Here is a 284,099-nt window from a genome sequence, read left to right as displayed (position 1 = left end):
TGGGCTCGAACCTCCAACCTTTCGGTTAACAGCCGATCGCGCTAACCAATTGCGCCACGGAGACAGTCGTGCTCCACTCTCACCACCATCAGAACATATCTTCAAAGCTATCAGCGCAAAGAAAAAAGCAAAACACCACTCCCGGGAGGGCTCGAACCTCCAACTTTTCGGTCAACAGCCGATCGCGCTGGCCAATTGCGCCACGGAGACAGTCCTGCGCCACTCTCACCACAATTAGAACATATCTTCAAAGCTATCAGCCCAAAGAAAAAAAGCGCCGCACCACCACCGGGTGGGCTCGAACCTCCAACCTTTCGGTTAACAGCAGATCGCGCTAGCCAATTGCGCCACGGAGACAGTCGTGCTCCCCTCTCACCACCATCAGAACATATCTTCAAAGCTATCAGCGCAAAGAAAAAAGCAAAACACCACTCCCGGGAGGGCTCTAACCTCCAACTTTTCGGTCAACAGCCGATCGCGCTGGCCAATTGCGCCACAAGGACTGTCCTGCTCCACTCTCACCACAATTAGAACATATCTTCAAAGCTATCAGCCCAAAGAAAAAAAGCGCCGCCCCACCACCGGGTGGGCTCGAACCTCCAACCTTTCGGTTAAAGGCAGATCGCGCTAGCCAATTGCGCCACGGAGACAATCGTGCTCCACTCTCACAACCATCACAACATATCTTCAAAGCTATCAGCGCAAAGAAAAAAGCAACACACCCCACCCGGGAGGGCTCGAACCTCCAACTTTTCGGTTAACAGCCGATCGCGCTAGCCAATTGCGCCACGGGGACAGTCTTGCTCCACTCTCACCACCGTCAGACCATTTCTTCAGAGCTATCACCCCAAAGAAAAAAAAAGCGCTGCACCACCACCGGTTGGGCTCGAACCTCCAACCTTTCGGTTAACAGCCGATCGTGCTAGCCAATTGCGCCACGAAGACAGTCCTGCTCCACTCTCACCACCATCAGAACATATCTTCAAAGCTATTACCGCAAAGAAAAAAGCAACACACCACTCCCGGGAGGGCTCGAAACTCCAAGCTTTCGGTTAACAGCCGATCGCGCTAGCCCATTGCGCCACGGCGGCACTCTTGCTCCACTCTCAGCATCATCAGAACATATCTTCAAAGCTATCAGCGCAAAGATAAAAAAGCGCTGCACCACAATGGGTGGGCTCGAACCTCCAATCTTTCGGTTAACAGCCGATCGCACTAGCCCATTTCGCCACGGAGACAGTCTTGCTCCACTCTCACCACCATCAGAACATATCTTCAAAGCTATCACCCCAAAGAAAAAAAAGCGCTGCACCACAACGGGTGAGCTCGAACCTCCAACCTTTCGGTTAACAGCCGATCGCACTAGCCCATTTCGCCACGGAGACAGTCTTGCTCCACTATCACCACCATCAGAACATATCTTCAAAGCAATCAGCGCAAAGAAAAAAGCAACACACCACTAGCGGGAGGGCTCGAAACTCCAACCTTTCGGTCAAAAGCCGATCGCGCTAGCGCATTGCGCCACGGAGACAGTCTTGCTCCCCTCTCACCACCATCAGAACATATCTTCAAAGCTATCAGCCCAAAGAAAAAAAAGCACCGCACCACCACCGGGTGGGCTCGAACCTCCAACCGTTCGGTTAACAGCCGATCGCGCTAGCTCCTTGCGCCACGGAGACAGTCTTGCTCCACTCTCACCACCATCAGAACATATCTTGAAAGCTATCAGCGCAAAGAAAAAAGCAACACACCACTCCCGGGAGGGCTCGAAACTCCAACCTTTCGGTCAACAGCTGATTGCGCTAGCCCATTGCGCCACGGAGACAGTCCTGCTCCACTCTCAACACCATTAGAACATATCTTCAAAGCTATCAGCCCAGAGAAAAAAAAAGCGCCGCACCACCACCGGGTGGGCTCGAACCTCCAACCTTTCGGTTAACGGCCGATCGCGCTAGCCAATTGCGCCACGGAGACAATAGTGCTCCACGCTCACCACCATCAGAACATATCTTCAAAGCTATCAGCGTAAAGAAAAAAGCAACACACCCCACTCGGGAAGGCTCGAACCTTCAACTTTTCGGTTAACAGCCGATCGCGCGAGCCAATGGCGCCACGGGGACAGTCCTGCTCCACTCTGACCACCGTCAGAACATTTCTTCAGAGCTATCAGCCCGAAGAAAAAAAAGCGCCGCACCACCACCGGGTGGGCTCGAACCTCCAACCTTTCGGTTAACAGCCGATCGCGATAGCGCATTGCGCCACGGAGACAGTCTTGCTCCCCTCTCACCACCATCAGAACATATCTTCAAAGCTATCAGCCCAAAGAAAAAAAAGCACCGCACCACCACCGGGTGGGCTCGAACCTCCAACCTTTCGGTTAACAGCCGATCGCGCTAACCAATTGCGCCACGGAGACAGTCGTGCTCCACTCTCACCACCATCAGAACATATCTTCAAAGCTATCAGCGCAAAGAAAAAAGCAAAACACCACTCCCGGGAGGGCTCGAACCTCCAACTTTTCGGTCAACAGCCGATCGCGCTGGCCAATTGCGCCACGGAGACAGTCCTGCGCCACTCTCACCACAATTAGAACATATCTTCAAAGCTATCAGCCCAAAGAAAAAAAGCGCCGCACCACCACCGGGTGGGCTCGAACCTCCAACCTTTCGGTTAACAGCAGATCGCGCTAGCCAATTGCGCCACGGAGACAGTCTTGCTCCACTCTCACCACCATCAGAACATATCTTGAAAGCTATCAGCGCAAAGAAAAAAGCAACACACCACCACCGGGTGGGCTCGAAACTCCAACCTTTCGGTTAACTGCCGATCGCGCTAGCCAGTGGCGCCACGGAGACAGTCCTGCTCCACTCTTACCACCGTTAGATCATATCTTGAAAGCTATCAGCCCAAAGAAAAAAAAGCGCCGCACCACCAACGCGTGGGCTCGAACCTCCAACATTCCGGTTAACAGCCGATCACGCTAGCCAATTGCGCCACGGAGACAGTCCTGCTCCACTCTCACCACCATCAGAACATATCTTAAAGCTATCAGCCCACAGAAAAAAAGCGCCACACCACCACCGGGAGACCTCGAACCGCCAACTTTTCGGTTAACAGCCAATCGCGCTAGCCAATTGCGCCACGGAGACAGTCCTGCTCCACTCTCACCACCGTTAGAACATTTCTTCAGAGCTATCAGCCCAAAGAAAAAAAGCGTCGCACCACCACTCGGGTGTGCTCGAACCTCCAACCTTTCGGTTAACAGCCGATCGCGCTAGCCAATTGCCCCACGGAGACAGTCGTGCTCCACTCTCACCACCGTCAGAACATTTCTTATGAGCTATCACCCCAAAGAAAAAAAGCGCTGCACCACCACCGGTTGGGCTCGAACCTCCAAACTTTCGGTTAACAGCCGATCGCGCTAGCCAATTGCGCCACGAAGACAGTCCTGCTCCACTCTCACCACCATCAGAACATATCTTCAAAGCTATTACCGCAAAGAAAAAAGCAACACACCACTCCCGGGAGGGCTCGAAACTCCAAGCTTTCGGTTAACAGCCGATCGCGCTAGCCCATTGCGCCACGGCGGCAGTCTTGCTCCACTCTCAGCATCATCAGAACATATCTTCAAAGCTATCAGCGCAAAGAAAAAAAGCGCTGCACCACAACGGGTGGGCTCGAACCTCCAACCTTTCGGTTAACAGCCGATCGCACTAGCCCATTTCGCCACGGAGACAGTCTTGCTCCACTCTCACCACCATCAAAACACATCTTCAAAGCTATCAGCGCAAAGAAAAAAGCAACACACCACTCCCGGGAGGGCTCGAAACTCCAACCTTTCGGTCAAAAGCCGATCGCGCTAGCGTATTGCACCGCGGAGACAGTCTTGCTCCCCTCTCACCACCATCAGAACATATCTTCAAAGCTATCAGCCCAAAGAAAAAAAAGCACCGCACCACCACCGGGTGGGCTCGAACTTCCAGCCTTTCGGTTAACAGCCGATCGCGCTAGCCAATTGCGCCACGGAGACAGTCTTGCTCCACTCTCGCCACCATCAGAACATATCTTGAAAGCTATCAGCGCAAAGAAAAAAGCAACACACCACTCCCGGGAGGGCTCGAAACTCCAACCTTTCGGTCAACAGCTGATTGCGCTAGCCCATTGCGCCACGGAGACAGTCCTGCTCCACTCTCAACACCATTAGAACATATCTTCAAAGCTATCAGCCCAGAGAAAAAAAAGCGCCGCACCACCACCGGGTGGGCTCGAACCTCCAACCTTTCGGTTAACAGCAGATCGCGCTAGCCAATTGCGCCACAGAGACAATCGTGCTCCACTCTCACTGCCATCAGAACATATCTTCAAAGCTATCAGCGCAAAGAAAAAAGCAACACACCCCACCCGGGAGGGCTCGAACCTCCAACTTTTCGGTTAACAGCCGATCGCGCTAGCCAATTGCGCCAAGGGGAGAGCCCCGCTCCACTCTCACCACCGTCAGACCATTTCTTCAGAGCTATCACCCCAAAGAAAAAAAAGCGCCGCACCACCACCGGGTGGGCTCGAACCTCCAACCTTTCGGTTAACAGCCGATCGCGCTAGCCAATTGCCCCACGGAGACAGGCGTGCTCCACTCTCACCACCGTCAGAACATTTCTTTAGAGCTATCACCCCAAAGAAAAAAAAGCGCCGCGCCACCACCGGTTGGGCTCGAACTTCCAGCCTTTCGGTTAACAGCCGATCGCACTAGCCCATTGCGCCACGGAGACAGTCTTGCTCCACTCTCACCACCATCAGAACATATCTTGAAAGCTATCAGCGCAAAGAAAAAAGCAACACACCACTCCCGGGAGGGCTCGAAACTCCAATCTTTCGGTCAACAGCTGATTGCGCTAGCCCATTGCGCCACGGAGACAGTCCTGCTCCACTCTCAACACCATTAGAACATATCTTCAAAGCTATCAGCCCAGAGAAAAAAAAAAGCGCCGCACCACCACCGGGTGGGCTCGAACCTCCAACCTTTCGGTTAACGGCCGATCGCGCTAGCCAATTGCGCCACGGAGACAATAGTGCTCCACGCTCACCACCATCAGAACATATCTTCAAAGCTATGAGCGTAAAGAAAAAAGCAACACACCCCACCCGGGAAGGCTCGAACCTTCAACTTTTCGGTTAACAGCCGATCGCGCTAGCCAATGGCGCCACGGGGACAGTCCTGCTCCACTCTGACCACCGTCAGAACATTTCTTCAGAGCTATCAGCCCGAAGAAAAAAAAAGCGCCGCACCACCACCGGGTGGGCTCGAACCTCCAACCTTTCGGTTAACAGCCGATCGCGATAGCGCATTGCGCCATGGAGACAGTCTTGCTCCCCTCTCACCACCATCAGAACATATCTTCAAAGCTATCAGCCCAAAGAAAAAAAAGCACCGCACCACCACCGGGTGGGCTCGAACCTCCAACCTTTCGGTTAACAGCCGATCGCGCTAACCAATTGCGCCACGGAGACAGTCGTGCTCCACTCTCACCACCATCAGAACATATCTTCAAAGCTATCAGCGCAAAGAAAAAAGCAAAACACCACTCCCGGGAGGGCTCTAACCTCCAACTTTTCGGTCAACAGCCGATCGCGCTGGCCAATTGCGCCACGGAGACAGTCCTGCTCCACTCTCACCACAATTAGAACATATCTTCAAAGCTATCAGCCCAAAGAAAAAAAGCGCCGCACCACCACCGGGTGGGCTCGAACCTCCAACCTTTCGGTTAACAGCAGATCGCGCTAGCCAATTGCGCCACGGAGACAATCGTGCTCCACTCTCACCACCATCACAACATATCTTCAAACTATCAGCGCAAAGAAAAAAGCAACACACCCCACCCGGGAGGGCTCGAACCTCCAACTTTTCGGTTAACAGCCGATCGCGCTAGCCAATTGCGCCACGGGGACAGTCTTGCTCCACTCTCACCACCGTCAGACCATTTCTTCAGAGCTATCACCCCAAAGAAAAAAAAAGCGCTGCACCACCACCGGTTGGGCTCGAACCTCCAACCTTTCGGTTAACAGCCGATCGTGCTAGCCAATTGCGCCACGAAGACAGTCCTGCTCCACTCTCACCACCATCAGAACCTATCTTCAAAGCTATTACCGCAAAGAAAAAAGCAACACACCACTCCCGGGAGGGCTCGAAACTCCAAGCTTTCGGTTAACAGCCGATCGCGCTAGCCCATTGCGCCACGGCGGCACTCTTGCTCCACTCTCAGCATCATCAGAACATATCTTCAAAGCTATCAGCGCAAAGATAAAAAAGCGCTGCACCACAACGGGTGGGCTCGAACCTCCAATCTTTCGGTTAACAGCCGATCGCACTAGCCCATTTCGCCACGGAGACAGTCTTGCTCCACTATCACCACCATCAGAACATATCTTCAAAGCAATCAGCGCAAAGAAAAAAGCAACACACCACTAGCGGGAGGGCTCGAAACTCCAACCTTTCGGTCAAAAGCCGATCGCGCTAGCGCATTGCGCCACGGAGACAGTCTTGCTCCCCTCTCACCACCATCAGAACATATCTTCAAAGCTATCAGCCCAAAGAAAAAAAAGCACCGCACCACCACCGGGTGGGCTCGAACCTCCAACCGTTCGGTTAACAGCCGATCGCGCTAGCTCCTTGCGCCACGGAGACAGTCTTGCTCCACTCTCACCACCATCAGAACATATCTTGAAAGCTATCAGCGCAAAGAAAAAAGCAACACACCACTCCCGGGAGGGCTCGAAACTCCAACCTTTCGGTCAACAGCTGATTGCGCTAGCCCATTGCGCCACGGAGACAGTCCTGTTCCACTCTCAACACCATTAGAACATATCTTCAAAGCTATCAGCCCAGAGAAAAAAAAAGCGCCGCACCACCACCGGGTGGGCTCGAACCTCCAACCTTTCGGTTAACGGCCGATCGCGCTAGCCAATTGCGCCACGGAGACAATAGTGCTCCACGCTCACCACCATCAGAACATATCTTCAAAGCTATCAGCGTAAAGAAAAAAGCAACACACCCCACTCGGGAAGGCTCGAACCTTCAACTTTTCGGTTAACAGCCGATCGCGCGAGCCAATGGCGCCACGGGGACAGTCCTGCTCCACTCTGACCACCGTCAGAACATTTCTTCAGAGCTATCAGCCCGAAGAAAAAAAAGCGCCGCACCACCACCGGGTGGGCTCGAACCTCCAACCTTTCGGTTAACAGCCGATCGCGATAGCGCATTGCGCCACGGAGACAGTCTTGCTCCCCTCTCACCACCATCAGAACATATCTTCAAAGCTATCAGCCCAAAGAAAAAAAAGCACCGCACCACCACCGGGTGGGCTCGAACCTCCAACCTTTCGGTTAACAGCCGATCGCGCTAACCAATTGCGCCACGGAGACAGTCGTGCTCCACTCTCACCACCATCAGAACATATCTTCAAAGCTATCAGCGCAAAGAAAAAAGCAAAACACCACTCCCGGGAGGGCTCGAACCTCCAACTTTTCGGTCAACAGCCGATCGCGCTGGCCAATTGCGCCACGGAGACAGTCCTGCGCCACTCTCACCACAATTAGAACATATCTTCAAAGCTATCAGCCCAAAGAAAAAAAGCGCCGCACCACCACCGGGTGGGCTCGAACCTCCAACCTTTCGGTTAACAGCAGATCGCGCTAGCCAATTGCGCCACGGAGACAGTCTTGCTCCACTCTCACCACCATCAGAACATATCTTGAAAGCTATCAGCGCAAAGAAAAAAGCAACACACCACCACCGGGTGGGCTCGAAACTCCAACCTTTCGGTTAACTGCCGATCGCGCTAGCCAGTGGCGCCACGGAGACAGTCCTGCTCCACTCTTACCACCGTTAGATCATATCTTGAAAGCTATCAGCCCAAAGAAAAAAAAGCGCCGCACCACCAACGCGTGGGCTCGAACCTCCAACATTCCGGTTAACAGCCGATCACGCTAGCCAATTGCGCCACGGAGACAGTCCTGCTCCACTCTCACCACCATCAGAACATATCTTAAAGCTATCAGCCCACAGAAAAAAAGCGCCACACCACCACCGGGAGAGCTCGAACCGCCAACTTTTCGGTTAACAGCCAATCGCGCTAGCCAATTGCGCCACGGAGACAGTCCTGCTCCACTCTCACCACCGTTAGAACATTTCTTCAGAGCTATCAGCCCAAAGAAAAAAAGCGTCGCACCACCACTCGGGTGTGCTCGAACCTCCAACCTTTCGGTTAACAGCCGATCGCGCTAGCCAATTGCCCCACGGAGACAGTCGTGCTCCACTCTCACCACCGTCAGAACATTTCTTATGAGCTATCACCCCAAAGAAAAAAAGCGCTGCACCACCACCGGTTGGGCTCGAACCTCCAAACTTTCGGTTAACAGCCGATCGCGCTAGCCAATTGCGCCACGAAGACAGTCCTGCTCCACTCTCACCACCATCAGAACATATCTTCAAAGCTATTACCGCAAAGAAAAAAGCAACACACCACTCCCGGGAGGGCTCGAAACTCCAAGCTTTCGGTTAACAGCCGATCGCGCTAGCCCATTGCGCCACGGCGGCAGTCTTGCTCCACTCTCAGCATCATCAGAACATATCTTCAAAGCTATCAGCGCAAAGAAAAAAAGCGCTGCACCACAACGGGTGGGCTCGAACCTCCAACCTTTCGGTTAACAGCCGATCGCACTAGCCCATTTCGCCACGGAGACAGTCTTGCTCCACTCTCACCACCATCAAAACACATCTTCAAAGCTATCAGCGCAAAGAAAAAAGCAACACACCACTCCCGGGAGGGCTCGAAACTCCAACCTTTCGGTCAAAAGCCGATCGCGCTAGCGTATTGCACCGCGGAGACAGTCTTGCTCCCCTCTCACCACCATCAGAACATATCTTCAAAGCTATCAGCCCAAAGAAAAAAAAGCACCGCACCACCACCGGGTGGGCTCGAACTTCCAGCCTTTCGGTTAACAGCCGATCGCGCTAGCCAATTGCGCCACGGAGACAGTCTTGCTCCACTCTCGCCACCATCAGAACATATCTTGAAAGCTATCAGCGCAAAGAAAAAAGCAACACACCACTCCCGGGAGGGCTCGAAACTCCAACCTTTCGGTCAACAGCTGATTGCGCTAGCCCATTGCGCCACGGAGACAGTCCTGCTCCACTCTCAACACCATTAGAACATATCTTCAAAGCTATCAGCCCAGAGAAAAAAAAAGCGCCGCACCACCACCGGGTGGGCTCGAACCTCCAACCTTTCGGTTAACAGCAGATCGCGCTAGCCAATTGCGCCACAGAGACAATCGTGCTCCACTCTCACTGCCATCAGAACATATCTTCAAAGCTATCAGCGCAAAGAAAAAAGCAACACACCCCACCCGGGAGGGCTCGAACCTCCAACTTTTCGGTTAACAGCCGATCGCGCTAGCCAATTGCGCCAAGGGGAGAGCCCCGCTCCACTCTCACCACCGTCAGACCATTTCTTCAGAGCTATCACCCCAAAGAAAAAAAAGCGCCGCACCACCACCGGGTGGGCTCGAACCTCCAACCTTTCGGTTAACAGCCGATCGCGCTAGCCAATTGCCCCACGGAGACAGTCGTGCTCCACTCTCACCACCGTCAGAACATTTCTTTAGAGCTATCACCCCAAAGAAAAAAAAGCGCCGCGCCACCACCGGTTGGGCTCGAACTTCCAGCCTTTCGGTTAACAGCCGATCGCACTAGCCCATTGCGCCACGGAGACAGTCTTGCTCCACTCTCACCACCATCAGAACATATCTTGAAAGCTATCAGCGCAAAGAAAAAAGCAACACACCACTCCCGGGAGGGCTCGAAACTCCAATCTTTCGGTCAACAGCTGATTGCGCTAGCCCATTGCGCCACGGAGACAGTCCTGCTCCACTCTCAACACCATTAGAACATATCTTCAAAGCTATCAGCCCAGAGAAAAAAAAAGCGCCGCACCACCACCGGGTGGGCTCGAACCTCCAACCTTTCGGTTAACGGCCGATCGCGCTAGCCAATTGCGCCACGGAGACAATAGTGCTCCACGCTCACCACCATCAGAACATATCTTCAAAGCTATCAGCGTAAAGAAAAAAGCAACACACCCCACCCGGGAAGGCTCGAACCTTCAACTTTTCGGTTAACAGCCGATCGCGCTAGCCAATGGCGCCACGGGGACAGTCCTGCTCCACTCTGACCACCGTCAGAACATTTCTTCAGAGCTATCAGCCCGAAGAAAAAAAAAGCGCCGCACCACCACCGGGTGGGCTCGAACCTCCAACCTTTCGGTTAACAGCCGATCGCGATAGCGCATTGCGCCATGGAGACAGTCTTGCTCCCCTCTCACCACCATCAGAACATATCTTCAAAGCTATCAGCCCAAAGAAAAAAAAGCACCGCACCACCACCGGGTGGGCTCGAACCTCCAACCTTTCGGTTAACAGCCGATCGCGCTAACCAATTGCGCCACGGAGACAGTCGTGCTCCACTCTCACCACCATCAGAACATATCTTCAAAGCTATCAGCGCAAAGAAAAAAGCAAAACACCACTCCCGGGAGGGCTCTAACCTCCAACTTTTCGGTCAACAGCCGATCGCGCTGGCCAATTGCGCCACGGAGACAGTCCTGCTCCACTCTCACCACAATTAGAACATATCTTCAAAGCTATCAGCCCAAAGAAAAAAAGCGCCGCACCACCACCGGGTGGGCTCGAACCTCCAACCTTTCGGTTAACAGCAGATCGCGCTAGCCAATTGCGCCACGGAGACAATCGTGCTCCACTCTCACCACCATCACAACATATCTTCAAACTATCAGCGCAAAGAAAAAAGCAACACACCCCACCCGGGAGGGCTCGAACCTCCAACTTTTCGGTTAACAGCCGATCGCGCTAGCCAATTGCGCCACGGGGACAGTCTTGCTCCACTCTCACCACCGTCAGACCATTTCTTCAGAGCTATCACCCCAAAGAAAAAAAAAGCGCTGCACCACCACCGGTTGGGCTCGAACCTCCAACCTTTCGGTTAACAGCCGATCGTGCTAGCCAATTGCGCCACGAAGACAGTCCTGCTCCACTCTCACCACCATCAGAACCTATCTTCAAAGCTATTACCGCAAAGAAAAAAGCAACACACCACTCCCGGGAGGGCTCGAAACTCCAAGCTTTCGGTTAACAGCCGATCGCGCTAGCCCATTGCGCCACGGCGGCACTCTTGCTCCACTCTCAGCATCATCAGAACATATCTTCAAAGCTATCAGCGCAAAGATAAAAAAGCGCTGCACCACAACGGGTGGGCTCGAACCTCCAATCTTTCGGTTAACAGCCGATCGCACTAGCCCATTTCGCCACGGAGACAGTCTTGCTCCACTCTCACCACCATCAGAACATATCTTCAAAGCTATCACCCCAAAGAAAAAAGCAACACACCACTCCCGGGAGGGCTCGAAACTCCAACCTTTCGGTCAAAAGCCGATCGCGCTAGCGCATTGCGCCACGGAGACAGTCTTGCTCCCCTCTCACCACCATCAGAACATATCTTCAAAGCTATCAGCCCAAAGAAAAAAAAGCACCGCACCACCACCGGGTGGGCTCGAACCTCCAACAGTTCGGTTAACAGCCGATCGCGCTAGCTCCTTGCGCCACGGAGACAGTCTTGCTCCACTCTCACCACCATCAGAACATATCTTGAAAGCTATCAGCGCAAAGAAAAAAGCAACACACCACTCCCGGGAGGGCTCGAAACTCCAACCTTTCGGTCAACAGCTGATTGCGCTAGCCCATTGCGCCACGGAGACAGTGCTGCTCCACTCTCAACACCATTAGAACATATCTTCAAAGCTATCAGCCCAGAGAAAAAAAAGCGCCGCACCACCACCGGGTGGGCTCGTACCTCCAAATTTTCGGTTAACGGCCGATCGCGCTAGCCAATTGCGCCACGGAGACAATAGTGCTCCACGCTCACCACCATCAGAACATATCTTCAAAGCTATCAGCGTAAAGAAAAAAGCAACACACCCCACTCGGGAAGGCTCGAACCTTCAACTTTTCGGTTAACAGCAGATCGCGCGAGCCAACGGCGCTACGGGGACAGTCCTGCTCCACTCTGACCACCGTCAGAACATTTCTTCAGAGCTATCAGCCCGAAGAAAAAAAAGCGCCGCACCACCACCGGGTGGGCTCGAACCTCCAAACTTTCGGTTAACAGCCGATCGCGATAGCGCATTGCGCCACGGAGACAGTCTTGCTCCCCTCTCACCACCATCAGAACATATCTTCAAAGCTATCAGCCCAAAGAAAAAAAAGCACCGCACCACCACCGGGTGGGCTCGAACCTCCAACCTTTCGGTTAACAGCCGATCGCGCTAACCAATTGCGCCACTGAGACAGTCGTGCTCCACTCTCACCACCATCAGAACATATCTTCAAAGCTATCAGCGCAAAGAAAAAAGCAAAACACCACTCCCGGGAGGGCTCGAACCTCCAACTTTTCGGTCAACAGCCGATCGCGCTGGCCAATTGCGCCACGGAGACAGTCCTGCTCCACTCTCACCACAATTAGAACATATCTTCAAAGCTATCAGCCCAAAGAAAAAAAGCGCCGCACCACCACCGGGTGGGCTCGAACCTCCAACCTTTCGGTTAACAGCAGATCGCGCTAGCCAATTGCGCCACGGAGACAGTCTTTCTCCACTCTCACCACCATCAGAACATATCTTGAAAGCTATCAGCGCAAAGAAAAAAGCAACACACCACTCCCGGGAGGGCTCGAAACTCCAAGCTTTCGGTTAACAGCCGATCGCGCTAGCCCATTGCGCCACGGCGGCACTCTTGCTCCACTCTCAGCATCATCAGAACATATCTTCAAAGCTATCAGCGCAAAGATAAAAAAGCGCTGCACCACAACGGGTGGGCTCGAACCTCCAATCTTTCGGTTAACAGCCGATCGCACTAGCCCATTTCGCCACGCAGACAGTCTTGCTCCACTCTCACCACCATCAGAACATATCTTCAAAGCTATCAGCGCAAAGAAAAAAGCAACACACCACTCCCGGGAGGGCTCGAAACTCCAACCTTTCGGTCAAAAGCCGATCGCGCTAGCGCATTGCGCCACGGAAACAGTCCTGCTTCACTCTCACCACCATCATAACATATCTTCAAAGCTACCAGCCCAAAGAAAAAAAAGCGCCGCACCACCACCGGGTGGGCTCGAAACTCCAACCTTTCGGTTAACTGCCGATCGCGCTAGCCAATGGCGCCACGGAGACAGTCCTGCTCCACTCTTACCACCGTTAGATCATATCTTGAAAGCTATCAGCCCAAAGAAAAAAAAGCGCCGCACCACCAACGCGTGGGCTCGAACCTCCAACATTCCGGTTAACAGCCGATCACGCTAGCCAATTGCGCCACGGAGACAGTCCTGCTCCACTCTCACCACCATCAGAACATATCTTAAAGCTATCAGCCCACAGAAAAAAAGCGCCACACCACCACCGGGAGAGCTCGAACCTCCAACTTTTCGGTTAACAGCCAATCGCGCTAGCCAATTGCGCCACGGAGACAGTCCTGCTCCACTCTCACCACCGTTAGAACATTTCTTCAGAGCTATCAGCCCAAAGAAAAAAAAGCGTCGCACCACCACTCGGGTGGGCTCGAACCTCCAACCTTTCGGTTAACAGCCGATCGCGCTAGCCATTTGCCCCACGGAGACAGTCGTGCTCCACTCTCACCACCGTCAGAACATTTCTTATGAGCTATCACCCCAAAGAAAAAAAGCGCTGCACCACCACCGGTTGGGCTCGAACCTCCAAACTTTCGGTTAACAGCCGATCGCGCTAGCCAATTGCGCCACGAAGACAGTCCTGCTCCACTCTCACCACCATCAGAACATATCTTCAAAGCTATTACCGCAAAGAAAAAAGCAACACACCACTCCCGGGAGGGCTCGAAACTCCAAGCTTTCGGTTAACAGCCGATCGCGCTAGCCCATTGCGCCACGGCGGCAGTCTTGCTCCACTCTCAGCATCATCAGAACATATCTTCAAAGCTATCAGCGAAAAGAAAAAAAAGCGCTGCACCACAACGGGTGGGCTCGAACCTCCAACCTTTCGGTTAACAGCCGATCGCACTAGCCCATTTCGCCACGGAGACAGTCTTGCTCCACTCTCACCACCATCAGAACACATCTTCAAAGCTATCAGCGCAAAGAAAAAAGCAACACACCACTCCCGGGAGGGCTCGAAACTCCAACCTTTCGGTCAAAAGCCGATCGCGCTAGCGCATTGCACCACGGAGACAGTCTTGCTCCCCTCTCACCACCATCAGAACATATCTTCAAAGCTATCAGCCCAAAGAAAAAAAAGCACCGCACCACCACCGGGTGGGCTCGAACTTCCAGCCTTTCGGTTAACAGCCGATCGCGCTAGCCAATTGCGCCACGAAGACAGTCCTGCTCCACTCTCACCACCATCAGAACATATCTTCAAAGCTATTACCGCAAAGAAAAAAGCAACACACCACTCCCGGGAGGGCTCAAAACTTTAACCTTTCGGTTAACAGCCGATCGCACTAGCCCATTGCGCCACGGAGGCAGTCTTGCTCCACTCTCACCATCATCAGAACATATCTTCAAAGCTATGAGCGCAAAGAAAAAGAAGCGCTGCACCACCACCGGGTGGGCTCGAACCTCCAACCGTTCGGTTAACAGCCGATCACGCTAGCCAATTGCGCCACGAAGACAGTCCTGCTCCACTCTCACCACCATCAGAACATATCTTCAAAGCTATCGGCGCAAAGAAAAAAGCAACACACCACTCCCGGGAGGGCTCGAAACTCCAACCTTTCGGTCAAAAGCCGATCGCGCTAGCGCATTGCGCCACGGAGACAGTCCTGCTTCACTCTCACCACCATCATAACATATCTTCAAAGCTACCAGCCCAAAGAAAAAAAAGCGCCGCACCACCACCGGGTGGGCTCGAAACTCCAACCTTTCGGTTAACTGCCGATCGCGCTAGCCAATGGCGCCACGGAGACAGTCCTGCTCCACTCTTACCACCATTAGATCATATCTTGAAAGCTATCAGCCCGAAGAAAAAAAAGCGCCGCACTACCAACGCGTGGGCTCGAACCTCCAACATTCCGGTTAACAGCCGATCACGCTAGCCAATTGCGCCACGGAGACAGTCCTGCTCCACTCTCACCACCATCAGAACATATCTTTAAGCTATCAGCCCACAGAAAAAAAGCGCCACACCACCACCGGGAGAGCTCGAACCTCCAACTTTTCGGTTAACAGCCGATCGCGCTAGCCAATTGCGCCACGAAGACAGTCCTGCTCCACTCTCACCACCATCAGAACATATCTTCAAAGCTATTACCGCAAAGAAAAAAGCAAAACACCACTCCCGGGAGGGCTCGAACCTCCAACTTTTCGGTCAACAGCCGATCGCGCTGGCCAATTGCGCCACGGAGACAGTCCTGCTCCACTCTCACCACAATTAGAACATATCTTCAAAGCTATCAGCCCAAAGAAAAAAAGCGCCGCACCACCACCGGGTGGGCTCGAACCTCCAACCTTTCGGTTAACAGCAGATCGCGCTAGCCAATTGCGCCACGGAGACAGTCTTGCCCCACTCTCACCACCATCAGAACATATCTTGAAAGCTATCAGCGCAAAGAAAAAAGCAACACACCACTCCCGGGAGGGCTCGAAACTCCAAGCTTTCGGTTAACAGCCGATCGCGCTAGCCCATTGCGCCACGGCGGCACTCTTGCTCCACTCTCAGCATCATCAGAACATATCTTCAAAGCTATCAGCGCAAAGATAAAAAAGCGCCGCACCACAACGGGTGGGCTCGAACCTCCAATCTTTCGGTTAACAGCCGATCGCACTAGCCCATTTCGCCACGCAGACAGTCTTGCTCCACTCTCACCACCATCAGAACATATCTTCAAAGCTATCAGCGCAAAGAAAAAAGCAACACACCACTCCCGGGAGGGCTCGAAACTCCAACCTTTCGGTCAAAAGCCGATCGCGCTAGCGCATTGCGCCACGGAAACAGTCCTGCTTCACTCTCACCACCATCATAACATATCTTCAAAGCTACCAGCCCAAAGAAAAAAAAGCGCCGCACCACCACCGGGTGGGCTCGAAACTCCAACCTTTCGGTTAACTGCCGATCGCGCTAGCCAATGGCGCCACGGAGACAGTCCTGCTCCACTCTTACCACCGTTAGATCATATCTTGAAAGCTATCAGCCCAAAGAAAAAAAAGCGCCGCACCACCAACGCGTGGGCTCGAACCTCCAACATTCCGGTTAACAGCCGATCACGCTAGCCAATTGCGCCACGGAGACAGTCCTTCTCCACTCTCACCACCATCAGAACATATCTTAAAGCTATCAGCCCAGAGAAAAAAAGCGCCACACCACCACCGGGAGAGCTCGAACCTCCAACTTTTCGGTTAACAGCCAATTGCGCTAGCCAATTGCGCCACGGAGACAGTCCTGCTCCACTCTCACCACCGTTAGAACATTTCTACAGAGCTATCAGCCCAAAGAAAAAAAAGCGTCGCACCACCACTCGGGTGGGCTCGAACCTCCAACCTTTCGGTTAACAGCCGATCGCGCTAGCCAATTGCCCCACGGAGACAGTCGTGCTCCACTCTCACCACCGTCAGAACATTTCTTATGAGCTATCACCCCAAAGAAAAAAAGCGCTGCACCACCACCGGTTGGGCACGAACCTCCAAACTTTCGGTTAACAGCCGATCGCGCTAGCCAATTGCGCCACGAAGACAGTCCTGCTCCACTCTCACCACCATCAGAACATATCTTCAAAGCTATTACCGCAAAGAAAAAAGCAACACACCACTCCCGGGACGGCTCGAAACTCCAAGCTTTCGGTTAACAGCCGATCGCGCTAGCCCATTGCGCCACGGCGGCAGTCTTGCTCCACTCTCAGCATCATCAGAACATATCTTCAAAGCTATCAGCGCAAAGAAAAAAAAGCGCTGCACCACAACGGGTGGGCTCGAACCTCCAACCTTTCGGTTAACAGCCGATCGCACTAGCCCATTTCGCCACGGAGACAGTCTTGCTCCACTCTCACCACCATCAGAACACATCTTCAAAGCTATCAGCGCAAAGAAAAAAGCAACACACCACTCCCGGGAGGGCTCGAAACTCCAACCTTTCGGTCAAAAGCCGATCGCGCTAGCGCATTGCACCACGGAGACAGTCTTGCTCCCCTCTCACCACCATCAGAACATATCTTCAAAGCTATCAGCCCAAAGAAAAAAAAGCACCGCACCACCACCGGGTGGGCTCGAACTTCCAGCCTTTCGGTTAACAGCCGATCGCGCTAGCCAATTGCGCCACGAAGACAGTCCTGCTCCACTCTCACCACCATCAGAACATATCTTCAAAGCTATTACCGCAAAGAAAAAAGCAACACACCACTCCCGGGAGGGCTCAAAACTTTAACCTTTCGGTTAACAGCCGATCGCACTAGCCCATTGCGCCACGGAGGCAGTCTTGCTCCACTCTCACCATCATCAGAACATATCTTCAAAGCTATGAGCGCAAAGAATAAGAAGCGCTGCACCACCACCGGGTGGGCTCGAACCTCCAACCGTTCGGTTAACAGCCGATCACGCTAGCCAATTGCGCCACGAAGACAGTCCTGCTCCACTCTCACCACCATCAGAACATATCTTCAAAGCTATCGGCGCAAAGAAAAAAGCAACACACCACTCCCGGGAGGGCTCGAAACTCCAACCTTTCGGTCAAAAGCCGATCGCGCTAGCGCATTGCGCCACGGAGACAGTCCTGCTTCACTCTCACCACCATCATAACATATCTTCAAAGCTACCAGCCCAAAGAAAAAAAAGCGCCGCACCACCACCGGGTGGGCTCGAAACTCCAACCTTTCGGTTAACTGCCGATCGCGCTAGCCAATGGCGCCACGGAGACAGTCCTGCTCCACTCTTACCACCATTAGATCATATCTTGAAAGCTATCAGCCCGAAGAAAAAAAAGCGCCGCACTACCAACGCGTGGGCTCGAACCTCCAACATTCCGGTTAACAGCCGATCACGCTAGCCAATTGCGCCACGGAGACAGTCCTGCTCCACTCTCACCACCATCAGAACATATCTTTAAGCTATCAGCCCACAGAAAAAAAGCGCCACACCACCACCGGGAGAGCTCGAACCTCCAACTTTTCGGTTAACAGCCGATCGCGCTAGCCAATTGCGCCACGAAGACAGTCCTGCTCCACTCTCACCACCATCAGAACATATCTTCAAAGCTATTACCGCAAAGAAAAAAGCAACACACCACTCCCGGGAGGGCTCGAAACTCCAAGCTTTCGGTTAACAGCCGATCGCGCTAGCCCATTGCGCCACGGCGACACTCTTGCTCCACTCTCAGCATCATCAGAACATATCTTCAAAGCTATCAGCGCAAAGATAAAAAAGCGCTGCACCACAACGGGTGGGCTCGAACCTCCAATCTTTCGGTTAACAGCCGATCGCACTAGCCCATTTCGCCACGGAGACAGTCTTGCTCCACTCTCACCACCATCAGAACGTATCTTCAAAGCTATCAGCGCAAAGAAAAAAGCAACACACCACTCCCGGGAGGGCTCGAAACTCCAACCTTTCGGTCAAAAGCCGATCGCGCTAGCGCATTGCGCCACGGAGACAGTCCTGCTTCACTCTCACCACCATCATAACATATCTTCAAAGCTACCAGCCCAAAGAAAAAAAAAGCACCGCACCACCACCGGGTGGGCTCGAAACTCCAACCTTTCGGTTAACTGCCGATCGCGCTAGCCAATGGCGCCACGGAGACCGTCCTGCTCCTCTCTTACCACCGTTAGATCATATCTTGAAAGCTATCAGCCCAAAGAAAAAAAAGCGCCGCACCACCAACGCGTGGGCTCGAACCTCCAACATTCCGGTTAACAGCCGATCACGCTAGCCAATTGCGCCACGGAGACAGTCCTGCTCCACTCTCACCACCATCAGAACATATCTTAAAGCTATCAGCCCACAGAAAAAAAGCGCCACACCACCACCGGGAGAGCTCGAACCTCCAACTTTTCGGTTAACAGCCAATCGCGCTAGCCAATTGCGCCACGGAGACAGTCCTGCTCCACTCTCACCACCGTTAGAACATTTCTTCAGAGCTATCAGCCCAAAGAAAAAAAAGCGTCGCACCACCACTCGGGTGGGCTCGAACCTCCAACCTTTCGGTTAACAGCCGATCTCGCTAGCCAATTGCCCCACGGAGACAGTCGTGCTCCACTCTCACCACCGTCAGAACATTTCTTATGAGCTATCACCCCAAAGAAAAAGAAGCGCTGCACCACCACCGGTTGGGCTCGAACCTCCAATTTTTCGGTTAACAGCCGATCGCGCTAGCCAATTGCGCCACGAAGACAGTCCTGCTCCACTCTCACCACCATCAGAACATATCTTCAAAGCTATTACCGCAAAGAAAAAAGCAACACACCACTCCCGGGAGGGCTCGAAACTCCAAGCTTTCGGTTAACAGCCGATCGCGCTAGCCCATTGCGCCACGGCGGCAGTCTTGCTCCACTCTCAGCATCATCAGAACATATCTTCAAAGCTATCAGCGCAAAGAAAAAAAAGCGCTGCACCACTCCCGGGAGGGCTCAAAACTTTAACCTTTCGGTTAACAGCCGATCGCACTAGCCCATTGCGCCACGGAGGCAGTCTTGCTCCACTCTCACCACCATCAGAACATATCTTGAAAGCTATCAGCGCAAAGAAAAAAGCAACACACCACTCCCGGGGGGGGCTCGAAACTCCAACCTTTCGGTCAACAGCTGATTGCGCTAGCCCATTGCGCCACGGAGACAGTCCTGCTCCACTCTCAACACCATTAGAACATATCTTCAAAGCTATCAGCCCAGAGAAAAAAAAGGCGCCGCACCACCACCGGGTGGGCTCGAACCTCCAACCTTTCGGTTAATGGCCGATCGCGCTAGCCAATTGCGCCACGGAGACAATAGTGCTCCACTCTCAGCATCATGAGAACATATCTTCAAAGCTATGAGCGCAAAGAAAAAGAAGCGCTGCACCACCACCGGTGGGCTCGAACCTCCAACCGTTCGGTTAACAGCCGATCGCGCTAGCTCCTTGCGCCACGGAGACAGTCTTGCTCCACTCTCACCACCATCAGAACATATCTTGAAAGCTATCAGCGCAAAGAAAAAAGCAACACACCACTCCCGGGAGGGCTCGAAACTCCAACCTTTCGGTCAACAGCTGATTGCGCTAGCCCATTGCGCCACGGAGACAGTCCTGCTCCACTCTCAACACCATTAGAACATATCTTCAAAGCTATCAGCCCAGAGAAAAAAAAGCGCCGCACCACCACCGGGTGGGCTCGAACCTCCAACCTTTCGGTTAATGGCCGATCGCGCTATCCAATTGCGCCACGGAGACAATAGTGCTCCACGCTCACCACCATCAGAACATATCTTCAAAGCTATCAGCGTAAAGAAAAAAGCAACACACCCCACCCGGGAAGGCTTGAACCTTCAACTTTTCGGTTAACAGCCGATCGCGCTAGCCAATGGCGCCACGGGGACAGTCCTGCTCCACTCTGACCACCGTCAGAACATTTCTTCAGAGCTATCAGCCCGAAGAAAAAAAAAGCGCCGCACCACCACCGGGTGGGCTCGAACCTCCAACCTTTCGGTTAACAGCCGATCGCGATAGCGCATTGCGCCACGGAGACAGTCTTGCTCCCCTCTCACCACCATCAGAACATATCTTCACAGCTATCAGCCCAAAGAAAAAAAAGCACCGCACCACCACCGGGTGGGCTCGAACCTCCAATCTTTCGGTTAACAGCCGATCGCGCTAACCAATTGCGCCACGGAGACAGTCGTGCTCCACTCTCACCACCATCAGAACATATGTTCAAAGCTATCAGCGCAAAGAAAAAAGCAAAACACCATTCCCGGGAGGGCTCGAACCTCCAACTTTTCGGTCAACAGCCGATCGCGCTGGCCAATTGCGCCACGGAGACAGTCCTGCTCCACTCTCACCACAATAAGAACATATCTTCAAAGCTATCAGCCCAAAGAAAAAAAGCGCCGCACCACCACCGGGTGGGCTCGAACCTCCAACCTTTCGGTTAACAGCAGATCGCGCTAGCCAATTGCGCCACGGAGACAATCGTGCTCCACTCTCACCACCATCACAACATATCTTCAAAGCTATCAGCGCAAAGAAAAAAGCAACACACCCCACCCGGGAGGGCTCGAAACTCCAACTTTTCGGTTAACAGCCGATCGCGCTAGCCAATTGCGCCACGGGGACAGTCCTGCTCCACTCTCACCACCGTCAGACCATTTCTTCAGAGCTATCACCCCAAAGAAAAAAAAGCGCTGCACCACCACCGGTTGGGCTCGAACCTCCAACCTTTCGGTTAACAGCCGATCACGCTAGCCAATTGCGCCACGAAGACAGTCCTGCTCCACTCTCACCACCATCATAACATATCTTCAAAGCTACCAGCCCAAAGAAAAAAAAGCGCCGCACCACCACCGGGTGGGCTCGAAACTCCAACCTTTCGGTTAACTGCCGATCGCGCTAGCCAATGGCGCCACGGAGACAGTCCTGCTCCACTCTTACCACCATTAGATCATATCTTGAAAGCTATCAGCCCAAAGAAAAAAAGCGCCGCACTACCAACGCGTGGGCTCGAACCTCCAACCTTTCGGTTAACAGCCGATCGCGCTAGCCAATTGCCCCACGGAGACAGTCGTGCTTCACTCTCACCACCGTCAGAACATTTCTTATGAGCTATCACCCCAAAGAAAAAAAAGCGCTGCACCACCACCGGTTGGGCTCGAACCTCCAAACTTTCGGTTAACAGCCGATCGCGCTAGCCAATTGCGCCACGAAGACAGTCCTGCGCCACTCTCACCACCATCAGAACATATCTTCAAAGCTATTACCGCAAAGAAAAAAGCAACACACCACTCCCGGGAGGGCTCGAAACTCCAAGCTTTCGGTTAACAGCCGATCGCGCTAGCCCATTGCGCCACGGCGGCAGTCTTGCTCCACTCTCAGCATTATCAGAACATATCTTCAAAGCTATCAGCGCAAAGGAAAAAAAGCGCTGCACCACAACGGGTGGGCTCGAACCTCCAACCTTTCGGTTAACAGCCGATCGCACTAGCCCATTTCGCCACGGAGACAGTCTTGCTCCACTCTCACCACCATCAGAACATATCTTCAAAGCTATCAGCGCAAAGAAAAAAGCAACACACCACTCCCGGGAGGGCTCGAAACTTCAACCTTTCGGTCAAAAGCCGATCGCGCTAGCGCATTGCACCACGGAGACAGTCTTGCTCCCCTCTCACCACCATCAGAACATATCTTCAAAGCTATCAGCCCAAAGAAAAAAAGCGCCGCACCACGACCGGGTGGGCTCGAACCTCCAGCCTTTCGGTTAACAGCAGATCGCGCTAGCCAATTGCGCCACGGAGACAATCGTGCTCCACTCTCACCACCATCACAACATATCTTCAAAGCTATCAGCGCAAAGAAAAAAGCAACACACCCCACCCGGGAGGGCTCGAACCTCCAACTTTTCGGTTAACAGCCGATCGCGCTAGCCAATTGCGCCACGGGGACAGTCCTGCTCCACTCTCACCACCGTCAGACCATTTCTTCAGAGCTATCACCCCAAAGAAAAAAAAAAGCGCTGCACCACCACCGGTTGGGCTCGAACCTCCAACCTTTCGGTTAACAGCCGATCACGCTAGCCAATTGCGCCACGAAGACAGTCCTGCTCCACTCTCACCACCATCAGAACATATCTTCAAAGCTATTACCGCAAAGAAAAAAGCAACACACCACTCCCGGGAGGGCTCTAAACTCCAAGCTTTCGGTTAACAGCCGATCGCGCTAGCCCATTGCGCCACGGCGGCACTCTTGCTCCACTCTCAGCATCATCAGAACATATCTTCAAAGCTATCAGCGCAAAGATAAAAAAGCGCTGCACCACAACGGGTGGGCTCGAACCTCCAATCTTTCGGTTAACACCCGATCGCACTAGCCCATTTCGCCACGGAGACAGTCTTGCTCCACTCTCACCACCATCAGAACATATCTTCAAAGCTATCAGCGCAAAGAAAAAAGCAACACACCACTCCCGGGAGGGCTCGAAACTCCAACCTTTCGGTCAAAAGCCGATCGCGCTAGCACATTGCGCCACGGAGACAGTCCTGCTTCACTCTCACCACCATCATAACATATCTTCAAAGCTACCAGCCCAAAGAAAAAAAAGCGCCGCACCACCACCGGGTGGGCTCGAAACTCCAACCTTTCGGTTAACTGCCGATCGCGCTAGCCAATGGCGCCACGGAGACAGTCCTGCTCCACTCTTACCACCATTAAATCATATCTTGAAAGCTATCAGCCCAAAGAAAAAAAAGCGCCGCACTACCAACGCGTGGGCTCGAACCTCAACATTCCGGTTAACAGCCGATCACGCTAGCCAATTGCGCCACGGAGACAGTCCTGCCCCACTCTCACCACCATCAGAACATATCTTAAAGCTATCAGCCCACAGAAAAAAAACGCCACACCACCACCGGGAGAGCTCGAACCTCCAAACTTTCGGTTAACAGCCGATCGCGCTAGCCAATTGCGCCACGAAGACAGTCCTGCTCTACTCTCACCACCATCAGAACATATCTTCAAAGCTATTACCGCAAAGAAAAAAGCAACACACCACTCCCGGGAGGGCTCAAAACTTTAACCTTTCGGTTAACAGCCGATCGCGCTAGCCCATTGCGCCACAGAGACAGGCTTGCTCCCCTCTCACCACCATCAGAACATATCTTCAAAGCTATCAGCCCAAAGAAAAAAAAGCACCGCACCACCACCGGGTGGGCTCGAACCTCCAACCTTTCGGTTAATAGCCGATCGCGCTAGCCAATTGCGCCACGGAGACAGTCGTGCTCCACTCTCACCACAATCAGAACATATCTTCAAAGCTATCAGCGCAAAGAAAAAAGCAAAACACCACTCCCGGGAGGGCTCGAACCTCCACCTTTTCGGTTAACAGCCGATCGCGCTAGCCAATGGCGCCACGGAGACAGTCCTGCTCCACTCTTACCACCATTAAATCATATCTTGAAAGCTATCAGCCCAAAGAAAAAAAAGCGCCGCACTAACAACGCGTGGGCTCGAACCTCCAACATTCCGGTTAACAGCCGATCACGCTAGCCAATTGCGCCACGGAGACAGTCCTGCCCCACTCTCACCACCATCAGAACATATCCTAAAGCTATCAGCCCACAGAAAAAAAGCGCCACACCACCACCGGGAGAGCTCGAACCTCCAAACTTTCGGTTAACAGCCGATCGCGCTAGCCAATTGCGCCACGAAGACAGTCCTGCTCTACTCTCACCACCATCAGAACATATCTTCAAAGCTATTACCGCAAAGAAAAAAGCAACACACCACTCCCGGGAGGGCTCAAAACTTTAACCTTTCGGTTAACAGCCGATCGCGCTAGCCCATTGCGCCACGGAGACAGGCTTGCTCCCCTCTCACCACCATCAGAACATATCTTCAAAGCTATCAGCCCAAAGAAAAAAAAGCACCGCACCACCACCGGGTGGGCTCGAACCTCCAACCTTTCGGTTAATAGCCGATCGCGCTAGCCAATTCCGCCACGGAGACAGTCGTGCTCCACTCTCACCACAATCAGAACATATCTTCAAAGCTATCAGCGCAAAGAAAAAAGCAAAACACCACTCCCGGGAGGGCTCGAACCTCCACCTTTTCGGTTAACAGCCGATCGCGCTGGCCAATTGCGCCACGGAGACAGTCCTGCTCTACTCTCACCACCATCAGAACATATCTTCAAAGCTATCAGCCCGAAGAAAAAAAAGCGCCATACCACCACCGGGTGGGCTCGAACCTCCGACCTTTTGGTTAACAGCCGATCGCGCTAGCCGATTGCGCCATGAAGACAGTCCTGCTCCACTCTCACCACCATCAGAACATATCTTCAAAGCTATCAGCCCAAAGAAAAAAAAGCGCCGCACCACCACCGGGTGGGCTCGAACTACCTACTTTTCGGTTAACAGCCGATCACGCTAGCCAATTGCGCCACGGAGACAGTCCTGCTCCACTCTCACCACCATCAGAACTTATCTTGAAAGCTATCAGCCCAACGAAAAAAAAAAGTGCTGCACCACCACCGGGTGGGCTAGAACTACCAACTTTTTGGTTAACAGCCGATCACGCTAGCCAATTGCGCCACGGAGACAGTCCTGCTCCACTCTCACCACCATCAGAACATATCTTCAAAGCTATCAGCCCAAAAAAAAAGCGCCGCACCACCACCGGGTGGGCTCGAACCTCCAACTTTTCTATTAACAGCTGATCACGCTAGCCAATTGCGCCACGGAGACAGTCCTGCTTCACTCTCACCACCATCATAACATATCTTCAAAGCTATCAGCCCAAAGAAAAAAAAGCGCCGCACCACCACCGGGTGGGCTCGAAACTCAAGCCTTTCGGTTAACTGCCGATCGCGCTAGCCAATGGCGCCACGGAGACAGTCCTGCTCCACTCTCACCACCATCAGAACATATCTTAAAGCTATCAGCCCACAGAAAAAAAGCGCCACACCACCACCGGGAGAGCTCGAACCTCCAACTTTTCGGTTAACAGCCCATCGCGCTAGCCGATTGCGCCACGGAGACAGTCCTGCTCCACTCTCACCACCGTTAGAACATTTCTTCAGAGCTATCAGCCCAAAGAAAAAAAAGCGTCGCACCACCACTCGGGTGGGCTCGAACCTCCAACCTTTCGGTTAACAGCCGATCGCGCTAGCCAATTGCCCCACGGAGACAGTCGTGCTCCACTCTCACCACCGTCAGAACATTTCTTATGAGCTATCACCCCAAAGAAAAAAAACGCTGCGCCACCACCGGTTGGGCTCGAACCTCCAACCTTTCGGTTAACAGCCGATCGCGCTAGTCAATTGCGCCACGAAGACAGTCCTGCTCCACTCTCACCACCATCAGAACATATCTTCAAAGCTATTACCGCAAAGAAAAAAGCAACACACCACTCCCGGGAGGGCTCGAAACTCCAACCTTTCGGTCAAAAGCCGATCGCGCTAGCGCATTGCGCCATTGAGACAGTCTTGCTCCCCTCTCACCACCATCAGAACATATCTTCAAAGCTATCAGCCCAAAGAAAAAAAGGACCGCACCACCACCGGGTGGGCTCGAACCTCCAACCTTTCGGTTAACAGCCGATCGCTCTAGCCAATTGCGCCACGGAGACAGTCGTGCTCTACTCTTACCACCATCAGAACATATCTTCAAAGCTATCAGCGCAAAAAAAGCAAAACACCACTCCCGGGAGGGCTCGAACCTCAAACTTTTCGGTTAACAGCCGATCGCGCTGGCCAATTGCGCCACGGAGACAGTCCTGCGCCACTCTCACCACAATTAGAACATATCTTCAAAGCTATCAGCCCAAAGAAGAAAAAGCGCTGCACCACCACCGGGTGGGCTCGAACCTCAAATCTTTCGGTTAACAGCAGATCGCGCTAGCCAATTGCGCCACGGAGACAATCGTGCTCCACTGTCACTACCATCAGAACATATCTTCAAAGCTATCAGCGCAAAGAAAAAAGCAACACACCCCACCCGGGAGGGCTCGAACCTCCAACTTTTCGGTTAACAGCCGATCGCGCTAGCCAATTGCGCCACGGGGACAGTCCCGCTCCACTCTCACCACCGTCAGACCATTTCTTCAGAGCTATCACCCCAAAGAAAAAAAAAGCGCCGCACCACCACCGGGTGGGCTCGAACCTCCAACCTTTCGGTTAACAGCCGATCGCGCTAGCCAATTGCCCCACGGAGACAGTCGTGCTCCACTCTCACCACCGTCAGAACATTTCTTTAGAGCTATCACCCCAAAAAAAAAGCGCCGCACCACCACCGGTTGGGCTCGAACCTCCAACCTTTTGGTTAACAGCCTATCGCGCTAGCCAATTGCGCCACGAAGACAGTCCTGCTCCACTCTCACCACCATCAGAACATATCTTCAAAGCTATTACCGCAAAAAAAGCAACACACCACTCCCGGGAGGGCTCAAAACTTTAACCTTTCGGTTAACAGCCGATCGCGCTAGCCCATTGCGCCACGGAGGCAGTCTTGCTCCACTCTCACCATTATCAGAACATATCTTCAAAGCTGTGAGCGCAAAGAAAAAGAAGCACTGCACCACCACCGGGTGGGCTCGAACCTCCAACCTTTCGGTTAACGGCCAATCGCGCTAGCCAATTGCGCCACGGAGACAATAGTGCTCCACGCTCACCACCATTAGAACACATATTCAAAGCTATCAGCGCAAAGAAAAAAGCAACACACCCCACCCGGGAAGGCTCGAACCTTCAACTTTTCGGTTAACAGCCGATCGCGCTAGCCAATGGCGCCACGGGGACAGTCCTGCTCCACTCTGACCACCGTCAGAACATTTCTTCAGAGCTATCAGCGCAAAGAAAAAAGCAAAACACCACTCCCGGAAGGGCTCGAACCTCCAACTTTTCGGTTAACAGCCGATCGCGCTGGCCAATTGCGCCACGGAGACATTCCTGCTCCACTCTCACCACAATTAGAACATATCTTCAAAGCTATCAGCCCAAAAAAAAAAGCGCCGCACCACCACCGGGTGGGCTCGAACCTCCAACCTTTCGGTTAACAGCAGATCGCGCTAGCCAATTGCGCCACGGAGACAATCGTGCTCCACTCTCACCACCATCAGAACATATCTTCAAAGCTATCAGCGCAAAGAAAAAAAAGCGCCATACCACCACCCGGGAGGGCTCGAACCTCCACATTTTCGGTTAACAGCCGATCGCGCTAGCCAATTGCGCCACGCGGACCGTCCTGCTCCACTCTCACCACCGTCAGACCATTTCTTCAGAGCTATCACCCCAAAGAAAAAAAAAGCGCCGCACCACCACCGGGTGGGCTCGAACCTCCAACCTTTCGGTTAACAGACGATCGCGCTAGCCAATTGCCCCACGGAGACAGTCGTGCTCCACTCTCACCACCATCAGAACATTTCTTCAGAGCTATCACCCCAAAGAAAAAAAAGCGCCGCACCACCATCGGTTGGGCTCGAACCTCCAACCTTTCGGTTAACTGCCGATCGCGCTAGCCAATGGCGCCACGAAGACAGTCCTGCTCCACTCTCACCACCATGAGAACATATCTTCAAAGCTATTACCGCAAAGAAAAAAGCTACACACCACTCCCGGGAGGGCTCAAAACTCTAACCTTTCGGTTAACAGCCAATCGCGCTAGCCCATTGCGCCACGGAGACAGTCCTGCTCTACTCTCACCACCATCAGAACATATCTTCAAAGCTATCAGCCCAAAGAAAAAAAAGCGCCACACCACCACCGGGAGAGCTCGAACCTCCAACTTTTCGGTTAACAGCCAATCGCGCTAGCCGATTGCGCCACGGAGACAGTCCTGCTTCACTCTCACCACCATCATAACATATCTTCAAAGCTATCAGCCCAAAGAAAAAAAAGCGCCGCACCACCACCGGGTGGGCTCGAAGCTCCAACCTTTCGGTTAACTGCCGATCGCGCTAGCCAATGGCGCCACGGAGACAGTCCTGCTCCACTCTTACCACCATTAGAACATATCTTGAAAGCTATCAGCCCAAAGAAAAAAAAGCGTCGCACCACCACTCGGGTGGGCTCGAACCTCCAACCTTTCGGTTAACAGCCGATCGCGCTAGCCCATTGCCCCACGGAGACAGTCGTGCTCCACTCTCACCACCGTCAGAACATTTCTTATGAGCTATCACCCCAAAGAAAAAAAAAGCGCTGCACCACCACCGGTTGGGCTCGAACCTCAAACCTTTCGGTTAACAGCCGATCGCGCTAGCCAATTGCGCCACGAAGACAGTCCTGCTCCACTCTCACCACCATCAGAACATATCTTCAGAGCTATCAGCCCAAAGAAAAAAAAAGCGTCGCACCACCACTCGGGTGGGCTCGAACCTCCAACCTTTCGGTTAACAGCCGATCGCGCTGGCCAATTGCGCCACGGAGACAGTCCTGCGCCACTCTCACCACAATTAGAACATATCTTCAAAGCTATCAGCCCAAAGAAAAAAAAGCGCTGCACCACCACCGGGTGGGCTCGAACCTCCAACCTTTCGGTTAACAGCAGATCGCGCTAGCCAATTGCGCCACGGAGACAATCGTGCTCCACTCTCAGTACCATCAGAACATATCTTCAAAGCTATTTGCGCAAAGAAAAAAGCAACACACCCCACCCGGGAGGGCTCGAACCTCCAACATTTCGGTTAACAGCCGATCGCGCTAGCCAATTGCGCCACGGGGACAGTCCCGCTCCACTCTCACCACCATGAGAACATATCTTCAAAGCTATTACCGCAAAGAAAAAAGCAACACACAACTCCCGGGAGGGCTCAAAACTCTAACCTTTCGGTTAACAGCCAATCGCGCTAGCCCATTGCGCCACGGAGACAGTCCTGCTCTACTCTCACCACCATCAGAACATATCTTCAAAGCTATCAGCCCAAAGAAAAAGAAGCGCTGCACCACCACCGGGTGGGCTCAAACCTCCAACCTTTCGGTTAACGGCCAATCGCGCTAGCCAATTGCGCCACGGAGACAATAGTGCTCCACGCTCACCACCATTAGAACACATCTTCAAAGCTATCAGCGCAAAGAAAAAAGCAACACACCCCACCCGGGAAGGCTCGAACCTCCAACCTTTCGGTTAACAGCCGATCGCGCTAGCCAATGGCGTCACGGAGACAGTCCTGCTCCACTCTTACCACCATTAAATCATATCTTGAAAGCTATCAGCCCAAAGAAAAAAAAGCGCCGCACTACCAACGCGTGGGCTCGAACCTCCAACATTCCGGTTAACAGCCGATCACGCTAGCCAATTGCGCCACGGAGACAGTCCTGCTCCACTCTCACCACCATCAGAACATATCTTAAAGCTATCAGCCCACAGAAAAAAAGCGCCACACCACCACCGGGAGAGCTCGAACCTCCAACTTTTCGGTTAACAGCCAATCGCGCTAGCCAATTGCGCCACGGAGACAGTCCTGCTCCACTCTCACCACCGTTAGAACATTTCTTCAGAGCTATCAGCCCAAAGAAAAAAAAGCGTCGCACCACCACTCGGGTGGGCTCGAACCTCCAACCTTTCGGTTAACAGCCGATCGCGCTAGCCAATTGCCCCACGGAGACAGTCGTGCTCCACTCTCACCACCGTCAGAACATTTCTTATGAGCTATCACCCCAAAGAAAAAAAAGCGCTGCACCACCACCGCTTGGGCTCGAACCTCCAAACTTTCGGTCAACAGCCGATCGCGCTAGCCAATTGCGCCACGAAGACAGTCCTGCTCTACTCTCACCACCATCAGAACATATCTTCAAAGCTATTACCGCAAAGAAAAAAGCAACACACCACTCCCGGGAGGGCTCAAAACTTTAACCTTTCGGTTAACAGCCGATCGCGCTAGCCCATTGCGCCACAGAGACAGGCTTGCTCCCCTCTCACCACCATCAGAACATATCTTCAAAGCTATCAGCCCAAAGAAAAAAAAGCACCGCACCACCACCGGGTGGGCTCGAACCTCCAACCTTTCGGTTAATAGCCGATCGCGCTAGCCAATTGCGCCACGGAGACAGTCGTGCTCCACTCTCACCACAATCAGAACATATCTTCAAAGCTATCAGCGCAAAGAAAAAAGCAAAACACCACTCCCGGGAGGGCTCGAACCTCCACCTTTTCGGTTAACAGCCGATCGCGCTGGCCAATTGCGCCACGGAGACAGTCCTGCTCTACTCTCACCACCATCAGAACATATCTTCAAAGCTATCAGCCTAAAGAAAAAAAAGCGCCATACCACCACCGGGTGGGCTCGAACCTCCGACCTTTTGGTTAACAGCCGATCGCGCTAGCCGATTGCGCCATGAAAACAGTTCTGCTCCACTCTCACCACCATCAGAACATATCTTCAAAGCTATCAGCCCAAAGAAAAAAAAGCGCCGCACCACCACCGGGTGGGCTCGAACTACCTACTTTTCGGTTAACAGCCGATCACGCTAGCCAATTGCGCCACGGAGACAGTCCTGCTCCACTCTCACCACCATCAGAACTTATCTTGAAAGCTATCAGCCCAAAGAAAAAAAAGTGCTGCACCACCACCGGGTGGGCTTGAACTACCAACTTTTTGGTTAACAGCCGATCACGCTAGCCAATTGCGCCACGGAGACAGTCCTGCTCCACTCTCACCACCATCAGAACATATCTTCAAAGCTATCAGCCCAAAAAAAAAGCGCCGCACCACCACCGGGTGGGCTCGAACCTCCAACTTTTCTATTAACAGCTGATCACGCTAGCCAATTGCGCCACGGAGACAGTCCTGCTTCACTCTCACCACCATCATAACATATCTTCAAAGCTATCAGCCCAAAGAAAAAGAAGCGCTGCACCACCACCGGGTGGGCTCAAACCTCCAACCTTTCGGTTAACGGCCAATCGCGCTAGCCAATTGCGCCACGGAGACAATAGTGCTCCACGCTCACCACCATTAGAACACATCTTCAAAGCTATCAGCGCAAAGAAAAAAGCAACACACCCCACCCGGGAAGGCTCGAACCTCCAACCTTTCGGTTAACAGCCGATCGCGCTAGCCAATGGCGTCACGGAGACAGTCCTGCTCCACTCTTACCACCATTAAATCATATCTTGAAAGCTATCAGCCCAAAGAAAAAAAAGCGCCGCACTACCAACGCGTGGGCTCGAACCTCCAACATTCCGGTTAACAGCCGATCACGCTAGCCAATTGCGCCACGGAGACAGTCCTGCTCCACTCTCACCACCATCAGAACATATCTTAAAGCTATCAGCCCACAGAAAAAAAGCGCCACACCACCACCGGGAGAGCTCGAACCTCCAACTTTTCGGTTAACAGCCAATCGCGCTAGCCAATTGCGCCACGGAGACAGTCCTGCTCCACTCTCACCACCGTTAGAACATTTCTTCAGAGCTATTACCGCAAAGAAAAAAGCAACACACCACTCCCGGGAGGGCTCGAAACTCCAAGCTTTCGGTTAACAGCCGATCGCGCTAGCCCATTGCGCCACGGCGGCAGTCTTGCTCCACTCTCAGAATCATCAGAACATATCTTCAAAGCTATCAGCGCAAAGAAAAAAAGCGCTGCACCACAACGGGTGGGCTCGAACCTCCAACCTTTCGGTTAACAGCCGATCGCACTAGCCCATTTCGCCACGGAGACAGTCTTGCTCCACTCTCACCACCATCAGAACATATCTTCAAAGCTATCAGCGCAAAGAAAAAAGCAACACACCACTCCCGGGAGGGCTCGAAACTCCAACCTTTCGGTCAAAAGCCGATCGCGCTAGCGCATTGCGCCATTGAGACAGTCTTCCTCCCCTCTCACCACCATCAGAACATATCTTCAAAGCTATCAGCCCAAAGAAAAAAAGCACCGCACCACCACCGGGTGGGCTCGAACCTCCAACCTTTCGGTTAACAGCCGATCGCTCTAGCCAATTGCGCCACGGAGACAGTCGTGCTCTACTCTCACCACCATCAGAACATATCTTCAAAGCTATCAGCGCAAAAAAAGCAAAACACCACTCCCGGGAGGGCTCTAACCTGAAACTTTTCGGTTAACAGCCGATCGCGCTGGCCAATTGCGCCACGGAGACAGTCCTGCGCCACTCTCACCACAATTAGAACATATCTTCAAAGCTATCAGCCCAAAGAAAAAAAAGCGCTGCACCACCACCGGGTGGGCTCGAACCTCCAATCTTTCGGTTAACAGCAGATCGCGCTAGCCAATTGCGCCACGGAGACAATCGTGCTCCACTGTCACTACCATCAGAACATATCTTCAAGGCTATCAGCGCAAAGAAAAAAGCAACACACCCCACCCGGGAGGGCTCGAACCTCCAACTTTTCGGTTAACAGCCGATCGCGCTAGCCAATTGCGCCACGGGGACAGTCCCGCTCCACTCTCACCACCGTCAGACCATTTCTTCAGAGCTATCACCCCAAAGAAAAAAAAAGCGCCGCACCACCACCGGGTGGGCTCGAACCTCCAACCTTTCGGTTAACAGCCGATCGCGCTAGCCAATTGCCCCACGGAGACAGTCGTGCTCCACTCTCACCACCGTCAGAACATTTCTTTAGAGCTATCACCCCAAAGAAAAAAAAAGCGCCGCACCACCACCGGTTGGGCTCGAACCTCCAACCTTTCGGTTAACAGCCTATCGCGCTAGCCAATTGCGCCACGAAGACAGTCCTGCTCCACTCTCACCACCATCAGAACATATCTTCAAAGCTATTACCGCAAAAAAAGCAACACACCACTCCCGGGAGGGCTCAAAACTTTAACCTTTCGGTTAACAGCCGATCGCGCTAGCCCATTGCGCCACGGAGGCAGTCTTGCTCCACTCTCACCATTATCAGAACATATCTTCAAAGCTGTGAGCACAAAGAAAAAGAAGCACTGCACCACCACCGGGTGGGCTCGAACCTCCAACCTTTCGGTTAACGGCCAATCGCGCTAGCCAATTGCGCCACGGAGACAATAGTGCTCCACGCTCACCACCATTAGAACACATATTCAAAGCTATCAGCGCAAAGAAAAAAGCAACACACCCCACCCGGGAAGGCTCGAACCTTCAACTTTTCGGTTAACAGCCGATCGCGCTAGCCAATGGCGCCACGGGGACAGTCCTGCTCCACTCTGACCACCGTCAGAACATTTCTTCAGAGCTATCAGCGCAAAGAAAAAAGCAAAACACCACTCCCGGAAGGGCTCGAACCTCCAACTTTTCGGTTAACAGCCGATCGCGCTGGCCAATTGCGCCACGGAGACATTCCTGCTCCACTCTCACCACAATTAGAACATATCTTCAAAGCTATCAGCCCAAAAAAAAAAAGCGCCGCACCACCACCGGGTGGGCTCGAACCTCCAACCTTTCGGTTAACAGCAGATCGCGCTAGCCAATTGCGCCACGGAGACAATCGTGCTCCACTCTCACCACCATCAGAACATATCTTCAAAGCTATCAGCGCAAAGAAAAAAAAGCGCCATACCACCACCCGGGAGGGCTCGAACCTCCACATTTTCGGTTAACAGCCGATCGCGCTAGCCAATTGCGCCACGCGGACCGTCCTGCTCCACTCTCACCACCGTCAGACCATTTCTTCAGAGCTATCACCCCAAAGAAAAAAAAAGCGCCGCACCACCACCGGGTGGGCTCGAACCTCCAACCTTTCGGTTAACAGACGATCGCACTAGCCAATTGCCCCACGGAGACAGTCGTGCTCCACTCTCACCACCGTCAGAACATTTCTTCAGAGCTATCACCCCAAAGAAAAAAAAGCGCCGCACCACCATCGGTTGGGCTCGAACCTCCAACCTTTCGGTTAACTGCCGATCGCGCTAGCCAATGGCGCCACGAAGACAGTCCTGCTCCACTCTCACCACCATGAGAACATATCTTCAAAGCTATTACCGCAAAGAAAAAAGCAACACACCACTCCCGGGAGGGCTCAAAACTCTAACCTTTCGGTTAACAGCCAATCGCGCTAGCCCATTGCGCCACGGAGACAGTCCTGCTCTACTCTCACCACCATCAGAACATATCTTCAAAGCTATCAGCCCAAAGAAAAAAAAGCGCCACACCACCACCGGGAGAGCTCGAACCTCCAACTTTTCGGTTAACAGCCAATCGCGCTAGCCGATTGCGCCACGGAGACAGTCCTGCTTCACTCTCACCACCATCATAACATATCTTCAAAGCTATCAGCCCAAAGAAAAAAAAGCGCCGCACCACCACCGGGTGGGCTCGAAGCTCCAACCTTTCGGTTAACTGCCGATCGCGCTAGCCAATGGCGCAGCGGAGACAGTCCTGCTCCACTCTTACCACCATTAGAACATATCTTGAAAGCTATCAGCCCAAAGAAAAAAAAGCGTCGCACCACCACTCGGGTGGGCTCGAACCTCCAACCTTTCGGTTTACAGCCGATCGCGCTAGCCCATTGCCCCACGGAGACAGTCGTGCTCCACTCTCACCACCGTCAGAACATTTCTTATGAGCTATCACCCCAAAGAAAAAAAAAGCGCTGCACCACCACCGGTTGGGCTCGAACCTCAAACCTTGCGGTTAACAGCCGATCGCGCTAGCCAATTGCGCCACGAAGACAGTCCTGCTCCACTCTCACCACCATCAGAACATATCTTCAAAGCTATCAGCCCAAAGAAAAAAAAGCGCCGCACCACCACCGGGTGGGCTCGAAGCTCCAACCTTTCGGTTAACTGCCGATCGCGCTAGCCAATGGCGCCACGGAGACAGTCCTGCTCCACTCTTACCACCATTAGAACATATCTTGAAAGCTATCAGCCCAAAGAAAAAAAAGCGTCGCACCACCACTCGGGTGGGCTCGAACCTCCAACCTTTCGGTTAACAGCCGATCGCGCTAGCCCATTGCCCCACGGAGACAGTCGTGCTCCACTCTCACCACCGTCAGAACATTTCTTATGAGCTATCACCCCAAAGAAAAAAAAAGCGCTGCACCACCACCGGTTGGGCTCGAACCTCAAACCTTTCGGTTAACAGCCAATCGCGCTAGCCGATTGCGCCACGGAGACAGTCCTGCTCCACTCTCACCACCATCAGAACTTATCTTGAAAGCTATCAGCCCAAAGAAAAAAAAAGTGCTGCACCACCACCGGGTGGGCTTGAACTACCAACTTTTTGGTTAACAGCCGATCACGCTAGCCAATTGCGCCACGGAGACAGTCCTGCTCCACTCTCACCACCATCAGAACATATCTTCAAAGCTATCAGCCAAAAAAAAAAGCGCCGCACCACCACCGGGTGGGCTCGAACCTCCAACTTTTCTATTAACAGCTGATCACGCTAGCCAATTGCGCCACGGAGACAGTCCTGCTTCACTCTCACCACCATCATAACATATCTTCAAAGCTATCAGCCCAAAGAAAAAAAAGCGCCGCACCACCACCGGTTGGGCTCGAAACTCCAACCTTTCGGTTAACTGCCGATCGCGCTAGCCAATGGCGCCACGGAGACAGTCCTGCTCCACTCTCACTACCATCAGAACATACCTTAAAGCTATCAGCCCACAGAAAAAAAGCGCCACACCACCACCGGGAGAGCTCGAACCTCCAACTTTTCGGTTAACCGCCCATCGCGCTAGCCGATTGCGGCACGGAGACAGTCCTGCTCCACTCTCACCACCGTTAGAACATTTCTTCAGAGCTATCAGCCCAAAGAAAAAAAAGCGTCGCACCACCACTCGGGTGGGCTCGAACCTCCAACCTTTCGGTTAACAGCCGATCGCGCTAGCCAATTGCCCCGCGGAGACAGTCGTGCTACACTCTCACCACCGTCAGAACATTTCTTATGAGCTATCACCCCAAAGAAAAAAAAGCGCTGCACCACCACTGGTTGGGCTCGAACCTCCAACCTTTCGGTTAACAGCCGATCGCGCTAGCCAATTGCGCCACGAAGACAGTCCTGCTCCACTCTCACCACCATCAGAACATAGCTTCAAAGCTATTACCGCAAAGAAAAAAGCAACACACCACTCCCGGGAGGGCTCGAAACTCCAAGCTTTCGGTTAACAGCCGATCGCGCTAGCCCATTGCGCCACGGCGGCAGTCTTGCTCCACTCTCAGAATCATCAGAACATATCTTCAAAGCTATCAGCGCAAAGAAAAAAAGCGCTGCACCACAACGGGTGGGCTCGAACCTCCAACCTTTCGGTTAACAGCCGATCGCACTAGCCCATTTCGCCACGGAGACAGTCTTGCTCCACTCTCACCACCATCAGAACATATCTTCAAAGCTATCAGCGCAAAGAAAAAAGCAACACACCACTCCCGGGAGGGCTCGAAACTCCAACCTTTCGGTCAAAAGCCGATCGCGCTAGCGCATTGCGCCATTGAGACAGTCTTCCTCCCCTCTCACCACCATCAGAACATATCTTCAAAGCTATCAGCCCAAAGAAAAAAAGCACCGCACCACCACCGGGTGGGCTCGAACCTCCAACCTTTCGGTTAACAGCCGATCGCTCTAGCCAATTGCGCCACGGAGACAGTCGTGCTCTACTCTCACCACCATCAGAACATATCTTCAAAGCTATCAGCGCAAAAAAAAGCAAAACACCACTCCCGGGAGGGCTCTAACCTGAAACTTTTCGGTTAACAGCCGATCGCGCTGGCCAATTGCGCCACGGAGACAGTCCTGCGCCACTCTCACCACAATTAGAACATATCTTCAAAGCTATCAGCCCAAAGAAAAAAAAGCGCTGCACCACCACCGGGTGGGCTCGAACCTCCAATCTTTCGGTTAACAGCAGATCGCGCTAGCCAATTGCGCCACGGAGACAATCGTGCTCCACTGTCACTACCATCAGAACATATCTTCAAAGCTATCAGCGCAAAGAAAAAAGCAACACACCCCACCCGGGAGGGCTCGAACCTCCAACTTTTCGGTTAACAGCCGATCGCGCTAGCCAATTGCGCCACGGGGACAGTCCCGCTCCACTCTCACCACCGTCAGACCATTTCTTCAGAGCTATCACCCCAAAGAAAAAAAAAGCGCCGCACCACCACCGGGTGGGCTCGAACCTCCAACCTTTCGGTTAACAGCCGATCGCGCTAGCCAATTGCCCCACGGAGACAGTCGTGTTCCACTCTCACCACCGTCAGAACATTTCTTTAGAGCTATCACCCCAAAGAAAAAAAAAGCGCCGCACCACCACCGGTTGGGCTCGAACCTCCAACCTTTCGGTTAACAGCCTATCGCGCTAGCCAATTGCGCCACGAAGACAGTCCTGCTCCACTCTCACCACCATCAGAACATATCTTCAAAGCTATTACCGCAAAAAAAGCAACACACCACTCCCGGGAGGGCTCAAAACTTTAACCTTTCGGTTAACAGCCGATCGCGCTAGCCCATTGCGCCACGGAGGCAGTCTTGCTCCACTCTCACCATTATCAGAACATATCTTCAAAGCTGTGAGCGCAAAGAAAAAGAAGCACTGCACCACCACCGGGTGGGCTCGAACCTCCAACCTTTCGGTTAACGGCCAATCGCGCTAGCCAATTGCGCCACGGAGACAATAGTGCTCCACGCTCACCACCATTAGAACACATATTCAAAGCTATCAGCGCAAAGAAAAAAGCAACACACCCCACCCGGGAAGGCTCGAACCTTCAACTTTTCGGTTAACAGCCGATCGCGCTAGCCAATGGCGCCACGGGGACAGTCCTGCTCCACTCTGACCACCGTCAGAACATTTCTTCAGAGCTATCAGCGCAAAGAAAAAAGCAAAACACCACTCCCGGAAGGGCTCGAACCTCCAACTTTTCGGTTAACAGCCGATCGCGCTGGCCAATTGCGCCACGGAGACATTCCTGCTCCACTCTCACCACAATTAGAACATATCTTCAAAGCTATCAGCCCAAAAAAAAAAGCGCCGCACCACCACCGGGTGGGCTCGAACCTCCAACCTTTCGGTTAACAGCAGATCGCGCTAGCCAATTGCGCCACGGAGACAATCGTGCTCCACTCTCACCACCATCAGAACATATCTTCAAAGCTATCAGCGCAAAGAAAAAAAAGCGCCATACCACCACCCGGGAGGGCTCGAACCTCCACATTTTCGGTTAACAGCCGATCGCGCTAGCCAATTGCGCCACGCGGACCGTCCTGCTCCACTCTCACCACCGTCAGACCATTTCTTCAGAGCTATCACCCCAAAGAAAAAAAAAGCGCCGCACCACCACCGGGTGGGCTCGAACCTCCAACCTTTCGGTTAACAGACGATCGCGCCAGCCAATTGCCCCACGGAGACAGTCGTGCTCCACTCTCACCACCGTCAGAACATTTCTTCAGAGCTATCACCCCAAAGAAAAAAAAGCGCCGCACCACCATCGGTTGGGCTCGAACCTCCAACCTTTCGGTTAACTGCCGATCGCGCTAGCCAATGGCGCCACGAAGACAGTCCTGCTCCACTCTCACCACCATGAGAACATATCTTCAAAGCTATTACCGCAAAGAAAAAAGCAACACACCACTCCCGGGAGGGCTCAAAACTCTAACCTTTCGGTTAACAGCCAATCGCGCTAGCCCATTGCGCCACGGAGACAGTCCTGCTCTACTCTCACCACCATCAGAACATATCTTCAAAGCTATCAGCCCAAAGAAAAAAAAGCGCCACACCACCACCGGGAGAGCTCGAACCTCCAACTTTTCGGTTAACAGCCAATCGCGCTAGCCGATTGCGCCACGGAGACAGTCCTGCTTCACTCTCCCCACCATCATAACATATCTTCAAAGCTATCAGCCCAAAGAAAAAAAAGCGCCGCACCACCACCGGGTGGGCTCGAAGCTCCAACCTTTCGGTTAACTGCCGATCGCGCTAGCCAATGGCGCCACGGAGACAGTCCTGCTCCACTCTTACCACCATTAGAACATATCTTGAAAGCTATCAGCCCAAAGAAAAAAAAGCGTCGCACCACCACTCGGGTGGGCTCGAACCTCCAACCTTTCGGTTAACAGCCGATCGCGCTAGCCCATTGCCCCACGGAGACAGTCGTGCTCCACTCTCATCACCGTCAGAACATTTCTTATGAGCTATCACCCCAAAGAAAAAAAAAGCGCTGCACCACCACCGGTTGGGCTCGAACCTCAAACCTTTCGGTTAACAGCCGATCGCGCTAGCCAATTGCGCCACGAAGACAGTCCTGCTCCACTCTCACCACCATCAGAACATATCTTCAGAGCTATCAGCCCAAAGAAAAAAAAAGCGTCGCACCACCACTCGGGTGGGCTCGAACCTCCAACCTTTCGGTTAACAGCCGATCGCGCTAGCCAATTGCCCCACGGAGACAGTCGTGCTCCACTCTCACCACCGTCAGAACATTTCTTATGAGCTATCACCCCAAAGAAAAAAAAAGCGCTGCACCACCACCGGTTGGGCTCGAACCTCCAACCTTTCGGTTAACAGCCGATCGCTCTAGCCAATTGCGCCACGGAGACAGTCGTGCTCTACTCTCACCACCATCAGAACATATCTTCAAAGCTATCAGCGCAAAAAAAAGCAAAACACCACTCTCGGGAGGGCTCGAACCTCAAACTTTTCGGTTAACAGCCGATCGCGCTGGCCAATTGCGCCACGGAGACAGTCCTGCGCCACTCTCACCACAATTAGAACATATCTTCAAAGCTATCAGCCCAAAGAAAAAAAAGCGCTGCACCACCACCGGGTGGGCTCGAACCTCCAATTTTTCGGTTAACAGCAGATCGCGCTAGCCAATTGCGCCACGGAGACAATCGTGCTCCACTCTCAGTACCATCAGAACATATCTTCAAAGCTATCAGCGCAAAGAAAAAAGCAACACACCCCACCCGGGAGGGCTCGAACCTCCAACATTTCGGTTAACAGCCGATCGCGCTAGCCAATTGCGCCACGGGGACAGTCCCGCTCCACTCTCACCACCATGAGAACATATCTTCAAAGCTATTACCGCAAAGAAAAAAGCAACACACCACTCCCGGGAGGGCTCAAAACTCTAACCTTTCGATTAACAGCCAATCGCGCTAGCCCATTGCGCCACGGAGACAGTCCTGCTCCACTCTCACCACCATCAGAACATATCTTCAAAGCTATCAGCCCAAAGAAAAAGAAGCGCTGCACCACCACCGGGTGGGCTCAAACCTCCAACCTTTCGGTTAACGGCCAATCACGCTAGCCAATTGCGCCACGGAGACAATAGTGCTCCACGCTCACCACCATTAGAACACATCTTCAAAGCTATCAGCCCACAGAAAAAAAGCGCCACACCACCACCGGGAGAGCTCGAACCTCCAACTTTTCGGTTAACAGCCAATCGCGCTAGCCAATTGCGCCACGGAGACAGTCCTGCTCCACTCTCACCACCGTTAGAACATTTCTTCAGAGCTATCAGCCCAAAGAAAAAAAAGCGTCGCACCACCACTCGGGTGGGCTCGAACCTCCAACCTTTCGGTTAACAGCCGATCGCGCTAGCCAATTGCCCCACGGAGACAGTCGTGCTCCACTCTCACCACCGTCAGAACATTTCTTATGAGCTATCACCCCAAAGAAAAAAAAGCGCTGCACCACCACCGCTTGGGCTCGAACCTCCAAACTTTCGGTCAACAGCCGATCGCGCTAGCCAATTGCGCCACGAAGACAGTCCAGCTCTACTCTCACCACCATCAGAACATATCTTCAAAGCTATTACCGCAAAGAAAAAAGCAACACACCACTCCCGGGAGGGCTCAAAACTTTAACCTTTCGGTTAACAGCCGATCGCGCTAGCCCATTGCGCCACAGAGACAGGCTTGCTTCCCTCTCACCACCATCAGAACATATCTTCAAAGCTATCAGCCCAAAGAAAAAAAAGCACCGCACCACCACCGGGTGGGCTCGAACCTCCAACCTTTCGGTTAATAGCCGATCGCGCTAGCCAATTGCGCCACGGAGACAGTCGTGCTCTACTCTCACCACAATCAGAACATATCTTCAAAGCTATCAGCGCAAAGAAAAAAGCAAAACACCACTCCCGGGAGGGCTCGAACCTCCACCTTTTCGGTTAACAGCCGATCGCGCTGGCCAATTGCGCCACGGAGACAGTCCTGCTCTACTCTCACCACCATCAGAACATATCTTCAAAGCTATCAGCCTAAAGAAAAAAAAGCGCCATACCACCACCGGGTGGGCTCGAACCTCCGACCTTTTGGTTAACAGCCGATCGCGCTAGCCGATTGCGCCATGAAGACAGTCCTGCTCCACTCTCACCACCATCAGAACATATCTTCAAAGCTATCAGCCCAAAGAAAAAAAAGCGCCGCACCACCACCGGGTGGGCTCGAACTACCTACTTTTCGGTTAACAGCCGATCACGCTAGCCAATTGCGCCACGGAGACAGTCCTGCTCCACTCTCACCACCATCAGAACTTATCTTGAAAGCTATCAGCCCAAAGAAAAAAAAAGTGCTGCACCACCACCGGGTGGGCTTGAACTACCAACTTTTTGGTTAACAGCCGATCACGCTAGCCAATTGCGCCACGGAGACAGTCCTGCTCCACTCTCACCACCATCAGAACATATCTTCAAAGCTATCAGCCCAAAAAAAAAGCGCCGCACCACCACCGGGTGGGCTCGAACCTCCAACTTTTCTATTAACAGCTGATCACGCTAGCCAATTGCGCCACGGAGACAGTCCTGCTTCACTCTCACCACCATCATAACATATCTTCAAAGCTATCAGCCCAAAGAAAAAAAAAGCGCCGCACCACCACCGGGTGGGCTCGAAACTCCAACCTTTCGGTTAACTGCCGATCGCGCTAGCCAATGGCGCCACGGAGACAGTCCTGCTCCACTCTCACTACCATCAGAACATACCTTAAAGCTATCAGCCCACAGAAAAAAAGCGCCACACCACCACCGGGAGAGCTCGAACCTCCAACTTTTCGGTTAACCGCCCATCGCGCTAGCCGATTGCGCCACGGAGACAGTCCTGCTCCACTCTCACCACCGTTAGAACATTTCTTCAGAGCTATCAGCCCAAAGAAAAAAAAGCGTCGCACCACAGCTCGGGTGGGCTCGAACCTCCAACCTTTCGGTTAACAGCCGATCGCGCTAGCCAATTGCCCCACGGAGACAGTCGTGCTACACTCTCACCACCGTCAGAACATTTCTTATGAGCTATCACCCCAAAGAAAAAAAAGCGCTGCACCACCACTGGTTGGGCTCGAACCTCCAACCTTTCGGTTAACTGCCGATCGCGCTAGCCAATGGCGCCACGGAGACAGTCCTGCTCCACTCTCACTACCATCAGAACATACCTTAAAGCTATCAGCCCACAGAAAAAAAGCGCCACACCACCACCGGGAGAGCTCGAACCTCCAACTTTTCGGTTAACAGCCGATCGCACTAGCCCATTTCGCCACGGAGACAGTCTTGCTCCACTCTCACCACCATCAGAACATATCTTCAAAGCTATCAGCGCAAAGAAAAAAGCAACACACCACTCCCGGGAGGGCTCGAAACTCCAACCTTTCGGTCAAAAGCCGATCGCGCTAGCGCATTGCGCCATTGAGACAGTCTTCCTCCCCTCTGACCACCATCAGAACATATCTTCAAAGCTATCAGCCCAAAGAAAAAAAGCACCGCACCACCACCGGGTGGGCTCGAACCTCCAACCTTTCGGTTAACAGCCGATCGCTCTAGCCAATTGCGCCACGGAGACAGTCGTGCTCTACTCTCACCACCATCAGAACATATCTTCAAAGCTATCAGCGCAAAAAAAAGCAAAACACCACTCCCGGGAGGGCTCGAACCTGAAACTTTTCGGTTAACAGCCGATCGCGCTGGCCAATTGCGCCACGGAGACAGTCCTGCGCCACTCTCACCACAATTAGAACATATCTTCAAAGCTATCAGCCCAAAGAAAAAAAAGCGCTGCACCACCACCGGGTGGGCTCGAACTTCCAATCTTTCGGTTAACAGCAGATCGCGCTAGCCAATTGCGCCACGGAGACAATCGTGCTCCACTGTCACTACCATCAGAACATATCTTCAAAGCTATCAGCGCAAAGAAAAAAGCAACACACCCCACCCGGGAGGGCTCGAACCTCCAACTTTTCGGTTAACAGCCGATCGCGCTAGCCAATTGCGCCACGAGGACAGTCCCGCTCCACTCTCACCACCGTCAGACCATTTCTTCAGAGCTATCACCCCAAAGAAAAAAAAAGCGCCGCACCACCACCGGGTGGGCTCGAACCTCCAACCTTTCGGTTAACAGCCGATCGCGCTAGCCAATTGCCCCACGGAGACAGTCGTGCTCCACTCTCACCACCGTCAGAACATTTCTTTAGAGCTATCACCCCAAAGAAAAAAAAAGCGCCACACCACCACCGGTTGGGCTCGAACCTCCAACCTTTCGGTTAACAGCCTATCGCGCTAGCCAATTGCGCCACGAAGACAGTCCTGCTCCACTCTCACCACCATCAGAACATATCTTCAAAGCTATTACCGCAAAAAAAAGCAACACACCACTCCCGGGAGGGCTCAAAACTTCAACCTTTCGGTTAACAGCCGATCGCGCTAGCCCATTGCGCCACGGAGGCAGTCTTGCTCCACTCTCACCATTATCAGAACATATCTTCAAAGCTGTGAGCGCAAAGAAAAAGAAGCACTGCACCACCACCGGGTGGGCTCGAACCTCCAACCTTTCGGTTAACGGCCAATCGCGCTAGCCAATTGCGCCACGGAGACAATAGTGCTCCACGCTCACCACCATTAGAACACATCTTCAAAGCTATCAGCGCAAAGAAAAAAGCAACACACCCCACCCGGGAAGGCTCGAACCTTCAACTTTTCGGTTAACAGCCGATCGCGCTAGCCAATGGCGCCACGGGGACAGTCCTGCTCCACTCTCACCACCGTAAGAACATTTCTTCAGAGCTATCACCCCAAAGAAAAAAAAGCGCCGCACCACCATCGGTTGGGCTCGAACCTCCAACCTTTCGGATAACTGCCGATCGCGCTAGCCAATGGCGCCACGAAGACAGTCCTGCTCCACTCTCACCACCATGAGAACATATCTTCAAAGCTATTACCGCAAAGAAAAAAGCAACACACCACTCCCGGGAGGGCTCAAAACTCTAACCTTTCGGTTAACAGCCAGTCGCGCTAGCCCATTGCGCCACGGAGACAGTCCTGCTCTACTCTCACCACCATCAGAACATATCTTCAAAGCTATCAGCCCAAAGAAAAAAAAGCGCCACACCACCACCGGGAGAGCTCGAACCTCCAACTTTTCGGTTAACAGCCAATCGCGCTAGCCGATTGCGCCACGGAGACAGTCCTGCTTCACTCTCACCACCATCATAACATATCTTCAAAGCTATCAGCCCAAAGAAAAAAAGCACCGCACCACCACCGGGTGGGCTCGAAGCTCCAACCTTTCGGTTAACTGCCGATCGCGCTAGCCAATGGCGCCACGGAGACAGTCCTGCTCCACTCTTACCACCATTAGAACATATCTTGAAAGCTATCAGCCCAAAGAAAAAAAAGCGTTGCACCACCACTCGGGTGGGCTCGAACCTCCAACCTTTCGGTTAACAGCCGATCGCGCTAGCCAATTGCCCCACGGAGACAGTCGTGCTCCACTCTCACCACCGTCAGAACATTTCTTATGAGCTATCACCCCAAAGAAAAAAAAGCGCTGCACCACCACCGGTTGGGCTCGAACCTCCAACCTTTCGGTTAACAGCCGATCGCGCTAGCCAATTGCGCCTCGAATACAGTACTGCTCCACTCTCACTACCATCAGAACATATCTTCAGAGCTATCAGCCCAAAGAAAAAAAAAGCGTTGCACCACCACTCGGGTGGGCTCGAACCTCCAACCTTTCGGTTAACAGCCGATCGCGCTAGCCAATTGCCCCACGGAGACAGTCGTGCTCCACTCTCACCACCGTCAGAACATTTCTTATGAGCTATCACCCCAAAGAAAAAAAAGCGCTGCACCACCACCGGTTGGGCTCGAACCTCCAACCTTTCGGTTAACAGCGGATCGCTCTAGCCAATTGCGCCACGGAGACAGTCGTGCTCTACTCTCACCACCATCAGAACATATCTTCAAAGCTATCAGCGCAAAAAAAAAGCAAAACACCACTCTCGGGAGGGCTCGAACCTCAAACTTTTCGGTTAACAGCCGATCGCGCTGGCCAATTGCGCCACGGAGAAAGTCCTGCGCCACTCTCACCACAATTAGAACATATCTTCAAAGCTATCAGCCCAAAGAAAAAAAAAGCGCTGCACCACCACCGGGTGGGCTCGAACCTCCAACCTTTCGGTTAACAGCAGATCGCGCTAGCCAATTGCGCCACGGAGACAATCGTGCTCCACTCTCACTACCATCAGAACATATCTTCAAAGCTATCAGCGCAAAGAAAAAAGCAACACACCCCACCCGGGAGGGCTCAAAACTCTAACCTTTCGGTTAACAGCCAATCGCGCTAGCCCATTGCGCCACGGAGACAGTCCTGCTCTACTCTCACCACCATCAGAACATATCTTCAAAGCTATCAGCCCAAAGAAAAAGAAGCGCTGCACCACCACCGGGTGGGCTCGAACCTCCAACCTTTCGGTTAACGCCCAATCGTGCTAGCCAATTGCGCCACGGAGACAATAGTGCTCCACGCTCACCACCATTAGAACACATCTTCAAAGCTATCAGCGCAAAGAAAAAAGCAACACACCCCACCCGGGAAGGCTCGAACCTCCAACCTTTCGGTTAACAGCCGATCACGCTAGCCAATTGCGCCACGGAGACAGTCCTGCTTCACTCTCACCACCATCATAACATATCTTCAAAGCTATCAGCCCAAAGAAAAAAAAGCGCCGCACCACCACCGGGTGGGCTCGAAGCTCCAACCTTTCGGTTAACTGCCGATCGCGCTAGCCAATGGCGCCACGGAGACAGTCCTGCTCCACTCTTACCACCATTAGAACATATCTTGAAAGCTATCAGCCCAAAGAAAAAAAAGCGTCGCACCACCACTCGGGTGGGCTCGAACCTCCAACCTTTCGGTTAACAGCCGATCGCGCTAGCCAATTGCCCCACGGAGACAGTCGTGCTCCACTCTCACCACCGTCAGAACATTTCTTATGAGCTATCACCCCAAAGAAAAAAAAGCGCTGCACCACCACCGGTTGGGCTCGAACCTCCAACCTTTCGGTTAACAGCCGATCGCGCTAGCCAATTGCGCCACGAAGACAGTCCTGCTCCACTCTCACCACCATCAGAACATATCTTCAGAGCTATCAGCCCAAAGAAAAAAAAAGCGTCGCACCACCACTCGGGTGGGCTCGAACCTCCAACTTTTCGGTTAACAGCCGATCGCGCTAGCCAATTGCGCCACGGGGACAGTCCCGCTCCACTCTCACCACCGTCAGACCATTTCTTCAGAGCTATCACCCCAAAGAAAAAAAAAAGCGCCGCACCACCACCGGGAGGGCTCGAACCTCCAACCTTTCGGTTAACAGCCGATCGCGCTAGCCAATTGCCCCACAGAGACAGTCGTGCTCCACTCTCACCACCGTCAGAACATTTCTTTAGAGCTATCTCCCCAAAGAAAAAAAAAGCGCCGCACCACCACCGGTTGGGCTCGAACCTCCAACCTTTCGGTTAACAGCCTATCACGCTAGCCAATTGCGCCACGAAGACAGTCCTGCTCCACTCTCACCACCATCAGAACATATCTTCAAAGCTATTACCGCAAAACAAAGCAACACACCACTCCCGGGAGGGCTCAAAACTTTAACCTTTCGGTTAACAGCCGATCGCGCTAGCCCATTGCGCCACGGAGGCAGTCTTGCTCCACTCTCACCATTATCAGAACATATCTTCAAAGCTATGAGCGCAAAGAAAAAGAAGCGCTGCACCACCACCGGGTGGGCTCGAACCTCCAACCTTTCGGTTAACGGCCAATCGCGCTAGCCAATTGCGCCACGGAGACAATAGTGCTCCACGCTCACCACCATTAGAACACATCTTCAAAGCTATCAGCGCAAAGAAAAAAGCAACACACCCCACCCGGGAAGGCTCGAACCTTCAACTTTTCGGTTAACAGCCGATCGCGCTAGCCAATGGCGCCACGGGGACAGTCCTGCTCCACTCGGACCACCGTCAGAACATTTCTTCAGAGCTATCAGTCCAAAGAAAAAAAAGCGCCGCACCACCACCGGGTGGGCTCGAACCTCCAATTTTTCGGTTAACAGCCGATCGCGCTAGCCAATTGCCCCACGGAGACAGTCGTGCTCCACTCTCACCACCGTCAGAACATTTCTTCAGAGCTATCACCCCAAAGAAAAAAAAAGCGCCGCACCACCACTGGTTGGGCTCGAACCTCCAACCTTTCGGTTAACAGCCGATCGCGCTAGCCAATTGCCCCACGGAGACAGTCGTGCTCCACTCTCACCACCATCAGAACATATCTTCAAAGCTGTTAACGCAAAGAAAAGAGCAACACAACACTCCCGGGAGGGCTCGAAACTCCAACCTTTCGGTTAACAGCCGATCGCGCTAGCCAATTGCGCCACGAAGACAGTCATGCTCCACTCTCACCACCATCAGAACATATCTTCAAAGCTATCAGCGCAAAGAAAAAAGCAAAACACCACTCCCGGGAGGGCTCGAACCTCCAACTTTTCGGTTAACAGCCGATCGCGCTGGCCAATTGCGCCACGGAGACAGTCCTGCTCCACTCTCACCACCATGAGAACATATCTTCAAAGCTATTACCGCAAAGAAAAAAGCAACACACCACTCCCGAGAGGGCTCAAAACTCTAACCTTTCGGTTAACAGCCGATCGCGCTAGCCGATTGCGCCATGAAGACAGTCCTGCTCCACTCTCACCACCATCAGAACATATCTTCAAAGCTATCAGCCCAAAGAAAAAAAAGCGCCGCACCACCACCGGGTGGGCTCGAACCTCCAACTTTTCGGTTAACAGCCGATCACGCTAGCCAATTGCGCCACGGAGACAGTCCTGCTTCACTCTCACCACCATCATAACATATCTTCAAAGCTATCAGCCCAAAGAAAAAAAAGCGCCGCACCACCACCGGGTGGGCTCGAAGCTCCAACCTTCCGGTTAACTGCCGATCGCGCTAGCCAATGGCGCCACGAAGACAGTCCTGCTCCACTCTCACCACCATGAGAACATATCTTCAAAGCTATTACCACAAAGAAAAAAGCAACACACCACTCCCGGGAGGGCTCAAAACTCTAACCTTTCGGTTAACAGCCGATCGCGGTAGCCCATTGCGCCACGGAGACAGTCCTGCTCTACTCTCACCACCATCAGAACATATCTTCAAAGCTATCAGCCCAAAGAAAGAAAAGCGCCATACCACCACCGGGTGGGCTCGAACCTCCGACCTTTTGGTAAACAGCCGATCGCGCTAGCCGATTGCGCCATGAAGACAGTCCTGCTCCACTCTCACCACCATCAGAACATATCTTCAAAGCTATCAGCCCAAAGAAAAAAAAGCGCCGCACCAACACCGGGTGGGCTCGAACTACCAACTTTTCGGATAACAGCCGATCACGCTAGCCAATTGCCCCACGGAGACAGTCGTGCTCCACTCTCACCACCATCAGAACATATCTTCAAAGCTGTTAACGCAAAGAAAAAAGCAACACACCACTCCCGGGAGGGCTCGAAACTCCAACCTTTCGATTAACAGCCGATCGCGCTAGCCAATTGCGCCACGGAGACAGTCGTGCTGCACTCTCACCACCATCAGAACATATCTTCAAAGCTATCAGCGCAAAGAAAAAAGCAAAACACCACTCCCGGGAGGGCTCGAACCTCCAACCTTTCGGTTAACAGCCGATCGCTCTAGCCAATTGCGCCACGGAGACAGTCGTGCTCTACTCTCACCACCATCAGAACATATCTTCAAAGCTATCAGCCCAAAGAAAAAAAAGCGCTGCACCACCACCGGGTGGGCTCGAACCTCCAACCTTTCGGTTAACAGCAGATCGCGCTAGCCAATTGCGCCACGGAGACAATCGTGCTCCACTCTCACTACCATCAGAACATATCTTCAAAGCTATCAGCGCAAAGAAAAAAGCAAAACACCACTCCCGGGAGGGCTCGAACCTCCAACCTTTCGGTTAACAGCCGATCGCTCTAGCCAATTGCGCCACGGAGACAGTCGTGCTCTACTCTCACCACCATCAGAACATATCTTCAAAGCTATCAGCGCAAAAAAAAGCAAAACACCACTCTCGGGAGGGCTCGAACCTCAAACTTTTCGGTTAACAGCCGATCGTGCTGGCCAATTGCGCCACGGAGACAGTCCTGCGCCACTCTCACCACAATTAGAACATATCTTCAAAGCTATCAGCCCAAAGAAAAAAAAGCGCTGCACCACCACCGGGTGGGCTCGAACCTCCAACCTTTCGGTTAACAGCAGATCGCGCTAGCCAATTGCGCCACGGAGACAATCGTGCTCCACTCTCACTACCATCAGAACATATCTTCAAAGCTATCAGCGCAAAGAAAAAAGCAACACACCCCACCCGGGAGGGCTCGAACCTCCAACTTTTCGGTTAACAGCCGATCGCGCTAGCCAATTGCGCCACGGGGACAGTCCCGCTCCACTCTCACCACCATCAGACCATTTCTTCAGAGCTATCACCCCAAAGAAAAAAAAAGCGCCGCACCACCACCGGGTGGGCTCGAACCTCCAACCTTTCGGTTAACAGCCGATCGCGCTAGCCAATTGCCCCACGGAGACAGTCGTGCTCCACTCTCACTACCGTCAGAACATTTCTTTAGAGCTATCACCCCAAAGAAAAAAAAAGCGCCGCACCACCACCGGTTGGGCTCGAACCTCCAACCTTTCGGTTAACAGCCTATCGCGCTAGCCAATTGCGCCACGAAGACAGTCCTGTTCCACTCTCACGACCATCAGAACATATCTTCAAAGCTATTACCGCAAAAAAAAGCAACACACCACTCCCGGGAGGGCTCAAAACTTTAACCTTTCGGTTAACAGCCGATCGCGCTAGCCCATTGCGCCATGGAGGCAGTCTTGCTCCACTCTCACCATTATCAAAACATATCTTCAAAGCTATGAGCGCAAAGAAAAAAAAGCGCTGCACCACCACCGGTTGGGCTCGAACCTCCAACCTTTCGGTTAACGGCCAATCGCGCTAGCCAATTGCGCCACGGAGACAATAGTGCTCAACGCTCACCACCATTAGAACACATCTTCAAAGCTATCAGCGCAAAGAAAAAAGCAACACACCACTCCCGGGAGGGCTCGAAACTCCAAGCTTTCGGTTAACAGCCGATCGCGCTAGCCCATTGCGCCACGGCGGCAGTCTTGCTCCACTCTCAGCATCATCAGAACATATCTTCAAAGCTATCAGCGCAAAGAAAAAAAAGCGCTGCACCACAACGGGTGGGCTCAAACCTCCAACCTTTCGGTTAATAGCCGATCGCGCTAGCCAATTGCCCCACGGAGACAGTCGTGCTCCACTCTCACCACCGTCAGAACATTTCTTCAGAGCTATCACCCCAAAGAAAAAAAAAGCGCCGCACCACCACTGGTTGGGCTCGAACCTCCAACCTTTCGGTTAACAGCCGATCGCGCTAGCCAATTGCCCCACGGAGACAGTCGTGCTCCACTCTCACCACCATCAGAACATATCTTCAAAGCTGTTAACGCAAAGAAAAAAGCAACACAACACTCCCGGGAGGGCTCGAAACTCCAACCTTTCGGTTAACAGCCGATCGCGCTAGCCAATTGCGCCACGGAGACAGTCGTGCTCCACTCTCACCATCATCAGAACATATCTTCAAAGCTATCAGCGCAAAGAAAAAAGCAAAACACCACTCCCGGGAGGGCTCGAACCTCCAACTTTTCGGTTAACAGCCGATCGCGCTGGCCAATTGCGCCACGGAGACAGTCCTGCTCCACTCTCACCACCATGAGAACATATCTTCAAAGCTATTACCGCAAAGAAAAAAGCAACACACCACTCCCGAGAGGGCTCAAAACTCTAACCTTTCGGTTAACAGCCGATCGCGCTAGCCGATTGCGCCATGAAGACAGTCCTGCTCTACTCTCACCACCATCAGAACATATCTTCAAAGCTATCAGCCCAAAGAAAAAAAAGCGCCATACCACCACCGGGTGGGCTCGAACCTCCGACCTTTTGGTAAACAGCCGATCGCACTAGCCGATTGCGCCATGAAGACAGTCCTGCTCCACTCTCACCACCATCAGAACATATCTTCAAAGCTATCAGCCCAAAGAAAAAAAAGCGCCGCAGCACCACCGGGTGGGCTCGAACTACCAACTTTTCGGATAACAGCCGATCACGCTAGCCAATTGCCCCACGGAGACAGTCGTGTTCCACTCTCACCACCATCAGAACATATCTTCAAAGCTGTTAACGCAAAGAAAAAGCAACACACCACTCCCGGGAGGGCTCGAAACTCCAACCTTTCGGTTAACAGCCGATCGCGCTAGCCAATCGCGCCACGGAGACAGTCGTGCTCCACTCTCACCACCATCAGAACATATCTTCAAAGCTATCAGCGCAAAGAAAAAAGCAAAACACCACTCCCGGGAGGGCTCGAACCTCCAACTTTTCGGTTAACAGCCGATCGCGCTGGCCAATTGCGCCACGGAGACAGTCCTGCTCCTCTCTCACCACCATGAGAACATATCTTCAAAGCTATTACCGCAAAGAAAAAAAGCGCCGCACCACCACCGGGTGGGCTCGAAGCTCCAACCTTTCGGTTAACTGCCGATCGCGCTAGCCAATGGCGCCACGAAGACAGTCCTGCTCCACTCTCACCACCATGAGAACATATCTTCAAAGCTATTACCGCAAAGAAAAAAGCAACACACCACTCCCGGGAGGGCTCAAAACTCTAACCTTTCGGTTAACAGCCGATCGCGGTAGCCCATTGCGCCACGGAGACAGTCCTGCTCTACTCTCACCACCATCAGAACATATCTTCAAAGCTATCAGCCCAAAGAAAAAAAAGCGCCATACCACCACCGGGTGGGCTCGAACCTCCGACCTTTTGGTAAACAGCCGATCGCGCTAGCCGATTGCGCCATGAAGACAGTCCTGCTCCACTCTCACCACCATCAGAACATATCTTCAAAGCTATCAGTCCAAAGAAAAAAAAGCGCCGCACCACCACCGGGTGGGCTCGAACTACCAACTTTTCGGATAACAGCCGATCACGCTAGCCAATTGCCCCACGGAGACAGTCGTGCTCCACTCTCACCACCATCAGAACATATCTTCAAAGCTGTTAACGCAAAGAAAAAAGCAACACACCACTCCCGGGAGGGCTCGAAACTCCAACCTTTCGGTTAACAGCCGATCGCGCTAGCCAATTGCGCCACGGAGACAGTCGTGCTCCACTCTCACCACCATCAGAACATATCTTCAAATCTATCAGCGCAAAGAAAAAAGCAAAACACCACTCCCGGGAGGGCTCGAACCTCCAACTTTTCGGTTAACAGCCGATCGCGCTGGCCAATTGCCCCACGGAGACAGTCCTGCTCCACTCTCACCACCATGAGAACATATCTTCAAAGCTATTACCGCAAAGAAAAAGCAACACACCACTCCCGGGAGGGCTCAAAACTCTAACCTTTCGGTTAACAGCCGATCGCGCTGGCCAATTGCGCCACGGAGACAGTCCTGCTCCACTCTCACCACCATCATAACATATCTTCAAAGCTATCAGCCCAAAGAAAAAAAAGCGCCGCACCACCACCGGGTGGGCTCGAAGCTCCAACCTTTCGGTTAACTGCCGATCGCGCTAGCCAATGGCGCCACGAAGACAGTCCTGCTCCACTCTCACCACCATGAGAACATATCTTCAAAGCTATTACCGCAAAGAAAAAAGCAACACACCACTCCCGGGAGGGCTCAAAACTCTAACCTTTCGGTTAACAGCCGATCGCGGTAGCCCATTGCGCCACGGAGACAGTCCTGCTCTACTCTCACCACCATCAGAACATATCTTCAAAGCTATCAGCCCAAAGAAAAAAAAGCGCCATACCACCACCGGGTGGGCTCGAACCTCCGACCTTTTGGTAAACAGCCGATCGCGCTAGCCGATTGCGCCATGAAGACAGTCCTGCTCCACTCTCACCACCATCAGAACATATCTTCAAAGCTATCAGCCCAAAGAAACAAAAGCGCCGCACCACCACCGGGTGGGCTCGAACTACCAACTTTTCGGATAACAGCCGATCACGCTAGCCAATTGCGCCACGGAGACAGTCCTGCTCCACTCTTACCACCATTAGAACATATCTTGAAAGTTATCAGCCCAAAGAAAAAAAAGCGCCGCACCACCAACGCTTGGGCTCGAACCTCCAACATTCCGGTTAACAGCAGATCACGCTAGCCAATTGCGCCACGGAGACAGTCCTGCTCCACTCTCACCACCATCAGAACATATCTTAAAGCTATCAGCCCACAGAAAAAAAGCGCCACACCACCACTGGGAGAGCTCGAACCTCCAACTTTTCGGTTAACAGCCAATCGCGCTAGCCAATTCCGCCACGGAGGCAGTCCTGCTCCACTCTCACCACCGTCAGAACATTTCTTCAGAGCTATCAGCCCAAAGAAAAAAAAAGCGTCGCACCACCACTCGGGAGGGCTCGAACCTCCAACCTTTCGGTTAACAGCCGATCGCGCTAGCCAATTGCCCCACGGAGACAGTCGTGCTCCACTCTCAACACCGTCAGAACATTTCTTATGAGCTATCACGCCAAAGAAAAAAAAGCGCTGCACCACCACCGGTTGGGCTCGAAACTCCAACCTTTCGGTTAACAGCCGATCGCGCTAGCCAATTGCCCCACGGAGACAGTCGTGCTCCACTCTCACCACCGTCAGAACATTTCTTCAGAGCTATCACCCCAAAGAAAAAAAAAGCGCCGCACCACCACTGGTTGGGCTCGAACCTCCAACCTTTCGGTTAACAGCTGATCGCGCTAGCCAATTGCGCCACGAAGACAGTCCTGCTCCACTCTCACCACCATCAGAACATATCTTCAAAGCTGTTAACGCAAAGAAAAAAGCAACACACCACTCCCGGGAGGGCTCGAAACTCCAACCTTTCGGTTAACAGCCGATCGCGCTAGCCCATTGCGCCACGGAGGCAGTCTTGCTCCACTCTCACCATCATCAGAACATATCTTCAAAGCTATCAGCCCAAAGAAAAAAAGCACCGCACCACCACCGGGTGGGCTCGAACCTCCAACCTTTCGGGTAATAGCCGATCGCGCTAGCCAATTGTGCCACGGAGACAGTCGTGCTCCACTCTCACCACCATCAGAACATATCTTCAAAGCTATCAGCGCAAAGAAAAAAGCAAAACACCACTCCCGGGAGGGCTCGAACCTCCAACTTTTCGGTTAACAGCCGATCGCGCTGGCCAATTGCGCCACGGAGACAGTCCTGCTCCACTCTCACCACAATTAGAACATATCTTCAAAGCTATCAGCCCAAAGAAAAAAAAGTGCCGCACCACCACCGGGTGGGCTCGAACCTCCAACCTTTCGGTTAACAGCAGATCGCGCTAGCCAATTGCGCCACGGAGACAATCGTGCTCCACTCTCACTCCCATCAGAACATATCTTCAAAGCTATCAGCGCAAAAAAAAGCAACACACCCCACCCGGGAGGGCTCGAACCTCCACATTTTCGGTTAACAGCCGATCGCGCTAGCCAATTGCCCCACGCGGACCGTCCTGCTCCACTCTCATCAGACCATTTCTTCAGAGCTATCACCCCAAAGAAAAAAAAAGCGCCGCACCACCACCGGGTGGGCTCGAACCTCCAACCTTTCGGTTAACAGACGATCGCGCTAGCCAATTGCCCCACGGAGACAGTCGTGCTCCACTCTCACCACCGTCAGAACATTTCTTCAGAGCTATCACCCCAAAGAAAAAAAGCGCCGCACCACCATCGGTTGGGCTCGAACCTCACCTTTCGGTTAACAGCCGATCGCGCTAGCCAATTGCGCCACGAAGACAGTCCTGCTCCACTCTCACCACCATCAGAACATATCTTCAAAGCTATTACCGCAAAGAAAAAAGACACACACCACTCCCGGGAGGGCTCAAAACTCTAACCTTTCGGTTAACAGCCGATCGCGCTAGCCCATTGCACCACGGAGACAGTCCTGCTCTACTCTCACCACCATCAGAACATATCTTCAAAGCTATCAGCCCAAAGAAAAAACAGCGCCATACCACCACCGGGTTGGCTCGAACCTCCGACCTTTTGGTAAACAGCCGATCGCGCTAGCCGATTGCGCCATGTAGACAGTCCTGCTCCACTCTCACCACCATCAGAACATATCTTCAAAGCTATCAGCCCAAAGAAAAAAAGCGCCGCACCACCACCGGGTGGGCTCGAACTACCAACTTTTCGGATAACAGCCGATCACGCTAGCCAATTGCGCCACGGAGACAGTCCATCTCCACTCTCACCACCATCAGAACATATCTTCAAAGCTATCAGCCCAAAGAAAAAAAAGTGCCGCACCACCACCGGGTGGGCTTGAACTACCAACTTTTCGGTTGACAGCCGATCACGCTAGCCAATTGCGCCACGGAGACAGTCCTGCTCCACTCTCACCACCATCAGAACATATCTTCAAAGCTATCAGCCCAAAGAAAAAAAAGCGCCGCACCACCAACGCGTGGGCTCGAACTTCCAACATTCCGGTTAACAGCCGATCACACTAGCCAATTGCGCCACGGAGACAGTCCTGCTCCACTCTCACCACCATCAGAACATATCTTAAAGCTATCAGCCCACAGAAAAAAAGCGCCACACCACCACCGGGAGAGCTCGAACCTCCAACCTTTCGGTTAACAGCCGATCGCGCTAGCCAATTGCCCCACGGAGACAGTCGTGCTCCACTCTCACCACCGTCAGAACATTTCTTATGAGCTATCACCTCAAAGAAAAAAAAGCGCTGCACCACCACCGGTTGGGCTCGAACCTCCAACCTTTCGGTTAACTGCCGATCGCGCTAGCCAATGGCGCCACGAAGACAGTCCTGCTCCACTCTCACCACCATGAGAACATATCTTCAAAGCTATTACCGCAAAGAAAAAAGCAACACACCACTCCCGGGAGGGCTCAAAACTCTAACCTTTCGGTTAAGAGCCGATCGCGGTAGCCCATTGCGCCACGGAGACAGTCCTGCTCTACTCTCACCACCATCAGAACATATCTTCAAAGCTATCAGCCCAAAGAAAAAAAAGCGCCATACCACCACCGGGTGTGCTCGAACCTCCGACCTTTTGGTAAACAGCCGATCGCGCTAGCCGATTGCGCCATGAAGACAGTCCTGCTCCACTCTCACCACCATCAGAACATATCTTCAAAGCTATCAGCGCAAAGAAAAAAGCAAAACACCACTCCCGGGAGGGCTCGAACCTCCAACTTTTCGGTTAACAGCCGATCGCGCTGGCCAATTGCGCCACGGAGACAGTCCTGCTCCACTCTCACCACCATCAGAACATATCTTCAAAGCTATCAGCCCAAAGAAAAAAAAGCGCCGCACCACCACCGGGTGGGCTCGAACCTCCAACTTTTCGGTTAACAGCCGATCACGCTAGCCAATTGCGCCACGGAGACAGTCCTGCTTCACTCTCACCACCATCATAACATATCTTCAAAGCTATCAGCCCAAAGAAAAAAAAGCGCCGCACCAGCACCGGGTGGGCTCGAAGCTCCAACCTTTCGGTTAACTGCCGATCGCGCTAGCCAATGGCGCCACGAAGACAGTCCTGCTCCACTCTCACCACCATGAGAACATATCTTCAAAGCTATTACCGCAAAGAAAAAAGCAACACACCACTCCCGGGAGGGCTCAAAACTCTAACCTTTCGGTTAAAAGCCGATCGCGGTAGCCCATTGCACCACGGAGACAGTCCTGCTCTACTCTCACCACCATCAGAACATATCTTCAAAGCTATCAGCCCAAAGAAAAAAAAGCGCCATACCACCACCGGGTGGGCTCGAACCTCCGACCTTTTGGTAAACAGCCGATCGCGCTAGCCGATTGCGCCATGAAGACAGTCCTGCTCCACTCTCACCACCATCAGAACATATCTTCAAAGCTATCAGCCCAAAGAAAACAAAGCGCCGCACCACCACCGGGTGGGCTCGAACTACCAACTTTTCGGATAACAGCCGATCACGCTAGCCAATTGCGCCACGGAGACAGTCCTGCTCCACTCTCACCACCATCAGAACATATCTTCAAAGCTATCAGCCCAAAGAAAAAAAAGCGCCGCACCACCACCGGGTGAGCTCGAACCTCCAACTTTTCGGTTAACAGCCGATCACGCTAGCCAATTGCGCCACGGAGACAGTCCTGCTTCACTCTCACCACCATCATAACATATCTTCAAAGCTATCAGCCCAAAGAAAAAAAAGCGCCGCACCACCACCGGGTGGGCTCGAAGCTCCAACCTTTCGGTTAACTGCCGATCGCGCTAGCCAATGGCGCCACGGAGACAGTCCTGCTCCACTCTTACCACCATTAGAACATATCTTGAAAGTTATCAGCCCAAAGAAAAAAAAGCGCCGCACCACCAACGCTTGGGCTCGAACCTCCAACATTCCGGTTAACAGCAGATCACGCTAGCCAATTGCGCCACGGAGACAGTCCTGCTCCACTCTCACCACCATCAGAACATATCTTAAAGCTATCAGCCCACAGAAAAAAAGCGCCACACCACCACTGGGAGAGCTCGAACCTCCAACTTTTCGGTTAACAGCCAATCGCGCTAGCCAATTCCGCCACGGAGGCAGTCCTGCTCCACTCTCACCACCGTCAGAACATTTCTTCAGAGCTATCAGCCCAAAGAAAAAAAAAAGCGTCGCACCACCACTCGGGTGGGCTCGAACCTCCAACCTTTCGGTTAACAGCCGATCGCGCTAGCCAATTGCCCCACGGAGACAGTCGTGCTCCACTCTCAACACCGTCAGAACATTTCTTATGAGCTATCACCCCAAAGAAAAAAAAGCGCTGCACCACCACCGGTTGGGCTCGAACCTCCAACCTTTCGGTTAACAGCCGGTCGCGCTAGCCAATTGCGCCACGAAGACAGTCCTGCTCCACTCTCACCACCATCAGAACATATCTTCAAAGCTATTACCGCAAAGAAAAAAGCAACACACCACTCCCGGGAGGGCTCGAAACTCCAACCTTTCGGTTAATAGCCGATCGCGCTAGCCAATTGCCCCACGGAGACAGTCGTGCTCCACTCTCACCACCGTCAGAACATTTCTTCAGAGCTATCACCCCAAAGAAAAAAAAAGCGCCGCACCACCACTGGTTGGGCTCGAACCTCAAACCTTTCGGTTAACAGCTGATCGCGCTAGCCAATTGCGCCACGAAGACAGTCCTGCTCCACTCTCACCACCATCAGAACATATCTTCAAAGCTGTTAACGCAAAGAAAAAAGCAACACACCACTCCCGGGAGGGCTCGAAACTCCAACCTTTCGGTTAACAGCCGATCGCGCTAGCCCATTGCGCCACGGAGGCAGTCTTGCTCCACTCTCACCATCATCAGAACATATCTTCAAAGCTATCAGCCCAAAGAAAAAAAGCACCGCAACACCACCGGGTGGGCTCGAACCTCCAACCTTTCGGGTAATAGCCGATCGCGCTAGCCAATTGTGCCACGGAGACAGTCGTGCTCCACTCTCACCACCATCAGAACATATCTTCAAAGCTATCAGCGCAAAGAAAAAAGCAAAACACCACTCCCGGGAGGGCTCGAACCTCCAACTTTTCGGTTAACAGCCGATCGCGCTGGCCAATTGCGCCACGGAGACAGTCCTGCTCCACTCTCACCACAATTAGAACATATCTTCAAAGCTATCAGCCCAAAGAAAAAAAGTGCCGCACCACCACTGGGTGGGCTCGAACCTCCAACCTTTCGGTTAACAGCAGATCGCGCTAGCCAATTGCGCCACGGAGACAATCGTGCTCCACTCTCACCACCATCAGAACATATCTTCAAAGCTATCAGCGCAAAAAAAAGCAACACACCCCACCCGGGAGGGCTCGAACCTCCACATTTTCGGTTAACAGCCGATCGCGCTAGCCAATTGCCCCACGCGGACCGTCCTGCTCCACTCTCATCAGACCATTTCTTCCGAGCTATCACCCCAAAGAAAAAAAAAGCGCCGCACCACCACCGGGTGGGCTCGAACCTCCAACCTTTCGGTTAACAGACGATCGCGCTAGCCAATTGCCCCACGGAGACAGTCGTGCTCCACTCTCACCACCGTCAGAACATTTCTTCAGAGCTATCACCCCAAAGAAAAAAAAGCGCCGCACCACCATCGGTTGGGCTCGAACCTCACCTTTCGGTTAACAGCCGATCGCGCTAGCCAATTGCGCCACGAAGACAGTCCTGCTCCACTCTCACCACCATCAGAACATATCTTCAAAGCTATTACCGCAAAGAAAAAAGACACACACCACTCCCGGGAGGGCTCAAAACTCTAACCTTTCGGTTAACAGCCGATCGCGCTAGCCCATTGCACCACAGAGACAGTCCTGCTCTACTCTCACCACCATCAGAACATATCTTCAAAGCTATCAGCCCAAAGAAAAAACAGCGCCATACCACCACCGGGTTGGCTCGAACCTCCGACCTTTTGGTAAACAGCCGATCGCGCTAGCCGATTGCGCCATGTAGACAGTCCTGCTCCACTCTCACCACCATCAGAACATATCTTCAAAGCTATCAGCCCAAAGAAAAAAAGCGCCGCACCACCACCGGGTGGGCTCGAACTACCAACTTTTCGGATAACAGCCGATCACGCTAGCCAATTGCGCCACGGAGACAGTCCATCTCCACTCTCACCACCATCAGAACATATCTTCAAAGCTATCAGCCCAAAGAAAAAAAAGTGCCGCACCACCACCGGGTGGGCTTGAACTACCAACTTTTCGGTTGACAGCCGATCACGCTAGCCAATTGCGCCACGGAGACAGTTCTGCTCCACTCTCACCACCATCAGAACTTATCTTCAAAGCTATCAGCCCAAAGAAAAAAAAGCGCCGCACCACCAACGCGTGGGCTCGAACTTCCAACATTCCGGTTAACAGCCGATCACACTAGCCAATTGCGCCACGGAGACAGTCCTGCTCCACTCTCACCACCATCAGAACATATCTTAAAGCTATCAGCCCACAGAAAAAAAGCGCCACACCACCACCGGGAGAGCTCGAACCTCCAACTTTTCGGTTAACAGCCAATCGCGCTAGCCAATTGCGCCACGGAGACAGTCCTGCTCCACTCTCACCACCGTCAGAACATTTCTTCAGAGCTATCAGCCCAAAGAAAAAAAAGCGTCGCACCACCACTCGGGTGGGCTCGAACCTCCAACCTTTCGGTTAACAGCCGATCGCGCTAGCCAATTGCCCCACGGAGACAGTCGTGCTCCACTCTCACCACCGTCAGAACATTTCTTATGAGCTATCACCCCAAAGAAAAAAAAGCGCTGCACCACCACCGGTTGGGCTCGAACCTCCAACCTTTCGGTTAACAGCCGATCGCGCTAGCCAAATGCGCCACGAAGACAGTCCTGCTCCACTCTCACCACCATCAGAACATATCTTCAAAGCTATTACCGCAAAGAAAAAAGCAACACACCACTCCCGCGAGGGCTCGAAACTCCAAGCTTTCGGTTAACAGCCGATCGCGCTAGCCCATTGCGCCACGGCGGCAGTCTTGCTCCACTCTCAGCATCATCAGAACATATCTTCAAAGCTATCAGCCCAAAGAAAAAAAAAGCGCCGCTTCACCAACGCGTGGGCTCGAACTTCCAACATTCCGGTTAACAGCCGATCACACTAGCCAATTGCGCCACGGAGACAGTCGTGCTCCACTCTCACCACCATCAGAACATATCTTCAAAGCTATCAGCGCAAAGAAAAAAGCAAAACACCACTCCCTGGAGGGCTCGAACCTCCAACTTTTCGGTTATCAGCCGATCGCGCTGGCCAATTGCGCCACGGAGACAGTCCTGCTCCACTCTCACCACAATTAGAACATATCTTCAATGCTATCAGCCCAAAGAAAAAAAAGCGCCGCACCACCACCGGGTGGGTTCGAACCTCCAACCTTTCGGTTAACAGCAGATCGCGCTAGCCAATTGCGCCATGGAGACAATCGTGCTCCACTCTCACCACCATCAGAACATATCTTCAAAGCTATCAGCGCAAAAAAAAAGCAACACACCCCACCCGGGAGGGCTCGAACCTCCACATTTCGGTTAACAGCCGATCGCGCTAGCCAAATGCGCCACGCGTACCGTCCTGCTCCACTCTCACCACCGTCAGACCATTTCTTCAGAGCTATCACCCCAAAGAAAAAAAAAGCGCTGCACCACCACCGGGTGGGCTCGAACCTCCAACCTTTCGGTTAACAGACGATCGCGCTAGCCAATTGCCCCACGGAGACAGTCGTGCTCCACTCTCACCACCGTCAGAACATTTCTTCAGAGCTATCACCCCAAAGAAAAAAAAGCGCCGCACCACCACCGGTTGGGCTCGAACCCCCAACCTTTCGGTTAACAGCCGATCGCGCTAGCCAATTGCGACACGAAGACAGTCCTGCTCCACTCTCACCACCATCAGAACATATCTTCAAAGCTATTACCGTAAAGAAAAAAGCAACACACCACTCCCGGGAGGGCTCAAAACTCTAACCTTTCGGTTAACAGCCGATCGCGCTAGCCCATTGTTCCACGGAGACAGTCCTGCTCTACTCTCACCACCATCAGAACATATCTTCAAAGCTATCAGCCCAAAGAAAAAAAAGCTCCATACCACCACCGGGTGGGCTCGAACCTCCGACCTTTTGGTAAACAGCCGATCGCGCTAGCCGATTGCGCCATGAAGACAGTCCTGCTCCACTCTCACCACCATCAGAACATATCTTCAAAGCTATCAGCCCAAAGAAAAAATAGCGCCGCACCACCACCGGGTGGGCTCGAACCTCCAACTTTTCGGTTAACAGCCGATCACGCAAGCCAATTGCGCCACGGAGACAGTCCTGCTTCACTCTCACCACCATCATAACATATCTTCAAAGCTATCAGCCCAAAGAAAAAAAAAGCGTCGCACAACCACTCGGGTGGGCTCGAACCTTCAACCTTTCGGTTAACAGCCGATCGCGCTAGCCAATTGCCCCACAGAGACAGTCGCGCTCCACTCTCACCACCGTCAGAACATTTCTTATGAGCTATCACCCCAAAGAAAAAAAAGCGCTGCATTACCACCGGTTGGGCTCGAACCTCCAACCTTTCGGTTAACAGCCGATCGCGCTAGCCAATTGCGCCACGAAGGCAGTCCTGCTCCACTCTCACCACCATCAGAACATATCTTCAAAGCTATTACCACAAAGAAAAAAGCAACACACCACTCCCGGGAGGGCTCGAAACTCCAAGCTTTCGGTTAACAGCCGATCGCGCTAGCCCATTGCGCCACGGCGGAAGTCTTGCTCCACTCTCAGCATCATCAGAACATATCTTCAAAGCTATCAGCGCAAAGAAAAAAAAGCGCTGCACCACAACGGGTGGGCTCGAACCTCCAACCTTTCGGTTAACAGCCGATCGCACTAGCCCATTTCGCCACGGAGACAGTCTTGCTCCACTCTCACCACCATCAGAACATATCTTCAAAGCTATCAGCGCAAAGAAAAAAGCAACACACCACTCCCGGGAGGGCTCGAAACTCCAACCTTTCGGTCAAAAGCCGATCGCGCTAGCGCATTGCGCCACGGAGACAGTCTTGCTCCCCTCTCACCACCATCAGAACATATCTTCAAAGCTATCAGCCCAAAGAAAAAAAAGCACCGCACCACCACCGGGTGGGCTCGAACCTCCAACCTTTCGGTTAACAGCCGATCGCGCTAGCCAATTGCGCCACGGAGACAGTCGTGCTCCACTCTCACCACCATCAGAACATATCTTCAAAGCTATCAGCGCAAAAAAAAGCAAAACACCACTCCCGGGAGGGCTCGAACCTCAAACTTTTCGGTTAACAGCCGATCGCGCTGGCCAATTGTGCCACGGAGACAGTCCTGCGCCACTCTCACCACAATCAGAACATATCTTCAAAGCTATCAGCCCAAAGAAAAAAAGCGCCGCACCACCACCGGGTGGGCTCGAACCTCCAACCTTTCGGTTAACAGCAGATCGCGCTAGCCAATTGCGCCACGGAGACAATCGTGCTCCACTCTCACCACCATCAGAACATATCTTCAAAGCTATCAGCGCAAAGAAAAAAGCAACACACCCCACCGGGAGGGCTCGAACCTCCAACTTTTCGGTTAACAGCCGATCGCGCTAGCCAATTGCGCCACGGGGACAGTCCCGCTCCACTCTCACCACCGTCAGACCATTTCTTCAGAGCTATCACCCCAAAGAAAAAAAAAGCGCCGCACCACCACCGGGTAGGCTCGAACCTCCAACCTTTCGGTTAACAGCCGATCGCGCTAGCCAATTGCCCCACGGAGACAGTCGTGCTCCACTCTCACCACCGTCAGAACATTTCTTTAGAGCTATCACCCCAAAGAAAAAAAAAGCGCCGCACCACCACCGGTTGGGCTCGAACCTCCAACCTTTTGGTTAACAGCCTATAGCGCTAGCCAATTGCACCACGGAGACAGTCCTGCTCTACTCTCACCACCATCAGAACATATCTTCAAAGCTATCAGCCCAAAGAAAAAACAGCGCCATACCACCACCGGGTTGGCTCGAACCTCCGACCTTTTGGTAAACAGCCGATCGCGCTAGCCGATTGCGCCATGTAGACAGTCCTGCTCCACTCTCACCACCATCAGAACATATCTTCAAAGCTATCAGCCCAAAGAAAAAAAGCGCCGCACCACCACCGGGTGGGCTCGAACTACCAACTTTTCGGATAACAGCCGATCACGCTAGCCAATTGCGCCACGGAGACAGTCCATCTCCACTCTCACCACCATCAGAACATATCTTCAAAGCTATCAGCCCAAAGAAAAAAAAGTGCCGCACCACCACCGGGTGGGCTTGAACTACCAACTTTTCGGTTGACAGCCGATCACGCTAGCCAATTGCGCCACGGAGACAGTCCTGCTCCACTCTCACCACCATCAGAACATATCTTCAAAGCTATCAGCCCAAAGAAAAAAAAGCGCCGCACCACCAACGCGTGGGCTCGAACTTCCAACATTCCGGTTAACAGCCGATCACACTAGCCAATTGCGCCACGGAGACAGTCCTGCTCCACTCTCACCACCATCAGAACATATCTTAAAGCTATCAGCCCACAGAAAAAAAGCGCCACACCACCACCGGGAGAGCTCGAACCTCCAACTTTTCGGTTAACAGCCAATCGCGCTAGCCAATTGCGCCACGGAGACAGTCCTGCTCCACTCTCACCACCGTCAGAACATTTCTTCAGAGCTATCAGCCCAAAGAAAAAAAAGCGTCGCACCACCACTCGGGTGGGCTCGAACCTCCAACCTTTCGGTTAACAGCCGATCGCGCTAGCCAATTGCCCCACGGAGACAGTCGTGCTCCACTCTCACCACCGTCAGAACATTTCTTATGAGCTATCACCCCAAAGAAAAAAAAGCGCTGCACCACCACCGGTTGGGCTCGAACCTCCAACCTTTCGGTTAACAGCCGATCGCGCTAGCCAAATGCGCCACGAAGACAGTCCTGCTCCACTCTCACCACCATCAGAACATATCTTCAAAGCTATTACCGCAAAGAAAAAAGCAACACACCACTCCCGCGAGGGCTCGAAACTCCAAGCTTTCGGTTAACAGCCGATCGCGCTAGCCCATTGCGCCACGGCGGCAGTCTTGCTCCACTCTCAGCATCATCAGAACATATCTTCAAAGCTATCAGCCCAAAGAAAAAAAAGCGCCGCTTCACCAACGCGTGGGCTCGAACTTCCAACATTCCGGTTAACAGCCGATCACACTAGCCAATTGCGCCACGGAGACAGTCGTGCTCCACTCTCACCACCATCAGAACATATCTTCAAAGCTATCAGCGCAAAGAAAAAAGCAAAACACCACTCCCTGGAGGGCTCGAACCTCCAACTTTTCGGTTATCAGCCGATCGCGCTGGCCAATTGCGCCACGGAGACAGTCCTGCTCCACTCTCACCACAATTAGAACATATCTTCAATGCTATCAGCCCAAAGAAAAAAAAGCGCCGCACCACCACCGGGTGGGTTCGAACCTCCAACCTTTCGGTTAACAGCAGATCGCGCTAGCCAATTGCGCCACGGAGACAATCGTGCTCCACTCTCACCACCATCAGAACATATCTTCAAAGCTATCAGCGCAAAAAAAAGCAACACACCCCACCCGGGAGGGCTCGAACCTCCACATTTCGGTTAACAGCCGATCGCGCTAGCCAAATGCGCCACGCGTACCGTCCTGCTCCACTCTCACCACCGTCAGACCATTTCTTCAGAGCTATCACCCCAAAGAAAAAAAAAGCGCCGCACCACCACCGGGTGGGCTCGAACCTCCAACCTTTCGGTTAACAGACGATCGCGCTAGCCAATTGCCCCACGGAGACAGTCGTGCTCCACTCTCACCACCGTCAGAACATTTCTTCAGAGCTATCACCCCAAAGAAAAAAAAGCGCCGCACCACCACCGGTTGGGCTCGAACCCCCAACATTTCGGTTAACAGCCGATCGCGCTAGCCAATTGCGACACGAAGACAGTCCTGCTCCACTCTCACCACCATCAGAACATATCTTCAAAGCTATTACCGTAAAGAAAAAAGCAACACACCACTCCCGGGAGGGCTCAAAACTCTAACCTTTCGGTTAACAGCCGATCGCGCTAGCCCATTGTTCCACGGAGACAGTCCTGCTCTACTCTCACCACCATCAGAACATATCTTCAAAGCTATCAGCCCAAAGAAAAAAAAGCTCCATACCACCACCGGGTGGGCTCGAACCTCCGACCTTTTGGTAAACAGCCGATCGCGCTAGCCGATTGCGCCATGAAGACAGTCCTGCTCCACTCTCACCACCATCAGAACATATCTTCAAAGCTATCAGCCCAAAGAAAAAATAGCGCCGCACCACCACCGGGTGGGCTCGAACCTCCAACTTTTCGGTTAACAGCCGATCACGCAAGCCAATTGCGCCACGGAGACAGTCCTGCTTCACTCTCACCACCATCATAACATATCTTCAAAGCTATCAGCCCAAAGAAAAAAAAAGCGTCGCACAACCACTCGGGTGGGCTCGAACCTTCAACCTTTCGGTTAACAGCCGATCGCGCTAGCCAATTGCCCCACGGAGACAGTCGCGCTCCACTCTCACCACCGTCAGAACATTTCTTATGAGCTATCACCCCAAAGAAAAAAAAGCGCTGCATTACCACCGGTTGGGCTCGAACCTCCAAACTTTCGGTTAACAGCCGATCGCGCTAGCCAATTGCGCCACGAAGGCAGTCCTGCTCCACTCTCACCACCATCAGAACATATCTTCAAAGCTATTACCACAAAGAAAAAAGCAACACACCACTCCCGGGAGGGCTCGAAACTCCAAGCTTTCGGTTAACAGCCGATCGCGCTAGCCCATTGCGCCACGGCGGCAGTCTTGCTCCACTCTCAGCATCATCAGAACATATCTTCAAAGCTATCAGCGCAAAGAAAAAAAAGCGCTGCACCACAACGGGTGGGCTCGAACCTCCAACCTTTCGGTTAACAGCCCATCGCACTAGCCCATTTCGCCACGGAGACAGTCTTGCTCCACTCTCACCACCATCAGAACATATCTTCAAAGCTATCAGCGCAAAGAAAAAAGCAACACACCACTCCCGGGAGGGCTCGAAACTCCAACCTTTCGGTCAAAAGCCGATCGCGCTAGCGCATTGCGCCACGGAGACAGTCTTGCTCCCCTCTCACCACCATCAGAACATATCTTCAAAGCTATCAGCCCAAAGAAAAAAAAGCACCGCACCACCACCGGGTGGGCTCGAACCTCCAACCTTTCGGTTAACAGCCGATCGCGCTAGCCAATTGCGCCACGGAGACAGTCGTGCTCCACTCTCACCACCATCAGAACATATCTTCAAAGCTATCAGCGCAAAAAAAAGCAAAACACCACTCCCGGGAGGGCTCGAACCTCAAACTTTTCGGTTAACAGCCGATCGCGCTGGCCAATTGTGCCACGGAGACAGTCCTGCGCCACTCTCACCACAATCAGAACATATCTTCAAAGCTATCAGCCCAAAGAAAAAAAGCGCCGCACCACCACCGGGTGGGCTCGAACCTCCAACCTTTCGGTTAACAGCAGATCGCGCTAGCCAATTGCGCCACGGAGACAATCGTGCTCCACTCTCACCACCATCAGAACATATCTTCAAAGCTATCAGCGCAAATAAAAAAGCAACACACCCCACCGGGAGGGCTCGAACCTCCAACTTTTCGGTTAACAGCCGATCGCGCTAGCCAATTGCGCCACGGGGACAGTCCCGCTCCACTCTCACCACCGTCAGACCATTTCTTCAGAGCTATCACCCCAAAGAAAAAAAAGCGCCGCACCACCACCGGGTAGGCTCGAACCTCCAACCTTTCGGTTAACAGCCGATCGCGCTAGCCAATTGCCCCACGGAGACAGTCGTGCTCCACTCTCACCACCGTCAGAACATTTCTTTAGAGCTATCACCCCAAAGAAAAAAAAGCGCCGCACCACCACCGGTTGGGCTCGAACCTCCAACCTTTTGGTTAACAGCCTATAGCGCTAGCCAATTGCGCCACGAAGACAGTCCTGCTCCACTCTCACCACCATCAGAACATATCTTCAAAGCTATTACCGCAAAAAAGCAACACACCACTCCCGGGACGGCTCAAAACTTTAACCTTTCGGTTAACAGCCGATCGCGCTAGCCCATTGCGCCACGGAGGCAGTCTTGCTCCACTCTCACCATTATCAGAACATATCTTCAAAGCTATGAGCGCAAAGAAAAAGAAGCGCTGCACCACCACCGGGAGGGCTCGAACCTCCAACCTTTCGGTTAACGGCGAATCGCGCTAGCCAATTGCGCCACGGAGACAATAGTGCTCCACGCTCACCACCATTAGAACACATCTTCAAAGCTATCAGCGCAAAGAAAGAAGCAACACACCCCACCCGGGAAGGCTCGAACCTTCAAATTTTCGGTTAACAGCCGATCGCGCTAGCCAATGGCGCCACGGGGACAGTCCTGCTCCACTCTGACCAACGTCAGAACATTTCTTCAGAGCTATCAGCCCAAAGAAAAAAAAAGCGTCGCACCACCACCGGGTGGGCTCGAACCTCAAACCTTTCGGTTAACAGCCGATCGCGCTAGCCAATTGCCCCACGGAGACAGTCGTGCTCCACTCTCACCACCGTCAGAACATTTCTTCAGAGCTATCATCCCAAAGAAAAAAAAAAGCGCCGCACCACCACCGGTTGGGCTCGAACCTCCAACCTTTCGGTTAACAGCCGATCGCGCTAGCCAATTGCGCCACGAAGACAGTCCTGCTCCACTCTCACCACCATCAGAACATATCTTCAAAGCTATTACCGCAAAGAAAAAAGCAACACACCACTCCCGGGAGGGCTCAAAACTCTAACCTTTCGGTTAACAGCCGATCGCGCTAGCCCATTGCGCCACGGAGGCAGTCTTGCTCCACTCTCACCATTATCAGAACATATCTTCAAAGCTATGAGCGCAAAGAAAAAGAAGCGCTGCACCACCACCGGGTGGGCTCGAACCTCCAACCTTTCGGTTAACGGCCAATCGCGCTAGCCAATTGCGCCACGGAGACAATAGTGCTCCACGCTCACCACCATTAGAACACATCTTCAAAGCTATCAGCGCAAAGAAAAAAGCAACACACCCCACCCGGGAAGGCTCGAACCTTCAACTTTTCGGTTAACAGCCGATCGCGCTAGCCAATGGCGCCACGGGGACAGTCCTGCTCCACTCTGACCAACGTCAGAACATTTCTTCAGAGCTATCAGCCCAAAGAAGAAAAAAGCGCCGCACCACCACCGGGTGGGCTCGAACCTCCAACCTTTCGGTTAACAGGCGATCGCGCTAGCCAATTGCCCCACGGAGACAGTCGTGCTCCACTCTCACCACCGTCAGAACATTTCTTCAGAGCTATCATCCCAAAGAAAAAAAAAGCGCCACACCACCACCGGTTGGGCTCGAACCTCCAACCTTTCGGTTAACAGCCGATCGCGCTAGCCAATTGCGCCACGAAGACAGTCCTGCTCTACTCTCACCACCATCAGAACATATCTTCAAAGCTATTACCGCAAAGAAAAAAGCAACACACCACTCCCGGGAGGGCTCAAAACTCTAACCTTTCGGTTAACAGCCGATCGCGCTAGCCGATTGCGCCATGAAGACAGTCCTGCTCCACTCTCACCACCATCAGAACATATCCTCAAACCTATCAGCCCAAAGAAAAAAAAGCGCCGCACCACCACCGGGTGGGCTCGAACTACCAACTTTTCGAATAACAGCCGATCACGCAAGCCAATTGCGCCACGGAGACAGTCCTGATCCACTCTCACCACCATCAGAACATATCTTCAAAGCTATCAGCTTAAAGAAAAAAAAGTGCCGCACCACCACCGGGTGGGCTTGAACTACCAACTTTTCGGTTGACAGCCGATCACGCTAGCGAATAGCGCCACGGAGACAGTCCTGCTCCACTCTCCCCACCATCAGAACATATCTTCAAAGCTATTACCGCAAAAAAGCAACACACCACTCCCGGGACGGCTCAAAACTTTAACCTTTCGGTTAACAGCCGATCGCGCTAGCCCATTGCGCCACGGAGGCAGTCTTGCTCCACTCTCACCATTATCAGAACATATCTTCAAAGCTATGAGCGCAAAGAAAAAGAAGCGCTGCACCACCACCGGGAGGGCTTGAACCTCCAACCTTTCGGTTAACGGCGAATGGCGCTAGCCAATTGCGCCACGGAGACAATAGTGCTCCACGCTCACCACCATTAGAACACATCTTCAAAGCTATCAGCGCAAAGAAAGAAGCAACACACCCCACCCGGGAAGGCTCGAACCTTCAAATTTTCGGTTAACAGCCGATCGCGCTAGCCAATGGCGCCACGGGGACAGTCCTGCTCCACTCTGACCAACGTCAGAACATTTCTTCAGAGCTATCAGCCCAAAGAAAAAAAAAGCGTCGCACCACCACCGGGTGGGCTCGAACCTCAAACCTTTCGGTTAACAGCCGATCGCGCTAGCCAATTGCCCCACGGAGACAGTCGTGCTCCACTCTCACCACCGTCAGAACATTTCTTCAGAGCTATCATCCCAAAGAAAAAAAAAGCGCCGCACCACCACCGGTTGGGCTCGAACCTCCAACCTTTCGGTTAACAGCCGATCGCGCTAGCCAATTGCGCCACGAAGACAGTCCTGCTCCACTCTCACCACCATCAGAACATATCTTCAAAGCTATTACCGCAAAGAAAAAAGCAACACACCACTCCCGGGAGGGCTCAAAACTCTAACCTTTCGGTTAACAGCCGATCGCGCTAGCCCATTGCGCCACGGAGGCAGTCTTGCTCCACTCTCACCATTATCAGAACATATCTTCAAAGCTATGAGCGCAAAGAAAAAGAAGCGCTGCACCACCACCGGGTGGGCTCGAACCTCCAACCTTTCGGTTAACGGCCAATCGCGCTAGCCAATTGCGCCACGGAGACAATAGTGCTCCACGCTCACCACCATTAGAACACATCTTCAAAGCTATCAGCGCAAAGAAAAAAGCAACACACCCCACCCGGGAAGGCTCGAACCTTCAACTTTTCGGTTAACAGCCGATCGCGCTAGCCAATGGCGCCACGGGGACAGTCCTGCTCCACTCTGACCAACGTCAGAACATTTCTTCAGAGCTATCAGCCCAAAGAAGAAAAAAGCGCCGCACCACCACCGGGTGGGCTCGAACCTCCAACCTTTCGGTTAACAGGCGATCGCGCTAGCCAATTGCCCCACGGAGACAGTCGTGCTCCACTCTCACCACCGTCAGAACATTTCTTCAGAGCTATCATCCCAAAGAAAAAAAAAAGCGCCGCACCACCACCGGTTGGGCTCGAACCTCCAACCTTTCGGTTAACAGCCGATCGCGCTAGCCAATTGCGCCACGAAGACAGTCCTGCTCTACTCTCACCACCATCAGAACATATCTTCAAAGCTATTACCGCAAAGAAAAAAGCAACACACCACTCCCGGGAGGGCTCAAAACTCTAACCTTTCGGTTAACAGCCGATCGCGCTAGCCGATTGCGCAATGAAGACAGTCCTGCTCCACTCTCACCACCATCAGAACATATCCTCAAACCTATCAGCCCAAAGAAAAAAAAGCGCCGCACCACCACCGGGTGGGCTCGAACTACCAACTTTTCGAATAACAGCCGATCACGCTAGCCAATTGCGCCACGGAGACAGTCCTGATCCACTCTCACCACCATCAGAACATATCTTCAAAGCTATCAGCTTAAAGAAAAAAAAGTGCCGCACCACCACCGGGTGGGCTTGAACTACCAACTTTTCGGTTGACAGCCGATCACGCTAGCGAATAGCGCCACGGAGACAGTCCTGCTCCACTCTCACCACCATCAGAACATATCTTCAAAGCTATCAGCCCAAAGAAAAAATAGCGCCGCACCACCACCGGGTGGTCTCGAACCTCCAACTTTTCGGTTAACAGCCGATCACGCAAGCCAATTGCGCCACGGAGACAATCCTGCTTCACTCTCACCACCATCATAACATATCTTCAAAGCTATCAGCCCAAAGAAAAAAAAGCGCCGCACCACCACCGGGTGGGCTCGAAGTTCCAACCTTTCGGTTAACTGCCGATCGCGCTAGCCAATGGCGCCACGGAGACAGTCCTGCTCCACTCTTACCACCATTAGAACATATCTTGAAAGCTATCAGCCCAAAGAAAAAAAAAGCGCCGCACCACCAACGCGTGGGCTCGAACCTCCAACTTTCCGGTAACAGCTGATCACGCTAGCCAATTGCGCCACGGAGACAGTCCTGCTCCACTCTCACCACCATCAGAACATATCTTAAAGCTATCAGCCCACAGAAATAAGCGCCACACCACCACCGGTAGAGCTCGAACCTCCAACTTTTCGGTTAACAGCCGATCGCGCTAGCCAATTGCGCCACGGAGACAGTCCTGCTCCACTCTCACCACCGTCAGAACATTTCTTCAGAGCTATCAGCCCAAAGAAAAAAAAAGCGCCGCAGCACCACTCGGGTGGGCTCGAACCTCTAACCTTTCGGTTAACAGCCGATCGCGCTAGCCAATTGCCCCACGGAGACAATCGTGCTCCACTCTCACCACCGTAAGAACATTTCTTCAGAGCTATCACCCCAAAGAAAAAAAAGCGCTGCACCACCACCGGTTGGGCTCGAACCTCCAACCTTTCGGTTAACAGCCGATCGCGCTAGCCAATTGCGCCACGAAGACAGTCCTGCTCCACTCTCACCACCATCAGAACATATCTTCAAAGCTATTACCGCAAAGAAAAAAGCAACACACCACTCCCGCGAGGGCTCGAAACTCCAAGCTTTCGGTTAACAGCCGAGCGTGCTAGCCCATTGCGCCACGGAGGCAGTCTTGCTCCACTCTCAGCATCATCAGAACATATCTTCAAAGCTATCAGCGCAAAGAAAAAAGCGCTGCACCGCAACGGGTGGGCTCGAACCTCCAACCTTTCAGTTAACAGCCGATCGCACTAGCCCATTGCGCCACGGAGACAGTCTTGCTCCACTCTCACCACCATCCGAACATATCTTCAAAGCTATCAGCGCAAAGAAAAAAGCAACACACCACTCCCGGGAGGGCTCGAAACTCCAACCTTTCGGTCAACAGCTGATCGCGCTAGCGCATTCCGCCACGGAGACAGTCTTGCTCCCCTCTCCACCATCAGAACATATCTTCAAAGCTATCAGCCCAAAGAAAAAAAAGCGTCACACAACCACTCGGGTGGGCTCGAACCTCCAACCTTTCGGTTAACAGCCGATCGCGCTAGCCAATTGTCCCACGGAGACAGTCGTGCTCCACTCTCACCACCGTCAGAACATTTCTTATGAGCTATCACCCCAAAGAAAAAAAAGCGCTGCACCACCACCGGTTGGGCTAGAACCTCCAACCTGTCGGTTAACAGCCGATCGCGCTAGCCAATTGCGCCACGAAGACAGTCCTGCTCCACTCTCACCACCATCAGAACATATCTTCAAAGCTATTACCACAAAGAAAAAAGCAACACACCACTCCCGGGAGGGCTCGAAACTCCAAGCTTTCGGTTAACAGCCGATCGCGCTAGCCCATTGCGCCACGGCGGCAGTCTTGCTCCACTCTCAGCATCATCAGAACATATCTTCAAAGCTATCAGCGCAAAGAAAAAAAAAGCGCTGCACCACAACGGGTGGGCTCGAACCTCCAACCTTTCGGTTAACAGCCGATCGCACTAGCCCATTTCGCCACGGAGACAGTCTTGCTCCACTCTCACCACCATCAGAACATATCTTCAAAGCTATCAGCGCAAAGAAAAAAGCAATACACCACTCCCGGGAGGGCTCGAAACTCCAACCTTTCGGTCAAAAGCCGATCGCGCTAGCGCATTGCGCCACGGAGACAGTCTTGCTCCCCTCTCACCACCATCAGAACATATCTTCAAAGCTATCAGCCCAAAGAAAAAAAAGCACCGCACCACCACCGGGTGGGCTCGAACCTCCAACCTTTCGGTTAACAGCCGATCGCGCTAGCCAATTGCGCCACGGAGACAGTCGTTCTCCACTCTCACCACCATCAGAACATATCTTCAAAGCTATCAGCGTAAAGAAAAAAGCAACACACCCCACCCGGGAAGGCTCGAACCTTCAACTTTTCGGTTAACAGCCGATCGCGCTAGCCAATGGCGCCACGGGGACAGTCCTGCTCCACTCTGACCACCGTCAGAACATTTCTTCAGAGCTATCAGCCCGAAGAAAAAAAAAGCGCCGCACCACCACCGGGTGGGCTCGAACCTCCAACCTTTCGGTTAACAGCAGATCGCGCTAGCCAATTGCGCCACGGAGACAATCGTGCTCCACTCTCACCACCATCAGAACATATCTTCAAAGCTATCAGCGCAAAGAAAAAAGCAACACACCCCACCGGGAGGGCTCGAACCTCCAACTTTTCGGTTAACAGCCGATCGCGCTAGCCAATTGCGCCACGGGGACAGTCCCGCTCCACTCTCACCACCGTCAGACCATTTCTTCAGAGCTATCACCCCAAAGAAAAAAAAAGCACCGCACCACCACCGGGTGGGCTAGAACCTCTAACCTTTCGGTTAACAGCCGATCGCGCTAGCCAATTGCCCCACGGAGACAGTCGTGCTCCACTCTCACAACCGTAAGAACATTTCTTCAGAGCTATCACCCCAAAGAAAAAAAAGCGCTGCACCACCACCGGTTGGGCTCGAACCTCCGACCTTTCGGTTAACAGCCGATCGCGCTAGCCAATTGCGCCACGAAGACAGTCCGGCTCCACTCTCACCACCATCAGAACATATCTTCAAAGCTATTACCGCAAAGAAAAAAGCAACAAACCACTCCCGCGAGGGCTCGAAACTCCAAGCTTTCGGTTAACAGCCGATCGTGCTAGCCCATTGCGCCACGGAGGCAGTCTTGCTCCACTCTCAGCATCATCAGAACATATCTTCAAAGCTATCAGCGCAAAGAAAAAAAGCGCTGCACCGCAACGGGTGGGCTCGAACCTCCAACCTTTCGGTTAACAGCCGATCGCACTAGCCCATTGCGCCACGGAGACAGTCTTGCTCCACTCTCACCACCATCCGAACATATTGTTACGTGAGTAACGAGACAAAGTATTGCGAATATATTCGAAAAATATATTTGCAAGAGCGGTTGCAGCACTGGCCAGTCTGGCTCCGAGCTCGAGCAGCCAGCGAGCCTCATCTTCTTCGTCGGGCGCACACGCGCATTCGCACTATGGTTTGTGGCAGCCTACAGGTAGCATATAACCCCCGTCGGCAAAGGCGCCGTCTCGGCGCATCTAGATGTCAAGATCATTGGGCGAGTGGTACTGCTTCAGGCGTGCGACGTGTACGATGTCGCTGGCCCTAGGGGTGGATGAAGACGGCGAGGCAGCAGGAGTGATTTCATAAGTGACGGGAGTCACCTCACGAAGCACTCTGTAGGGCCCTGTGTACCGAGAGAGCAGCTTGTCAGACAGGCCAACGTGCCTGGTCGGAGACCACAGCAGAACCAACGAACCGGGCGAAAAGTGCACATCGCGGTGTCGTTGGTCGTACCGACGCCGTTGGTTTGCTTGGGAGGTCAGAAGGCGAGCACGAGCGGTTTCGCGTGCGTGGGCGGCCCGGCTGATGGCGTCCAGAGCATATTGTGAAGTTGGAGCTGCTGGTAACGGAATCGTCGTATCGAGGGGTAATGTGGGTTCGCGGCCGAACAGCAAGAAAAAAGGGGAGTGACCAGCCGTGTCGTGGCGCGAAGAATTGTAGGCAAATGTCACGTATGGTAAAGCGATGTCCCAGTCAGAGTGATCTGAGGAAACGTACTTTGCAAGCATGTCAGTTAGGGTTCGGTTCAGGCGTTCTGTGAGGCCATTTGTTTGCGGATGGTACGACGTAGTGAGCTTGTGGCGTGTTGCACAAGAGCGTAGAATGTCCGCTATGACTTTCGATAGAAATGTGCGGCCTCGGTCCGTGAGCAGCTGGCGTGGAGCACCATGTTGCAAGATCACGTCGTGTAGAAGAAAATCGGCGACGTCAGTGGCGCAACTTGTTGGAAGGGCGCGTGTGATTGCGTAGCGTGTGGCGTAGTCTGTGGCCACAGCTATCCACCTGTTGCCAGCAGAAGACAGAGGAAAAGGGCCGAGTAAGTCCAAGCCGACGCGAAAGAAAGGTTCAGTAGAAATATCGAGTGGTTGAAGGCGCCCAGCCGGAAGCGTCGATGGTGTTTTGCGGCGCTGACATTCCTCACACGCCGCGACGTATCTTCTGACGGACCGTGCCAGACCTGGCCAATAGAAGCGACGGCGAATCCGGTCGTATGTGCGGGACACACCCAGGTGACCGGCAGTAGGAACGTCATGAAGTTCGTGGAGTACAGCCAAGCGGAGGTGTTTGGGTATGGCAAGCAGCAGGGATGGGCCGTCTGGATGGAAGTTATGCCGGTATAATGTGCCATTCTGGAGTACGAACGAGCGATAGGATCGGTTCGATGGGGAGGAGTCGAGGCGCTCAATGATAGCTCGTAGGGCTGCATCACGGCGTTGCTCGTCGGCTATGTGGTTCAGTTGAGAAACGGAGCACACGCAGGCGTCGTAGTCAGGTATGGTGGCCGATGGGTCAACTGGATAGCGAGAAAGGCAATCGGCGTCCTGGTGCAGGCGTCCAGACTTGTATATCACAGAAAAGGTGTATTCTTGCAGTCGCAGAGCCCAGCGACCAAGTCGACCTGTAGGATCTCTTAAGGATGAAAGCCAGCAGAGCGCGTGGTGGTCGGTGACGACGGAAAAGTGAGTGCCATATAAATATGGACGGAATTTTGAGACCGCCCAGACAAGAGCAAGGCATTCTCGCTCTGTGATCGAATAGTTACGCTCTGCAGGTGTAAGGAGGCGGCTAGCATACGCGATAACGCGGTCGTGTCCCTGTTGGCATTGGGCGAGAACGGCTCCGATACCGTGACCACTGGCATCAGTTCGGACCTCAGTTCGGGCAGATGGGTCAAAGTGGGCGAGGATAGGGGGCGTCGTCAAAAGTGTTATGAGGTGAGAGAAGGCGGCAGCTTGAGTGGACCCCCACGAAAATGGAACGCCTTTCTTCAAAAGATCGGTAAGTGGTTGGGCGATTGCCGCAAAATCTTTCACGAACCGCCTAAAGTAGGAGCAAAGTCCCACAAAGCTCCGGACATCTTTGGCGGATTGGGGTACTGGGAAATTCGTGACGGCACGAATTTTCTCAGGGTCCGGTCTCACACCAGAAGCATCGACAAGGTGGCCCAGCACGGTAATCTGTCGGCGGCCGAAGTGACACTTCGAGGAGTTCAACTGGAGGCCAGCTTTGCGGAAGACGTCGAGAATGGCCGACAGACGCTCAAGGTGGGTCTCAAACGTAGGTGCAAATACGAGGACGTCGTCTAGGTAACACAGGCATGTTGACCATTTGAACCCGTGTAGCAGAGAGTCCATCATACGTTCGAACGTGGCGGGGGCATTGCATAGGCCGAAGGGCATAACCTTGTATTGGTATAGGCCATCTGGAGTGATGAAGGCGGTCTTTTCTTGGTCTTTCTCGTCTACGGCAATCTGCCAATAACCAGAACGAAGGTCGATGGATGAAAAGTAGCGTGCGCCGTGGAGACAATCGAGGGCGTCATCAATACGTGGTAAAGGATACACGTCCTTTTTGGTGATTCGATTTAGATGCCGGTAATCGATGCAAAGGGTGCGGCGATGGCGTAGTGGTTAGAGCATCCGCCTCGCATGCAAGAGGTACGTGGTTCAAATCCCGGTACCGCGCAGTTCCCAACCGGATTAAAAAAAAAAAAGAAAAAAAAAATCCCCGTGTTGATGGAACTGCATTAAGAGGCCTGGGGTGCGGCCTCACCGGCAAACACCGCCGAAAACGCACTCCCTCACCAGAGAAGGATTGGCCACCCTGGTGCAGTATCTGGCCACTACCTCCCACATGCTTACGTCAAATAACTCACGGCCCTCAGTCCCCAGCAGCTGCGAAGCAACTGACCACGGCGGCGGTCAGATCTGCAACGCAGCAGAGGGTGCTAAGAATCTCTGGATCCGGACAGGCCGCCATTGGAACCTGAACTTGGCAACGTTTAATGCTAGAACCTTGTCTAGCGAGGGAAGTCTAGCTGTACTATTCGAGGAGCTAGAGGGCGTTAAATGGGATATAATAGGGCTCAGTGAGGTTAGGAGGACAGATGAGGCCTATACGGTGCTACAGAATGGGCACGTCCTTTGCTACAGGGGCTTGGCAGACAGAAGAGAACTGGGAGTGGGGTTCCTAATTCACAGAAACATAGCTGGCAACATAGAGGAATACTATAGCATTAATGAAAGGGTGGTAGGTATCGTAATTAAACTGAATAAAAGATACAAGATGAATGTAGTACAGGCTTACGCGCCTACATCCAGCCATGATGACGCTTCAGTTGAAAGCTTCTATGAAGACGTGGAATCGGCAATGAGTAAGGTAAAAACACAGTATACTATAGTGATGGGCGACTTTAATGCAAAGGTAGGGAAGAAGCAGGCTGGAGACCAGGCAGTAGGAGATTATGGCGTCGGTAGCAGAAACGCCAGAGGAGAGCTACTAGTAGAATTCGCAGAACGCAATAATTTACGAATTTTGAATACCTTCTACCGGAAACGAGAAAACCGCAAGTGGACATGGAGGAGCCCTAATGGCGAAAATAAGAACGAAATAGACTTTATAATGAGTGCACACCCTGGAATCGTGCAAGATGTGGAAGTGATTGGCAAGGTACGATGCAGTGACCATAGAATGGTGCGGTCTCGAATTCGCCTGGACTTGAAGAAGGAACGGCAGAAACTGATACGCAAGAAGCCAATAAATCAGCTAGCACTGAGAGGGAAAGTACAGGAATTCAGAGTGTCGCTGCAGAACAGGTACTCGGCTCTTAGTGAGGAAACCAACCTTAGCGTAGATACAATGAATGATAATCTGACGAGTATCATTACGGAGTGTGCAGTGGAAGTTGGAGGCAGGGTAGTTAGACAGGACACTGGCAAGCTTTCCCAGGAAACGAAGAACCTAATTAAGAAGCGTCAAATCATGAAAGTGTCAAGTACAACAGACAAAATAGAACTGGCAGAGCTTTCGAAGTTGATTAATAGACGTAAAGTATGCGATGTAAGAAGGTATAACATGGAGAGAATTGAACACGCTCTGAAAAACGGAGGAAGTGTCAAAGCATTGAAGAGGAAACTTCGGATAGGCAAAAGTCGGATGTATGCACTAAGGGACAAAGAAGGCAAAATAACTACCAATATGGATAGGATAGTTAAAATAGCGGAGGAGTTTTACAGAGATCTGTACAGTAGCCGAGACAACCACGACCTTAATACTATAAGAACTAGCAGTAACCCAGATTACACCCCACCAGTAATGATAGAAGAAGTCAGAAAAGCTTTGGAGAGCATGCAAAGGGGCAAGGCTGCTGGTGAGGATCAGGTAACATCAGATCTGCTGAAAGATGGAGGACAGATTGTATTAGAAAAACTAGCCACCCTGTTTACGAGGTGTCTCCTGACGGGAAGGGTACCAGAGTCTTGGAAGAACGCTAACATCGTCTTAATACATAAGAAAGGAGATGACAAGGACTTGAAGAATTACAGGCCGATCAGCTTGCTCTCTGTAGTATATAAGCTATTTACAAAGGTAATTGCTAACAGAGTAAAGAAAACATTAGAATTCAATCAACCAAAGGAACAAGCAGGATTTCGAACAGGCTACTCAACAATTGACCACATTCATACTATCAATCAGATAATAGAGAAATGCTCAGAGTACAACCAACCCCTATACATAGCCTTCATAGATTACGAGAAGGCGTTTGATTCAGTAGAAATATCAGCCGTCATGCAAACACTGCGGAATCAGAGCGTAGATGAAGTATATATAAACATTCTGGAAGAAATCTACAGGGGATCAACTGCTACCATAGTGCTTCATAAAGAAAGCAACAGAATACCAATCAAGAAGGGTGTAAGGCAGGGGGACACAATTTCCCCAATGCTATTTACCGCGTGCTTACAGGAGGTTTTCAGAAGCCTAGAATGGGAACAGTTAGGGATAAGAGTCAATGGAGAATACCTTAGTAACCTGCGCTTCGCCGATGACATTGCATTGCTGAGTAACTCGGGGGACGAATTGCAACTCATGATTACGGAGTTAGACAAGGAGAGCAGAAAGGTGGGTCTTAAAATTAATCTGCAGAAAACGAAAGTAATGTACAACAACCTCGGCAAGGAGCAGCGCTTCGAGATAGGTAATAGTGCACTTGAAGTTGTGAAAGACTATGTCTACTTAGGGCAGGTAATAACCGCAGAGCCGAACCACGAGATTGAAGTAACTAGAAGAATAAGAATGGGGTGGAGCACATTCGGCAAGCACTCTCAAATTATGACAGGTAGTTTGCCACTATCCCTCAAGAGGAAGGTATATAACAGCTGTATCTTGCCGGTACTTAGCTACGGAGCAGAAACCTGGAGACTTACAAAGAGGGTTCAGCTTAAATTGAGGACGACGCAGCGAGCAATGGAAAGAAAAATGGTAGGTGTAACCTTAAGAGACAAGAAGAGAGCAGATTGGATTAGAGAACAAACGGGGGTTAAGGATATCATAGCTGAAATCAAGAAGAAGAAATGGACATGGGCAGGGCATGTAGCGCGTAGACAGGATAACCGCTGGTCATTAAGGGTAACTGACTGGGTTCCCAGAGAAGGGAAGCGGGTTAGGGGGAGACAGAAGGTTAGGTGGGCAGATGAGATTAAGAAGTTTGCGGGTATAAATTGGCAGCAGCAAGCACAGGACCGGGTTAACTGGCGGAACATGGGAGAGGCCTTTGTCCTGCAGTGGACGTAGTCAGGCTGATGATGATGATGATGAATCGATGCAAAAACGCCATGTGTTGTCCTTCTTTTTAACCAGGACGACGGGTGACGCCCATGGGCTTGATGAGGGCTCAATAATGCCTTTAGTTAACATCTTATTCACTTCAGCTTGAATAATCTGGCGCTCCGACGCGGACACGCGATACGGTCGACGGTGAATGGGAGCAGCATCACCGGTGTTGATGCGGTGCTTTACAAGAGAAGTTTGGCCGAGTGGGCGGTCGTCAAGGTCGAAGATGTCACGGTAGGAAGCTAGAAGGCGTGCGAGAGCGGCTGATTGCGCTGGGGGAAGGTCAGGGTCGATCATGGGACGTATTGACATGTCGAGGCATGTGGCATCGAGTGGGCGACAAGGAAAATTGGGGCATGCGTCGGCTGCGAAAGTGGTGACGTGATCATCGGCTAAGGACCGCAACGTGGCAATTAGGATGCCTTCAGGGAGGACTTGCTTTGTGAAGCCGAAATTTATGACGGGTAGACGGGTCCGGTTGGAGGCTACAGTTACGATGCAGTGAGGGACGGTGACGTCACGTGCCAGTAGGACATCAGGAATCGGTGTGACGATGTAATTCCCATCCAATACGGGTGAGGTCGTGGCGAATTCGGTGAATGTGAGGGCTTTAGGCGGTAAGCGGAGGAAGTCTGTGGCAGAAAGGCCGTGTTGAGGTTCAGGGTGAATATCCGGCTGAAGAGGAAGGTCTAAGCAAAGAGTACCAGCGGAACAGTCGATCAGAGCAGAATGGGTCGACAGGAAGTCCATCCCTAAGATGAGGTCATGAGGACAGTTCTGGAGCACCGTGAATAGAACAGGGATGTAACGGTCGGCGATGCGTATGCGAGCCGTACACATGCCAATGACAGGAACAGTGCCGCCATCGGCCACACGTACAGCTTCGGTAGCAGGGGGCGTGAGTACTTTTCTTAAGCGGCGACAAAGATGAACGCTGATTATGGACACATGAGCGCCAGTATCGACTAGTGCCGACAGAGAAATACCGTCCACGTGTACATCGACAAGATTTTTGTTCGTATGAAGCGTCAATGGAGGGTTTGGTTCAGACAGGGATGATGCAGCACTACCTCCAGGGGCTGCACTGTCTAGTTTTCCGTCGGGTACGATGAAAAGTTAGGCGGCGAGTGATGGCGGCGTGGCTGGGGCGACGGGGAACGACGGCGTTGAGGGGACGGAGAACGAGCAGGAAGGCGGCTGTTAGACGTGTCGAAAGCAGGGGCGGTACGGCTGGACGAATACCGGCGAAGATCTTCATATGGGCTATAAGGTGCGAAAAACTGGCTCCTATGTGGCGGCGTCCAGGAGGCACGGCAGTAGCGGGAGACATGTCCAACGCGGTGGCACCGGAAGCAGATCGGTTTGTCGTCAGGAGTTCGCCATTCCGCCGGGTTGCGAGATCGTGGAGCAACAAATGGGTCACGTCGAGGTGCATTAATGGGAATTGGTCTGGAGGAGGGGCAAGAGATGGGGCAAGCATCAGGGAACCCGCGGTTGGCGAATTCTTGTCGTACGACCGCCTGAATAACGGAGATCGCGGGGGTTGTCGGTATCGTATGTTCGAAGGAAGTGGGCTGAAGCGGCGCTGGACTTGCTGCTTCAAGTTCCCGTCGAACGATACGCGTTACACTCTGCTCAAAGGGCGGTGTGACGGTAGAATCGGAGCAGGTGGACGTAGCCGCCGTGTTTGGCAACCGAGAAAAAGGAGGGCGCACCCGACGGCTTTTTGCTGTTTCGAAACGGCGGCATTCTTGAATTACACGGTCGATGGTCGAGACGTTAGTGTACACCAGCAAATTGAAGGCGTCGTCCGCGATCCCCTTCAAAACGTGTCCAACCTTTTCAGCCTCAGACATCGCCTCGTCCACTTTTCGGCAAAGAGCGAGAACTTCTTGGATGTATGACACATACGATTCAGTTGGCGACTGGACACGGGTAGCCAGCTCCTGTCGTGCAGCTGCGTGGCGACCGGTCGGGTCCCCAAAGATGTCACGTAGCTTCTCCTTGAACGTGTCCCAGCTGGTGAGTTCGGACTCATTTGTCTCGTACCAGACACGCGGGGTTCCGTCCAAGTAGAAGAGAACATTAGCGAGCATCATGGTAGGGTCCCAACGGTGAGTTTGACTGACCCGTTCATAAAGGCGAAGCCATTTGTCGACGTCGAGGCCAGGTTGCGCAGAAAATGTCCCGGGATCACGTGGTGTTTGGACGGCGACAAAGGTTGTCGGAGAAGCCGCAGATGATGAAGCGGACGCGTTGTCACTGGAAGCCATGGCGGGAAGCTGGAGGATGCGGCCACTGCGGAGCTGCGTGGTGAGGACGGGGATCGTTCCACCTCCACCAAATATGTTACGTGAGTAACGAGACAAAGTATTGCGAATATATTCGAAAAATATATTGGCAAGAGCGGTTGCAGCACTGGCCAGTCTGGCTCCGAGCTCGAGCAGCCAGCGAGCCTCATCTTCTTCGTCGGGCGCACACGCGCATTCGCACTATGGTTTGTGGCAGCCTACAGGTAGCAATATGTTCTGATGGTGGTGAGAGTGCAGCAGGACTGTCTTCGTGGCGCAATTGGCTAGCGCGATCGGCTGTTAACCGAAAGGTTGGAGGTTCGAGCCCACCCGGTGGTGTTGCGGCGCTTTTTTTTCTTTGTGGTAATAGCTTTGAAGATATGTTCTGATGGTGGTGTGAGTGGAGCAGGACTGTCTCCATGGCGCAATTGGCTAGCGCGATCGGCTGTTAACCGAAAGGTTGGAGTTTCGAGCCCACCCGGTGGTGGTGCGGTGCTTTTTTTCTTTGGGCTGATAGCTTTGAAGATATGTTCTGATGGTGGTGAGAGTGGAGCAGGACTGTCTCCCTGGCGCAATTGGTTAGCGCGATCGGCTGTTAACCGAAAGGTTGGAGGTTCGAGCCCACCCGATGGTGGTGCGGCGCTTTTTTTTCTTTGCGCTGATAGCTTTGAAGATATGTTCTGATGGTGGTGAGAGTGGAGCAAGACTGTCCCCGTGGCGCAATTGGCTAGCGCGATCGGCTGGTAACCGAAAGGTTGGAGGTTCGAGCCCACCCGGTGGTGGTGCGGCGCTTTTATTTCTTTGCGCTTGTAGCTTTGAAGATATGTTCTGATGGTGTTGAGAGTGGAGCAAGACTGTCTCTGTGGCGCAATTGGCTAGCGCGATCGGCTGTTAACCGAAAGGTTGGAGGTTCGAGCACACCCGGTGGTGGTGCGGCGCTTTTTTTCTTTGCGCTTATAGCTTTGAAGATATGTTCTGATAGTGGTGAGAGTGGAGCAAGACTGTCCCCGTGGCGCAATGGGTTAGCGCGATCGGCTGTTAACCGAAAGGTTGGAGGTTCGAGCCCACCCGGTGGTGGCGCGGCGCTTTTTTTTCTTTGCGCTGATAGCTTTGAAGATATGTTCTGATGGTGGTGAGAGGGGACCAGGACTGTCTCCCTGGCGCAATTGGCTAGCGCGATCGGCTGTTAACCGAAAGGTTGGAGGTTCGAGCCCACCCGGTGGTGGTGCGGCGCTTTTTTTTCTTTGCGCTGATAGCTTTGAAGATATGTTCTGATGGTGGTGAGAGTGGAGCAAGACTGTCCCCGTTGCGCAATTGGCTAGCGCGATCGGCTGTTAACCGAAAGGTTGGAGGTTCGAGCCCACCCGGTGGTGGTGCGGCGCTTTTTTTCTTTGCGCTTGTAGCTTTGAAGATATGTTCTGATGGTGTTGAGAGTGGAGCAAGACTGTCACTGTGGCGCAATTGGCTAGCGCGATCGGCTGTTAACCGAAAGGTTGGAGGTTCGAGCCCACCCGGTGGTGGTGCGGTGCTTTTTTTTCTTTGCGCTTGTAGCATTGAAGATATGTTCTGATGGTGTTGAGAGTGGAGCAAGACTGTCTCTGTGGCGCAATTGGCTAGCGCGATCGGCTGTTAACCGAAAGGTTGGAGGTTCGAGCCCACCCGAAGGTGGCGCGGCGCTTTTTTTCTTTGCGCTAATAGCTTTGAAGATATGTTCTGATGGTGGTGAGAGAGGAGCAGGACTGTCTCCATGGCGCAATTGGCTAGCGCGATCGGCTGATAACCGAAAGGTTGGAGTTTCGAGCCCACCCGGTGGTGGTGCAGCGCTTTTTCTTCTTTGGGCTGATAGCTCTGAAGAAATGTTCTGACGGTGGTGAGAGTGGAGCAGGACTGTCTCCGTGGCGCAATTGGCTAGCGCGATCAACGTTTAACCGAAAGGTTGGAGGTTCGAGCCCACCCGGTGGTGGTGCGGCGCTTTTTTTTTCTTTGGGGCGATAGCTCTGAAGAAATGGTCTGACGGTGGTGAGAGTGAAGCACGACTGTCTCTGTGGCGCAATTGGCTAGCGCGATTGGGTGTTAACCGAAAGGTTGTAGGTTCGAGCCCACCCGGTGATGGTGCGGCGCTTTTTTTTCTTTAGGCTGATAGCTCTGAAGAAATGTTCTGACGGTGGTGAGAGTGGAGCAGGACTGTCCCCGTGGCGCCATTGGCTAGCGCGATCGGCTGTTAACCAAAAAGTTGGAGGTTCGAGCCCTCCCGGGTGGGGTGTGTTGCTTTTTTCTTTGCGATGATAGCTTTGAAGATATTTTCTGATGGTGGTGAGCGTGGAGCACGATTGTCTCCGTGGCGCAATTGGCTAGCGCGATCGGCCGTTAACCAAAAGGTTGGAGGTTCGAGCCCACCCGGTGGTGGTGCGGCGCTTTTTTTTTCTTTGGGCTGATAGCTTGAAAGATATGTTCTAATGGTGGTGAGAGTGGAGCAGGACTGTCTCCGTGGAGCAATTGGCCAGCGCGATCGGCTGTTAACCGAAACGTTGGAGGTTCGAGCCCTCCCGGGAGTGGTGTGTTGCTTTTTTCTTTGTGCTGATAGCTTTGAAGATATGTTCTGATGGTGGTAAGAGTGGAGCACGACTGCCTCCGTGGCGCAATTGGCTAGTGCGATCAGCTGTTAACCGAAAGGTTGAAGGTTCGAGCCCACCCGGTGGTGGTGCGGCGCTTTTTTTTCTTTGGGCTGATAGCTTTGATGATATGTTCTGATGGTGGTGAGAGTGGAGCAAGACTGTCCCCGTGGCGCAATGGGCAAGCGCGATCGGCTGTTAACCAAAAGGTTGGAATTTCGAGCCCACCCGGTGGTGGTGCGGCGCTTCTTTTGCGCTGATAGTTTGAAGATATGTTCTGATGGTGGTGAGAGTGGAGCAAGACGGTCTCCGTGGCGCAATGGGCTAGCGCGATCGGCTGTTAACCGAAAGGTTGGAATTTTGAGCCCTCCCGGGAGTGGTGTGTTGCTTTTTTCTTTGCGGTAATAGCTTTGAAGATATGTTCTGATGGTGGTGAGAGTGCAGCAGGACTGTCTTCGTGGCGCAATTGGCTAGCGCGATCGGCTGTTAACCGAAAGGTTGGAGGTTCGAGCCCACCCGGTGGTGTTGCGGCGCTTTTTTTTCTTTGTGGTAATAGCTTTGAAGATATGTTCTGATGGTGGTGAGAGTGGAGCAGGACTGTCTCCCTGGCGCAATTGGCTAGCGCGATCGGCTGTTAACCGAAAGGTTGGAGGTTCGAGCCCACCCGATGGTGGTGCGGCGCTTTTTTTTCTTTGCGCTGATAGCTTTGAAGATATGTTCTGATGGTGGTGAGAGTGGAGCAAGACTGTCCCCGTGGCGCAATTGGCTAGCGCGATCGGCTGTTAACCGAAAGGTTGGAGGTTCGAGCCCACCCGGTGGTGGTGCGGCGCTTTTATTTCTTTGCGCTTGTAGCTTTGAAGATATGTTCTGATGGTGTTGAGAGTGGAGCAAGACTGTCTCTGTGGCGCAATTGGCTAGCGCGATCGGCTGTTAACCGAAAGGTTGGAGGTTCGAGCCCACCCGGTGGTGGTGCGGCGCTTTTTTTCCTTTGCGCTTATAGCTTTGAAGATATGTTCTGATAGTGGTGAGAGTGGAGCAAGACTGTCCCCGTGGCGCAATGGGTTAGCGCGATCGGCTGTTAACCGAAAGGTTGGAGGTTCGAGCCCACCCGGTGGTGGCGCGGCGCTTTTTTTTCTTTGCGCTGATAGCTTTGAAGATATGTTCTGATGGTGGTGAGAGGGGACCAGGACTGTCTCCGTGGCGCAATCGGCTAGCGCGATCGGCTGTTAACTGAAAGGTTGGAGGTTCGAGCCCACCCGGTGGTGGTGCGGTGCTTTTTGTCTTTGGGCTGTTAGCTTTGAAGATATGTTCTGATGGTGTGAGAGTGGAGCAGGACTGTCTCCCTGGCGCAATTGGCTTGCGCGATCGGCTGTTAACCGAAAGGTTGGAGGTTCGAGCCCACCCGATGATGGTGCGGCGCTTTTTTTTCTTTGCGCTGATAGCTTTGAAGATATGTTCTGATGGTGGTGAGAGTGGAGCAAGACTGTCCCCGTGGCGCAATTGGCTAGCGCGATCGGCTGTTAACCGAAAGGTTGGAGGTTCGAGCCCACCCGGTGGTGGTGCGGCGCTTTTATTTCTTTGCGCTTGTAGCTTTGAAGATATGTTCTGATGGTGTTGAGAGTGGAGCAAGACTGTCTCTGTGGCGCAATTGGCTAGCGCGATCGGCTGTTAACCGAAAGGTTGGAGGTTCGAGCCCACCCGGTGGTGGTGCGGCGCTTTTTTTCCTTTGCGCTTATAGCTTTGAAGATATGTTCTGATAGTGGTGAGAGTGGAGCAAGACTGTCCCCGTGGCGCAATGGGTTAGCGCGATCGGCTGTTAACCGAAAGGTTGGAGGTTCGAGCCCACCCGGCAGTGGTGCGGTGCTTTTTTTTCTTTACGCTTGTAGCTTTGAAGATATGTTCTGATGGTGTTGAGAGTGGAGCAAGACTGTCTCTGTGGCGCAATTGGCTAGCGCGATCGGCTGGTAACCGAAAGGTTGGAGGTTCGAGCCCACCCGAAGGTGACGCGGCGCTTTTTTTCCTTTGGAGTGATAGCTCTGAAGAAATGTTTTGACGGTGGTGAGTGTGGAGCAGGACTGTCTCCGTGGCGCAATTGGCTTGCGCGATCGGCTGTTAACCGAAAGGTTGGAGGTTCGAGCCCACCCGATGATGGTGCGGCGCTTTTTTTTCTTTGCGCTTGTAGCTTTGAAGATATGTTCTGATGGTGTTGAGAGTGGAGCAAAACTGTCTCTGTGGCGCAATTGGCTAGCGCGATCGGCTGTTAACCGAAAGGTTGGAGGTTCAAGCTCACCCGGTGGTGGTGCGGCGCTTTTTTTTCTTTGCGCTGATAGCTTTGAAGATATGTTCTGATAGTGGTGAGAGTGGAGCAAGACTGTGCCCGTGGCGCAATGGGTTAGCGCGATCGGCTGTTAACCGAAAGGTTGGAGGTTCAACCCCACCCGAAGGTGGCGCGGCGCTTTTTTTCTTTGCGCTAATAGCTTTGAAGATATGTTCTGATGGTGGTGAGAGTGGAGCAGGACTGTCTCCATGGCGCAATTGGCTAGCGCGATCGGCTGATAACCGAAAGGTTGGAGTTTCGAGCTCACCTGGTGGTGGTGCGGCGCTTTTTCTTCTTTGGGCTGATAGCTCTGATGAAATGTTCTGACGGTGGTGAGAGTGGAGCAGGACTGTCTCCGTGGCGCAATTGGCTAGCGCGATCAACTTTTACCCGAAAGGTTGGAGGTTCGAGCCCACCCGGTGGTGGTGCGGCGCTTTTTTTTTCTTTGGGGCGATAGCTCTGAAGAAATGGTCTGACGGTGGTGAGAGTGAAGCACGACTGTCTCTGTGGCGCAATTGGCTAGCGCGATCGGCTGTTAACCGAAAGGTTGTAGGTTCGAGCCCACCCGGTGGTGGTGCGGCTTTTTTTTTCTTTAGGCTGATAGCTCTGAAGAAATGTTCTGACGGTGGTGAGAGTGGAGCAGGACTGGCCCCGTGGCGCCATTGGCTAGCGCGATCGGCTGTTAACCAAAAAGTTGGAGGTTCGAGCCCTCCCGGGTGGGGTGTGTTGCTTTTTTCTTTGCGATGATAGCTTTGAAGATATTTTCTGATGGTGGTAAGAGTGGAGCACGACTGCCTCCGTGGCGCAATTGGCTAGTGCGATCGGCTGTTAACCGAAAGGTTGAAGGTTCGAGCCCACCCGGTGGTGGTGCGGCGCTTTTTTTTGCGCTGATAGTTTGAAGATATGTTCTTATGGTGGTGAGAGTGGAGCAAGACTGTCTCCGTGGCGCAATGGGCTAGCGCGATCGGCTGTTAACCGAAAGGTCGGAATTTCGAGCCCTCCCGGGAGTGGTGTGTTGCTTTTTTCTTTGCGGTAATAGCTTTGAAGATATGTTCTGATGGTGGTGAGAGTGCAGCAGGACTGTCTTCGTGGCGCAATTGGCTAGCGCGATCGGCTGTTAACCGAAAGGTTGGAGGTTCGAGCCCACCCGGTGGTGTTGCGGCGCTTTTTTTCTTTGTGGTAATAGCTTTGAAGATATGTTCTGATGGTGGTGAGAGTGGAGCAGGACTGTCTCCATGGCGCAATTGGCTAGCGCGATCGGCTGTTAACCGAAAGGTTGGAGTTTCGAGCCCACCCGGTGGTGGTGCGGTGCTTTTTTTCTTTGGGCTGATAGCTTTGAAGATATGTTCTGATGGTGGTGAGAGTGGAGCAGGACTGTCTCCCTGGCGCAATTGGCTAGCGCGATCGGCTGTTAACCGAAAGGTTGGAGGTTCGAGCCCACCCGGTGGTGGTGCGGCGCTTTTTTTTCTTTGCGCTGATAGCTTTGAAGATATGTTCTGATGGTGGTGAGAGTGGACCAGGACTGTCTCCGTGGCGCAATCGGCTAGCGCGATCGGCTGTTAACTGAAAGGTTGGAGGTTCGAGCCCACCCGGTGGTGGTGCGGCGCTTTTTTTTCTTTGGGGTGATAGCTCTGAAGAACTGTTTTGACGGTGGTGAGTGTGGAGCAGGACTGTCTCCGTGGCGCAATTGGCTTGCGCGATCGGCTGTTAACCGAAAGGTATGAGGTTCGAGCCCACCCGGTGATGGTGTGGCGCTTTTTTTTTCTTTGTGCTGATAGCTTTGAAGATATGTTCTGATGGTGGTGAGAGTGAAGCAGGACTGTCTCCGTGGCGCAATTGGCTAGCGCGATCGGCTGTTAACCGAAAGGTTGGAGGTTCGAGCCCACCTGGTGGTGTTGCGGCGCTTTTTTTTCTTTGTGGTAATAGCTTTGAAGATATGTTCTGATGGTGGTGAGAGTGGAGCAGGACTGTCTCCATGGCGCAATTGGCTAGCGCGATCGGCTGTTAACCGAAAGGTTGGAGTTTCGAGCCCACCCGGTGGTGGTGCGGCGCTTTTTTCTCTTTGTGCCGATAGCTTTGAAGATATGTTCTGATGGTGGTGAGAGTGGAGCAGGACTGTCTCCGTGGCGCAATTGGCTAACGCGATTGGCTGTTAACCGAAAGGTTGGAGGTTCCAGCCCACCCGGTGGTGGTGCGGTGCTTTTTGTCTTTGGGCTGTTAGCTTTGAAGATATGTTCTGATGGTGGTGAGAGTGGAGCAGGACTGTCTCCCTGGCGCAATTGGCTAGCGCGATCGGCTGTTAACCGAAAGGTTGAAGGTCCGAGCCCACCCGGTGGTGGTGCGGCGCTTTTTTTTCTTTGCGCTGATAGCTTTGAAGATATGTTCTGATGGTGGTGAGAGTGGAGCAAGACTGTCCCCGTGGCGCAATCGGCTAGCGCGATCGGCTGTTAACCGAAAGGTTGGAGGTTCGAGCCCACCCGGTGGTGGTGCGGCGCTTTTTTTTTCTTTGCGCTTGTAGCTTTGAAGATATGTTCTGATGGTGTTGAGAGTGGAGCAAGACTGTCTCTGTGGCGCAATTGGCTAGCGCGATCGGCTGTTAACCGAAAGGTTGGAGGTTCGAGCCCACCCGGTGGTGGTGCGGCGCTTTTTTTCCTTTGCGCTTATAGCTTTGAAGATATGTTCTGATAGTGGTGAGAGTGGAGCAAGACTGTCCCCGTGGCGCAATGGGTTAGCGCGATCGGCTGTTAACCGAAAGGTTGGAGGTTCGAGCCCACCCGGTGGTGGCGCGGCGCTTTTTTTCTTTGCGCTAATAGCTTTGAAGATATGTTCTGATGGTGGTGAGAGTGGAGCAGGACTGTCTCCATGGCGCAATTGGCTAGCGCGATCGGCTGATAACCGAAAGGTTGGAGTTTCGAGCTCACCTGGTGGTGGTGCGGCGCTTTTTCTTCTTTGGGCTGATAGCTCTGATGAAATGTTCTGACGGTGGTGAGAGTGGAGCAGGACTGTCTCCGTGGCGCAATTGGCTAGCGCGATCAACTTTTACCCGAAAGGTTGGAGGTTCGAGCCCACCCGGTGGTGGTGCGGCGCTTTTTTTTTCTTTGGGGCGATAGCTCTGAAGAAATGGTCTGACGGTGGTGAGAGTGAAGCACGACTGTCTCTGTGGCGCAATTGGCTAGCGCGATCGGCTGTTAACCGAAAGGTTGTAGGTTCGAGCCCACCCGGTGGTGGTGCGGCTTTTTTTTTCTTTAGGCTGATAGCTCTGAAGAAATGTTCTGACGGTGGTGAGAGTGGAGCAGGACTGGCCCCGTGGCGCCATTGGCTAGCGCGATCGGCTGTTAACCAAAAAGTTGGAGGTTCGAGCCCTCCCGGGTGGGGTGTGTTGCTTTTTTCTTTGCGATGATAGCTTTGAAGATATTTTCTGATGGTGGTGAGCGTGGAGCACCATTGTCTCCGTGGCGCAATTGGCTAGCGCGATCGGCCGTTAATCAAAAGGTTGGAGGTTCGAGCCCACCCGGCGGTGGTGCGGCGCTTTTTTTTTCTTTGGGCTGATAGCTTGAAAGATATGTTCTAATGGTGGTGAGAGTGGAGCAGGACTGTCTCCGTGGAGCAATTGGCCAGCGCGATCGGCTGTTAACCGAAAAGTTGGAGGTTGGAGCCCTCCCGGGAGTGGTGTGTTGCTTTTTTCTTTGTGCTGATAGCTTTGAAGATATGTTCTGATGGTGGTAAGAGTGGAGCACGACTGCCTCCGTGGCGCAATTGGCTAGTGCGATCGGCTGTTAACCGAAAGGTTGAAGGTTCGAGCCCACCCGGTGGTGGTGCGGCGCTTTTTTTTGCGCTGATAGTTTGAAGATATGTTCTTATGGTGGTGAGAGTGGAGCAAGACTGTCTCCGTGGCGCAATGGGCTAGCGCGATCGGCTGTTAACCGAAAGGTCGGAATTTCGAGCCCTCCCGGGAGTGGTGTGTTGCTTTTTTCTTTGCGGTAATAGCTTTGAAGATATGTTCTGATGGTGGTGAGAGTGCAGCAGGACTGTCTTCGTGGCGCAATTGGCTAGCGCGATCGGCTGTTAACCGAAAGGTTGGAGGTTCGAGCCCACCCGGTGGTGTTGCGGCGCTTTTTTTTCTTTGTGGTAATAGCTTTGAAGATATGTTCTGATGGTGGTGAGAGTGGAGCAGGACTGTCTCCATGGCGCAATTGGCTAGCGCGATCGGCTGTTAACCGAAAGGTTGGAGTTTCGAGCCCACCCGGTGGTGGTGCGGTGCTTTTTTTCTTTGGGCTGATAGCTTTGAAGATATGTTCTGATGGTGGTGAGAGTGGAGCAGGACTGTCTCCCTGGCGCAATTGGCTAGCGCGATCGGCTGTTAACCGAAAGGTTGGAGGTTCGAGCCCACCCGGTGGTGGTGCGGCGCTTTTTTTTCTTTGCGCTTGTAGCTTTGAAGATATGTTCTGATGGTGTTGTGAGTGGAGCAAGACTGTCTCTGTGGCGCAATTGGCTAGCGCGATCGGCTGTTAACCGAAAGGTTGGAGGTTCGAGCCCACCCGGTGGTGGTGCGGCGCTTTTTTTTCTTTGCGCTTATAGCTTTGAAGATATGTTCTGATAGTGGTGAGAGTGGAGCAAGACTGTCCCCGTGGCGCAATGGGTTAGCGCGATCGGCTGTTAACCGAAAGGTTGGAGGTTCGAGCCCACTCGGTGGTGGCGCGGCGCTTTTTTTTCTTTGCGCTGATAGCTTTGAAGATATGTTCTGATGGTGGTGAGAGTGGACCAGGACTGTCTCCGTGGCGCAATCGGCTAGCGCGATCGGCTGTTAACTGAAAGGTTGGAGGTTCGAGCCCACCCGGTGGTGGTGCGGCGCTTTTTTTTCTTTGGGGTGATAGCTCTGAAGAACTGTTTTGACGGTGGTGAGTGTGGAGCAGGACTGTCTCCGTGGCGCAATTGGCTTGCGCGATCGGCTGTTAACCGAAAGGTATGAGGTTCGAGCCCACCCGGTGATGGTGTGGCGCTTTTTTTTTCTTTGTGCTGATAGCTTTGAAGATATGTTCTGATGGTGGTGAGAGTGAAGCAGGACTGTCTCCGTGGCGCAATTGGCTAGCGCGATCGGCTGTTAACCGAAAGGTTGGAGGTTCGAGCCCACCCGGTGGTGTTGCGGCGCTTTTTTTTCTTTGTGGTAATAGCTTTGAAGATATGTTCTGATGGTGGTGAGAGTGGAGCAGGACTGTCTCCATGGCACAATTGGCTAGCGCGATCGGCTGTTAACCGAAAGGTTGGAGTTTCGAGCCCACCCGGTGGTGGTGCGGCGCTTTTTTCTCTTTGTGCCGATAGCTTTGAAGATATGTTCTGATGGTGGTGAGAGTGGAGCAGGACTGTCTCCGTGGCGCAATTGGCTAACGCGATTGGCTGTTAACCGAAAGGTTGGAGGTTCCAGCCCACCCGGTGGTGGTGCGGTGCTTTTTGTCTTTGGGCTGTTAGCTTTGAAGATATGTTCTGATGGTGGTGAGAGTGGAGCAGGACTGTCTCCCTGGCGCAATTGGCTAGCGCGATCGGCTGTTAACCGAAAGGTTGAAGGTCCGAGCCCACCCGGTGGTGGTGCGGCGCTTTTTTTTCTTTGCGCTGATAGCTTTGAAGATATGTTCTGATGGTGGTGAGAGTGGAGCAAGACTGTCCCCGTGGCGCAATCGGCTAGCGCGATCGGCTGTTAACCGAAAGGTTGGAGGTTCGAGCCCACCCGGTGGTGGTGCGGCGCTTTTTTTTTCTTTGCGCTTGTAGCTTTGAAGATATGTTCTGATGGTGTTGAGAGTGGAGCAAGAGTGTCACTGTGGCGCAATTGGCTAGCGCGATCGGCTGTTAACCGAAAGGTTGGAGGTTCGAGCCCACCCGGTGGTGGTGCGGCGCTTTTTTTTCTTTGCGCTGATAGCTTTGAAGATATGTTCTGATAGTGGTGATAGTGAAGCGAGACTGTCCCCGTGGCGCAATGGGTTAGCGCGATCGGCTGTTAACCGAAAGGTTGGAGGTTCGAGCTCACCCGGTGGTGGCGCGGCGCTTTTTTTTCTTTGCGCTGATAGCTTTGAAGATATGTTCTGATGGTGGTGAGAGTGGACCAGGACTGTCTCCGTGGCGCAATCGGCTGGCGCGAACGGCTGTTAACTGAAAGGTTGGAGGTTCGAGCCCACCCGGTGGTGGTGCGGCGCTTTTTTTTCTTTGGGGTGATAGCTCTGAAGAAATGTTTTGACGGTGGTGAGTGTGGTGCAGGACTGTCTCCGTGGCGCAATTGGCTTGCGCGATCGGCTGTTAACCGAAAGGTTGGAGGTTCGAGCCCACCCGATGATGGTGTGGCGCTTTTTTTTCTTTGTGCTGATAGCATTGAAGATATGTTCTGCTGGTGGTGAGAGTGAAGCAGGACTGTCTCCGTGGCGCAATTGGCTAGCGCGATTGGCTGTTAACCGAAAGGTTGGAAGTTCGAGCCCACCCGGTGGTGGTGCGGTGCTTTTTTTCTTTGGGCTAATAGCTTTGAAGATATGTTCTGATGGTGGTGAGAGTGGAGCAGGACTGTCTCCGTGGCGCAATTGGCTAACGCGATTGGCTGTTAACCGAAAGGTTGGAGGTTCCAGCCCACCCGGTGGTGGTGCGGTGCTTTTTGTCTTTGGGCTGTTAGCTTTGAAGATATGTTCTGATGGTTGTGAGAGCGGAGCAGGACTGTCTCCCTGGCGCAATTGGCTAGCGCGATCGGCTGTTAACCGAAAGGTTGGAGGTTCGAGCCCACCCGGTGGTGGTGCGGCGCTTTTTTTTCTTTGCGCTGATAGCTTTGAAGATATGTTCTGATGGTGGTGAGAATGGAGCAAGACTGTCCCCGTGGCGCAATTGGCTAGCGCGATCGGCTGTTAACCGAAAGGTTGGAGGTTCGAGCCCACCCGTTGGTGGTGCGGCGCTTTTTTTTCTTTGCGCTTGTAGCTTTGAAGATATGTTCTGATGGTGTTGAGAGTGGAGCAAGACTGTCACTGTGGCGCAATTGGCTAGCGCGGTCGGCTGTTAACCGAAAGGTTGGAGGTTCGAGCCCACCCGGTGGTGGTGCGGCGCTTTTTTTTCTTTGCGCTGATAGCTTTGAAGATATGTTCTGATAGTGGTGATAGTGAAGCAAGACTGTCCCCGTGGCGCATTGGGTTAGCGCGATCGGCTGTTAACCGAAAGGTTGGAGGTTCGAGCTCACCCGGTGGTGGCGCGGCGCTTTTTTTTTCTTTGCGCTGATAGCTTTGAAGATATGTTCTGATGGTGGTGAGAGTGGACCAGGACTGTCTCCGTGGCGCAATCGGCTGGCGCAATCGGCTGTTAACTGAAAGGTTCGAGGTTCGAGCCCACCCGGTGGTGGTGCGGCGCTTTTTTTTCTTTGGGGTGATAGCTCTGAAGAAATGTTTTGACGGTGGTGAGTGTGGAGCAGGACTGTCTCCGTGGCGCAATTGGCTTGCGCGATCGGCTGTTAACCGAAAGGTTGGAGGTTCGAGCCCACCCGATGATGGTGTGGCGCTTTTTTTTCTTTGTGCTGATAGCTTTGAAGATATGTTCTGACGGTGGTGAGAGCGGAGCAGGACTGTGCCCGTGGCGCCATTGGCTAGCGCGATCGGCTGTTAACCAAAAAGTTGGAGGTTCGAGCCCTCCCGGGTGGGGTGTGTTGCTTTTTTCTTTGCGATGATAGCTTTGAAGATATTTTCTGATGGTGGTGAGCGTGGAGCACGATTGTCTCCGTGGCGCAATTGGCTAGCGCGATCGGCCGTTAACCAAAAGGTGGGAGTTTCGAGCCCACCCGGTGGTGGTGCGGCGCTTTTTTTTCTTTCGGCTGATAGCTTGAAAGATATGTTCTAATGGTGGTGAGAGTGGAGCAGGACTGTCTCCGTGGAGCAATTGGCCAGCGCGATCGGCTGTTAACCGAAAAGTTGGAGGTTCGAGCCCTCCCGGGAGTGGTGTGTTGCTTTTTTTTTGGGGCGATAGCTTTGAAGATATGTTCTGATGGTGGTAAGAGTGGAGCACGACTGCCTCCGTGGCGCAATTGGCTAGTGCGATCGGTTGTTAACCGAAAGGTTGAAGGTTCGAGCCCACCCGGTGGTGGTGCGGCGCTTTTTTTTGCGCTGATAGTTTGAAGATATGTTCTTATGGTGGTGAGAGTGGAGCAAGACTGTCTCCGTGGCGCAATGGGCTAGCGCGATCGGCTGTTAACCGAAAGGTTGGAATTTCGAGCCCTCCCGGGAGTGGTGTGTTGCTTTTTTTTGGGGGCGATAGCTTTGAAGATATGTTCTGATGGTGGTAAGAGTGGAGCACGACTGCCTCCGTGGCGCAATTGGCTAGTGCGATCGGCTGTTAACCGAAAGGTTGAAGGTTCGAGCCCACCCGGTGGTGGTGCGGCGCTTTTTTTGCGCTGATAGTTTGAAGATATGTTATGATGGTGGTGAGAGTGCAGCAGGACTGTCTTCGTGGCGCAATTGGCTAGCGCGATCGGTTGTTAACCGAAAGGTTGGAGGTTCGAGCCCACCCGGTGGTGTTGCGGCGCTTTTTTTTCTTTGTGGTAATAGCTTTGAAGATATGTTCTGATGGTGGTGAGAGTGGAGCAGGACTGTCTCCATGGCGCAATTGGCTAGCGCGATCGGCTGTTAACCGAAAGGTTGGAGGTTCGAGCCCACCCGATGATGGTGTGGCGCTTTTTTTTCTTTGTGCTGATAGCTTTGAAGATATGTTCTGATGGTGGTGAGAGTGAAGCAGGACTGTCTCCGTGGCGCGAGATTCCACTTCCGGCCACGACAGTGAACGGACGTGTTTATCATGTGCTCCCGCGTAGGGGCGGTTTCAGCGGCCCGTGTGGGCCGCGGTATCAGGTGTACCGAAAAGCCAGGCGAAGATTTCCAGGTTGTACTGCCTCAGCTGCCTTCAGGTGATTCCGTTTTGCACACGGTTTTTTTGCACGGAAACTTGAAAGCCAGGCCATATCGAGTGGAGCATGTCCGAGACAGCCTTGCTCGTCTTTCGCTGCTGCCGGAAGTGGTTGCCCTAGGGGCATACCAAATGAATCATGTATGGGCAGTGACGTTCAAGGATGATGAGGGTAAAAAGAAGATGCTGGCGGCGGAGTCTTTTGATCTAAAGGACCATCGCTGTATGGTGGTTGACCCCCGTGATCGAGGTGTGCGGCTGAAGTTGTACTGGCTTCTTCATGGCGTGCCGGACGAGGCTGTGCGAGTCGCCTTAACGCCCTACGGAAAAGTGACCGAGATAAGCAGAGATAAATGGAAGGTGCAGGGTTGCAATGATAAAGGTTCAACCACGCGGTCGGTCACGCTGAGGCTACACGCGGGCGTGTCCGTGGACGACCTGCCACACCAACTGCGAGTTGCGGAGGATATGGCGCTCGTCGTAATTCCTGGCAGAGCACCGCTATGCCTCCGATGCCGGGCTATCGGACACATTCGACGGGATTGCCGCGTGCCGCGCTGTGGGGTCTGTCGTCGCTATGGCCACGATGACGCCCACTGCGTGAGGTCGTACGCCAGCACTGCGGGCCCAGGCCAAACAGACGAAGTGTCTGAACACCTGATGGATGCCGTGGATGCCGAAGAAGCGAGCAGGGAAGACGGTTATACGGAAGGCCCTGCCACGCCCCCTGAACAGTCTTCTGGGGCCGCACTGGAATCTACCAATAAAGGCGACAAGCACTCTGGTGCGCCAGGAACGAATTTAGACACGGCAGCAGTAGAGAACGACGCTACAGCAGCGAGCAAGTCATCTTCAGCTGCGCGAGAGGGCGGCCCGGAAGCAACGGACGCCGAGATGACCAAGGCCGGTGCTATCGCTTTTAAGCGAGCTCGTGAAACACCTGACCGTACCGGAAATGTTGACACGTCGGCCATCAATGAACCTCCAACAAAGACGGCGACTGGTCGTCGGCCTACCTTTAAACCACGACCAAACCTGTCTCCTGACCGTAGGGGCACTCAAACGTCGGCCCCGCCGTAGCGGAGGAGACGTTCCGAGGCTTTCTACGCTGAGCACACGCAACCACTGTTGCGACGTGAGTATGACACCTGACGAAACAACCTTCAAGAAATGGCGACTAACTTTAAAACTGGTATTTGCATCGCGACGTTGAACTCAAGAGGCCTGTGTTCGCGCAGGAGACAATGCCAGATTAGTCGCATTTTGTTAGAAAACGACATAGACCTCCTGGCTGTACAAGAAACTAAAATGGAAAGTGAAGAACAAACGGAGCAAATGGTTCAAGTTTTTCGCTCTAGGTACAACGTCTGCGTTTGTCATGCTGTTGGGCGGTCAGGAGGCTGTGTCGTTTTCATACGTAGTAGTATCGCGGTTGTTGAAAATGTGTCTACCTGCGATAGCGGTAGGCTGGTTGTGTGCGACTTCAGTGTTTCTGGAATGCCTTGGCGCGTTGTGTGTGTTTATGCACCGAATAGATCGCACGAACGGGAATTTTTTTTCAGAGCGATTGAAGGATTCTTGAAAACGGAAAGAAATGTTGTGGTTCTAGGGGACTTCAATTGTGTCTGTAGAGCTGAGGATAAGACAACGAGCTTCAATGTGCGCGATAGAAGCGCTGAGCTGTTGAATAAAATAGTGAACGAGACAGGGCTGGAAGATGTCGGTTATGTAATGACGCGAGAGGGTGAAGTAGGATATACGCACTTTCAAGGTCATTCGCACGCGAGGTTAGACAGAATATATTTGTCGGCAAAGTTGGTGCCACTATGCTCATCTTATCAAATTCAACATCTTAGTTTTAGTGATCATTGTCTGGTCAAGGTCAACATTGGCGAAAAACGTAAGGCTGCGAAGTTTAATTGGTTTCTATGGAAATTTAATGAAAAGCTGCTGCAAGATGAAATATTTGTCACAAAAACCAAAGAATGTCTTTCAAATGCTCTTCGTTTGGAGACCAATAACTTCATAGTTGTGTGGGAGCAAATGAAGTGTGATATAAAGATGATAGCGATTGAAAGAGCCTGTGTATTACGTAATCGGGAAAGGCAACAAGAGAGGCAGTTACAAAGCGAACTAGACTACATGTTAAGCGTAGAAAATGAAGTGCCGGGAAAATTTAAGAAAGAAATAAAGGAGGCGAAAGCAAAGCTCGAATTCATCGACGACGAAAAGTACCGCGGAGCAATGATAAGGGCTCGCACTGAACGGCTGTGGATGGGTGAAACGCCCACTAAGCGGGTGCTCAGTGAAGAAAAGAAACATGCAGCAAACAAAGAGATAAATGAAATTCGATACCGCAATTACATTACCCGGGACCGCGAACAGATAAAGCACGCCTTTGTCGAGTTTTATACGCAACTCCTTAGCCATACAATCAATGACCCCGAACGATTCAAAGAGGACTTTCTGACCCTTATGCCGAGATTGGAAGACTCTGAGCGGGAGCTACTGGAAGTAGAAATCACTGTGGCAGAAATTGAATCAGCTATAGATAACCTGGGTAACGGCAAGTCACCAGGGCCGGATGGGCTTGGTGCTGCCATATACAAATTTTTTAAGACAGAAATGGCACTGGCATTACACCGAGTGATCAGAGAATGCTACGACAAGCAGCAAACACCTCATTCATTTAGGACAGCACACGTAGTATTAATCCCCAAAACTGATGACCCCGCAAAGCTACTTTCAGTGGAATCCTACCGACCTATCAGTTTGAGCAACACTGACTATAAAATATACACGAAGGTCCTAGCAAGACGGCTCCAAAGTGTTGTCACATCCCTTGTCGGCCCGCATCAGACATGTGGGATTAAGGGCAGAACCATATTCACAAATATACACGTAACCAGAAGTATTCTAGAATGCTGTGATGCAAATAATGACCGCGTGGCCATGATCCAGCTAGACCTGCACAAAGCGTTCGATAAAGTCGTACATGAAATTTTGTTTTTATTGCTGGAACATGTGAATGTAGGAACTGTCATTACAGAAGGCGTTAGAATGGTGTATCATGACTGCAGGGCTAATTTAGTAATCAACAAAGAAGTAAGTGCTTCAATTCCTGTGCGCTCGAGCGTGAAGCAAGGTTGTGCCTTGTCGCCACTCCTTTTCGCGCTTTACTTAGAGCCCTTCTGTTTACGAATACTTGCATCACCAAGTATAAGAGGGTATACGTTTCTGACCAGTGGAATTAGAATTTTAGCCTATGCTGATGACGTCGCAGTGTTTTGCAGTGACAAAGAAAGTGTGCAAGAAGTTGTACGAATAGCTAGGGAATTCTGTGCAGCAACGGGCAGCGCAATTAGTTGGCCAAAATGTCTAGGCGTTTGGCATGGCCAGTGGCAAAGCACACCCGAAGTTTACTGTAACATGAATTGGAAAATCATGCCCGGAAAGTACCTCGGTGTGCCTTTGGATCACTACCGCAATGCTACGGAGTATTGGTCTGAGGAACGTCAACGCATTAAAAATTGTACTGATAAGTGGGGAGGTCGCAATTTATCAATGTTTGCAAAAGCGTCCGTGTGCAATGTATTTCTGATTGCAAAAGTGTTTTATGTATTACAAGTGTTAACCATGACCCGCACTTCGGTCCAGAAAATGCACCGAGTATTCGCGACCTTTATATGGGGGTCGCAGTGGGAGCGCACGAGCCGGTGCAATTTATTTCATAGGGTAAAATATGGTGGTCTGGGGCTTTTGCATTTGTTTTTTAAGCAGTTGGTGAGCAGATTCATGTTCGCTCGAGATCAAACTGACAATTTCTTGAGAACTGTGATCCAAGCAAGACTGCAGACCCCCTTATCTGATTTCGTCGTGTCATCTTTTTCCTTCGAAGCTGGACCACTCAGTCCTTATTTGCGAGAAGTAGTTACAGCTACACGCCTGCTCAAGGAAAGATTTTCGTACGAATACTTGTCCGACGTGACTAAAAAGAAACTGTATCGTGACCTTCTTGATGTCTTCCTGCCAGTGCCCGTCTACCGAGCTTCGTGCAGGCTAGGTTCTGAGCGTGACGTGTTTAAACGTGTTAAGAGAATGCCGGTCAGACCCTCTGTCAAAACATTCTTCTTTCAAGTGCATACCGGCACTCTCCCTGTACTGCCATGGCTAAAAAGTAAAGGGCTTTTTGTACCGTGGTCCGTCAACTGTCTAATCTGCGGCAAACCAGAAACGATAAATCATATCTTTCTCGACTGCCATGATGCTGTGTTCTTGTGGGACGTACTACAACGGACTATAAAAAAAGAACTACCTATCAACGCTTTTGGAATCCGTTTTCTTCCGTGTGCAGCTGCAGGGGAAGTGCCGAGTGACATGTTAATGTTGCTTTGCATGCATAGTGTGTGGAGGACAAGAATGGATGTTCGACATATGCGTGTAGACGCACGTTCAGCGAGAGACTATTTTGTTGAGAGTATGCTGTATACACGAGACGTGTTTAAAGCGCTGCCTGAACCCCCCGAGTGGTTACCTGTGCTCGACCAATTGGCTTCTGTGAAGCCTTTTTAAACCAAGTGCACTGGCCAAGTTGAAGCTGGTGTTTTAGTAAGTGTACATATTTTGTATGTATTTCCTTTGCTTGTGGTTATTAAAAGGCAATAAAGGAAAAAAAAAAAAAATGTCTCCGTGGCGCAATTGGCTAGCGCGATCGGCTGTTAACCGAAAGGTTGGAGGTTCGAGCCCGCCCGGTGGTGTTGCGGCGCTTTTTTTTCTTTGTGGGAATAGCTTTGAAGATATGTTCTGATGGTGGTGAGAGTGGAGCAGGACTGTCTCCATGGCGCAATTGGCTAGCGCGATTGGCTGTTAACCGAAAGGTTGGAAGTTCGAGCCCACCCGGTGGTGGTGCGGTGCTTTTTTTCTTTGGGCTAATAGCTTTGAAGATATGTTCTGATGGTGGTGAGAGTGCAGCAGGACTGTCTTCGTGGCGCAATTGGCTAGCGCGATCGGCTGTTAACCGAAAGGTTGGAGGTTCGAGCCCACCCGGTGGTGGCGCGGCGCTTTTTTTCTTTGCGCTAATAGCTTTGAAGATATGTTCTGATGGTGGTGAGAGTGGAGCAGGACTGTCTCCATGGCGCAATTGGCTAGCGCGATCGGCTGATAACCGAAAGGTTGGAGTTTCGAGCTCACCTGGTGGTGGTGCGGCGCTTTTTCTTCTTTGGGCTGATAGCTCTGATGAAATGTTCTGACGGTGGTGAGAGTGGAGCAGGACTGTCTCCGTGGCGCAATTGGCTAGCGCGATCAACTTTTACCCGAAAGGTTGGAGGTTCGAGCCCACCCGGTGGTGGTGCGGCGCTTTTTTTTTCTTTGGGGCGATAGCTCTGAAGAAATGGTCTGACGGTGGTGAGAGTGAAGCACGACTGTCTCTGTGGCGCAATTGGCTAGCGCGATCGGCTGTTAACCGAAAGGTTGTAGGTTCGAGCCCGCCCGGTGGTGGTGCGGCTTTTTTTTTCTTTAGGCTGATAGCTCTGAAGAAATGTTCTGACGGTGGTGAGAGTGGAGCAGGACTGGCCCCGTGGCGCCATTGGCTAGCGCGATCGGCTGTTAACCAAAAAGTTGGAGGTTCGAGCCCTCCCGGGTGGGGTGTGTTGCTTTTTTCTTTGCGATGATAGCTTTGAAGATATTTTCTGATGGTGGTGAGCGTGGAGCACCATTGTCTCCGTGGCGCAATTGGCTAGCGCGATCGGCCGTTAATCAAAAGGTTGGAGGTTCGAGCCCACCCGGCGGTGGTGCGGCGCTTTTTTTTTCTTTGGGCTGATAGCTTGAAAGATATGTTCTAATGGTGGTGAGAGTGGAGCAGGACTGTCTCCGTGGAGCAATTGGCCAGCGCGATCGGCTGTTAACCGAAAAGTTGGAGGTTGGAGCCCTCCCGGGAGTGGTGTGTTGCTTTTTTCTTTGTGCTGATAGCTTTGAAGATATGTTCTGATGGTGGTAAGAGTGCAGCACGACTGCCTCCGTGGCGCAATTGGCTAGTGCGATCGGCTGTTAACCGAAAGGTTGAAGGTTCGAGCCCACCCGGTGGTGGTGCGGCGCTTTTTTTTGCGCTGATAGTTTGAAGATATGTTCTTATGGTGGTGAGAGTGGAGCAAGACTGTCTCCGTGGCGCAATGGGCTAGCGCGATCGGCTGTTAACCGAAAGGTCGGAATTTCGAGCCCTCCCGGGAGTGGTGTGTTGCTTTTTTCTTTGCGGTAATAGCTTTGAAGATATGTTCTGATGGTGGTGAGAGTGCAGCAGGACTGTCTTCGTGGCGCAATTGGCTAGCGCGATCGGCTGTTAACCGAAAGGTTGGAGGTTCGAGCCCACCCGGTGGTGTTGCGGCGCTTTTTTTTCTTTGTGGTAATAGCTTTGAAGATATGTTCTGATGGTGGTGAGAGTGGAGCAGGACTGTCTCCATGGCGCAATTGGCTAGCGCGATCGGCTGTTAACCGAAAGGTTGGAGTTTCGAGCCCACCCGGTGGTGGTGCGGTGCTTTTTTTCTTTGGGCTGATAGCTTTGAAGATATGTTCTGATGGTGGTGAGAGTGGAGCAGGACTGTCTCCCTGGCGCAATTGGCTAGCGCGATCGGCTGTTAACCGAAAGGTTGGAGGTTCGAGCCCACCCGGTGGTGGTGCGGCGCTTTTTTTTCTTTGCGCTTGTAGCTTTGAAGATATGTTCTGATGGTGTTGTGAGTGGAGCAAGACTGTCTCTGTGGCGCAATTGGCTAGCGCGATCGGCTGTTAACCGAAAGGTTGGAGGTTCGAGCCCACCCGGTGGTGGTGCGGCGCTTTTTTTTCTTTGCGCTTATAGCTTTGAAGATATGTTCTGATAGTGGTGAGAGTGGAGCAAGACTGTCCCCGTGGCGCAATGGGTTAGCGCGATCGGCTGTTAACCGAAAGGTTGGAGGTTCGAGCCCACTCGGTGGTGGCGCGGCGCTTTTTTTTCTTTGCGCTGATAGCTTTGAAGATATGTTCTGATGGTGGTGAGAGTGGACCAGGACTGTCTCCGTGGCGCAATCGGCTAGCGCGATCGGCTGTTAACTGAAAGGTTGGAGGTTCGAGCCCACCCGGTGGTGGTGCGGCGCTTTTTTTTCTTTGGGGTGATAGCTCTGAAGAACTGTTTTGACGGTGGTGAGTGTGGAGCAGGACTGTCTCCGTGGCGCAATTGGCTTGCGCGATCGGCTGTTAACCGAAAGGTATGAGGTTCGAGCCCACCCGGTGATGGTGTGGCGCTTTTTTTTTCTTTGTGCTGATAGCTTTGAAGATATGTTCTGATGGTGGTGAGAGTGAAGCAGGACTGTCTCCGTGGCGCAATTGGCTAGCGCGATCGGCTGTTAACCGAAAGGTTGGAGGTTCGAGCCCACCCGGTGGTGTTGCGGCGCTTTTTTTTCTTTGTGGTAATAGCTTTGAAGATATGTTCTGATGGTGGTGAGAGTGGAGCAGGACTGTCTCCATGGCACAATTGGCTAGCGCGATCGGCTGTTAACCGAAAGGTTGGAGTTTCGAGCCCACCCGGTGGTGGTGCGGCGCTTTTTTCTCTTTGTGCCGATAGCTTTGAAGATATGTTCTGATGGTGGTGAGAGTGGAGCAGGACTGTCTCCGTGGCGCAATTGGCTAACGCGATTGGCTGTTAACCGAAAGGTTGGAGGTTCCAGCCCACCCGGTGGTGGTGCGGTGCTTTTTGTCTTTGGGCTGTTAGCTTTGAAGATATGTTCTGATGGTGGTGAGAGTGGAGCAGGACTGTCTCCCTGGCGCAATTGGCTAGCGCGATCGGCTGTTAACCGAAAGGTTGAAGGTCCGAGCCCACCCGGTGGTGGTGCGGCGCTTTTTTTTCTTTGCGCTGATAGCTTTGAAGATATGTTCTGATGGTGGTGAGAGTGGAGCAAGACTGTCCCCGTGGCGCAATCGGCTAGCGCGATCGGCTGTTAACCGAAAGGTTGGAGGTTCGAGCCCACCCGGTGGTGGTGCGGCGCTTTTTTTTCTTTGCGCTTGTAGCTTTGAAGATATGTTCTGATGGTGTTGAGAGTGGAGCAAGAGTGTCACTGTGGCGCAATTGGCTAGCGCGATCGGCTGTTAACCGAAAGGTTGGAGGTTCGAGCCCACCCGGTGGTGGTGCGGCGCTTTTTTTTCTTTGCGCTGATAGCTTTGAAGATATGTTCTGATAGTGGTGATAGTGAAGCGAGACTGTCCCCGTGGCGCAATGGGTTAGCGCGATCGGCTGTTAACCGAAAGGTTGGAGGTTCGAGCTCACCCGGTGGTGGCGCGGCGCTTTTTTTTCTTTGCGCTGATAGCTTTGAAGATATGTTCTGATGGTGGTGAGAGTGGACCAGGACTGTCTCCGTGGCGCAATCGGCTGGCGCGAACGGCTGTTAACTGAAAGGTTGGAGGTTCGAGCCCACCCGGTGGTGGTGCGGCGCTTTTTTTTCTTTGGGGTGATAGCTCTGAAGAAATGTTTTGACGGTGGTGAGTGTGGAGCAGGACTGTCTCCGTGGCGCAATTGGCTTGCGCGATCGGCTGTTAACCGAAAGGTTGGAGGTTCGAGCCCACCCGATGATGGTGTGGCGCTTTTTTTTCTTTGTGCTGATAGCATTGAAGATATGTTCTGCTGGTGGTGAGAGTGAAGCAGGACTGTCTCCGTGGCGCAATTGGCTAGCGCGATTGGCTGTTAACCGAAAGGTTGGAAGTTCGAGCCCACCCGGTGGTGGTGCGGTGCTTTTTTTCTTTGGGCTAATAGCTTTGAAGATATGTTCTGATGGTGGTGAGAGTGGAGCAGGACTGTCTCCGTGGCGCAATTGGCTAACGCGATTGGCTGTTAACCGAAAGGTTGGAGGTTCCAGCCCACCCGGTGGTGGTGCGGTGCTTTTTGTCTTTGGGCTGTTAGCTTTGAAGATATGTTCTGATGGTTGTGAGAGCGGAGCAGGACTGTCTCCCTGGCGCAATTGGCTAGCGCGATCGGCTGTTAACCGAAAGGTTGGAGGTTCGAGCCCACCCGGTGGTGGTGCGGCGCTTTTTTTTCTTTGCGCTGATAGCTTTGAAGATATGTTCTGATGGTGGTGAGAATGGAGCAAGACTGTCCCCGTGGCGCAATTGGCTAGCGCGATCGGCTGTTAACCGAAAGGTTGGAGGTTCGAGCCCACCCGTTGGTGGTGCGGCGCTTTTTTTTCTTTGCGCTTGTAGCTTTGAAGATATGTTCTGATGGTGTTGAGAGTGGAGCAAGACTGTCACTGTGGCGCAATTGGCTAGCGCGGTCGGCTGTTAACCGAAAGGTTGGAGGTTCGAGCCCACCCGGTGGTGGTGCGGCGCTTTTTTTTCTTTGCGCTGATAGCTTTGAAGATATGTTCTGATAGTGGTGATAGTGAAGCAAGACTGTCCCCGTGGCGCATTGGGTTAGCGCGATCGGCTGTTAACCGAAAGGTTGGAGGTTCGAGCTCACCCGGTGGTGGCGCGGCGCTTTTTTTTTCTTTGCGCTGATAGCTTTGAAGATATGTTCTGATGGTGGTGAGAGTGGACCAGGACTGTCTCCGTGGCGCAATCGGCTGGCGCAATCGGCTGTTAACTGAAAGGTTCGAGGTTCGAGCCCACCCGGTGGTGGTGCGGCGCTTTTTTTTCTTTGGGGTGATAGCTCTGAAGAAATGTTTTGACGGTGGTGAGTGTGGAGCAGGACTGTCTCCGTGGCGCAATTGGCTTGCGCGATCGGCTGTTAACCGAAAGGTTGGAGGTTCGAGCCCACCCGATGATGGTGTGGCGCTTTTTTTTCTTTGTGCTGATAGCTTTGAAGATATGTTCTGACGGTGGTGAGAGCGGAGCAGGACTGTGCCCGTGGCGCCATTGGCTAGCGCGATCGGCTGTTAACCAAAAAGTTGGAGGTTCGAGCCCTCCCGGGTGGGGTGTGTTGCTTTTTTCTTTGCGATGATAGCTTTGAAGATATTTTCTGATGGTGGTGAGCGTGGAGCACGATTGTCTCCGTGGCGCAATTGGCTAGCGCGATCGGCCGTTAACCAAAAGGTGGGAGTTTCGAGCCCACCCGGTGGTGGTGCGGCGCTTTTTTTTCTTTCGGCTGATAGCTTGAAAGATATGTTCTAATGGTGGTGAGAGTGGAGCAGGACTGTCTCCGTGGAGCAATTGGCCAGCGCGATCGGCTGTTAACCGAAAAGTTGGAGGTTCGAGCCCTCCCGGGAGTGGTGTGTTGCTTTTTTTTTGGGGCGATAGCTTTGAAGATATGTTCTGATGGTGGTAAGAGTGGAGCACGACTGCCTCCGTGGCGCAATTGGCTAGTGCGATCGGTTGTTAACCGAAAGGTTGAAGGTTCGAGCCCACCCGGTGGTGGTGCGGCGCTTTTTTTTGCGCTGATAGTTTGAAGATATGTTCTTATGGTGGTGAGAGTGGAGCAAGACTGTCTCCGTGGCGCAATGGGCTAGCGCGATCGGCTGTTAACCGAAAGGTTGGAATTTCGAGCCCTCCCGGGAGTGGTGTGTTGCTTTTTTTTGGGGGCGATAGCTTTGAAGATATGTTCTGATGGTGGTAAGAGTGGAGCACGACTGCCTCCGTGGCGCAATTGGCTAGTGCGATCGGCTGTTAACCGAAAGGTTGAAGGTTCGAGCCCACCCGGTGGTGGTGCGGCGCTTTTTTTTGCGCTGATAGTTTGAAGATATGTTATGATGGTGGTGAGAGTGCAGCAGGACTGTCTTCGTGGCGCAATTGGCTAGCGCGATCGGTTGTTAACCGAAAGGTTGGAGGTTCGAGCCCACCCGGTGGTGTTGCGGCGCTTTTTTTTCTTTGTGGTAATAGCTTTGAAGATATGTTCTGATGGTGGTGAGAGTGGAGCAGGACTGTCTCCATGGCGCAATTGGCTAGCGCGATCGGCTGTTAACCGAAAGGTTGGAGGTTCGAGCCCACCCGATGATGGTGTGGCGCTTTTTTTTCTTTGTGCTGATAGCTTTGAAGATATGTTCTGATGGTGGTGAGAGTGAAGCAGGACTGTCTCCGTGGCGCAATTGGCTAGCGCGATCGGCTGTTAACCGAAAGGTTGGAGGTTCGAGCCCGCCCGGTGGTGTTGCGGCGCTTTTTTTTCTTTGTGGGAATAGCTTTGAAGATATGTTCTGATGGTGGTGAGAGTGGAGCAGGACTGTCTCCATGGCGCAATTGGCTAGCGCGATTGGCTGTTAACCGAAAGGTTGGAAGTTCGAGCCCACCCGGTGGTGGTGCGGTGCTTTTTTTCTTTGGGCTAATAGCTTTGAAGATATGTTCTGATGGTGGTGAGAGTGCAGCAGGACTGTCTTCGTGGCGCAATTGGCTAGCGCGATCGGCTGTTAACCGAAAGGTTGGAGGTTCGAGCCCACCCGGTGGTGTTGCGGCGCTTTTTTTTCTTTGTGGTAATAGCTTTGAAGATATGTTCTGATGGTGGTGAGAGTGGAGCAGGACTGTCTCCATGGCGCAATTGGCTAGCGCGATCGGCCGTTAACCAAAAGGTGGGAGTTTCGAGCCCACCCGGTGGTGGTGCGGCGCTTTTTTTTCTTTCGGCTGATAGCTTGAAAGATATGTTCTAATGGTGGTGAGAGTGGAGCAGGACTGTCTCCGTGGAGCAATTGGCCAGCGCGATCGGCTGTTAACCGAAAGGTTGGAGGTTCGAGCCCACCCGATGATGGTGTGGCGCTTTTTTTTCTTTGTGCTGATAGCATTGAAGATATGTTCTGCTGGTGGTGAGAGTGAAGCAGGACTGTCTCCGTGGCGCAATTGGCTAGCGCGATTGGCTGTTAACCGAAAGGTTGGAAGTTCGAGCCCACCCGGTGGTGGTGCGGTGCTTTTTTTCTTTGGGCTAATAGCTTTGAAGATATGTTCTGATGGTGGTGAGAGTGGAGCAGGACTGTCTCCGTGGCGCAATTGGCTAACGCGATTGGCTGTTAACCGAAAGGTTGGAGGTTCCAGCCCACCCGGTGGTGGTGCGGTGCTTTTTGTCTTTGGGCTGTTAGCTTTGAAGATATGTTCTGATGGTTGTGAGAGCGGAGCAGGACTGTCTCCCTGGCGCAATTGGCTAGCGTGATCGGCTGTTAACCGAAAGGTTGGAGGTTCGAGCCCACCCGGTGGTGGTGCGGCGCTTTTTTTTCTTTGCGCTTGTAGCTTTGAAGATATGTTCTGATGGTGTTGAGAGTGGAGCAAGACTGTCACTGGCGCAATTGGCTAGCGCGATCGGCTGTTAACCGAAAGGTTGGAGGTTCGAGCCCACCCGGTGGTGGTGCGGCGCTTTTTTTTCTTTGCGCTGATAGCTTTGAAGATATGTTCTGATAGTGGTGATAGTGAAGCAAGACTGTCCCCGTGGCGCAATGGGTTAGCGCGATCGGCTGTTAACCGAAAGGTTGGAGGTTCGAGCTCACCCGGTGGTGGCGCGGCGCTTTTTTTTCTTTGCGCTGATAGCTTTGAAGATATGTTCTGATGGTGGTGAGAGTGGACCAGGACTGTCTCCGTGGCGCAATCGGCTGGCGCAATCGGCTGTTAACTGAAAGGTTGGAGGTTCGAGCCCACCCGGTGGTGGTGCGGCGCTTTTTTTTCTTTGGGGTGATAGCTCTGAAGAAATGTTTTGACGGTGGTGAGTGTGGAGCAGGACTGTCTCCGTGGCGCAATTGGCTTGCGCGATCGGCTGTTAACCGAAAGGTTGGAGGTTCGAGCCCACCCGATGATGGTGTGGCGCTTTTTTTTCTTTGTGCTGATAGCTTTGAAGATATGTTCTGACGGTGGTGAGAGCGGAGCAGGACTGTGCCCGTGGCGCCATTGGCTAGCGCGATCGGCTGTTAACCAAAAAGTTGGAGGTTCGAGCCCTCCCGGGTGGGGTGTGTTGCTTTTTTCTTTGCGATGATAGCTTTGAAGATATTTTCTGATGGTGGTGAGCGTGGAGCACGATTGTCTCCGTGGCGCAATTGGCTAGCGCGATCGGCCGTTAACCAAAAGGTGGGAGTTTCGAGCCCACCCGGTGGTGGTGCGGCGCTTTTTTTTCTTTCGGCTGATAGCTTGAAAGATATGTTCTAATGGTGGTGAGAGTGGAGCAGGACTGTCTCCGTGGAGCAATTGGCCAGCGCGATCGGCTGTTAACCGAAAAGTTGGAGGTTCGAGCCCTCCCGGGAGTGGTGTGTTGCTTTTTTTTGGGGCGATAGCTTTGAAGATATGTTCTGATGGTGGTAAGAGTGGAGCACGACTGCCTCCGTGGCGCAATTGGCTAGTGCGATCGGCTGTTAACCGAAAGGTTGAAGGTTCGAGCCCACCCGGTGGTGGTGCGGCGCTTTTTTTTGCGCTGATAGTTTGAAGATATGTTCTTATGGTGGTGAGAGTGGAGCAAGACTGTCTCCGTGGCGCAATGGGCTAGCGCGATCGGCTGTTAACCGAAAGGTTGGAGGTTCGAGCCCGCCCGGTGGTGTTGCGGCGCTTTTTTTTCTTTGTGGGAATAGCTTTGAAGATATGTTCTGATGGTGGTGAGAGTGGAGCAGGACTGTCTCCATGGCGCAATTGGCTAGCGCGATCGGCTGTTAACCGAAAGGTTGGAGTTTCGAGCCCACCCGGTGGTGGTGCGGCGCTTTTTTCTCTTTGTGCCGATAGCTTTGAAGATATGTTCTGATGGTGGTGAGAGTGGAGCAGGACTGTCTCCGTGGCGCAATTGGCTAACGCGATTGGCTGTTAACCGAACGGTTGGAGGTTCCAGCCCACCCGGTGGTGGTGCGGTGCTTTTTGTCTTTGGGCTGTTAGCTTTGAAGATATGTTCTGATGGTGGTGAGAGTGGAGCAGGACTGTCTCCCTGGCGCAATTGGCTAGCGCGATCGGCTGTTAACCGAAAGGTTGGAGGTTCGAGCCCACCCGGTGGTGGTGCGGCGCTTTTTTTTCTTTGCGCTGATAGCTTTGAAGATATGTTCTGATGGTGGTGAGAGTGGAGCAAGACTGTCCCCGTGGCGCAATTGGCTAGCGCGATCGGCTGTTAACCGAAGGGTTGGAGGTTCGAGCCCACCCGGTGGTGGTGCGGCGCTTTTTTTTCTTTGCGCTTGTAGCTTTGAAGATATGTTCTGATGGTGTTGAGAGTGGAGCAAGACTGTCACTGTGGCGCAATTGGCTAGCGCGATCGGCTGTTAACCGAAAGGTTGGAGGTTCGAGCCCACCCGGTGGTGGTGCGGCGCTTTTTTTTCTTTGCGCTGATAGCTTTGAAGATATGTTCTGATAGTGGTGATAGTGAAGCAAGACTGTCCCCGTGGCGCATTGGGTTAGCGCGATCGGCTGTTAACCGAAAGGTTATAGGTTCGAGCTCACCCGGTGGTGGCGCGGCGCTTTTTTTTCTTTGCACTGATAGTTTTGAAGATATGTTCTGATGGTGGTGAGAGTGGACCAGGACTGTCTCCGTGGCGCAATCGGCTGGCGCGATGGGCTGTTAACTGAAAGGTTGGAGGTTCGAGCCCACCCGGTGGTGGTGCGGCGCTTTTTTTTCTTTGGGGTGATAGCTCTGAAGAAATGTTTTGACGGTGGTGAGTGTGGAGCAGGACTGTCTCCGTGGCGCAATTGGCTTGCGCGATCGGCTGTTAACCGAAAGGTTGGAGGTTCGAGCCCACCCGATGATGGTGTGGCGCTTTTTTTTCTTTGTGCAGATAGCTTTGAAGATATGTTCTGCTGGTGGTGAGAGTGAAGCAGGACTGTCTCCGTGGCGCAATTGGCTAGCGCGATTGGCTGTTAACCGAAAGGTTGGAAGTTCGAGCCCACCCGGTGGTGGTGCGGTGCTTTTTTTCTTTGGGCTAATAGCTTTGAAGATATGTTCTGATGGTGGTGAGAGTGGAGCAGGACTGTCTCCATGGCGCAATTGGCTAGCGCGATCGGCTGATAACCGAAAGGTGGGAGTTTCGAGCCCACCCGGTGGTGGTGCGGCGCTTTTTCTTCTTTGGGCTGATAGCTCTGAAGAAATGTTCTGACGGTGGTGAGAGTGGAGCAGGACTGTCTCCGTGGCGCAATTGGCTAGCGCGATCAACTTTTAACCGAAAGGTTGGAGGTTCGAGCCCACCCGGTGGTGGTGCGGCGCTTTTTTTTCTTTGGGGCGATAGCTCTGAAGAAATGATCTGACGGTGGTGAGAGTGAAGCACGACTGTCTCTGTGGCGCAATTGGCTAGCGCGATTGGCTGTTAACCGAAAGGTTGTAGGTTCGAGCCCACCCGGTGGTGGTGCGGCTTTTTTTTTCTTTAGGCTGATAGCTCTGAAGAAATGTTCTGACGGTGGTGAGAGTGGAGCAGGACTGTCCCCGTGGCGCCATTGGCTAGCGCGATCGGCTGTTAACCAAAAAGTTGGAGGTTCGAGCCCTCCCGGGTGGGATGTGTTGCTTTTTCTTTGCGATGATAGCTTTGAAGATATTTTCTGATGGTGGTGAGCGTGGAGCACGATTGTCTCCGTGGCGCAATTGGCTAGCGCGATCGACCGTTAACCAAAAGGTGGGAGTTTCGAGCCCACCCGGTGGTGGTGCGGCGCTTTTTTTTCTTTCGGCTGATAGCTTGAAAGATATGTTCTAATGGTGGTGAGAGTGGAGCAGGACTGTCTCCGTGGAGCAATTGGCCAGCGCGATCGGCTGTTAACCGAAAAGTTGGAGGTTCGAGCCCTCCCGGGAGTGGTGTGTTGCTTTTTTTTCTTTGGGGCGATAGCTTTGAAGATATGTTCTGATGGTGGTAAGAGTGGAGCACGACTGCCTCCGTGGCGCAATTGGCTAGTGCGAACGGCTGTTAACCGAAAGGTTGAAGGTTCGAGCCCACCCGGTGGTGGTGCGGCGCTTTTTTTTGCGCTGATAGTTTGAAGATATGTTCTTATGGTGGTGAGAGTGGAGCAAGACTGTCTCCGTGGCGCAATGGGCTAGCGCGATCGGCTGTTAACCGAAAGGTTGGAATTTCGAGCCCTCCCGGGAGTGGTGTGTTGCTTTTTTCTTTGCGGTAATAGCTTTGAAGATATGTTCTGATGGTGGTGAGAGTGCCGCAGGACTGTCTTCGTGGCGCAATTGGCTAGCGCGATCGGCTGTTAACCGAAAAGTTGGAGGTTCGAGCCCACCCGGTGGTGTTGCGGCGCTTTTTTTTCTTTGTGGTAATAGCTTTGAAGATATGTTCTGATGGTGGTGAGAGTGAAGCAGGACTGTCTCCATGGCGCAATTGGCTAGCGCGATCGGCTGTTAACCGAAAGGTTGGAGTTTCGAGCCCACCCGGTGGTGGTGCGGCGCTTTTTTCTCTTTGTGCTGATAGCTTTGAAGATATGTTCTGATGGTGGTGAGAGTGGAGCAGGACTGTCTCCGTGGCGCAATTGGCTAACGCGATTGGCTGTTAACCGAAAGGTTGGAGGTTCCAGCCCACCCGGTGGTGGTGCGGTGCTTTTTTTCTTTGGGCTGATAGCTTTGAAGATATGTTCTGATGGTGGTGAGAGCGGAGCAGAACTGTCTCCCTGGCGCAATTGGCTAGCGCGATCGGCTGTTAACCGAAAGGTTGGAGGTTCGAGCCCACCCGGTGGTGGTGCGGAGCTTTTTTTTCTTCACGCTGATAGCTTTGAAGATATGTTCTGATGGTGGTGAGAGTGGGGCAAGACTGTCCCCGTGGCGCAATTGGCTAGCGCGATCGGCTGTTAACCGAAAGGTTGGTGGTTCGAGCCCACCCGGTGGTGGTGCGGCGCTTTTTTTTCTTTGCGCTTGTAGCTTTGAAGATATGTTCTGATGGTGTTGAGAGTGGAGCAAGACTGTCTCTGTGGCGCAATTGGCTAGCGCTATCGGCTGTTAACCGAAAGGTTGGAGGTTCGAGCCCACCCGGTGGTGGTGCGGCGCTTTTTTTTCTTTGCGCTGATAGCTTTGAAGATATGTTCTGATAGTGGTGAGAGTGGAGCAAGACTGTCCCCGTGGCGCAATGGGTTAGCGCGATCAGCTGTTAACCGAAAGGTTGGAGGTTCGAGCCCACCCGGTGGTGGCGCGGCGCTTTTTTTTCTTTGCGCTGATAGCTTTGAAGATATGTTCTGATGGTGGTGAGAGTGGACCAGGACTGTCTCCGTGGCGCAATCGGCTAGCGCGATCGGCTGTTAACTGAAAGGTTGGAGGTTCGAGCACCACCCGGTGGTGGTGCGGCGCTTTTTTTTCTTTGGGGTGATAGCTTTGAAGATATGTTCTGATGGAGGTGAGAGTGGAGCAGGACTGTCTCCGTGGCGCAATTGGCTTGCGCAATCGGCTGTTAACCGAAAGGTTGGAGGTTCGAGCCCACCCGGTGGTGGTGCGGCGCTTTTTTTTTCTTTGTGCTGATAGCTTTGAAGATATGTTCTGATGGTGGTGAGAGAGGAGCAAGACTGTCCTCGTGGCGCAATGGGCTAGCGCGATCGGCTGTAAACCGAAGGGTTGGAGTTTCGAGCCCTCCCGGGAATGGTGTGGTGCTTTTTACTTTGCACTAATAGCTTTGAAGATATGTTCTGATGGTGGTGAAAGTGGAGCAGGACTGTCTTCGTGGCGCGATTGGCTAGCGCGATCGGCTTTTAACCGAAAGGTTGGAGGTTTGAGCCCCCCCGGTGGAGGTGCGGCGCTTTTTTTCTTTGCGCTAATAGCTTTGAAGATATGTTCTGATGGTGTTGAGAGTGGAGCAAGGCTATCTCCGTGGCGCAATGGGCTAGCGCGATCGGCTGTTAACCGAAAGGTTGGAGGTTCGAGCCCACCTGGTGGTGGTGCGGCGCTTTTTTTTTCTTTGTGCTGATAGCTTTGAAGATATGTTCTGATGGTGGTAAGAGTGAAGCACGACTGCCTCCGTGGCGCAATTGGCGAGTGCGATCAGCTGTTAACCGAAAGGTTGAAGGTTCGAGCCCACCCGGTGGTGGTGCGGCGCTTTTTTTTCTTTGGGCTGATAGCTTTGAAGATATGTTCTGATGGTGGTGAGAGTGGAGCAAGACTGTCCCCGTGGCGCAATGGGCAAGCGCGATCGGCTGTTAACCAAAAGGTTGGAGTTTCGATCCCTCCCGGGAGTGGTGCGGTGCTTTTTTTTCTTTGGGCTGATAGCTTTGAAGGTATGTTCTGATGGTGGTGAGAGTGCAGCAGGACTGTCTTCGTGGCGCAATTGGCTAGCGCGATCGGCTGTTAACCGAAAGGTTGGAGGTTCGAGCCCACCCGGTGGTGGTGCTGCTCTTTTTTTTTCTTTGGGGTGATAGCTCTGAAGAAATGTTCTGACGGTGGTGAGAATGGAGCACGACTGTCTGCGTGGGGCAATAGGCTAGCGCGATCGGCTGTTAACCGAAAGGTTGGAGGTTCGAGCCCACCCGGGGGTGGTGCGGCGCTTCTTTTTCTTTGGGCTGATAGCTTTGAAGATATGTTCTGATGGTGGTGAGAGTGGAGCACGACTGTCTCCGTGGCGCAGTTGTCTAGCGCGATCGGCGGTTAACCGAAAGGTTGGAGGTTCGAGCCCACGCGGTGATGGTGTGCCGCTTTTGTTTATTTGTGCTGATAGCTTTGAAGATATGTTCTGATGGTGGTGAGAGTGGAGCAGGACTTACTCCGTGGCGCAATTGGCTAGCGCGATTACCTGTTGACCGAAAGGTTGGAGGTTCGAGCCCACCCGGTGGTGGTGCGGTGCTTTTTTTCTTTGGGCCGATAGCTTTGAAGATATGTTCTGATGGTGGTGAGAGTGGAGCAGGACTGTCTCCGTGGCGCAATTGGCTTGCGCGATCGGCTGTGAACCGAAAGGTTGGAGGTTCGAGCCCACCCGGTGGTGGTGCGGCGTTTTTTTTTCTTTGTGCTGATAGCTTTGAAGATATGTACTGATGGTTGTGAGAGTGGAGCAAGACTGTCCCCGTGGCGCAATGGGCTAGCGCGATCGGCTGTTAACCGAAAGGTTGGATTTTCGAGCCCTCCCGGGAGTGGTGTGCTGCTTTTTTCTTTGCACTAATAGCTTTGAAGATATGTTCTGATGGTGGTGAGAGTGGAGCAGGACTGTCTCCGTGGCGCAATTGGTTAGCGCGCTCGGCTGTTAACCCAAAGGTTGGATGTTCGAGCCCACACGGTGATGGTGCGGCGCTTTTTTTCTTTGCGCTAATAGCTTTGAAGATATGTTCTGATGGTGTTGAGATTGGAGCAAGGCTGTCTCCGTGGCGCAATGGGCTAGCGCGATCGGCTGTTAACCGAAAGGTTGGAGTTTCGAGCCCTCCCAGGAGTGGTGTGTTGCTTTTTTCTTTGTGGTAATAGCTTTGAAGATTTGTTCTGATGGTGGTGAGAGTGGAGCAGGACTGTCTCCATGGCGCAATTGGCTAGCGCGATCGGCTGTTAACCGAAAGGTTGAAGTTTCGAGCCCACCCGTTGGTGGTGCGGCGCTTTTTTCTCTTTATGCTGATAGCTTTGAAGATATGTTCTGATGGTGGTGAGAGTGGAGCAGGACTGTCTCTGTGGCGCAATTGGCTAACGCGATTGGCTGTTAACCGAAAGGTTGGAGGTTCGAGCCCACCCGGTGGTGGTGCGGCGCTTTTTTTTCTTTGCGCTTGTAGCTTTGAAGATATGTTCTGATGGTGTTGAGAGTGGAGCAAGACTGTCTCTGTGGCGCAATTGGCTAGCGCGATCGGCTGTTAACCGAAAGGTTGGAGGTTCGAGCCCACCCGGTGGTGGTGCGGCGCTTTTTTTTCTTTGCGCTGATAGCTTTGAAGATATGTTCTGATGGTGGTGAGAGTGGAGCAAGACTGTCCCCGTGGCGCATTGGGTTAGCGCGATCGGCTGTTAACCGAAAGGTTGGAGGTTCGAGCCCACCCGGTGGTGGCGCGGCGCTTTTCTTCTTTGGGCAAATAGCTTTGAAGATATGTTCTGATGGTAGTGAGAGAGGAGCAGGACTGTCTCCGTGGCGCAATTGGCTAGCGCGATTGGCTGTTAACCGAAAGGTTGGAGGTTCGAGCCCACCCGGTGGTGGTGCGGTGCTTTTTTTTCTTTGGGCTGATAGCTTTGAAGATATGTTCTGATGGTGGTGAGAGTGGAGCAGGACTGTCTCCGTGGCGCAATTGGCTTGCGCGATCGGCTGTTAACTAAAAGGTTGGAGGTTCGAGCCCTCCCAGGAGTGGTGTGTTGCTTTTTTCTTTGTGGTAATAGCTTTGAAGATATGTTCTGATGGTGGTGAGAGTAGAGCAGGACTGTCTCCATGGCGCAATTGGCTAGCGCGATCGGCTGTTAACCGAAAGGTTGGAGTTTCGAGCCTGCCCGGTGGTGGTGCGGCGCTTTTTTTTCTTTGTGCTGATAGCTTTGAAGATATGTTCTGATGGTGGTGAGAGTGGAGCAGGACTGTCTCCGTGGCGCAATTGGCTAGCGCGACTGGCTGTTAAACGAAAGGTTGGAGGTTCGAGCCCACCCGGTGGTGGTGCGGTGCTTTTTTTTCTTTGGGCTGATAGCTTTGAAGATATGTTCTGATGGTGGTGAGAGTGGAGCAGGACTGTCTCCCTGGCGCAATTGGCTAGCGCGATGGGCTGTTAACCGAAAGGTTGGAGGTTCGAGCCCACCCGGGGGTGGTGCGGCGCTTCTTTTTCTTTGGGCTGATAGCTTTGAAGATATGTTCTGATGGTGGTGAGAGTGGAGCACGACTGTCTCCGTGGCGCAGTTGTCTAGCGCGATCGGCGGTTAACCGAAAGGTTGGAGGTTCGAGCCCACGCGGTGATGGTGTGCCGCTTTTGTTTCTTTGTGCTGATAGCTTTGAAGATATGTTCTGATGGTGGTGAGAGTGGAGCAGGACTTACTCCGTGGCGCAATTGGCTAGCGCGATTACCTGTTGACCGAAAGGTTGGAGGTTCGAGCCCACCCGGTGGTGGTGCGGTGCTTTTTTTCTTTGGGCCGATAGCTTTGAAGATATGTTCTGATGGTGGTGAGAGTGGAGAAGGACTGTCTCCGTGGCGCAATTGGCTTGCGCGATCGGCTGTTAACCGAAAGGTTGGAAGTTCGAGCCCACCCGGTGGTGGTGCGGCGTTTTTTTTTCTTTGTGCTGATAGCTTTGAAGATATGTACTGATGGTTGTGAGAGTGGAGCAAGACTGTCCCCGTGGCGCAATGGGCTAGCGCGATCGGCTGTTAACCGAAAGGTTGGAGTTTCGAGCCCTCCCGGGAGTGGTGTGCTGCTTTTTTCTTTGCACTAATAGCTTTGAAGATATGTTCTGATGGTGGTGAGAGTGGAGCAGGACTGTCTCCGTGGCGCAATTGGTTAGCGCGCTCGGCTGTTAACCCAAAGGTTGGATGTTCGAGCCCACACGGTGATGGTGCGGCGCTTTTTTTCTTTGCGCTAATAGCTTTGAAGATATGTTCTGATGGTGTTGAGATTGGAGCAAGGCTGTCTCCGTGGCGCAATGGGCTAGCGCGATCGGCTGTTAACCGAAAGGTTGGAGTTTCGAGCCCTCCCAGGAGTGGTGTGTTGCTTTTTTCTTTGTGGTAATAGCTTTGAAGATTTGTTCTGATGGTGGTGAGAGTGGAGCAGGACTGTCTCCATGGCGCAATTGGCTAGCGCGATCGGCTGTTAACCGAAAGGTTGAAGTTTCGAGCCCACCCGTTGGTGGTGCGGCGCTTTTTTCTCTTTATGCTGATAGCTTTGAAGATATGTTCTGATGGTGGTGAGAGTGGAGCAGGACTGTCTCTGTGGCGCAATTGGCTAACGCGATTGGCTGTTAACCGAAAGGTTGGAGGTTCGAGCCCACCCGGTGGTGGAGCGGCGCTTTTTTTTCTTTGCGCTTGTAGCTTTGAAGATATGTTCTGATGGTGTTGAGAGTAGAGCAAGGCTGTCTCTGTGGCGCAATTGGCTAGCGCGATCGGCTGTTAACCGAAAGGTTGGAGGTTCGAGCCCACCCGGTGGTGGTGCGGCGCTTTTTTTTCTTTGCGCTGATAGCTTTGAAGATATGTTCTGATGGTGGTGAGAGTGGAGCAAGACTGTCCCCGTGGCGCATTGGGTTAGCGCGATCGGCTGTTAACCGAAAGGTTGGAGGTTCGAGCCCACCCGGTGGTGGCGCGGCGCTTTTTTTCTTTGCGCTAATAGCTTTGAAGATATGTTCTGATGGTAGTGAGAGAGGAGCAGGACTGTCTCCGTGGCGCAATTGGCTAGCGCGATTGGCTGTTAACCGAAAGGTTGGAGGTTCGAGCCCACCCGGTGGTGGTGCGGTGCTTTTTTTTCTTTGGGCTGATAGCTTTGAAGATATGTTCTGATGGTGGTGAGAGTGGAGCAGGACTGTCTCCGTGGCGCAATTGGCTTGCGCGATCGGCTGTTAACCAAAAGGTTGGAGGTTCGAGCCCTCCCAGGAGTGGTGTGTTGCTTTTTTCTTTGTGGTAATAGCTTTGAAGATATGTTCTGATGGTGGTGAGAATAGAGCAGGACTGTCTCCATGGCGCAATTGGCTAGCGCGATCGGCTGTTAACCGAAACATAAGGTATGTAACTGCGCAAAAAACTGACGGAAACAAGAAGGAGAGAAAAAGGACAGACAGACTGCGCTTGTCTGTCCTTTTTCTCTCCTTCTTGTTTCCGTCAGTTTTTTGCGCAGTTACATACCTTATGGATCAGTACCAACTAGCCCAACTTACCATTCTTCTGATGTTAACCGAAAGGTTGGAGTTTCGAGCCTGCCCGGTGGTGGTGCGGCGCTTTTTTTTCTTTGTGCTGATAGCTTTGAAGATATGTTCTGATGGTGGTGAGAGTGGAGCAGGACTGTCTCCGTGGCGCAATTGGCTAGCGCGACTGGCTGTTAAACGAAAGGTTGGAGGTTCGAGCCCACCCGGTGGTGGTGCGGTGCTTTTTTTTCTTTGGGCTGATAGCTTTGAAGATATGTTCTGATGGTGGTGAGAGTGGAGCAGGACTGTCTCCCTGGCGCAATTGGCTAGCGCGATGGGCTGTTAACCGAAAGGTTGGAGGTTCGAGCCCACCCGGTGGTGGTGCGGCGCTTTTTTTCTTTGCGCTGATAGCTTTGAAGATATGTTCTGATGGTGGTGAGAGTGGAGCAAGACTGTCCCCGTGGCGCAATTGGCTAGCGCGATCGGCTGTTAACCGAAAGGTTGGAGGTTCGAGCCCACCCGGTGGTGGTGTGCCGCTTTTTTTTCTTTGTGCTGATAGCTTTGAAGATATGTTCTGATGGTGGTGAGAGTGGAGCAGGACTTTCTCCGTGGCGCAATTGGCTAGCGCGATTACCTATTGACCGAAAGGTTGGAGGTTCGAGCCCACCCGGTGGTGGTGCGGTGCTTTTTTTCTTTGGGCCGATAGCTTTGAAGATATGTTCTGATGGTGGTGAGAGTGGAGCAGGACTGTCTCCGTGGCGCAATTGGCTTGCGCGATCGGCTGTTAACCAAAAGGTTGGAGGTTCGAGCTCACCCGGTGGTGGTGCGGCGTTTTTTTTCTTTGTGCTGATACCTTTGAAGATATGTACTGATGGTGGTGAGAGTGGAGCAAGACTGTCCCCGTGGCGCAATGGGCTAGCGCGATCGGCTGTTAACCGAAAGGTTGGAGTTTCGAGCCCTCCCAGGAGTGGTGTGCTGCTTTTTTCTTTGCACTAATAGCTTTGAAGATATGTTCTGATGGTGGTGAGAGTGGAGCAGGACTGTCTCCGTGGCGCAATTGGTTAGCGCGATCGGCTGTTAACCCAAAGGTTGGAGTTTCGAGCCCTCCCAGGAGTGGTGTGTTGCTTTTTTCTTTGTGGTAATAGCTTTGAAGATTTGTTCTGATCGTGGTGAGAGTGGAGCAGGACTGTCTCCATGGCGCAATTGGCTAGCGCGATCGGCTGTTAACCGAAAGGTTGAAGTTTCGAGCCCACCCGGTGGTGGTGCGGCGCTTTTTTCTCTTTGTGCTGATAGCTTTGAAGATATGTTCTGATGGTGGTGAGAGTGGAGCAGGACTGTCTCTGTGGCGCAATTGGCTAACGCGATTGGCTGTTAACCGAAAGGTTGGAGGTTTGAGCCCACCCGGTGGTGGTGCGGCGCTTTTTTTTCTTTGCGCTTGTAGCTTTGAAGATATGTTCTGATGGTGTTGAGAGTGGAGCAAGACTGTCTCTGTGGCGCAATTGGCTAGCGCGATCGGCTGTTAACCGAAAAGTTGGAGGTTCGAGCCCACCCGGTGGTGGTGCGGCGCTTTTTTTTCTTTGCGCTGATAGCTTTGAAGATATGTTCTGATGGTGGTGAGAGTGGAGCAAGACTGTCCCCGTGGCGCATTGGGTTAGCGCGATCGGCTGTTAACCGAAAGGTTGGAGGTTCGAGCCCTCCCAGGAGTGGTGTGTTGCTTTTTTCTTTGTGGTAATAGCTTTGAAGATATGTTCTGATGGTGGTGAGAGTGGAGCAGGACTGTCTCCATGGCGCAATTGGCTAGCGCGATCGGCTGTTAACCGAAAGGTTGGAGTTTCGAGCCTGCCCGGTGGTGGTGCGGCGCTTTTTTTCTTTGTGCTGATAGCTTTGAAGATATGTTCTGATGGTGGTGAGATTGGAGCAGGACTGTCTCCGTGGCGCAATTGGCTAGCGCGACTGGCTGTTAAACGAAAGGTTGGAGGTTCGAGCCCACCCGGTGGTGGTGCGGTGCTTTTTTTTCTTTGGGCTGATAGCTTTGAAGATATGTTCTGATGGCGGTGAGAGTGGAGCAGGACTGTCTCCCTGGCGCAATTGGCTAGCGCGATGGGCTGTTAACCGAAAGGTTGGAGGTTCGAGCCCACCCGGTGGTGGTGCGGCGCTTTTTTTTCTTTGCGCTGATAGCTTTGAAGATATGTTCTGATGGTGGTGAGAGTGGAGCAAGACTGTCCCCGTGGCGCAATTGGCTAGCGCGATCGGCTGTTAACCGAAAGGTTGGAGGTTCGAGCCCACCCGGTGGTGGTGTGCCGCTTTTTTTTCTTTGTGCTGATAGCTTTGAAGATATGTTCTGATGGTAGTGAGAGTGAAGCAGGACTTTCTCCGTGGCGCAATTGGCTAGCGCGATTACCTATTGACCGAAAGGTTGGAGGTTCGAGACCACCCGGTGGTGGTGCGGTGCTTTTTTTCTTTGGGCCGATAGCTTTGAAGATATGTTCTGATGGTGGTGAGAGTGGAGCAGGACTGTCTCCGTGGCGCAATTGGCTTGCGCGATCGGCTGTTAACCGAAAGGTTGGAGGTTCGAGCCCTCCCAGGAGTGGTGTGCTGCTTTTTTCTTTGCACTAATAGCTTTGAAGATATGTTCTGATGGTGGTGAGAGTGGAGCAGGACTGTCTCCGTGGCGCAATTGGTTAGCGCGATCGGCTGTTAACCCAAAGGTTGGATGTTCGAGCCCACCCGGTGATGGTGCGGCGCTTTTTTTCTTTGCGCTAATAGCTTTGAAGATATGTTCTGATGGTGTTGAGATTGGAGCAAGGCTGTCTCTTTGGCGCAATTGGCTAGTGTGATCGGCTGTTAACCGAAAGGTTGGAGGTTCGAGCCCACCCGGTGGTGGGGCGGCGCTTTTTTTTCGTTGCGCTGATAGCTTTGAAGATATGTTCTGATGGTGGTGAGAGTGGAGCAGGACTGTCTCCATGGCGCAATTGGCTAGCGCGATCGGCTGATAACCGAAAGGTTGGAGTTTCGAGCCCACCCGGTGGTGGTGCGGCGCTTTTTCTTCTTTGGGCTGATAGCTCTGAAGAAATGTTCTGATGGTGGTGAGAGTGGATCAAGACTGTCCACGTGGCGCAATGGGCAAGCGCGATCGGCTGTTAACCAAAAGGTTGGAATTTCGAGCCCACCCGGTGGTGGTGCGGCGCTTTTTTTTGCGCTGATAGTTTGAAGATATGTTTTGATGGTGGTGAGAGTGGAGCATGACTGTCTCCGTGGCGCAATTTTCTTGCGCGATCGGCTATTAACCGAAAGGCTGGAGGTTCGAGCCCACCCGGTGGTGGTGCGGCGCTTTTTTTTCTTTGCGCTGATAGCTTTGAAGATATGTTCTGATGGTGGTGAGAGTGGAGCAAGACTGTCCCCGTGGCGCAATGGGCAAGCGCGATCGGCTGTTAACCAAAAGGTTGGAGTTTTGATCCCTCCCGGGAGTGGTGCGGTGCTTTTTTTTCTTTGGGCTGATAGCTTTGAAGGTATGTTCTGATGGTGGTGAGAGTGCAGCAGGACTGTCTTCGTGGCGCAATTGGCTAGCGCGATCGGCTGTTAACCGAAAGGTTGGAGGTTCGAGCCCACCCGGTGGTGGTGCGGCTCTTTTTTTTTCTTTGGGGTGATAGCTCTGAAGAAATGTTCTGACGGTGGTGAGAGTGGAGCACGACTGTCTCCGTGGGGCAATAGGCTAGCGCGATCGGCTGTTAACTGAAAGGTTGGAGGTTCGAGCCCACCCGGGGGTGGTGCGGCGCTTCTTTTTCTTTAGGCTGATAGCTTTGAAGATATGTTCTGATGGTGGTGAGAGTGGAGCACGACTGTCTCCGTGGCGCAGTTGTCTAGCGCGATTGGCGGTTAACCGAAAGGTTGGAGGTTCGAGCCCACGCGGTGATGGTGTGCCGCTTTTGTTTCTTTGTGCTGATAGCTTTGAAGATATGTTCTGATGGTGGTGAGAGTGGAGCAGGACTTTCTCCGTGGCGCAATTGGCTAGCGCGATTACCTGTTGACTGAAAGTTTGGAGGTTCGAGCCCACCCGGTGGTGGTGCAGTGCTTTTTTTCTTTGGGCCGATAGCTTTGAAGATATGTTCTGATGGTGGTGAGAGTGGAGCAGGACTGTCTCCGTGGCGCAATTGGCTTGCGCGATCGGCTGTTAACCGAAAGGTTGGAGGTTCGAGCCCACCCGGTGGTGGTGCGGCGTTTTTTTTTCTTTGTGCTGATAGCTTTGAAGATATGTACTGATGGTGGTGAGAGTGGAGCAAGACTCTCCCCGTGGCGCAATGGGCTAGCGCGATCGGCTGTTAACCGAATAGTTGGAGTTTCGAGCCCTCCCGGGAGTGGTGTGCTGCTTTTTTCTTTGCACTAATAGCTTTGAAGATATGTTCTGATGGTGGTGAGAGTGGAGCAGGACTGTCTCCGTGGCGCAATTGGTTAGCGCGCTCGGCTGTTAACCCAAAGGTTGGATGTTCGAGCCCACACGGTGATGGTGCGGCGCTTTTTTTCTTTGCGCTAATAGCTTTGAAGATATGTTCTGATGGTGTTGAGATTGGAGCAAGGCTGTCTCCGTGGCGCAATGGGCTAGCGCGATCGGCTGTTAACCGAAAGGTTGGAGTTTCGAGCCCTCCCAGGAGTGGTGTGTTGCTTTTTTCTTTGTGGTAATAGCTTTGAAGATTTGTTCTGATGGTGGTGAGAGTGGAGCAGGACTGTCTCCATGGCGCAATTGGCTAGCGCGATCGGCTGTTAACCGAAAGGTTGAAGTTTCGAGCCCACCCGGTGGTGGTGCGGCGCTTTTTTCTCTTTATGCCGATAGCTTTGAAGATATGTTCTGATGGTGGTGAGAGTGGAGCAGGACTGTCTCTGTGGCGCAATTGGCTAACGCGATTGGCTGTTAACCGAAAGGTTGGAGGTTCGAGCCCACCCGGTGGTGGTGCGGCGCTTTTTTTCTTTGCGCTTGTAGCTTTGAAGATATGTTCTGATGGTGTTGAGAGTGGAGCAAGACTGTCTCTGTGGCGCAATTGGCTAGCGCGATCGGTTGTTAACCGAAAGGTTGGAGGTTCGAGCCCACCCGGTGGTGGTGCGGCGCTTTTTTTTCTTTGCGCTGATAGCTTTGAAGATATGTTCTGATGGTGGTGAGAGTTGAGCAAGACTGTCCCCGTGGCGCATTGGGTTAGCGCGATCGGCTGTTAACCGAAAGGTTGGAGGTTCGAGCCCACCCGGTGGTGGCGCGGCGCTTTTTTTCTTTGCGCTAATAGCTTTGAAGATATGTTCTGATGGTAGTGAGAGAGGAGCAGGACTGTCTCCGTGGCGCAATTGGCTAGCGCGATTGGCTGTTAACCGAAAGGTTGGAGGTTCGAGCCCACCCGGTGGTGGTGCGGTGCTTTTTTTTCTTTGGGCTGATAGCTTTGAAGATATGTTCTGATGGTGGTGAGAGTGGAGCAGGACTGTCTCCGTGGCGCAATTGGCTTGCGCGATCGGCTGTTAACCAAAAGGTTGGAGGTTCGAGCCCTCCCAGGAGTGGTGTGTTGCTTTTTTCTTTGTGGTAATAGCTTTGAAGATATGTTCTGATGGTGGTGAGAGTAGAGCAGGACTGTCTCCATGGCGCAATTGGCTAGCGCGATCGGCTGTTAACCGAAAGGTTGGAGTTTCGAGCCTGCCCGGTGGTGGTGCGGCGCTTTTTTTTCTTTGTGCTGATAGCTTTGAAGATATGTTCTGATGGTGGTGAGAGTGGAGCAGGACTGTCTCCGTGGCGCAATTGGCTAGCGCGACTGGCTGTTAAACGAAAGGTTGGAGGTTCGAGCCCACCCGGTGGTGGTGCGGTGCTTTTTTTTCTTTGGGCTGATAGCTTTGAAGATATGTTCTGATGGTGGTGAGAGTGGAGCAGGACTGTCTCCCTGGCGCAATTGGCTAGCGCGATGGGCTGTTAACCGAAAGGTTGGAGGTTCGAGCCCACCCGGTGGTGGTGCGGCGCTTTTTTTTCTTTGCGCTGATAGCTTTGAAGATATGTTCTGATGGTGGTGAGAGTGGAGCAAGACTGTCCCCGTGGCGCAATTGGCTAGCGCGATCGGCTGTTAACCGAAAGGTTGGAGGTTCGAGCCCACCCGGTGGTGGTGTGCCGCTTTTTTTTCTTTCTGCTGATAGCTTTGAAGATATGTTCTGATGGTGGTGAGAGTGGAGCAGGACTTTCTCCGTGGCGCAATTGGCTAGCGCGATTACCTATTGACCGAAAGGTTGGAGGTTCGAGCCCACCCGGTGGTGGTGCGGTGCTTTTTTTCTTTGGGCCGATAGCTTTGAAGATATGTTCTGATGGTGGTGAGAGTGGAGCAGGACTGTCTCCGTGGCGCAATTGGCTTGCGCGATCGGCTGTTAACCGAAAGGTTGGAGGTTCGAGCCCACCCGGTGGTGGTGCGGCGTTTTTTTTTCTTTGTGCTGATAGCTTTGAAGATATGTTCTGATGGTGGTGAGAGTGGAGCAGGACTGTCTCCGTGGCGCAATTGGTTAGCGCGATCGGCTGTTAACCCAAATGTTGGAGTTTCGAGCCCTCCCAGGAGTGGTGTGTTGCTTTTTTCTTTGTGGTAATAGCTTTGAAGATTTGTTCTGATGGTGGTGAGAGTGGAGGAGGACTGTCTCCATGGCGCAATTGGCTAGCGCGATCGGCTGTTAACCGAAAGGTTGAAGTTTCGAGCCCACCCGGTGGTGGTGCGGCGCTTTTTTCTCTTTGTGCTGATAGCTTTGAAGATATGTTCTGATGGTGGTGAGAGTGGAGCAGGACTGTCTCTGTGGCGCAATTGGCTAACGCGATTGGCTGTTAACCGAAAGGTTGGAGGTTCGAGCCCACCCGGTGGTGGTGCGGCGCTTTTTTTTCTTTGCGCTTGTAGCTTTGAAGATATGTTCTGATGGTGTTGAGAGTGGAGCAAGACTGTCTCTGTGGCGCAATTGGCTAGCGCGATCGGCTGTTAACCGAAAAGTTGGAGGTTCGAGCCCACCCGGTGGTGGTGCGGCGCTTTTTTTTCTTTGCGCTGATAGCTTTGAAGATATGTTCTGATGGTGGTGAGAGTGGAGCAAGACTGTCTCCGTGGCGCAATGGGCTAGCTCGATCGGCTGTTAACCGAAACGTTGGAATTTCGAGCCCTCCCGGGAGTGGTGTGTTGCTTTTTTCTTTGCGGTAATAGCTTTGAAGATATGTTCTGATGGTGGTGAGAGTGCAGCAGGACTGTCTTCGTGGCGCGATTGGCTAGCGCGATCGGCTGTTAACCGAAAGGTTGGAGGTTCGAGCCCACCCGGTGGTGTTGCGGCGCTTTTTTTTCTTTGTGGTAATAGCTTTGAAGATATGTTCTGATGGTGGTGAGAGTGGAGCAGGACTGTCTCTATGGCGCAATTGGCTAGCGCGATCGGCTGTTAACCGAAAGGTTGGAGTTTCGAGCCCACCCGGTGGTGGTGCGGCGCTTTTTTCTCTTTGTGCTGATAGCTTTGAAGATATTTTCTGATGGTGGTGAGAGTGGAGCAGGACTGTCTCCGTGGCGCAATTGGCTAACGCGATTGGCTGTTAACCGAAAGGTTGGAGGTTCCAGCCCACCCGGTGGTGGTGCGGTGCTTTTTTTCTTTGGGCTGAAAGCTTTGAAGATATGTTCTGATGGTGGTGAAAGTGGAGCATGACTGTTTCCGTGGCGCAATTGGCTTGCGCGATCGGCTATTAACCGAAAGGCTGGAGGTTCGAGCCCACCCGGTGGTGGTGCGGCGCTTTTTTTTCTTTGCGCTGATAGCTTTGAAGATATGTTCTGATAGTGGTGAGAGTGGAGCAAGACTGTCCCCGTGGCGCATAGGGCTAGCGCGAAGGGCTGTTAACCGAAAGGTGGGAGTTTCGAGCCCTCCCCGGAGTGGTGTGTTGCTTTTTTCTTTGTGGTAATAGCTTTGAAGATATGTTCTTATGGTGGTGAGAGTGGAGCAGGACTGTCCCCGTGGCGCAATGGGTTAGCGCGATCGGCTGTTAACCGAAAGGTTGGAGGTTCGAGCTCACCCGGTGGTGGCGCGGCGCTTTTTTTTCTTTGCGCTGATAGCTTTGAAGATATGTTCTGATGGTGGTGAGAGTGGACCAGGACTGTCTCCGTGGCGCAATCGGCTGGCGCGATCGGCTGTTAACTGAAAGGTTGGAGGTTCGAGCTCACCCGGTGGTGGTGCGGCGCTTTTTTTCTTTGGGGTGATAGCTCTGAAGAAATGTTTTGACGGTGGTGAGTGTGGAGCAGGACTGTCTCCGTGGCGCAATTGGCTTGCGCGATCGGCTGTTAACCGAAAGGTCGGAGGTTCGAGCCCACCCGATGATGGTGTGGCGCTTTTTTTTCTTTGTGCTGATAGCTTTGAAGATATGTTCTGCTGGTGGTGAGAGTGAAGCAGGACTGTCTCCGTGGCGCAATTGGCTAACGCGATTGGCTGTTAACCGAAAGATTGGAGGTTCCAGCCCACCCGGTGGTGGTGCGGTGCTTTTTGTCTTTGGGCTGTTAGCTTTGAAGATATGTTCTGATGGTGGTGAGAGCGGAGCAGGACTGTCTCCCTGGCGCAATTGGCTAGCGCGATCGGCTGTTAACCGAAAGGTTGGAGGTTCGAGCCCACCCGGTGGTGGTGCGGCGCTTTTTTTTCTTTGCGCTGATAGCTTTGAAGATATGTTCTGATGGTGGTGAGAGTGGAGCAAGACTGTCCCCGTGGCGCAATTGGCTAGCGCGATCGGCTGTTAACCGTAAGGTTGGAGGTTCGAGCCCACCCGGTGGTGGTGCGGCGCTTTTTTTTCTTTGCGCTTGTAGCTTTGAAGATATGTTCTGATGGTGTTGAGAGTGGAGCAAGACTGTCACTGTGGCGCAATTGGCTAGCGCGATCGGCTGTTAACCGAAAGGTTGGAGGTTCGAGCCCACCCGGTGGTGGTGCGGCGCTTTTTTTTCTTTGCGCTGATAGCTTTGAAGATATGTTCTGATAGTGGTGATAGCGAAGCAAGACTGTCCCCGTGGCGCAATGGGTTAGCGCGATCGGCTGTTAACTGAAAGGTTGGAGGTTCGAGCTCACCCGGTGGTGGCGCGGCGCTTTTTTTTCTTTGCGCTGATAGCTTTGAAGATATGTTCTGATGGTGGTGAGAGTGGACCAGGACTGTCTCCGTGGCGCAATCGGCTGGTGCAATCGGCTGTTAACTGAAAGGTTGGAGGTTCGAGCCCACCCGGTGGTGGTGCGGCGCTTTTTTTTTCTTTGGGGTGATAGCTCTGAAGAAATGTTTTGACGGTGGTGAGTGTGGAGCAGGACTGTCTCCGTGGCGCAATTGGCTTGCGCGATCGGCTGTTAACCGAAAGGTTGGAGGTTCGAGCCCACCCGATGATGGTGTGGCGCTTTTTTTTCTTTGTGCTGATAGCTTTGAAGATATGTTCTGACGGTGGTGAGAGTGGAGCAGGACTGTCCCCGTGGCGCCATTGGCTAGCGCGATCGGCTGTTAACCAAAAAGTTGGAGGTTCGAGCCCTCCCGGGTGGGGTGTGTTGCTTTTTTCTTTGCGATGATAGCTTTGAAGATATTTTCTGATGGTGGTGAGCGTGGAGCACGATTGTCTCCGTGGCGCAATTGGCTAGCGCGATCGGCCGTTAACCAAAAGGTGGGAGTTTCGAGCCCACCCGGTGGTGGTGCGGCGCTTTTTTTTCTTTCGGCTGATAGCTTGAAAGATATGTTCTAATGGTGGTGAGAGTGGAGCAGGATTGTCTCCGTGGAGCAATTGGCCAGCGCGATCGGCTGTTAACCGAAAAGTTGGAGGTTCGAGCCCTCCCGGGAGTGGTGTGTTGCTTTTTTTTCTTTGGGGCGATAGCTTTGAAGATATGTTCTGATGGTGGTAAGAGTGGAGCACGACTGCCTCCGTGGCGCGATTGGCTAGCGCGATCGGCTGTTAACCGAAAGGTTGGAGGTTCGAGCCCACCCGGTGGTGGTGCGGCGCTTTTTCTTCTTTGCGCTGATAGCTTTGAAGATATGTTCTGATGGTGTTGAGAGTGGAGCAAGACTGTCTCCGTGGCGCATTGGGCTAGCGCGATTGGCTGTTTACCGAAAGGTTGGAGTTTCGAGCCCTCCCGGGAGTGGTGTGTTGCTTTTTTCTTTGTGGTAATAGCTTTGAAGATATGTTCTTATGGTGGTGAGAGTGGAGCAGGACTGTCCCCGTGGCGCGATGGGTTAGCGCGATCGGCTGTTAACCGAAAGGTTGGAGGTTCGAGCTCACCCGGTGGTGGCGCGGCGCTTTTTTTTCTTTGCGCTGATAGCTTTGAAGATATGTTCTGATGGTGGTGAGAGTGGACCAGGACTGTCTCCGTGGCGCAATCGGCTGGCGCGATCGGCTGTTAACTGAAAGGTTGGAGGTTCGAGCTCACCCGGTGGTGGTGCGGCGCTTTTTTTCTTTGGGGTGATAGCTCTGAAGAAATGTTTTGACGGTGGTGAGTGTGGAGCAGGACTGTCTCCGTGGCGCAATTGGCTTGCGCGATCGGCTGTTAACCGAAAGGTTGGAGGTTCGAGCCCACCCGATGATGGTGTGGCGCTTTTTTTCTTTGTGCTGATAGCTTTGAAGATATGTTCTGCTGGTGGTGAGAGTGAAGCAGGACTGTCTCCGTGGCGCAATTGGCTAGCGCGATTGGCTGTTAACCGAAAGGTTGGAAGTTCGAGCCCACCCGGTGGTGGTGCGGTGCTTTTTTTCTGTGGGCTAATAGCTTTGAAGATATGTTCTGATGGTGGTGAGAGTGGAGCAGGACTGTCTCCGTGGCGCAATTGGCTAGCGCGATCGGCTGTTAACCGTAAGGTTGGAGGTTCGAGCCCACCCGGTGGTGGTGCGGCGCTTTTTTTTCTTTGCGCTTGTAGCTTTGAAGATATGTTCTGATGGTGTTGAGAGTGGAGCAAGACTGTCACTGTGGCGCAATTGGCTAGCGCGATCGGCTGTTAACCGAAAGGTTGGAGGTTCGAGCCCACCCGGTGGTGGTGCGGCGCTTTTTTTTCTTTGCGCTGATAGCTTTGAAGATATGTTCTGATAGTGGTGATAGTGAAGCAAGACTGTCCCCGTGGCGCAATGGGTTAGCGCGATCGGCTGTTAACCGAAAGGTTGGAGGTTCGAGCTCACCCGGTGGTGGCGCGGTGCTTTTTTTTCTTTGCGCTGATAGCTTTGAAGATATGTTCTGATGGTGGTGAGAGTGGACCAGGACTGTCTCCGTGGTGCAATCGGCTGGCGCAATCGGCTGTTAACTGAAAGGTTGGAGGTTCGAGCCCACCCGGTGGTGGTGCGGCGCTTTTTTTTGGGGGGGGGGTGATAGCTCTGAAGAAATGTTTTGACGGTGGTGAGTGTGGAGCAGGACTGTCTCCGTGGCGCAATTGGCTTGCGCGATCGGCCGTTAACCGAAAGGTTGGAGGTTCGAGCCCACCCGATGATGGTGTGGCGCTTTTTTTTCTTTGTGCTGATAGCTTTGAAGATATGTTCTGACGGTGGTGAGAGTGGAGCAGGACTGTCCCCGTGGCGCCATTGGCTAGCGCGATCGGCTGTTAACCAAAAAGTTGGAGGTTCGAGCCTTCCCGGGTGGGGTGTGTTGCTTTTTTCTTTGCGATGATAGCTTTGAAGATATTTTCTGATGGTGGTGAGCGTGGAGCACGATTGTCTCCGTGGCGCAATTGGCTAGCGCGATCGGCCGTTAACCAAAAGGTGGGAGTTTCGAGCCCACCCGGTGGTGGTGCGGCGCTTTTTTTTCTTTCGGCTGATAGCTTGAAAGATATGTTCTAATGGTGGTGAGAGTGGAGCAGGACTGTCTCCGTGGAGCAATTGGCCAGCGCGATCGGCTGTTAACCGAAAAGTTGGAGGTTCGAGCCCTCCCGGGAGTGGTGTGTTGCTTTTTTTTCTTTGGGGCGATAGCTTTGAAGATATGTTCTGATGGTGGTAAGAGTGGAGCACGACTGCCTCCGTGGCGCAATTGGCTAGTGCGATCGGCTGTTAACCGAAAGGTTGAAGGTTCGAGCCCACCTGGTGGTGGTGCGGCGCTTTTTTCTGCGCTGATAGTTTGAAGATATGTTCTTATGGTGGTGAGAGTGGAGCAAGACTGTCTCCGTGGCGCAATGGGCTAGCGCGATCGGCTGTTAACCGAAAGGTTGGAATTTCGAGCCCTCCCGGGAGTGGTGTGTTGCTTTTTTCTTTGCGGTAATAGCTTTGAAGATATGTTCTGATGGTGGTGAGAGTGCAGCAGGACTGTCTTCGTGGCGCAATTGGCTAGCGCGATCGGCTGTTAACCGAAAGGTTGGAGGTTCGAGCCCACCCGGTGGTGTTGCGGCGCTTTTTTTTCTTTGTGGTAATAGCTTTGAAGATATGTTCTGATGGTGGTGAGAGTGGAGCAGGACTGTCTCCATGGCGCAATTGGCTAGCGCGATCGGCTGTTAACCGAAAGGTTGGAGTTTCGAGCCCACCCGGTGGTGGTGCGGCGCTTTTTTCTCTTTGTGCTGATAGCTTTGAAGATATGTTCTGATGGTGGTGAGAGTGGAGCAGGACTGTCTCCGTGGCGCAATTGGCTAACGCGATTGGCTGTTAACCGAAAGGTTGGAGGTTCCAGCCCACCCGGTGGTGGTGCGGTGCTTTCTTTCTTTGGGCTGATAGCTTTGAAGATATGTTCTGATGGTGGTGAGAGTGGAGCAGGACTCTCTCCCTGGCGCAATTGGCTAGCGCGATCGGCTGTTAACCGAAAGGTTGGAGGTTCGAGCCCACCCGATGGTGGTGCGGCGCTTTTTTTTCTTTACGCTGATAGCTTAGAAGATATGTTCTGATGGTGGTGAGAGTGGAGCAAGACTGTCCCCGTGGCGCAATTGGCTAGCGCGATCGGCTGTTAACCGAAAGGTTGGAGGTTCGAGCCCACCCGGTGGTGGTGCGGCGCTTTTTTTTCTTTGCGCTTGTAGCTTTGAAGATATGTTCTGAAGGTGTTGAGAGTGGAGCAAGACTGTCTCTGTGGCGCAATTGGCTAGCGCGATCGGCTGTTAACCGAAAGGTTGGAGGTTCGAGCCCACCCGGTGGTGGTGCGGCGCTTTTTTTTCTTTGCGCTTATAGCTTTGAAGATATGTTCTGATAGTGGTGAGAGTGGAGCAAGACTGTCCCCGTGGCGCAATGGGTTAGCGCGATCGGCTGTTAACCGAAAGATTGGAGGTTCGAGCCCACCCGGTGGTGGCGCGGCGCTTTTTTTTCTTTGCGCTGATAGCTTTGAAGATATGTTCTGATGGTGGTGAGAGTGGACCAGGACTGTCTCCGTGGCGCAATCGGCTAGCGCGATCGGCTGTTAACTGAAAGGTTGGAGGTTCGAGCCCACCCGGTGGTGGTGCGGCGCTTTTTTTTCTTTGGGGTGATAGCTCTGAAGAAATGTTGTGACGGTGGTGAGTGTGGAGCAGGACTGTCTCCGTGGCGCAATTGGCTTGCGCGATCGGCTGTTAACCGAAAGGTTGGAGGTTCGAGCCCACCCGATGATGGTGTGGCGCTTTTTTTTCTTTGTGCTGATAGCTTTGAAGATATGTTCTGATGGTGGTGAGAGTGAAGCAGGACTGTCTCCGTGGCGCAATTGGCTAGCGCGATCGGCTGTTAACCGAAAGGTTGGAGGTTCGAGCCCGCCCGGTGGTGTTGCGGCGCTTTTTTTTCTTTGGGGGAATAGCTTTGAAGATATGTTCTGATGGTGGTGAGAGTGGAGCAGGACTGTCTCCATGGCGCAATTGGCTAGCGCGATCGGCTGTTAACCGAAAGGTTGGAGTTTCGAGCCCACCCGGTGGTGGTGCGGCGTTTTTTTCTCTTTGTGCCGATAGCTTAGAAGATATGTTCTGATGGTGGTGAGAGTGGAGCAGGACTGTCTCCGTGGCGCAATTGGCTAACGCGATTGGCTGTTAACCGAAAGGTTGGAGGTTCCAGCCCACCCGGTGGTGGTGCGGTGCTTTCTGTCTTTGGGCTGTTAGCTTTGAAGATATGTTCTGATGGTGGTGAGAGTGGAGCAGGACTGTCTCCCTGGCGCAATTGGCTAGCGCGATCGGCTGTTAACCGAAAGGTTGGAGGTTCGAGCCCACCCGGTGGTGGTGCGGCGCTTTTTTTTCTTTGCGCTGATAGCTTTGAAGATATGTTCTGATGGTGGTGAGAGTGGAGCAAGACTGTCCCCGTGGCGCAATTGGCTAGCGCGATCGGCTGTTAACCGAAAGGTTGGAGGTTCGAGCCCACCCGGTTGTGGTGCGGCGCTTTTTTTTCTTTGCGCTTGTAGCTTTGAAGATATGTTCTGATGGTGTTGAGAGTGGAGCAAGACTGTCACTGTGGCGCAATTGGCTAGCGCGATCGGCTGTTAACCGAAAGGTTGGAGGTTCGAGCCCACCCGGTGGTGGTGCGGCGCTTTTTTTTCTTTGCGCTGATAGCTTTGAAGATATGTTCTGATAGTGGTGATAGTGAAGCAAGACTGTCCCCATGGCGCAATGGGTTAGCGCGATCGGCTGTTATCCGAAAGGTTGGAGGTTCGAGCTCACCCGGTGGTGGCGCGGCGCTTTTTTTTCTTTGCGCTGATAGCTTTGAAGATATGTTCTGATGGTGGTGAGAGTGGACCAGGACTGTCTCCGTGGCGCAATCGGCTGGCGCGATCGGCTGTTAACTGAAAGGTTGGAGGTTCGAGCCCACCCGGTGGTGGTGCGGCGCTTTTTTTTCTTTGGGGTGATAGCTCTGAAGAAATGTTTTGACGGTGGTGAGTGTGGAGCAGGACTGTCTCCGTGGCGCAATTGGCTTGCGCGATCGGCTGTTAACCGAAAGGTTGGAGGTTCGAGCCCACATGATGATGGTGTGGCGCTTTTTTTTCTTTGTGCTGATAGCTTTGAAGATATGTTCTGCTGGTGGTGAGAGTGAAGCAGGACTGTCTCCGTGGCGCAATTGGCTAGCGCGATTGGCTGTTAACCGAAAGGTTGGAAGTTCGAGCCCACCCGGTGGTGGTGCGGTGCTTTTTTTCTTTGGGCTAATAGCTTTGAAGATATGTTCTGATGGTGGTGAGAGTGGAGCAGGACTGTCTCCATGGCGCAATTGGCTAGCGCGATCGGCTGATAAACGAAAGGTGGGAGTTTCGAGCCTACCCGGTGGTGGTGCGGCGCTTTCTCTTCTTTGGGCTGATAGCTCTGAAGAAATGTTCTGACGGTGATGAGAGTGGAGCAGGACTGTCTCCGTGGCGCAATTGGCTAGCGCGATCAACTTTTAACCGAAAGGTTGGAGGTTCGAGCCCACCCGGTGGTGATGCGGCGCTTTTTTTTCTTTGGGGCGATAGCTCTGAAGAAATGATCTGACGGTGGTGAGAGTGAAGCACGACTGTCTCTGTGGCGCAATTGGCTAGTGCGATTGGCTGTTAACCGAAAGGTTGTAGGTTCGAGCCCACCCGGTGGTGGTGCGGCTTTTTTTTCTTTAGGCTGATAGCTCTGAAGAAATGTTCTGACGGTGGTGAGAGTGGAGCAGGACTGTCCCCGTGGCGCCATTGGCTAGCGCGATCGGCTGTTAACCAAAAAGTTGGAGGTTCGAGCCCTCCCGGGTGGGGTGTGTTGCTTTTTTCTTTGCGATGATAGCTTTGAAGATATTTTCTGATGGTGGTGAGCGTGGAGCACGATTGTCTCCGTGGCGCAATTGGCTAGCGCGATCGGCCGTTAACCAAAAGGTGGGAGTTTCGAGCCCACCCGGTGGTGGTGCGGCGCTTTTTTTTCTTTCGGCTGATAGCTTGAAAGATATGTTCTAATGGTGGTGAGAGTGGAGCAGGACTGTCTCCGTGGAGCAATTGGCCAGCGCGATCGGCTGTTAACCGAAAAGTTGGAGGTTCGAGCCCTCCCGGGAGTGGTGTGTTGCTTTTTTTTCTTTGGGGCGATAGCTTTGAAGATATGTTCTGATGGTGGTAAGAGTGGAGCACGACTGCCTCCGTGGCGCAATTGGCTAGTGCGATCGGCTGTTAACCGAAAGGTTGAAGGTTCGAGCCCACCCGGTGGTGGTGCGGCGCTTTTTTTTCTTTCGGCTGATAGCTTGAAAGATATGTTCTAATGGTGGTGAGAGTGGAGCAAGACTGTCTCCGTGGCGCAATGGGCTAGCGCGATCGGCTGTTAACCGAAAGGTTGGAATTTCGAGCCCTCCCGGGAGTGGTGTGTTGCTTTTTTCTTTGCGGTAATAGCTTTGAAGATATGTTCTGATGGTGGTGAGAGTGCAGCAGGACTGTCTTCGTGGCGCAATTGGCTAGCGCGATCGGCTGTTAACCGAAAGGTTGGAGGTTCGAGCCCACCCGGTGGTGTTGCGGCGCTTTTTTTTCTTTGTGGTAATAGCTTTGAAGATATTGTTGCGAATGTATTTACTACTTTAGAGTAGAAAAGTACTCCAGCAGTCAAGATGGCAGCCGTTGTGTATTTCGAACAGCCCAAAAACGTCGTCGTCCTCTTCTTCGCACCGCCCGCATAGCTGCATAGCCGCGAACCCGCAACATCGACCTCCGGCGGCGAAAAGCGCCGACCCGGCGCTTGTTAGCAGGTGTTGGACGAGATGTACGGCTTGAGGCGAGCGACGTGGACGATGTCGGAAGATGTGGAAGGTATCGAAGGGTTTAGAGGTGCTATTTCATAGGTAACATCAGTTACCTGCCGTAGCACACGATAAGGTCCGGAATACTTGGGTAGAAGCTTTTCAGCCAGACCAACATGTCGCGACGGAGTCCACAGAAGAACGAGGTCACCTGGACTAAAGTGGACGTCCCGATGGTGGCTGTCATAGCTACGTTTCTGACGGAGCTGCGAGTCCGAAAGGCGCTGGTGGGCAATCTGGCGGGCTTTCTCCGCGGTGCTAATAGCGCGGCGAGCATATGCTGTGGACAGGTCGGTAGGGTTGGGTACAAGCGTGTCGAACGGCAATGTCGGGTCTCTTCCATACAAAAGGTAAAAGGGAGAATATCCAGCAGTGTCGTGGCGTGAGCTATTGTAAGCGAAAGTGACAAAGGGTAGCGCAATGTCCCAGTCACGATGATCCGTCGACACGTACATGGCGAGCATGTCAGTGAGTGTGCGATTCAGACGTTCTGTGAGGCCGTTTGTTTGAGGATGGTAGGCCGTCGTAAGCTTGTGCTTGGTTGCACAAGAACGAAGTAGATCGTCAATTACCTTAGATAAAAAGTAGCGACCGCGATCGGTGACCAGTTGACGAGGAGCACCATGATGTAAGATGACGTCTTGAATCAAAAAGTCGGCGACATCTGTAGCGCAGCTGCTTGGAAGAGGTCTCGTAATTGCGAAACGGGTCGAGTAATCTATGGCGACGGCGACCCACCTGTTACCGTCGGTAGAAAGAGGGAAAGGGCCCAGCAGGTCGAGGCCGACACGATAGAAAGGCTCGGCAGGTACGTCGATCGGTTGAAGGAGCCCGGCGGGGTGTACCGCTGGCCTTTTGCGGCGTTGGCACGACTCACAAGACCTAACATAACGTTGTACAGAACGGTAGAGGCCGGGCCAGAAAAAGCGTCGGCGGACACGGTCGTACGTTCTGGCAACACCAAGGTGGCCAGCCGTTGGTACATCATGTAGTTGCTGAAGTACGGTCGAGTGCAAATGAGTGGGTATTACGAGTAGTAGTTCGTTTCCCACATGGTGCATGTTGCGGCGGTATAAAATGCCGTCTATGACAACGAACATGCGAAGCGAACTGTCTGTACAGCCTGTGTTCAGGCGGTCGATTAGCTCGCGTAGGGACGCGTCACGCCGTTGCTCACATCCTATGTTGCCGAAAGCAGAGAGCGAGGAAATACAGATGGACGCGTCGTCGGTTACTAGATCTGGAGCGTCAACGGGGTACCGAGAGAGGCAGTCGGCGTCTTGGTGTAAACGGCCAGACTTGTAAACCACTGTGTATGTGAATTCCTGGAGGCGCAGAGCCCAACGAGCAAGGCGCCCCGTTGGATCTTTGAGGGCTGAAAGCCAGCATAGAGCGTGATGGTCAGTGGTAACTGTGAAAGGCCGGCCATATAAATAGGGGCGGAATTTACCAACTGCCCATACAAGCGCCAGGCACTCGCGTTCCGTAATAGAGTAATTGCGTTCGGCAGGAGAAAGGAGCCGGCTGGCATACGCAAGAACTCGATCGTGACCGGATTGACGCTGGGCTAAAACCGCGCCAATACCGTAGCCACTAGCATCAGTGCGGACCTCGGTTGGAGCAGACGGGTCGAAGTGGGCGAGAATCGGTGGCGTGGTCAGAAGTGTTATGAGCTGGGAAAAGGCCGTGCCTTGATCAGGACCCCACTCAAATGGTACATCTTTCTTCAAAAGATCAGTGAGGGGGCGTGCGACCTCTGCGAAGTTTCTGACAAATCGTCGGAAATATGAGCATAGGCCCACAAAACTTCGAACGTCCTTGACACAAGTCGGTACAGGAAAATCCAGGACAGCTCGGACTTTGTCGGGATCGGGGCGGATGCCGGAGGAGTCAACGAGATGCCCTAGAATAGTAACTTGGCGATGCCCAAAATGGCATTTCGAGGAATTAAGTTGGAGCCCAGCCTCTCGAAATACTGAAAGAATTGAGGAAAGGCGCTCGAGGTGAGACTTAAAGGTTGGGGCAAACACAATCACGTCGTCCAGATAACACAGGCAGATAGACCATTTAAAGCTGCGCAAAAGCGTGTCCATCATCCGCTCGAACGTTGCCGGCGCATTGCACAAGCCAAACGGCATTACCTTGAATTGGTAGAGACCGTCAGGCGTTACAAAGGCGGTCTTCTCCCGGTCGAGGTCGTCCACGGCGATCTGCCAGTAACCGGAGCGTAAGTCTATCGAAGAAAAATAGGTTGCGCCATGAAGGCAGTCCAGGGCATCATCAATACGAGGAAGCGGGTAGACATCCCTTTTGGTGACCTTGTTTAAATGCCGATAGTCCACGCAGAAACGCCAGGTATTGTCCTTCTTTTTAACTAAGACTACAGGGGACGCCCACGGACTCGATGAGGGCTCTATGATGCCTTTTGTGAGCATCTTATTCACCTCCTGTTGGATAACTTGGCGTTCTGATGGTGACACTCGATAGGGACGCCTGTGAATTGGGGCTGCATCACCGGTATTAATGCGATGTTTGACTTGCGATGTTTGACTTATGGGCCTACCGTCAAAGTCAAATATGTCCGAATAGCTCGTGAGAAGATCAGTGAGGTCTTTGACCTGAGACGGCAAGAGGTCTGAGGCAATCATCTTAGTTACATTGTTGAGCCGTGTAGATTTGGCTGCGTCGGTGCTATGCGGGTTCGGCGAGGCGACTGTGGCCAGTTCACGTGACACTGATGAGATCTGGCACTCGTGTGACGGTGAAAGAGTGGCGAGAACAATGCCTTGTGGTAGGATTTGAGGGCTGAGTCCGAAGTTCAGAAGAGGAAGGCACGTCTTGTTCGCTGTGACAGTTAATATGGTGTACGGGGAGGAAACGTTGCGGGCCAATAAAACACCGGGAGAGGGAAAGACCACGTAATCCCCATCCGGAACACTGGGATATGGTTCAACTGTGACACAAGTTAGGGCTTGGGGTGGGAGGCGAACAAACTCAGCGCACGAAAGCTTGTTCTGTACCATCTTCGACTCTTCGGTGGCCGCAGGCAAGTCAAGTTGCACGACGCCGGCTGAGCAGTCAATTACAGCGGAGTGGTCGGACAAAAAATCGAGTCCAAGGATGACGTCATGTGGACAGTGAGCGAGAACATGGAATAGAACGGACGTCTGGCGGTCGGCGAATCTCACACGCGCGGTGCACATTCCGAGCACAGCCGGGGTCGCTCCACTAGCGACACGTACAAATAGGGACTCTGGCGGCGTAAGGACCTTGTTTAATCGTGCACGGAGGTCAGAGCTCAGAATTGAAATATGTGCGCCGGTGTCAATAAGGGCAGTAACAGGAAGGCCATCCACTTCTACATCAAGCAGGTTCTTGTCCGTAGTCAAGGTCAGCAGAGGGTTTTCAGGTCGGGAGTCCAATGCAGCGTCACCTCCGGGAGCTGCATTGCTCAGTTTTCCGAAGAAGGGCGTCCACTAGGGTGGGGCGACGAATAGCGGCGGTGCTGAGGTGACCTGGAGCGACGGTCATGCGGGGACGGCGAACGGCTGGACCGGCGGACTGGTGTCGCAGGAGTGCCATTGTACGGTCCATCGTCACGAGCGCTGTACTGCAGGGGCCGGTGGTTGTCGTCACGTCGATAGCCAGGAAACGACCGAGGTGGATACGTGCGGAAACGACAGTAGCGGGAGATGTGTCCTACACCATGACAATGAAAACATATAGGCTTGTCGTCCTGTGTCCTCCACTGAGCAGGATCACGATAGCGGCGGAATCTTTCTGGTGCAGGAGAAGGCGCTATGGTACTGACCCGAGGTTCCGTCAACGAACACACAGGCTGCAGCCCAACGTTTGCCAGCTCCTCTCTCACGACCTGTTGGATCAACGAGATCGTTGGTCGATCATCAGATGGGCGGGTCAGAAAAGACGGAGACGCGGCCTCGATTTCTCTACGAACGATGCGAACCACACTTTCGTTGTTATGTGGTTGACTGCATGGCGGCTGAAGGTCCTCGCAAGATGACGTAGCGGCCGTGTTCGGAAGTCGCAAGAAATTCTTGGCGACCCGGCGACTCTTCAGCTCTTCGAATCGGCGGCACTCTTTGATGATGTCATCAATGGTGGAACAGTCTTTGGAAACCAGTATGTTAAAAGCATCATCTGCAATGCCTTTAAGTAAATGGCTTACTTTGTCTTCCTCGGACATGTTGGGGTCGGCACGATGGCAAAGGGCGAGAACGTCAAGGATGTAGGTGACATATGATTCGGTCGTAGTTTGTGCCCGACCAGAGAGTTCTTTAGAAGCGGCCCGCTGGCGTCCGACGGCCTTACCAAACAGGTCACGAAGCTTCTGTTTGCAAGTATCCCAGCTGGTTATGTCCGCTTCATGAGCCTCGAACCACGCGCCAGCTGTTCCGCAGAGATAGAAGCCAACGTTGGCGAGCATCATCGTAGGGTCCCACCGGTACACTGCTGCAAACCGCTCGAACTTCGGAATCCAGTCGTCAACGTCAACATGGTCGGTGCCGCAGAAGTTGCCAGGGTCGCGCGGTTGCGTCAATACGACCGGCTGTACAGGCTGCGCCGGAGTCGCGGCTGAAACAGGAGCGGCAGAATTGGTTTCTGTTGCCATGGTCGGGCAGTCGAGAACACGTCCGCTTCGAAGTTCCGTCTTGCGTCGTACCCAGCGCCACCACCAAAATGTTGCGAATGTATTTACTACTTTAGAGTAGAAAAGTACTCCAGCAGTCAAGATGGCAGCCGTTGTGTATTTCGAACAGCCCAAAAACGTCGTCGTCCTCTTCTTCGCACCGCCCGCATAGCTGCATAGCCGCGAACCCGCAACAATATGTTCTGATGGTGGTGAGAGTGAAGCAGGACTGTCTCCATGGCGCAATTGGCTAGCGCGATCGGCTGTTAACCGAAAGGTTGGAGTTTCGAGCCCACCCGGTGGTGGTGCCGCGCTTTTTTCTCTTTGTGTTGATAGCTTTGAAGATATGTTCTGATGGTGGTGAGAGTGGAGCAGGACTGTCTCCGTGGCGCAATTGGCTAACGCGATTGGCTGTTAACCGAAAGGTTGGAGGTTCCAGCCCACCCGGTGGTGGTGCGGTGCTTTTTTTCTTTGGGCTGATAGCTTTGAAGATATGTTCTGATGGTGGTGAGAGTGGAGCAGGACTGTCTCCCTGGCGCAATTGGCTAGCGCGATCGGCTGTTAACCGAAAGGTTGGAGGTTCGAGCCCACCCGGTGGTGGTGCGGAGCTTTTTTTTCTTTGCGCTGATAGCTTTGAAGATATGTTCTGATGGTGGTGAGAGTGGAGCAAGACTGTCCCCGTGGCGCAATTGGCTAGCGCGATCGGCTGTTAACCGAAAGGTTGGAGGTTCGAGCCCACCCGGTGGTGGTGCGGCGCTTTTTCTTTGCGCTTATAGCTTTGAAGATATGTTCTGATAGTGGTGAGAGTGGAGCAAGACTGTCCCCGTGGCGCAATGGGTTAGCGCGATCGGCTGTTAACCGAAAGATTGGAGGTTCGAGCCCACCCGGTGGTGGCGCGGCGCTTTTTTTTCTTTGCGCTGATAGCTTTGAAGATATGTTCTGATGGTGGTGAGAGTGGACCAGGACTGTCTCCGTGGCGCAATCGGCTAGCGCGATCGGCTGTTAACTGAAAGGTTGGAGGTTCGAGCCCACCCGGTGGTGGTGCGGCGCTTTTTTTTCTTTGGGGTGATAGCTCTGAAGAAATGTTTTGACGGTGGTGAGTGTGGAGCAGGACTGTCTCCGTGGCGCAATTGGCTTGCGCGATCGGCTGTTAACCGAAAGGTTGGAGTTTCGAGTCCACCCGTAGGTGGTGCGGCGCTTTTTTCTCTTTGTGCCGATAGCTTAGAAGATACGTTCTGATGGTGGTGAGAGTGGAGCAGGACTGTCTCCGTGGCGCAATTGGCTAACGCGATTGGCTGTTAACCGAAAGGTTGGAGGTTCCAGCCCACCCGGTGGTGGTGCGGTGCTTTTTGTCTTTGGGCTGTTAGCTTTGAAGATATGTTCTGATGGTGGTGAGAGTGGAGCAGGACTGTCTCCCTGGCGCAATTGGCTAGCGCGATCGGCTGTTAACCGAAAGGTTGGAGGTTCGAGCCCACCCGGTGGTGGTGCGGCGCTTTTTTTTCTTTGCGCTGATAGCTTTGAAGATATGTTCTGATGGTGGTGAGAGTGGAGCAAGACTGTCCCCGTGGCGCAATTGGCTAGCGCGATCGGCTGTTAACCGAAAGGTTGGAGGTTCGAGCCCACCCGGTGGTGGTGCGGCACTTTTTTTTCTTTGCGCTTGTAATTTTGAAGATATGTTCTGATGGTGTTGAGAGTGGAGCAAGACTGTCACTGTGGCGCAATTGGCTAGCGCGATCGGCTGTTAACCGAAAGGTTGGAGGTTCGAGCCCACCCGGTGGTGGTGCGGCGCTTTTTTTTCTTTGCGCTGATAGCTTTGAAGATATGTTCTGATAGTGGTGATAGTGAAGCAAGACTTTCCCGTGGCGCAATGGGTTAGCGCGATCGGCTGTTAACCGAAAGGTTGGAGGTTCGAGCTCACCCGGTGGTGGCGCGGCGCTTTTTTTTCTTTGCGCTGATAGCTTTGAAGATATGTTCTGATGGTGGTGAGAGTGGACCAGGACTGTCTCCGTGGCGCAATCGGCTGGCGCGATCGGCTGTTAACTGAAAGGTTGGAGGTTCGAGCCCACCCGGTGGTGGTGCGGCGCTTTTTTTTCTTTGGGGTGATAGCTCTGAAGAAATGTTTTGACGGTGGTGAGTGTGGAGCAGGACTGTCTCCGTGGCGCAATTGGCTTGCGCGATCGGCTGTTAACCGAAAGGTTGGAGGTTCGAGCCCACCTGATGATGGTGTGGCGCTTTTTTTCTTTGTGCTGATAGCTTTGAAGATATGTTCTTCTGGTGGTGAGAGTGAAGCAGGACTGTCTCCGTGGCGCAATTGGCTAGTGCGATTGGCTGTTAACCGAATGGTTGGAAGTTCGAGCCCACCCGGTGGTGGTGCGGTGCTTTTTTTCTTTGGGCTAATAGCTTTGAAGATATGTTCTTCTGGTGGTGAGAGTGAAGCAGGACTGTCTCCGTGGCGCAATTGGCTAGTGCGATTGGCTGTTAACCGAAAGGTTGGAAGTTCGAGCCCACCCGATGGTGGTGCGGCGCTTTTTTTTCTTTACGCTGATAGCTTTGAAGATATGTTCTGATGGTGGTGAGAGTGGAGCAAGACTGTCCCCGTGGCGCAATTGGCTAGCGCGATCGGCTGTTAACCGAAAGGTTGGAGGTTCGAGCCCACCCGGTGGTGGTGCGGCGCTTTTTTTTCTTTGCGCTTGTAGCTTTGAAGATATGTTCTGATGGTGTTGAGAGTGGAGCAAGACTGTCTCTGTGGCGCAATTGGCTAGCGCGATCGGCTGTTAACCAAAAGGTTGGAGGTTCGAGCCCACCCGGTGGTGGTGCGGCGCTTTTTTTTCTTTGCGCTTATAGCTTTGAAGATATGTTCTGATAGTGGTGAGAGTGGAGCAAGACTGTCCCCGTGGCGCAATGGGTTAGCGCGATCGGCTGTTAACCAAAAGATTGGAGGTTCGAGCCCACCCGGTGGTGGCGCGGCGCTTTTTTTTCTTTGCGCTGATAGCTTTGAAGATATGTTCTGATGGTGGTGAGAGTGGACCAGGACTGTCTCCGTGGCGCAATCGGCTAGCGCGATCGGCTGTTAACTGAAAGGTTGGATGTTCGAGCCCACCCGGTGGTGGTGCGGCGCTTTTTTTTCTTTGGGGTGATAGCTCTGAAGAAATGTTGTGACGGTGGTGAGTGTGGAGCAGGACTGTCTCCGTGGCGCAATTGGCTTGCGCGATCGGCTGTTAACCGAAAGGTTGGAGGTTCGAGCCCACCCGATGATGGTGTGGCGCTTTTTTTTCTTTGTGCTGATAGCTTTGAAGATATGTTCTGATGGTGGTGAGAGTGAAGCAGGACTGTCTCCGTGGCGCAATTGGCTAGCGCGATCGGCTGTTAACCGAAAGGTTGGAGGTTCGAGCCCGCCCGGTGGTGTTGCGGCGCTTTTTTTTCTTTGTGGGAATAGCTTTGAAGATATGTTCTGATGGTGGTGAGAGTGGAGCAGGACTGTCTCCATGGCGCAATTGGCTAGCGCGATCGGCTGTTAACCGAAAGGTTGGAGTTTCGAGCCCACCCGGTGGTGGTGCGGCGCTTTTTTCTCTTTGTGCCGATAGCTTAGAAGATATGTTCTGATGGTGGTGAGAGTGGAGCAGGACTGTCTCCGTGGCGCAATTGGCTAACGCGATTGGCTGTTAACCGAAAGGTTGGAGGTTCGAGCCCACCCGGTGGTGGTGCGGCGCTTTTTTTTCTTTGGGCTGATAGCTTTGAAGATATGTTCTGATGGTGGTGAGAGTGGAGCAAGACTGTCCCCGTGGCGCAATGGGCAAGCGCGATCGGCTGTTAACCAAAAGGTTGGAGTTTCGATCCCTCCCGGGAGTGGTGCGGTGCTTTTTTTTCTTTGGGCTGATGGCTTTGAAGATATGTTCTGATGGTGGTGAGAGTGCAGCAGGACTGTCTTCGTGGCGCAATTGGCTAGAGCGATCGGCTGTTAACCGAAAGGTTGGAGGTTCGAGCCCACCCGGTGGTGGTGCGGCGCTTTTTTTTCTTTGCGCTGATAGCTTTGAAGATATGTTCTGATAGTGGTGATAGTGAAGCAAGACTGTCCCCGTGGCGCAATGGGTTAGCGCGATCGGCTGTTAACCGAAAGATTGGAGGTTCGAGCTCACCCGGTGGTGGCGCGGCGCTTTTTTTTCTTTGCGCTTATAGCTTTGAAGATATGTTCTGATAGTGGTGAGAGTGGAGCAAGACTGTCCCCGTGGCGCAATGGGTTAGCGCGATCGGCTGTTAACCGAAAGATTGGAGGTTCGAGCCCACCCGGTGGTGGCGCGGCGCTTTTTTTTCTTTGCGCTGATAGCTTTGAAGATATGTTCTGATGGTGGTGAGAGTGGACCAGGACTGTCTCCGTGGCGCAATCGGCTAGCGCGATCGGCTGTTAACTGAAAGGTTGGAGGTTCGAGCCCACCCGGTGGTGGTGCGGCGCTTTTTTTTCTTTGGGGTTATAGCTCTGAAGAAATGTTTTGACGGTGGTGAGTGTGGAGCAGGACTGTCTCCGTGGCGCAATTGGCTTGCGCGATCGGCTGTTAACCGAAAGGTTGGAGTTTCGAGTCCACCCGTAGGTGGTGCGGCGCTTTTTTCTCTTTGTGCCGATAGCTTAGAAGATACGTTCTGATGGTGGTGAGAGTGGAGCAGGACTGTCTCCGTGGCGCAATTGGCTAACGCGATTGGCTGTTAACCGAAAGGTTGGAGGTTCCAGCCCACCCGGTGGTGGTGCGGTGCTTTTTGTCTTTGGGCTGTTAGCTTTGAAGATATGTTCTGATGGTGGTGAGAGTGGAGCAGGACTGTCTCCCTGGCGCAATTGGCTAGCGCGATCGGCTGTTAACCGAAAGGTTGGAGGTTCGAGCCCACCCGGTGGTGGTGCGGCGCTTTTTTTTCTTTGCGCTGATAGCTTTGAAGATATGTTCTGATGGTGGTGAGAGTGGAGCAAGACTGTCCCCGTGGCGCAATTGGCTAGCGCGATCGGCTGTTAACCGAAAGGTTGGAGGTTCGAGCCCACCCGGTGGTGGTGCGGCACTTTTTTTTCTTTGCGCTTGTAATTTTGAAGATATGTTCTGATGGTGTTGAGAGTGGAGCAAGACTGTCACTGTGGCGCAATTGGCTAGCGCGATCGGCTGTTAACCGAAAGGTTGGAGGTTCGAGCCCACCCGGTGGTGGTGCGGCGCTTTTTTTTCTTTGCGCTGATAGCTTTGAAGATATGTTCTGATAGTGGTGATAGTGAAGCAAGACTTTCCCGTGGCGCAATGGGTTAGCGCGATCGGCTGTTAACCGAAAGGTTGGACGTTCGAGCTCACCCGGTGGTGGCGCGGCGCTTTTTTTTCTTTGCGCTGATAGCTTTGAAGATATGTTCTGATGGTGGTGAGAGTGGACCTGGACTGTCTCCGTGGCGCAATCGGCTGGCGCGATCGGCTGTTAACTGAAAGGTTGGAGGTTCGAGCCCACCCGGTGGTGGTGCGGCGCTTTTTTTTCTTTGGGGTGATAGCTCTGAAGAAATGTTTTGACGGTGGTGAGTGTGGAGCAGGACTGTCTCCGTAGCGCAATTGGCTTGCGCGATCGGCTGTTAACCGAAAGGTTGGAGGTTCGAGCCCACCTGATGATGGTGTGGCGCTTTTTTTCTTTGTGCTGATAGCTTTGAAGATATGTTCTTCTGGTGGTGAGAGTGAAGCAGGACTGTCTCCGTGGCGCAATTGGCTAGTGCGATTGGCTGTTAACCGAATGGTTGGAAGTTCGAGCCCACCCGGTGGTGGTGCGGTGCTTTTTTTCTTTGGGCTAATAGCTTTGAAGATATGTTCTTCTGGTGGTGAGAGTGAAGCAGGACTGTCTCCGTGGCGCAATTGGCTAGTGCGATTGGCTGTTAACCGAAAGGTTGGAGGTTCGAGCCCACCCGGTGGTGGTGCGGCGCTTTTTTTTCTTTGCGCTTGTAGCTTTGAAGATATGTTCTGATGGTGTTGAGAGTGGAGCAAGACTGTCTCTGTGGCGCAATTGGCTAGCGCGATCGGCTGTTAACCAAAAGGTTGGAGGTTCGAGCCCACCCGGTGGTGGTGCGGCGCTTTTTTTTCTTTGCGCTTATAGCTTTGAAGATATGTTCTGATAGTGGTGAGAGTGGAGCAAGACTGTCCCCGTGGCGCAATGGGTTAGCGCGATCGGCTGTTAACCGAAAGATTGGAGGTTCGAGCCCACCCGGTGGTGGCGCGGCGCTTTTTTTTCTTTGCGCTGATAGCTTTGAAGATATGTTCTGATGGTGGTGAGAGTGGACCAGGACTGTCTCCGTGGCGCAATCGGCTAGCGCGATCGGCTGTTAACTGAAAGGTTGGAGGTTCGAGCCCACCCGGTGGTGGTGCGGCGCTTTTTTTTCTTTGGGGTGATAGCTCTGAAGAAATGTTGTGACGGTGGTGAGTGTGGAGCAGGACTGTCTCCGTGGCGCAATTGGCTTGCGCGATCGGCTGTTAACCGAAAGGTTGGAGGTTCGAGCCCACCCGATGATGGTGTGGCGCTTTTTTTTCTTTGTGCTGATAGCTTTGAAGATATATTCTGATGGTGGTGAGAGTGAAGCAGGACTGTCTCCGTGGCGCAATTGGCTAGCGCGATCGGCTGTTAACCGAAAGGTTGGAGGTTCGAGCCCGCCCGGTGGTGTTGCGGCGCTTTTTTTTCTTTGTGGGAATAGCTTTGAAGATATGTTCTGATGGTGGTGAGAGTGGAGCAGGACTGTCTCCATGGCGCAATTGGCTAGCGCGATCGGCTGTTAACCGAAAGGTTGGAGTTTCGAGCCCACCCGGTGGTGGTGCGGCGCTTTTTTCTCTTTGTGCCGATAGCTTAGAAGATATGTTCTGATGGTGGTGAGAGTGGAGCAGGACTGTCTCCGTGGCGCAATTGGCTAACGCGATTGGCTGTTAACCGAAAGGTTGGAGGTTCGAGCCCACCCGGTGGTGGTGCGGCGCTTTTTTTTCTTTGGGCTGATAGCTTTGAAGATATGTTCTGATGGTGGTGAGAGTGGAGCAAGACTGTCCCCGTGGCGCAATGGGCAAGCGCGATCGGCTGTTAACCAAAAGGTTGGAGTTTCGATCCCTCCCGGGAGTGGTGCGGTGCTTTTTTTTCTTTGGGCTGATAGCTTTGAAGATATGTTCTGATGGTGGTGAGAGTGCAGCAGGACTGTCTTCGTGGCGCAATTGGCTAGAGCGATCGGCTGTTAACCGAAAGGTTGGAGGTTCGAGCCCACCCGGTGGTGGTGCGGCGCTTTTTTTTCTTTGCGCTGATAGCTTTGAAGATATGTTCTGATAGTGGTGATAGTGAAGCAAGACTGTCCCCGTGGCGCAATGGGTTAGCGCGATCGGCTGTTAACCGAAAGATTGGAGGTTCGAGCTCACCCGGTGGTGGCGCGGCGCTTTTTTTTCTTTGCGCTGATAGCTTTGAAGATATGTTCTGATGGTGGTGAGAGTGGACCAGGACTGTCTCCGTGGCGCAATCGGCTGGCGCGATCGGCTGTTAACTGAAAGGTTGGAGGTTCGAGCCCACCCGGTGGTGGTGCGGCGCTTTTTTTTCTTTGGGGTGATAGCTCTGAAGAAATGTTTTGACGGTGGTGAGTGTGGAGCAGGACTGTCTCCGTGGCGCAATTGGCTTGCGCGATCGGCTGTTAACCGAAAGGTTGGAGGTTCGAGCCCACCTGATGATGGTGTGGCGCTTTTTTTCTTTGTGCTGATAGCTTTGAAGATATGTTCTTCTGGTGGTGAGAGTGAAGCAGGACTGTCTCCGTGGCGCAATTGGCTAGTGCGATTGGCTGTTAACCGAAAGGTTGGAAGTTCGAGCCCACCCGGTGGTGGTGCGGTGCTTTTTTTCTTTGGGCTAATAGCTTTGAAGATATGTTCTTCTGGTGGTGAGAGTGAAGCAGGACTGTCTCCGTGGCGCAATTGGCTAGTGCGATTGGCTGTTAACCGAAAGGTTGGAAGTTCGAGCCCACCCGATGGTGGTGCGGCGCTTTTTTTTCTTTACGCTGATAGCTTTGAAGATATGTTCTGATGGTGGTGAGAGTGGAGCAAGACTGTCCCCGTGGCGCAATTGGCTAGCGCGATCGGCTGTTAACCGAAAGGTTGGAGGTTCGAGCCCACCCGGTGGTGGTGCGGCGCTTTTTTTTCTTTGCGCTTGTAGCTTTGAAGATATGTTCTGATGGTGTTGAGAGTGGAGCAAAACTGTCTCTGTGGCGCAATTGGCTAGCGCGATCGGCTGTTAACCGAAAGGTTGGAGGTTCGAGCCCACCCGGTGGTGGTGCGGCGCTTTTTTTTCTTTGCGCTTATAGCTTTGAAGATATGTTCTGATAGTGGTGAGAGCGGAGCAAGACTGTCCCCGTGGCGCAATGGGTTAGCGCGATCGGCTGTTAACCGAAAGATTGGAGGTTCGAGCCCACCCGGTGGTGGCGCGGCGCTTTTTTTTCTTTGCGCTGATAGCTTTGAAGATATGTTCTGATGGTGGTGAGAGTGGACCAGGACTGTCTCCGTGGCGCAATGGGCTAGTGCGATCGGCTGTTAACTGAAAGGTTGGAGGTTCGAGCCCACCCGGTGGTGGTGCGGCGCTTTTTTTTCTTTGGGGTGATAGCTCTGAAGAAATGTTGTGACGGTGGTGAGTGTGGAGCAGGACTGTCTCCGTGGCGCAATTGGCTTGCGCGATCGGCTGTTAACCGAAAGGTTGGAGGTTCGAGCCCACCCGATGATGGTGTGGCGCTTTTTTTTCTTTGTGCTGATAGCTTTGAAGATATGTTCTGATGGTGGTGAGAGTGAAGCAGGACTTTCTCCGTGGCGCAATTGGCTAGCGCGATCGGCTGTTAACCGAAAGGTTGGAGGTTCGAGCCCGCCCGGTGGTGTTGCGGCGCTTTTTTTTCTTTGTGGGAATAGCTTTGAAGATATGTTCTGATGGTGGTGAGAGTGGAGCAGGACTGTCTCCATGGCGCAATTGGCTAGCGCGATCGGCTGTTAACCGAAAGGTTGGAGTTTCGAGCCCACCCGGTGGTGGTGCGGCGCTTTTTTCTCTTTGTGCCGATAGCTTAGAAGATATGTTCTGATGGTGGTGAGAGTGGAGCAGGACTGTCTCCGTGGCGCAATTGGCTAACGCGATTGGCTGTTAACCGAAAGGTTGGAGGTTCGAGCCCACCCGGTGGTGGTGCGGCGCTTTTTTTTCTTTGGGCTGATAGCTTTGAAGATATGTTCTGATGGTGGTGAGAGTGGAGCAAGACTGTCCCCGTGGCGCAATGGGCAAGCGCGATCGGCTGTTAACCAAAAGGTTGGAGTTTCGATCCCTCCCGGGAGTGGTGCGGTGCTTTTTTTTCTTTGGGCTGATAGCTTTGAAGATATGTTCTGATGGTGGTGAGAGTGCAGCAGGACTGTCTTCGTGGCGCAATTGGCTAGCGCGATCGGCTGTTAACCGAAAGGTTGGAGGTTCGAGCCCACCCGGTGGTGGTGCGGCGCTTTTTTTTCTTTGCGCTTGTAGCTTTGAAGATATGTTCTGATGGTGTTGAGAGTGGAGCAAGACTGTCACTGTGGCGCAATTGGCTAGCGCGATCGGCTGTTAACCGAAAGGTTGGAGGTTCGAGCCCACCCGGTGGTGGTGCGGCGCTTTTTTTTCTTTGCGCTGATAGCTTTGAAGATATGTTCTGATAGTGGTGATAGTGAAGCAAGACTGTCCCCATGGCGCAATGGGTTAGCGCGATCGGCTGTTAACCGAAAGGTTGGAGGTTCGAGCTCACCCGGTGGTGGCGCGGCGCTTTTTTTTCTTTGCGCTGATAGCTTTGAAGATATGTTCTGATGGTGGTGAGAGTGGACCAGGACTGTCTCCGTGGCGCAATCGGCTGGCGCGATCGGCTGTTAACTGAAAGGTTGGAGGTTCGAGCCCACCCGGTGGTGGTGCGGCGCTTTTTTTCTTTGGGGTGATAGCTCTGAAGAAATGTTTTGACGGTGGTGAGTGTGGAGCAGGACTGTCTCCGTGGCGCAATAGGCTTGCGCGATCGGCTGTTAACCGAAAGGTTGGAGGTTCGAGCCCACCTGATGATGGTGTGGCGCTTTTTTTTCTTTGTGCTGATAGCTTTGAAGATATGTTCTGCTGGTGGTGAGAGTGAAGCAGGACTGTCTCCGTGGCGCAATTGGCTAGCGCGATTGGCTGTTAACCGAAAGGTTGGAAGTTCGAGCCCACCCGGTGGTGGTGCGGTGCTTTTTTTCTTTGGGCTAATAGCTTTGAAGATATGTTCTGATGGTGGTGAGAGTGGAGCAGGACTGTCTCCATGGCGCAATTGGCTAGCGCGATCGGCTGATAACCGAAAGGTGGGAGTTTCGAGCCCACCCGATGGTGGTGCGGCGCTTTCTCTTCTTTGGGCTGATAGCTCTGAAGAAATGTTCTGACGGTGGTGAGAGGGGAGCAGGACTGTCTCCGTGGCGCAATTGGCTAGCGCGATCAACTTTTAACCGAAAGGTTGGAGGTTCGAGCCCACCCGGTGGTGGTGCGGCACTTTTTTTTCTTTGGGGCGATAGCTCTGAAGAAATGATCTGACGGTGGTGAGAGCGAAGCACGACTGTCTCTGTGGCGCAATTGGCTAGCGCGATTGGCTGTTAACCGAAAGGTTGTAGGTTCGAGCCCACCCGGTGGTGGTGCGGCTTTTTTTTTCTTTAGGCTGATAGCTCTGAAGAAATGTTCTGACGGTGGTGAGAGTGGAGCAGGACTGTCCCCGTGGCGCCATTGGCTAGCGCGATCGGCTGTTAACCAAAAAGTTGGAGGTTCGAGCCCTCCCGGGTGGGGTGTGTTGCTTTTTTCTTTGCGATGATAGCTTTGAAGATATTTTCTGATGGTGGTGAGCGTGGAGCACGATTGTCTCCGTGGCGCAATTGGCTAGCGCGATCGGCCGTTAACCAAAAGGTGGGAGTTTCGAGCCCACCCGGTGGTGGTGCGGCGCTTTTTTTTCTTTCCGCTGATAGCTTGAAAGATATGTTCTAATGGTGGTGAGAGTGGAGCAGGACTGTCTCCGTGGAGCAATTGGCCAGCGCGATCGGCTGTTAACCGAAAAGTTGGAGGTTCGAGCCCTCCCGGGAGTGGTGTGTTGCTTTTTTTTCTTTGGGGCGATAGCTTTGAAGATATGTTCTGATGGTGGTAAGAGTGGAGCACGACTGCCTCCGTGGCGCAATTGGCTAGTGCGATCGGCTGTTAACCGAAAGGTTGAAGGTTCGAGCCCACCCGGTGGTGGTGCGGCGCTTTTTTTTGCGCTGATAGTTTGAAGATATGTTCTTATGGTGGTGAGAGTGGAGCAAGACTGTCTCCGTGGCGCAATGGGCTAGCGCGATCGGCTGTTAACCGAAAGGTTGGAATTTCGAGCCCTCCCGGGAGTGGTGTGTTGCTTTTTTCTTTGCGGTAATAGCTTTGAAGATATGTTCTGATGGTGGTGAGAGTGCAGCAGGACTGTCTTCGTGGCGCAATTGGCTAGCGCGATCATCTGTGAACCGAAAGGTTGGAGGTTTGAGCCCACCCGGTGGTGTTGCGGCGCTTTTTTTTCTTTGTGGTAATAGCTTTGAAGATATGTTCTGATGGTGGTGAGAGTGAAGCAGGACTGTCTCCATGGCGCAATTGGCTAGCGCGATCGGCTGTTAACCGAAAGGTTGGAGTTTCGAGCCCACCCGGTGGTGGTGCCGCGCTTTTGTCTCTTTGTGCTGATAGCTTTGAAGATATGTTCTGATGGTGGTGAGAGTGGAGCAGGACTGTCTCCGTGGCGCAATTGGCTAACGCGATTGGCTGTTAACCGAAAGGTTGGAGGTTCCAGCCCACCCGGTGGTGGTGCGGTGCTTTTTTTCTTTGGGCTGATAGCTTTGAAGATATGTTCTGATGGTGGTGAGAGTGGAGCAGGACTGTCTCCCTGGCGCAATTGGCTAGCGCGATCGGCTGTTAACCGAAAGGTTGGAGGTTCGAGCCCACCCGGTGGTGGTGCGGAGCTTTTTTTTCTTTGCGCTGATAGCTTTGAAGATATGTTCTGATGGTGGTGAGAGTGGAGCAAGACTGTCCCCGTGGCGCAATTGGCTTGCGCGATCGGCTGTTAACCGAAAGGTTGGAGGTTCGAGCCCACCCGGTGGTGGTGCGGCGCTTTTTTTTCTTTGCGCTTATAGCTTTGAAGATATGTTCTGATAGTGGTGAGAGTAGAGCAAGACTGTCCCCGTGGCGCAATGGGTTAGCGCGATCGGCTGTTAACCGAAAGATTGGAGGTTCGAGCCCACCCGGTGGTGGCGCGGCGCTTTTTTTTCTTTGCGCTGATAGCTTTGAAGATATGTTCTGATGGTGGTGAGAGTGGACCAGGACTGTCTCCGTGGCGCAATCGGCTAGCGCGATCGGCTGTTAACTGAAAGGTTGGAGGTTCGAGCCCGCCCGGTGGTGTTGCGGCGCTTTTTTTTCTTTGTGGGAATAGCTTTGAAGATATGTTCTGATGGTGGTGAGAGTGGAGCAGGACTGTCTCCATGGCGCAATTGGCTAGCGCGATCGGCTGTTAACCGAAAGGTTGGAGTTTCGAGCCCACCCGGTGGTGGTGCGGCGCTTTTTTCTCTTTGTGCCGATAGCTTAGAAGATATGTTCTGATGGTGGTGAGAGTGGAGCAGGACTGTCTCCGTGGCGCAATTGGCTAACGCGATTGGCTGTTAACCGAAAGGTTGGAGGTTCCAGCCCACCCGGTGGTGGTGCGGTGCTTTTTGTCTTTGGGCTCTTAGCTTTGAAGATATGTTCTGATGGTGGTGAGAGTGGAGCAGGACTGTCTCCCTGGCGCAATTGGCTAGCGCGATCGGCTGTTAACCGAAAGGTTGGAGGTTCGAGCCCACCCGGTGGTGGTGCGGCGCTTTTTTTTCTTTGCGCTGATAGCTTTGAAGATATGTTCTGATGGTGGTGAGAGTGGAGCAAGACTGTCCCCGTGGCGCAATTGGCTAGCGCGATCGGCTGTTAACCGAAAGTTGGAGGTTCGAGCCCACCCGGTGGTGGTGCGGCGCTTTTTTTTCTTTGCGCTTGTAATTTTGAAGATATGTTCTGATGGTGTTGAGAGTGGAGCAAGACTGTCACTGTGGCGCAATTGGCTAGCGCGATCGGCTGTTAACCGAAAGGTTGGAGGTTCGAGCCCACCCGGTGGTGGTGCGGCGCTTTTTTTTCTTTGCGCTGATAGCTTTGAAGATATGTTCTGATAGTGGTGATAGTGCAGCAAGACTGTCCCCGTGGCGCAATGGGTTAGCGCGATCGGCTGTTAACCGAAAGGTTGGAGGTTCGAGCTCACCCGGTGGTGGCGCGGCGCTTTTTTTTCTTTGCGCTGATAGCTTTGAAGATATGTTCTGATGGTGGTGAGAGTGGACCAGGACTGTCTCCGTGGCGCAATCGGCTGGCGCGATCGGCTGTTAACTGGAAGGTTGGAGGTTCGAGCCCACCCGGTGGTGGTGCGGCGCTTTTTTTTCTTTGGGGTGATAGCTCTGAAGAAATGTTTTGACGGTGGTGAGTGTGGAGCAGGACTGTCTCCGTGGCGCAATTGGCTTGCGCGATCGGCTGTTAACCGAAAGGTTGGAGGTTCGAGCCCACCTGATGATGGTGTGGCGCTTTTTTTTCTTTGTGCTGATAGCTTTGAAGATATGTTCTGCTGGTGGTGAGAGTGAAGCAGGACTGTCTCCGTGGCGCAATTGGCTAGCGCGATTGGCTGTTAACCGAAAGGTTGGAAGTTCGAGCCCACCCGGTGGTGGTGCGGTGCTTTTTGTCTTTGGGCTAATAGCTTTGAAGATATGTTCTGACGGTGGTGAGAGTGGAGCAGGACTGTCTCCATGGCGCAATTGGCTAGCGCGATCGGCTGATAACCGAAAGGTGGGAGTTTCGAGCCCACCCGGTGGTGGTGCGGCGCTTTCTCTTCTTTGGGCTGATAGCTCTGAAGAAATGTTCTGACGGTGGTGAGAGTGGAGCAGGACTGTCTCCGTGGCGCAATTGGCTAGCGCGATCAACTTTTAACCGAAAAGTTGGAGGTTCGAGCCCACCCGGTGGTGGTCCGGCTTTTTTTTCTTTAGGCTGATAGCTCTGAAGAAATGTTCTGACGGTGGTGAGAGTGGAGCAGGACTGTCCCCGTGGCGCCATTGGCTAGCGCGATCGGCTGTTAACCAAAAAGTTGGAGGTTCGAGCCCTCCCGGGTGGGGTGTGTTGCTTTTTTCTTTGCGATGATAGCTTTGAAGATATTTTCTGATGGTGGTGAGCGTGGAGCACGATTGTCTCCGTGGCGCAATTGGCTAGCGCGATCGGCCGTTAACCAAAAGGTGGGAGTTTCGAGCCCACCCGGTGGTGGTGCGGCGCTTTTTTTTCTTTCGGCTGATAGCTTGAAAGATATGTTCTAATGGTGGTGAGAGTGGAGCAGGACTGTCTCCGTGGAGCAATTGGCCAGCGCGATCGGCTGTTAACCGAAAAGTTGGAGGTTCGAGCCCTCCCGGGTGTGGTGTGTTGCTTTTTTTTCTTTGGGGCGATAGCTTCGAAGATATGTTCTGATGGTGGTAAGAGTGGAGCACGACTGCCTCCGTGGCGGAATTGGCTAGTGCGATCGGCTGTTAACCGAAAGGTTGAAGGTTCGAGCCCACCCGGTGGTGGTGCGGCGCTTTTTTTTGCGGTGATAGTTTGAAGATATGTTCTTATGGTGGTGAGAGTGGAGCAAGACTGTCTTCGTGGCGCAATGGGCTAGCGCGATCGGCTGTTAACCGAAAGGTTGGAATTTCGAGCCCTCCCGGGAGTGGTGTGTTGCTTTTTTCTTTGCGGTAATAGCTTTGAAGATATGTTCTGATGGTGGTGAGAGTGCAGCAGGACTGTCTTCGTGGCGCAATTGGCTAGCGCGATCGGCTGTTAACCGAAAGGTTGGAGGTTCGAGCCCACCCGGTGGTGTTGCGGCGCTTTTTTTTCTTTGTGGTAATAGCTTTGAAGATATGTTCTGATGGTGGTGAGAGTGAAGCAGGACTGTCTCCATGGCGCAATTGGCTAGCGCGATCGGCTGTTAACCGAAAGGTTGGAGTTTCGAGCCCACCCGGTGGTGGTGCCGCGCTTTTTTCTCTTTGTGCTGATAGCTTTGAAGATATGTTCTGATGGTGGTGAGAGTGGAGCAGGACTGTCTCCGTGGCGCAATTGGCTAACGCGATTGGCTGTTAACCGAAAGGTTGGAGGTTCCAGCCCACCCGGTGGTGGTGCGGTGCTTTTTTTCTTTGGGCTGATAGCTTTGAAGATATGTTCTGATGGTGGTGAGAGTGGAACAGGACTGTCTCCCTGGCGCAATTGGCTAGCGCGATCGGCTGTTAACCGAAAGGTTGGAGGTTCGAGCCCACCCGGTGGTGGTGCGGAGCTTTTTTTTCTTTGCGCTGATAGCTTTGAAGATATGTTCTGATGGTGGTGAGAGTGGAGCAAGACTGTCCCCGTGGCGCAATTGGCTAGCGCGATCGGCTGTTAACCGAAAGGTTGGAGGTTCGAGCCCACCCGGTGGTGGTGCGGCACTTTTTTTTCTTTGCGCTTGTAGCTTTGAAGATATGTTCTGATGGTGTTGAGAGTGGAGCAAGACTGTCTCTGTGGCGCAATTGGCTAGCGCTATCGGCTGTTAACCGAAAGGTTGGAGGTTCGAGCCCACCCGGTGGTGGTGCGGCGCTTTTTTTTCTTTGCGCTGATAGCTTTGAAGATATGTTCTGATAGTGGTGAGAGTGGAGCAAGACTGTCCCCGTGGCGCAATGGGTTAGCGCGATCGGCTGTTAACCGAAAGGTTGGAGGTTCGAGCCCACCCGGTGGTGGCGCGGCGCTTTTTTTTCATTGCGCTGATAGCTTTGAAGATATGTTCTGATGGTGGTGAGAGTGGACCAGGACTGTCTCCGTGGCGCAATCGGCTAGCGCGATCGGCTGTTAACTGAAAGGTTGGAGGTTCGAGCCCACCCGGTGGTGGTGCGGCGCTTTTTTTTCTTCGGGGTGATAGCTCTGAAGAAATGTTTTGACGGTGGTGAGTGTGGAGCAGGACTGTCTCCGTGGCGCAATTGGCTTGCGCGATCGGCTGTTAACAGAAAGGTTGGAGGTTCGAGCCCACCCGATGATGGTGTGGCGCTTTTTTTTCTTTGTGCTGATAGCTTTGAAGATATGTTCTGATGGTGGTGAGAGTGAAGCAGGACTGTCTCCGTGGCGCAATTGGCTAGCGCGATTGGCTGTTAACCGAAAGGTTGGAAGTTCGAGCCCACCCGGTGGTGGTGAGGTGCTTTCTTTCTTTGGGCTGATAGCTTTGAAGATATGTTCTGATGGAGGTGAGAGTGGAGCAGGACTGTCTCCGTGGCGCAATTGGCTTGCGCAATCGGCTGTTAACCGAAAGGTTGGAGGTTCGAGCCCACCCGGTGGTGGTGCGGCGCTTTTTTTTTCTTTGTGCTGATAGCTTTGAAGATATGTTCTGATGGTGGTGAGAGAGGAGCAAGACTGTCCTCGTGGCGCAATGGGCTAGAGCGATCGGCTGTAAACCGAAGGGTTGGAGTTTCGAGCCCTCCCGGGAATGGTGTGGTGCTTTTTACTTTGCACAAATAGCTTTGAAGATATGTTCTGATGGTGGTGAAAGTGGAGCAGGACTGTCTTCGTGGCGCGATTGGCTAGCGCGATCGGCTTTTAACCGAAAGGTTGGAGGTTTGAGCCCCCCCGGTGGAGGTGCGGCGCTTTTTTTCTTTGCGCTAATAGCTTTGAAGATATGTTCTGATGGTGTTGAGAGTGGAGCAAGGCTATCTCCATGGCGCAATGTGCTAGCGCGATCGGCTGTTAACCGAAAGGTTGAAGGTTCGAGCCCACCCGGTGGTGGTGCGGCGCTTTTTTTTCTTTGGGCTGATAGCTTTGAAGATATGTTCTGATGGTGGTGAGAGTGGAGCAAGACTGTCCCCGTGGCGCAATGGGCAAGCGCGATCGGCTGTTAACCAAAAGGTTGGAGTTTCGATCCCTCCCGGGAGTGGTGCGGTGCTTTTTTTTCTTTGGGCTGATAGCTTTGAAGATATGTTCTGATGGTGGTGAGAGTGCAGCAGGACTGTCTTCGTGGCACAATTGGCTAGCGCGATCGGCTGTTAACCGAAAGGTTGGAGGTTCGAGCCCACCCGGTGGTGGTGCGGCTCTTTTTTTTTCTTTGGGGTGATAGCTTTGAAGATATGTTCTGATTGTGGTGAGAGTGCAGCAGGACTGTCTTCGTGGCGCAATTGGCTAGCGCGATCGGCTGTTAACCGAAAGGTTGGAGGTTCGAGCCCACCCGGTGGTGGTGCGGCTCTTTTTTTTTTCTTTGGGGTGATAGCTCTGAAGAAATGTTCTGACGGTGGTGAGAGTGGAGCACGACTGTCTCCGTGGGGCAATAGGCTAGCGCGATCGGCTGTTAACCGAAAGGTTGGAGGTTCGAGCCCACCCGGGGGTGGTGCGGCGCTTCTTTTTCTTTGGGCTGATAGCTTTGAAGATATGTTCTGATGGTGGTGAGAGTGGAGCATGACTGTCTCCGTGGCGCAGTTGTCTAGCGCGATCGGCTGTTAACCGAAAGGTTGGAGTTTCGAGCCCTCCCAGGAGTGGTGTGTTGCTTTTTTCTTTGTGGTAATAGCTTTGAAGATTTGTTCTGATGGTGGTGAGAGTGGAGCAGGACTGTCTCCATGGCGCAATTGGCTAGCGCGATCGGCTGTTAACCGAAAGGTTGAAGTTTCGAGCCCACCCGGTGGTGGTGCGGCGCTTTTTTTTCTTTGGGGTGATAGCTCTGAAGAAATATTTTGACGGTGGTGAGTGTGGAGCAGGACTGTCTCCGTGGCGCAATTGGCTTGCGCGATCGGCTGTTAACCGAAAGGTTGGAGGTTCGAGCCCACCCGATGATGGTGTGGCGCTTTTTTTTCTTTGTGCTGATAGCTTTGAAGATATGTTCTGATGGTGGTGAGAGTGAAGCAGGACTGTCTCCGTGGCGCAATTGGCTAGCGCGATTGGCTGTTAACCGAAAGGTTGGAAGTTCGAGCCCACCCGGTAGTGGTGCGGTGCTTTTTTTCTTTGGGCTGATAGCTTTGAAGATATGTTCTGATGGAGGTGAGAGTGGAGCAGGACTGTCTCCGTGGCGCAATTGGCTTGCGCAATCGGCTGTTAACCGAAAGGTTGGAGGTTCGAGCCCACCCGGTGGTGGTGCGGCGCTTTTTGTTTCTTTGTGCTGATAGCTTTGAAGATATGTTCTGATGGTGGTGAGAGAGGAGCAAGACTGTCCTCGTGGCGCAATGGGCTAGCGCGATCGGCTGTAAACCGAAGGGTTGGAGTTTCGAGCCCTCCCGGGAATGGTGTGGTGCTTTTTACTTTGCACTAATAGCTTTGAAGATATGTTCTGATGGTGGTGAAAGTGGAGCAGGACTGTCTTCGTGGCGCGATTGGCTAGTGCGATCGGCTTTTAACCGAAAGGTTGGAGGTTTGAGCCCCCCCGGTGGAGGTGCGGCGCTTTTTTTCTTTGCGCTAATAGCTTTGAAGATATGTTCTGATGGTGTTGAGAGTGGAGCAAGGCTATCTCCGTGGCGCAATGTGCTAGCGCGATCGCCTGTTAACCGAAAGGTTGAAGGTTCGAGCCCACCCGGTGGTGGTGCGGCGCTTTTTTTTCTTTGGGCTGATAGCTTTGAAGATATGTTCTGATGGTGGTGAGAGTGGAGCAAGACTGTCCCCGTGGCGCAATGGGCAAGCGCGATCGTCTGTTAACCAAAAGGTTGGAGTTTCGATCCCTCCCGGGAGTGGTGCGGTGCTTTTTTTTCTTTCGGCTGATAGCTTTGAAGATATGTTCTGATGGTGGTGAGAGTGCAGCAGGACTGTCTTCGTGGCGCAATTGGCTAGAGCGATCGGCTGTTAACCGAAAGGTTGGAGGTTCGAGCCCACCCGGTGGTGGTGCGGCTCTTTTTTTTTCTTTGGGGTGATAGCTTTGAAGATATGTTCTGATGGTGGTGAGAGTGCAGCAGGACTGTCTTCGTGGCGCAATTGGCTAGCGCGATCGGCTGTTAACCGAAAGGTTGGAGGTTCGAGCCCACCCGGTGGTGGTGCGGCTCTTTTTTTTCTTTGGGGTGATAGCTCTGAAGAAATGTTCTGACGGTGGTGAGAGTGGAGCACGACTGTCTCCGTGGGGCAATAGGCTAGCGCGATCGGCTGTTAACCGAAAGGTTGGAGGTTCGAGCCCACCCGGGGGTGGTGCGGCGCTTCTTTTTCTTTGGGCTTATAGCTTTGAAGATATGTTCTGATGGTGGTGAGAGTGGAGCACGACTGTCTCCGTGGCGCAGTTGTCTAGCGCGATCGGCTGTTAACCAAAAGGTTGGAGGTTCGAGCCCATGCGGTGATGGTGTGCCGCTTTTGTTTCTTTGTGCTGATAGCTTTGAAGATATGTTCTGATGGTGGTGAGAGTGGAGCAGGACTTTCTCCGTGGCGCAATTGGCTAGCGCGATTACCTGTTGACCGAAAGGTTGGAGGTTCGAGCCCACCCGGTGGTGGTGCGGTGCTTTTTTTCTTTGGGCCGATAGCTTTGAAGATATGTTCTGATGGTGGTGAGAGTGGAGCAGGACTGTCTCCGTGGCGCAATTGGCTTGCGCGATCGGCTGTTAACCGAAAGGTTGGAGGTTCGAGCCCACCCGGTGGTGGTGCGGCGTTTTTTTTTCTTTGTGCTGATAGCTTTGAAGATATGTTCTGATGGTGGTGAGAGAGGAGCAAGACTGTCCTCGTGGCGCAATGGGCTAGCGCGATCGGCTGTAAACCGAAGGGTTGGAGTTTCGAGCCCTCCCGGGAATGGTGTGGTGCTTTTTACTTTGCACTAATAGCTTTGAAGATATGTTCTGATGGTGGTGAAAGTGGAGCAGGACTGTCTTCGTGGCGCGATTGGCTAGTGCGATCGGCATTTAACCGAAAGGTTGGAGGTTTGAGCCCCCCCCGGTGGAGGTGCGGCGCTTTTTTTCTTTGCGCTAATAGCTTTGAAGATATGTTCTGATGGTGTTGAGAGTGGAGCAAGGCTATCTCCGTGGCGCAATGTGCTAGCGCGATCGCCTGTTAACCGAAAGGTTGAAGGTTCGAGCCCACCCGGTGGTGGGGCGGCGCTTTTTTTTCTTTGGGCTGATAGCTTTGAAGATATGTTCTGATGGTGGTGAGAGTGGAGCAAGACTGTCCCCGTGGCGCAATGGGCAAGCGCGATCGGCTGTTAACCAAAAGGTTGGAGTTTCGATCCCTCCCGGGAGTGGTGCGGTGCTTTTTTTCTTTGGGCTGATAGCTTTGAAGATATGTTCTGATGGTGGTGAGAGTGCAGCGGGACTGTCTTCGTGGCGCAATTGGCTAGAGCGATCGGCTGTTAACCGAAAGGTTGGAGGTTCGAGCCCACCCGGTGGTGGTGCGGCTCTTTTTTTTTCTTTGGGGTGATAGCTTTGAAGATATGTTCTGATGGTGGTGAGAGTGCAGCAGGACTGTCTTCGTGGCGCAATTGGCTAGCGCGATCGGCTGTTAACCGAAAGGTTGGAGGTTCGAGCCCACCCGGTGGTGGTGCGGCTCTTTTTTTTTCTTTGGGGTGATAGCTCTGAAGAAATGTTCTGACGGTGGTGAGAGTGGAGCACGACTGTCTCCGTGGGGCAATAGGCTAGCGCGATCGGCTGTTAACCGAAAGGTTGGAGGTTCGAGCCCACCCGGGGGTGGTGCGGCGCTTCTTTTTCTTTGGGCTTATAGCTTTGAAGATATGTTCTGATGGTGGTGAGAGTGGAGCACGACTTTCTCCGTGGCGCAGTTGTCTAGCGCGATCGGCTGTTAACCGAAAGGTTGGAGGTTCGAGCCCACGCGGTGATGGTGTGCCGCTTTTGTTTCTTTGTGCTGATAGCTTTGAAGATATGTTCTGATGGTGGTGAGAGTGGAGCAGGACTTTCTTCGTGGCGCAATTGGCTAGCGCGATTACCTGTTGACCGAAAGGTTGGAGGTTCGAGCCCACCCGGTGGTGGTGCGGTGCTTTTTTTCTTTGGGCCGATAGCTTTGAAGATATGTTCTGATGGTGGTGAGAGTGGAGCAGGACTGTCTCCGTGGCGCAAATTGGCTTGCGCGATCGGCTGTTAACCGAAAGGTTGGAGGTTCGAGCCCACCCGGTGGTGGTGCGGCGTTTTTTTTTCTTTGTGCTGATAGCTTTGAAGATATGTACTGATGGTGGTGAGAGTGGAGCAAGACTGTCCCCGTGGCGCAATGGGCTAGCGCGATTGGCTGTTAACCGAAAGGTTGGAGGTTCGAGCCCACCCGGTGGTGGTGCGGCGCTTTTTTTTCTTTGCGCTTGTAGCTTTGAAGATATGTTCTGATGGTGTTGAGAGTGGAGCAAGACTGTCTCTGTGGCGCAATTGGCTAGCGCGATCGGCTGTTAACCGAAAGGTTGGAGGTTCGAGCCCACCCGGTGGTGGCGCGGCGCTTTTTTTTCTTTGCGCTGATAGCTTTGAAGATATGTTCTGATGGTGGTGAGAGTGGAGCAAGACTGTCCCCGTGGCGCATTGGGTTAGTGCGATCGGCTGTTAACCGAAAGGTTGGAGGTTCGAGCCCACCCGGTGGTGGCGCGGCGCTTTTTTTCTTTGCGCTAATAGCTTTGAAGATATGTTCTGATGGTAGTGAGAGTGGAGCAGGACTGTCTCCGTGGCGCAATTGGCTAGCGCGATTGGCTGTTAACCGAAAGGTTGGAGGTTCGAGCCCACCCGGTGGTGGTGCGGTGCTTTTTTCTTTGTGGTAATAGCTTTGAAGATTTGTTCTGATGGTGGTGAGAGTGGAGCAGGACTGTCTCCATGGCGCAATTGGCTAGCGCGATCGGCTGTTAACCGAAAGGTTGAAGTTTCGAGCCCAACCGGTGGTGGTGCGGCGCTTTTTTTTCTTTGGGGTGATAGCTCTGAAGAAATATTTTGACGGTGGTGAGTGTGGAGCAGGACTGTCTCCGTGGCGCAATTGGCTTGCGCGATCGGCTGTTAACCGAAAGGTTGGAGGTTCGAGCCCACCCGATGATGGTGTGGCGCTTTTTTTTCTTTGTGCTGATAGCTTTGAAGATATGTTCTGATGGTGGTGAGAGTGAAGCAGGACTGTCTCCGTGGCGCAATTGGCTAGCGCGATTGGCTGTTAACCGAAAGGTTGGAAGTTCGAGCCCACCCGGTAGTGGTGCGGTGCTTTTTTTTCTTTGGGCTGATAGCTTTGAAGATATGTTCTGATGGAGGTGAGAGTGGAGCAGGACTGTCTCCGTGGCGCAATTGGCTTGCGCAATCGGCTGTTAACCGAAAGGTTGGAGGTTCGAGCCCACCCGGTGGTGGTGCGGCGCTTTTTGTTTCTTTGTGCTGATAGCTTCGAAGATATGTTCTGATGGTGGTGAGAGAGGAGCAAGACTGTCCTCGTGGCGCAATGGGCTAGCGCGATCGGCTGTAAACCGAAGGGTTGGAGTTTCGAGCCCTCCCGGGAATGGTGTGGTGCTTTTTACTTTGCACTAATAGCTTTGAAGATATGTTCTGATGGTGGTGAAAGTGGAGCAGGACTGTCTTCGTGGCGCGATTGGCTAGTGCGATCGGCTTTTAACCGAAAGGTTGGAGGTTTGAGCCCCCCCGGTGGAGGTGCGGCGCTTTTTTTCTTTGCCCTAATAGCTTTGAAGATATGTTCTGATGGTGTTCAGAGTGGAGCAAGGCTATCTCCGTGGCGCAATGTGCTAGCGCGATCGCCTGTTAACCGAAAGGTTGAAGGTTCGAGCCCACCCGGTGGTGGTGCGGCGCTTTTTTTTCTTTGGGCTGATAGCTTTGAAGATATGTTCTGATGGTGGTGAGAGTGGAGCAAGACTGTCCCCGTGGCGCAATGGGCAAGCGCGATCGGCTGTTAACCAAAAGGTTGGAGTTTCGATCCCTCCCGGGAGTGGTGCGGTGCTTTTTTTTCTTTGGGCTGATAGCTTTGAAGATATGTTCTGATGGTGGTGAGAGTGCAGCAGGACTGTCTTCGTGGCGCAATTGGCTAGAGCGATCGGCTGTTAACCGAAAGGTTGGAGGTTCGAGCCCACCCGGTGGTGGTGCGGCTCTTTTTTTTTCTTTGGGGTGATAGCTTTGAAGATATGTTCTGATGGTGGTGAGAGTGCAGCAGGACTGTCTTCGTGGCGCAATTGGCTAGCGCGATCGGCTGTTAACCGAAAGGTTGGAGGTTCGAGCCCGCCCGGTGGTGGTGCGGCTCTTTTTTTTCTTTGGGGTGATAGCTCTGAAGAAATGTTCTGACGGTGGTGAGAGTGGAGCACGACTGTCTCCGTGGGGCAATAGGCTAGCGCGATCGGCTGTTAACCGAAAGGTTGGAGGTTCGAGCCCACCCGGGGGTGGTGCGGCGCTTCTTTTTCTTTGGGCTTATAGCTTTGAAGATATGTTCTGATGGTGGTGAGAGTGGAGCACGACTGTCTCCGTGGCGCAGTTGTCTAGCGCGATCGGCTGTTAACCGAAAGGTTGGAGGTTCGAGCCCACGCGGTGATGGTGTGCTGCTTTTGTTTCTTTGTGCTGATAGCTTTGAAGATATGTTCTGATGGTGGTGAGAGTGGAGCAGGACTTTCTCCGTGGCGCAATTGGCTAGCGCGATTACCTGTTGACCGAAAGGTTGGAGGTTCGAGCCCACCCGGTGGTGGTGCGGTGCTTTTTCTTTGGGCCGATAGCTTTGAAGATATGTTCTGATGGTGGTGAGAGTGGAGCAGGACTGTCTCCGTGGCGCAATTGGCTTGCGCGATCGGCTGTTAACCGAAAGGTTGGAGGTTCGAGCCCACCCGGTGGTGGTGCGGCGCTTTTTTTTCTTTGGGGTGATAGCTCTGAAGAAATATTTTGACGGTGGTGAGTGTGGAGCAGGACTGTCTCCGTGGCGCAATTGGCTTGCGCGATCGGCTGTTAACCGAAAGGTTGGAGGTTCGAGCCCACCCGATGATGGTGTGGCGCTTTTTTTTCTTTGTGCTGATAGCTTTGAAGATATGTTCTGATGGTGGTGAGAGTGAAGCAGGACTGTCTCCGTGGCGCAATTGGCTAGCGCGATTGGCTGTTAACCGAAAGGTTGGAAGTTCGAGCCCACCCGGTAGTGGTGCGGTGCTATTTTTCTTTGGGCTGATAGCTTTGAAGATATGTTCTGATGGAGGTGAGAGTGGAGCAGGACTGTCTCCGTGGCGCAATTGGCTTGCGCAATCGGCTGTTAACCGAAAGGTTGGAGGTTCGAGCCCACCCGGTGGTGGTGCGGCGCTTTTTGTTTCTTTGTGCTGATAGCTTTGAAGATATGTTCTGATGGTGGTGAGAGAGGAGCAAGACTGTCCTCGTGGCGCAATGGGCTAGCGCGATCGGCTGTAAACCGAAGGGTTGGAGTTTCGAGCCCTCCCGGGAATGGTGTGGTGCTTTTTACTTTGCACTAATAGCTTCGAAGATATGTTCTGATGGTGGTGAAAGTGGAGCAGGACTGTCTTCGTGGCGCGATTGGCTAGTGCGATCGGCTTTTAACCGAAAGGTTGGAGGTTTGAGCCCCACCGGTGGAGGTGCGGCGCTTTTTTTCTTTGCGCTAATAGCTTTGAAGATATGTTCTGATGGTGTTGAGAGTGGAGCAAGGCTATCTCCGTGGCGCAATGTGCTAGCGCGATCGCCTGTTAACCGAAAGGTTGAAGGTTCGAGCCCACCCGGTGGTGGTGCGGCGCTTTTTTTTCTTTGGGCTGATAGCTTTGAAGATATGTTCTGATGGTGGTGAGAGTGGAGCAAGACTGTCCCCGTGGCGCAATGGGCAAGCGCGATCGGCTGTAAACCAAAAGGTTGGAGTTTCGATCCCTCCCGGGAGTGGTGCGGTGCTTTTTTTTCTTTGGGCTGATAGCTTTGAAGATATGTTCTGATGGTGGTGAGAGTGCAGCAGGACTGTCTTCGTGGCGCAATTGGCTAGAGCGATCGGCTGTTAACCGAAAGGTTGGAGGTTCGAGCCCACCCGGTGGTGGTGCGGCTCTTTTTTTTTCTTTTGGGTGATAGCTTTGAAGATATGTTCCGATGGTGGTGAGAGTGCAGCAGGACTGTCTTCGTGGCGCAATTGGCTAGCGCGATCGGCTGTTAACCGAAAGGTTCGAGGTTCGAGCCCACCCGGTGGTGGTGCGGCTCTTTTTTTTCTCTGGGGTGATAGCTCTGAAGAAATGTTCTGACGGTGGTGAGAGTGGAGCACGACTGTCTCCGTGGGGCAATAGGCTTGCGCGATCGGCTGTTAACCGAAAGGTTGGAGGTTCGAGCCCACCCGATGATGGTGTGGCGCTTTTTTTTCTTTGTGCTGATAGCTTTGAAGATATGTTCTGATGGTGGTGAGAGTGAAGCAGGACTGTCTCCGTGGCGCAATTGGCTAGCGCGATTGGCTGTTAACCGAAAGGTTGGAAGTTCGAGCCCACCCGGTAGTGGTGCGGTGCTTTTTTTCTTTGGGCTGATAGCTTTGAAGATATGTTCTGATGGAGGTGAGAGTGGAGCAGGACTGTCTCCGTGGCGCAATTGGCTTGCGCAATCGGCTGTTAACCGAAAGGTTGGAGGTTCGAGCCCACCCGGTGGTGGTGCGGCGCTTTTTGTTTCTTTGTGCTGATAGCTTTGAAGATATGTTCTGATGGTGGTGAGAGAGGAGCAAGACTGTCCTCGTGGCGCAATGGGCTAGCGCGATCGGCTGTAAACCGAAGGGTTGGAGTTTCGAGCCCTCCCGGGAATGGTGTGGTGCTTTTTACTTTGCACTAATAGCTTTGAAGATATGTTCTGATGGTGGTGAAAGTGGAGCAGGACTGTCTTCGTGGCGCGATTGGCTAGTGCGATCGGCTTTTAACCGAAAGGTTGGAGGTTTGAGCCCCCCCGGTGGAGGTGCGGCGCTTATTTTCTTTGCGCTAATAGCTTTGAAGATATGTTCTGATGGTGTTGAGAGTGGAGCAAGGCTATCTCCGTGGCGCAATGTGCTAGCGCGATCACCTGTTAACCGAAAGGTTGAAGGTTCGAGCCCACCCGGTGGTGGTGCGGCGCTTTTTTTTCTTTGGGCTGATAGCTTTGAAGATATGTTCTGATGGTGGTGAGAGTGGAGCAAGACTGTCCCCGTGGCGCAATGGGCAAGCGCGATCGGCTGTTAACCAAAAGGTTGGAGTTTCGATCCCTCCCGGGAGTGGTGCGGTGCTTTTTTTTCTTTGGGCTGATAGCTTTGAAGATATGTTCTGATGGTGGTGAGAGTGCAGCAGGACTGTCTTCGTGGCGCAATTGGCTAGAGCGATCGGCTGTTAACCGAAAGGTTGGAGGTTCGAGCCCACCCGGTGGTGGTGCGGCTCTTTTTTTTTCTTTGGGGTGATAGCTTTGAAGATATGTTCTGATGGTGGTGAGAGTGCAGCAGGACTGTCTTCGTGGCGCAATTGGCTAGCGCGATCGGCTGTTAACCGAAAGGTTGGAGGTTCGAGCCCACCCGGTGGTGGTGCGGCTCTTTTTTTTCTTTGGGGTGATAGCTCTGAAGAAATGTTCTGACGGTGGTGAGAGTGGAGCACGACTGTCTCCGTGGGGCAATAGGCTAGCGCGATCGGCTGTTAACCGAAAGGTTGGAGGTTCGAGCCCACCCGGGGGTGGTGCGGCGCTTCTTTTTCTTTGGGCTTATAGCTTTGAAGATATGTTCTGATGGTGGTGAGAGTGGAGCACGACTGTCTCCGTGGCGCAGTTGTCTAGCGCGATCGGCTGTTAACCGAAAGGTTGGAGGTTCGAGCCCACGCGGTGATGGTGTGCCGCTTTTGTTTCTTTGTGCTGATAGCTTTGAAGATATGTTCTGATGGTGGTGAGAGTGGAGCAGGACTTTCTCCGTGGCGCAATTGGCTAGCGCGATTACCTGTTGACCGAAATGTTGGAGGTTCGAGCCCACCCGGTGGTGGTGCGGTGCTTTTTTTCTTTGGGCCGATAGCTTTGAAGATATGTTCTGATGGTGGTGAGAGTGGAGCAGGACTGTCTCCGTGGCGCAATTGGCTTGCGCGATCGGCTGTTAACCGAAAGGTTGGAGGTTCGAGCCCACCCGGTGGTGGTGCGGCGTTTTTTTTTCTTTGTGCTGATAGCTTTGAAGATATGTTCTGATGGTGGTGAGAGAGGAGCAAGACTGTCCTCGTGGCGCAATGGGCTAGCGCGATCGGCTGTAAACCGAAGGGTTGGAGTTTCGAGCCCTCCCGGGAATGGTGTGGTGCTTTTTACTTTGCACTAATAGCTTTGAAGATATGTTCTGATGGTGGTGAAAGTGGAGCAGGACTGTCTTCGTGGCGCGATTGGCTAGTGCGATCGGCATTTAACCGAAAGGTTGGAGGTTTGAGCCCCCCCGGTGGAGGTGCGGCGCTTTTTTTCTTTGCGCTAATAGCTTTGAAGATATGTTCTGATGGTGTTGAGAGTGGAGCAAGGCTATCTCCGTGGCGCAATGTGCTAGCGCGATCGCCTGTTAACCGAAAGGTTGAAGGTTCGAGCCCACCCGGTGGTGGTGCGGCGCTTTTTTTTCTTTGGGCTGATAGCTTTGAAGATATGTTCTGATGGTGGTGAGAGTGGAGCAAGACTGTCCCCGTGGCGCAATGGGCAAGCGCGATCGGCTGTTAACCAAAAGGTTGGAGTTTCGATCCCTCCCGGGAGTGGTGCGGTGCTTTTTTTTCTTTGGGCTGATAGCTTTGAAGATATGTTCTGATGGTGGTGAGAGTGCAGCAGGACTCTCTTCGTGGCGCAATTGGCTAGAGCGATCGGCTGTTAACCGAAAGGTTGGAGGTTCGAGCCCACCCGGTGGTGGTGCGGCTCTTTTTTTTTCTTTGGGGTGATAGCTTTGAAGATATGTTCTGATGGTGGTGAGAGTGCAGCAGGACTGTCTTCGTGGCGCAATTGGCTAGCGCGATCGGCTGTTAACCGAAAGGTTGGAGGTTCGAGCCCACCCGGTGGTGGTGCGGCTCTTTTTTTTTCTTTGGGGTGATAGCTCTGAAGAAATGTTCTGACGGTGGTGAGAGTGGAGCACGACTGTCTCCGTGGGGCAATAGGCTAGCGCGATCGGCTGTTAACCGAAAGGTTGGAGGTTCGAGCCCACCCGGGGGTGGTGCGGCGCTTCTTTTTCTTTGGGCTTATAGCTTTGAAGATATGTTCTGATGGTGGTGAGAGTGGAGCACGACTGTCTCCGTGGCGCAGTTGTCTAGCGCGATCGGCTGTTAACCGAAAGGTTGGAGGTTCGAGCCCACGCGGTGATGGTGTGCCGCTTTTGTTTCTTTGTGCTGATAGCTTTGAAGATATGTTCTGATGGTGGTGAGAGTGGAGCAGGACTTTCTCCGTGGCGCAATTGGCTAGCGCGATTACCTGTTGACCGAAAGGTTGGAGGTTCGAGCCCACCCGGTGGTGGTGCGGTGCTTTTTTTCTTTGGGCCGATAGCTTTGAAGATATGTTCTGATGGTGGTGAGAGTGGAGCAGGACTGTCTCCGTGGCGCAAATTGGCTTGCGCGATCGGCTGTTAACCGAAAGGTTGGAGGTTCGAGCCCACCCGGTGGTGGTGCGGCGTTTTTTTTTCTTTGTGCTGATAGCTTTGAAGATATGTACTGATGGTGGTGAGAGTGGAGCAAGACTGTCCCCGTGGCGCAATGGGCTAGCGCGATCGGCTGTTAACCGAAAGGTTGGAGTTTCGAGCCCTTCCGGGAGTGGTGTGCTGCTTTTTTCTTTGCACTAATAGCTTTGAAGATATGTTCTGATGGTGGTGAGAGTGGAGCAGGACTGTCTCCGTGGCGCAATTGGTTAGCGCGATCGGCTGTTAACTCAAAGGTTGGATGTTCGAGCCCACACGGTGATGGTGCGGCGCTTTTTTTCTTTGCGCTAATAGCTTTGAAGATATGTTCTGATGGTGTTGCGATTGGAGCAAGGCTGTCTCCGTGGCACAATGGGCTAGCGCGATCGGCTGTTAACCGAAAGGTTGGAGTTTCGAGCCCTCCCAGGAGTGGTGTGTTGCTTTTTTCTTTGTGGTAATAGCTTTGAAGATTTGTTCTGATGGTGGTGAGAGTGGAGCAGGACTGTCTCCATGGCGCAATTGGCTAGCGCGATCGGCTGTTAACCGAAAGGTTGAAGTTTCGAGCCCACCCGGTGGCGGTGCGGCGCTTTTTTCTCTTTGTGCTGATAGCTTTGAAGATATGTTCTGATGGTGGTGAGAGTGGAGCAGGACTGTCTCTGTGGCGCAATTGGCTAACGCGATTGGCTGTTAACCGAAAGGTTGGAGGTTCGAGCCCACCCGGTGGTGGTGCGGCGCTTTTTTTTCTTTGCGCTTGTAGCTTTGAAGATATGTTCTGATGGTGTTGAGAGTGGAGCAAGACTGTCTCTGTGGCGCAATTGGCTAGCGCGATCGGCTGTTAACCGAAAGGTTGGAGGTTCGAGCCCACCCGGTGGTGGCGCGGCGCTTTTTTTTCTTTGCGCTGATAGCTTTGAAGATATGTTCTGATGGTGGTGAGAGTGGAGCAAGACTGTCCCCGTGGCGCATTGGGTTAGTGCGATCGGCTGTTAACCGAAAGGTTGGAGGTTCGAGCCCACCCGGTGGTGGCGCGGCGCTTTTTTTCTTTGCGCTAATAGCTTTGAAGATATGTTCTGATGGTAGTGAGAGTGGAGCAGGACTGTCTCCGTGGCGCAATTGGCAAGCGCGATTGGCTGTTAACCGAAAGGTTGGAGGTTCGAGCCCACCCGGTGGTGGTGCGGTGCTTTTTTCTTTGTGGTAATAGCTTTGAAGATTTGTTCTGATGGTGGTGAGAGTGGAGCAGGACTGTCTCCATGGCGCAATTGGCTAGCGCGATCGGCTGTTAACCGAAAGGTTGAAGTTTCGAGCCCACCCGGTGGTGGTGCGGCGCTTTTTTTTCTTTGGGGTGATAGCTCTGAAGAAATATTTTGACGGTGGTGAGTGTGGAGCAGGACTGTCTCCGTGGCGCAATTGGCTTGCGCGATCGGCTGTTAACCGAAAGGTTGGAGGTTCGAGCCCACCCGATGATGGTGTGGCGCTTTTTTTTCTTTGTGCTGATAGCTTTGAAGATATGTTCTGATGGTGGTGAGAGTGAAGCAGGACTGTCTCCGTGGCGCAATTGGCTAGCGCGATTGGCTGTTAACCGAAAGGTTGGAAGTTCGAGCCCACCCGGTAGTGGTGCGGTGCTTTTTTTCTTTGGGCTGATAGCTTTGAAGATATGTTCTGATGGAGGTGAGAGTGGAGCAGGACTGTCTCCGTGGCGCAATTGGCTTGCGCAATCGGCTGTTAACCGAAAGGTTGGAGGTTCGAGCCCACCCGGTGGTGGTGCGGCGCTTTTTGTTTCTTTGTGCTGATAGCTTTGAAGATATGTTCTGATGGTGGTGAGAGAGGAGCAAGACTGTCCTCGTGGCGCAATGGGCTAGCGCGATCGGCTGTAAACCGAAGGGTTGGAGTTTCGAGCCCTCCCGGGAATGGTGTGGTGCTTTTTACTTTGCACTAATAGCTTTGAAGATATGTTCTGATGGTGGTGAAAGTGGAGCAGGACTGTCTTCGTGGCGCGATTGGCTAGTGCGATCGGCTTTTAACCGAAAGGTTGGAGGTTTGAGCCCCCCCGGTGGAGGTGCGGCGCTTTTTTTCTTTGCGCTAATAGCTTTGAAGATATGTTCTGATGGTGTTGAGAGTGGAGCAAGGCTATCTCCGTGGCGCAATGTGCTAGCGCGATCGCCTGTTAACCGAAAGGTTGAAGGTTCGAGCCCACCCGGTGGTGGTGCGGCGCTTTTTTTTCTTTGGGCTGATAGCTTTGAAGATATGTTCTGATGGTGGTGAGAGTGGAGCAAGACTGTCCCCGTGGCGCAATGGGCAAGCGCGATCGGCTGTTAACCAAAAGGTTGGAGTTTCGATCCCTCCCGGGAGTGGTGCGGTGCTTTTTTTTTCTTTGGGCTGATAGCTTTGAAGATATGTTCTGATGGTGGTGAGAGTGCAGCAGGACTGTCTTCGTGGCGCAATTGGCTAGAGCGATCGGCTGTTAACCGAAAGGTTGGAGGTTCGAGCCCACCCGGTGGTGGTGCGGCTCTTTTTTTTTCTTTGGGGTGATAGCTTTGAAGATATGTTCTGATGGTGGTGAGAGTGCAGCAGGACTGTCTTCGTGGCGCAATTGGCTAGCGCGATCGGCTGTTAACCGAAAGGTTGGAGGTTCGAGCCCACCCGGTGGTGGTGCGGCTCTTTTTTTTCTTTGGGGTGATAGCTCTGAAGAAATGTTCTGACGGTGGTGAGAGTGGAGCACGACTGTCTCCGTGGGGCAATAGGCTAGCGCGATCGGCTGTTAACCGAAAGGTTGGAGGTTCGAGCCCACCCGGGGGTGGTGCGGCGCTTCTTTTTCTTTGGGCTTATAGCTTTGAAGATATGTTCTGATGGTGGTGAGAGTGGAGCACGACTGTCTCCGTGGCGCAGTTGTCTAGCGCGATCGGCTGTTAACCGAAAGGTTGGAGGTTCGAGCCCACGCGGTGATGGTGTGCCGCTTTTGTTTCTTTGTGCTGATAGCTTTGAAGATATGTTCTGATGGTGGTGAGAGTGGAGCAGGACTTTCTCCGTGGCGCAATTGGCTAGCGCGATTACCTGTTGACCGAAAGGTTGGAGGTTCGAGCCCACCCGGTGGTGGTGCGGTGCTTTTTTTCTTTGGGCCGATAGCTTTGAAGATATGTTCTGATGGTGGTGAGAGTGGAGCAAGACTGTCCCCGTGGCGCAATGGGCAAGCGCGATCGGCTGTTAACCAAAAGGTTGGAGTTTCGATCCCTCCCGGGAGTGGTGCGGCGCTTCTTTTTCTTTGGGCTTATAGCTTTGAAGATATGTTCTGATGGTGGTGAGAGTGGAGCACGACTGTCTCCGTGGCGCAGTTGTCTAGCGCGATCGGCTGTTAACCGAAAGGTTGGAGGTTCGAGCCCACGCGGTGATGGTGTGCCGCTTTTGTTTCTTTGTGCTGATAGCTTTGAAGATATGTTCTGATGGTGGTGAGAGTGGAGCAGGACTGTCTCCGTGGCGCAAATTGGCTTGCGCGATCGGCTGTTAACCGAAAGGTTGGAGGTTCGAGCCCACCCGGTGGTGGTGCGGCGTTTTTTTTTCTTTGTGCTGATAGCTTTGAAGATATGTACTGATGGTGGTGAGAGTGGAGCAAGACTGTCCCCGTGGCGCAATGGGCTAGCGCGATCGGCTGTTAACCGAAAGGTTGGAGTTTCGAGCCCTTCCGGGAGTGGTGTGCTGCTTTTTTCTTTGCACTAATAGCTTTGAAGATATGTTCTGATGGTGGTGAGAGTGGAGCAGGACTGTCTCCGTGGCGCAATTGGTTAGCGCGATCGGCTGTTAACTCAAAGGTTGGATGTTCGAGCCCACACGGTGATGGTGCGGCGCTTTTTTTCTTTGCGCTAATAGCTTTGAAGATATGTTCTGATGGTGTTGCGATTGGAGCAAGGCTGTCTCCGTGGCACAATGGGCTAGCGCGATCGGCTGTTAACCGAAAGGTTGGAGTTTCGAGCCCTCCCAGGAGTGGTGTGTTGCTTTTTTCTTTGTGGTAATAGCTTTGAAGATTTGTTCTGATGGTGGTGAGAGTGGAGCAGGACTGTCTCCATGGCGCAATTGGCTAGCGCGATCGGCTGTTAACCGAAAGGTTGAAGTTTCGAGCCCACCCGGTGGCGGTGCGGCGCTTTTTTCTCCTTGTGCTGATAGCTTTGAAGATATGTTCTGATGGTGGTGAGAGTGGAGCAGGACTGTCTCTGTGGCGCAATTGGCTAACGCGATTGGCTGTTAACCGAAAGGTTGGAGGTTCGAGCCCACCCGGTGGTGGTGCGGCGCTTTTTTTTCTTTGCGCTTGTAGCTTTGAAGATATGTTCTGATGGTGTTGAGAGTGGAGCAAGACTGTCTCTGTGGCGCAATTGGCTAGCGCGATCGGCTGTTAACCGAAAGGTTGGAGGTTCGAGCCCACCCGGTGGTGGCGCGGCGCTTTTTTTTCTTTGCGCTGATAGCTCTGAAGATATGTTCTGATGGTGGTGAGAGTGGAGCAAGACTGTCCCAGTGGCGCATTGGGTTAGTGCGATCGGCTGTTAACCGAAAGGTTGGAGGTTCGAGCCCACCCGGTGGTGGCGCGGCGCTTTTTTTCTTTGCGCTAATAGCTTTGAAGATATGTTCTGATGGTAGTGAGAGTGGAGCAGGACTGTCTCCGTGGCGCAGTTGTCTAGCGCGATCGGCTGTTAACCGAAAGGTTGGAGGTTCGAGCCCACGCGGTGATGGTGTGCCGCTTTTGTTTCTTTGTGGTGATAGCTTTGAAGATATGTTCTGATGGTGGTGAGAGTGGAGCTGGACTTTCTCCGTGGCGCAATTGGCTAGCGCGATTACCTGTTGACCGAAAGGTTGGAGGTTCGAGCCCACCCGGTGGTGGTGCGGTGCTTTTTTTCTTTGGGCCGATAGCTTTGAAGATATGTTCTGATGGTGGTGAGAGTGGAGCAGGACTGTCTCCGTGGCGCAATTGGCTTGCGCGATCGGCTGTTAACCGAAAGGTTGGAGGTTCGAGCCCACCCGGTGGTGGTGCGGCGTTTTTTTTTCTTTGTGCTGATAGCTTTGAAGATATGTTCTGATGGTGGTGAGAGAGGAGCAAGACTGTCCTCGTGGCGCAATGGGCTAGCGCGATCGGCTGTAAACCGAAGGGTTGGAGTTTCGAGCCCTCCCGGGAATGGTGTGGTGCTTTTTACTTTGCACTAATAGCTTTGAAGATATGTTCTGATGGTGGTGAAAGTGGAGCAGGACTGTCTTCGTGGCGCGATTGGCTAGTGCGATCGGCATTTAACCGAAAGGTTGGAGGTTTGAGCCCCCCCGGTGGAGGTGCGGCGCTTTTTTTCTTTGCGCTAATAGCTTTGAAGATATGTTCTGATGGTGTTGAGAGTGGAGCAAGGCTATCTCCGGGGCGCAATATGCTAGCGCGATCGCCTGTTAACCGAAAGGTTGAAGGTTCGAGCCCACCCGGTGGTGGTGCGGCGCTTTTTTTTCTTTGGGCTGATAGCTTTGAAGATATGTTCTGATGGTGGTGAGAGTGGAGCAAGACTGTCCCCGTGGCGCAATGGGCAAGCGCGATCGGCTGTTAACCAAAAGGTTGGAGTTTCGATCCCTCCCGGGAGTGGTGCGGTGCTTTTTTTTCTTTGGGCTGATAGCTTTGAAGATATGTTCTGATGGTGGTGAGAGTGCAGCAGGACTGTCTTCGTGGCGCAATTGGCTAGAGCGATCGGCTGTTAACCGAAAGGTTGGAGGTTCGAGCCCACCCGGTGGTGGTGCGGCTCTTTTTTTTTTCTTTGGGGTGATAGCTTTGAAGATATGTTCTGATGGTGGTGAGAGTGCAGCAGGACTGTCTTCGTGGCGCAATTGGCTAGCGCGATCGGCTGTTAACCGAAAGGTTGGAGGTTCGAGCCCACCCGGTGGTGGTGCGGCTCTTTTTTTTTCTTTGGGGTGATAGCTCTGAAGAAATGTTCTGACGGTGGTGAGAGTGGAGCACGACTGTCTCCGTGGGGCAATAGGCTAGCGCGATCGGCTGTTAACCGAAAGGTTGGAGGTTCGAGCCCACCCGGGGGTGGTGCGGCGCTTCTTTTTCTTTGGGCTTATAGCTTTGAAGATATGTTCTGATGGTGGTGAGAGTGGAGCACGACTGTCTCCGTGGCGCAGTTGTCTAGCGCGATCGGCTGTTAACCTAAAGGTTGGAGGTTCGAGCCCACGCGGTGATGGTGTGCCGCTTTTGTTTCTTTGTGCTGATAGCTTTGAAGATATGTTCTGATGGTGGTGAGAGTGGAGCAGGACTGTCTCCGTGGCGCAAATTGGCTTGCGCGATCGGCTGTTAACCGAAAGGTTGGAGGTTCGAGCCCACCCGGTGGTGGTGCGGCGTTTTTTTTTCTTTGTGCTGATAGCTTTGAAGATATGTACTGATGGTGGTGAGAGTGGAGCAAGACTGTCCCCGTGGCGCAATGGGCTAGCGCGATCGGCTGTTAACCGAAAGGTTGGAGTTTCGAGCCCTTCCGGGAGTGGTGTGCTGCTTTTTTCTTTGCACTAATAGCTTTGAAGATATGTTCTGATGGTGGTGAGAGTGGAGCAGGACTGTCTCCGTGGCGCAATTGGTTAGCGCGATCGGCTGTTAACTCAAAGGTTGGATGTTCGAGCCCACACGGTGATGGTGCGGCGCTTTTTTTCTTTGCGCTAATAGCTTTGAAGATATGTTCTGATGGTGTTGCGATTGGAGCAAGGCTGTCTCCGTGGCACAATGGGCTAGCGCGATCGGCTGTTAACCGAAAGGTTGGAGTTTCGAGCCCTCCCAGGAGTGGTGTGTTGCTTTTTTCTTTGTGGTAATAGCTTTGAAGATTTGTTCTGATGGTGGTGAGAGTGGAGCAGGACTGTCTCCATGGCGCAATTGGCTAGCGCGATCGGCTGTTAACCGAAAGGTTGAAGTTTCGAGCCCACCCGGTGGCGGTGCGGCGCTTTTTTCTCCTTGTGCTGATAGCTTTGAAGATATGTTCTGATGGTGGTGAGAGTGGAGCAGGACTGTCTCTGTGGCGCAATTGGCTAACGCGATTGGCTGTTAACCGAAAGGTTGGAGGTTCGAGCCCACCCGGTGGTGGTGCGGCGCTTTTTTTTCTTTGCGCTTGTAGCTTTGAAGATATGTTCTGATGGTGTTGAGAGTGGAGCAAGACTGTCTCTGTGGCGCAATTGGCTAGCGCGATCGGCTGTTAACCGAAAGGTTGGAGGTTCGAGCCCACCCGGTGGTGGCGCGGCGCTTTTTTTTCTTTGCGCTGATAGCTTTGAAGATATGTTCTGATGGTGGTGAGAGTGGAGCAAGACTGTCCCAGTGGCGCATTGGGTTAGTGCGATCGGCTGTTAACCGAAAGGTTGGAGGTTCGAGCCCACCCGGTGGTGGCGCGGCGCTTTTTTTCTTTGCGCTAATAGCTTTGAAGATATGTTCTGATGGTAGTGAGAGTGGAGCAGGACTGTCTCCGTGGCGCAATTGGCTAGCGCGATTGGCTGTTAACCGAAAGGTTGGAGGTTCGAGCCCACCCGGTGGTGGTGCGGTGCTTTTTTTTCTTTGGGCTGATAGCTTTGAAGATATGTTCTGATGGTGGTGAGAGTGGAGCAGGACTGTCTCCGTGGCGCAATTGGCTTGCGCGATCGGCTGTTAACCAAAAGGTTGCAGGTTCGAGCCCTCCCAGGAGTGGTGTGTTGCTTTATTCTTTGTGGTAATAGCTTTGAAGATATGTTCTGATGGTGGTGAGAGTGGAGCAGGACTGTCTCCATGGCGCAATTGGCTAGCGCGATCGGCTGTTAACCGAAAGGTTGGAGTTTCGAGCCTGCCCGGTGGTGGTGCGGCGCTTTTTTTTCTTTGTGCTGATAGCTTTGAAGATATGTTCTGATGGTGGTGAGAGTGGAGCAGGACTGTCTCCATGGCGCAATTGGCTAGCGCGACTGGCTGTTAAACGAAAGGTTGGAGGTTCGAGCCCACCCGGTGGTGGTGCGGTGCTTTTTTTTCTTTGGGCTGATAGCTTTGAAGATATGTTCTGATGGTGGTGAGAGTGGAGCAGGACTGTCTCCCTGGCGCAATTGGCTAGCGCGATCGGCTGTTAACCGAAAGGTTGGAGGTTCGAGCCCACCCGGTGGTGGTGCGGCGCTTTTTTTTCTTTGCGCTGATAGCTTTGAAGATATGTTCTGATGGTGGTGAGAGTGGAGCAAGACTGTCCCCGTGGCGCAATTGGCTAGCGCGATCGGCTGTTAACCGAAAGGTTGGAGGTTCGAGCCCACCCGGTGGTGGTGTGCCGCTTTTTTTTCTTTGTGCTGATAGCTTTGAAGATATGTACTGATGGTGGTGAGAGTGGAGCAAGACTTTCCCCGTGGCGCAATGGGCTAGCGCGATCGGCTGTTAACCGAAACGTTGGAGTTTCGAGCCCTCCCAGGAGTGGTGTGCTGCTTTTTTCTTTGCACTAATAGCTTTGAAGATATGTTCTGATGGTGGTGAGAGTGGAGCAGGACTGTCTCCGTGGCGCAATTGGTTAGCGCGATCGGCTGTTAACCCAAAGGTTGGATGTTCGAGCCCACCCGGTGATGGTGCGGCGCTTTTTTTCTTTGCGCTAATAGCTTTGAAGATATGTTCTGATGGTGTTGAGATTGGAGCAAGGCTGTCTCTTTGGCGCAATTGGCTAGCGTGATCGGCTGTTAACCGAAAGGTTGAAGGTTCGAGCCCACCCGGTGGTGGGGCGGCGCTTTTTTTTCTTTGCGCTGATAGCTTTGAAGATATGTTCTGATGGTGGTGAGAGTGGAGCAGGACTGTCTCCATGGCGCAATTGGCTAGCGCGATCGGCTGATAACCGAAAGGTTGGAGTTTCGAGCCCACCCGGTGGTGGTGCGGCGCTTTTTCTTCTTTGGGCTGATAGCTCTGAAGAAATGTTCTGATGGTGGTGAGAGTGGAGCAAGACTGTCCACGTGGCGTAATGGGCAAGCGCGATCGGCTGTTAACGAAAAGGTTGGAATTTCGAGCCCACCCGGTGGTGGTGCGGCGCTTTTTTGCGCTGATAGTTTGAAGATATGTTCTGATGGTGGTGAGAGTGGAGCAAGACTGTCTCCGTGGCGCAATGGGCTAGCTCGATCGGCTGTTAACCGAAACGTTGGAATTTCGAGCCCTCCCGGGAGTGGTGTGTTGCTTTTTTCTTTGCGGTAATAGCTTTGAAGATATGTTCTGATGGTGGTGAGAGTGCAGCAGGACTGTCTTCGTGGCGCAATTGGCTAGCGCGATCGGCTGTTAACCGAAAGGTTGGAGGTTCGAGCCCACCCGGTGGTGTTGCGGCGCTTTTTTTTCTTTGTGGTAATAGCTTTGAAGATATGTTCTGATGGTGGTGAGAGTGGAGCAGGACTGTCTCTATGGCGCATTTGGCTAGCGCGATCGGCTGTTAACCGAAAGGTTGGAGTTTCGAGCCCACCCGGTGGTGGTGCGGCGCTTTTTTCTCTTTGTGCTGATAGCTTTGAAGATATTTTCTGATGGTGGTGAGAGTGGAGCAGGACTGTCTCCGTGGCGCAATTGGCTAACGCGATTGGCTGTTAACCGAAAGGTTGGAGGTTCCAGCCCACCCGGTGGTGGTGCGGTGCTTTTTTTCTTTGGGCTGATAGCTTTGAAGATATGTTCTGATGGTGGTGAAAGTGGAGCATGACTGTCTCCGTGGCGCAATTGGCTTGCGCGATCGGCTATTAACCGAAAGGCTGGAGGTTCGAGCTTACCCGGTGGTGGTGCGGCGCTTTTTTTTCTTTGCGCTGATAGCTTTGAAGATATGTTCTGATAGTGGTGAGAGTGGAGCAAGACTGTCCCCGTGGCGCATAGGGCTAGCGCGATGGGCTGTTAACCGAAAGGTTGGAGGTTCGAGCCCACCCGGTGGTGGTGCGGCGCTTTTTCTTCTTTGCGCTGATAGCTTTGAAGATATGTTCTGATGGTGTTGAGAGTGGAGCAAGACTGTCTCCGTGGCGCATTGGGCTAGCGCGATTGGCTGTTTACCGAAAGGTTGGAGTTTCGAGCCCTCCCGGGAGTGGTGTGTTGCTTTTTTCTTTGTGGTAATAGCTTTGAAGATATGTTCTTATGGTGGTGAGAGTGGAGCAGGACTGTCTCCATGGCGCGATTGGCTAGCGCGAGCGGCTGTTAACCGAAAGGTTGGAGTTTTGAGCCCACCCGGTGGTGGTGCGGCGCTTTTTTTTCTTTGGGCTGATAGCTCTGAAGAAATGTTCTGACGGCGGTGAGAGTTGAGCAGGACTGTCTCCGTGGCGCAATTGGCTAGTGCGATCGGCTGTTAACCGAAAGGTTGGAGGTTCGAACCCACCCGGTGGTTGTGCGGCGCTTTTTTTTTCTTTGAGGCGATAGCTCTGATGAAATGTTCTGACGGTGGTGATAGTGGAGCAGGACTGTCCCCGGAGCGCCATTGGCTAGCGCGATCGGCTGTTAACCAAAAAGTTGGAGGTTCGAGCCTTCCCGGGTGGGTGTGTGTTGCTTTTTTCTTTGCGCTGATAACTTTGAAGATATGTTCTGATGGTGGTGAGCGTGGAGCACGATTGTCTCCGTGGCGCAATTGGCTAGCGCGATCGGCCGTTAACCAAAAGGTTGGAGGCTCGAGCCCACCCGGTGGTGTCGGCGCTTTTTATTCTTTGGGCTGATAGCTTGAAAAATATGTTCTAATGGTTATGAGAGTGCAGCAGGACTGTCTGCGTGGCGCAATTGGCCAGCGCGATCGGCTGTTAACCCAAATGTTGGAGGTTCGAGCCCTCCCGGGAGTGGTTTGTTGCTTTTTTCTTTGCGCTGATAGCTTTGAAGATATGTTCTTATGGTGGTAAGAGTGGAGCACGACTGTCTCCGTGGCGCAATTGGCTAGTGCGATCGGCTGTTAACCGAAAGGTTGGAGGTTCGAGCCCACCCGGTGGTGGTGCGGCGCTTTTTTTTCTTTGGGCTGATAGCTTTGAAGATATGTTCTGATGGTGGTGAGAAGGGAGCAAGACTGTCTCCGTGGCGCCTTGGGCTAGCGCGATCGGCTGTTAACCGAAAGGTTGGAGGTTCGAGCCCACCCGGTGGTGGTGCCGCGCTTTTTTCTCTTTGTGCTGATAGCTTTGAAGATATGTTCTGATGGTGGTGAGAGTGGAGCAGGACTGTCTCCGTGGCGCAATTGGCTAACGCGATTGGCTGTTAACCGAAAGGTTGGAGGTTCCAGCCCACCCGGTGGTGGTGCGGTGCTTTTTTTCTTTGGGCTGATAGCTTTGAAGATATGTTCTGATGGTGGTGAGAGTGGAGCAAGACTGTCCCCGTGGCGCAATTGGCTAGCGCGATCGGCTGTTAACCGAAAGGTTGGAGGTTCGAGCCCACCCGGTGGTGGTGCGGCACTTTTTTTTCTTTGCGCTTGTAGCTTTGAAGATATGTTCTGATGGTGTTGAGAGTGGAGCAAGACTGTCTCTGTGGCGCAATTGGCTAGCGCTATCGGCTGTTAACCGAAAGGTTGGAGGTTCGAGCCCACCCGGTGGTGGTGCGGCGCTTTTTTTTCTTTGCGCTGATAGCTTTGAAGATATGTTCTGATAGTGGTGAGAGTGGAGCAAGACTGTCCCCGTGGCGCAATGGGTTAGCGCGATCGGCTGTTAACCGAAAGGTTGGAGGTTCGAGCCCACCCGGTGGTGGCGCGGCGCTTTTTTTTCTTTGCGCTGATAGCTTTGAAGATATGTTCTGATGGTGGTGAGAGTGGACCAGGACTGTCTCCGTGGCGCAATCGGCTAGCGCAATCGGCTAGCGCGATCGGCTGTTAACTGAAAGGTTGGAGGTTCGAGCCCACCCGGTGGTGGTGCGGCGCTTTTTTTTCTTCGGGGTGATAGCTCTGAAGAAATGTTTTGACGGTGGTGAGTGTGGAGCAGGACTGTCTCCGTGGCGCAATTGGCTTGCGCGATCGGCTGTTAACAGAAAGGTTGGAGGTTCGAGCCCACCCGATGATGGTGTGGCGCTTTTTTTTCTTTGTGCTGATAGCTTTGAAGATATGTTCTGATGGTGGTGAGAGTGAAGCAGGACTGTCTCCGTGGCGCAATTGGCTAGCGCGATTGGCTGTTAACCGAAAGATTGGAAGTTCGAGCCCACCCGGTGTTGGTGCGGTGCTTTTTTTCTTTGGGCTGATAGCTTTGAAGATATGTTCTGATGGAGGTGAGAGTGGAGCAGGACTGTCTCCGTGGCGCAATTGGCTTGCGCAATCGGCTGTTAACCGAAAGGTTGGAGGTTCGAGCCCACCCGGTGGTGGTGCGGCGCTTTTTTTTTCTTTGTGCTGATAGCTTTGAAGATATGTTCTGATGGTGGTGAGAGAGGAGCAAGACTGTCCTCGTGGCGCAATGGGCTAGCGCGATCGGCTGTAAACCGAAGGGTTGGAGTTTCGAGCCCTCCCGGGAATGGTGTGGTGCTTTTTACTTTGCACTAATAGCTTTGAAGATATGTTCTGATGGTGGTGAAAGTGGAGCAGGACTGTCTTCGTGGCGCGATTGGCTAGCGCGATCGGCTTTTAACCGAAAGGTTGGAGGTTTGAGCCCCCCCGGTGGAGGTGCGGCGCTTTTTTTCTTTGCGCTAATAGTTTGAAGATATGTTCTGATGGTGTTGAGAGTGGAGCAAGGCTATCTCCGTGGCGCAATGTGCTAGCGCGATCGGCTGTTAACCGAAAGGTTGAAGGTTCGAGCCCACCCGGTGGTGGTGCGGCGCTTTTTTTTCTTTGGGCTGATAGCTTTGAAGATATGTTCTGATGGTGGTGAGAGTGGAGCAAGACTGTCCCCGTGGCGCAATGGGGAAGCGCGATCGGCTGTTAACCAAAAGGTTGGAGTTTCGATCCCTCCCGGGAGTGGTGCGGTGCTTTTTTTTCTTTGGGCTGATAGCTTTGAAGATATGTTCTGATGGTGGTGAGAGTGCAGCAGGACTGTCTTCGTGGCACAATTGGCTAGCGCGATCGGCTGTTAACCGAAAGGTTGGAGGTTCGAGCCCACCCGGTGGTGGTGCGGCTCTTTTTTTTTCTTTGGGGTGATAGCTTTGAAGATATGTTCTGATGGTGGTGAGAGTGCAGCAGGACTGTCTTCGTGGCGCAATTGGCTAGCGCGATCGGCTGTTAACCGAAAGGTTGGAGGTTCGAGCCCACCTGGTGGTGGTGCGGCTCTTTTTTTTTTCTTTGGGGTGATAGCTCTGAAGAAATGTTCTGACGGTGGTGAGAGTGGAGCACGACTGTCTCCGTGGGGCAATAGGCTAGCGCGATCGGCTGTTAACCGAAAGGTTGGAGGTTCGAGCCCACCCGGGGGTGGTGCGGCGCTTCTTTTTCTTTGGGCTGATAGCTCTGAAGAAATATTTTGACGGTGGTGAGTGTGGAGCAGGACTGTCTCCGTGGCGCAGTTGTCTAGCGCGATCGGCTGTTAACCGAAAGGTTGGAGTTTCGAGCCCTCCCAGGAGTGGTGTGTTGCTTTTTTCTTTGTGGTAATAGCTTTGAAGATTTGTTCTGATGGTGGTGAGAGTGGAGCAGGACTGTCTCCATGGCGCAATTGGCTAGCGCGATCGGCTGTTAACCGAAAGGTTGAAGTTTCGAGCCCACCCGGTGGTGGTGCGGCGCTTTTTTTTCTTTGGGGTGATAGCTCTGAAGAAATATTTTGACGGTGGTGAGTGTGGAGCAGGACTGTCTCCGTGGCGCAATTGGCTTGCGCGATCGGCTGTTAACCGAAAGGTTGGAGGTTCGAGCCCACCCGATGATGGTGTGGCGCTTTTTTTTCTTTGTGCTGATAGCTTTGAAGATATGTTCTGATGGTGGTGAGAGTGAAGCAGGACTGTCTCCGTGGCGCAATTGGCTAGCGCGATTGGCTGTTAACCGAAAGGTTGGAAGTTCGAGCCCACCCGGTGGTGGTGCGGCGCTTTTTGTTTCTTTGTGCTGATAGCTTTGAAGATATGTTCTGATGGTGGTGAGAGAGGAGCAAGACTGTCCTCGTGGCGCAATGGGCTAGCGCGATCGGCTGTAAACCGAAGGGTTGGAGTTTCGAGCCCTCCCGGGAATGGTGTGGTGCTTTTTACTTTGCACTAATAGCTTTGAAGATATGTTCTGATGGTGGTGATAGTGGAGCAGGACTGTCTTCGTGGCGCGATTGGCTAGTGCGATCGGCTTTTAACCGAAAGGTTGGAGGTTTGAGCCCCCCCGGTGGAGGTGCGGCGCTTTTTTTCTTTGCGCTAATAGCTTTGAAGATATGTTCTGATGGTGTTGAGAGTGGAGCAAGGCTATCTCCGTGGCGCAATGTGCTAGCGCGATCGCCTGTTAACCGAAAGGTTGAAGGTTCGAGCCCACCCGGTGGTGGTGCGGCGCTTTTTTTTCTTTGGGCTGATAGCTTTGAAGATATGTTCTGATGGTGGTGAGAGTGGAGCAAGACTGTCCCCGTGGCGCAATGGGCAAGCGCGATCGGCTGTTAACCAAAAGGTTGGAGTTTCGATCCCTCCCGGAAGTGGTGCGGTGCTTTTTTTTCTTTGGGCTGATAGCTTTGAAGATATGTTCTGATGGTGGTGAGAGTGCAGCAGGACTGTCTTCGTGGCGCAATTGGCTAGAGCGATCGGCTGTTAACCGAAAGGTTGGAGGTTCGAGCCCGCCCGGTGGTGGTGCGGCTCTTTTTTTTCTTTGGGGTGATAGCTTTGAAGATATGTTCTGATGGTGGTGAGAGTGCAGCAGGACTGTCTTCGTGGCGCAATTGGCTAGCGCGATCGGCTGTTAACCGAAAGGTTGGAGGTTCGAGCCCACCCGGTGGTGGTGCGGCTCTTTTTTTTCTTTGGGGTGATAGCTCTGAAGAAATGTTCTGACGGTGGTGAGAGTGGAGCACGACTGTCTCCGTGGGGCAATAGGCTAGCGTGATCGGCTGTTAACCGAAAGGTTGGAGGTTCGAGCCCACCCGGGGGTGGTGCGGCGCTTCTTTTCCTTTGGGCTTATAGCTTTGAAGATATGTTCTGATGGTGGTGAGAGTGGAGCACGACTGTCTCCGTGGCGCAGTTGTCTAGCGCGATCGGCTGTTAACCGAAAGGTTGGAGGTTCGAGCCCACGCGGTGATGGTGTGCCGCTTTTGTTTCTTTGTGCTGATAGCTTTGAAGATATGTTCTGATGGTGGTGAGAGTGGAGCAGGACTTTCTCCGTGGCGCAATTGGCTAGCGCGATTACCTGTTGACCGAAAGGTTGGAGGTTCGAGCCCACCCAATGGTGGTGCGGTGCTTTTTTTCTTTGGGCCGATAGCTTTGAAGATATTTATTTATTTATTTATTTATTTATAGAATACTGCAGACAAAAAGTCCAAGCAGGGTGGGCATACATGAAACACACTAAATAACAGAGTGAAACAATGTTGCAAAGCGTTCTTACACAAGTCCTTTGCTATAAGACAGAGGGGTTATGGTTTAAAAAAAAAAGTAACAGTTGAACAACAAGGTGCTAATACCATTCAAGAAAGTCATGGAAGAAGAGTATATACAAAATAGTCAAGGGCGTTGAGGAAATGCTTCGGTTAGTTTATTCCAATCATCTATTGTGTGTGGGAAGAAGGAGTACCTGAAAGTATTAGTCCTTGCGAAGATTGGCGTTAGGGAATGAGGATAGTGGTGTCGAGTGGGTCTGCTTAACAAGGGGGATACGTATACTGCGGTGTCTAAGGGTAGCCTGTGGTTCACTATGTCTGAAAGAAATTGTAGCCGACTTTTTGTTCTTCGAATTTGTAATAGTTCTATACCATTTGCTGTTAGTAATGCAGTGGGGGAGTCGGTTGACATAAATTTACTATATATGAATCGTACTGCTTTTCTTTGAATTCTTTCTAGGTTTTGGACGTTAATTTTTGTGTGGGGATCCCAAACTATGGAGGCGTACTCAAGTTTAGGCCTAATTAGGGAAAAGTAGGAGAGGAGTTTAACACTAGGCGGAGCAGTCTTGAGCTTGTGGCGGAGAAGGCATAATTTACGGAAAGCGGCAGAGCAGATGTTATTTATGTGCAAATTCCAGGATAAGGTACTTGTTAACGTTAAGCCTAAGTATTTATAGGAGGCTACTTTAAGTAAAGGTGCTTCAGCTAAATTGTATGTGTAGTTTAATGGGACTTTTTTGCGCGTTATGGGGAGATACACACATTTGTTTGCATTAAGAAGCATTCCCCATTGCTCACACCATTTTGATACATTGCATAAGTTAGTATTCAGATCACATTGGTCACTAATACAGGTCACATCTCTAAACAAAACACAATCATCAGCAAATAAACGAATTTGTACCGGGGTGCTAATTACATTGACAATGTCATTAATGTAGACCAAAAACAGAAGGGGGCCTAGTACACTCCCCTGCGGAACGCCAGAAGTCACAGGAAGGCAGCCCGATTGTTTTTCTCCTACCTGAACATATTGGTTGCGATTGAGTAGATAAGCTGAGATCCAGGAGATAAATAATTCTGGTATACCAACTAACCGAAGCTTTATAATTAGTTTATCGTGTGGAACTGTGTCGAATGCTTTACTGTAGTCTAAGAATATTACATCAATTTGGCCGTTGGCATCAAGACAAGCTGCAAAGGTATGAACGATAGTAACCAATTGTGTTGTAGTGGAAAATCCTTTTCGAAACCCATGTTGATGATTTGTTAAAACTGACCGTTCTTCTAAGAATTCATTTAATTTATGAGCTATTATGTGTTCGATAAGCTTACAGCATGATGATGTTAAGGAGATTGGTCGATAATTTTGCAGTAATAGGCGGTCACCTTTCTTGAATATAGGAACTATTCGTGCCGACTTCCAGTCATCTGGCAATTCCGCTGACAACAGAGAGACTCGAAAAATGACGAGTAAGTATTTTGCAACAGACTCTGCAAAGCGACGCAAAAATATGTTGGGGATATTGTCGGGACCGCAAGAAGTCTTAGCCTTTAGGTTCAACAACATAGCAACGACACCAGAATAAGAAATAAAGTTTACATTCGCAGCATTGTCGGCATTTATGACAGATGGGGAAGAACTAGGAGTAGAAAATACACTATGAAAATACTCATTGAGGTGTTGAGCAATGGCAGCTTGATCAGATACCATTGAACCATTGACAAAAACCTGTGATATGGGTTTCTTTTTTTCGCTAATATAGTTCCAGAACTTCTTTGGATCATTCTTTATGAAGTTTGCGAGTGACGTAGTGAAGTAGTATTCCTTCGAGGTGTGTACAGCATGTGCAAGCTTATCTAGAGCGTCAGCTATAATTTTGGGGTCAGCATGCTTTTTCTTTAATCTTTTAACTTTACGCTTGAGATGAATGATGCTTCTCGTCATCCAGGGCGTATGTTTATGCACCTTTTTACGTTTAGACGGTATAAATTTATCAATACAGTAGAAGCATATGCGTTTAAATTGGTCCCACAATCTACAAACATCGGTAGCTACAAAATCTATCAAACAGGTTTCTAGGTGCTCGATAATGCAAGCATCATTGGCGTGTGTATAGTCTTTCACACAATGAAAGGACGAGAGAGAGAATAAACTTTATTGGGTTCCAGCATGCGGGATTCCCTCCGGCCGCGCAGGGCGTGGGGTTCACCCTATCTCACGTTACACTAGAAGTCCTAATGTCACGCGGGCCTAGACCTCAAGGCCTTCGTGCCCCGTCGCCGCTCGGGTTACTGAGGGTGTCCCCCTTTCGAGTTGGCAGTTGCCGAAAGCGGTTCAGATATGTTCTGATGGTGGTGAGAGTGGAGCAGGACTGTCTCCGTGGCGCAATTGGCTTGCGCGATCGGCTGTTAACCGAAAGGTTGGAGGTTCGAGCCCACCCGGTGGTGGTGCGGCGTTTTTTTTTCTTTGTGCTGATAGCTTTGAAGATATGTTCTGATGGTGGTGAGAGAGGAGCAAGACTGTCCTCGTGGCGCAATGGGCTAGCGCGATCGGCTGTAAACCGAAGGGTTGGAGTTTCGAGCCCTCCCGGGAATGGTGTGGTGCTTTTTACTTTGCACTAATAGCTTTGAAGATATGTTCTGATGGTGGTGAAAGTGGAGCAGGACTGTCTTCGTGGCGCGATTGGCTAGTGCGATCGGCATTTAACCGAAAGGTTGGAGGTTTGAGCCCCCCCGGTGGAGGTGCGGCGCTTTTTTTCTTTGCGCTAATAGCTTTGAAGATATGTTCTGATGGTGTTGAGAGTGGAGCAAGGCTATCTCCGTGGCGCAATGTGCTAGCGCGATCGCCTGTTAACCGAAAGGTTGAAGGTTCGAGCCCACCCGGTGGTGGTGCGGCGCTTTTTTTTCTTTGGGCTGATAGCTTTGAAGATATGTTCTGATGGTGGTGAGAGTGGAGCAAGACTGTCCCCGTGGCGCAATGGGCAATCGCGATCGGCTGTTAACCAAAAGGTTGGAGTTTCGATCCCTCCCGGGAGTGGTGCGGTGCTTTTTTTTCTTTGGGCTGATAGCTTTGAAGATATGTTCTGATGGTGGTGAGAGTGCAGCAGGACTGTCTTCGTGGCGCGATTGGCTAGAGCGATCGGCTGTTAACCGAAAGGTTCGAGGTTCGAGCCCACCCGGTGGTGGTGCGGCTCTTTTTTTTTCTTTGGGGTGATAGCTTTGAAGATATGTTCTGATGGTGGTGAGAGTGCAGCAGGACTGTCTTCGTGGCGCAATTGGCTAGCGCGATCGGCTGTTAACCGAAAGGTTGGAGGTTCGAGCCCACCCGGTGATGGTGCGGCGCTTTTTATCTTTGCGCTAATAGCTTTGAAGATATGTTCTGATGGTGTTGCGATTGGAGCAAGGCTGTCTCCGTGGCACAATGGGCTAGCGCGATCGGCTGTTAACCGAAAGGTTGGAGTTTCGAGCCCTTCCAGGAGTGGTGTGTTGCTTTTTTCTTTGTGGTAATAGCTTTGAAGATTTGTTCTGATGGTGGTGAGAGTGGAGCAGGACTGTCTCCATGGCGCAATTGGCTAGCGCGATCGGCTGTTAACCGAAAGGTTGAAGTTTCGAGCCCACCCGGTGGCGGTGCGGCGCTTTTTTCTCTTTGTGCTGATAGCTTTGAAGATATGTTCTGATGGTGGTGAGAGTGGAGCAGGACTGTCTCTGTGGCGCAATTGGCTAACGCGATTGGCTGTTAACCGAAAGGTTGGAGGTTCGAGCCCACCCGGTGGTGGTGCGGCGCTTTTTTTTCTTTGCGCTTGTAGCTTTGAAGATATGTTCTGATGGTGTTGAGAGTGGAGCAAGACTGTCTCTGTGGCGCAGTTGGCTAGCGCGATCGGCTGTTAACCGAAAGGTTGGAGGTTCGAGCCCACCCGGTGGTGGCGCGGCGCTTTTTTTTCTTTGCGCTGATAGCTTTGAAGATATGTTCTGATGGTGGTGAGAGTGAAGCAGGACTGTCTCCGTGGCGCAATTGGCTAGCGCGATTGGCTGTTAACCGAAAGGTTGGAAGTTCGAGCCCACCCGGTGGTGGTGCGGCGCTTTTTGTTTCTTTGTGCTGATAGCTTTGAAGATATGTTCTGATGGTGGTGAGAGAGGAGCAAGACTGTCCTCGTGGCGCAATGGGCTAGCGCGATCGGCTGTAAACCGAAAGGTTGGAGGTTCGAGCCCACCCGATGATGGTGTGGCGCTTTTTTTTCTTTGTGCTGATAGCTTTGAAGATATGTTCTGATGGTGGTGAGAGTGAAGCAGGACTGTCTCCGTGGCGCAATTGGCTAGCGCGATTGGCTGTTAACCGAAAGGTTGGAAGTTCGAGCCCACCCGGTGGTGGTGCGGCGCTTTTTGTTTCTTTGTGCTGATAGCTTTGAAGATATGTTCTGATGGTGGTGAGAGAGGAGCAAGACTGTCCTCGTGGCGCAATGGGCTAGCGCGATCGGCTGTAAACCGAAGGGTTGGAGTTTCGAGCCCTCCCGGGAATGGTGTGGTGCTTTTTACTTTGCACTAATAGCTTTGAAGATATGTTCTGATGGTGGTGAAAGTGGAGCAGGACTGTCTTCGTGGCGCGATTGGCTAGTGCGATCGGCTTTTAACCGAAAGGTTGGAGGTTTGAGCCCCCCCGGTGGAGGTGCGGCGCTTTTTTTTCTTTGGGGTGATAGCTCTGAAGAAATATTTTGACGGTGGTGAGTGTGGAGCAGGACTGTCTCCGTGGTGCAATTGGCTTGCGCGATCGGCTGTTAACCGAAAGGTTGGAGGTTCGAGCCCACCCGATGATGGTGTGGCGCTTTTTTTTCTTTGTGCTGATAGCTTTGAAGATATGTTCTGATGGTGGTGAGAGTGAAGCAGGACTGTCTCCGTGGCGCAATTGGCTAGCGCGATTGGCTGTTAACCGAAAGGTTGGAAGTTCGAGCCCACCCGGTGGTGGTGCGGCGCTTTTTGTTTCTTTGTGCTGATAGCTTTGAAGATATGTTCTGATGGTGGTGAGAGAGGAGCAAGACTGTCCTCGTGGCGCAATGGGCTAGCGCGATCGGCTGTAAACCGAAGGGTTGGAGTTTCGAGCCCTCCCGGGAATGGTGTGGTGCTTTTTACTTTGCACTAATAGCTTTGAAGATATGTTCTGATGGTGGTGAAAGTGGAGCAGGACTGTCTTCGTGGCGCGATTGGCTAGTGCGATCGGCTTTTAACCGAAAGGTTGGAGGTTTGAGCCCCCCCGGTGGAGGTGCGGCGCTTTTTTTCTTTGCGCTAATAGCTTTGAAGATATGTTCTGATGGTGTTGAGAGTGGAGCAAGGCTATCTCCGTGGCGCAATGTGCTAGCGCGATCGCCTGTTAACCGAAAGGTTGAAGGTTCGAGCCCACCCGGTGGTGGTGCGGCGCTTTTTTTTCTTTGGGCTGATAGCTTTGAAGATATGTTCTGATGGTGGTGAGAGTGGAGCAAGACTGTCCCCGTGGCGCAATGGGCAAGCGCGATCGGCTGTTAACCAAAAGGTTGGAGTTTCGATCCCTCCCGGAAGTGGTGCGGTGCTTTTTTTTCTTTGGGCTGATAGCTTTGAAGATATGTTCTGATGGTGGTGAGAGTGCAGCAGGACTGTCTTCGTGGCGCAATTGGCTAGAGCGATCGGCTGTTAACCGAAAGGTTGGAGGTTCGAGCCCACCCGGTGGTGGTGCGGCTCTTTTTTTTTCTTTGGGGTGATAGCTTTGAAGATATGTTCTGATGGTGGTGAGAGTGCAGCAGGACTGTCTTCGTGGCGCAATTGGCTAGCGCGATCGGCTGTTAACCGAAAGGTTGGAGGTTCGAGCCCACCCGGTGGTGGTGCGGCTCTTTTTTTTCTTTGGGGTGATAGCTCTGAAGAAATGTTCTGACGGTGGTGAGAGTGGAGCACGACTGTCTCCGTGGGGCAATAGGCTAGCGTGATCGGCTGTTAACCGAAAGGTTGGAGGTTCGAGCCCACCCGGGGGTGGTGCGGCGCTTCTTTTCCTTTGGGCTTATAGCTTTGAAGATATGTTCTGATGGTGGTGAGAGTGGAGCACGACTGTCTCCGTGGCGCAGTTGTCTAGCGCGATCGGCTGTTAACCGAAAGGTTGGAGGTTCGAGCCCACGCGGTGATGGTGTGCCGCTTTTGTTTCTTTGTGCTGATAGCTTTGAAGATATGTTCTGATGGTGGTGAGAGTGGAGCAGGACTTTCTCCGTGGCGCAATTGGCTAGCGCGATTACCTGTTGACCGAAAGGTTGGAGGTTCGAGCCCACCCAATGGTGGTGCGGTGCTTTTTTTCTTTGGGCCGATAGCTTTGAAGATATTTATTTATTTATTTATTTATAGAATACTGCAGACAAAAAGTCCAAGCAGGGTGGGCATACATGAAACACACTAAATAACAGAGTGAAACAATGTTGCAAAGCGTTCTTACACAAGTCCTTTGCTATAAGACAGAGGGGTTATGGTTTAAAAAAAAAGTAACAGTTGAACAACAAGGTGCTAATACCATTCAAGAAAGTCATGGAAGAAGAGTATATACAAAATAGTCAAGGGCGTTGAGGAAATGCTTCGGTTAGTTTATTCCAATCATCTATTGTTTGTGGGAAGAAGGAGTACCTGAAAGTATTAGTCCTTGCGAAGATTGGCGTTAGGGAATGAGGATAGTGGTGTCGAGTGGGTCTGCTTAACAAGGGGGATACGTATACTGCGGTGTCTAAGGGTAGCCTGTGGTTCACTATGTCTGAAAGAAATTGTAGCCGACTTTTTGTTCTTCGAATTTGTAATAGTTCTATACCATTTGCTGTTAGTAATGCAGTGGGGGAGTCGGTTGACATAAATTTACTATATATGAATCGTACTGCTTTTCTTTGAATTCTTTCTAGGTTTTGGACGTTAATTTTTGTGTGGGGATCCCAAACTATGGAGGCGTACTCAAGTTTAGGCCTAATTAGGGAAAAGTAGGAGAGGAGTTTAACACTAGGCGGAGCAGTCTTGAGCTTGTGGCGGAGAAGGCATAATTTACGGAAAGCGGCAGAGCAGATGTTATTTATGTGCAAATTCCAGGATAAGGTACTTGTTAACGTTAAGCCTAAGTATTTATAGGAGGCTACTTTAAGTAAAGGTGCTTCAGCTAAATTGTATGTGTAGTTTAATGGGACTTTTTTGCGCGTTATGGGGAGATACACACATTTGTTTGCATTAAGAAGCATTCCCCATTGCTCACACCATTTTGATACATTGCATAAGTTAGTATTCAGATCACATTGGTCACTAATACAGGTCACATCTCTAAACAAAACACAATCATCAGCAAATAAACGAATTTGTACCGGGGTGCTAATTACATTGACAATGTCATTAATGTAGACCAAAAACAGAAGGGGGCCTAGTACACTCCCCTGCGGAACGCCAGAAGTCACAGGAAGGCAGCCCGATTGTTTTTCTCCTACCTGAACATATTGGTTGCGATTGAGTAGATAAGCTGAGATCCAGGAGATAAATAATTCTGGTATACCAACTAACCGAAGCTTTATAATTAGTTTATCGTGTGGAACTGTGTCGAATGCTTTACTGTAGTCTAAGAATATTACATCAATTTGGCCGTTGGCATCAAGACAAGCTGCAAAGGTATGAACGATAGTAACCAATTGTGTTGTAGTGGAAAATCCTTTTCGAAACCCATGTTGATGATTTGTTAAAACTGACCGTTCTTCTAAGAATTCATTTAATTTATGAGCTATTATGTGTTCGATAAGCTTACAGCATGATGATGTTAAGGAGATTGGTCGATAATTTTGCAGTAATAGGCGGTCACCTTTCTTGAATATAGGAACTATTCGTGCCGACTTCCAGTCATCTGGCAATTCCGCTGACAACAGAGAGACTCGAAAAATGACGAGTAAGTATTTTGCAACAGACTCTGCAAAGCGACGCAAAAATATGTTGGGGATATTGTCGGGACCGCAAGAAGTCTTAGCCTTTAGGTTCAACAACATAGCAACGACACCAGAATAAGAAATAAAGTTTACATTCGCAGCATTGTCGGCATTTATGACAGATGGGGAAGCACTAGGAGTAGAAAATACACTATGAAAATACTCATTGAGGTGTTGAGCAATGGCAGCTTGATCAGATACCATTGAACCATTGACAAAAACCTGTGATATGGGTTTCTTTTTTTCGCTAATATAGTTCCAGAACTTCTTTGGATCATTCTTTATGAAGTTTGCGAGTGACGTAGTGAAGTAGTATTCCTTCGAGGTGTGTACAGCATGTGCAAGCTTATCTAGAGCGTCAGCTATAATTTTGGGGTCAGCATGCTTTTTCTTTAATCTTTTAACTTTACGCTTGAGATGAATGATGCTTCTCGTCATCCAGGGCGTATGTTTATGCACCTTTTTACGTTTAGACGGTATAAATTTATCAATACAGTAGAAGCATATGCGTTTAAATTGGTCCCACAATCTACAAACATCGGTAGCTACAAAATCTATCAAACAGGTTTCTAGGTGCTCGATAATGCAAGCATCATTGGCGTGTGTATAGTCTTTCACACAATGAAAGGACGAGAGAGAGAATAAACTTTATTGGGTTCCAGCATGCGGGATTCCCTCCGGCCGCGCAGGGCGTGGGGTTCACCCTATCTCACGTTACACTAGAAGTCCTAATGTCACGCGGGCCTAGACCTCAAGGCCTTCGTGCCCCGTCGCCGCTCGGGTTACTGAGGGTGTCCCCCTTTCGAGTTGGCAGTTGCCGAAAGCGGTTCAGATATGTTCTGATGGTGGTGAGAGTGGAGCAGGACTGTCTCCGTGGCGCAATTGGCTTGCGCGATCGGCTGTTAACCGAAAGGTTGGAGGTTCGAGCCCACCCGGTGGTGGTGCGGCGTTTTTTTTTCTTTGTGCTGATAGCTTTGAAGATATGTTCTGATGGTGGTGAGAGAGGAGCAAGACTGTCCTCGTGGCGCAATGGGCTAGCGCGATCGGCTGTAAACCGAAGGGTTGGAGTTTCGAGCCCTCCCGGGAATGGTGTGGTGCTTTTTACTTTGCACTAATAGCTTTGAAGATATGTTCTGATGGTGGTGAAAGTGGAGCAGGACTGTCTTCGTGGCGCGATTGGCTAGTGCGATCGGCATTTAACCGAAAGGTTGGAGGTTTGAGCCCCCCCGGTGGAGGTGCGGCGCTTTTTTTCTTTGCGCTAATAGCTTTGAAGATATGTTCTGATGGTGTTGAGAGTGGAGCAAGGCTATCTCCGTGGCGCAATGTGCTAGCGCGATCGCCTGTTAACCGAAAGGTTGAAGGTTCGAGCCCACCCGGTGGTGGTGCGGCGCTTTTTTTTCTTTGGGCTGATAGCTTTGAAGATATGTTCTGATGGTGGTGAGAGTGGAGCAAGACTGTCCCCGTGGCGCAATGGGCAAGCGCGATCGGCTGTTAACCAAAAGGTTGGAGTTTCGATCGCTCCCGGGAGTGGTGCGGTGCTTTTTTTTCTTTGGGCTGATAGCTTTGAAGATATGTTCTGATGGTGGTGAGAGTGCAGCAGGACTGTCTTCGTGGCGCGATTGGCTAGAGCGATCGGCTGTTAACCGAAAGGTTCGAGGTTCGAACCCACCCGGTGGTGGTGCGGCTCTTTTTTTTTCTTTGGGGTGATAGCTTTGAAGATATGTTCTGATGGTGGTGAGAGTGCAGCAGGACTGTCTTCGTGGCGCAATTGGCTAGCGCGATCGGCTGTTAACCGAAAGGTTGGAGGTTCGAGCCCACCCGGTGATGGTGCGGCGCTTTTTATCTTTGCGCTAATAGCTTTGAAGATATGTTCTGATGGTGGTGAGAGTGGAGCAGGACTGTCTCCATGGCGCAATTGGCTAGCGCGATCGGCTGTTAACCGAAAGGTTGAAGTTTCGAGCCCACCCGGTGGCGGTGCGGCGCTTTTTTCTCTTTGTGCTGATAGCTTTGAAGATATGTTCTGATGGTGGTGAGAGTGGAGCAGGACTGTCTCTGTGGCGCAATTGGCTAACGCGATTGGCTGTTAACCGAAAGGTTGGAGGTTCGAGCCCACCCGGTGGTGGTGCGGCGCTTTTTTTTCTTTGCGCTTGTAGCTTTGAAGATATGTTCTGATGGTGTTGAGAGTGGAGCAAGACTGTCTCTGTGGCGCAGTTGGCTAGCGCGATCGGCTGTTAACCGAAAGGTTGGAGGTTCGAGCCCACCCGGTGGTGGCGCGGCGCTTTTTTTTCTTTGCGCTGATAGCTTTGAAGATATGTTCTGATGGTGGTGAGAGTGAAGCAGGACTGTCTCCGTGGCGCAATTGGCTAGCGCGATTGGCTGTTAACCGAAAGGTTGGAAGTTCGAGCCCACCCGGTGGTGGTGCGGCGCTTTTTGTTTCTTTGTGCTGATAGCTTTGAAGATATGTTCTGATGGTGGTGAGAGAGGAGCAAGACTGTCCTCGTGGCGCAATGGGCTAGCGCGATCGGCTGTAAACCGAAAGGTTGGAGGTTCGAGCCCACCCGATGATGGTGTGGCGCTTTTTTTTCTTTGTGCTGATAGCTTTGAAGATATGTTCTGATGGTGGTGAGAGTGAAGCAGGACTGTCTCCGTGGCGCAATTGGCTAGCGCGATTGGCTGTTAACCGAAAGGTTGGAAGTTCGAGCCCACCCGGTGGTGGTGCGGCGCTTTTTGTTTCTTTGTGCTGATAGCTTTGAAGATATGTTCTGATGGTGGTGAGAGAGGAGCAAGACTGTCCTCGTGGCGCAATGGGCTAGCGCGATCGGCTGTAAACCGAAGGGTTGGAGTTTCGAGCCCTCCCGGGAATGGTGTGGTGCTTTTTACTTTGCACTAATAGCTTTGAAGATATGTTCTGATGGTGGTGAAAGTGGAGCAGGACTGTCTTCGTGGCGCGATTGGCTAGTGCGATCGGCTTTTAACCGAAAGGTTGGAGGTTTGAGCCCCCCCCGGTGGAGGTGCGGCGCTTTTTTTTCTTTGGGGTGATAGCTCTGAAGAAATATTTTGACGGTGGTGAGTGTGGAGCAGGACTGTCTCCGTGGCGCAATTGGCTTGCGCGATCGGCTGTTAACCGAAAGGTTGGAGGTTCGAGCCCACCCGATGATGGTGTGGCGCTTTTTTTTCTTTGTGCTGATAGCTTTGAAGATATGTTCTGATGGTGGTGAGAGTGAAGCAGGACTGTCTCCGTGGCGCAATTGGCTAGCGCGATTGGCTGTTAACCGAAAGGTTGGAAGTTCGAGCCCACCCGGTGGTGGTGCGGCGCTTTTTGTTTCTTTGTGCTGATAGCTTTGAAGATATGTTCTGATGGTGGTGAGAGAGGAGCAAGACTGTCCTCGTGGCGCAATGGGCTAGCGCGATCGGCTGTAATCCGAAGGGTTGGAGTTTCGAGCCCTCCCGGGAATGGTGTGGTGCTTTTTACTTTGCACTAATAGCTTTGAAGATATGTTCTGATGGTGGTGAAAGTGGAGCAGGACTGTCTTCGTGGCGCGATTGGCTAGTGCGATCGGCTTTTAACCGAAAGGTTGGAGGTTTGAGCCCCCCCGGTGGAGGTGCGGCGCTTTTTTTCTTTGCGCTAATAGCTTTGAAGATATGTTCTGATGGTGTTGAGAGTGGAGCAAGGCTATCTCCGTCGCGCAATGTGCTAGCGCGATCGCCTGTTAACCGAAAGGTTGAAGGTTCGAGCCCACCCGGTGGTGGTGCGGCGCTTTTTTTTCTTTGGGCTGATAGCTTTGAAGATATGTTCTGATGGTGGTGAGAGTGGAGCAAGACTGTCCCCGTGGCGCAATGGGCAAGCGCGATCGGCTGTTAACCAAAAGGTTGGAATTTCGATCCCTCCCGGGAGTGGTGCGGTGCTTTTTTTTCTTTGGGCTGATAGCTTTGAAGATATGTTCTGATGGTGGTGAGAGTGCAGCAGGACTGTCTTCGTGGCGCAATTGGCTAGAGCGATCGGCTGTTAACCGAAAGGTTGGAGGTTCGAGCCCACCCGGTGGTGGTGCGGCTCTTTTTTTTTCTTTGGGGTGATAGCTTTGAAGATATGTTCTGATGGTGGTGAGAGTGCAGCAGGTTTGTCTTCGTGGCGCAATTGGCTAGCGCGATCGGCTGTTAACCGAAAGGTTGGAGGTTCGGGCCCACCCGGTGGTGGTGCGGCTCTTTTTTTTCTTTGGGGTGATAGCTCTGAAGAAATGTTCTGACGGTGGTGAGAGTGGAGCACGACTGTCTCCGTGGGGCAATAGGCTAGCGCGATCGGCTGTTAACCGAAAGGTTGGAGGTTCGAGCCCACCCGGGGGTGGTGCGGCGCTTCTTTTTCTTTGGGCTTATAGCTTTGAAGATATGTTCTGATGGTGGTGAGAGTTGAGCACGACTGTCTCCGTGGCGCAGTTGTCTAGCGCGATCGGCTGTTAACCGAAAGGTTGGAGGTTCGAGCCCACGCGGTGATGGTGTGCCGCTTTTGTTTCTTTGTGCTGATAGCTTTGAAGATATGTTCTGATGGTGGTGAGAGTGGAGCAGGACTTTCTCCGTGGCGCAATTGGCTAGCGCGATTACCTGTTGACCGAAAGGTTGGAGGTTCGAGCCCACCCAATGGTGGTGCGGTGCTTTTTTTCTTTGGGCCGATAGCTTTGAAGATATTTATTTATTTATTTATTTATAGAATACTGCAGACAAAAAGTCCAAGCAGGGTGGGCATACATGAAACACACTAAATAACAGAGTGAAACAATGTTGCAAAGCGTTCTTACACAAGTCCTTTGCTATAAGACAGAGGGGTTATGGTTTAAAAAAAAAGTAACAGTTGAACAACAAGGTGCTAATACCATTCAAGAAAGTCATGGAAGAAGAGTATATACAAAATAGTCAAGGGCGTTGAGGAAATGCTTCGGTTAGTTTATTCCAATCATCTATTGTTTGTGGGAAGAAGGAGTACCGGAAAGTATTAGTCCTTGCGAAGATTGGCGTTAGGGAATGAGGATAGTGGTGTCGAGTGGGTCTGCTTAACAAGGGGGATACGTATACTGCGGTGTCTAAGGGTAGCCTGTGGTTCACTATGTCTGAAAGAAATTGTAGCCGACTTTTTGTTCTTCGAATTTGTAATAGTTCTATACCATTTGCTGTTAGTAATGCAGTGGGGGAGTCGGTTGACATAAATTTACTATATATGAATCGTACTGCTTTTCTTTGAATTCTTTCTAGGTTTTGGACGTTAATTTTTGTGTGGGGATCCCAAACTATGGAGGCGTACTCAAGTTTAGGCCTAATTAGGGAAAAGTAGGAGAGGAGTTTAACACTAGGCGGAGCAGTCTTGAGCTTGTGGCGGAGAAGGCATAATTTACGGAAAGCGGCAGAGCAGATGTTATTTATGTGCAAATTCCAGGATAAGGTACTTGTTAACGTTAAGCCTAAGTATTTATAGGAGGCTACTTTAAGTAAAGGTGCTTCAGCTAAATTGTATGTGTAGTTTAATGGGACTTTTTTGCGCGTTATGGGGAGATACACACATTTGTTTGCATTAAGAAGCATTCCCCATTGCTCACACCATTTTGATACATTGCATAAGTTAGTATTCAGATCACATTGGTCACTAATACAGGTCACATCTCTAAACAAAACACAATCATCAGCAAATAAACGAATTTGTACCGGGGTGCTAATTACATTGACAATGTCATTAATGTAGACCAAAAACAGAAGGGGGCCTAGTACACTCCCCTGCGGAACGCCAGAAGTCACAGGAAGGCAGCCCGATTGTTTTTCTCCTACCTGAACATATTGGTTGCGATTGAGTAGATAAGCTGAGATCCAGGAGATAAATAATTCTGGTATACCAACTAACCGAAGCTTTATAATTAGTTTATCGTGTGGAACTGTGTCGAATGCTTTACTGTAGTCTAAGAATATTACATCAATTTGGCCGTTGGCATCAAGACAAGCTGCAAAGGTATGAACGATAGTAACCAATTGTGTTGTAGTGGAAAATCCTTTTCGAAACCCATGTTGATGATTTGTTAAAACTGACCGTTCTTCTAAGAATTCATTTAATTTATGAGCTATTATGTGTTCGATAAGCTTACAGCATGATGATGTTAAGGAGATTGGTCGATAATTTTGCAGTAATAGGCGGTCACCTTTCTTGAATATAGGAACTATTCGTGCCGACTTCCAGTCATCTGGCAATTCCGCTGACAACAGAGAGACTCGAAAAATGACGAGTAAGTATTTTGCAACAGACTCTGCAAAGCGACGCAAAAATATGTTGGGGATATTGTCGGGACCGCAAGAAGTCTTAGCCTTTAGGTTCAACAACATAGCAACGACACCAGAATAAGAAATAAAGTTTACATTCGCAGCATTGTCGGCATTTATGACAGATGGGGAAGCACTAGGAGTAGAAAATACACTATGAAAATACTCATTGAGGTGTTGAGCAATGGCAGCTTGATCAGATACCATTGAACCATTGACAAAAACCTGTGATATGGGTTTCTTTTTTTCGCTAATATAGTTCCAGAACTTCTTTGGATCATTCTTTATGAAGTTTGCGAGTGACGTAGTGAAGTAGTATTCCTTCGAGGTGTGTACAGCATGTGCAAGCTTATCTAGAGCGTCAGCTATAATTTTGGGGTCAGCATGCTTTTTCTTTAATCTTTTAACTTTACGCTTGAGATGAATGATGCTTCTCGTCATCCAGGGCGTATGTTTATGCACCTTTTTACGTTTAGACGGTATAAATTTATCAATACAGTAGAAGCATATGCGTTTAAATTGGTCCCACAATCTACAAACATCGGTAGCTACAAAATCTATCAAACAGGTTTCTAGGTGCTCGATAATGCAAGCATCATTGGCGTGTGTATAGTCTTTCACACAATGAAAGGACGAGTTGGCAGTTGCCGAAAGCGGTTCAGATATGTTCTGATGGTGGTGAGAGTGGAGCAGGACTGTCTCCGTGGCGCAATTGGCTTGCGCGATCGGCTGTTAACCGAAAGGTTGGAGGTTCGAGCCCACCCGGTGGTGGTGCGGCGTTTTTTTTTTCTTTGTGCTGATAGCTTTGAAGATATGTTCTGATGGTGGTGAGAGTGGAGCAAGACTGTCCCCGTGGCGCAATGGGCAAGCGCGATCGGCTGTTAACCAAAAGGTTGGAGTTTCGATCCCTCCCGGGAGTGGTGCGGTGCTTTTTTTCCTTTGGGCTGATAGCTTTGAAGATATGTTCTGATGGTGGTGAGAGTGCAGCAGGACTGTCTTCGTGGCGCAATTGGCTAGAGCGATCGGCTGTTAACCGAAAGGTTCGAGGTTCGAGCCCACCCGGTGGTGGTGCGGCTCTTTTTTTTTCTTTGGGGTGATAGCTTTGAAGATATGTTCTGATGGTGGTGAGAGTGCAGCAGGACTGTCTTCGTGGCGCAATTGGCTAGCGCGATCGGCTGTTAACCGAAAGGTTGGAGGTTCGAGCCCACCCGGTGATGGTGCGGCGCTTTTTATCTTTGCGCTAATAGCTTTGAAGATATGTTCTGATGGTGTTGCGATTGGAGCAAGGCTGTCTCCGTGGCACAATGGGCTAGCGCGATCGGCTGTTAACCGAAAGGTTGGAGTTTCGAGCCCTCCCAGGAGTGGTGTGTTGCTTTTTTCTTTGTGGTAATAGCTTTGAAGATTTGTTCTGATGGTGGTGAGAGTGGAGCAGGACTGTCTCCATGGCGCAATTGGCTAGCGCGATCGGCTGTTAACCGAAAGGTTGAAGTTTCGAGCCCACCCGGTGGCGGTGCGGCGCTTTTTTCTCTTTGTGCTGATAGCTTTGAAGATATGTTCTGATGGTGGTGAGAGTGGAGCAGGACTGTCTCTGTGGCGCAATTGGCTAACGCGATTGGCTGTTAACCGAAAGGTTGGAGGTTCGAGCCCACCCGGTGGTGGTGCGGCGCTTTTTTTTCTTTGCGCTTGTAGCTTTGAAGATATGTTCTGATGGTGTTGAGAGTGGAGCAAGACTGTCTCTGTGGCGCAATTGGCTAGCGCGATCGGCTGTTAACCGAAAGGTTGGAGGTTCGAGCCCACCCGGTGGTGGCGCGGCGCTTTTTTTTCTTTGCGCTGATAGCTTTGAAGATATGTTCTGATGGTGGTGAGAGTGGAGCAAGACTGTCCCCGTGGCGCATTGGGTTAGTGCGATCGGCTGTTAACCGAAAGGTTGGAGGTTCGAGCCCACCCGGTGGTGGCGCGGCGCTTTTTTTCTTTGCGCTAATAGCTTTGAAGATATGTTCTGATGGTAGTGAGAGTGGAGCAGGACTGTCTCCGTGGCGCAATTGGCTAGCGCGATTACCTGTTGACCGAAAGGTTGGAGGTTCGAGCCCACCCAATGGTGGTGCGGTGCTTTTTTTCTTTGGGCCGATAGCTTTGAAGATATTTATTTATTTATTTATTTATAGAATACTGCAGACAAAAAGTCCAAGCAGGGTGGGCATACATGAAACACACTAAATAACAGAGTGAAACAATGTTGCAAAGCGTTCTTACACAAGTCCTTTGCTATAAGACAGAGGGGTTATGGTTTAAAAAAAAAGTAACAGTTGAACAACAAGGTGCTAATACCATTCAAGAAAGTCATGGAAGAAGAGTATATACAAAATAGTCAAGGGCGTTGAGGAAATGCTTCGGTTAGTTTATTCCAATCATCTATTGTTTGTGGGAAGAAGGAGTACCGGAAAGTATTAGTCCTTGCGAAGATTGGCGTTAGGGAATGAGGATAGTGGTGTCGAGTGGGTCTGCTTAACAAGGGGGATACGTATACTGCGGTGTCTAAGGGTAGCCTGTGGTTCACTATGTCTGAAAGAAATTGTAGCCGACTTTTTGTTCTTCGAATTTGTAATAGTTCTATACCATTTGCTGTTAGTAATGCAGTGGGGGAGTCGGTTGACATAAATTTACTATATATGAATCGTACTGCTTTTCTTTGAATTCTTTCTAGGTTTTGGACGTTAATTTTTGTGTGGGGATCCCAAACTATGGAGGCGTACTCAAGTTTAGGCCTAATTAGGGAAAAGTAGGAGAGGAGTTTAACACTAGGCGGAGCAGTCTTGAGCTTGTGGCGGAGAAGGCATAATTTACGGAAAGCGGCAGAGCAGATGTTATTTATGTGCAAATTCCAGGATAAGGTACTTGTTAACGTTAAGCCTAAGTATTTATAGGAGGCTACTTTAAGTAAAGGTGCTTCAGCTAAATTGTATGTGTAGTTTAATGGGACTTTTTTGCGCGTTATGGGGAGATACACACATTTGTTTGCATTAAGAAGCATTCCCCATTGCTCACACCATTTTGATACATTGCATAAGTTAGTATTCAGATCACATTGGTCACTAATACAGGTCACATCTCTAAACAAAACACAATCATCAGCAAATAAACGAATTTGTACCGGGGTGCTAATTACATTGACAATGTCATTAATGTAGACCAAAAACAGAAGGGGGCCTAGTACACTCCCCTGCGGAACGCCAGAAGTCACAGGAAGGCAGCCCGATTGTTTTTCTCCTACCTGAACATATTGGTTGCGATTGAGTAGATAAGCTGAGATCCAGGAGATAAATAATTCTGGTATACCAACTAACCGAAGCTTTATAATTAGTTTATCGTGTGGAACTGTGTCGAATGCTTTACTGTAGTCTAAGAATATTACATCAATTTGGCCGTTGGCATCAAGACAAGCTGCAAAGGTATGAACGATAGTAACCAATTGTGTTGTAGTGGAAAATCCTTTTCGAAACCCATGTTGATGATTTGTTAAAACTGACCGTTCTTCTAAGAATTCATTTAATTTATGAGCTATTATGTGTTCGATAAGCTTACAGCATGATGATGTTAAGGAGATTGGTCGATAATTTTGCAGTAATAGGCGGTCACCTTTCTTGAATATAGGAACTATTCGTGCCGACTTCCAGTCATCTGGCAATTCCGCTGACAACAGAGAGACTCGAAAAATGACGAGTAAGTATTTTGCAACAGACTCTGCAAAGCGACGCAAAAATATGTTGGGGATATTGTCGGGACCGCAAGAAGTCTTAGCCTTTAGGTTCAACAACATAGCAACGACACCAGAATAAGAAATAAAGTTTACATTCGCAGCATTGTCGGCATTTATGACAGATGGGGAAGCACTAGGAGTAGAAAATACACTATGAAAATACTCATTGAGGTGTTGAGCAATGGCAGCTTGATCAGATACCATTGAACCATTGACAAAAACCTGTGATATGGGTTTCTTGTTTTCGCTAATATAGTTCCAGAACTTCTTTGGATCATTCTTTATGAAGTTTGCGAGTGACGTAGTGAAGTAGTATTCCTTCGAGGTGTGTACAGCATGTGCAAGCTTATCTAGAGCGTCAGCTATAATTTTGGGGTCAGCATGCTTTTTCTTTAATCTTTTAACTTTACGCTTGAGATGAATGATGCTTCTCGTCATCCAGGGCGTATGTTTATGCACCTTTTTACGTTTAGACGGTATAAATTTATCAATACAGTAGAAGCATATGCGTTTAAATTGGTCCCACAATCTACAAACATCGGTAGCTACAAAATCTATCAAACAGGTTTCTAGGTGCTCGATAATGCAAGCATCATTGGCGTGTGTATAGTCTTTCACACAATGAAAGGACGAGTTGGCAGTTGCCGAAAGCGGTTCAGATATGTTCTGATGGTGGTGAGAGTGGAGCAGGACTGTCTCCGTGGCGCAATTGGCTTGCGCGATCGGCTGTTAACCGAAAGGTTGGAGGTTCGAGCCCACCCGGTGGTGGTGCGGCGTTTTTTTTTTCTTTGTGCTGATAGCTTTGAAGATATGTTCTGATGGTGGTGAGAGTGGAGCAAGACTGTCCCCGTGGCGCAATGGGCAAGCGCGATCGGCTGTTAACCAAAAGGTTGGAGTTTCGATCCCTCCCGGGAGTGGTGCGGTGCTTTTTTTCCTTTGGGCTGATAGCTTTGAAGATATGTTCTGATGGTGGTGAGAGTGCAGCAGGACTGTCTTCGTGGCGCAATTGGCTAGAGCGATCGGCTGTTAACCGAAAGGTTCGAGGTTCGAGCCCACCCGGTGGTGGTGCGGCTCTTTTTTTTTCTTTGGGGTGATAGCTTTGAAGATATGTTCTGATGGTGGTGAGAGTGCAGCAGGACTGTCTTCGTGGCGCAATTGGCTAGCGCGATCGGCTGTTAACCGAAAGGTTGGAGGTTCGAGCCCACCCGGTGATGGTGCGGTGCTTTTTATCTTTGCGCTAATAGCTTTGAAGATATGTTCTGATGGTGTTGCGATTGGAGCAAGGCTGTCTCCGTGGCACAATGGGCTAGCGCGATCGGCTGTTAACCGAAAGGTTGGAGTTTCGAGCCCTCCCAGGAGTGGTGTGTTGCTTTTTTCTTTGTGGTAATAGCTTTGAAGATTTGTTCTGATGGTGGTGAGAGTGGAGCAGGACTGTCTCCATGGCGCAATTGGCTAGCGCGATCGGCTGTTAACCGAAAGGTTGAAGTTTCGAGCCCACCCGGTGGCGGTGCGGCGCTTTTTTCTCTTTGTGCTGATAGCTTTGAAGATATGTTCTGATGGTGGTGAGAGTGGAGCAGGACTGTCTCTGTGGCGCAATTGGCTAACGCGATTGGCTGTTAACCGAAAGGTTGGAGGTTCGAGCCCACCCGGTGGTGGTGCGGCGCTTTTTTTTCTTTGCGCTTGTAGCTTTGAAGATATGTTCTGATGGTGTTGAGAGTGGAGCAAGACTGTCTCTGTGGCGCAATTGGCTAGCGCGATCGGCTGTTAACCGAAAGGTTGGAGGTTCGAGCCCACCCGGTGGTGGCGCGGCGCTTTTTTTTCTTTGCGCTGATAGCTTTGAAGATATGTTCTGATGGTGGTGAGAGTGGAGCAAGACTGTCCCCGTGGCGCATTGGGTTAGTGCGATCGGCTGTTAACCGAAAGGTTGGAGGTTCGAGCCCACCCGGTGGTGGCGCGGCGCTTTTTTTCTTTGCGCTAATAGCTTTGAAGATATGTTCTGATGGTAGTGAGAGTGGAGCAGGACTGTCTCCGTGGCGCAATTGGCTAGCGCGATTGGCTGTTAACCGAAAGGTTGGAGGTTCGAGCCCACCCGGTGGTGGTGCGGTGCTTTTTTTTCTTTGGGTTGATAGCTTTGAAGATATGTTCTGATGGTGGTGAGAGTGGAGCAGGACTGTCTCCGTGGCGCAATTGGCTTGCGCGATCGGCTGTTAACCAAAAGGTTGGAGGTTTGAGCCCTCCCAGGAGTGGTGTGTTGCTTTATTCTTTGTGGTAATAGCTTTGAAGATATGTTCTGATGGTGGTGAGAGTGGAGCAGGACTGTCTCCATGGCGCAATTGGCTAGCGCGATCGGCTGTTAACCGAAAGGTTGGAGTTTCGAGCCTGCCCGGTGGTGGTGCGGCGCTTTTTTTTCTTTGTGCTGATAGCTTTGAAGATATGTTCTGATGGTGGTGAGAGTGGAGCAGGACTGTCTCCATGGCGCAATTGGCTAGCGCGACTGGCTGTTAAACGAAAGGTTGGAGGTTCGAGCCCACCCGGTGGTGGTGCGGTGCTTTTTTTTCTTTGGGCTGATAGCTTTGAAGATATGTTCTGATGGTGGTGAGAGTGGAGCAGGACTGTCTCCCTGGCGCAATTGGCTAGCGCGATCGGCTGTTAACCGAAAGGTTGGAGGTTCGAGCCCACCCGGTGGTGGTGCGGCGCTTTTTTTTCTTTGCGCTGATAGCTTTGAAGATATGTTCTGATGGTGGTGAGAGTGGAGCAAGACTGTCCCCGTGGCGCAATTGGCTAGCGCGATCGGCTGTTAACCGAAAGGTTGGAGGTTCGAGCCCACCCGGTGGTGGTGTGCCGCTTTTTTTTCTTTGTGCTGATAGCTTTGAAGATATGTACTGATGGTGGTGAGAGTGGAGCAGGACTGTCTCCGTGGCGCAATTGGTTAGCGCGATCGGCTGTTAACCCAAAGGTTGGATGTTCGAGCCCACCCGGTGATGGTGCGGCGCTTTTTTTCTTTGCGCTAATAGCTTTGAAGATATGTTCTGATGGTGTTGAGATTGGAGCAAGGCTGTCTCTTTGGCGCAATTGGCTAGCGTGATCGGCTGTTAACCGAAAGGTTGAAGGTTCGAGCCCACCCGGTGGTGGGGCGGCGCTTTTTTTTCTTTGCGCTGATAGCTTTGAAGATATGTTCTGATGGTGGTGAGAGTGAAGCAGGACTGTCTCCATGGCGCAATTGGCTAGCGCGATCGGCTGATAACCGAAAGGTTGGAGTTTCGAGCCCACCCGGTGGTGGTGCGGCGCTTTTTCTTCTTTGGGCTGATAGCTCTGAAGAAATGTTCTGATGGTGGTGAGAGTGGAGCAAGACTGTCCACGTGGCGCAATGGGCAAGCGCGATCGGCTGTTAACGAAAAGGTTGGAATTTCGAGCCCACCCGGTGGTGGTGCGGCGCTTTTTTTTCTTTGCGCTGATAGCTTTGAAGATATGTTCTGATAGTGGTGAGAGTGGAGCAAGACTGTCCCCGTGGCGCATAGGGCTAGCGCGATGGGCTGTTAACCGAAAGGTTGGAGGTTCGAGCCCACCCGGTGGTGGTGCGGCGCTTTTTCTTCTTTGCGCTGATAGCTTTGAAGATATGTTCTGATGGTGTTGAGAGTGGAGCAAGACTGTCTCCGTGGCGCATTGGACTAGCGCGATTGGCTGTTTACCGAAAGGTTGGAGTTTCGAGCCCTCCCGGGAGTGGTGTGTTGCTTTTTTCTTTGTGGTAATAGCTTTGAAGATATGTTCTTATGGTGGTGAGAGTGGAGCAGGACTGTCTCCATGGCGCGATTGGCTAGCGCGATCGGCTGTTAACCGAAAGGTTGGAGTTTTGAGCCCACCCGGTGGTGGTGCGGCGCTTTTTTTTCTTTGGGCTGATAGCTCTGAAGAAATGTTCTGACGGCGGTGAGAGTTGAGCAGGACTGTCTCCGTGGCGCAATTGGCTAGTGCGATCGGCTGTTAACCGAAAGGTTGGAGGTTCGAGCCCACCCGGTGGTTGTGCGGCGCTTTTTTTTTCTTTGAGGCGATAGCTCTGAAGAAATGTTCTGACGGTGGTGAGAGTGGAGCAGGACTGTCCCCGGGGCGCCATTGGCTAGCGCGATCGGCTGTTAACCAAAAAGTTGGAGGTTCGAGCCTTCCCGGGTGGGTGTGTGTTGCTTTTTTCTTTGCGCTGATAGCTTTGAAGATATGTTCTGATGGTGGTGAGCGTGGAGCACGATTGTCTCCGTGGCGCAATTGGCTAGCGCGATCGGCCGTTAACCAAAAGGTTGGAGGTTCGAGCCCACCCGGTGGTGTCGGCGCTTTTTATTCTTTGGGCTGATAGCTTGAAAAATATGTTCTAATGGTTATGAGAGTGCAGCAGGACTGTCTGCGTGGCGCAATTGGCCAGCGCGATCGGCTGTTAACCCAAATGTTGGAGGTTCGAGCCCTCCCGGGAGTGGTTTGGTGCTTTTTTCTTTGCGCTGATAGCTTTGAAGATATGTTCTGATGGTGGTAAGAGTGGAGCACGACTGTCTCCGTGGCCCAATTGGCTAGTGCGATCGGCTGTTAACCGAAAGGTTGGAGGTTCGAGCCAACCCGGTGGTGGTGCGGCGCTTTTTTTTTCTTTGGGCTGATAGCTTTGAAGATATGTTCTGATGGTGGTGAGAAGGGAGCAAGACTGTCTCCGTGGCGCCTTGGGCTAGCGCGATCGGCTGTTAACCGAAAGGTTGGAGGTTCGAGCCCACCCGGTGGTGGTGCGGCGCTTTTTTTTCTTTGGGGTGATAGCTCTGAATAAATGTTTTGACGGTTGGTAGAGTGGAGCAGGACTGTCTCCGTGGCGCATTTGGCTTGCGCGATCGGCTGTTAACCGAAAGTTTGGAGTTTCGAGCCCTCCCGGGAGTGGTGTGTTGCTTTTTTCTTTGCACTATTAGCTTTGAAGATATGTTCTGATGGTGGTGAAAATGAAGCAGGACTGTCTCCGTGGCGCAATTGGCTAGCGCGATCGGCTGTTAACCGAAAGGTTGGAGGTTCGAGCCCACCCGGTGGTGGCGCGGCGCTTTTTTTCTTTGGGGTGATAGCTCTGAATAAATGTTTTGACGGTTGGTAGAGTGGAGCAGGACTGTCTCCGTGGCGCATTTGGCTTGCGCGATCGGCTGTTAACCGAAAGTTTGGAGTTTCGAGCCCTCCCGGGAGTGGTGTGTTGCTTTTTTCTTTGCACTATTAGCTTTGAAGATATGTTCTGATGGTGGTGAAAATGAAGCAGGACTGTCTCCGTGGCGCAATTGGCTAGCGCGATCGGCTGTTAACCGAAAGGTTGGAGGTTCGAGCCCACCCGGTGGTGGCGCGGCGCTTTTTTTCTTTGCGCTAATAGCTTTGAAGATATGTTCTGATGGTGTTGAGTGTGGAGCAAGGCTGTCTCCATGGCGCAATTGGCTAGCGCGATCGGCTGTTAACCGAAAGGTTGGAGTTTCGAGCCCACCCGGTGGTGGTGCGGCGCTTTTTTTTCTTTGTGCTGATAGCTTTGAAGATATGTTCTGATGGTGGAGAGTGGAGCAGGACTGTCTCCGTGGCGCAATTGGCTAGCGCGATTGGCTGTTAACCGAAAGGTTGGAGGTTCGAGCCCACCCGGTGGTGGTGCGGTTCTTTTTTTTCTTTGGGCTGATAGCTTTGAATATATGTTCTGATGGTGGTGAGAGTGAAGCAGGACTGTCTCTGTGGCGCAATTGGCTTGCGCGATCGGCTGTTAACCGAAAGGTTGGAGGTTCGAGCCCACCCGGTGGTGGTGCGGCGCTTTTTTTTCTTTGCGCTGATAGCTTTGAAGATATGTTCTGATGGTGGTGAGAGTGGAGCGAACTGTCTCCGTGGCGCAATCGGCTAGCGCGATCGGCTGTTAACTGGAAGGTTGGAGGTTCGAGCCCCCCCGGTGGTGGTGCGGCGCTTTTTTTTCTTTGGGGTGATAGCTCTGAATAAATGTTTTGACGGTGGTGAGAGTGGAGCAAGACTGTCCCCGTGGCGCATTGGGCTAGCGCGATCGGCTGTTAACCGAAAGTTGGGAGTTTCGAGCCCTCCCGGGAGTGGTGTGTTGCTTTTTTCTTTGCACTATTAGCTTTGAAGATATGTTCTGATGGTGGTGAAAATGAAGCAGGACTGTCTCCGTGGCGCAATTTGCTTGCGCGATCGGCTGTTAACCGAAAGGTTGGAGGTTCGAGCCCACCCGATGATGGTGTGGCGCTTTTTTTTCTTTGTGCTGATAGCTTTGAAGATATGTTCTGATGGTGGTGAGAGTGAAGCAGGACTGTCTCTGTGGCGCAATTGGCTAGCGCGATTGGCTGTTAACCGAAAGGTTGGAAGTTGGAGCCCACCCGGTGGTGGTGCGGCGCTTTTTTTTCTTTGGGCTGATAGCTCTGAAGAAATGTTCTGACGGTGGTGAGAGTGGAGCAGGACTGTCCCCGTGGCGCCATTGGTTAGCGCAATCGGCTGTTAACCAAAAAGTTGAAGGTTCGAGCCTTCCCGGGTGGGTGTGTGTTGCTTTTTTCTTTGCGCTGATAGCTTTGAAGATATGTTCTGATGGTGGTGAGCGTGGAGCACGATTGTCTCCGTGGCGCAATTGGCTAGCGCGATCGGCCGTTAACCAAAAGGTTGGAGGTTCGAGCCCACCCGGTGGTGTCGGCGCTTTTTATTCTTTGGGCTGATAGCTTGAAAAATATGTTCTAATGGTGGTGAGAGTGCAGCAGGACTGTCTCCGTGGCGCAATTGGCCAGCGCGATCGGGTGTTAACCCAAAAGTTGGAGGTTCGAGCCCTCCCGGGAGTGGTTTGTTGCTTTTTTCTTTGCGCTGATAGCTTTGAAGATATGTTCTGATGGTGGCAAGAATGGAGCACGACTGTCTCCGTGGCGCTATTGGCTAGTGCGATCGGCTGTTAACCGAAAGGTTGGAGGTTCGAGCCCACCCGGTGGTGGTGCGGCGCTTTTTTTTCTTTGGGCTGATAGCTTTGAAGATATGTTGTGATGGTGGTGAGAAGGGAGCAAGACTGTCTCCGTGGCGCCTTGGGCTAGCACGATCGGCTGTTAACCGAAAGGTTGGAGGTTCGAGCCCACCCGGTGGTGGTGCGGCGCTTTTTTTTCTTTTCACTGGTAGAGGTCGGACGTGTTTTTTGGAGAGCTCCGGAATGACAGCTACAGATAAGTGTTTTTGCATGTTTCCAGCTTGCCTCTATATGTAGCGTTATGAGAACGTAAGGCGCTAGCGTAAGGCTTGATTAGGTCTAGTACGGTGTACGGTTTTTTTTTATTAGTATTTTGTACTGTGTCTTTTTTTCTCCAGCCACCACGTGGCTGAAGCCTGCGCGTAGACCGACCACGTGCATGCGCAGGTGCTGTGAAGTGTAGCGTATTTATTTATTATTGTGGTTCTTTTTGGCTTAGAGCAGTGTATTTTAGAACAGTTTTCTAACACGTGGGCATCGGTAAACTGAGCTAGCCATGGTCAAAAAGACCGTAAAGTGTTCCGAGTGCGGGGTAGGGTGGAAGGTGGAAATTAGTGCGGAGGAGAAAGCAGAAGATGACGCCAAGTGTAGACAGTGCGAGTTCGAGGAGAAAATGAAAAATATGATGGCGGTCCAGAGTGGGCTCATGGAGAAAATCGCAGCGCTGGAGAATGCATTGGCGAAGGAGCGAGAGAAAACGTCAGCCATGGAAGAAAGGCTCCGGGCAGCCGAGAAGGGCCTATCGAAGGTCGTGAAAGGGAACGAAGACGCAGGTGACGGCGGAAGCATTATGGCGACGACCCCCCGTGCGGGAGAGATGAAGGAAACAGGCATGACAAAGGCAGATACATTGGCCACAGGGCCCAGCTACCGGGAAGTAGTTTTGAGGGAGGGAGGGAGCAAACCAGCAGCCGTGACTCACGCTAGTCACCTAGGCAGCAGCCAGGTGCAGGTTTCAGAAGGAATGTCTGAACAGGTCATCATCGCCGGTGACTCAAATTTGGTCCGATGCGCAGCGGCAATCAAAGAAAGGGTGAAAGGCGACAAGAGAGTTGCGATAGGAACGTTCCCAGGACAAACGCTGGGGACAGTAATGAGTCAAGCGGGTGAACAACTCGCAGCTAAGGCTGGGAATCGTAACCTCGTTGTAATTGCGGGAGGGTTAAATGACGTCCTGAAAAAAGAATCGTCAGGACTAGCGACGGCCTTGGCGAGAGGGGTGGATGACATGCGCACCGTGTCCCCCCAGGTGCAAATTGTAGTATGCACAGTACCGGAAGTACCGGTGCGCAACGTCAACCTGCGAAGAGCGGTTGTCGACGCAAACAAGGAGATATGGCGGATTAGTCGAGAGAAGGGTTTCGAGGTAGTGGATTTAAACAGGGAAGTGCACAGGTGGGGTGGATTCCAAAGAGACAGGATTCATTTCGATAAGAGGCTTGGACACGAGGTGGGCTGGCGACTGGCAGGACGCGCAGTAGCTTTTTTGTGGGGCTCACGGGCCCTTCGGAGTCCGGGGTAGCTCGTAACAGGGAAAGCAACCAGGAGGACGCTTTGACAGGTAGAATTGCGAAAAACCAGAAAAAAGGTAAAAGAAAAAGGAAAAAGGCGCGTGTTGCAATTAGTTACATAAACATGCAGGGTGGCAGAAAGAAGGCAAAATGGTTAGAGATTGAGGAGCAGTTGAACAAAGAACAGATAGGCGTGTATGCGGTTACAGAAACACACCTTAGAGACTTGGAAGAGCCACCACATATTAAAAATTATGTTTGGGAAGGGTGTAACAGGACCATATCGGAAAGGAAAGGTGGGGGGGTAGGAATGCTAATTCACCGCGGAGCCAAATGGGTTAGAGTGAAACAGACGTGTTCAGAGCACCTCTGGGTTCGGGGCACAGTAGGTGGAAAGGAAACGTGGCTAGGGGTAGCCTACTTGTGGACGGGGAATAACTGCAGAGAAATGAATCAGGAGATAGTGGATTGCATGAGTGCGGATATTAAGGAATTTGGTAATGGGGCCGAAATCATCCTTCTAGGGGACATGAATGCCCACATACATGACCTTGACGGATATTCAGACACCAATGGGAAGTTATTACTAGATCTTTGCGAGCAACATAGTCTGGAGATAGTTAACACGGGGACTAAATGTGACGGCCAGATCACATGGGAAGTCGGAAACAAGCAATCAAGTATTGATTATTGTCTCATGACTGAAGGAATTTACCACTAACTGACAGAAATGAGGATAGACGAGGAAGGCATTAACAGCTTGGGTAGTGATCATAAACGAATAACATTACAAATGGGATACGAAACTGAAAATATGAGCATGGAATCAAAGTCTGGCAGCTCGTATTTAAATGACAAACAAATAATAAATATAGCCGCAAGAGTCGAGGAAGAAGTAGGCGAAATACCAGGCAAGGACTGGGAGTATAGTGAGCTGTTACATCTAATGACGAAGGAGATAGGGAAAGAGAAGAAAACTGTTTGCTGGAAAGGAAAAAGGAAGCCAAAAAGTTGGTGGAACAAGGAAATCCGGGAGGCGATCGAGAAGCGACGCGAAGACTCACGGGAGCATAGAAAGGCAAAAAAGGAGAAGCGGCCGCAGGACGAAGTCAAAAAAATATGGGAAATATATTTAGAGAAAAAATCCCTTGTACAGAAATTGGTAGAGGCAAAAATTAAAGGTGAAAGTGAACGCTGGATGACAGAGATACACGAAAAAAAGGAGGCCGCGCCTAGGATTTTTTGGAGCCACATAAAGGCGCTAGGTAGGAAGTCTGTCACAACGCAACAACATATTCTAGATGAAGGAGGAAATCAATTGGAAGGGTACGAAGCGCTAGGTTACATCCAAAAGGTAACAGCCGATTCGTTTCAAAAGAGCGTCCAGGGGATCTCCCCGGTGAGTAAAAGTGTGGCGGAGAAAGCAACAGAGGAAGAGCTAGTACTTGATAATTTCAACTGGAAAAAGGCCGAAGGACAAATTCCAAAGCGCACTGCCGCGGGTTTAGATGGGATTCCCGTTAGCCTCATTAACGAACTAGGACATAACACTAAAGAAGCATTGTTAAAAGCAGTAGAAAAAAGCTTAAAGGACGGACAAATACCGGACAGTTGGCGACAAAGTAGAATGAACTTAATCTATAAAGGCAAGGGAGAAAAGGACAAGATTCGCTCGTATAGACCACTAACCATTACATCGGTACTATACAGGATGGCGATGCAAGCAGTAAAAATGAAAATAGAAACATGGGCCGAACATAACGATATTTTGGGAGAACTTCAGAACGGATTTCGAGTCGACAGGCGGTTAGACGATAACCTGTTTGTTCTCACTCAGTGTATAGAAATATCCAAAATAGAGAATAGGCCCTTGTACGTGGCTTTTCTAGACATCACTGGGGCATACGACAACGTTAATCAGGAAATTTTGTGGGATATATTGAAAAGAATGGGCATGGGCGACGACTGTATACAGCTTTTGAGGGAGATATACCGAGAAAATACAGTTTGCATAGAGTGGGAAGGAATGCGTAGCAAAGAGAACGTTGAGGTTAGCAGGGGTCTGAGACAGGGATGTCCTTTGTCCCCGCTGTTATTCATGCTGTACATGGTGAGTATGGAAAAAGCGCTAGAAGGTAGCAACATTGGTTTTAATCTGTCACACAAACAGGGCGGCATGATGATTGAGCAGAAGCTTCCAGGTTTATTTTATGCGGACGATATCGTCTTATTTGCGGACAGTCGAGATGATATACAGCAGCTGGCGAATATATGCGGAAGGGAAGGTGAAGCTCTTGGACTAGGATTCAGTGTAACGAAGTGTGGATTGATGGTATTCAATGATCCCTGTGATCAGATGGTGTCCATACAAGGCCAAGAAATACCGAGGGTAAGTGAATACAAGTACCTTGGACTATGGGTAAATGAGAGTGATAGATACATGGAGGTACAGGAAAAAGCCTCGGCAGCAAAAGGAAAGAGGAATGCGGCAATAATGAAGCACAGAGCGTTGTGGGGATACAATAGGTATGAGGTGCTTCGAGGTCTGTGGAAGGGTGTAATGGTTCCAGGGCTTACTTTTGGGAACTCAGTGGTGTGCATGAGGGCAGAGGTGCAAGCGGGAATGGATGTAAATAAAGGACTGTGGGACGCCTCGCGTTGGGTGCTCACGGGAAGACGACAAACGAGGCTGTAAAGGGCGATATGGGGTGGGCAGGTTTTGAGGCGAGGGAAGCGCAGAGCAAAATAGGGTTCGAAGAAAGGCTAAGAAATATGAAGGAGAGTAGATGGGCAGAGAAGGTGTTCCGTTATTTGTATAGGAAGAGCGTGGACACACAGTGGAGAAAAAGAACTAGAAGACTCACTAGTAAGTATACGGCTGGTATTGTAAGCCGTATGTCAACAAAGAGCGTTAAGGGAAAAGTCAGGGAGGCGGAGAGGATTTACTGGATGGCAGCTATAGAGAAAAAACCGGCTTTGAGTAACTACCGAAAGGGCAAAAATGAAATAAGGAGGGAGGCATTTTACGATAATTCAAGGGGAAGCGCTTTACTGTTTGAAGCGAGATCGGGTTGCCTTAGAACGCGTAGTTATAAAGCAAGATTCAGTAAAGAAGAAGAACAATGCACATGCTGCGGGAAAGATAAGGAAACGGCGGAGCATGTTCTGATTGAATGTGGAGATATCCACCCAGGTGTACGTTTGGGCACGAGCCTACAGGAAGCCTTGGGTTTTAGGGACAACAATGGAAAGCTGAACACACCCGCGATTGAAATAAGTAAGAGACGGTTAGAGTATTGGTGGCAGAAAATTAGAGAGAAAGGACAAAAATAAATATTGGAAAAATAAAATATGGACAGTGTGCCGTAAATGGCAGAGAACTTAAGCTGAAAATTTACCTTTTTTTCCATTAAGATAGAATTTATCGAAGTAGAGGCATTAGGCCAACATAAAAAGAAAAAAAAGGTTTTTTTTTGTCGAGCCTGGTGGCATACTTGTCACCACCCCGTTATAAAGGGGACGCTCATACCATCCATCCATCCATACTGATAGCTTTGAAGATATGTTCTGATGGTGGTGAGAGTGGAGCAAGACTGTGTCCGTGGCGCAATGGACTAGCGCGATCGGCTGTTAACCGAAAGGTTGGAGTTTCGAGCCCTCCCGGTGGTGCGGCGCTTTTTTTTCTTTGGGGTGATAGCTCTGAATAAATGTTTTGACGGTGGTGAGAGTGGAGCAGGACTGTCTCCGTGGCGCAATTGGCTTGCGCGATCGGCTGTTAACCGAAAGGTTGGAGGTTCGAGCCCACCCGGTGATGGTGTGGCGCTTTTTTTTCTTTGTGCTGATAGATTTGAAGATATGTTATGAGGGTGGTGAGAGTGGAGCAGGACTGTCTCCGTGGCGCAATTGGCTAGCGCGATTGGCTGTTAACCGAGAATTTGGAGGTTCGAGCCCACCCGGTGGTGGTGCGGTGCTTTTTTTCTTTGGGCTGATAGCTTTGAAGATATGTTCTGATGGTGGTGACAGTGGAGCAGGACTGTCTCCGTGGCGCAATTGGCTTGCGCGATCGGCTGTTAACCGAAAGTTTGGAGGTTCGAGCCCACCCGGTGGTGGTGCGGCGCTTTTTTTTTGTGCTGATAGCTTTGAAGATATGTTCTGATGGTGGTGAGAGTGGAGCAAGACTGTCCCCGTGGCGCATTGGGCTAGCGCGATCGGCTGTTAACCGAAAGTTTGGAGTTTCGAGCCCTCACGGGAGTGGTGTGTTGCTTTTTTCTTTGCACTATTAGCTTTGAAGATATGTTTTGATGGTGGTGAAAACGGAGCAGGACTGTCTCCGTGGCGCAATTGGCTAGCGCGATCGGCTGTTAACCGAAAGGTTGGAGGTTCGAGCCCACCCGGTGGTGGCGCGGCGCTTTTTTTCTTTGCGCTAATAGCTTTGAAGATATGTTCTGATGGTGTTGAGAGTGGAGCAAGGCTGTCTCCGTGGCGCAATTGGCTAGCGCGATCGGCTGTTAACCGAAAGGTTGGAGTTTCGAGCCCTCCCAGGAGTGGTGTGTTGCTTTTTTTTGTGGTAATAGGTTTGAGGATATGTTCTGATGGTGGTGAGAGTGGAGCAGGACTGTCTCCATGGCGCAATTGGCTAGCGCGATCGGCTGTTAACCGAAAGGTTGGAGTTTCGAGCCCACCCGGTGGTGGTGCGGCGCTTTTTTTTTCTTTGTGCTGATAGCTTTGAAGATATGTTCTGATGGTGGAGAGTGGAGCAGGACTGTCTCCGTGGCGCAATAGGCTAGCGCGATTGGCTGTTAACCGAAAGGTTGGAGGTTCGAGCCCACCCGGTGGTGGGGCGGTTCTTTTTTTTCTTTGGGCTGATAGCTTTGAATATATGTTCTGATGGTGGTGAGAGTGAAGCAGGACTGTCTTCGTGGCGCAACTGGCTTGCGCGATCGGCTGTTAACCGAACGGTTGGAGGTTCGAGCCCACCCGGTGGTGGTGCGGCGCTTTTTTTTCTTTGCGCTGTTAGCTTTGAAGATATGTTCTGATGGTGGTGAGAGTGGACCAGGACTGTCTCCGTGGCGCAATCGGCTAGCGCGATCGGCTGTTAACTGAAAGGTTGGAGGTTCGAGCCCACCCGGTGGTGGTGCGGCGCTTTTTTTTCTTTGCGGTGATAGCTCTGAAGAAATGTTTTGACGGTGGTGAGTGTGGAGCAGGACTGTCTCCGTGGCGCAATTGGCTTGCGCGATCGGCTGTTAACCGAAAGGTTGGAGGTTCGAGCCCACCCGATGATGGTGTGGCGCTTTTTTTTCTTTGTGCTGATAGCTTTGAAGATATGTTCTGATGGTGGTGAGAGTGAAGCAGGACTGTCTCCGTGGCGCAATTGGCTAGCGTGATTGGCTGTTTGCCGAATGGTTGGAAGTTCGAGCCCAACCGATGGTGGTGCGGTGCTTTTTTTCTTTGGGCTGATAGCTTTGAAGATATGTTCTGATGGTGGTGAGAGTGGAGCAGGACTGTCTCCGTGGCGCAATTGGCTTGCGCAATCGGCTTTTAACCGAAAGGTTGGAGGTTCGAGCCCACCCGGTGGAGGTGCGGCGCTTTTTTTCTTTGGGCTGATAGCTTCGAAGATATGTTCTGATGGTGGAGAGAGTGGAGCAAGACTGTCCCCGTGGCGCAATGGGCAAGCGCGATCGGCTGTTAACCAAAAGGTTGGAGTTTCGAGCCCACCCGGTGGTGGTGCGGCGCTTTTTTTGCGCTGATAGTTTGAAGATATGTTCTGATGGTGGTGAGAGTGGAGCAAGACTGTCTCCGTGGCGCAATGGGCTAGCGCGATCGGCTGTTAACCGAAAGGTTGGAATTTCGAGCCCTCCCGGGAGTGGTGTGTTGCTTTTTTCTTTGTGGTAATAGCTTTGAAGATATGTTCTGATGGTGGTGAGAGTGCAGCAGGACTGTCTTCGTGGCGCAATTGGCTAGCGCGATCGGCTGTTAACCGAAAGGTTGGAGGTTCGAGCCCACCCGGTGGTGGTGCGGTGCTTTTTTTCTTTGGGCCGATAGCTTTGAAGTCATTTTCTGATGGTGGTGAGAGTGGAGCAGGACTGTCTCCGTGGCGCAATTGGCTTGCGCGATCGGCTGTTAACCGAAAGGTTGGAGGTTCGAGCCCACCCGGTGGTGGCGCGGCGCTTTTTTTCTTTGCGCTAATAGCTTTGAAGATATGTTCTGATGGTGTTGAGAGTGGAGCAAGGCTGTCTCCGTGGCGCAGTGGGCTAGCGCGATCGGCTGTTAACCGAAAGGTTGGAGTTTCGAGCCCTCCCAGGAGTGGTGTGTTGCTTTTTTTTGTGCTGATAGCTTTGAAGATATGTTCTGATGGTGGAGAGTGGAGCAGGACTGTCTCCGTGGCGCAATAGGCTAGCGCGATTGGCTGTTAACCGAAAGGTTGGAGGTTCGAGCCCACCCGGTGGTGGTGCGGTTCTTTTTTTTCTTTGGGCTGATAGCTTTGAATATATGTTCTGATGGTGGTGAGAGTGAAGCAGGACTGTCTTCGTGGCGCAACTGGCTTGCGCGATCGGCTGTTAACCGAACGGTTGGAGGTTCGAGCCCACCCGGTGGTGGTGCGGCGCTTTTTTTTCTTTGCGCTGATAGCTTTGAAGATATGTTCTGATGGTGGTGAGAGTGGACCAGGACTGTCTTCGTTGCGCAATCGGCTAGCGCTATCGGCTGTTAACTGAAAGGTTGGAGGTTCGAGCCCACCCTGTGGTGGTGCGGCGCTTTTTTTTCTTTGGGGTGATAGCTCTGAAGAAATGTTTTGACTGTGGTGAGTGTGGAGCAGCACTGTCTCCGTGGCGCAATTGGCTTGCGCGATCGGCTGTTAACCGAAAGGTTGGAGGTTCGAGCCCACCCGATGATGGTGTGGCGCTTTTTTTTCTTTGTGCTGATAGCTTTGAAGATATGTTCTGATGGTGGTGAGAGTGAAGCAGGACTGTCTCCGTGGTTCAATTGGCTAGCGCGATTGGCTGTTTGCCGAAAGGTTGGAAGTTCGAGCCCACCCGGTGGTGGTGCGGTGCTTTTTTTCTTTGGGCTGATAGCTTTGAAGATATGTTCTGATGGTGGTGAGAGTGGAGCAGGACTGTCTCCGTGGCGCAATTGGCTTGCGCAATCGGCTTTTAACCGAAAGGTTGGAGTTTCGAGCCCACCCGGTGTTGGTGCGGCGCTTTTTTTGCGCTGATAGTTTGAAGATATGTTCTGATGGTGGTGAGAGTGGAGCAAGACTGTCTCCGTGGCGCAATGGGCTAGCGCGATCGGCTGTTAACCGAAAGGTTGGAATTTCGAGCCCCCCCGGTGGTGGTGCGGCGCTTTTTTTTCTTTGGGGTGATAGCTCTGAATAAATGTTTTGACGGTGGTGAGAGTGGAGCAAGACTGTCCCCGTGGCGCATTGGGCTAGCGCGATCGGCTGTTAACCGAAAGTTGGGAGTTTCGAGCCCTCCCGGGAGTGGTGTGTTGCTTTTTTCTTTGCACTATTAGCTTTGAAGATATGTTCTGATGGTGGTGAAAATGAAGCAGGACTGTCTCCGTGGCGCAATTTGCTTGCGCGATCGGCTGTTAACCGAAAGGTTGGAGGTTCGAGCCCACCCGATGATGGTGTGGCGCTTTTTTTTCTTTGTGCTGATAGCTTTGAAGATATGTTCTGATGGTGGTGAGAGTGAAGCAGGACTGTCTCTGTGGCGCAATTGGCTAGCGCGATTGGCTGTTAACCGAAAGGTTGGAAGTTCGAGCCCACCCGGTGGTGGTGCGGCGCTTTTTTTTCTTTGGGCTGATAGCTCTGAAGAAATGTTCTGACGGTGGTGAGAGTGGAGCAGGACTGTCCCCGTGGCGCCATTGGTTAGCGCAATCGGCTGTTAACCAAAAAGTTGAAGGTTCGAGCCTTCCCGGGTGGGTGTGTGTTGCTTTTTTCTTTGCGCTGATAGCTTTGAAGATATGTTCTGATGGTGGTGAGCGTGGAGCACGATTGTCTCCGTGGCGCAATTGGCTAGCGCGATCGGCCGTTAACCAAAAGGTTGGAGGTTCGAGCCCACCCGGTGGTGTCGGCGCTTTTTATTCTTTGGGCTGATAGCTTGAAAAATATGTTCTAATGGTGGTGAGAGTGCAGCAGGACTGTCTCCGTGGCGCAATTGGCCAGCGCGATCGGGTGTTAACCCAAAAGTTGGAGGTTCGAGCCCTCCCGGGAGTGGTTTGTTGCTTTTTTCTTTGCGCTGATAGCTTTGAAGATATGTTCCGATGGTGGCAAGAATGGAGCACGACTGTCTCCGTGGCGCTATTGGCTAGTGCGATCGGCTGTTAACCGAAAGGTTGGAGGTTCGAGCCCACCCGGTGGTGGTGCGGCGCTTTTTTTTCTTTGGGCTGATAGCTTTGAAGATATGTTGTGATGGTGGTGAGAAGGGAGCAAGACTGTCTCCGTGGCGCCTTGGGCTAGCACTATCGGCTGTTAACCGAAAGGTTGGAGGTTCGAGCCCACCCGGTGGTGGTGCGGCGCTTTTTTTTCTTTTCACTGGTAGAGGTCGGACGTGTTTTTTGGAGAGCTCCGGAATGACAGCTACAGATAAGTGTTTTTGCATGTTTCCAGCTTGCCTCTATATGTAGCGTTATGAGAACGTAAGGCGCTAGCGTAAGGCTTGATTAGGTCTAGTACGGTGTACGGTTTTTTTTTATTAGTATTTTGTACTGTGTCTTTTTTTCTCCAGCCACCACGTGGCTGAAGCCTGCGCGTAGACCGACCACGTGCATGCGCAGGTGCTGTGAAGTGTAGCGTATTTATTTATTATTGTGGTTCTTTTTGGCTTAGACCAGTGTATTTTAGAACAGTTTTCTAACACGTGGGCATCGGTAAACTGAGCTAGCCATGGTCAAAAAGACCGTAAAGTGTTCCGAGTGCGGGGTAGGGCGGAAGGTGGAAATTAGTGCGGAGGAGAAAGCAGAAGATGACGCCAAGTGTAGACAGTGCGAGTTCGAGGAGAAAATGAAAAATATGATGGCGGTCCAGAGTGGGCTCATGGAGAAAATCGCAGCGCTGGAGAATGCATTGGCGAAGGAGCGAGAGGAAACGTCAGCCATGGAAGAAAGGCTCCGGGCAGCCGAGAAGGGCCTATCGAAGGTCGTGAAAGGGAACGAAGACGCAGGTGACGGCGGAAGCATTATGGCGACGACCCCCCGTGCGGGAGAGATGAAGGAAACAGGCATGACAAAGGCAGATACATTGGCCACAGGGCCCAGCTACCGGGAAGTAGTTTTGAGGGAGGGAGGGAGCAAACCAGCAGCCGTGACTCACGCTAGTCACCTAGGCAGCAGCCAGGTGCAGGTTTCAGAAGGAATGTCTGAACAGGTCATCATCGCCGGTGACTCAAATTTGGTCCGATGCGCAGCGGCAATCAAAGAAAGGGTGAAAGGCGACAAGAGAGTTGCGATAGGAACGTTCCCAGGACAAACGCTGGGGACAGTAATGAGTCAAGCGGGTGAACAACTCGCAGCTAAGGCTGGGAATCGTAACCTCGTTGTAATTGCGGGAGGGTTAAATGACGTCCTGAAAAAAGAATCGTCAGGACTAGCGACGGCCTTGGCGAGAGGGGTGGATGACATGCGCACCGTGTCCCCCCAGGTGCAAATTGTAGTATGCACAGTACCGGAAGTACCGGTGCGCAACGTCAACCTGCGAAGAGCGGTTGTCGACGCAAACAAGGAGATATGGCGGATTAGTCGAGAGAAGGGTTTCGAGGTAGTGGATTTAAACAGGGAAGTGCACAGGTGGGGTGGATTCCAAAGAGACAGGATTCATTTCGATAAGAGGCTTGGACACGAGGTGGGCTGGCGACTGGCAGGACGCGCAGTAGCTTTTTTGTGGGGCTCACGGGCCCTTCGGAGTCCGGGGTAGCTCGTAACAGGGAAAGCAACCAGGAGGACGCTTTGACAGGTAGAATTGCGAAAAACCAGAAAAAAGGTAAAAGAAAAAGGAAAAAGGCGCGTGTTGCAATTAGTTACATAAACATGCAGGGTGGCAGAAAGAAGGCAAAATGGTTAGAGATTGAGGAGCAGTTGAACAAAGAACAGATAGGCGTGTATGCGGTTACAGAAACACACCTTAGAGACTTGGAAGAGCCACCACATATTAAAAATTATGTTTGGGAAGGGTGTAACAGGACCATATCGGAAAGGAAAGGTGGGGGGGTAGGAATGCTAATTCACCGCGGAGCCAAATGGGTTAGAGTGAAACAGACGTGTTCAGAGCACCTCTGGGTTCGGGGCACAGTAGGTGGAAAGGAAACGTGGCTAGGGGTAGCCTACTTGTGGACGGGGAATAACTGCAGAGAAATGAATCAGGAGATAGTGGATTGCATGAGTGCGGATATTAAGGAATTTGGTAATGGGGCCGAAATCATCCTTCTAGGGGACATGAATGCCCACATACATGACCTTGACGGATATTCAGACACCAATGGGAAGTTATTACTAGATCTTTGCGAGCAACATAGTCTGGAGATAGTTAACACGGGGACTAAATGTGACGGCCAGATCACATGGGAAGTCGGAAACAAGCAATCAAGTATTGATTATTGTCTCATGACTGAAGGAATTTACCACAAACTGACAGAAATGAGGATAGACGAGGAAGGCATTAACAGCTTGGGTAGTGATCATAAACGAATAACATTACAAATGGGATACGAAACTGAAAATATGAGCATGGAATCAAAGTCTGGCAGCTCGTATTTAAATGACAAACAAATAATAAATATAGCCGCAAGAGTCGAGGAAGAAGTAGGCGAAATACCAGGCAAGGACTGGGAGTATAGTGAGCTGTTACATCTAATGACGAAGGAGATAGGGAAAGAGAAGAAAACTGTTCGCTGGAAAGGAAAAAGGAAGCCAAAAAGTTGGTGGAACAAGGAAATCCGGGAGGCGATCGAGAAGCGACGCGAAGACTCACGGGAGCATAGAAAGGCAAAAAAGGAGAAGCGGCCGCAGGACGAAGTCAAAAAAATATGGGAAATATATTTAGAGAAAAAATCCCTTGTACAGAAATTGGTAGAGGCAAAAATTAAAGGTGAAAGTGAACGCTGGATGACAGAGATACACGAAAAAAAGGAGGCCGCGCCTAGGATTTTTTGGAGCCACATAAAGGCGCTAGGTAGGAAGTCTGTCACAACGCAACAACATATTCTAGATGAAGGAGGAAATCAATTGGAAGGGTACGAAGCGCTAGGTTACATCCAAAAGGTAACAGCCGATTCGTTTCAAAAGAGCGTCCAGGGGATCTCCCCGGTGAGTAAAAGTGTGGCGGAGAAAGCAACAGAGGAAGAGCTAGTACTTGATAATTTCAACTGGAAAAAGGCCGAAGGACAAATTCCAAAGCGCACTGCCGCGGGTTTAGATGGGATTCCCGTTAGCCTCATTAACGAACTAGGACATAACACTAAAGAAGCATTGTTAAAAGCAGTAGAAAAAAGCTTAAAGGACGGACAAATACCGGACAGTTGGCGACAAAGTAGAATGAACTTAATCTATAAAGGCAAGGGAGAAAAGGACAAGATTCGCTCGTATAGACCACTAACCATTACATCGGTACTATACAGGATGGCGATGCAAGCAGTAAAAATGAAAATAGAAACATGGGCCGAACATAACGATATTTTGGGAGAACTTCAGAACGGATTTCGAGTCGACAGGCGGTTAGACGATAACCTGTTTGTTCTCACTCAGTGTATAGAAATATCCAAAATAGAGAATAGGCCCTTGTACGTGGCTTTTCTAGACATCACTGGGGCATACGACAACGTTAATCAGGAAATTTTGTGGGATATATTGAAAAGAATGGGCATGGGCGACGACTGTATACAGCTTTTGAGGGAGATATACCGAGAAAATACAGTTTGCATAGAGTGGGAAGGAATGCGTAGCAAAGAGAACGTTGAGGTTAGCAGGGGTCTGAGACAGGGATGTCCTTTGTCCCCGCTGTTATTCATGCTGTACATGGTGAGTATGGAAAAAGCGCTAGAAGGTAGCAACATTGGTTTTAATCTGTCACACAAACAGGGCGGCATGATGATTGAGCAGAAGCTTCCAGGTTTATTTTATGCGGACGATATCGTCTTATTTGCGGACAGTCGAGATGATATACAGCAGCTGGCGAATATATGCGGAAGGGAAGGTGAAGCTCTTGGACTAGGATTCAGTGTAACGAAGTGTGGATTGATGGTATTCAATGATCCCTGTGATCAGACGGTGTCCATACAAGGCCAAGAAATACCGAGGGTAAGTGAATACAAGTACCTTGGAGTATGGGTAAATGAGAGTGATAGATACATGGAGGTACAGGAAAAAGCCTCGGCAGCAAAAGGAAAGAGGAATGCGGCAATAATGAAGCACAGAGCGTTGTGGGGATACAATAGGTATGAGGTGCTTCGAGGTCTGTGGAAGGGTGTAATGGTTCCAGGGCTTACTTTTGGGAACTCAGTGGTGTGCATGAGGGCAGAGGTGCAAGCGGGAATGGATGTAAATAAAGGACTGTGGGACGCCTCGCGTTGGGTGCTCACGGGAAGACGACAAACGAGGCTGTAAAGGGCGATATGGGGTGGGCAGGTTTTGAGGCGAGGGAAGCGCAGAGCAAAATAGGGTTCGAAGAAAGGCTAAGAAATATGAAGGAGAGTAGATGGGCAGAGAAGGTGTTCCGTTATTTGTATAGGAAGAGCGTGGACACACAGTGGAGAAAAAGAACTAGAAGACTCACTAGTAAGTATACGGCTGGTATTGTAAGCCGTATGTCAACAAAGAGCGTTAAGGGAAAAGTCAGGGAGGCGGAGAGGATTTACTGGATGGCAGCTACAGAGAAAAAACCGGCTTTGAGTAACTACCGAAAGGGCAAAAATGAAATAAGGAGGGAGGCATTTTACGATAATTCAAGGGGAAGCGCTTTACTGTTTGAAGCGAGATCGGGTTGCCTTAGAACGCGTAGTTATAAAGCAAGATTCAGTAAAGAAGAAGAACAATGCACATGCTGCGGGAAAGATAAGGAAACGGCGGAGCATGTTCTGATTGAATGTGGAGATATCCACCCAGGTGTACGTTTGGGCACGAGCCTACAGGAAGCCTTGGGTTTTAGGGACAACAATGGAAAGCTGAACACACCCGCGATTGAAATAAGTAAGAGACGGTTAGAGTATTGGTGGCAGAAAATTAGAGAGAAAGGACAAAAATAAATATTGGAAAAATAAAATATGGACAGTGTGCCGTAAATGGCAGAGAACTTAAGCTGAAAATTTACCTTTTTTTCCATTAAGATAGAATTTATCGAAGTAGAGGCATTAGGCCAACATAAAAAGAAAAAAAAGGTTTTTTTTTGTCGAACCTGGTGGCATACTTGTCACCACCCCGTTATAAAGGGGACGCTCATACCATCCATCCATCCATACTGATAGCTTTGAAGATATGTTCTGATGGTGGTGAGAGTGGAGCAAGACTGTGTCCATGGCGCAATGGACTAGCGCGATCGGCTGTTAACCGAAAGGTTGGAGTTTCGAGCCCTCCCGGTGGTGCGGCGCTTTTTTTTCTTTGGGGTGATAGCTCTGAATAAATGTTTTGACGGTGGTGAGAGTGGAGCAGGACTGTCTCCGTGACGCAATTGGCTTGCGCGATCGGCTGTTAACCGAAAGGTTGGAGGTTCGAGCCCACCCGGTGATGGTGTGGCGCTTTTTTTTCTTTGTGCTGATAGATTTGAAGATATGTTATGAGGGTGGTGAGAGTGGAGCAGGACTGTCTCCGTGGCGCAATTGGCTAGCGCGATTGGCTGTTAACCGAGAATTTGGAGGTTCGAGCCCACCCGGTGGTGGTGCGGTGCTTTTTTTCTTTGGGCTGATAGCTTTGAAGATATGTTCTGATGGTGGTGACAGTGGAGCAGGACTGTCTCCGTGGCGCAATTGGCTTGCGCGATCGGCTCTTAACCGAAAGTTTGGAGGTTCGCGCCCACCCGGTGGTGGTGCGGCGCTTTTTTTTTGTGCTGATAGCTTTGAAGATATGTTCTGATGGTGGTGAGAGTGGAGCAAGACTGTCCCCGTGGCGCATTGGGCTAGCGCGATCGGCTGTTAACCGAAAGTTTGGAGTTTCGAGCCCTCCCGGGAGTGGTGTGTTGCTTTTTTCTTTGCACTATTAGCTTTGAAGATATGTTTTGATGGTGGTGAAAACGGAGCAGGACTGTCTCCGTGGCGCAATTGGCTAGCGCGATCGGCTGTCAACCGAAAGGTTGGAGGTTCGAGCCCACCCGGTGGTGGCGCGGCGCTTTTTTTCTTTGCGCTAATAGCTTTGAAGATATGTTCTGATGGTGTTGAGAGTGGAGCAAGGCTGTCTCCGTGGCGCAATTGGCTAGCGCGATCGGCTGTTAACCGAAAGGTTGGAGTTTCGAGCCCTCCCAGGAGTGGTGTGTTGCTTTTTTTTGTGGTAATAGGTTTGAGGATATGTTCTGATGGTGGTGAGAGTGGAGCAGGACTGTCTCCATGGCGCAATTGGCTAGCGCGATCGGCTGTTAACCGAAAGGTTGGAGTTTCGAGCCCACCCGGTGGTGGTGCGGCGCTTTTTTTTTCTTTGTGCTGATAGCTTTGAAGATATGTTCTGATGGTGGAGAGTGGAGCAGGACTGTCTCCGTGGCGCAATAGGCTAGCGCGATTGGCTGTTAACCGAAAGGTTGGAGGTTCGAGCCCACCCGGTGGTGGGGCGGTTCTTTTTTTTCTTTGGGCTGATAGCTTTGAATATATGTTCTGATGGTGGTGAGAGTGAAGCAGGACTGTCTTCGTGGCGCAACTGGCTTGCGCGATCGGCTGTTAACCGAACGGTTGGAGGTTCGAGCCCACCCGGTGGTGGTGCGGCGCTTTTTTTTCTTTGCGCTGTTAGCTTTGAAGATATGTTCTGATGGTGGTGAGAGTGGACCAGGACTGTCTCCGTGGCGCAATCGGCTAGCGCGATCGGCTGTTAACTGAAAGGTTGGAGGTTCGAGCCCACCCGGTGGTGGTGCGGCGCTTTTTTTTCTTTGCGGTGATAGCTCTGAAGAAATGTTTTGACGGTGGTGAGTGTGGAGCAGGACTGTCTCCGTGGCGCAATTGGCTTGCGCGATCGGCTGTTAACCGAAAGGTTGGAGGTTCGAGCCCACCCGATGATGGTGTGGCGCTTTTTTTCTTTGGGCTGATAGCTTCGAAGATATGTTCTGATGGTGGAGAGAGTGGAGCAAGACTGTCCCCGTGGCGCAATGGGCAAGCGCGATCGGCTGTTAACCAAAAGGTTGGAGTTTCGAGCCCACCCGGTGGTGGTGCGGCGCTTTTTTTGCGCTGATAGTTTGAAGATATGTTCTGATGGTGGTGAGAGTGGAGCAAGACTGTCTCCGTGGCGCAATGGGCTAGCGCGATCGGCTGTTAACCGAAAGGTTGGAATTTCGAGCCCTCCCGGGAGTGGTGTGTTTCTTTTTTCTTTGTGGTAATAGCTTTGAAGATATGTTCTGATGGTGGTGAGAGTGCAGCAGGACTGTCTTCGTGGCGCAATTGGCTAGCGCGATCGGCTGTTAACCGAAAGGTTGGAGGTTCGAGCCCACCCGGTGGTGGTGCGGTGCTTTTTTTCTTTGGGCCGATAGCTTTGAAGATATTTTCTGATGGTGGTGAGAGTGGAGCAGGACTGTCTCCGTGGCGCAATTGGCTTGCGCGATCGGCTGTTAACCGAAAGGTTGGAGGTTCGAGCCCACCCGGTGGTGGCGCGGCGCTTTTTTTCTTTGCGCTAATAGCTTTGAAGATATGTTCTGATGGTGTTGAGAGTGGAGCAAGGCTGTCTTCGTGGCGCAGTGGGCTAGCGCGATCGGCTGTTAACCGAAAGGTTGGAGTTTCGAGCCCTCCCAGGAGTGGTGTGTTGCTTTTTTTTGTGGTAATAGCTTTGAGGATATGTTCTGATGGTGGTGAGAGTGGAGCAGGACTGTCTCCATGGCGCAATTGGCTAGCGCGATCGGCTGTTAACCGAAAGGTTGGAGTTTCGAGCCCACCCGGTGGTGGTGCGGTGCTTTTTTTTCTTTGTGCTGATAGCTTTGAAGATATGTTCTGATGGTGGAGAGTGGAGCAGGACTGTCTCCGTGGCGCAATAGGCTAGCGCGATTGGCTGTTAACCGAAAGGTTGGAGGTTCGAGCCCACCCGGTGGTGGTGCGGTTCTTTTTTTTCTTTGGGCTGATAGCTTTGAATATATGTTCTGATGGTGGTGAGAGTGAAGCAGGACTGTCTTCGTGGCGCAACTGGCTTGCGCGATCGGCTGTTAACCGAACGGTTGGAGGTTCGAGCCCACCCGGTGGTGGTGCGGCGCTTTTTTTTCTTTGCGCTGATAGCTTTGAAGATATGTTCTGATGGTGGTGAGAGTGGACCAGGACTGTCTTCGTTGCGCAATCGGCTAGCGCTATCGGCTGTTAACTGAAAGGTTGGAGGTTCGAGCCCACCCTGTGGTGGTGCGGCGCTTTTTTTTTCTTTGGGGTGATAGCTCTGAAGAAATGTTTTGACTGTGGTGAGTGTGGAGCAGGACTGTCTCCGTGGCGCAATTGGCTTGCGCGATCGGCTGTTAACCGAAAGGTTGGAGGTTCGAGCCCACCCGATGATGGTGTGGCGCTTTTTTTTCTTTGTGCTGATAGCTTTGAAGATATGTTCTGATGGTGGTGAGAGTGAAGCAGGACTGTCTCCGTGGTTCAATTGGCTAGCGCGATTGGCTGTTTGCCGAAAGGTTGGAAGTTCGAGCCCACCCGGTGGTGGTGCGGTGCTTTTTTTCTTTGGGCTGATAGCTTTGAAGATATGTTCTGATGGTGGTGAGAGTGGAGCAGGACTGTCTCCGTGGCGCAATTGGCTTGCGCAATCGGCTTTTAACCGAAAGGTTGGAGTTTCGAGCCCACCCGGTGTTGGTGCGGCGCTTTTTTTGCGCTGATAGTTTGAAGATATGTTCTGATGGTGGTGAGAGTGGAGCAAGACTGTCTCCGTGGCGCAATGGGCTAGCGCGATCGGCTGTTAACCGAAAGGTTGGAATTTCGAGCCCTCCCGGGAGTGGTGTGTTGCTTTTTTCTTTGTGGTAATAGCTTTGAAGATATGTTCTGATGGTGGTGAGAGTGCAGCAGGACTGTCTTCGTGGCGCAATTGGCTAGCGCGATCGGCTGTTAACCGAAAGGATGGAGGTTCGAGCCCAACCGGTGGTGGTGCGGTGCTTTTTTTCTTTGGGCCGATAGCTTTGAAGATATGATCTGATGGTGGTGAGAGTGGAGCAGGACTGTCTCCGTGGCGCAATTGGCTTGCGCGATCGGCTGTTAACCGAAAGATTGGAGGTTCGAGCCCACCCGGTGGTGGTGCGGCGTTTTTTTTCTTTGTGCTGATAGCTTTGAAGATATGTACTGATGGTGGTGAGAGTGGAGCAAGACTGTCCCCGTGGCGCAATGGGCTAGCGCGATCGGCTGTTAACCGAAAGGTTGGAGTTTCGAGCCCTCCCGGGAGTGGTGTGCTGCTTTTTTCTTTGCACTAATAGCTTTGAAGATATGTTCTGATGGTGGTGAGATTGGAGCAGGACTGTCTCCGTGGCGCAATTGGCTAGCGCGATCGGCTGTTAACCGAAAGGTTGGAGGTTCGAGCCCACCCGGTGGTGGTGCGGCGCTTTTTTTCTTTGCGCTAATAGCTTTGAAGATATGTTCTGATGGTGTTGAGATCGGAGCAAGGCTGTCTCCGTGGCGCAATGGGCTAGCGCGATCGGCTGTTAACCGAAAGGTTGGAGTTTCGAGCCCTCCCAGGAGTGGTGTGTTGCTTTTTTCTTTGTGGTAATAGCTTTGAAGATATGTTCTGATGGTGGTGAGAGTGGAGCAGGACTGTCTCCATGGCGCAATTGGCTAGCGCGATCGGCTGTTAACCGAAAGGTTGGAGTTTCGAGCCCACCCGGTGGTGGTGCGGCGCTTTTTTCTCTTTGTGCTGATAGCTTTGAAGATATGTTCTGATGGTGGTGAGAGTGGAGCAGGACTGTCTCTGTGGCGCAATTGGCTAACGCGATTGGCTGTTAACCGAAAGGTTGGAGGTTCCAGCCCACCTGGTGGTGGTGCGGTGCTTTTTTTTCTTTGGGCTGATAGCTTTGAAGATATGTTCTGATGGTGGTGAGAGTGGAGCATGACTGTCTCCGTGGCGCAATTGGCTTGCGCGATCGGCTATTAACCGAAAGGCTGGAGGTTCGAGCCCACCCGGTGGTGGTGCGGCGCTTTTTTTTATTTGCGCTGATAGCTTTGAAGATATGTTCTGATGGTGGTGAGAGTGGAGCAAGACTGTCCCCGTGGCGCAATTGGCTAGCGCGATGGGCTGTTAACCGAAAGGTTGGAGTTTCGAGCCCTCCCGGGAGTGGTGTGTTGCTTTTTTTTGCACTGATAGCTTTGAAGATATGTTCTGGTGGTGGTGAGAGTGGAGCAGGACTGTCTCCGTGGCGCAATCGGCTAGCGCGATCGGCTGTTAACCGAAAGGTTGGAGGTTCGAACCCACCCGGTGGTGGTGCGGCGCTTTTTCTTCTTTGCGCTGATAGCTTTGAAGATATGTTCTGATGGTGTTGAGAGTGGAGCAAGACTGTCTCCGTGGCGCATTGGGCTAGCACGATCGGCTGTTTAGCGAAAGGTTGGAGTTTCGAGCCCTCCCGGGAGTGGTGTGTTGCTTTTTTCTTTGTAGTAATAGCTTTGAAGATATGTTCTGATGGTGGTGAGATTGGAGCAGGACTGTCTCCATGGCGCTATTGGCTAGCGCGATCGGCTGTTAACCGAAAGGTTGGAGTTTCGAGCCCACCCGGTGGTGGTGCGGCGCTTTTTTCTCTTTGTGCTGATAGCTTTGAGGATATGTTCTGATGGTGGTGAGAGTGGAGCAGGACTGTCTCTGTGGCGCAATTGGCTAACGCGATTGGCTGTTAACCGAAAGGTTGGAGGTTCCAGCCCACCTGGTGGTGGTGCGGTGCTTTTTTTTCTTTGGGCTGATAGCTTTGAAGATATGTTCTGATGGAGGTGAGAGTGGAGCATGACTGTCTCCGTGGCGCAATTGGCTTGCGCGATCGGCTATTAACCGAAAGGCTGGAGGTTCGAGCCCACCCGGTGGTGGTGCGGCGCTTTTTTTTATTTGCGCTGAGAGCTTTGAAGATATGTTCTGATGGTGGTGAGAGTGGAGCAAGACTGTCCCCGTGGCGCAATTGGCTAGCGCGATGGGCTGTTAACCGAAAGGTTGGAGTTTCGAGCCCTCCCGGGAGTGGTGTGTTGCTTTTTTTTGCACTGATAGCTTTGAAGATATGTTCTGGTGGTGGTGAGAGTGGAGCAGGACTGTCTCCGTGGCGCAATCGGCTAGCGCGATCGGCAAATAACCGAAAGGTTGGAGGTTCGAACCCACCCGGTGGTGGTGCGGCGCTTTTTCTTCTTTGCGCTGATAGCTTTGAAGATATGTTCTGATGGTGTTGAGAGTGGAGCAAGACTGTCTCCGTGGCGCATTGGGCTAGCACGATCGGCTGTTTACCGAAAGGTTGGAGTTTCGAGCCCTCCCGGGAGTGGTGTGTTGCTTTTTTCTTTGTAGTAATAGCTTTGAAGATATGTTCTGATGGTGGTAAGAGTGGAGCAGGACTGTCTTCATGGCGCTATTGGCTAGCGCGATCGGCTGTTAACCGAAAGGTTGGAGTTTCGAGCCCACCCGGTGGTGGTGCGGCGCTTTTTTTTCTTTGGGCTGATAGCTCTGAAGAAATGTTCTGACGGCGGTGAGAGTGAAGCAGGACTGTCTCCGTGGCGCAATTGGCTAGCGCGATCGGCTGTTAACCGAAAGGTTGGAGGTTCGAGCCCACCCGGTGGTGGTGCGGCGCTTTTTTTTTGGGGGGGGGGCGATAGCTCTGAAGAAATGGTATGATGGTGGTGAGCGTGGAGCACGATTGTCTCCGTGGCGCAATTGGCTAGCGCGATCGGCTGTTAACCGAAAGGTTGGAGGTTCGAGCCCACCCGGTGGTGGTGCGGCGCTTTTTTTTATTTGGGCTTATAGCTTTGAAGATATGTTCTGATGATGGTGAGAGTGGAGCAAGACTGTCTACGTGGCGCAATGGACTAGCGCGATCGGCTGTTAACCGAAAGGTTGGAGTTTCGAGCCCTCCCGGTGGTGGTGCGGCGCTTTTTTTTCTTTGGGGTGATAGCTCTGAATAAATGTTTTGACGGTGGTGAGAGTGGAGCAGGGCTTTCTCCGTGGCGCAATTGGCTTGCGCGATTGGCTGTTAACCGAAACGTTGGAGGTTCGAGCCCACCCGGTGATGGTGTGGCGCTTTTTTTTCTTTGTGCTGATAGATTTGAAGATATGTTCTGAGGGTGGTGAGAGTGGAGCAGGACTGTCTCCGTGGCGCAATTGGCTAGCGCGATTGGCTGTTAACCGAAAGGTTGGAGGTTTGAGCCCACCCGGTGGTGGTGCGGTGCTTTTTTTATTTGGGCTGATAGCTTTGAAGATATGTTCTGATGGTGGTGACAGTGGAGCAGGATTGTCTCCGTGGCGCAATTGGCTTGCGCGATCGGCTGTTAACCGAAAGTTTGGAGGTTCGAGCCCACCCGGTGGTGGTGCGGCGCTTTTTTTTTCTTTGTGCTGATAGCTTTGAAGATATGTTCTGATGGTGGTGAGAGTGGAGCAAGACAGTCCCCGTGGCGCATTGGGCTAGCGCGATCGGCTGTTAACCGAATGTTTGGAGTTTCGAGCCCTCCCGGGAGTGGTGTGTTGCTTTTTTCTTTGCACTAATAGCTTTGAAGATATGTTCTGATGGTGGTGAAAGTGGAGCAGGACTGTCTCCGTGGCGCAATTGGCTAGCGCGATCGGCTGTTAACCGAAAGGTGGAGGTTCGAGCCCACCCGGTGGTGGCGCGGCGCTTTTTTTCTTTGCGCTAATAGCTTTGAAGATATGTTCTGATGGTGTTGAGAGTGGAGCAAGGCTGTCTCCGTGGCGCAATGAGCTATCGCGATCGGCTGTTAACCGAAAGGTTGGAGTTTCTAGCCCTCCCAGGAGTGGTGTGTTGCTTTTTTTTTGTGGTAATAGCTTTGAAGATATGTTCTGATGGTGGTGAGAGTGGAGCAGGACTGTCTCCATGGCGCAATTGGCTAGCGCGATCGGCTGTTAACCGAAAGGTTGGAGTTTCGAACCCACCTGGTGGTGGTGCGGCGCTTTTTTTTCTTTTTGCTGATAGCTTTGAAGATATGTTCTGATGGTGGAGGGTGGAGCAGGACTGTCTCCGTGGCGCAATTGGCTAGCGCGATTGGCTGTTAACCGAAAGGTTGGAGGTTCGAGCCCACCCGGTGGTGGTGCGGTTCTTTTTTTTCTGTGGGCTGATAGCTTTGAAGATATGTTCTGATGGTGGTGAGAGTGGAGCAGGACTGTCTCTGTGGCGCAATTGGCTTGCGCGATCGGCTGTTAACCGAAAGCTTGGAGGTTCGAGCCCACCCGGTGGTGGTGCGGCGCTTTTTTTTCTTTGTGCTGATAGCTTTGAAGATATGTACTGATGGTGGTGAGAGTGGAGCAAGACTGTCCCCGTGGCGCAATGGGCTAGCGCGATCGGCTGTTAACCGAAAGGTTGGAGTTTCGAGCCCTCCCGGGAGTGGTGTGTTGCTTTTTTCTTTGTAGTAATAGCTTTGAAGATATGTTCTGATGGTGGTGAGAGTGGAGCAGGACTGTCTCCATGGCGCTATTGGCTAGCGCGGTCGGCTGTTAACCGAAAGGTTGGAGTTTCGAGCCCACCCGGTGGTGGTGCGGCGCTTTTTTTTCTTTGGGCTGATAGCTCTGAAGAAATGGTCTGACGGCGGTGAGAGTGAAGCAGGACTGTCTCCGTGGCGCAATTGGCTAGCGCGATCGGCTGTTAACCGAAAGGTTGGAGGTTCGAGCCCACCCGGTGGTGGTGCGGCGCTTTTTTTTTGGGGGGGGGGCGATAGCTCTGAAGAAATGGTATGATGGTGGTGAGCGTGGAGCCCGATTGTCTCCGTGGCGCAATTGGCTAGCGCGATTGGCTGTTAACCGAAGGTTGGAGGTTTGAGCCCACCCGGTGGTGGTGCGGTGCTTTTTTTATTTGGGCTGATAGCTTTGAAGATATGTTCTGATGGTGGTGAGAGTGGAGCAGGACTGTCTCCATGGCGCAATTGGCTAGCGCGATCGGCTGTTAACCGAAAGGTTGGAGTTTCGAACCCACCTGGTGGTGGTGCGGCGCTTTTTTTTCTTTGGGCTGATAGCTTTGAAGATATGTTCTGATGGTGTTGAGAGTGGAGCAGGACTGTCTCCGTGGCGCAATTGGCTAGCGCGATCGGCTGTTAACCGAAAGGTTGGAGTTTCGAACCCAACTGGTGGTGGCGCGGCGCTTTTTTTCATTGCGCTAATAGCTTTGAAGATATGTTCTGATGGTGTTGAGAGTGGAGCAAGGCTGTCTCCGTGGCGCAATGAGCTATCGCGATCGGCTGTTAACCGAAAGGTTGGAGTTTCTAGCCCTCCCAGGAGTGGTGTGTTGCTTTTTTTTGTGGTAATAGCTTTGAAGATATGTTCTGATGGTGGTGAGAGTGGAGCAGGACTGTCTCCATGGCGCAATTGGCTAGCGCGATCGGCTGTTAACCGAAAGGTTGGAGTTTCGAACCCACCTGGTGGTGGTGCGGCGCTTTTTTTTCTTTGGGCTGATAGCTCTGAAGAAATGTTCTGACGGCGGTGAGAGTGAAGCAGGACTGTCTCCGTGGCGCAATTGGCTAGCGCGATCGGCTGTTAACCGAAAGGTTGGAGGTTCGAGCCCACCCGGTGGTGGTGCGGCGCTTTTTTTTGGGGGGGGGCGATAGCTCTGAAGAAATGGTATGATGGTGGTGAGCGTGGAGCACGATTGTCTCCGTGGCGCAATTGGCTAGAGCGATCGGCTGTTAACCGAAAGGTTGGAGGTTCGAGCCCACCCGGTGGTGGTGCGGCGCTTTTTTTTTATTTGGGCTTATAGCTTTGAAGATATGTTCTGATGGTGGTGAGAAGGGAGCAAGACTGTCTCCTTGGCGCAATGGGCTAGCGCGATCGGCTGTTAACCGAAAGGTTGGAGGTTCGAGCCCACCCGGTGGTGTTACGGCGCTTTTTTTTCTTTGCGCTGATAGCTTTGAAGATATGTTCTGATGATGGTGAGAGTGGAGCAAGACTGTCTTCGTGGCGCAATGGACTAGCGCGATCGGCTGTTAACCGAAAGGTTGGAGGTTCGAGCCCACCCGGTGGTGGTGCGGTTCTTTTTTTTCTGTGGGCTGATAGCTTTGAAGATATGTTCTGATGGTGGTGAGAGTGGAGCAGGACTGTCTCTGTGGCGCAATTGGCTTGCGCGATCGGCTGTTAACCGAAAGCTTGGAGGTTCGAGCCCACCCGGTGGTGGTGCGGCGCTTTTTTTTCTTTGTGCTGATAGCTTTGAAGATATGTACTGATGGTGGTGAGAGTGGAGCAAGACTGTCCCCGTGGCGCAATGGGCTAGCGCGATCGGCTGTTAACCGAAAGGTTGGAGTTTTGAGCCCTCCCGGGAGTGGTGTGTTGCTTTTTTCTTTGTAGTAATAGCTTTGAAGATATGTTCTGATGGTGGTGAGAGTGGAGCAGGACTGTCTCCATGGCGCTATTGGCTAGCGCGATCGGCTGTTAACCGAAAGGTTGGAATTTCGAGCCCACCCGGTGGTGGTGCGGCGCTTTTTTTTCTTTGGGCTGATAGCTCTGAAGAAATGGTCTGACGGCGGTGAGAGTGAAGCAGGACTGTCTCCGTGGCGCAATTGGCTAGCGCGATCGGCTGTTAACCGAAAGGTTGGAGGTTCGAGCCCACCCGGTGGTGGTGCGGCGCTTTTTTTTTGGGGGGGGGGGCGATAGCTCTGAAGAAATGGTATGATGGTGGTGAGCGTGGAGCACGATTGTCTCCGTGGCGCAATTGGCTAGCGCGATTGGCTGTTAACCGAAAGGTTGGAGGTTTGAGCCCACCCGGTGGTGGTGCGGTGCTTTTTTTATTTGGGCTGATAGCTTTGAAGATATGTTCTGATGGTGGTGACAGTGGAGCAGGACTGTCTCCGTGGCGCAATTGGCTTGCGCGATCGGCTGTTAACCGAAAGTTTGGAGGTTCGAGCCCACCCGGTGGTGGTGCGGCGATTTTTTTTTCTTTGTGCTGATAGCTTTGAAGATATGTTCTGATGGTGGTGAGAGTGGAGCAAGACAGTCCCCGTGGCGCATTGGGCTAGCGCGATCGGCTGTTAACCGAATGTTTGGAGTTTCGAGCCCTCCCGGGAGTGGTGTGTTGCTTTTTTCTTTGCACTAATAGCTTTGAAGATATGTTCTGATGGCGGTGAAAGTGGAGCAGGACTGTCTCCGTGGCGCAATTGGCTAGCGCGATCGGCTGTTAACCGAAAGGTGGAGGTTCGAGCCCACCCGGTGGTGGCGCGGCGCTTTTTTTCTTTGCGCTAATAGCTTTGAAGATATGTTCTGATGGTGTTGAGAGTGGAGCAAGGCTGTCTCCGTGGCGCAATGAGCTATCGCGATCGGCTGTTAACCGAAAGGTTGGAGTTTCTAGCCCTCCCAGGAGTGGTGTGTTCCTTTTTTTGTGGTAATAGCTTTGAAGATATGTTCTGATGGTGGTGAGAGTTGAGCAGGACTGTCTCCATGGCGCAATTGGCTAGCGCGATCGGCTGTTAACCGAAAGGTTGGAGTTTCGAACCCACCTGGTGGTGGTGCGGCGCTTTTTTTTGCTGATAGCTTTGAAGATATGTTCTGATGGTGGTGAGAGTGGAGCAGGACTGTCTCTGTGGCGCAATTGGCTAACGCGATTGGCTGTTAACCGAAAGGTTGGAGGTTCCAGCCCACCTGGTGGTGGTGCGGTGCTTTTTTTTCTTTGGGGCGATAGCTCTGAAGAAATGGTCTGACGGTGGTGAGAGTGGAGCACGACTGTCCCCGTGGCGGAATGGGCTAGCGAAATCGGCTGTTAACCGAAAGGTTGGAGTTTCGAGCGCTCCCGGGAGTGGTGTGTTGCTTTTTTCTTTGCACTGATAGCTTTGAAGATATGTTCTGATGGTGTTGAGAGTGGAGCAAGGCTGTCTCCGTGGCGCAATGAGCTATCGCGATCGGCTGTTAACCGAAAGGTTGGAGTTTCTAGCCCTCCCAGGAGCGGTGTGTTGCTTTTTTCTTTGTGGTAATAGCTTTGAAGATATGTTCTGATTGTGGTGAGAGTGGAGCACGACTGTCTCCATGGCGCAATTGGCTAGCGCGATCGGCTGTTAACCGAAAGGTTGGAGGTTCGAGCACCCCCCCGGGGTGGTGCGGCGCTTTTTTTTCTTTGCACTGATAGCTTTGAAGATATGTTCTGATAGTGGTGAGAGTGGAGCAGGACTGTCTTCGTGGCGCAATTGGCTTGCGTGATCGGCTGTTAACCGAAAGGTTGGAGGTTCGAGCCCACCCGGTGGTGGTGCGGCGCTTTTTTTTCTTTGGGCTGATAGCTTTGAAGATATGTTCTGATGGTGGTGAGAAGGGAGCAAGACTGTCTCCGTGGCGCAATGGGCTAGCGCGATCGGCTGTTAACCGAAAGGTTGGAGTTTCGAGCCCACCCGGTGGTGGTGCGGCGCTTTTTTTGGGCTGATAGCTCTGAAGAAATGTTCTGATGGTGGTGAGAGTGGAGCAGGACTGTCTCCGTGGCGCTATTGGCTAGCGCGATCGGCTGTTAACCGAAAGGTTGGAGGTTCGAGCCCACCCGGTGGTGGTGCGGCGCTTTTTTTGTGGTAATAGCTTTGAAGATATGTTCTGAAGGTGGTGAGAGTGGAGCACGATTGTCTCCGTGGCGCAATTGGCTAGAGCGATCGGCTGTTAACCGAAAGGTTGGAGGTTCGAGCCCACCCGGTGGTGGTGCGGCGCTTTTTTTTTTATTTGGGCTTATAGCTTTGAAGATATGTTCTGATGGTGGTGAGAAGGGAGCAAGACTGTCTCCTTGGCGCAATGGGCTAGCGCGATCGGCTGTTAACCGAAAGGTTGGAGGTTCGAGCCCACCCGGTGGTGTTACGGCGCTTTTTTTTCTTTGCGCTGATAGCTTTGAAGATATGTTCTGATGATGGTGAGAGTGGAGCAAGACTGTCTTCGTGGCGCAATGGACTAGCGCGATCGGCTGTTAACCGAAAGGTTGGAGGTTCGAGCCCACCCGGTGGTGGTGCGGCGCTTTTTTTTCTTTGTGCTGATAGCTTTGAAGATATGTACTGATGGTGGTGAGAGTGGAGCAAGACTGTCCCCGTGGCGCAATGGGCTAGCGCGATCGGCTGTTAACCGAAAGGTTGGAGTTTTGAGCCCTCCCGGGAGTGGTGTGTTGCTTTTTTCTTTGTAGTAATAGCTTTGAAGATATGTTCTGATGGTGGTGAGAGTGGAGCAGGACTGTCTCCATGGCGCTATTGGCTAGCGCGATCGGCTGTTAACCGAAAGGTTGGAGTTTCGAGCCCATCCGGTGGTGGTGCGGCGCTTTTTTTTCTTTGGGCTGATAGCTCTGAAGAAATGGTCTGACGGCGGTGAGAGTGAAGCAGGACTGTCTCCGTGGCGCAATTGGCTAGCGCGATCGGCTGTTAACCGAAAGGTTGGAGGTTCGAGCCCACCCGGTGGTGGTGCGGCGCTTTTTTTTGGGGGGGGGGCGATAGCTCTGAAGAAATGGTATGATGGTGGTGAGCGTGGAGCACGATTGTCTCCGTGGCGCAATTGGCTAGCGCGATTGGCTGTTAACCGAAAGGTTGGAGGTTTGAGCCCACCCGGTGGTGGTGCGGTGCTTTTTTTATTTGGGCTGATAGCTTTGAAGATATGTTCTGATGGTGGTGACAGTGGAGCAGGACTGTCTCCGTGGCGCAATTGGCTTGCGCGATCGGCTGTTAACCGAAAGTTTGGAGGTTCGAGCCCACCCGGTGGTGGTGCGGCGATTTTTTTTTCTTTGTGCTGATAGCTTTGAAGATATGTTCTGATGGTGGTGAGAGTGGAGCAAGACAGTCCCCGTGGCGCATTGGGCTAGCGCGATCGGCTGTTAACCGAATGTTTGGAGTTTCGAGCCCTCCCGGGAGTGGTGTGTTGCTTTTTTCTTTGCACTAATAGCTTTGAAGATATGTTCTGATGGTGGTGAAAGTGGAGCAGGACTGTCTCCGTGGCGCAATTGGCTAGCGCGATCGGCTGTTAACCGAAAGGTGGAGGTTCGAGCCCACCCGGTGGTGGCGCGGCGCTTTTTTTCTTTGCGCTAATAGCTTTGAAGATATGTTCTGATGGTGTTGAGAGTGGAGCAAGGCTGTCTCCGTGGCGCAATGAGCTATCGCGATCGGCTGTTAACCGAAAGGTTGGAGTTTCTAGCCCTCCCAGGAGTGGTGTGTTCTTTTTTTTGTGGTAATAGCTTTGAAGATATGTTCTGATGGTGGTGAGAGTTGAGCAGGACTGTCTCCATGGCGCAATTGGCTAGCGCGATCGGCTGTTAACCGAAAGGTTGGAGTTTCGAACCCACCTGGTGGTGGTGCGGCGCTTTTTTTTTGCTGATAGCTTTGAAGATATGTTCTGATGGTGGTGAGAGTGGAGCAGGACTGTCTCTGTGGCGCAATTGGCTAACGCGATTGGCTGTTAACCGAAAGGTTGGAGGTTCCAGCCCACCTGGTGGTGGTGCGGTGCTTTTTTTTCTTTGGGGCGATAGCTCTGAAGAAATGGTCTGACGGTGGTGAGAGTGGAGCACGACTGTCCCCGTGGCGGAATGGGCTAGCGAAATCGGCTGTTAACCGAAAGGTTGGAGTTTCGAGCGCTCCCGGGAGTGGTGTGTTGCTTTTTTCTTTGCACTGATAGCTTTGAAGATATGTTCTGATGGTGGTGAGAGTGGAGCAGGGCTGTCTCCGTGGCGCAATTGGCTTGCGCGATCGGCTGTTAACCGAAAGGTTGGAGGTTCGAGCCCTCCCAGGAGCGGCGTGTTGCTTTTTTCTTTGTGGTAATAGCTTTGAAGATATGTTCTGATTGTGGTGAGAGTGGAGCACGACTGTCTCCATGGCGCAATTGGCTAGCGCGATCGGCTGTTAACCGAAAGGTTGGAGGTTCGAGCACCCCCCCGGGGTGGTGCGGCGCTTTTTTTTCTTTGCACTGATAGCTTTGAAGATATGTTCTGATAGTGGTGAGAGTGGAGCAGGACTGTCTTCGTGGCGCAATTGGCTTGCGTGATCGGCTGTTAACCGAAAGGTTGGAGGTTCGAGCCCACCCGGTGGTGGTGCGGCGCTTTTTTTTCTTTGGGCTGATAGCTTTGAAGATATGTTCTGATGGTGGTGAGAAGGGAGCAAGACTGTCTCCGTGGCGCAATGGGCTAGCGCGATCGGCTGTTAACCGAAAGGTTGGAGTTTTGAGCCCTCCCGGGTGTGGTGTGTTGCTTTTTTTGTGGTAATAGCTTTGAAGATATGTTCTGAAGGTGGTGAGAGTGGAGCAGGACTGTCTCCATGGCGCAATTGGCTAGCGCGATCGGCTGTTAACCGAAAGGTTGGAGTTTCGAGCCCACCCGGTGGTGGTGCGGCGCTTTTTTTGGGCTGATAGCTCTGAAGAAATGTTCTGATGGTGGTGAGAGTGGAGCAGGACTGTCTCCGTGGCGCTATTGGCTAGCGCGATCGGCTGTTAACCGAAAGGTTGGAGGTTCGAGCCCACCCGGTGGTGGTGCGGCGCTTTTTTTTCTTTGGGCTGATAGCTCTGAAGAAATGGTCTGACGGCGGTGAGAGTGAAGCAGGACTGTCTCCGTGGCGCAATTGGCTAGCGCGATCGGCTGTTAACCGAAAGGTTGGAGGTTCGAGCCCACCCGGTGGTGGTGCGGCGCTTTTTTTTTGGGGGGGGGCGATAGCTCTGAAGAAATGGTATGATGGTGGTGAGCATGGAGCACGATTGTCTCCGTGGCGCAATTGGCTAGCGCGATTGGCTGTTAACCGAAAGGTTGGAGGTTTGAGCCCACCCGGTGGTGGTGCGGTGCTTTTTTTATTTGGGCTGATAGCTTTGAAGATATGTTCTGATGGTGGTGACAGTGGAGCAGGACTGTCTCCGTGGCGCAATTGGCTTGCGCGATCGGCTGTTAACCGAAAGTTTGGAGGTTCGAGCCCACCCGGTGGTGGTGCGGCGCTTTTTTTTTCTTTGTGCTGATAGCTTTGAAGATATGTTCTGATGGTGGTGAGAGTGGAGCAGACAGTCCCCGTGGCGCATTGGGCTAGCGCGATCGGCTGTTAACCGAATGTTTGGAGTTTCGAGCCCTCCCGGGAGTGGTGTGTTGCTTTTTTCTTTGCACTAATAGCTTTGAAGATATGTTCTGATGGTGGTGAAAGTGGAGCAGGACTGTCTCCGTGGCGCAATTGGCTAGCGCGATCGGCTGTTAACCGAAAGGTGGAGGTTCGAGCCCACCCGGTGGTGGCGCGGCGCTTTTTTTCTTTGCGCTAATAGCTTTGAAGATATGTTCTGATGGTGTTGAGAGTGGAGCAAGGCTGTCTCCGTGGCGCAATGAGCTATCGCGATCGGCTGTTAACCGAAAGGTTGGAGTTTCTAGCCCTCCCAGGAGTGGTGTGTTCCTTTTTTTGTGGTAATAGCTTTGAAGATATGTTCTGATGGTGGTGAGAGTTGAGCAGGACTGTCTCCATGGCGCAATTGGCTAGCGCGATCGGCTGTTAACCGAAAGGTTGGAGTTTCGAACCCACCTGGTGGTGGTGCGGCGCTTTTTTTTTTGCTGATAGCTTTGAAGATATGTTCTGATGGTGGTGAGAGTGGAGCAGGACTGTCTCTGTGGCGCAATTGGCTAACGCGATTGGCTGTTAACCGAAAGGTTGGAGGTTCCAGCCCACCTGGTGGTGGTGCGGTGCTTTTTTTCTTTGGGGCGATAGCTCTGAAGAAATGGTCTGACGGTGGTGAGAGTGGAGCACGACTGTCCCCGTGGCGGAATGGGCTAGCGAAATCGGCTGTTAACCGAAAGGTTGGAGTTTCGAGCGCTCCCGGGAGTGGTGTGTTGCTTTTTTCTTTGCACTGATAGCTTTGAAGATATGTTCTGATGGTGGTGAGAGTGGAGCAGGGCTGTCTCCGTGGCGCAATTGGCTTGCGCGATCGGCTGTTAACCGAAAGGTTGGAGGTTCGAGCCCTCCCAGGAGCGGTGTGTTGCTTTTTTCTTTGTGGTAATAGCTTTGAAGATATGTTCTGATTGTGGTGAGAGTGGAGCACGACTGTCTCCATGGCGCAATTGGCTAGCGCGATCGGCTGTTAACCGAAAGGTTGGAGGTTCGAGCACCCCCCCGGGGTGGTGCGGCGCTTTTTTTTTCTTTGCACTGATAGCTTTGAAGATATGTTCTGATAGTGGTGAGAGTGGAGCAGGACTGTCTTCGTGGCGCAATTGGCTTGCGTGATCGGCTGTTAACCGAAAGGTTGGAGGTTCGAGCCCACCCGGTGGTGGTGCGGCGCTTTTTTTTCTTTGGGCTGATAGCTTTGAAGATATGTTCTGATGGTGGTGAGAAGGGAGCAAGACTGTCTCCGTGGCGCAATGGGCTAGCGCGATCGGCTGTTAACCGAAAGGTTGGAGTTTTGAGCCCTCCCGGGTGTGGTGTGTTGCTTTTTTTGTGGTAATAGCTTTGAAGATATGTTCTGAAGGTGGTGAGAGTGGAGCAGGACTGTCTCCATGGCGCAATTGGCTAGCGCGATCGGCTGTTAACCGAAAGGTTGGAGTTTCGAGCCCACCCGGTGGTGGTGCGGCGCTTTTTTTGGGCTGATAGCTCTGAAGAAATGTTCTGATGGTGGTGAGAGTGGAGCAGGACTGTCTCCGTGGCGCTATTGGCTAGCGCGATCGGCTGTTAACCGAAAGGTTGGAGGTTCGAGCCCACCCGGTGGTGGTGCGGCGCTTTTTTTGTGGTAATAGCTTTGAAGATATGTTCTGAAGGTGGTGAGAGTGGAGCACGATTGTCTCCGTGGCGCAATTGGCTAGAGCGATCGGCTGTTAACCGAAAGGTTGGAGGTTCGAGCCCACCCGGTGGTGGTGCGGCGCTTTTTTTTTATTTGGGCTTATAGCTTTGAATATATGTTCTGATGGTGGTGAGAAGGGCGCAAGACTGTCTCCTTGGCGCAATGGGCTAGCGCGATCGGCTGTTAACCGAAAGGTTGGAGGTTCGAGCCCACCCGGTGGTGTTACGGCGCTTTTTTTTCTTTGCGCTGATAGCTTTGAAGATATGTTCTGATGATGGTGAGAGTGGAGCAAGACTGTCTTCGTGGCGCAATGGACTAGCGCGATCGGCTGTTAACCGAAAGGTTGGAGGTTCGAGCCCACCCGGTGGTGGTGCGGCGCTTTTTTTTCTTTGTGCTGATAGCTTTGAAGATATGTACTGATGGTGGTGAGAGTGGAGCAAGACTGTCCCCGTGGCGCAATGGGCTAGCGCGATCGGCTGTTAACCGAAAGGTTGGAGTTTTGAGCCCTCCCGGGAGTGGTGTGTTGCTTTTTTCTTTGTAGTAATAGCTTTGAAGATATGTTCTGATGGTGGTGAGAGTGGAGCAGGACTGTCTCCATGGCGCTATTGGCTAGCGCGATCGGCTGTTAACCGAAAGGTTGGAGTTTCGAGCCCACCCGGTGGTGGTGCGGCGCTTTTTTTTCTTTGGGCTGATAGCTCTGAAGAAATGGTCTGACGGCGGTGAGAGTGAAGCAGGACTGTCTCCGTGGCGCAATTGGCTAGCGCGATCGGCTGTTAACCGAAAGGTTGGAGGTTCGAGCCCACCCGGTGGTGGTGCGGCGCTTTTTTTTTGGGGGGGGGGGGGCGATAGCTCTGAAGAAATGGTATGATGGTGGTGAGCGTGGAGCACGATTGTCTCCGTGGCGCAATTGGCTAGCGCGATTGGCTGTTAACCGAAAGGTTGGAGGTTTGAGCCCACCCGGTGGTGGTGCGGTGCTTTTTTTATTTGGGCTGATAGCTTTGAAGATATGTTCTGATGGTGGTGACAGTGGAGCAGGACTGTCTCCGTGGCGCAATTGGCTTGCGCGATCGGCTGTTAACCGAAAGTTTGGAGGTTCGAGCCCACCCGGTGGTGGTGCGGCGATTTTTTTTTCTTTGTGCTGATAGCTTTGAAGATATGTTCTGATGGTGGTGAGAGTGGAGCAAGACAGTCCCCGTGGCGCATTGGGCTAGCGCGATCGGCTGTTAACCGAATGTTTGGAGTTTCGAGCCCTCCCGGGAGTGGTGTGTTGCTTTTTTCTTTGCACTAATAGCTTTGAAGATATGTTCTGATGGTGGTGAAAGTGGAGCAGGACTGTCTCCGTGGCGCAATTGGCTAGCGCGATCGGCTGTTAACCGAAAGGTGGAGGTTCGAGCCCACCCGGTGGTGGCGCGGCGCTTTTTTTCTTTGCGCTAATAGCTTTGAAGATATGTTCTGATGGTGTTGAGAGTGGAGCAAGGCTGTCTCCGTGGCGCAATGAGCTATCGCGATCGGCTGTTAACCGAAAGGTTGGAGTTTCTAGCCCTCCCAGGAGTGGTGTGTTCCTTTTTTTGTGGTAATAGCTTTGAAGATATGTTCTGATGGTGGTGAGAGTTGAGCAGGACTGTCTCCATGGCGCAATTGGCTAGCGCGATCGGCTGTTAACCGAAAGGTTGGAGTTTCGAACCCACCTGGTGGTGGTGCGGCGCTTTTTTTTTGCTGATAGCTTTGAAGATATGTTCTGATGGTGGTGAGAGTGGAGCAGGACTGTCTCTGTGGCGCAATTGGCTAACGCGATTGGCTGTTAACCGAAAGGTTGGAGGTTCCAGCCCACCTGGTGGTGGTGCGGTGCTTTTTTTTCTTTGGGGCGATAGCTCTGAAGAAATGGTCTGACGGTGGTGAGAGTGGAGCACGACTGTCCCCGTGGCGGAATGGGCTAGCGAAATCGGCTGTTAACCGAAAGGTTGGAGTTTCGAGCGCTCCCGGGAGTGGTGTGTTGCTTTTTTCTTTGCACTGATAGCTTTGAAGATATGTTCTGATGGTGGTGAGAGTGGAGCAGGGCTGTCTCCGTGGCGCAATTGGCTTGCGCGATCGGCTGTTAACCGAAAGGTTGGAGGTTCGAGCCCTCCCAGGAGCGGTGTGTTGCTTTTTTCTTTGTGGTAATAGCTTTGAAGATATGTTCTGATTGTGGTGAGAGTGGAGCACGACTGTCTCCATGGCGCAATTGGCTAGCGCGATCGGCTGTTAACCGAAAGGTTGGAGGTTCGAGCACCCCCCCGGGGTGGTGCGGCGCTTTTTTTTCTTTGCACTGATAGCTTTGAAGATATGTTCTGATAGTGGTGAGAGTGGAGCAGGACTGTCTTCGTGGCGCAATTGGCTTGCGTGATCGGCTGTTAACCGAAAGGTTGGAGGTTCGAGCCCACCCGGTGGTGGTGCGGCGCTTTTTTTTCTTTGGGCTGATAGCTTTGAAGATATGTTCTGATGGTGGTGAGAAGGGAGCAAGACTGTCTCCGTGGCGCAATGGGCTAGCGCGATCGGCTGTTAACCGAAAGGTTGGAGTTTTGAGCCCTCCCGGGTGTGGTGTGTTGCTTTTTTTGTGGTAATAGCTTTGAAGATATGTTCTGAAGGTGGTGAGAGTGGAGCAGGACTGTCTCCATGGCGCAATTGGCTAGCGCGATTGGCTGTTAACCGAAAGGTTGGAGTTTCGAGCCCACCCGGTGGTGGTGCGGCGCTTTTTTTGGGCTGATAGCTCTGAAGAAATGTTCTGATGGTGGTGAGAGTGGAGCAGGACTGTCTCCGTGGCGCTATTGGCTAGCGCGATCGGCTGTTAACCGAAAGGTTGGAGGTTCGAGCCCACCCGGTGGTGGTGCGGCGCTTTTTTTTCTTTGGGCTGATAGCTCTGAAGAAATGGTCTGACGGCGGTGAGAGTGAAGCAGGACTGTCTCCGTGGCGCAATTGGCTAGCGCGATCGGCTGTTAACCGAAAGGTTGGAGGTTCGAGCCCACCCGGTGGTGGTGCGGCGCTTTTTTTTTGGGGGGGGGCGATAGCTCTGAAGAAATGGTATGATGGTGGTGAGCGTGGAGCACGATTGTCTCCGTGGCGCAATTGGCTAGCGCGATTGGCTGTTAACCGAAAGGTTGGAGGTTTGAGCCCACCCGGTGGTGGTGCGGTGCTTTTTTTATTTGGGCTGATAGCTTTGAAGATATGTTCTGATGGTGGTGACAGTGGAGCAGGACTGTCTCCGTGGCGCAATTGGCTTGCGCGATCGGCTGTTAACCGAAAGTTTGGAGGTTCGAGCCCACCCGGTGGTGGTGCGGCGCTTTTTTTTTCTTTGTGCTGATAGCTTTGAAGATATGTTCTGATGGTGGTGAGAGTGGAGCAAGACAGTCCCCGTGGCGCATTGGGCTAGCGCGATCGGCTGTTAACCGAATGTTTGGAGTTTCGAGCCCTCCCGGGAGTGGTGTGTTGCTTTTTTCTTTGCACTAATAGCTTTGAAGATATGTTCTGATGGTGGTGAAAGTGGAGCAGGACTGTCTCCGTGGCGCAATTGGCTAGCGCGATCGGCTGTTAACCGAAAGGTGGAGGTTCGAGCCCACCCGGTGGTGGCGCGGCGCTTTTTTTCTTTGCGCTAATAGCTTTGAAGATATGTTCTGATGGTGTTGAGAGTGGAGCAAGGCTGTCTCCGTGGCGCAATGAGCTATCGCGATCGGCTGTTAACCGAAAGGTTGGAGTTTCTAGCCCTCCCAGGAGTGGTGTGTTCCTTTTTTTGTGGTAATAGCTTTGAAGATATGTTCTGATGGTGGTGAGAGTTGAGCAGGACTGTCTCCATGGCGCAATTGGCTAGCGCGATCGGCTGTTAACCGAAAGGTTGGAGTTTCGAACCCACCTGGTGGTGGTGCGGCGCTTTTTTTTTTTGCTGATAGCTTTGAAGATATGTTCTGATGGTGGTGAGAGTGGAGCAGGACTGTCTCTGTGGCGCAATTGGCTAACGCGATTGGCTGTTAACCGAAAGGTTGGAGGTTCCAGCCCACCTGGTGGTGGTGCGGTGCTTTTTTTTCTTTGGGGCGATAGCTCTGAAGAAATGGTCTGACGGTGGTGAGAGTGGAGCACGACTGTCCCCGTGGCGGAATGGGCTAGCGAAATCGGCTGTTAACCGAAAGGTTGGAGTTTCGAGCGCTCCCGGGAGTGGTGTGTTGCTTTTTTCTTTGCACTGATAGCTTTGAAGATATGTTCTGATGGTGGTGAGAGTGGAGCAGGGCTGTCTCCGTGGCGCAATTGGCTTGCGCGATCGGCTGTTAACCGAAAGGTTGGAGGTTCGAGCCCTCCCAGGAGCGGTGTGTTGCTTTTTTCTTTGTGGTAATAGCTTTGAAGATATGTTCTGATTGTGGTGAGAGTGGAGCACGACTGTCTCCATGGCGCAATTGGCTAGCGCGATCGGCTGTTAACCGAAAGGTTGGAGGTTCGAGCACCCCCCCGGGGTGGTGCGGCGCTTTTTTTTTCTTTGCACTGATAGCTTTGAAGATATGTTCTGATAGTGGTGAGAGTGTAGCAGGACTGTCTTCGTGGCGCAATTGGCTTGCGTGATCGGCTGTTAACCGAAAGGTTGGAGGTTCGAGCCCACCCGGTGGTGCGGCGCTTTTTTTTCTTTGGGCTGATAGCTTTGAAGATATGTTCTGATGGTGGTGAGAAGGGAGCAAGACTGTCTCCGTGGCGCAATGGGCTAGCGCGATCGGCTGTTAACCGAAAGGTTGGAGTTTTGAGCCCTCCCGGGTGTGGTGTGTTGCTTTTTTTGTGGTAATAGCTTTGAAGATATGTTCTGAAGGTGGTGAGAGTGGAGCAGGACTGTCTCCATGGCGCAATTGGCTAGCGCGATCGGCTGTTAACCGAAAGGTTGGAGTTTCGAGCCCACCCGGTGGTGGTGCGGCGCTTTTTTTGGGCTGATAGCTCTGAAGAAATGTTCTGATGGTGGTGAGAGTGGAGCAGGACTGTCTCCGTGGCGCTATTGGCTAGCGCGATCGGCTGTTAACCGAAAGGTTGGAGGTTCGAGCCCACCCGGTGGCGGTGCGGCGCTTTTACTTTCTTTGGGGCGATAGCTCTGAAGAAATGGCCTGACGGTGGTGAGAGTGGAGCACGACTGTCTCTGTGGCGCAATTGGCTAGCGCGATCGGGTGTTAATCGAAAGGTTGGAAGTTCGAGCCCACCCGGTGGTGGTGCGGCGCTTTTTTTTCTTTGGGCTGATAGCTCTGAAGAAATGTTCTGACGGTGGTGAGAGTGGAGCAGGACTGTCCCCGTGGCGCCATTGGCTAGCACGATCGGCTGTTAACCAAAAAGTTGGAGGTTCGAGCCCTCCCGGGTGGGGTGTGTTGCATTTTTCTTTGCGCTGATAGCTTCGAAGATATTTTCCGATGGTGGTGAGCGTGGAGCACGATTGTCTCCGTTGCGCAATTGGCTAGCGCGATTGGCCGTTAACCGAAAGGTTGGAGGTTCGAGCCCACCTGGTGGTATGCGGCGCTTTTTTTTTCTTTGGGCTGATAGCTTGAAAGATATGTTCATATGGTGGTGAGAGTGGAGCAGGACTGTCTCCGTGGCGCAATTGGCCAGCGCGATCGGCTGTTAACCGAAAAGTTGGAGGTTCGAGCCCTCCCGGGAGTGGTGTGTTGCTTTTTTCTTTGTGCTGATAGCTTTGAAGATATGTTCCGATGGTGGTAAGAGTGGAGCGCGACTGTCTCCGTGGCGCAATTGGCTAGTGTGATCGGCTGTTAACCAAAAGGTTGGAGGTTCGAGCCCACCCGGTGGTGGTGCGGCGCTTTTTTTTCTTTGGGCTGATAGCTTTGAAGATATGTTCTGATGGAGGTGAGAAGGGAGCAAGTTTGTCTCCGTGGCGCAATGGGCTAGCCCGATCGGCTGTTAACCGAAAAGTTGGAGTTTCGAGCCCGCCCGGGAGTGGTGTGTTGCTTTTTTCTTTGCGCTGATAGCTTTGAATATATGTTCTGATGGTGGTGAGAGCGGAGCAAGACTGTCTCCGTGGCGCAAAAGGCTAGCGCAATCGGCTGTTAACCGAAAGCTTCGAGTTTCGAGCCCTCCCGGGAGTGGTGTGTTGCTTTTTTCTTTGTGCTGATAGCTTTGAAGATATGTTCTGATGGTGGTGAGAGTGGAGCAGGACTGTCTCCGTGGCGCAATTGGCTAGCGCGATCGGCTGTTAACCGAAAGGTTGGAGGTTCGAGCCCACCCGGTGGTGTTACGGCGCTTTTTTTTCTTTGCGCTGATAGCTTTGAAGATATGTTCTGATGATGGTGAGAGTGGAGCAAGACTGTCTTCGTGGCGCAATGGACTAGCGCGATCGGCTGTTAACCGAAAGGTTGGAGTTTCGAGCCCTCCCGGTGGTGGTGCGGCGCTTTTTTTTCTTTGGGGTGATAGCTCTGAATAAATGTTTTGACGATGGTGAGTGGAGCAGGGCTTTCTCCGTGGCGCAATTGGCTTGCGCGATCGGCTGTTAACCGAAACGTTGGAGGTTCGAGCCCACCCGGTGGTGGTGTGGCGCTTTTTTTTCTTTGTGCTGATAGATTTGAAGATATGTTCTGAGGGTGGTGAGAGTGGAGCAGGACTGTCTCCGTGGCGCAATTCGCTAGCGCGATTGGCTGTTAACCGAAAGGTTGGAGGTTTGAGCCCACCCGGTGGTGGTGCGGTGCTTTTTTTATTTGGGCTGATAGCTTTGAAGATATTTTCTGATGGTGGTGACAGTGGAGCAGGACTGTCTCCGTGGCGCAATTGGCTTGCGCGATCGGCTGTTAACCGAAAGTTTGGAGGTTCGAGCCCACCCGGTGGTGGTGCGGCGCTTTTTTTTTCTTTGTGCTGATAGCTTTGAAGATATGTTCTGATGGTGGTGAGAGTGGAGCAAGACAGTCCCCGTGGCGCATTGGGCTAGCGCGATCGGCTGTTAACCGAATGTTTGGAGTTTCGAGCCCTCCCGGGAGTGGTGTGTTGCTTTTTTCTTTGCACTAATAGCTTTGAAGATATGTTCTGATGGTGGTGAAAGTGGAGCAGGACTGTCTCCGTGGCGCAATTGGCTAGCGCGATCGGCTGTTAACCGAAAGGTGGAGGTTCGAGCCCACCCGGTGGTGGCGCGGCGCTTTTTTTCTTTGCGCTAATAGCTTTGAAGATATGTTCTGATGGTGTTGAGAGTGGAGCAAGGCTGTCTCCGTGGCGCAATGAGCTATCGCGATCGGCTGTTAACCGAAAGGTTGGAGGTTCGAGCCCACCCGGTGGTGGTGCGGCGCTTTGTTTTCTTTGTGCTGATAGCTTTGAAGATATGTACTGATGGTGGTGAGAGTGGAGCAAGACAGTCCCCGTGGCGCATTGGGCTAGCGCGATCGGCTGTTAACCGAATATTTGGAGTTTCGAGCCCTCCCGGGAGTGGTGTGTTGCTTTTTTCTTTGCACTAATAGCTTTGAAGATATGTTCTGATGGTGGAGGGTGGAGCAGGACTGTCTCCGTGGCGCAATTGGCTAGCGCGATTGGCTGTTAACCGAAAGGTTGGAGGTTCGAGCCCACCCGGTGGTGGTGCGGTTCTTTTTTTTCTGTGGGCTGATAGCTTTGAAGATATGTTCTGATGGTGGTGAGAGTGGAGCAGGACTGTCTCTGTGGCGCAATTGGCTTGCGCGATCGGCTGTTAACCGAAAGCTTGGAGGTTCGAGCCCACCCGGTGGTGGTGCGGCGCTTTTTTTTCTTTGTGCTGATAGCTTTGAAGATATGTACTGATGGTGGTGAGAGTGGAGCAAGACTGTCCCCGTGGCGCAACGGGCTAGCGCGATCGGCTGTTAACCGAAAGGTTGGAGTTTTGAGCCCTCCCGGGAGTGGTGTGTTGCTTTTTTCTTTGTAGTAATAGCTTTGAAGATATGTTCTGATGGTGGTGAGAGTGGAGCAGGACTGTCTCCATGGCGCTATTGGCTAGCGCGATCGGCTGTTAACCGAAAGGTTGGAGTTTCGAGCCCACCCGGTGGTGGTGCGGCGCTTTTTTTTCTTTGGGCTGATAGCTCTGAAGAAATGGTCTGACGGCGGTGAGAGTGAAGCAGGACTGTCTCCGTGGCGCAATTGGCTAGCGCGATCGGCTGTTAACCGAAAGGTTGGAGGTTCGAGCCCACCCGGTGGTGGTGCGGCGCTTTTTTTTTGGGGGGGGGGGGCGATAGCTCTGAAGAAATGGTATGATGGTGGTGAGCGTGGAGCACGATTGTCTCCGTGGCGCAATTGGCTAGCGCGATTGGCTGTTAACCGAAAGGTTGGAGGTTTGAGCCCACCCGGTGGTGGTGCGGTGCTTTTTTTATTTGTGCTGATAGCTTTGAAGATATGTTCTGATGGTGGTGACAGTGGAGCAGGACTGTCTCCGTGGCACAATTGGCTTGCGCGATCGGCTCTTAACCGAAAGTTTGGAGGTTCGAGCCCACCCGGTGGTGGTGCGGCGCTTTTTTTTGGGGGGGGGGGGGGGCGATAGCTCTGAAGAAATGGTATGATGGTGGTGAGCGTGGAGCACGATTGTCTCCGTGGCGCAATTGGCTAGCGCGATTGGCTGTTAACCGAATGTTTGGAGTTTCGAGCCCTCCCGGGAGTGGTGTGTTGCTTTTTTCTTTGCACTAATAGCTTTGAAGATATGTTCTGATGGTGGTGAAAGTGGAGCAGGACTGTCTCCGTGGCGCAATTGGCTAGCGCGATCGGCTGTTAACCGAAAGGTGGAGGTTCGAGCCCACCCGGTGGTGGCGCGGCGCTTTTTTTCTTTGCGCTAATAGCTTTGAAGATATGTTCTGATGGTGTTGAGAGTGGAGCAAGGCTGTCTCCGTGGCGCAATGAGCTATCGCGATCGGCTGTTAACCGAAAGGTTGGAGTTTCTAGCCCTCCCAGGAGTGGTGTGGTCCTTTTTTTGTGGTAATAGCTTTGAAGATATGTTCTGATGGTGGTGAGAGTGGAGCAGGACTGTCTCCATGGCGCAATTGGCTAGCGCGATCGGCTGTTAACCGAAAGGTTGGAGTTTCGAACCCACCTGGTGGTGGTGCGGCGCTTTTTTTTTTGCTGATAGCTTTGAAGATATGTTCTGATGGTGGTGAGAGTAGAGCAGGACTGTCTCTGTGGCGCAATTGGCTAACGCGATTGGCTGTTAACCGAAAGGTTGGAGGTTCCAGCCCACCTGGTGGTGGTGCGGTGCTTTTTTTTTCTTTGGGGCGATAGCTCTGAAGAAATGATCTGACGGTGGTGAGAGTGGAGCACGACTGTCCCCGTGGCGGAATGGGCTAGCGAAATCGGCTGTTAACCGAAAGGTTGCAGTTTCGAGCGCTCCCGGGAGTGGTGTGTTGCTTTTTTCTTTGCACTGATAGCTTTGAAGATATGTTCTGATGGTGGTGAGAGTGGAGCAGGACTGTCTCCGTGGCGCAATTGGCTTGCGCGATCGGCTGTTAACCGAAAGGTTGGAGGTTCGAGCCCTCCCAGGAGCGGTGTGTTGCTTTTTTCTTTGTGGTAATAGCTTTGAAGATATGTTCTGATTGTGGTGAGAGTGGAGCACGACTGTCTCCATGGCGCAATTGGCTAGCGCGATCGGCTGTTAACCGAAAGGTTGGAGGTTCGAGCACCCCCCGGTGGTGGTGCGGCGCTTTTTTTTCTTTGCACTGATAGCTTTGAAGATATGTTCTGATAGTGGTGAGAGTGGATCAGGACTGTCTTCGTGGCGCAATTGGCTTGCGTGATCGGCTGTTAACCGAAAGGTTGGAGGTTCGAGCCCACCCGGTGGTGGTGCGGCGCTTTTTTTTCTTTGGGCTGATAGCTTTGAAGATATGTTCTGATGGTGGTGAGAAGGGAGCAAGACTGTCTCCGTGGCGCAATGGGCTAGCGCGATCGGCTGTTAACCGAAAGGTTGGAGTTTTGAGCCCTCCCGGGTGTGGTGTGTTGCTTTTTTTGTGGTAATAGCTTTGAAGATATGTTCTGAAGGTGGTGAGAGTGGAGCAGGACTGTCTCCATGGCGCAATTGGCTAGCGCGATCGGCTGTTAACCGAAAGGTTGGAGTTTCGAGCCCACCCGGTGGTGGTGCGGCGCTTTTTTTTGGGCTGATAGCTCTGAAGAAATGTTCTGATGGTGGTGAGAGTGGAGAGGGACTGTCTCCGTGGCGCTATTGGCTAGCGCGATCGGCTGTTAACCGAAAGGTTGGAGGTTCGAGCCCACCCGGTGGCGGTGCGGCGCTTTTACTTTCTTTGGGGCGATAGCTCTGAAGAAATGGTCTGACGGTGGTGAGAGTGGAGCACGACTGTCTCTGTGGCGCAATTGGCTAGCGCGATCGGGTGTTAATCGAAAGGTTGGAGGTTCGAGCCCACCCGGTAATGGTGCGGCGCTTTTTTTTCTTTGGGCTGATAGCTCTGAAGAAATGTTCTGACGGTGGTGAGAGTGGAGCAGGACTGTCCCCGTGGCGCCATTGGCTAGCGCGATCGGCTGTTAACCAAAAAGTTGGAGGTTCGAGCCCTCCCGGGTGGGGTGTGTTGCTTTTTTCTTTGCGCTGATAGCTTTGAAGATATTTTCCGATGGTGGTGAGCGTGGAGCACGATTGTCTCCGTCGCAATTGGCTAGCGCGATTGGCCGTTAACCGAAAGGTTGGAGGTTCGAGCCCACCTGGTGGTATGCGGCGCTTTTTTTTTCTTTGGGCTGATAGCTTGAAAGATATGTTCATATGGTGGTGAGAGTGGAGCAGGACTGTCTCCGTGGCGCGATTGGCCAGCGCGATCGGCTGTTAACCGAAAAGTTGGAGGTTCGAGCCCTCCCGGGAGTGGTGTGTTGCTTTTTTCTTTGTGCTGATAGCTTTGAAGATATGTTCCGATGGTGGTAAGAGTGGAGCGCGACTGTCTCCGTGGCGCAATTGGCTAGTGTGATCGGCTGTTAACCAAAAGGTTGGAGGTTCGAGCCCACCCGGTGGTGGTGCGGCGCTTTTTTTTCTTTGGGCTGATAGCTTTGAAGATATGTTCTGATGGAGGTGAGAAGGGAGCAAGTTTGTCTCCGTGGCGCAATGGGCTAGCCCGATCGGCTGTTAACCGAAAAGTTGGAGTTTCGAGCCCGCCCGGGAGTGGTGTGTTGCTTTTTTCTTTGCGCGAATAGCTTTGAATATATGTTCTGATGGTGGTGAGAGCGGAGCAAGACTGTCTCCGTGGCGCAAAAGGCTAGCGCGATCGGCTGTTAACCGAAAGCTTCGAGTTTCGAGCCCTCCCGGGAGTGGTGTGTTGCTTTTTTCTTTGCGCTGATAGCTTTGAAGATATGTTCTGATGGTGGTGAGAGTGGAGCAGGACTGTCTCCGTGGCGCAATTGGCTAGCGCGATCGGCTGTTAACCGAAAGGTTGGAGGTTCGAGCCCACCCGGTGGTGTTACGGCGCTTTTTTTTCTTTGCGCTGATAGCTTTGAAGATATGTTCTGATGATGGTGAGAGTGGAGCAAGACTGTCTTCGTGGCGCAATGGACTAGCGCGATCGGCTGTTAACCGAAAGGTTGGAGTTTCGAGCCCTCCCGGTGGTGGTGCGGCGCTTTTTTTTCTTTGGGGTGATAGCTCTGAATAAATGTTTTGACGATGGTGAGAGTGGAGCAGGGCTTTCTCCGTGGCGCAATTGGCTTGCGCGATCGGCTGTTAACCGAAACGTTGGAGGTTCGAGCCCACCCGGTGGTGGTGTGGCGCTTTTTTTTCTTTGTGCTGATAGATTTGAAGATATGTTCTGAGGGTGGTGAGAGTGGAGCAGGACTGTCTCCGTGGCGGAATTCGCTAGCGCGATTGGCTGTTAACCGAAAGGTTGGAGGTTTGAGCCCACCCGGTGGTGGTGCGGTGCTTTTTTTATTTGGGCTGATAGCTTTGAAGATATGTTCTGATGGTGGTGACAGTGGAGCAGGACTGTCTCCGTGGCGCAATTGGCTTGCGCGATCGGCTGTTAACCGAAAGTTTGGAGGTTCGAGCCCACCCGGTGGTGGTGCGGCGCTTTTTTTTTCTTTGTGCTGATAGCTTTGAAGATATGTTCTGATGGTGGTGAGAGTGGAGCAAGACAGTCCCCGTGGCGCATTGGGCTAGCGCGATCGGCTGTTAACCGAATGTTTGGAGTTTCGAGCCCTCCCGGGAGTGGTGTGTTGCTTTTTTCTTTGCACTAATAGCTTTGAAGATATGTTCTGATGGTGGTGAAAGTGGAGCAGGACTGTCTCCGTGGCGCAATTGGCTAGCGCGATCGGCTGTTAACCGAAAGGTGGAGGTTCGAGCCCACCCGGTGGTGGCGCGGCGCTTTTTTTCTTTGCGCTAACAGCTTTGAAGATATGTTCTGATGGTGTTGAGAGTGGAGCAAGGCTGTCTCCGTGGCGCAATGAGCTATCGCGATCGGCTGTTAACCGAAAGGTTGGAGTTTCTAGCCCTCCCAGGAGTGGTGTGTTGCTTTTTTTGTGGTAATAGCTTTGAAGATATGTTCTGATGGTGGTGAGAGTGGAGCAGGACTGTCTCCATGGCGCAATTGTCTAGCGCGATCGGCTGTTAACCGAAAGGTTGGAGTTTCGAACCCACCTGGTGGTGGTGCGGCGCTTTTTTTTCTTTTTGCTGATAGCTTTGAAGATATGTTCTGATGGTGGAGGGTGGAGCAGGACTGTCTCCGTGGCGCAATTGGCTAGCGCGATTGGCTGTTAACCGAAAGGTTGGAGGTTCGAGCCCACCCGGTGGTGGTGCGGTTCTTTTTTTTCTGTGGGCTGATAGCTTTGAAGATATGTTCTGATGGTGGTGAGAGTTGAGCAGGACTGTCTCTGTGGCGCAATTGGCTTGCGCGATCGGCTGTTAACCGAAAGCTTGGAGGTTCGAGCCCACCCGGTGGTGGTGCGGCGCTTTTTTTTCTTTGTGCTGATAGCTTTGAAGATATGTACTGATGGTGGTGAGAGTGGAGCAAGACTGTCCCCGTGGCGCAATGGGCTAGCGCGATCGGCTGTTAACCGAAAGGTTGGAGTTTTGAGCCCTTCCGGGAGTGGTGTGTTGCTTTTTTCTTTGTAGTAATAGCTTTGAAGATATGTTCTGATGGTGGTGAGAGTGGAGCAGGACGGTCTCCTTGGCGCTATTGGCTAGCGCGATCGGCTGTTAACCGAAAGGTTGGAGTTTCGAGCCCACCCGGTGGTGGTGCGGCGCTTTTTTTTCTTTGGGCTGATAGCTCTGAAGAAATGGTCTGACGGCGGTGAGAGTGAAGCAGGACTGTCTCCGTGGCGCAATTGGCTAGCGCGATCGGCTGTTAACCGAAAGGTTGGAGGTTCGAGCCCACCCGGTGGTGGTGCGGCGCTTTTTTTTGGGGGGGGGGCGATAGCTCTGAAGAAATGGTATGATGGTGGTGAGCGTGGAGCACGATTGTCTCCGTGGCGCAATTGGCTAGCGCGATTGGCTGTTAACCGAAAGGTTGGAGGTTTGAGCCCACCCGGTGGTGGTGCGGTGCTTTTTTTATTTGGGCTGATAGCTTTGAAGATATGTTCCGATGGTGGTGACAGTGGAGCAGGACTGTCTCCGTGGCGCAATTGGCTAGCGCGATCGGCTGTTAACCGAAAGTTTGGAGGTTCGAGCCCACCCGGTGGTGGCGCGGCGCTTTTTTTCTTTGCGCTAATAGCTTTGATGATATGTTCTGATGGTGTTGAGAGTGGAGCAAGGCTGTCTCCGTGGCGCAATGAGCTATCGCGATCGGCTGTTAACCGAAAGGTTGGAGTTTCTAGCCCTCCCAGGAGTGGTGTGTTCCTTTTTTTTGTGGTAATAGCTTTGAAGATATGTTCTGATGGTGGTGAGAGTGGAGCAGGACTGTCTCCATGGCGCAATTGGCTAGCGCGATCGGCTGTTAACCGAAAGGTTGGAGTTTCGAACCCACCTGGTGGTGGTGCGGCGCTTTTTTTTTGCTGATAGCTTTGAAGATATGTTCTGATGGTGGTGAGAGTGGAGCAGGACTGTCTCTGTGGCGCAATTGGCTAACGCGATTGGCTGTTAACCGAAAGGTTGGAGGTTCCAGCCCACCTGGTGGTGGTGCGGTGCTTTTTTTTCTTTGGGGCGATAGCTCTGAAGAAATGGTCTGACGGTGGTGAGAGTGGAGCACGACTGTCCCCGTGGCGGAATGGGCTAGCGAAATCGGCTGTTAACCGAAAGGTTGGAGTTTCGAGCGCTCCCGGGAGTGGTGTGTTGCTTTTTTCTTTGCACTGATAGCTTTGAAGATATGTTCTGATGGTGGTGAGAGTGGAGCAGGACTGTCTCCGCGGCGCAATTGGCTTGCGCGATCGGCTGTTAACCGAAAGGTTGGAGGTTCGAGCCCTCCCAGGAGCGGTGTGTTGCTTTTTTCTTTGTGGTAATAGCTTTGAAGATATGTTCTGATTGTGGTGAGAGTGGAGCACGACTGTCTCCATGGCGCAATTGGCTAGCGCGATCGGCTGTTAACCGAAAGGTTGGAGGTTCGAGCACCCCCCGGTGGTGGTGCGGCGCTTTTTTTTCTTTGCACTGATAGCTTTGAAGATATGTTCTGATAGTGGTGAGAGTGGAGCAGGACTGTCTTCGTGGCGCAATTGGCTTGCGTGATCGGCTGTTAACCGAAAGGTTGGAGGTTCGAGCCCACCCGGTGGTGGTGCGGCGCTTTTTTTTTCTTTGGGCTGATAGCTTTGAAGATATGTTCTGATGGTGGTGAGAAGGGAGCAAGACTGTCTCCGTGGCGCAATGGGCTAGCGAGATCGGCTGTTAACCGAAAGGTTGGAGTTTTGAGCCCTCCCGGGTGTGGTGTGTTGCTTTTTTTGTGGTAATAGCTTTGAAGATATGTTCTGAAGGTGGTGAGAGTGGAGCAGGACTGTCTCCATGGCGCAATTGGCTAGCGCGATCGGCTGTTAACCGAAAGGTTGGAGTTTCGAGCCCACCCGGTGGTGGTGCGGCGCTTTTTTTGGGCTGATAGCTCTGAAGAAATGTTCTGATGGTGGTGAGAGTGGAGCAGGACTGTCTCCGTGGCGCTATTGGCTAGCGCGATCGGCTGTTAACCGAAAGGTTGGAGGTTCGAGCCCACCCGGTGGCGGTGCGGCGCTTTTACTTTCTTTGGGGCGATAGCTCTGAAGAAATGGTCTGACGGTGGTGAGAGTGGAGCACGACTGTCTCTGTGGCGCAATTGGCTAGCGCGATCGGGTGTTAATCGAAAGGTTGGAGGTTCGAGCCCACCCGGTGGTGGTGCGGCGCTTTTTTTTTCTTTGGGCTGATAGCTCTGAAGAAATGTTCTGACGGTGGTGAGAGTGGAGCAGGACTGTCCCCGTGGCGCCATTGGCTAGCGCGATCGGCTGTTAACCAAAAAGTTGGAGGTTCGAGCCCTCCCGGGTGGGGTGTGTTGCTTTTTTCTTTGCGCTGATAGCTTCGAAGATATTTTCCGATGGTGGTGAGCGTGGAGCACGATTGTCTCAGTTGCGCAATTGGCTAGCGCGATTGGCCGTTAACCGAAAGGTTGGAGGTTCGAGCCCACCTGGTGGTATGCGGCGCTTTTTTTTTCTTTGGGCTGATAGCTTGAAAGATATGTTCATATGGTGGTGAGAGTGGAGCAGGACTGTCTCCGTGGCGCAATTGGCCAGCCCGATCGGCTGTTAACCGAAAAGTTGGAGGTTCGAGCCCTCCCGGGAGTGGTGTGTTGCTTTTTTCTTTGTGCTGATAGCTTTGAAAATATGTTCCGATGGTGGTAAGAGTGGAGCGCGACTGTCTCCGTGGCGCAATTGGCTAGTGTGATCGGCTGTTAACCAAAAGGTTGGAGGTTCGAGCCCACCCGGTGGTGGTGCGGCGCTTTTTTTTCTTTGGGCTGATAGCTTTGAAGATATGTTCTGATGGAGGTGAGAAGGGAGCAAGTTTGTCTCCGTGGCGCAATGGGCTAGCCCGATCGGCTGTTAACCGAAAAGTTGGAGTTTCGAGCCCGCCCGGGAGTGGTGTGTTGCTTTTTTCTTTGCGCTGATAGCTTTGAATATATGTTCTGATGGTGGTGAGAGCGGAGCAAGACTGTCTCCGTGGCGCAAAAGGCTAGCGCGATCGGCTGTTAACCGAAAGCTTCGAGTTTCGAGCCCTCCCGGTGGTGGTGCGGCGCATTTTTTTCTTTGGGGTGATAGCTCTAAATAAATGTTTTGACGGTTGGTAGAGTGGAGCAGGACTGTCTCCGTGGCGCATTTGGCTTGCGCGATCGGCTGTTAACCGAAAGGTTGGAGGTTCGAGCCCACCCGGTGGTGGTGCGGCGCTTTTTTTTCTTTGCACTGATAGCTTTGAAGATATGTTCTGATGGTGGTGAGAGTGGAGCAAGACTGTCCCCGTGGCGCAATGGGCTACCGCGATCGGCTGTTAACCGAAAGGTTGGAGTTTCAAGCCCTCCCGGGAGTGGTGTGTTGCTTTTTTCTTTGCACTGATAGCTTTGAAGATATGTTGTGATGGTGGCGAAAGTGGAGCAGGACTGTCTCCGTGGCGCAAATGGCTTGCGCGATCGGCTGTTAACCGAAAGGTTGGAGTTTCGAGCCCTTCCGGGAGTGGTGTGTTGCTTTTTTTCTTTGTGGTAATAGCTTTTAAGATATGTTCTGATGGTGGTGAGAGTGGAGCAGGACTGTCTCAATGGCGCAATTGGCTAGCGCGATCGGCTGTTAACCGAAAGGTTGGAGTTTCGAGCCCACCCGTTGGTGGTGCGGCGCTTTTTTTTCTTTGGGCTAATAGCTTTGAAGATATGTTCTGATGGTGGTGAGAGCGGAGCAAGACTGTCTCCGTGGCGCAAAGGGCTAGCGCGATCGGCTGTTAACCGAAAGGTTCGAGTTTCGAGCCCTCCCGGGAGTGGTGTGTTGCTTTTTTCTTTGCGCTGATAGCTTTGAAGATATGTTCTGATGGTGGTGAGAGTGGAGCAGGACTTTCTCCGTGGCGCAATGGGCTAGCGCGATCGGCTGTTAACCGAAAGGTTGGAGTTTCGAGCCCTCCCGGTGGTGGTGCGGCGCTTTTTTTCTTTGGGGTGCTAGCTCTGAATAAATGTTTTGACGGTGGTGAGAGTGGAGCAGGACTGTCTTCGTGGTGCAATTGGCTTACGCGTTCGGCTGTTAACCGAAAGGTTGGAGGTTCGAGCCCTCCCGGGAGTGGTGTGTTGCTTTTTTCTTTGCGCTGATAGCTTTGAAGATATGTTTTGATGGTGGTTAGAGTGGAGCACGACTGTCTCCGTGGCGCAGTTGGCTAGCGCGATCGGCTTTTAACCGAAAGGTTAGAGGTTCGAGCCCACCCGGTGATGGTGTGGCGCTTTTTTTCTTTGTGCTGACAGCTTTGAAGATATGTTCTGATGGTGCTGAGAGTGGAGCAGGACTGTCTCCATGGCGCAATTGGCTAGCGCGATCGGCTGTTAACCGAAATGTTGGAGGTTCGAGCCCACCCGGGAGTGGTGTGTTCCTTTTTTCTTTGCGCTGATAGCTTTGAAGATATGTTCTGATGGTGGTGAGTGTGGAGCACGACTGTCTCCGTGGCGCAGTTGGCTAGCGCGATCGGCTGTTAACCGAAAGTTTGGAGGTTCGAGCCCACCCGGTGATGATGTGGCGCTTTTTTTTCTTTGTGCTGATAGCTTTGGAGATATGTTCTGACGGTGGTGAGAGTGGAGCAGGACTGTCCCCGTGGCGCCATTGGCTAGTGCGATCGGCTGTTAACCAAAAAGTTGGAGGTTCGAGCCCTCCCGGGTGGGGTGTGTTGCTTTTTTCTTTGCGCTGATAGCTTCGAAGATATTTGCCGATGGTGGTGAGCGTGGAGCACGATTGTCTCCGTTGCGCAATTGGCTAGCGCGATCGGCCGTTAACCGAAAGGTTGGAGGTTCGAGCCCACCTGGTAGTGGTGCGGCGCTTTTTTTTTCTTTGGGCTGATAGCTTGAAAGATATGTTCATATGGTGGTGAGAGTGGAGCAGGACTGTCTCCGTGGCGCAATTGGCTAGCGCGATCGGCTGTTAACCGAAAGGTTGGAGTTTCGAGCCCTCCCGGTGGTGGTGCGGCGCATTTTTTTCTTTGGGGTGATAGCTCTAAAAAAATGTTTTGACGGTTGGTAGAGTGGAGCAGGACTGTCTCCGTGGCGCATTTGGCTTGCGCGATCGGCTGTTAACCGAAAGGTTGGAGGTTCGAGCCCACCCGGTGGTGGTGCGGCGCTTTTTTTTCTTTGCACTGATAGCTTTGAAGATATGTTCTGATGGTGGTGAGAGTGGAGCAAGACTGTCCCCGTGGCGCAATGGGCTACCGCGATCGGCTGTTAACCGAAAGGTTGGAGTTTCAAGCCCTCCCGGGAGTGGTGTGTTGCTTTTTTCTTTGCACTGATAGCTTTGAAGATATGTTGTGATGGTGGCGAAAGTGGAGCAGGACTGTCTCCGTGGCGCAAATGGCTTGCGCGATCGGCTGTTAACCGAAAGGTTGGAGTTTCGAGCCCTTCCGGGAGTGGTGTGTTGCTTTTTTTCTTTGTGGTAATAGCTTTTAAGATATGTTCTGATGGTGGTGAGAGTGGAGCAGGACTGTCTCAATGGCGCAATTGGCTAGCGCGATCGGCTGTTAACCGAAAGGTTGGAGTTTCGAGCCCACCCGTTGGTGGTGCGGCGCTTTTTTTTCTTTGGGCTAATAGCTTTGAAGATATGTTCTGATGGTGGTGAGAGCGGAGCAAGACTGTCTCCGTGGCGCAAAGGGCTAGCGCGATCGGCTGTTAACCGAAAGGTTCGAGTTTCGAGCCCTCCCGGGAGTGGTGTGTTGCTTTTTTCTTTGCGCTGATAGCTTTGAAGATATGTTCTGATGGTGGTGAGAGTGGAGCAGGACTTTCTCCGTGGCGCAATGGGCTAGCGCGATCGGCTGTTAACCGAAAGGTTGGAGTTTCGAGCCCTCCCGGTGGTGGTGCGGCGCTTTTTTTCTTTGGGGTGATAGCTCTGAATAAATGTTTTGACGGTGGTGAGAGTGGAGCAGGACTGTCTTCGTGGTGCAATTGGCTTACGCGTTCGGCTGTTAACCGAAAGGTTGGAGGTTCGAGCCCTCCCGGGAGTGGTGTGTTGCTTTTTTCTTTGCGCTGATAGCTTTGAAGATATGTTTTGATGGTGGTTAGAGTGGAGCACGACTGTCTCCGTGGCGCAGTTGGCTAGCGCGATCGGCTTTTAACCGAAAGGTTAGAGGTTCGAGCCCACCCGGTGATGGTGTGGCGCTTTTTTTCTTTGTGCTGATAGCTTTGAAGATATGTTCTGATGGTGCTGAGAGTGGAGCAGGACTGTCTCCATGGCGCAATTGGCTAGCGCGATCGGCTGTTAACCGAAAGGTTGGAGGTTCGAGCCCACCCGGGGGTGGTGCGGCGCTTTTTTTTTCTTTGGAGCGATAGCTCTGAAGAAATGGTCTGACGGTGGTGAGAGTGGAGCACGACTGTCTCTGTGGCGCAATTGGCTAGCGCGATCGGCTGTTAACCGAAAGATTGGAGTTTCGAGCCCTCCCGGGAGTGGTGTGTTCCTTTTTTCTTTGCGCTGATAGCTTTGAAGATATGTTCTGATGGTGGTGAGTGTGGAGCACGACTGTCTCCGTCGCGCAGTTGGCTAGCGCGATCGGCTGTTAACCGAAAGTTTGGAGGTTCGAGCCCACCCGGTGATGATGTGGCGCTTTTTTTTCTTTGTGCTGATAGCTTTGGAGATATGTTCTGACGGTGGTTAGAGTGGAGCAGGACTGTCTCCGTGGCGCAATTGGCCAGCGCGATCGGCTGTTAACCGAAATGTTGGAGGTTCGAGTCCTCCCGGGTGGGGTGTGTCCCTTTTTTCTTTGCGCTGATAGCTTCGAAGATATTTGCCGATGGTGGTGAGCGTGGAGCACGATTGTCTCCGTTGCGCAATTGGCTAGCGCGATCGGCCGTTAACCGAAAGGTTGGAGGTTCGAGCCCACCTGGTAGTGGTGCGGCGCTTTTTTTTTCTTTGGGCTGATAGCTTGAAAGATATGTTCATATGGTGGTGAGAGTGGAGCAGGACTGTCTCCGTGGCGCAATTGGCCAGCGCGATCGGCTGTTAACCGAAATGTTGGAGGTTCGAGCCCTCCCGGGAGTGGTTTGTTGCTTTTTTTTTGTGCTGATAGCTCTGAAGATATGTTCTGATGGTGGTGAGAGTGGAGCGCGACTGTCTCCGTGGCGCAATCGGCAAGTTGGATCGGCTGTTAACCGAAAGGTTGGAGGTTCGAGCCCACCCGGTGGTGGTGCGGCGCTTTTTTTTCTTTGGGCTGATAGCTTTGAAGATATGTTCTCATGGAGGTGAGAAGGGAGCAAGTTTGTCTCCGTGGCGCAATGGGCTAGCCCGATCGGCTGTTAACCGAAAGGTTGGAGTTTCGAGCCCGCCCGGGAGTGGTGTGTTGCTTTTTTCTTTGCGCTGATAGCTTTGAATATATGTTCTGATGGTGGTGAGAGCGGAGCAAGACTGTCTCCGTGGCGCAAAGAGCTAGCGCGATCGGCTGTTAACCGAGAGGTTCGAGTTTCGAGCCCTCCCGGGAGTGGTGTGTTGCTTTTTTCTTTGCGCTGATAGCTTTGAAGATATGCTCTGATGGTGCTGAGAGTGGAGCAGGACTGTCTCCGTGGCGCAATTGGCTAGCGCGATCGGCTGTTAACCGAAAGTTTGGAGGTTCGAGCCCACCCGGTGGTGGTGCGGCGCTTTTTTTTCTTTGTGCTGATAGCTTTGAAGATATGTTCTGATGGTGGTGAGAGTGAAGCAAGACTGTCTCCCTGGCGCAATGGGCTAGCGCGATCGGCTGTTAACCGAAAGGTTGGAGTTTCGAGCCCTCCCGGTGGTGGTGCGGCGCTTTTTTTTCTTTGGGGTGATAGCTCTAAATAAATGTTTTGACGGTGGTGAGAGTGGAGCAGGACTGTCTCCGTGGCGCAATTGGCTTGCGCGATCGGCTGTTAACCGAAAGGTTGGAGGTTCGAGCCCACCCGGTGGTGGTGCGGCGCTTTTTTTTCTTTGCACTGATAGCTTTGAAGATATGTTCTGATGGTGGTGAGAGTGGAGCAAGACGGCTCCGTGGCGCAATGGGCTACCGCAATCGGCTGTTAACCAAAAGGTTGGAGTTTCAAGCCCTCCCGGGAGTGGTGTGTTGCTTTTTTCTTTGCACTGATAGCTTTGAAGATATGTTGTGATGGTGGTGAAAGTGGAGCAGGACTGTCTCCGTGGCGCAAATGGCTTGCGCGATCGGCTGTTAACCGAAAGGTTGGAGTTTCGAGCCCTTCCGGGAGTGGTGTGTTGCTTTTTTTCTTTGTGGTAATAGCTTTTAAGATATGTTCTGATGGTGGTGAGAGTAGAGCAGGACTGTCTCCATGGCGCAATTGGCTAGCGCGATCGGCTGTTAACCGACAGGTTGGAGTTTCGAGCCCACCCGATGGTGGTGCGGCGCTTTTTTTTCTTTGCACTGATAGCTTTGAAGATGTGTTGTGATGGTGGTGAAAGTGGAGCAGGACTGTCTCCGTGGCGCAAATGGCTTGCGCGATCGGCTGTTAACCGAAAGGTTGGAGTTTCGAACCCTCCCGGGAGTGGTGTGTTGCTTTTTTTCTTTGCACTGATAGCTTTGAAGATATGTTCTGATGGTGGTGAGAGTGGAGCAGGACTGTCTTCGTAGCGCAATTGGCTTGCGCGATCGGCTGTTAACCGAAAGGTTGGAGGTTCGAGCACCCCCCGGTGTTGGTGCGGCGCTTTTTTTTCTTTGCACTGATAGCTTTGAAGATATGTTCTGATAGTGGTGAGAGTGGAGCAGGACTGTCTCCGTGGCGCAATTGGCTTGCGCGATCGGCTGTTAACCGAAAGGTTGGAGGTTCGAGCCCACCCAGTGGTGGTGCGGCGCTTTTTTTTCTTTGCACTGATAGCTTTGAAGATATGTTCTGATGGTGGTGAGAGTGGAGCAAGACGGCTCCGTGGCGCAATGGGCTACCGCAATCGGCTGTTAACCAAAAGGTTGGAGTTTCAAGCCCTCCCGGGAGTGGTGTGTTGCTTTTTTCTTTGCACTGATAGCTTTGAAGATATGTTGTGATGGTGGTGAAAGTGGAGCAGGACTGTCTCCGTGGCGCAAATGGCTTGCGCGATCGGCTGTTAACCGAAAGGTTGGAGTTTCGAGCCCTTCCGGGAGTGGTGTGTTGCTTCTTTTCTTTGTGGTAATAGCTTTTAAGATATGTTCTGATGGTGGTGAGAGTGGAGCAGGACTGTCTCCATGGCGCAATTGGCTAGCGCGATCGGCTGTTAACCGACAGGTTGGAGTTTCGAGCCCACCCGATGGTGGTGCGGCGCTTTTTTTTCTTTGCACTGATAGCTTTGAAGATGTGTTGTGATGGTGGTGAAAGTGGAGCAGGACTGTCTCCGTGGCGCAAATGGCTTGCGCGATCGGCTGTTAACCGAAAGGTTGGAGTTTCGAGCCCACCCGATGGTGGTGCGGCGCTTTTTTTTCTTTGTGGTGATAGCTTTGATGATATGTTCTGATGGTGGTGAGAGTGGAGCAAGACAGTCTCCGTGGCGCAATTGGCTAGCGCGATTGGCTGTTAACCGAAAGGTTGGAGTTTCGAACCCTCCCGGGAGTGGTGTGTTGCTTTTTTTCTTTGCACTGATAGCTTTGAAGATATGTTCTGATGGTGGTGAGAGTGGAGCAGGACTGTCTTCGTAGCGCAATTGGCTTGCGCGATCGGCTGTTAACCGAAAGGTTGGAGGTTCGAGCACCCCCCGGTGTTGGTGCGGCGTTTTTTTTTCTTTGCACTGATAGCTTTGAAGATATGTTCTGATAGTGGTGAGAGTGGAGCAGGACTGTCTCCGTGGCGCAATTGGCTTGCGTGATCGGCTGTTAACCGAAAGGTTGGAGGTTCGAGCCAACCCGGTGGTGGTGCGGCGCTTTTTTTTCTTTGGGCTGATAGCTTTGAAGATATGTTCTGATGGTGGGGAGAAGGGAGCAAGACTGTCTCCGTGGCGCAATGGGCAAGCGCGATCGGCTGTTAACCGAAAGGTTGGAGTTTCGAGCCCTCCCGGGTGTGGTGTGTTGCTTTTGTTTGTGGTAATAGCTTTGAAGATATGTTATGAAGGTGGTGAGAGTGGAGCAGGACTGTCTCCATGGCGCAATTGGCTAGCGCGATCGGCTGTTAACCGAAAGGTTGGAGTTTCGAGCCCACCCGGTGGTGGTGCGGCGCTTTTTTTTTGGGCTGATAGCTCTGAAGAAATGTTCTGATGGTGGTGAGAGTGGAGCAGGACTGTCTCCGTGGCGCTATTGGCTAGCGCGATCGGCTGTTAACCGAAAGGTTGGAGGTTCGAGCCCACCCGGTGGCGGTGCGGCGCTTTTACTTTCTTTGGGGCGATAGCTCTGAAGAAATGGTCTGACGGTGGTGAGAGTGGAGCACGACTGTCTCTGTGGCGCAATTGGCTAGCGCGATCGGCTGTTAATCGAAAGGTTGGAGGTTCGAGCCCACCCGGTGGTGGTGCGGCGCTTTTTTTTCTTTGGGCTGATAGCTCTGAAGAAATGTTCTGACGGTGGTGAGTGTGGAGCAGGACTGTCCCCGTGGCGCCATTGGCTAGCGCGATCGGCTGTTAACCAAAAAGTTGGAGGTTCGAGCCCTCCCGGGTGGGGTGTGTTGCTTTTTTCTTTGCGCTGATAGCTTCGAAGATATTTTCCGATGGTGGTGAGCGTGGAGCACGATTGTCTCCGTTGCGCAATTGGCTAGCGCGATCGGCCGTTAACCGAAAGGTTGGAGGTTCGAGCCCACCTGGTGGTGATGCGGCGCTTTTTTTTCTTTGGGCTGATAGCTTGAAAGATATGTTCATATGGTGGTGAGAGTGGAGCAGGACTGTCTCCGTGGCGCAATTGGCCAGCGCGATCGGCTGTTAACCGAAAAGTTGGAGGTTCGAGCCCTCCCGGGAGTGGTGTGTTGCTTTTTTCTTTGTGCTGATAGCTTTGAAGATATGTTCCGATGGTGGTAAGAGTGGAGCGCGACTGTCTCCGTGGCGCAATTGGCTAGTGTGATCGGCTGTTAACCAAAAGGTTGGAGGTTCGAGCCCACCCGGTGGTGGTGCGGCGCTTTTTTTTCTTTGGGCTGATAGCTTTGAAGATATGTTCTGATGGAGGTGAGAAGGGAGCAAGTTTGTCTCCGTGGCGCAATGGGCTAGCCCGATCGGCTGTTAACCGAAAGGTTGGAGTTTCGAGCCCGCCCGGGAGTGGTGTGTTGCTTTTTTCTTTGCGCTGATAGCTTTGAATATATGTTCTGATGGTGGTGAGAGCGGAGCAAGACTGTCTCCGTGGCGCAAAGGGCTAGCGCGATCGGCTGTTAACCGAAAAGTTCGAGTGTCGAGCCCTCCCGGGAGTGGTGTGTTGCTTTTTTCTTTGCGCTGATAGCTTTGAAGGTATGTTCTGATGGTGGTGAGAGTGGAGCAGGACTGTCTCCGTGGCGCAATTGGCTAGCGCGATCGGCTGTTAACCGAAAGTTTGGAGGTTCGAGCCCACCCGGTGGTGGTGCGGCGCCTTTTTTTTCTTTGTGCTGATAGCTTTGAAGATATGTTCTGATGGTGGTGAGAGTGAAGCAAGACTGTCTCCGTGGCGCAATGGGCTAGCGCGATCGGCTGTTAACCGAAACGTTGGAGTTTCGAGCCCTCCCGGTGGTGGTGCGGCGCTTTTTTTTCTTTGGGGTGATAGCTCTAAATAAATGTTTTGACGGTTGGTAGAGTGGAGCAGGACTGTCTCCGTGGCGCATTTGGCTTGCGCGATCGGCTGTTAACCGAAAGGTTGGAGGTTCGAGCCCACCCGGTGGTGGTGCGGCGCTTTTTTTCTTTGCACTGATAGCTTTGAAGATATGTTCTGATGGTGGTGAGAGTGGAGCAAGACTGTCCCCGTGGCGCAATGGGCTACCGCGATCGGCTGTTAACCGAAAGGTTGGAGTTTCAAGCCCTCCCGGGAGTGGTGTGTTGCTTTTTTCTTTGCACTGATAGCTTTGAAGATATGTTGTGATGGTGGCGAAAGTGGAGCAGGACTGTCTCCGTGGCGCAAATGGCTTGCGCGATCGGCTGTTAACCGAAAGGTTGGAGTTTCGAGCCCTTCCGGGAGTGGTGTGTTGCTTTTTTTCTTTGTGGTAATAGCTTTTAAGATATGTTCTGATGGTGGTGAGAGTGGAGCAGGACTGTCTCAATGGCGCAATTGGCTAGCGCGATCGGCTGTTAACCGAAAGGTTGGAGTTTCGAGCCCACCCGGTGGTGGTGCGGCGCTTTTTTTTCTTTGGGCTGATAGCTTTGAAGATATGTTCTGATGGTGGTGAGAGCGGAGCAAGACTGTCTCCGTGGCGCAAAGGGCTAGCGCGATCGGCTGTTAACCGAAAGGTTCGAGTTTCGAGCCCTCCCGGGAGTGGTGTGTTGCTTTTTTTTTGCGCTGATAGCTTTGAAGATATGTTCTGATGGTGGTGAGAGTGGAGCAGGACTGTCTCCGTGGCGCAATGGGCTAGCGCGATCGGCTGTTAACCGAAAGGTTGGAGTTTCGAGCCCTCCCGGTGGTGGTGCGGCGCTTTTTTTCTTTGGGGTGATAGCTCTGAATAAATGTTTTGACGGTGGTGAGAGTGGAGCAGGACTGTCTTCGTGTTGCAATTGGCTTATGCGTTCGGCTGTTAACCGAAAGGTTGGAGGTTCGAGCCCTCCCGGGAGTGGTGTGTTGCTTTTTTCTTTGCGCTGATAGCTTTGAAGATATGTTTTGTTGGTGGTGAGAGTGGAGCACGACTGTCTCCGTGGCGCAGTTGGCTAGCGCGATCGGCTTTTAACCGAAAGGTTGGAGGTTCGAGCCCACCCGGTGATGGTGTGTTGCTTTTTTCTTTGTGGTAATAGCTTTGAAGATATCTTCTGATGGTGGTGAGAGTGGAGCAGGACTGTCTCCATGGCGCAATTGGCTAGCGCGATCGGCTGTTAACCGAAAGGTTGGAGTTTCGAGCCCACCCGGTGGTGGTGCGGCGCTCTTTTTTCTTTGTGCTGATAGCTTTGAAGATATGTTCTGATGGTGGTGAGAGTGGAGCAGGACTGTCTCCGTGGCGCATTTGGCTAGCGCGATTGGCTGTTAAACGAATGGTTGGAGGTTCGAGCCCACCCGGTGGTGGTGCGGTGCTTTTTTTTCTTTGGGCTGATAGCTTTGAAGATATGTTCTGATGGCGGTGAGAGTGGAGCAGGACTGTCTCCCTGGCGCAATTGGCTAGCGCGATCGGCTGTTAACCGAAAGGTTGGAGGTTCGAGCCCACCCTGTGGTGGTGTGTTGCTTTTTTCTTTGTGGTAATAGCTTTGAAGATATGTTCTGATGGTGGTGAGAGTGGAGCAGGACTGTCTCCATGGCGCAATCGGCTAGCGCGATCGGCTGTTAACCGAAAGGTTTGAGTTTCGAGCCCACCCGGTGGTGGTGCGGCGCTTTTTTTTCTTTGTGCTGATAGCTTTGAAGATATGTTCGGATGGTGGTGAGAGTGGAGCAGGACTGTCTCCGTGGCGCAATTGGCTAGCGCGATTGGCTGTTAAACGAAAGGTTGGAGGTTCGAGCCCACCCGGTGGTGGTGCGGTGCTTTTTTTTCTTTGGGCTGATAGCTTTGAAGATATGTTCTGATGGCGGTGAGAGTGGAGCAGGACTGTCTCCCTGGCGCAATTGGCTAGCGCAATCGGCTGTTAACCGAAAGGTTGGAGGTTCGAGCCCACCCGGTGGTGGTGCGGCGCTTTTTTTTCTTTGCGCTGATAGCTTTGAAGATATGTTCTGATGGTGGTGAGAGTGGAGCAAGACTGTCCACGTGGCGCAATGGGTTAGCGCGATCGGCTGTTAACCGAAAGGTTGGAGTTTCGAGCCCTCCCGGGAGTGGTGTGTTGCTTTTTTCTTTGCACTGATAGCTTTGAAGATATGTTCTGATGGTGGTGAGAGTGGAGCAGGACTGTCTCCATGGCGCAATTGGCTAGCGCGATCGGCTGTTAACCGAAAGGTTGGAGGTTCGAGCCCACCCGGTGGTGGTGCGGCGCTTTTTCTTTCTTTGGGGCGATAGCTCTGAAGAAATGGTCTGACGGTGGTGAGAGTGGAGCACGACTGTCCCCGTGGCGGAATGGGCTAGCGCGATCGGCTGTTAACCGAAAGGTTGGAGTTTCGAGCGCTCCCGGGAGTGGTGTGTTGCTTTTTTCTTTGCACTGATAGCTTTGAAGATATGTTCTGATGGTGGTGAGAGTGGAGCAGGACTGTCTCCGTGGCACAATTGGCTTGCGCGATCGGCTGTTAACCGAAAGGTTGGAGTTTCGAGCCCACCCGGTGGTGGTGCGGCGCTTTTTTTGGGCTGATAGCTCTGAAGAAATGTTCTGATGGTGGTGAGCGTGGAGCAGGACTGTCTCCGTGGCGCTATTGGCTAGCGCGATCGGCTGGTAACCGAAAGGTTGGAGGTTCGAGCCCACCCGGTGGCGGTGCGGCGCTTTTACTTTCTTTGGGGCGATAGCTCTGAAGAAATGTTCTGACGGTGGTGAGAGTGGAGCACGACTGTCTCTGTGGCGCAATTGGCTAGCGCGATCGGCTGTTAATCGAAAGGTTGGAGGTTCGAGCCCACCCGGTGGTGGTGCGGCGCTTTTTTTTCTTTGGGCTGATAGCTCTGAAGAAATGTTCTGACGGTGGTGAGAGTGGAGCAGGACTGTCCCCGTGGCGCCATTGGCTAGCGCGATCGGCTGTTAACCAAAAAGTTGGAGATTCGAGCCCTCCCGGGTGGGGTGTGTTGCTTTTTTCTTTGCGCTGATAGCTTCGAAGATATTTTCCGATGGTGGTGAGCGTGGAGCACGATTGTCTCCGTTGCGCAATTGGCTAGCGCGATCGGCCGTTAACCGAAAGGTTGGAGGTTCGAGCCCACCTGGTGGTGATGCGGCGCTTTTTTTTTCTTTGGGCTGATAGCTTGAAAGATATGTTCATATGGTGGTGAGAGTGGAGCAGGACTGTCTCCGTCGCAATTGGAAGTGCGATCGCCTGTTAACCGAAAAGTTGGAGGTTCGAGCCCTCCCGGGAGTGGTGTGTTGCTTTTTTCTTTGTGCTGATAGCTTTGAAGATATGTTCCGATGGTGGTAAGAGTGGAGCGCGACTGTCTCCGTGGCGCAATTGGCTAGTGTGATCGGCTGTTAACCAAAAGGTTGGAGGTTCGAGCCCACCCGGTGGTGGTGCGGCGCTTTTTTTTCTTTGGGCTGATAGCTTTGAAGATATGTTCTGATGGAGGTGAGAAGGGAGCAAGTTTGTCTCCGTGGCGCAATGGGCTAGCCCGATCGGCTGTTAACCGAAAGGTTGGAGTTTCGAGCCCGCCCGGGAGTGGTGTGTTGCTTTTTTCTTTGCGCTGATAGCTTTGAATATATGTTCTGATGGTGGTGAGAGCGGAGCGAGACTGTCTCCGTGGCGCAAAGGGCTAGCGCGATCGGCTGTTAACCGAAAGTTTCGAGTTTCGAGCCCTCCCGGGAGTGGTGTGTTGCTTTTTTCTTTGCGCTGATAGCTTTGAAGGTATGTTCTGATGGTGGTGAGAGTGGAGCAGGACTGTCTCCGTGGCGCAATTTGCTAGCGTGATCGGCTGTTAACCGAAAGTTTGGAGGTTCGAGCCCACCCGGTGGTGGTGCGGCGCTTTTTTTTTCTTTGTGCTGATAGCTTTGAAGATATGTTCTGATGGTGGCGAGAGTGAAGCAAGACTGTCTCCGTGGCGCAATGGGCTAGCGCGATCGGCTGCTAACCGAAAGGTTGGAGTTTCGAGCCCTCCCGGTGGTGGTGCGGCGCTTTTTTTTCTTTGGGGTGATAGCTCTAAATAAATGTTTTGACGGTTGGTAGAGTGGAGCAGGACTGTCTCCGTGGCGCATTTGGCTTGCGCGATCGGCTGTTAACCGAAAGGTTGGAGGTTCGAGCCCACCCGGTGGTGGTGCGGCGCTTTTTTTTCTTTGCACTGATAGCTTTGAAGATATGTTCTGATGGTGGTGAGAGTGGAGCAAGACTGTCCCCGTGGCGCAATGGGCTACCGCGATCGGCTGTTAACCGAAAGGTTGGAGTTTCAAGCCCTCCCGGGAATGGTGTGTTGCTTTTTTCTTTGCACTGATAGCTTTGAAGATATTATTACGACGTGTATGTGCCGGATTGATAAGAGGGAATAGAAGTGTGGACTTGGGAAGAAGAAGATCTCTCGGCAGTTTTATCCGGTGCGGCCTCGCCATCCCAGCTTCCGTTCAATAAACCCCCGTACCCCTACTTCAGGCGTAACAGAGTGGTGGAAGGTGCTGGGTACAGTATACGTCGACGAACCACGGAGCCACAGCTGTTCGAACTTCGCCGGAGCCGTCGTATTGCCGGTCTGCCACCGACACCAACTGCCATGGCCGAGAGCGAAGGTCACGCCTTCTCAACCACACAAAGGTCAGTGCCAGCTGCACCTCGATATCACTATATGGAACCCCGCCCGTTCGCGGGAAGAGCAGGAGAAGATGTGGATGCGTGGCTGACACAGTACAAAAGGGTGAGCCGGTACAACTGCTGGGATGCCACCGACCAACTGGGAAATGTCGCGCTGTTTCTCACGGAAACAGCTCTGATGTGGTACGAAAACCACGAAGATTCCTTAACAACGTGGGATCGTTTCACTGAAGAGCTCAAGAAATGCTTCGGCGACTCTGATTCAAAAAAGAAGAGCGCGGAGCGCACGTTGGCTCAAAGAGCTCAGACTCCTGGAGAAACGTGTACCACCTACATAGAGGAGGTCCTGATGCTCTGCAAGATCATAGACCCGTACATGACTGAAGAGGACATGGTCGGCCACCTTCTGAAGGGTATAGCAGAGGACGTCTACAACTTTTTGATAGGCAGGGAAGACCTCACTTCCGTCTCCGCCGTCCAACGTCACTGCCGTACTTTTGAGAAGCTAAAGACCCGTCGTATTGCCCCGAAATTTGGTAGGCTGGCAAATGTAACAACGGTCGCCAGCGTCGACGTGAGCCCGCCCGCCGACCTTGCCGCTACTATCCGGACAATAGTGCGGGAAGAACTACAGCGACAAGACACACTGTTCCACGACACCATCCGCCATACGCCTACCTGTTCATCCTACTACCCGGCCCCGTTCGCTCCTCTGCCACCATCAGTATGTGTGACAGACGTTCGCGAAGCTAGGGCTTCGTGGCCACGCCGAGACTCATTCGCGTCTGACCAGCGGTATGACCAACGTCTTCGTCCCGGCCCCGCCCCACAGAGGCGCGCAGCTCCCGTTCAGCAATCTGCTCCACCCCGTTCGGTTAGGCGACCCTACACAGCCCAGCGCTCTCAGCAGTGGTTCGGCGAGCGACCCCTACCCATCTGCTACAACTGTGGCGTCGAAGGCCACATTGCCAGGTACTGTAACTACCGGCAGCCGCCGAGGTACGACTGGCCACCGAGATCCCACCTGTCCGACTTTGCACAAGCACCAACGTTCCCTGGAAGCGCATCTTACGAGACACCAAGGCCGCTGCGAAACCGTTCTCCAGCCTCTGACCGCAGTCTGACACCCCCGCCAGCCCCTCGCTCCAATCGGTCGCCGTCTCCTAGGCGCCGCTACCCTTCGCCGCCTCCGGAAAACTAGGCAGCGCGGCCGCTGGGGGTGAGGTCGCTGGTGATTCGCTGCAAGAAGAGATACCTCCACCGGTGCTTATGTTTAAAAACAAAGTGCAAGTTTTTGTTGATGGTGTACATACGATGGCTTTGGTGGACACTGGAGCCGCCGTGTCGATCATGAGTGCTGCGTTCAAAGCTCGTTTGGGAAGAAAGGTGACCTTTTTGTTGGAGAAAGCGATAACGTTCTGTGGCGTGGGCGGCAACTCGTTGTGTCCGATTGGTGTTTGTACCGCGGCAGTGTTACTGAGTGATCAAGTGTTTGTGACAGAATTCACGGTTCTTCCGCGGAGCACTCATGACATCATTCTAGGCATAGATTTCTTGCGAATGTGCGGAGCCACTGTAGACTGTCGAAATGGCGAAGTTATCATAAGTGACGCTGTTCCTCATGGACTTATCGAGAATTCGGGTACGGAAAGCGGTGCGCTCCGAGTCTATGAAGATACCGTTATCCCGGCCTTCTGTGCTGTGCGCGTTCCAGTAGCTTCTTCGCATATTAACGACAATAAGACCAGTTTCGATGCGCTAGTGGAGCCTTTCCATCTAAGTTGTATAAAGAAGAACACGTTGGTACCCCACAGCATAGTTTCAGTGAGTGAAGGTCGTTCAGACCTTTGGACAACGAATTATTCAAACGAACCGGTGCTGCTACCAGGAGGACTTAAGCTAGCGTCGTTTAAAGAATACTCGCCAACAACAGTAGCTGTCCTCAGTGACGTTCGACGGGATGAACAAGTGACCGCCTGCTCAGACAGTTCGAAAGTTTTACCTATGGTTGATAAGGCGCTGACTGCCGACAAGCGCAGAATGCTTGTGGACGTTTTGTTAAAGTACTTGCAAGTTTTTGATTTCTCCCAGAGTGACCATACGCCTTCCATTCCTCCATTTCGTATACGCCATAGGATAAATACACAAACAGCACAGCCAATCCGACAAAAACCGTACCGAGTATCGCCGTCCGAGCGCAAGATAATAGACAATCAAGTGCGTGAAATGCTCCAAAAGGGCATCATTCAAGAATCATCGAGCCCTTGGGCAGCTCCTGTGATCCTTGTGAAAAAGAAAGACGGTACCTGGAGATTTTGTGTCGACTATCGCCGTTTGAACTCCATCACGAAGAAAGATGTTTATCCTCTTCCACGAATTGATGACGCCTTGGACTGTCTCCATTCGGCGTCATACTTCTCGTCTATCGATTTACGTTCAGGCTACTGGCAGATTCCCATGCATCCAGCGGACAAGGAAAAGACTGCTTTCATAACTCCAGACGGACTTTATGAATTTAACGTGATGCCGTTTGGATTATGTAATGCTCCTGCCACATTCGAAAGGTTCATGGATACCATTCTGCGTGGCCTAAAATGGAACGTCTGTATGTGCTACCTAGATGACATCGTGATCTTTGGGCGCACATTTCGTGAGCACAACGAACGCGTGGACATTGTTCTGGAATGCATTAGAAACGCTGGCCTTGTTCTTAATTCGAAGAAGTGTCATTTCGGCGAGCGACAAACCTTAGTACTTGGGCACCTTGTGAACAAAGATGGGATCAGGCCTGACCCGAGCAAGACAGCAGCTGTGAAAGCGTGCAAACCACCTCGCTCAACGAAAGAGCTTCGCAGCTTCCTAGGCCTGTGCTCGTACTTTCGCCGATTTATTCCCGCATTCGCCGACGTTGCCTTCCCCTTGACCAGTCTGCTACGTCAAGGTACTAGCTTTGAATGGACACATGACTGTGAGACGTCTTTCAACCAACTCAAGTTCTTACTCACATCGCAGCCCATTCTCCGACACTTCGACCCTTCGGCGCCGACCGAAGTTCATACTGACGCCAGTGGCATTGGCATAGGTGCAGTTCTAGTACAACGACACAGTGGAAAGGAACATGTCATTGCGTATGCCAGCAGAACTTTAAGTAAACCAGAACGGAATTACACAGTGACTGAGCAAGAATGTTTGGCACTCGTCTTCGCTGTACAGCGATTCCGTTCATACCTGTACGGTCGTCCCTTCCAAGTGGTCACAGACCATCATTCCTTGTGCTGGCTTGTAAGCCTCCGAGACCCATCTGGCCGCCTGGCACGCTGGGCCCTCCGCTTGCAAGAGTATGACTTCACGGTGTCATACAAGAGTGGCAGGAAGCACGCTGACGCTGACTGCCTTTCGCGGATGCCGCTTACTACAACACTTTGCGATGCCGACAATTTCGATCACCTAATTGCGTCAGTGACTCCAGTATTCCCGGACAAGACCACCTTTGAAAATGAACAGCGGAAGGATGTCAGCTTGGAGCCATTATTTGCTGAAGCACGAGCGTCCACTTTGGCCGGACGCTTTTGCGTTCGTGAAGGATTACTTTACAAGAGGACCTTCTCGGCCACGGGTTCCCGCTTCTTGCTGGTGGTGCCGCACACACTCCGTTCCTCCATTCTGCGCGCCATGCACGACGACGCAACTTCGGGTCACCTGGGAATGACGCGAACACTCCTTCGTACACAGGAGCGATTTTACTGGCCACGCATGCGCCAGTCAGTTGAGCAGTACGTGGCCAGTTGCACTCAATGCCAGACGCACAAATCAGTCACGACTGCTCCGGCTGGACTTCTACAGCCTGTGACGCCTCCCAGCACTCCCTTTGAGCAAGTTGGCATTGACCTCGTGGGCCCTTTTCCACGCTCGGCAAAAGGCAACCGTTGGATTGTAGTGTGCGCCGATTACCTGACCCGCTACTGCGAAACGGCCGCCCTGCCATCTGCGACTGCTGGCGAAGTATCCTCCTTTCTCCTGCACTCTATCATACTGCGCCACGGACCTCCTCGCGTCATAATAAGCGACCGCGGCCGTCAGTTTACGGCAGACGTTGTTGAGGAACTGCTCCGTATGTGTGGCTCGGAACTTCGTCATTCGACACCTTACCATCCACAGACGAATGGCCTTACTGAACGAACGAACCGGACACTGGTGAATATGCTTTCAATGTACGTGGCGTCCAATCACAAGAACTGGGACGACGTCTTACCGTTCATCACGTATGCCTTCAACACTGCCCAACACGAAACCACCGGCCACAGCCCTTTCTTCCTTCTTTACGTTCGACCCCCTCGTTATACCCTGGACACTATCTTTTCGTTTTATGACAATGACGATCCTTCATTAGCTGAAACACTATGCCTTGCAGAAGAAACTCGGCGTCTTGCCCGCCTGCGTACTATAGCATCGCAAGACCGCTCAAAGCTCCGCTACGACAGCAAGCACCGCCACGTCACATATGAACCGGGAGACCTTGTAATGGTGTGGAAGCCTATCCGCAAGCGTGGCTTGTCCACAAAACTTCTCGCCCACTACACTGGCCCATTCGTTGTCCTTGAGCGCCTCAGTGCAGTAGATTATAAAATAGCACGACTGACAGCTAGTGGGAGACGATCAACCAAGACCGAGGTTACCCATGTGGCTCGCCTCAAAGCTTTTAGACTGCGGGACGATGCATGAAACGCGCGGTGCGCTTCGTCTGCGAAGGGGGAAATATTACGACGTGTATGTGCCGGATTGATAAGAGGGAATAGAAGTGTGGACTTGGGAAGAAGAAGATCTCTCGGCAGTTTTATCCGGTGCGGCCTCGCCATCCCAGCTTCCGTTCAATAAACCCCCGTACCCCTACTTCAGGCGTAACAATATGTTGTGATGGTGGCGAAAGTGGAGCAGGACTGTCTCCGTGGCGCAAATGGCTTGCGCGATCGGCTGTTAACCGAAAGGTTGGAGTTTCGAGCCCTTCCGGGAGTGGTGTGTTGCTTTTTTTCTTTGTGGTAATAGCTTTTAAGATATGTTCTGATGGTAGTGAGAGTGGAGCAGGACTGTCTCAATGGCGCAATTGGCTAGCGCGATCGGCTGTTAACCGAAAGGTTGGAGTTTTGAGCCCACCCGGTGGTGGTGCGGCGCTTTTTTTTCTTTGGGCTGATAGCTTTGAAGATATGTTCTGATGGTGGTGAGAGCGGAGCAAGACTGTCTCCGTGGCGCAAAGGGCTAGCGCGATCGGCTGTTAACCGAAAGGTTCGAGTTTCGAGCCCTCCCGGGAGTGGTGTGTTGCTTTTTTCTTTGCGCTGATAGCTTTGAAGATATGTTCTGATGGTGGTGAGAGTGGAGCAGGACTGTCTCCGTGGCGCAATGGGCTAGCGCGATCGGCTGTTAACCGAAAGGTTGGAGTTTCGAGCCCTCCCGGTGGTGGTGCGGCGCTTTTTTTCTTTGGGGTGATAGCTCTGAATAAATGTTTTGACGGTGGTGAGAGTGGAGCAGGACTGTCTTCGTGGTGCAATTGGCTTACGCGTTCGGCTGTTAACCGAAAAGTTGGAGGTTCGAGCCCTCCCGGGAGTGGTGTGTTGCTTTTTTCTTTGCGCTGATAGCTTTGAAGATATGTTTTGATGGTGGTGAGAGTGGAGCACGACTGTCTCCGTGGCGCAGTTGGCTAGCGCGATCGGCTTTTAACCGAAAGGTTGGAGGTTCGAGCCCACCCGGTGATGGTGTGTTGCTTTTTTCTTTGTGGTAATAGCTTTGAAGATATCTTCTGATGGTGGTGAGAGTGGAGCAGGACTGTCTCCGTGGCGCAATTGGCTAGCGCGATCGGCTGTTAACCGAAAGGTTGGAGTTTCGAGCCCACCCGGTGGTGGTGCGGCGCTTTTTTTCTTTGTGCTGATAGCAAGAAGATATGTTCTGATGGTGGTGAGAGTGGAGCAGGACTGTCTCCGTGGAGCAATTGGCTAGCGCGATTGGCTGTTAAACGAATGGTTGGAGGTTCGAGCCCACCCGGTGGTGGTGCGGTGCTTTTTTTTCTTTGGGCTGATAGCTTTGAAGATATGTTCTGATGGCGGTGAGAGTGGAGCAGGACTGTCTCCCTGGCGCAATTGGCTAGCGCGATTGGCTGTTAACCGAAAGGTTGGAGGTTCGAGCCCACCCGGTGGTAGTGTGTTGCTTTTTTCTTTGTGGTAATATGTTTGAAGATATGTTCTGGTGGTGGTGAGAGTGGAGCAGGACTGTCTCCATGGCGCAATTGGCTAGCGCGATCGGCTGTTAACCGAAAGGTTTGAGTTTCGAGCCCACCTGGTGGTGGTGCGGCGCTTTTTTTCTTTGTGCTGATAGCTTTGAAGATATGTTCGGATGGTGGTGAGAGTGGAGCAGGACTGTCTCCGTGGCGCAATTGGCTAGCGCGATTGGCTGTTAAACGAAAGGTTGGAGGTTCGAGCCCACCCGGTGGTGGTGCGGTGCTTTTTTTTCTTTGGGCTGATAGCTTTGAAGATATGTTCTGATGGCGGTGAGAGTGGAGCAGGACTGTCTCCCTGGCGCAATTGGCTAGCGCAATCGGCTGTTAACCGAAAGGTTGGAGGTTCGAGCCCACCCGGTGGTGGTGCGGCGCTTTTTTTTCTTTGCGCTGATAGCTTTGAAGATATGTTCTGATGGTGGTGAGAGTGGAGCAAGACTGTCCCCGTGGCGCAATGGGTTAGCGCGATCGGCTGTTAACCGAAAGGTTGGAGTTTCGAGCCCTCCCGGGAGTGGTGTGTTGCTTTTTTCTTTGCACTGATAGCTTTGAAGATATGTTCTGATGGTGGTGAGATTGGAGCAGGACTTTCTCCATGGCGCAATTGGCTAGCGCGATCGGCTGTTAACCGAAAGGTTGGAGGTTCGAGCCCACCCGGTGGTGGTGCGGCGCTTTTTCTTTCTTTGGGGCGATAGCTCTGAAGAAATGGTCTGACGGTGGTGAGAGTGGAGCACGACTGTCCTCGTGGCGGAATGGGCTAGCGCGATCGGCTGTTAACCGAAAGGTTGGAGTTTCGAGCGCTCCCGGGAGTGTTGTGTTGCTTTTTTCTTTGCACTGATAGCTTTGAAGATATGTTCTGATGGTGGTGAGAGTGGAGCAGGACTGTCTCCGTGGCGCAATTGGCTTGCGCGATCGGCTGTTAACCGAAAGGTTGGAGGTTCGAGCCCTCCCAGGAGCGGTGTGTTGCTTTTTTCTTTGTGGTAATAGCTTTGAAGATATGTTCTGATTGTGGTGAGAGTGGAGCACGACTGTCTCCATGGCGCAATTGGCTAGCGCGATCGGCTGTTAACCGAAAGGTTGGAGTTTCGAGCCCACCCGATGGTGGTGCGGCGCTTTTTTTTCTTTGTGGTGATAGCTTTGATGATATGTTCTGAAGGTGGTGAGAGTGGAGCAAGACAGTCTCCGTGGCGCAATTGGCTAGCGCGATTGGCTGTTAACCGAAAGGTTGGAGTTTCGAACCCTCCCGGGAGTGGTGTGTTGCTTTTTTCTTTGCACTGATAGCTTTGAAGATATGTTCTGATGGTGGTGAGAGTGGAGCAGGACTGTCTTCGTGGCGCAATTGGCTTGCGCGATCGGCTGTTAACCGAAAGGTTGGAGGTTCGAGCACCCCCCGGTGGTGGTGCGGCGCTTTTTTTTCTTTGCACTGATAGCTTTGAGGATATGTTCTGATAGTGGTGAGAGTGGAGCAGGACTGTCTCCGTGGCGCAATTGGCTTGCGTGATCGGCTGTTAACCGAAAGGTTGGAGGTTCGAGCCCACCCGGTGGTGGTGCGGCGCTTTTTTTTCTTTGGGCTGATAGCTTTGAAGATATGTTCTGATGGTGGTGAGAAGGGAGCAAGACTGTCTCCGTGGCGCAATGGGGTAGCGCGATCGGCTGTTAACCGAAAGGTTGGAGTTTCGAGCCCTCCCGTGTGTGGTGTGTTGCTTTTTTTGTGGTAATAGCTTTGAAGATATGTTCTGAAGGTGGTGAGAGTGGAGCAGGACTGTCTCAATGGCGCAATTGGCTAGCGCGATCGGCTGTTAACCGAAAGGTTGGAGTTTCGAGCCCACCCGGTGGTGGTGCGGCGCTTTTTTTGGGCTGATAGCTCTGAAGAAATGTTCTGATGGTGGTGAGAGTGGAGCAGGACTGTCTCCGTGGCGCTATTGGCTAGCGCGATCGGCTGTTAACCGAAAGGTTGGAGGTTCGAGCCCACCCGGTGGCGGTGCGGCGCTTTTACTTTCTTTGGGGCGATAGCTCTGAAGAAATGGTCTGACGGTGGTGAGAGTGGAGCACGACTGTCTCTGTGGCGCAATTGGCTAGCGCGATCGGCTGTTAATCGAAAGGTTGGAGGTTCGAGCCCACCCGGTGGTGGTGCGGCGCTTTTTTTTCTTTGGGCTGATAGCTCTGAAGAAATGTTCTGACGGTGGTGAGAGTGGAGCAGGACTGTCCCCGTGGCGCCATTGGCTAGCGCGATCGGCTGTTAACCAAAAAGTTAGTTGGAGGTTCGAGCCCTCCCGGGTGGGGTGTGTTGCTTTTTTCTTTGCGCTGATAGCTTCGAAGATATTTTCCGATGGTGGTGAGCGTGGAGCACGATTGTCTCCGTTGCGCAATTGGCTAGCGCGATCGGCCGTTAACCGAAAGGTTGGAGGTTCGAGCCCACCTGGTGGTGATGCGGCGCTTTTTTTTTCTTTGGGCTGATAGCTTGAAAGATATGTTCATATGGTGGTGAGAGTGGAGCAGGACTGTCTCCGTGGCGCAATTGGCCAGCGCGATCGGCTGTTAACCAAAAAGTTGGAGGTTCGAGCCCTCCCGGGAGTGGTGTGTTGCTTTTTTCTTTGTGCTGATAGCTTTGAAGATATGTTCCGATGGTGGTAAGAGTGGAGCGCGACTGTCTCCGTGGCGCAATTGGCTAGTGTGATCGGCTGTTAACCAAAAGGTTGGAGGTTCGAGCCCACCCGGTGGTGGTTCGGCGCTTTTTTTTTCTTTGGGCTGATAGCTTTGAAGATATGTTCTGATGGAGGTGAGAAGGGAGCAAGTTTGTCTGCGTGGCGCAATGGGCTAGCCCGATCGGCTGTTAACCGAAAGGTTGGAGTTTCGAGCCCGCCCGGGAGTGGTGTGTTGCTTTTTTCTTTGCGCTGATAGCTTTGAATATATGTTCTGATGGTGGTGAGAGCGGAGCAAGACTGTCTCCGTGGCGCAAAGGGCTAGCGCGATCGGCTGTTAACCGAAAGGTTCGAGTTTCGAGCCCTCCCGGGAGTGCTGTGTTGCTTTTTTCTTTGCGCTGATAGCTTTGAAGATATGTTCTGATGGTGGTGAGAGTGGAGCAGGACTGTCTCCGTGGCGCAATTGGCTAGCGCGATCGGCTGTTAACCGAAAGTTTGGAGGTTCGAGCCCACCCGGTGGTGGTGCGGCGCTTTTTTTTTCTTTGTGCTGATAGCTTTGAAGATATGTTCTGATGGTGGTGAGAGTGAAGCAAGACTGTCTCCGTGGCGCAATGGGCTAGCGCGATCGGCTGTTAACCGAAAGGTTGGAGTTTCGAGCCCTCCCGGTGGTGGTGCGGCGCTTTTTTTTCTTTGGGGTGATAGCTCTAAATAAATGTTTTGACGGTTGGTAGAGTGGAGCAGGACTGTCTCCGTGGCGCATTTGGCTTGCGCGATCGGCTGTTAACCGAAAAGTTGGAGGTTCGAGCCCACCCGGTGGTGGTGCGGCGCTTTTTTTTCTTTTCATTTTCTTTGAAGATATGTTCTGATGGTGGTGAGAGTGGAGCAAGACTGTCCCCGTGGCGCAATGGGCTACCGCGATCGGCTGTTACCCGAAAGGTTGGAGTTTCAAGCCCTCCCGGGAGTGGTGTGTTGCTTTTTTCTTTGCACTGATAGCTTTGAAGATATGTTGTGATGGTGGCGAAAGTGGAGCAGGACTGTCTCCGTGGCGCAAATGGCTTGCGCGATCGGCTGTTAACCGAAAGGTTGGAGTTTCGAACCCTTCCGGGAGTGGTGTGTTGCTTTTTTTCTTTGTGGTAATAGCTTTTAAGATATGTTCTGATGGTGGTGAGAGTGGAGCACGACTGTCTCAATGGCGCAATTGGCTAGCGTGATCGGCTGTTAACCGAAAGGTTGGAGTTTCGAGCCCACCCGGTGGTGGTGCGGCGCTTTTTTTCTTTGGGCTGATAGCTTTGAAGATATGTTCTGATGGTGGTGAGAGCGGAGCAAGACTGTCTCCGTGGCGCAAAGGGCTAGCGCGATCGGCTGTTAACCGAAAGGTTGGAGTTTCGAGCCCTCCCGGTGGTGGTGTGGCGCTTTTTTTTCTTTGGGGTGATAGCTCTAAATAAATGTTTTGACGGTGGTGAGAGTGGAGCAGGACTGTCTCCCTGGCGCAATTGGCTAGCGCAATCGGCTGTTAACCGAAAGGTTGGAGGTTCGAGCCCACCCGGTGATGGTGCGGCGCTTTTTTTTCTTTGCGCTGATAGCTTTGAAGATATGTTCTGATGGTGGTGAGAGTGGAGCAAGACTGTCCCCGTGGCGCAATGGGTTAGCGCGATCGGCTGTTAACCGAAAGGTTGGAGTTTCGAGCCCTCCCGGGAGTGGTGTGTTGCTTTTTTCTTTGCACTGATAGCTTTGAAGATATGTTCTGATGGTGGTGAGATTGGAGCAGGACTTTCTCCATGGCGCAATTGGCTAGCGCGATCGGCTGTTAACCGAAAGGTTGGAGGTTCGAGCCCACCCGGTGGTGGTGCGGCGCTTTTTCTTTCTTTGGGGCGATAGCTCTGAAGAAATGGTCTGACGGTGGTGAGAGTGGAGCACGACTGTCCCCGTGGCGGAATGGGCTAGCGCGATCGGCTGTTAACCGAAAGGTTGGAGTTTCGAGCGCTCCCGGGAGTGTTGTGTTGCTTTTTTCTTTGCACTGATAGCTTTGAAGATATGTTCTGATGGTGGTGAGAGTGGAGCAGGACTGTCTCCGTGGCGCAATTGGCTTGCGCGATCGGCTGTTAACCGAAAGGTTGGAGGTTCGAGCCCTCCCAGGAGCGGTGTGTTGCTTTTTTCTTTGTGGTAATAGCTTTGAAGATATGTTCTGATTGTGGTGAGAGTGGAGCACGACTGTCTCCATGGCGCAATTGGCTAGCGCGATCGGCTGTTAACCGAAAGGTTGGAGTTTCGAGCCCACCCGATGGTGGTGCGGCGCTTTTTTTTCTTTGTGGTGATAGCTTTGATGATATGTTCTGATGGTGGTGAGAGTGGAGCAAGACAGTCTCCGTGGCGCAATTGGCTAGCGCGATTGGCTGTTAACCGAAAGGTTGGAGTTTCGAACCCTCCCGGGAGTGGTGTGTTGCTTTTTTCTTTGCACTGATAGCTTTGAAGATATGATCTGATGGTGGTGAGAGTGGAGCAGGACTGTCTTCGTGGCGCAATTGGCTTGCGCGATCGGCTGTTAACCGAAAGGTTGGAGGTTCGAGCACCCCCCGGTGGTGGTGCGGCGCTTTTTTTTCTTTGCACTGATAGCTTTGAAGATATGTTCTGATAGTGGTGAGAGTGGAGCAGGACTGTCTCCGTGGCGCAATTGGCTTGCGTGATCGGCTGTTAACCGAAAGGTTGGAGGTTCGAGCCCACCCGGTGGTGGTGCGGCGCTTTTTTTTCTTTGGGCTGATAGCTTTGAAGATATGTTCTGATGGTGGTGAGAAGGGAGCAAGACTGTCTCCGTGGCGAAATGGGCTAGCGCGATCGGCTGTTAACCGAAAGGTTGGAGTTTCGAGCCCTCCCGTGTGTGGTGTGTTGCTTTTTTTGTGGTAATAGCTTTGAAGCTATGTTCTGAAGGTGGTGAGAGTGGAGCAGGACTGTCTCCATGGCGCAATTGGCTAGCGCGATCGGCTGTTAACCGAAAGGTTGGAGTTTCGAGCCCACCCGGTGGTGGTGCGGCGCTTTTTTTGGGCTGA

Source organism: Rhipicephalus microplus, unplaced genomic scaffold (assembly GCF_043290135.1).
Source record: "Rhipicephalus microplus isolate Deutch F79 unplaced genomic scaffold, USDA_Rmic scaffold_39, whole genome shotgun sequence".
Classification (NCBI taxonomy): Eukaryota; Metazoa; Arthropoda; class Arachnida; order Ixodida; family Ixodidae; genus Rhipicephalus; species Rhipicephalus microplus.
This window is presented reverse-complemented; position numbering follows the sequence as displayed.